At 41.3% G+C, this 288358-nt stretch overlaps 1 protein-coding gene and 1 long non-coding RNA gene across 2 annotated transcripts; one reads left to right on the top strand and one right to left on the bottom strand.

Annotated features, from left to right (window-relative positions):
• The first annotated feature begins 91873 nt into the window (after positions 1–91873).
• LOC139477174 (uncharacterized) lies at positions 91874–224984 on the top strand. Its single transcript, XR_011654144.1, has 4 exons — positions 91874–91970; positions 157438–157495; positions 194070–194109; positions 224884–224984. It is a non-coding gene; the product is annotated as an uncharacterized lncRNA (long non-coding RNA).
• A 35046-nt stretch (positions 224985–260030) lies between these two features.
• On the bottom strand, positions 260031–262882 carry LOC139477085 (proline-rich protein 36-like). Its single transcript, XM_071259639.1, has 3 exons — positions 262843–262882; positions 260947–261496; positions 260031–260832 (listed from the first exon to the last, which is right to left on the bottom strand). Exons 1-3 carry the CDS (start codon positions 262880–262882, stop codon positions 260031–260033), a joined length of 1392 nt encoding a protein of 463 aa, XP_071115740.1.
• Between the last annotated feature and the right edge of the window lie 25476 nt (positions 262883–288358).

Here is a 288358-nt window from a genome sequence, read left to right as displayed (position 1 = left end):
CATTTGTTTCAGTAACGATAAAGAGAGGTTATGACGTGAGTGTGTTTGGGGATGGTAAATATCCTGCATTAGTAATAAACATTGTATTTAGCTAGCCTTTGCGAGCTAAATACATAATGTTTATTCCTAATACAGGATATTTACCATCCCCAAACACACAAGCGTGATAGCCTCTTTATCATTTGATGTCATTCTTTAATTCTGTGCTTGAAAATCGCTTTCCCCTTATCACAAACATTACCCAAACATTGCAAGTTTTCCTGGAATGCGCACATTAATATTTATTACATCACAGGTAAGTGATGGGTCTGGTCGGACAGTGGCCAATATAGTTCCAACTGAAATCTGAATACAGTGACGAAGCAACATATACGCAAAACAACAACTGTTTTACTTGCCTCTCGCAGCAATCCATCGGTCTGTCCGCTAGAGTAACTGCCCTTTGTCGAAAGGAAACTACTCTACCCTAGTCTATGAGACGTCACGGCCACGTTCAGACGTTGGTGACAGTCGGCCTGTCCTGTCATAACGTTACGAAGTGCAGACAGATGTACACACAGCGACAAAACGAAACAAGGTAACAATTCAAACATATTTCGGCCAAACACAACTACTTTAATTTGTGGAAAAGGTTCCAAGCCGCAGAGGTTTACAAGCACAGATATGGCTACTGATCCCGCTTGGCTAGGACTAGTGCCCTCGCAAAATTGTTTCGCAATTTGTGTCTCCAAAGTTGCCCAAACTTGTAAAATGCCTTAGCTACATAAATAAATATGCTCCTGTTCTTGCAAGTAGAGGGGATAGGGGCTGGTGCTCAGTTTTTGTTACTAAAAAAAATCTATGCAGCGAGTGTGAGGGAGTGAGTAAGTTAAAATTTTACGTCACATCAGCAATATTTCAGCCATATAGTGACGAGAACATTAATACAATTTAAACTTAGATGTATAAAAAGCTGTCAACGATGGACTGTATAATAACTAGAGTATCACAATAACGATTATAAAACTAGTTTAGAATATTTAAAAAAAATACATTATCATTCAACAATACAATTTAAAAATGGGCTATAAGATCACCAGCAACCAAAGTTAGGCCACCTTACTAGGGACCTTGGGGACTTACGTTACTTCTGCTACCTGCACCTTTAGCTGCTGGTGATTATACGGATTTTAGCAATCAATTAAAATAACAAAGATTCTACGATTAAAACTGTGACATGAATAAAGGTACTTAAAAGTATGTGGTCGTACATAGCCTCTTAGGGGGACAATAATTTTACGCTACTTCAAACCCCTTTGAGGATACAGCCAATAACCATTTTAGTTACAAATTACACACTACCAATATTATAAAATATAACTATCTACACATCTCAAAATTTATCAATGAGTTCAATTTCTTTTAAGAAAGCAATAATTATATGAGAACTTATTAATTGAAAAGATCCTTAATAGATGATGATTTGAAATAAGTATCCCTTGTGATGGAAAAATCAACACAGTCAAGAAGGACATGCTTGACAATGCAGCAAGAGCGCCTGCCTAATATTATTCACCGATGGTCTGGATGTTTTACCACATCTTGGGATAGTAAAATAATGAACCTTTTGAACTAGTATAATTGTACTCACTTACTGGAAATCAGATGGGGTGTTAAACGCTGTGTTAGGTATATCAAAAACGTTTTATTTCAAGATGACACAGTTAATTGACACACCTCGCTTTGGAATGATAAGGGTAATGTGAATGGAATTAAGTTTCGTACCTCCAGAAAATATAAATGTACACCTTCTGTTGATTACTTTGTTAAATATATTTTGTATGGAGACAACAGCCGTATTTTAGCCAAGTTCAGATGTGGAATTTTACCTTTGTGTGTTGAGACAGGCAGATATTCAAAGCCACCTATTCCACTATCAGAGAGGTTATGCAAATATTGCAATTGTTATTTGGTAGAAGATGAATGTCATTTTTTACTACAAAGCAGTTTTTATAAAGATTCACTGTATGATTTATATTGTGCAGCTGAAGAAAACAACCGAAATATCAATGTGACATATGAGGAAGAGAAATTTATTTACTTAATGAATTCAAACGTTTAACAAAAACTGCTTGCCGCAACGCTTTTTAAAATGTTTAAGAGACGACAGTCGTCACCATGGTTATTGAATTACCCCTCTCTCTCTACCTATCTTTTCTTTTTCTTTCGTTGTTGAATCGAGGAGTTTGTTATTGTTTCCTATGAGGCTCCTGATTTCGTAACTAAATTTCCCACCACTCACATTAAATATATTATGTATATATTTTGTTTATATTGTATATAGTGTCTCATAAGCCAATGTCTGGCTGGACGCACTCCATTCACCTTTTATCTTATGTGCATCGATTTTATATTGTACATGTTGTGTGTGTGACACTTTAATAAACATTTTACTACTACTACCTCATTTTTATCTAATGACACCCTGTTCTGTGGATCGGCTCCGTGACTATCCATAACAATTAAGACGAACATTCAGTTCAAGTACATGAATGAGTTTGTTTTGACGCCACAGTCAATCAAAGACCAATACAATGAGGTTTCATGACATACTTCTACCAGGTCGAACATCGTGGATCTTTATTTTCTACCTAAATATAATTATAGTTCATATGCTTATCCATCTTCAAAAACCGTCCCGCTCCAGTTGACCTTACTTGTTGTTAAATCCATCATCTATTCCCCCACTCTCATGAATACTGTTAATCATGAACTTAATGAATTATTAAGTCAGCTCATTAATGCGAGTATAGAACCCTGGCCTTAAATGCGTCATAACATTTATGAGAGTAGCCTTGCAAAAATCACTGTAGATTCACAATTCAATAATGAAGTATTGGCTAATAGACGTTCAACCGAATAATATCATTTGACAACTCCAACTGTTCATCTAATTTCCATTAATATATGCTACATGGTTAATATGTTCATGGGTTTCTTCACTGAGCTTATAGTGTTGAGGACTACTTTGGTTGAGGCAAAGTAACATAAATAATGATGATATTATGATATTATTGTCAATATTATTCCCTCAGATTTTAAAAAGGAGTTATTATGTTTTCATATTAAACATAGAGAAAGAGGTATGATATTTTAGAGATTTAGCGTCGGCATTGTTAACATAATAAGATATTATGTTTTGTTTGTTGTCTAATGCTGCACTCAGTAACTTAAGGATATTACAACATACCTACATTTAGGCTCAGTTGTATTATTAAATTTGTATTATTTTGCAAATGTTACAGAGACCTGGAAAAGTGATGTAAAAATGTATGGTCGCTATTCTTAAAAGTAAGCATATGATAGATTTATCAACCACAAATTTTGCACACCAAAGGATAATCATATATCATGACACTATTCTACGTCGAAGTCAACGTGTTGTGTATGCTATTGTTACATGATTGGATATGACACGGATACGTCATGATAAAGCAATAAGAAATTGACACTTGATGATATAAGATACCCGATAAATCGCAAAGAACAAAGAAGAAGGAATTTTAACATTGTTCTATCATGACGTCACTTATGGAGATTCGAACATGCACTTGCAACTTGAGGACGTCATAAATTTGACGTTATTGTTGTGAGGGAAGTGTCTAGTGAGTTGTTCCCAATTTGATGTACCTGGGCAAGGTAGATAAATGCAATGCCCGAACAATGGCATCCGAAATTGAGAGCGATATGACAATCGGTATTGGGAGAAAAGGTACAGATAATCGACGAGAAAATTGTGCGAATATGCCGTAAAGACCAAATTCAAACCCTCATGTTCATAAAATGGATTTATCTGGCATTGCCACGGACGGATTCTCTTCACGGAGTCATCATTATTTAAGTACGGGTAAATATTTTTAAAGCTGTAGTTTTTCCTAATTTAACACCCTTAAAGAGGCTGTACGTAATGTTTATATCTCATATAAGAAATCAACGAGTCGTGGTCGTTGTTTATCGTACAATAAACAAATCCCACTCGCCGTTTGTTTCTTAATTACATGACCATATACACTGACATTATATCTCATGTTTATCAGTTAACAAAAGTGACATAAGCCTTTCCATTATCATAAGAAACCCTTGCCAAAAGTAGAGCCAACTGCACGATTCCGACAACACCAGGAGCATGTGTCATGATTCACCATAAAAAATGATGACACTGGGTGCTCGCAAAAAGGCGAGCTCATCCCGATACACTAGTGGCACCCGCCACAAACACATGAAAAGGCAAGCCAATTGTTCATCCGAGAAGGCACGGGAACACACGGAACAAGTCAAAATAGAGAATTGCTTCAGATTTCATTTTGGTCATTGATACGTCAAACCGAAAATGCCGTCTACACGTCCAACACAAAGTCCAATCCAGGACCCGAATCCTTCAAACCCGCCCAAACAAACCCCTGAGCACGATGCTTGCCTAAATCCTAAGTTATGTTAATTACATACATTTTCCCCTAACCTAAAGTAATCTATACTAGTTCTGAAGTAAATCGTAGTTACCCGTATGAATCGTCTTATGTCATTTATTGCCGATAAACAGAATATGCACACTTTCTGAAAGTAATGTGTGATAAGTCACGCACCAAACTTTACTCTCGATATACATGTTGCTCTTACTTAAATAAACCTATCGGGTTAACAAGATACGTATATTAAAGTGCCATGCTTTCCAGCTTTGCTATCATCCTAATTTGAAATAATGACATAAATAGCTACCACTCATCTTCAATATTTTTCAAGGTTGGGTTAATCACAAACACATTTGAATATATACAACAGCTATACTTACTTATCTGTATACATAAAAGCATTAGGTTTGACTGTCATACAGACCCTGAAACAAATATGTGCAATACAGCCCAAAATGAAGAACGTTTCCTTTTTATTATATTTTATAACTATTGTTTAACAAATAGTTTTTTTCTGTAAAATATGTTCATTTCAGAGATTAGATGTTATTCTAGCATCAGGTCTGCGGTACGTTCACTGCATCAGCTTGGACATTAAATTGATATTTACACATATATATATACATACAGAAGACATGTTTTGCATTTATCTTTTAAGGAAGAGTGACGGACTTGCATTATAAATATATATGTGGTCATATATGTATAGCCACTTGGATGAATATAGACATATCTCCTTATAGATGTGATCGTAGATGATTGTAGAACGTGCATGAAGAAAACAGAATAATTATGTGAGTAATCGGGTTAATACCACGTTTAGCAATATTGCGATATTGGTTTCCAACATACAAGACGGACTATGAAATTATTACTTGAATTTGGATCTGGCTTTCTGGTGTGATGTAACGCCCCATAATCTCCTATATAACAAGAGTTTAAAGCAAGAATAAAAATCACGAGATGAAATTGATGAAAACATCTGGACATATATTTGCGTTGTATTACTATGTTAATTCATCAGTATATATGTATTTTGCGCAAACGGATATTGTAGGATCGACACTGACATGCGCATACAATCTATTCACCAGTGCTGTAATATTTCATTCATTTGTCTTTTGACACATATCGACAGGATCATGGAGAGTCCGTCGGAAGATATATAGACATACATGGGAGCTTTCCATAGTTGTACTTCACGGTTAGACTAACGCTTAGTCTCTGAAAATAAATTATTTTTATTAAAACGAGAAACTATATTTAAATTTCAAAGGAGTCCCAGTGCCATGGAAATTTCAGTCTGAACCTGATGAATATCTAGGCTTGTTTCATTTGGGGCTACAGCATTTCAGTAAGGCCTGGGCGGAAGGGAAAATAATATGGTTCAGGGACTGAGAGACAAACTACTTCACGGTCTGTATCGCCGTCGTGATCTTTAGAGCTACGAAATTTGAGCCATCTGAGACAGCGACTCGACACCTGTTTGCCCCCATCAGATACCAGTCACTACAATGGGCCTTCATCAACCCAGACTCGCTAACTTGGTTGATGCATGTCATCGTATCCCAATTGCGTAGATCGGTGCTCTTGATGTCAATTACTGGATTGTCTGGCCCAGACTGGATTATTTACAAACAACAGTCATATAGCTGGTATATTGCTGAGTACGGCTTTTAACAACAAACAATCAAACAAAAACTATTATTAAAGACCTTCAAACAATGAGAAATTAAACTTTAATTTTCTATATATTTAAATTTATTTATAAAATAATTGGATTCATTATTTAATCATTGCGTTGCTTTCATGCCTGTCATTCAATGCACATGTTCAAACCCCTAAACTTTAAATATTTGATTTTTCACAAATGGTTACGTTAGTGAGTTGCTTCGATCTCTGGTTACCTACTCACACGAATAGATTAAAATAAAAAAATTGTACTATCATATTTCAGTTTATTCCAGATAGATGATAACATTGAAGTTCTCATTATCTGTGGATACTTAAAAAAGCAACATAGAAAATATATATTCTACCATGACAAAAGAATACAGAGTATTCAAAAACTCGTAATTATTCAAAAGGAGATTTCAAATCACAATAACATATCTGATATAACAGACTTGTGTGAGGTGTTAATGCTTTAATCGCTACATTGTGCCCTTGTTCGTGAGAACTTGTGCTATTCAGCAAACAGCCCAAACCCGAAACTCCACAACATATCCGATTACACTGACCCAGGCCGGCCATAGCGGGATTCTCCCAACCGTCAGTTCTCCATGAGATCCTGACGCCGCCCTTGTACGTTTCAGAGACCATAGAGAATAAATTTAAAGGGAATCCAGCTCGAGTCGAGAACGATTTGGCAAGCCAAGATTGCCTCAATTCTATCCATGAAAGTAAGCATTAATAAAACAATATCGTTCTTAGCTCCTTTAGATTATATTTTGTAGATACATATTTGTAAGTACGAAAATTGTACTGACACCAGTACTGTCCCTACTAAAGCTATCAAAAGCCCGAATAAGAATGTCGTATTGTCGTCCATTGTTCGATGTCAATACATCAATGACAAGTGAGGATATCATATAGTTATCCTTGATGCCGCGCTACACTATAATAAAAATTATAATCTACTTGACTAGTATGTTCATTACCACAGTGAACATGTACATGGTCATGCACTTCATAATATCAAATACTAATATATTATTGTGTGATGAATTTAACTGGATCAGTGGTAACATGTGATATTAAAATTCCATCAATTTCTTTCCTGGTTGAGCACAGAACAATTCTTAATTTCAGGCTAGATGCGGAAATCTAGACTGTCCGAATCATTGTAGACTTGAGTTGGTCTCATTTTATACTTTAATCTCTTGGGCCTGCGTCACAGCTCATACCACACAATAACAAGACCAGTTCCGCAAATATGTATCACATGCACTATACAGTATATCAACTGCAATATACTGCACACATTTCCTACCCCTCTCCCTTCGGCAAACACCTCACAGGGGTATAAAGAGGCCACAGGTTAGGCGTGCACAGTTGTCTTATACAGTCAAGAGTGAGATCTTCCGGACGACCTACCTGCGCTGGAGGTATGTGGATTGTTGATGAGGTATTACGTGTTTGGAACTGGGAGTTGAACACTAAGCACTGATATAGAAGAGCTCACAAAACGTTTTCAATTAAAGACGTATATGTTGAACTTCTACGACAGATATAATATGGTTACTGCTTCCAAACTGTAACATTAACTGAACTTTACACCTCTTATACACATTTGTGATGGGGCAAAAATGTGACAACGAGACATATTTTGACCTTGAAAGTGTCGCGACAACGAGACAATGACATAAATGGCCAAAATGTCACGTTGTTGACTTGTCGCGCTTCGGTTAATTTTGACAAGTTTTGCGTGTTTCTGTAAGGGCGTCAATGCGACAATACGACAACGCGACAATGTCCTTACCAAGATTCCAAAGTGATCCGTGCAAAAAAAACTGAGTTATGAAATAGATGTCTAACATGCTATTTAAAAGATAAAGTGTAAAAATGCGCTTCAAGTGCAAGACGTCAAAATGGCCGACACTATAAACGTGACGGGAGATATTTCCGAAGTTGTTATTTAACCTGTGGCTATTTCAAGCATTTCTCATCACTGATCAGTTGGCCGATCATTGAAAGGTGATTGTAAAGATGTGTCAAATAGATACTGAGGTAAATTTATAGATAGCTGTAGATTGTCACAATGATGGTTTTGATTTGGGGGGGGGGAGGGTCGTTGCTTTCTTCTCTAGGAAGGGTTGTTGCGAGGGTATCTATGAATGGGCATGCCATCAAACTCTCTCTGTGTTCAAAATAATAGAGTCTAAAGTATGAGAAACAACGCTTTTGTATGAATTCGTGCAAGGGAGTTCCCAGGGTTTCCCTAGGGAATGTGGAAGTAGTCAGTGTTTACATCATTTCAAGAAAACAGTCACGTGAGAAACGTCATGTGACTGACCTCTCGACCTTTCGAAAAGCCGTGTTTCACATTACAAAATTAGTTACTGTTATAACCAAATAAAATATAAACAATAAACTTGGTAACATCGTTTGGTTTGACTTCTTGGCACTGCACTGCGCGCGACAGATACCAGAGCAAGGCATGCCAGAAATACGAAACCTAGAGCTTCCGTGCGCCGGGGAACAGCGCCATCTGATTGGCTGTTAACAGTTGTACAAGGCGGAGCAAAAGCATCGTTTTTCCGTACACTTTACGATTGAAAAACTCCACGCTTTTAGGGACACTTTCTGGACGCTCACACATGAATCAATTTTAATGAATTTTTAGTCGTCTTTCCGTCCAATGACCATATACGGAAAAACCCCGACATTTTTGTGTTTGCAGTGAGAGATCAATCAATGGAATCGTTTAAAGCCTTAGACAGGCTTTATGTTTTTATACTAAACAGCGTGACAGACAACATACTGCCTTATGGGACATATAAATTGAAGTAAACGGCCTCTCAATCCAAAAGCATGTAAATCTTTTTAAATACCGTATTTCCACGTTGTGTCGTATGCTTTTTTCGAGATCGAAAAAGATAGACACAGCATGTTGTTTGTTTTATACAAATGATCCTAAACGAACTTTTTAGAAGGTAGATGCAAAATGCCTTTTCCTTTTTTTCTGAATCATGTTCCAAACCTTGGACATTGGTGTTTGTGAATTTGATTTTGAGACATAAGTTTGCAACGATTGGCGTTTATTTTGTTTAAACGTGCGCCTTGCTTTAGCATTTAAAATCTTTAATTTATTCAAATTACGTAGCATAGGATGGTGACAGTAATATCGTTTTGGCGTTTTCCGTGCCTTCCAAGCTTGTTTGCAGTCTTCATTAAACCACGGCTTTTGGATGAGTGAATTTGCAGAGGACTTTGGAATACATTTATCAGCAATTTTGTGAAATTCATCAGAAAAATATTGTGTAGGATCAGGAATGTCAAACAGCTCAGGTTTTAAATATTTAGAGGCAAGTATTTCAAATAAGTGCTAATTGGCCTTAGTAAAGTTCCATTCCTGTTACAGGATGTATTTTAGTGTTAGAACCATCATTGTAGATACACAAATCGTTGTTGGAAATGAACAATGACCTTACCCTTAGAGTTTGTGTGAACACTCCCCTAAAGAAGATTATGTCCATTTATATCTCTCATGATAGTACAGAGCTTCAGGAGTTGGTCATAAAGTGCCTGAAAATTCAGTTTGTTTGAGAGTCGATGATTGGGGAAGGTACAGAGAGCTCAAAGTGAAAACAACTTGCATCGTCACACGGACAGCAAACAGCTTGAAATTGGGCTTCTAGAGGAATGGGGCTGTGGATAACGCCCTGCCTCACTAAGATAAAAAAAAGTAGTGATATGTTTGTTTGTTTGTTGTTTAACGATACACTCAGCAATATATACGGTGGTCTAAATAATCGAGTCTGGACCAGACAATCCAGTGATTGACGTTGTGAGCATCGATCCACGTAATTGGGATACAATGACATGCATCAACGAAGTCAGCGAGCCTGACCACCCGATCCGATATGAATCATATTGTCTTATGTTAATCATATGTGTTTGTTTGACGTAAGTCTCCTGAATACATAATGCTGATGGTATAAAATCTTGTATAAGTAATTGTAAGTCATCAAAATTATTGCGCAGTCCTCTGCAATTCCACTGTCAGATTGAGCCGCTCATGGTGGCTCAACTGGAGATCTTGAGCGAGAGGAAGTTCCACTCCCATGGACTGGCCATGTAGAAGCGACATCCACCGCCAGAGGTTCATAAGAATTATGAACTTCTACAATGGTTGACAACTCCAAGTGTTGGAGTGCCTTAGCTCTTTTCTTCATTTCCTTTTTTAACTTTTTTGTTAGATGGGCATCGCCCTGAACTGCTGGTTTCGGTTCTAATAATTGAGTTTGTTTTGGTGTTAAAGAGGTGATCTGTGAAGTAAAGGTTGATAGAGATTTTTCAGTATGAGAAGCTTGGATGGACTCATCACTCATGTTTTTGATCATTCACCAAAGAGAGAACTGTCTGGCACTGCGTTGAGACTGAAATAACTTTAAAAACATGTCTTTGCGCAGTGACCAAATTGTTGGCATTTGTAATTGGCATAAACAATGCCACAAGTTAACGTTAACATACATATAATGTAGTCCTTTTCTATCCTTTTAAATTATGTAGAGCTAATGAACAGATTTTTTTATTTGATTTAAATCTGGCTGATGAGCCAAATATCTACGCTGTAAATGTGTGAAATCTATTCCCGAACGTAGTTCCATGACGTTTGGCAGCATTGCTGAGGGTCATTTCATAGTATTTGTCCGGTGACCCTATCCTTTTCAATGATAAAACGGGTAGATGTACACTTAAATATTAAAAAGACCAAAATCAATTATCATTTTAAAATTGGTTTATTGAATGCAAAATTCAAAGATTATTGTGTTGTAAATGTCTATTTTATATTGTATTGATCATTAAACGTCATTCATTAAAACGTTTTCTGCGAACATATATTGGAAAGTGAATTTTGGATGATGTGCAAACTATTCTATTTTTTTTCCAACACTTTAAACCCCAACAAGCATAGGAACCCATTTTTTATTTATTTTTTCGATACGAAAATCTGTGCTTAACATTTTGCCTTCAAAATTGTAAATAAATTGTTATATTTAATGGAATATATCTATATGTCGTTAATCACCTGTTTATAAAGAATGCAGTTGTCAATAAATAAGTCAATAAATACTACACTGTATAGTAAAAATTCAACTGGTAAAACCGCTCGTCCCGCACGATTTTAGATGTAAAAATTAGTGTGAAACCTTTATGGGTTTTCTACATATATAGATTGATTTAATTTTATAAAATGCGAAAATAAAGACTAAAGCATTGACACAAATGCGATCTAGAAAATATACCAGGGGAACTCTGCGCTTCATGAAAACTGTTAGATTGAACAAACTCTCACCGGGCGAATACAAACGGAAAACACTCTCAACTGGAGTATGAACTAAGATTAGCTGCCCTGAGTTATCAATAAGGTCACGGTCATTCCTATAGCCTGCCAACACCTTCCATTTTTATCCTTCCCAAATTATCGAAAGGGTACGTTGTTTTCACACTTCTTCAGCATGGACTTGGATAGAAATATATTTTAAGCTATCGACTCCATAGTAAAGTGGATCGCTTTCGCGATTAAGAACATTTCTGACGTGAAATCATTGATGCGTTCTTCGTTTTTCGAAGTGTCAATTTGAATCACACAGTTTAACAAAATGAAATGTCAATGTTTGAATGTAAAGCAGACTAAAATTATCGATGGCGAAATATGCCGCCATATTAGATGAAGATAAAATATACTTACGACAAGTATTGGGCTATCTTCGATTAATGACAAACTTAGGATATCTCAGGGCTATGATACTTTCGAAAATAGGCTACGATAGCATACGATTTCCTTACGATAACTTTACGATAATTTAAGGGCTACGATCGTTTCGAAAATCTAGGCCCAGACCAATGGGTTGCCGAGAAAGGCAAAAAATAAATTTGTTTAGGGAATTGTTTTTTCCCTATATATAGTTACGCCACTGTATAAGAAACAGGTTTCTGTTGGAACTATATTGGCTACTGTCAATGTCTGACTGACACATCACTTACCATCTGACGTATAATATATAAAAATGCGCGCATTCCAGGAACAAATGCAATGTTTAGGTAATGTTTGTGAGAGAAAGAAAGAGATTTTCGAGCACAATATTGAAGGATGACATCATATGATAACGAGGTTATCACGCTGGTGTGTTTGGGGATGCTAAAAATCCTGGTATTAGATCGCCAAGGCTCGCTTAATACAATGTGTATTCCTAATACAGGATATTTACCATCCACAAACACACTCGCATGATAACGTCTATGTATCGATAGATGAATATTTTGTTTCATAAATAAATATGCATCGAGCAAAGTCTCTCCCGGTAGATCTCTCATCTTTACAAACAAACAGACTGTATTAGTAAAACAGAGAAATGTTGTCTGTACATGCATTTTAACACATCGAAATAGAAAGAATAGATGCGTTTTTAAGTATGCTCAAAATTGCAAAACTGCAGTTGGTTTGCTCAGCAACACAGTCTTGCATCCTTTTTGTCAAAGCAGCTAAGTCGAACAATATCGAACTGTTTAAATACATGTCCAGGTGTATTTCAACAGTCTATCTGAATCAGTCACATGTTCAACAGAGCTTTTTGTAAGAGGCTACTAACGGGATCGGGTGGTCAGGCTCACTGAATTCGTTGATACATGCCATCGATCCCAATTGCGTAGATCGAGGCTCATGATGTCAATCACTGGATTGTCTGTTCCAGACTCGATTATTTTACAGACCGCCGTCATGTAGCTGGAATATTGCTGAGTGCGGCGTTAAACAACCAACAAAAAAACATTAAAATCTATTATTGCCTTTTTGTACAAAACGACTTATTACCTTAGGGTTTGTTCAGAGGGAGACTTAACTGCTCGAGATTTCTTTACAGAAACAAGAGAGCTCTTCAGCTGGCATTTTTGTGCCATGCATGGGGACCAGCAAATCATACAATAAAAGTTTTGTTGCTTAACACCGCACTCAGCAATATTCTAGCTATATGACGGCGGCCTGTAAATACTAGAGTCTGGACCAGACAATCCAGTGATTAATATCATGAGCATCGATCCCTGCAATTTGGATCGAAGACATGCATCAACCCTGAACACCCGCTCCCGTTAGTCGCCTGTTACGGCACGCATGAGTTGCTGAAGACCTATTCTACCCCAGATTTTCACGGGTCTACAATTCAGCACTCACATGGATAACACATTCGAGAAAATAACCATAATACCTGTTGTTGTGAATTAACGTCCAGTCAAAGTTGTCAAAGCCCCTGCAGCTAACGGCCCTGTCATGTCATACAATTTGCATCCAGATTGTTGACATTATATGCAAGTTGCCTAAGGAGTGTCTTTGACATACCATACCAATACTTTCATGTTCAAACTATCCATTAAAATTGAAAGTCTGGATCAGCAAACGGGCGTGGAGATCCTGGGATAGAATAGGGTTGCTGAAGACCCATTCGGGAAGTTTAATCACACGTCCTATCAGAACAATGTAATGGAGGAATGTAACTAAAAAGGAAACAAGATATTTGACACTTCTCCATGACTTTTTGACGACAATGGTGCAGCAATTATATTTTCATACAGATAAAAGCAATAACATTTACATCAATCCTTTAGTTTATCACAGACACTGGCAAAAATAATAAAGGTGACGAAAACCTTTCCACAGTCAAGTGATGTTGTGGCTTGAGGAGAGACATGGGTTGTAACTGGATACAAATTGTTGAGAATATATAAAAGCAGAAAGTACTAGTTGACAACACAATATAAAAATGTGCTAGAGATGATCAGTCACTGAAGGGTGATCACCATACTAGGGACCATGGGGACTCACAGTCCCTTTGCTTCCTGCATGGACCCCGGTAGGATTTATATCACCCTGCAGTCACTGGCTACAGTTTACCAGGTAAAGCCTTAAATGACGAAAATGCCACGTTTAAAAGTTTTGCATGCATAAAAAATACTTCGAATGATGTGGAACTTACATACCCTCTTTGGGGGGACAATAATTTTAAGCTACCCCAACCCCCTCGAGGGTACAGCCACTAACAATCTAAGTTATAAATTAGCACTACCAATTTATAAAATAAATTTTAAAAAGCATAATATTAAATGATAAAAAACGTCATTAAAAGGTCCTTGACTGCTTTAACACTGAAATATTTATCCCTTGTTATGGAAAAATCAATACAGTCAAGCAGGACATGCCTGACCTTTATTCTTGCATCACAGGGGATACAAAAAGGAGGATCCTCACCTATTAACAAATACTCATGTGTATATCTCGAATAGCCAATACCACATTGTCGCATAATGACCTCTTCAAATCTGGACTGACAACCCAAGAAGGTGCAGCCAATAGTTGGTTTAATTTCGTGTAATATACTGATACCTACGTGGGTGTCCCACTTCTTTTACATCAAATCTCGGATGTAATATCTAATTACAAGTTTGATATCGCTGTATGGGATAAAAAAGTGGTGTCACAGATTTGTTGAGTGCTGCTTTTTTCATCAGCATCAGCAATTGTGTTCCCAGTGATTCCGACATGGCTGGGTAACCTACAGAAAACGATATCGTATTGGCCAGTAGCAAGATCATTAAACAATTCAATAATTTCGATTAAAAGTGGATGTGTGGAAGACATGTTTTTAATGGCCTGAAGGCAAGAAAAAGAATCTGAAAAATTGATGAACTCTTTATGTGTATTTTGGGGGGCTGAAGGTATACTTTAATGCTGTTAAAATAGCATTTGCTTCTGCTGTGAAAATAGAACACCTATCTGGTAATTTGGTTGAGATAGTTCTGGATCCAATCACGGTGGCGCTGGCAACAGCGGTAAATATAGATTTGTAAATGTCATACGTACTTCGTAATTCATTATTTTGCTGTATATAAATTAGTTGGTTTGTGTCGGATTCATTGAGTTTTGTTAATGTTAGGTCCACTTCTGGTTCACCAACTGCCATGGTGGAGAAGTGAAAAGCCGAGTTGGGGCTATGTCTTCAAGATTGATTTGAGCAGCAGAACCATCAGGTTGTATTTTTATTCCAAGTGGTGGAATAAGAGATGTCTTTTTATTGTAGAGATTTTTGTAAAGAGGATACAGTCATATGCTGGATTGGATTTAGTAGAACGTAATTTAGTGATATACTGCAAAGATCATTTGATGATGTTGAAGGAATGGCTCATCAGCCTCCACATATAAACTGTGAATAGGTGAAGTTTGGAAGTCTCCAAGACAAAGACTAAGGCCTTGGTGATGAACGGAATATAAAACATTTAAATTGCTCCTACACGTCCCACCATATATGATGGAGCTGTAATCAAGTTAGAACGAATAAGAACTCTGTATAGTTGAAGGAGGGTTTTCTGATCACCTCCCCACTTAGAATTAGAGACAACTTTTAACAAATCTAGGGCCTTCAGACATTTATTCTTTAAGTATTTAATGTGGGGCAGAAAGGTCAAATGATGATCAAATATTATGCCTTCTAGTACAACTTTAAAAAAAAGTATTATCCAATATTAGTTCTGGGTCTTTGTGAGGTTTATACTTTCTACAAAAATGAATACAGTTTGTTTTAGATTTTGAGAACTTAAATCCATTTTCTGAAGACCATTTATGAATTTTATTTAAACAGTATTCACGCTTCACAGGAAATACTAAAATCATCCACAATCAGTGATCCATCAATCGAATCACTTAAAACCTTTGAAATACTATTTATTTTTATACTAAATAAAGTGACAGACAAAATATTGCCTTGTGGGACACCCTGATCCTGATGATAATGAGGATTAAAAATTCGGATATGAATTGAGGCAAACGGCCTCATAATCCAAAATCATGTAAATCTTTTAAAATATCATGTTTCCATGCAGTTTCATATGCTTTTTCGAGACTGAAAAAGATAGACACTGTTTGTTGTATATTTATTATTGCTTTTTTAACAAATGATTCTAAGCGAACCAAATGATCGGTGGTACTTCTGTTTTTCCTGAAACCGCATTGTATGTTAGTAATGAGATTGTTGGTGTCTAAGGAACAAACTAGTCGATTATTAATCATGCGTTCCATGGTTTTGCAAACGCAGCTTGTCAATGATATTGGTCGATAAATAAAGGGTCTGTATGATCTCGCCCTGGTTTGGGTATTGGGATAACTACAGCATCACGGCGTGAAGGAGGAAACTTCCCAGAAAGTCAAAATTTGAAAAAAAAATGGACAATGATGTTATTGAGGATGCTTCTGGTAAGTGTTTCAGGAGTTGATAATGAATGTTATCAGCTCCTGTAGCAGTATCGTGAGCTTGTTCAAGGACTGTATGGAGTTCATGAATAGAGAACAGTTCATCGTAATTTTCCCCGTTATCTGATTTAAAATTAATAGCTTTCTTTTCTTGCTGTATTTGATTTTGGGGGAACTTAGAGTTAGTTGAGGAAGAATGTTAGGCCAAAGTTTCACCAAGTTTGTTTGCAATTTCAGATTTATCAGTTTTTAGTACAAACCCATTTTGGAGATGGTTGATGCTGGATTTGGAACCCTTACCATTCATTTTTATATAGCGATCAGCTAGTCTGTCTGTCCGTCAGTCCGTCCGTCTGTCCGTCTGTAATCATTTCCTTTTCCGGGGCAGAATTCAAATACCATTCTGTGTATTTGATCGAAACTTGGCAAATCTATCAGGCACATACTGAAGTGGTGCCTTTTGACATTTTGGGATCTTTCTAATTTTATGTTTTTAAATTTTGATGGAATGAAGTTGGACATAGACTCAATTGGGGATGGGGTTCGTTTCCGGGGCAGAATTCAAAAACTATTCAGTGTATTTGATCGAAACTTGGCAAATCTATCAGGCACAGACGGAAGTGGTGCCTTTTGATATTTTGGGATTTTTCTCATTTTTATTTTTTTAAACTTTTATGGAATGAAGTTGGCCATAGACTCAATTGGGGATGGGGCTCGTTTCCGGGGCAGAATTCGATAACCACTCAGTGTATTTGATCGAAACTTCGCAAATCTATCAGACACATACTGAAGTAGTGCCTTTTGATATTTTGAGATTTTTCTAAAAAAGATTTTTTTTATTTTTTTTATGGAATGAAGATGGACGTAGACTCAATAGGGGATGGGTTTCGTTTCGGGGGAGAATTCGAAAACCATTCTGTGTATTTGATCGAAAATTGACAAAGCTATCAGGCACATACTGAAGTGGTGCCTTTTGATATTTTGGGATTTTTCTCATTTTTATTTTTTTAAATTTTTATGGAATGAAGTTGGACATAGACTCAATATGGGATGGGGTTCGTTTCCGGGGCAGAATTCGAAAACCATTCTGTGGGTAAACAATGTATGCTTCTTAAAGAACATTCAACTGTTGACTCATTACATACAGAATTGCACATTTACTAGTGGTTACTTCACAGACAGCTGCCGGGGGGATATGTCATCTTTCTGATGACTCTTGTCTTAATCATGTTCCAAACTTGAGACATGGGCGTTCGTGAATTGATTTTTGAGACATATGTTTGCCACGAATGGCGCTTATTTTGGTTAAAAGTATGTCGTGCTTTAGCATTTAACATTATAAATTTGTTCAAATTATGTACCATCAGTTGGCGACGAAAATAGTTTTCAACCTTTTTCCATGCCTTTCTTGCTTACTTGCAGTCATTGATAAACCATGTTTTACCGATTTGAGGATTTGCAGAGGACTTCGGAATACATTCATCAGCAATTTTGTGAAGTTCATCAGAGAAGATTTGGAAAGGATCAGTTGCGTTGATAAACAAATCAGAAGTTAATTTGGCGGAGGACAGTAATTCAAACAAAGGCCAGTTTGCTTTCATAAAGTTCCATCGTGATGATGGCTGAACATCAGATGGGGTAACCGTTTTCAGAATGGTTGGAAAATGGTCACCTCCACAGAGGTCATCGTGGACTGACCACTTAAATTCATCCAACAGATCAGAGTCTGTAATGGGCAAATCCAGGGAAGAGAGAGAGTATGCACCGGGATGTAAATATGTTTTGGAGGTATCATTAAAAAGGCATAAAGCATTGTTGGAAATAAAATCTACTAGACTCTTCCCCTGAGAGCTGGTATAATCACAACCCCATAGTGGATTATGTCCATTCAAATCACCCATTATCAGACATGGCTTGGAAAGCTGGTCATATTGTGCTTGTGGATCATTTTGCTGAATAGAGGAAGATGGAGGACTATAAAGAGAACACAAAGTAAAATCAATGTGTAATGTTATGCGGACAGCAACAGCTTGGAGGGGTGTAGCGAGAGGTACAGGAATGTGGATGATACCTTGCCTCACTAAAACTGAAGAACCTCCAGTGGCCTAAACCCCTGGGAGTGAAAGTAAATAATAGGAATTATACTGCCTGATGTCGAGTTGGTCGGTATTCTTCAAGTAGGTTTCTTGAAGACATAAAGCTGATGGTTTAAAATCTTGTAATAAGAGTTGGAGATCATTATAATTAGCTCTGCAATTCCATTGAATGAGTTGACTTGAGCTGCTCATGGCGGCTGCACTGGAGATCTTGAGCGGTAAAAACTTCCACTCCTATGGACTGGCTATGAGGGAGTGACGTCCATTTCCAGAAACTCAAACAGATTATTAACCTCAACAGAAGTTGTAACAGGAGAAGGTAGTTCAAGTGTTGGAGTGTTCTGGCTGTTCTCCTCGTTTGCTTCTTAGCTGATTTAGATAAATGTGCTTCGCCCTGAAATGTTTCTATTTCGTTTATAAGGCCTGGTTCTACATCTGAGTGGTGAATTTGATCGGAAGGTGGTGATTGAATGTTTTCAGTTTGGATGACAGATATTGATATCGTTGGATAGCTTTGATATGCCTCAATAGTGTCATTGATGGTAATTTGGTCATCCTTCAGCCAAGAGATAGAAGTCTGGCATTGTATGGAGACTGTAGTTACTTTGGTACATGGAACCGGAGAAGAAGAGATGGCAGCTGAATAGCTTTTAGAAGAAGGTGTTTGTGGAGGAATTGATAAATATTTAGCTTCAGTGTATGAAATGTTATTAATTTGCTTGAGCTACAATATTTTGGTTTCAAGACTAAAAGCAGGACATGCTTTTGAAGAGGACAAGTGCTCCCCGTTGCAGTTGGCACACTGGATCTCATTTTTGCAGTCTGAATTCTCATGCGTTTCACTGCAACGGAAGCAGCTTGCCTTGTTAGTGCAAGTTTTGGCACCATGACCAAATCTTTGACACTTGTAACATCGGAGTGTATTTGGAACATAGATCTCTATTCCGATGTTAAAGTAACCTGCTTTTATGTACTTCTGAAGCGTTATGAGAGCAAAAGTGAAAAGGTTAAGTTTGAACCAGCGGATTTATAGAAACGGGCCAATTCGACCACCCGTCCAGGTGAAGTAAGGGTAGAAGTGGTGTGGTGGGCAAAAGGAACACCTGTTCCTGACTCCAATGTCCTCAACCACCAGAATCCCTTCCTCCACCGATACAGGGGCGCAACCCACGGCAAACAGGTTGCCCAACTTGGTCGCCTATTACGACAAGCAATGGGGTGCTGTGGACACATAAATAAGCCTACATGAGTGATTGACAAATCAATTATGACACAATGACGTTTATTATCTGAAAGTACCAGTCTAGATTCCTTGATCAAGGTCAAGGACGTCAAGGATATTTACCGTAGCTGGGCATCGCACACAACTTACACATTCATGGCGTGGAATCCTTTCGACACATATACTGCTTCATCTAATGCTGGCCGTTGAATAGGTTTCAAAGTACAATCTATGCAGCCAACAACTTTTGGTAAACCAAAGATGTGGAAGAAATCATCCACTAGTCTAGTGTGTTGGAAACAGGATCAAGTCATACGCCTTTACAATTGCATCTGTCGTCTTTTCCAACACGCGATAAAACACTTGATTTCGCAATACCATGTATATCTCCTAATTCGCTTAGGAATAGCCCTTTTGAATAGTAGCTAAGCGTTACTAACACTTGAACATTGATAGGTAAGGCACACGAACATTCGGTCGGCCGAGAGATCTTCGAGCTGACCAGATCAACCACCTGTATAATGGGATGCCGATGAAAGCGATACCTAGCAATCAGTTCTGTGTCTGTAAAAGTATCCAACACTTGAGCCCTATCCCTGAATATTCACTCTCACCCAATGTTTCTCCTGTACAAAATTTATTTTATTCTCAATAGTGTCGCCATATCAGACGCTGACTTAGGATGTCGTAAGCTAGTTACAATTTCCCCTAACCTATCGAAGGTTAAGAGGTTGTTTACGATGGGGTGTAAAGTTAGGATGTCTTTGTGAAATGGCATAAATATTTAAGGGGTGGTTTAGGACTTTTGTGAAAGTACTCAATAACTTGTAACAGATCTGCTATTGATCAGCTCCGTCGGGACACAGTTGAGCCTAGTCTATCGTACCCAACAGCTTGACACAGATCTGCTACAGATTAACTCCGTGGGGACACAGATGAGCGTAGTCCCTCGTACCCTACAGCTTGATACAGATCTGCTACGGATTAACTCCGTGGGGACACAGATGAGCGTAGTCCCTAGTACCCTATAGCTTGATACAGATCTGCTACGGATTAACTCCATGGAGACACAGTCGATCCTAGTCCCTCGTACCCTACAGCTTGATACAGATCTGCTTGCATACCGAGTCTGTTGGGACACAGGTGACCATAGTCCCTCGTACCCTACAGCTTGATACCGATCTGCTTGCATACCGACTCTGTTGGGACATAGGTGAGCGTAGTCCCTCGTACCCTACAGCTTGATGCAGATCTGCTACGGATTAACTCCGTGGGGACACAGGTGAGCGTAGTCCATCGTACCCTACAGCTTGATACCGATCTGCTTCGGATTAATTCCGTCCAGACACAGGTGAGCGTAGTCCCTAGTACCCTACAGCTTGATACAGATCTGCTACGGATTAACTCCGTGGGGACACAGGTGAACATAGTCCCTCGTACCCTACAGCTTGATACAGATCTGCTACGGATTAACTCCGTGGGGACACAGTTGAACCTAGTCCATCATACCCTACAGCTTGATACAGATCTGCTACAGATTAACTCCGTGGGGACACAGGTGAGCGTAGTCCCTCATACCCTACAGCTTGATACAGATCTGCTACGGATTAACTACGTGGGGACACAGTTGAGCCTAGTCCATCGTACCCTACAGCTTGATACAGATCTGCTTCGGATTAACTCCGTGGGGACACAGTTGATCCTAGTCCATCGTTCCCTACAGCTTGATACAGATCTGCTTCGGATTAACTCCGTGGGGACACAGTTGAGCCTAGTCCATCGTACCCTACAGCTTGATACAGATCTGCTTCGGATTAACTCCGTTGGGACACACCACATATCCGTAGTTATATAACAGGTCCATGGTACCCAACAGCTTGATACAGATCTGCTTTAAGGTATGAGTACTATTTTGAAACTGTTGAGTGCCCAAATCGCAACAATAGCCGTTGCGGCACAAACACACCATATTCACGTCAGTTCCGCTTCAGAATCGTGCCAAGTTTGCGCCAATATCCTGTCAATTTGTTTGTGCCACAAACTCTAGATATTGCGCCGTGTATGTGTCTTTCTCCCAGTACTTTCTTTGTACCTTCATATATCGTGACACTATTTCGCGACACAATGTTGGAATGCATTCTTAAGAAAAACATTGTAGTTCCAAACCTCAAAGCTACACATCCACTAGAACTGTTGCTTCTATTGATTGGAACGTATTAGTACACCGAGGAAGAGTATGTATTGGTATTGTTGAGACTTAAATGTTCACTGACACATGTCACCATGTCTCTATTATTAATGTTTCGTTTTACATGTTCAATCTATCTCCGTAGCAGAAGTACCGTAAGTCCCAATGGTACCTAGTAAGGTGGCCTGACTTTGGTTGCTGGCAATCTTTAGCGATCTGTAGTTTTTTATAATGAATTGTTGAATGATAGGTTATTCTTTTAATTCTTCTCCACTGTGATTGTTTAGGTATCATACTGTCCGTCCAGGTTTTTATTCGTCTAAATTTGAGTATTGTTAATGTTCTCGTCACGATATGGCTGAAATATTGCCCATAAGACGTTAAATGTTAACTCAGTCACTCAATCTATCCCAGATATATCACTTTATCTCAAATGTTAATCTTTTGTCTAATTGTTTGAGGTGAAATATATTAATTATTATTCGAGGAAGCACGTCAAAAACAAGAAAGAAATTCAATTCAATATTTTCATGTTAAAAGTTTAGATAACAAACGTTGCGTGAAAATCTTATTGCTAAAGTATCGTTTATTGCCAGATTGGCTAATTAATTAGTAAGACACATATGATGGAACACCAAGTTACTCACATAATACAAATTATGCATTGTAATCGTGATCTAATTTGTTTAATAACACGGGACGAACATAAATGATATTTCACATATGAATATAATAATATAAAATGTAAGTTCATGAAGACTTTATGGCATTTATACATCGGACATCTGATATTTGAAGTGCAGAGATACGTCCCTTAGGCGTGCCAGACACCACTGACCGCCAGTTGGAATCCCCCTGAGTGTGTTTCTACCGTTTTTGAGCATCAGTCTCATGCTTGTTTGTTCAATGTCTTTATGTTCAGTTTTATGTCGGTTTTAGTGAAATCCTAGCATTGTTACGATGGCAGACTCGGGAAAACGGCTTTACACAACGTACCTTTTTGGTAATACGAAGAGTTATTATAAGAAAATACCTTCAAATATGTTTGCTAGTGCAGTTTCCGTGATATTTTGATGCAAGTAAATAATCTTAATTGTTGAAAGAAGTATGCATTTGGTGCACGAAGTAAACAACAGTCTGTTGAAAACACAACTTATCCACAGTGACAAACAAACATTCACAAGACTAAACAAGCTTGATAACTTCAGCTGCCCAACAGTACACGCTTACATTAATGCATAGGGCTCGGGTGTTTGTGTCATAGACATGGACATAGGGTCAGTGGTAACTGGTCACTGGTTAACGTATCACAACTCACTTTATAATTGCGTTTCACGTCAGGGACAAGTTTGACCGAACTTGATCCTTATGTCTGTCTGCACCACATCCGAGCTCGTGGGTTTCACTATACCCGCGGGGATCCGGGTTAGATACCCGTGGAGATCCAGGTTAGAATAGGTCCTATGTTTATCATATTATGTGCAGGGACTAACAGGATCGAGTTGTCGGGCTCGGTGCCTTGATTAATGCATCGTATCGTAAAGCAATTGCATAGATCGCTGCTTATGATGTCAATCACTTGATTGTCTGGCTAAGATTTAATTTCAGACCTCCGTCTTACGGCTGGAAGATTGCTGAGTGCGACATTAAACAACTAAACAAACACAAATGTAGGTAAAGTCTCCGACCTGCAGCATTCCTTCCACATGCATCTGACAGTTGATACACATATAATATAAATGTTGCTCCAAGCGGACGTTAACCCATTCTGCCATTTCACAGGTTCCTTGTACCGAGCGTCAGCAACGTTGCAGATGTGTGCAGTCTCGAGGTGGTGAAACAAAGTGTGTTCAGAATGGTGCGTGCTAAATATGAATTTCTGTGCACAAAACGTTCGTCTACATATGCTTCGCGTAAATGTTTTACAAAAGGTAAAACGCCAAGCCTTGTTCTGGCTGGTTATTAAATCAGACGTTATGTCACTAATTGATATGGTACAGATAAATCGATGACTTCACATATTTAGAGCGTATTAACCCTGTATTTTTCCGTATCGTAAACATAATATGCTAGGAAAAAAATGAATTATGTGATTCTTTAGCAAACATATTACATACTTGTTTATTCTAAAAGTCTTTCACCAAGACCATATGCATAGCTTTCCCTTCATGTCAATATATCAGCAGTTCAAGTTCTTTCTACCAAGATTACCGAGAGCGTCACACATCTCTTGCCTTTGCTGTTTTATTAAGGTTACAACAATCAAGGCCCCAGTAAAGTGTCCAAAAGTTTTATGGTAGAATTGGGACGACATTTCCAAATTTGACGCATCAGTGACATGAATGATGTCTGATGCAATTCCCTATTTAGACTTGTACCGTATGTTCCCGTGATTTTCAGGTGAACAACTCAAAGAGCATCATACAACTCTTACTCAATACGTTGTTTCATTGGGGTTACAACAGTAACCTAAGTCCTCAGTAAAGCTTTCAAAATGTTTTATTGTGCACATGTGGAGAACATTTTACTAGATTTTTAATGCTCATGGAATGGGGTTTGTCACTATATATTGTTATAGGAAAAAGTACTGATTTTATATTTATTTACAATTACTTCCACGTCACTTTGTCAGGATTCCGGGTTAGAATTAAATGTCAGCAGTAACCTATGAAAGTTTTGGGAGAAAACATTGCGTTTCGAGTGGTCAAACTCTATGACTTGGTTGATTGCGTGTCATCGATCCCAATTGAGTGGATCGATGTTCGTGATGTCAATTACTGGATTGTCTGGTCATGACTCGATTATTTACAGAGCGCCGTCACATAGCTTGGATATTGCTGAGTGAGGCGCTAAACAACAATCAATCAATCAATCAATCACAGTATCAATCACTGGGTTGTCTGATCCAGTCTTAATAATTCTCAGGCTGTCGTCATATATCTGGAATATGGCTCAATGCGGCGTTAAACAACAAATGTAAATGTCCCTTGCATGTAGTTTGCCTCAGATAAAAACACACTATTTAATCTGAAAGAAACGTACATGCTACCGAAACGTAATGTTACAACGATAAATATTGTTCTGTTCTTCTGTGTTTCGTTTACCAGTACTTATATTTTCTTTCCAGACCTACAAGGCAAATTACAAAGGAAAGGCAGAATGACGACACGACGACATACTCAAGTATTCAACATAACACCAGAAGGTAATTTGTTGAGCTTAAACCCTAAGAAAATCAAGTGAAAATACTGAACTATTTTATACATGTTTCGAGTTTGAATGTCACAAATGTCCGAAGATGATGAGTGGAAAGTTGGTTTGGTTGGTTGGTTTGTAGTTTTACGCCGCACTCCGCAATACTCCAGCTATTCGTCAATGAGACATTGTTTCAACTCCATTGTTAGTTTTCTCAACTGTCAGTCGAGATGGTCCCATATGTGTTCAATCGGATTCATGTCTGGGGAACGTGCAGGCCTGCAGACATGAGTGTTGACGTTATTCAGAAAGTTCTATGTAATCCTTGCAGTATGCGGCGTAGAATTAACATCCTGAAAAAAGAATACCATATGGCTGTTGATGAATAAATGGCTACACTAGTGGTTGCAGAACTTCGTCCCTATATTGCTGGGCAGTCAGGTTTCCCCGAGTAACAACCAGCCTCGTTGTCAGATCACCGCACATGCCAGCCCAGATCATAACGCTATTTTGTACAGACAAAATCTGCTTTCATCAGAAAACATCAGTCGACTCCAGTCACACACTTGCCAAACTCGAACTTGCTAGGCCCATATCAACCGGTTATGTCGATTTTGATGCTTTGGCATTGCGCAGTATGGTCGACGAGCTCGAATTCCATATTTCCTGAATCGTCGGTAAACAGTCTGTAGGCTGACTCGATGTCCAAGTGCTGTCGCTGCCATTGACATCGCTGTGGTTTCTTAAATGAGTTGCCTAGATGTGGCGGTCTTAGTCATTGTCATAGTCACGGGTGGTCGACCGCTTCGTGGCCTGTCCAATGTCCGACCAGTCTGTCGTAAACGTTGCATTAAATTGCTGCTGGTAACACGGAACAGCGGAGTCTTCTGGCAATGTCGGCGTTGGAGGCGCGTTGTTGAGACATTCAGATCGCCCTCTCTCTCTAATTTGCTTGTTTACGGGGCATTATGTTGTGTGCCTTTTGTAACTGTGTTCGTATCGAGTCGCGTTAGCCGTTTCATACAGACAGTTTCCATGTGCATTTCTTGTTACATCACCAAACCTCATTTCTGGCAAATTCACGTTTATTTCACAAATTAAGAATAAAAATCGCTTTTATCGATCGAATACGTTTGGTTTGGCAGTAGGGACATATTTAAGTAACATATCGTGAAACATTTTTATTTCATTAGAAAACATATATGTATATTCTCTATTATTTCGTCATGGTAGAATGGGTAACAGTTAGTTTGCTTTTTGAATTTCAACCAATAATCAGACCTGCAATGTGAAGATACATAGCATATGTATGTGCTTCTGAAATACTGTTTGTTACAGGAATTCAAATTATTGTTTTATTAGATACTATTGTATTTCGAGGGGGCACGGGTGGCCCAGTCGTCTAAGGCGCCGCGATTCGCCGTGCAGAGTTGCGTCCTTTGGGCACGCCAGAAACCTATGATTGTGGGTTCGAATCCCGGTTCACCCCGATTATGTTTCTAGGTTTGTCAGCACCATACCCGTGCTCGTGGGTTTCACCGAAGTGGTAAACGTCTGAGACCTGCATCACTTCGGGCTTTCCTCCCACATTAAGCTGACACGCCGTGATATGACTGTAATACTGTTAAAAGCGGCGTAAAACCTAACTCACTCACTCACTCACTATTGTATTTCGAATTTCCATTTTTATCACGGCGTGGTGCAGGTCTTAGGCGTCTACCAACGAGCACTGGTTCGGTACTGACAAAGACAGCAGACCTAGAAAACTAATCCGGGTGAATGTCACGTTCGTACCTGGCAAATCTCAGGGGTTGATACGCTGGATAGCTAATTGCAGCACCTAAGATGACGATCCCATCCCCAAACGTGATCACCGACTTCTCTACCTCTACTACTAACACCACCCACCGAGCACCCAATTTAACCTAAACCTGACTCTGATGTTACTGCATGTTCCTATAGGTTTTGACAACATAAAACATATTACATTACAGATTTGAAAGACAATTGGATGACAAACAAATTTCAACGAGGACCTAACTACGAAATAAAATCGTTGACTTGGAGCCCTTCATTTGCTAATGATTTCTACAGTCTGAGTCAAAATAGGACAAAAAGCTTCATTGAACTTTTCAGGCTGAAAGGAAATTCACTGATGAAACAGGATCAATGGGCTAACATCTTTCTTGGTAAATACAAGGTTAAATGGGTCACTATTGACACAGGAATGTGTTGGACAAATGATGCTATGTCCTGCATACATGTATTTGGAAAGCGACCGAGTTTGTCCACTTTTGAGGTATATTTGCATTCTTACCGGGAAGTCAAGATTTCACATCTTCTTGAGTTGGAAAGGAATGTGACAATAACAAAGTACGTATAACTGCATTCTTGCTTATTTTAGTTGTCGATACACAGATAGCACTACTGGAAATAGCACATCCTGACTCAAGTTTAACTCTATAATGTAATTGTTCACTAATTCTAATGTGTGCCCTTGGAGAATATGTAGCTACATGAAACTTGTTAGGGACAAATTACATTATGTCTTGTACAAAATTGCTCATCTCCCCAAGATTAAGACTTACACAATGGGCTCAAACGAATAAAATAACGTGTGAATGAGCGAATCCTTGACCCAACCAAATCCACTGTCAGTCTGAGAGAAAAAAGTCACCCTGCACAAACAGATGACGATTGCATTGAATATAAATACATATCAATAAACAATTCGAGAAAGTAGCAGCAATGACCATTACATCTGTAGGGTCCACAAATGCAGTAGACATCGCATTTAAAGTTAATGGGGAAAGTTTAAATGGACATTACAATGACATGAGTGCTTAACAAACACCTATTACCATGGCCATTACATCTAAAGTGTTTAAAGCCTTGATGTTGGCATTGGTCTACTTCAGAAACTGAAAACACAATTGAAACAAACCCATTTTGCACTAGCCAGCTGTAATCCTGGTTGCTCTAAATTAAAGTTGTGCAGTTGTTCCACAGGTAAGGCCACGAATAACACATCCATTATATGCCATAATTGTTTGATCAGAGATCTCAGAGTAGTTGACAGGTTAGGAAACAAATCCACATAAGGCCAATATGTTAACTGAAGACATTTGTCACTGAACATGGTGATCATTGATAAAGTTACACCTTTATGTTCAAATGTAGATTTACTGTACAAACAAACTTGCAACTTGTATTTGCAAGATTCGTTTGCAAAAACTAGTATGTAATATATATATATATATGTTTTTATAGGTAAATGTCCACTTGCTGTGCAGCAAGAAAGGAAAACCTATCATTTTCAAAATGTGTAAGATATTTTGTGCCTCTGAATTTCAAAAAGCAAATATTTCTTTTGCTTGATTTTGGTTCAATAATACAAAAACAACATGTTTTCGAGTTAAGGTAGAGAGTTTGCAACCTTAATTAATCCTAATATTGCTTTTGTGGACTTTTAAAAACGAAAAATGCAAATTACAAGTCACTACTTTTACTTGTTGTAAAGTAAGGAGTTTTTAAAATTGTTATTACAACTGGGCTTTTTAGTGTTAATATCATTTTCTGTGAAAAGTTGCACACAGAAAACTCAAAAGAAACAAAATTGAAGAAAATATAAAAAATATGGTAAGTTTTGGTTTATCATTTACATTTTGATAAAATTTTAAGCTATGACATAAGTCTTCTTGTACTAAAACATTGTTTGTTCTGGCAGATTTCATATAAACACATCATATAAAGTGAATAAGCTTTAATTTGAATGAAAACCACCTGTCTAACATGTTGGTTTTACGACGAAAAACATTTTCAAAACAAACGCTGTTGTAGAAAAATGGGTAACTCACAAAAAAACATAAACATTATTGACATGGGATTTTCCATCATCCCCTTCATCCAGAGCTGAACATATCTCTTGAACATCCTGCATCACGGACTGACCGGGATTCACTATTGTCATACGTGCTTCCAAACTGTCCAGGGGTAAAGATGTCTTTAACATCCTGCATCATTGATTTGTTGGGATTCACTGGTGTCATAGGTGTTTCCAAACTGTCTCTAATCACTGGTGTCATAGGTGAAAAACTGTTCAGAGATGAATATGCTTCTGGAGTGCCATCTCTTCTTTTGCCTGTGGCGCTTTTGGCGTTCACACTGCATTCATACCCATCTTTGATTCTTTGCACTGAAAAAGCCAAATATATGATTGACATCATTTCACAACCCTTGTCACTACAGTTGCAAAAACATGTGTTAACTGAATGGAGAAACTATGTTGACAATTACATCAAAGCCATCAGAGTCTTCTGAAATATTGCAAGGAAAACATAAACTATAGTCAAAGACGTCAAACGGAATAAATTGGGTTTCAAGATACATTATCACTAATCTTACAGTACTCTGTCACTATTGAAAACATAAACCTATTTGTAACCAGTTAGTCAAAACCCTTATAACCCTCTGTCACTACTGTGACAGAACCGCTTAATTCATAATATTGGAGAAAATATGTCTACCAATATTTAAGTTCAAGTCAGTTTCGTAAAATGAGATGTTTTAAACACATATTAAAAATAAGAAACACTAACATATTCTTTCAAATTGTAAAATCCCAATTCACTACTGTTACAATTAAGTGTCATCACTGTTACAACATATGCACTTCGAGTAAAACTATTGGTAATTCAATTAAATCGGTTTCAGTTTTTGTGAAACAGTTCTTAATGAGAAATGCTCTTTGAAAGTAATTCTCTTCAATTGTAAAACTTAATCTCCAAAACCATTTTCTTACAACATTAAATCAGTTGTCACTACTGTTATATTTTGTGTCCCCACTGTTACAAAGCAACTAAAACGTATGAGATTAGAACAATTATGTCAATCAGTTCAAACAAATCTGTCAAGCAATGTCAAGCTTAAATATATTTTTGTTTCAAAACGGCAATGAAAATAAGCTGACACTTTTATCAATGGACTTTCGACAAAATTTGTTACAATCGCTAAATCTCTGTCACTACTGTTACAAGTAAGTGTCCCTACTGTTACAAGTATTTAAAATACTCATTACTGTTACAATCACAGATGCAAATTTGGTAATTTTGAAAATAAATTCATGAAACTTAAATGAAACAACATATATTAGTTTCAGTGGTTATGTGAGTAAAGCAGAATCTGTATTGAGATCCATTTCAGTCACAACTGTTACCATCCTTCGTCACTACTGTTACATATACTTGCCGTATTATCTGTTTTCTGGCCATGCATGTGTGCATGATTTAGAACTTTCAAGCTAAATCGTTGTGTTCATAATGATTATTATCTGTACAAACAGCCATGAATTATTCTTGCAATTTTCCTACAGAATACTAGTTCAACTGACGATATGTCCTCACTGTAAAATGTCTGTCCCAAATGTTACATTATAACACACATGACACTGTTACAGTAGTGACCATAGCATTAGTGACAAATCACTTAACTTTCATTTCTAAAATAATGATTGGTCCCTTAGGATCAAATGGCACATGCTTCCCAAACTATACACAAAATGGAAAATCAGTACACATATGCACACAAATTATATGACATAGGTTTTCTTTCAAGCCCAGTAACAGTAGTGACATAACAAAACATGAGATATGAAAAACGACTCACCTTATGTGTTGTTTTTTGTTTTTATTTCTGCAGTCTCAAAAAAACAGGTGCAGCATTGTTGACATCCAAAAAGCAAAGCTTTGGAACAGGAAGTAGTTTAAGCAGTGAGCTAGGGAGATGCCATTTATTCGAACTATTTAATTCTGATAACAGTAGTGACATGTAACCTTGTGACAAGCATAAAAAATGAAATGAATCAAATATTTTTCATTCAAAAATGTTTAAATAAGTTGTTATACTTAATCTAAGATCATCTTTATGGATATATGCAAAAATGTCTGACAAAAACTAACATATACTCATGTATTTGGTTTAAAATTGAATATGATGAAGTTGGGCCATCAGGCTTGTGACAAGCCAAAATGGGCAAAATTTTACCCTTCAAAGTAATTTTTTGGAGCTTAACTATAATTTATAGCTATTTTGTAAATCGTAATTTGTGCAGACTATATAAGATACCAATTAAGATTGAAACACATTTTTAGAATAACATAATTAATGAGATACATATAACAAAAAATCTTACAAAGTTTGGAAATGACTAATTATATATATAAATATATTTCGTTTTTTTACAGAGATATTAGCCCGATGGTTCGATGTATTTTTGCCTGCATTGGGGACGTCGGAATGGCTATATTTGTCCGTTCTACCAGCAGTTCAGTAACAAATAAGTTCCTCATTCAAGATGTTGGAGGTAAAGTCACAATGGATAAGATGAAGGCTGTACAAGGACTGGAGAAACCCGTAAACATGAAATGGAATAGTGATCGTACTTATCTGTTTGCCATGTCTGGTAAAAAGTTGTATTTCATAAGGTATCACAATGATGAGGAACAAGTGATCACTGAAGTACGACACAAATGGTGGGGACGGTTTGCCCCGGTGTGGGCGAACACACGCATTCTGGTCTATGACAATAATTTCCTGCGTCACGCGGCGCGCACACGGTTGCTTAGATTGTAATTGATATGGTGGAATGACTGTAGCGGGCACATTTTCACGATACATATTATGATATCAACAAATTATTAAAATAACACATCAAGTGAGTGAGTATGGTTTAACGCTGCTTTCAGCAATATTCCACCAATATCACGGCGGGGGACACAAGAAATGGGCTTCACACATTGTACCCATGTCGGGAATAGAACCCTGGTCTTCGGCGTGACGAGCGAACGCTTTAACCACTAGGCTACCCGACCGCCCCAATAACACATCAAAGCAAGGGATTCAGTGTCTCGCTTATCAAATATCGTATGACCCATCAAGTGACATATTTTGCTTATAGAGACTACCACTCAGTGACGTGAACTACTGCATAATATGCTACAGCACCTTGTCATTTCTAAACTTGTGTGGGTCGTTTGTTTATTCATATACTCATGTATTACATTCACTATACAGTATATCGCGTACATGGTACATTATATCAGGTGCGTTATACAATATGTCATTTGGGGTGTGCGCCTGTCGATCTCGACGCAAGGAAGTGGCACACATGTACCACCTCTCTCTCCCCTCAGGGGGATGGTGTAAATCCTGCTGGGGAACCATGCAGGTAGCAGAAATACCGTAAGTCCCCATGGTCCCAAGTATGGTGGCCTAATTTTGGTTGCTGGAGATCTATAGTTCATTTTTATATTGAATCGTGACATTTTGTGATATCTTTTTGTGATTACATGCTACTTTTAACGATTTATCTGTGATATTCTAGTTAGTTTACTGTCCATTGATGGCAGGTTTTAATCAGTTGCTAATATATAATAACTTCTCGTCACGATATGGCTGAAATATTGCCGATGTGACGTTAAATCTTAACTCACTCACTCTCCCCTCAGGCAAACACATCATGGGTGTTACGAGGTCACATATCAAGCATATGTGACGATCATGGTTAGATTCACGGTCTTCAGCAACTCATTCTTGAGTGACTGAGTGAGTTAAGATTTAACGGCAGTATTTCAGCCATATGGTGACGAGAAGTACATTAATATTACATATGCTTAGACAAAATAAAAAGCTGTCAACGATGGACAGTACAATAACTAGAATATGACAGATGCGATTTAAAACGAGTTGATAATATGAAAAAGCAAAAAGTATTAGTTAACAACACAATATAAAATGGGCTAGAGATCGACAATCACTGAAGGGTGATCACCATACTAGGACCATGGTACCTTTGCTTCCTGCATGGACCCCGGCAGGATTGATATCACCCTGCAGTCACTGGCGATAGTTTAAGAGTTAAGCCTCTGGTTGAAATGACGAATGTACTACGTTTAAAAACCTGGCATGCATAAAAATACTTCGAATGATGTGGAACTTACATACCCAATTATTTCACGCTGCTTCACCCCACCAACATCCCTCGAGAGTACCGCCACTAACAATCTAAGTTATTAATTAGCACTGCCAATTTTTAAAACAATACAGCAAGTTCATCAAAACATAGAATTAAATGAGAATTAACTTTACTAAAAGATCCTTGACTGTTTTTACCCTGAAATATTTATCCCTTGTGATGGAAAAATCATTACAGGCAAGCAGCACATGCTTGACCATGATTCTTTCATCACAAGGGATACAAAACGGAGGATCCTCACCTTTTAACAAACACTCAAGTGGTTATCTCGAATGACCAATACGACATCGTATAGTGACCTTATGGACTGACAGCCCAAGTAGGTGGAACCGATATTTGGTTTAATTTCATGTAATTTATTGATACCTACTTGGGTGTCCCATCTCTTTTGCATAGTATCACGGATGTAAGATCTTATTACAGGTTTATATTCAGTGTATGTCCATGGGATAAGAAGTACTGTCACAGATTTGTTGAGTGCTGCTTTTGCAGCAGCATCGGCCATTGTGTTACCAATGATACCAATATGGCTTGGTAACCAACAAAAGATGATCTCATATTGGACAGTAGCAAGATCGTTATGTAATTCAATAATTTCGTGTAAAAGTAGATGTTCATATGAAATATTCTTCATGGCTTGATATATTTGAGAATTGTTAATATTGCCTGTGATTCGGCTGTAAAAATTGAACTTTCATTGGGTAATCTGGATGATATGGTTCTGGATCCAATGACTGTAGGGCAAGCAACTGCGTCACCATCCTTGGGACCATCGGTTAAGAGGGACTTGTAAGTATTGTATGATCTTCTTAATTGATTATATTCTTGCTGATACCACGACAGGAAATGTTAAAATCATCCATGAATAGAGATCAATCAATGGAATCGTTTAAAACCTTAGACAGGATATTTGTTTTTATACTAAACAGCGTGACAGACAAAATACTGCCTTGTTGGACACTCTGATCCTGAGTATAATGGTCAGACAGGGTAGATCCCACACGAACTTGAAATTGTCTGTCTGATGAAAAACGGGATACAAATTGAGGCAAACGGCCTAACAATCCGAAATCATGTAATTCTGTTTAAATACCGTATTTCCACGTTATGTTGTATACTTTTTCGAGATCCAAAAAGATAGACACATCATATTGTTTGTTAATGAAGGCATTTTTTTACAAATGATTCTAAACGAACTAGATGATCAATGGTACTCCTGTTTTCACGGAAAACACATCTCATATTTGTTATCAATTTATTTGTTTCCACGAACCATATAAATCATTATTGATCATGCGCTCCACGGATTTGCAAACGCAACTGGTCAAGGAGGTAGGTCGATAATTTGAGGGATCAGTGTGATCCCATCCAGGGTTCGGTATTGGAACAACTATGGCATCACGTCACGAAGAATTTGCCGGATGTCCTTACCTCATCACAATCAGAAGTAGGGTTTCCAAACATGGTTCTGGCAGGTGTTTCAGGAGGTGATGGTGGATGTTATCACCACCTGAAGCAGTATCATGAGCTGGCCCAAGGGCAGTTTGGAGTTCATGTATGGAAACAAATTCATTGTAATCTTTTCCATTATCTGAAAATTAAGAGTTTTCTTTTCTTGCTGTTTTTGAAATATTGGGACATAGTTCGATGAGTGAAATGTGCAGGGAGTGTTTTTCACCATGTTTATTTACAATATCTTTAGTATCTGTTAATAGTTCATCCCCATTTGTAAGATGGTGGATGTTGGATTTGGAGCATTTTCCTTTTATTTTCTGAATCATGTTCCAAACCTTGGACATTGGCGTTCGTGCATTTAATTTTGAGACATAGTTTTGCCACGATTGGCGTTTATTTTGTTTAAACGTGCGCCTTGCTTTAGCATTTAAAATCTTTAATTTATTCAAATTATGCACCATAGGATTGCGACGGATATATCGTTCTCCTTTTTTCCTTGCCTTTCTAGCTTGTTTGCAGTTATCGTTAAACTATGGCTTTTGGATGTGTGAATTTGCAGAGGTCTTTGGAATACATTCATCAGCAATTTTGTGAAGTTCATCAGAAAAAGATTGTACAGGATCAGGAATATTTTCAGACGCAAGTATTTCAAATAAGTGCCAGTTGGCCTTAGTGAAGTTCCATCTTGTGGAAGGAGGGATATCACAGGGGGTAATAGGTTTTAATGTAGTCGGAAAATGATTACTTCCACAAAGGTCATCATGGACCGACCATTCAAATTCATTAAGTACGTCTGGGTCTGTCAGTGATAGATCTAAAGAAGAGTATGTTCCTGTACCAGGATGTAGATTAGTGTTAGAACCATCATTGTAGATTCACAAATCGTTGTTGGAAATGAACTCTTCAATGATCTTACCCTTAGAGCTTGTGTGAACACTCCCCCAAAGAGGATTATTCCTCTAAATTTGACAAGGAGATATGTACACATATGTCTGTTGTGACATAATCGTAAATAATCGAGTCTGGACCAGACACTCCAGTGATTGACACCATGAGCATCGATCGACGCAATTGGCATACAATGACATGCATCAACCAAATCAGCGAGCCTGACCACCCGAACCCGTTAGTCGCCTCTTACGACAAGCATCGTCACCTCTTACGGCAAGCATGTGTTGTTGAAGACCTATTCGGTAAGTTTAATCACACATCCTATCAGAACAATGTAATGGAGAAATGTAACTACAAAGAAAACAAGATATTTGACACTTCTCTATGAATGACTTTTTGAGGACCATGGTACAGCTATAAATCATATTTTCGTACAGATTAAATCAATAACATTTTTCATCAATCCCTTAGTTGATCACAGACACTGGCAAAAATAATAAAGGCGACAAAAACCTTTCCATAGTCAAGTGATGTTGTGGCTTGAGGAGAGACATGGGTTGTAACTGGCTACAAATTGTGTACATCAGCTGAATGTGGCCACACACGCTTGCATACTTAAAATTATCCTCACCATATATTTACATCATTATTTCATTTACATAGTGTGATAACACACCAGCTAAATGTGAAAGGAGAGCTATCTCACCTGGGGGTGGTAATCACGGTTAAGCTGGGTTCCAGCCTAAGATCCTGTCACTAAAGATTCTACATAAAGGTCAGATGTGAGAGATATCATTATCTTTCTCATCTGTGTGCTGGTCATCGTGGTCCCCCACTGTACCTTATTCAACTGGACCTGGATATCTCTCATATATAGATCAGCAAGATGATGAAAAGTGTGTAGTCAAGACCCTAACCTCTTAAATGTTTGCTTGGTATTCTGAGTGTCCATATGACAACGAATAAATGACTGAATGAATTTCTTTATTTCCTCCAGAGTTGATACCAAGATTTTACCATAGCAAATACATTACTTACCATACTTTAATTAGATTACTTGACCATATACAATGAAGTCGTGTTACACAGTGCTATGAATCGTCGTCAAGCATATTTATGAGAAATGATTATGGAGAAGACCAAACACTTCTTTGTAGCTGTCATGTTAAAAAGTCATTTGCTTCCTTAAAATATGATTATAACGTTATATGTATGTTCTTAGTTTTATATTTTTACTTTTGCTTTTTGTTTGTTGTTTAACGCCGCGCTCAGCAATATTCCGCTTCTCATAAGATGTGACTAGCGGGATCGGGTGGTCAGGCTTTCTGACTTGGTCGATGCATGTCATCGATCCTCGCAACTTGGATATCAATCACTGGATTGTGTGGTCCAGACTCAATTATTTAAAGACCGCCATCATATAGCTGGAATATTGCTGAGTGCGGCGTTAAACAACAAACCAACCAGCCATGCTTCTAAGTTGTATCATAAGCGTCTCACCGTTTCCATCTATATTTTGTTGCTATATTGATTTACATACGAATGAACAAGGATGTGACTGAGTATGACTGAACAGCCGCTTTTTAGGCTGCAGACGAGCCGGAAGGGAATTTATGAATGTCAACTTCTTTTATTATGAGGAGAACAACGTTTCGTAGTACATGCTTACTCCTTCATCAGGTGAATGAATACAATGAGGCAGATAGCATATCTATGTACAACAAAGGTAATAAGGTAACAAAAGGTGGGAACGTAACAAGGGAAGCCACCACATAATTGGCGCCGATAGGTGATTGGCAATTGGAAATGGAAACCAACACTTGAGGATGTGTTCCGAAATAGCCCATTTCAGGTCTAGTTTGTTGACAGATGTTCCTCATAATAAAGAAGTTAACATCCATAAATTCTCTTCCTTATGAATGTTACAAGATCACTAAACAAAATATACAAGGTCTCTGTTAACCTAATCTTTTAAAAGCCTTATAGAATTTAAAAGCAATACACGCAACACTTGCATTTAGATAAGCACTTGTGTACGATGCTTTGTGAAGTTAACATATAGTCTATGGTAGAAAACCCTTTACGGAAATCACCTTGGCACTCAGGATACGTATTCATAAGCTCAACAAAATCATTTAACAAAGTCACAGCTGACGATATGGCTGAAATATTGATGTGACGTTGAATTTTAACACACTCACTCACTCAGATATATCTCTATATCTTAAAAGTTAGTCTTTAGTCTTAATGTTTGAGGTGCAATATATTAATTATGATTTTGAAGTATGTCAAACATGAAAGAAAAATGTCAAATCAATATTTTCATTTTTGAAGCAATACTTCTGTTTAAAGTTTAAATAACAAACATCGTGTGATTATCTTGTTGCTAAAGTATCGTTTAACGCCAGATCTTTGGCTAATTTATTGGCTAGACACATATGCTACTTTCATGACATACATTATGCACTGTAATCGTGATCTTACATGTTTGATAACACGGGACGAACATAAATGATATTTCACATATTGATATAAATTGAAGTTCCTGAGGACTTAAAGGCATTCATAATTCAGTTTTACTATCTAATGTCTTTAAATACATTCATACTACATCTGAAATAGCTAATTTATGGTTAATAGTCTGTCAAGTTTAGTTTTGCTGATGCGATTAATCATTATATTGACTATTAAGGTAAACGTTATGTGCTACAGATAGCATAAATAGAAAAAAACGGGTGCTACTTGACGTCATAGTCATACGATAGATATTAACTGATATCACTCACGATCATTATCACAGTGAGTGGAGAACGTAATCTAATCTCTTAATAGAAAACAAAACGTAGAAAACCTGGAACACAATCACTCTCAATTTAATGTTGGAATCAGTGTGAAATATTGATGCCTACTTCTCACTTAATCTCTCAATAAGCGCCAAACATCGCTGCTGCTATCAGTGGAAGAATCCATTTCCACTGAACAGGCAACTGTGGAGGAGTGTGGAGCAGTGCATATGAAGTCCACGCTATCGTGCATTCGTCAATAGCAATAATGATGATGATGTTTTAACGATAATGGTGAGTTAACTGTTAAGAGCGACACATGGACTGTAGTTGTTCACATAACTGGCCGACCTGCAAACTTGCCGCCCCTGTTATTGTAATCGGCTGCGCGGACGATAAAGAAGACAGCCCCGTGCCACGACATTGTACATGCTACAGACAGAGCAGCAGCTTGGAGAAGATTACGCAGGAAGAACTATTTACATTCCCTGCAGTGTTGGTATCAAAGATTTCAAGCTTCTTACACCTTGTTCTTCAACAATGACACCTCGAGTGTATTGGTTTTGTTTTAGCATGGCGTGGGTTTCAGTGTACATGATAGAGGAGATCAAGGACATGACTGTTTCCAGAAAATATGCCCAAGAACAGCAATGTCCTCACGACACCACTCTTGCTGAATTCGAGCCATGCGGAAGTTTGCAGTGTTTCACTAAATGCTTGCAGCTTGCTAGTTGCAGTCATGTGAGATTTAACTCCAAGGCGCTGAATTGCAGGCTCGGCAGAAAATCAAAGAATGTGCCGGATGGTAAACCAAAGGATTCACAGAGTGACGAAGACTTGATTTGTTGGAAGAAAACAAGTTCAGTAAGTACACGTATGGTATTGTAATCTGAACATAGAGAGACGTTTTCATTGATAGATATAATTGATTGGGATGATCGATGGTACCCTACTTTACCTGTGTACATTGGGCCTAGTCTAGGTGCTGATATTTGAAGTGCAGAGATGTGTCCCTTAGGCGTGCCAGACACCACTGACCGCCAGTTGGAATCCCCCTGAATGTGTTTCTACCGTTTTTGAGCATCGGTCTCATGCTTGTTTGTTCAATGTCTTTATGTTCAGTTTTATGTCGGTTTTAGTGACATGCCAGCACTGTTACGATGGCAGACTCGGGAAAACGGCTTTACACAATGTACCTATTTGGGAATACGAAGAGTTATTATATGAAAATACCTTCAAATATGTTTGCTAGTGCAGTTTCCGTGAAATTTTGATGCAAGTAAATAATCTTAATTGTTGAAAGAAGTATGCATTTGGTGCACGAAGTAAACAACAGTCTGTTGAAAACACAACTTATCCACAGTGACAAACAAACATTCACAAGACTAAACAAGCTTGATAACTTCAGCTGCCCAACAGTACACGCTTACATTAATGCATAGGGCTCGGGTGTTTGTGTCATAGACATGGACATAGGGTCAGTGGTCACTGGTCACTGGTTAACGTATCACAACTCACCTTATAATTGCGTTTCGCGTCAGGGACAAGTTTGACCGAACTTGATCCTTATGTCTTTCTGCACCACATCCGAGCTCGTGGGTTTCACTATACCCGTGGGGATCCGGGTTAGATACCCGTGGAGATCCAGGTTAGAATAGGTCCTATGTTTATCATAATATGTGCAGCGACTAACAGGATCGAGTTGTCGGGCTCGGTGCCTTGGTTAATGCATCGTATTGTAAAGCAATTGCATAGATCGATGCTCATGATGTCAATCACTGGATTGTCTGGCTAAGATTTAATTTCAGACCTCCGTCCTACGGCTGGAAGATTGCTAAGTGCGACGTTAAACAACTAAACAAACACAAATGTAGGTAAAGTCTCCGGCCTGCAGCACTTTGAGCATTCCTTCCACATGCATCTGACAGTTGATACACATATAATATAAATGTTGCTCCAAGCGGACGTTAACCCATTCTGCCATTTCACAGGTTCCCTGTACCGAGCGTCAGCAACGTTGCAGATGTGTGCAGTCTAGAGGTGGTGAAACAAAGTGTGTTCAGAATGGTGCGTGCTAAATATGAATTTCTGTGCACAAAACGTTCGTCTACATATGCTTCGCGTAAATGTTTTACAAAAGGTACAGCGTGCCAAGCCTTGATATGTTCTGGCTGGTTATTAAATCAGACGTTATGTCACTAATTGATATGGTACAGATAAATCGATGACTTCCCATATTTAGAGCGTATTAACCCTGTATTTTTCCGTATCGTAAACATAATATGCTAGGAAAAAAATGGATTATGTGATTCTTTAGCAAACATATTACATACTTGTTTATTCTAAAAGTCTTTCACCAAGATCATATGAATAGCTTTCCCTTCATGTCAATATTTCAGCAGCTCAAGTTCTTTCTACCAAGATTACCGAGAGCGTCACACATCTCTTGCCTTTGCTGTTTTATTAAGGTTACAACAATCAAGGCCCCAGTAAAGTGTCCAAAAGTTTTATGGTAGAATTGGGACGACATTTCCAAATTTGACGCATCAGTGACATGAATGATGTCTGATGCAATTCCCTATTTAGACTTGTAACCTATGTTCCCATGATTTTCAGGTGAACAACTCAAAGAGCGTCATACAACTCTTACTCAATACGTTGTTTCATTGGGGTTACAACAGTAACCTAAGTCCTCAGTAAAGCTTCCAAAATGTTTTATTGTGCACATGTGGAGAACATTTTACTAGATTTTTAATGCTCATGGAATGGGGTTTGTCACTATATATTGTTATAGGAAAAAGTACTGATTTTTTATATTTATTTACAATTACTTCCACGTCACCTTGTCAGGATTCCGGGTTAGAATTAAATGTCAGCAGTAACCTATGAAAGTTTTGGGAGAAAACATCGCGTTTCGAGTGGTCAAACTCGATGACTTGGTTGATTGCGTGTCATCGATCCCGATTGAGTGGATCGATGTTCGTGATGTCAATTACTGGATTGTCTAGTCATGACTCGATTATTTACTGAGCGCCGTCACATAGCTTGGATATTGCTGAGTGAGGCGTTAAACAACAATCAATCAATCAATCAATCACAGTATCAATCACTGGGTTGTCTGATCCAGTCTTAATAATTCTCAGGCTGTCGTCATATATCTGGAATATGGCTCAATGCGGCGTTAAACAACAAATGTAAATGTCCCTTGCATGTAGTTTGCCTCAGATAAAAACACACCATTTAATCTGAAAGAAACGTACATGCTACTGAAACGTAATGTTATAATGATAAGTATTGTTCTGTTCTTCGGTGTTTCGTTTACCAGTACTTATATTTTCTTTCCAGACCTACAAGGCAAATTACAAAGGAAAGGCAGAATGTCGACACGACGACATACTCAAGTATTCAACATAACACCAGAAGGTAATTTGTTGAGCTTAAACCCCAAGAAAATCAAGTGAAAATACTGAACTATTTTATACATATTTCGAGTTTGAGTGTCACAAATGTCTGAAGATGATGAGTGGAAATTTGGTTTGGTTGGTTGGTTTATAGTTTTACGCCGCACTCCGCAATACTCCAGCTATTCGTCAATGAGACATTGTTCCAACTCCATTGTTAGTTTTCTCAACTGTCAGTCGAGATGGTCCCATATGTGTTCAATCGGATTCACGTCTGGGGAACGTGCTGGCCTGCAGACATGAGTGTTGACGTTATTCAGAAAGTTCTATGTAATCCTTGCAGTATGCGGCGTAGAATTAACATCCTGAAAAAGAACACCATATGGCTGTTGATGAATAAATGGCTGCACTAGTGGTTGCAGAACTTCATCCCTATATTGCTGGGCAGTCAGGTTTCCCCGAGTAACAACCAGCCTCGTTGTCAGATCACCGCACATGCCAGCCCAGATCATAACGCTATTTTGTACAGACAAAATCTGCTTTCATCAGAAAGCATCAGTCGACTCCAGTCAAACACTTGCCAAACTCGAACTTGCTAGGCCCATATCAACCGGTTATGTCGATTTTGATGCGTTGGCATTGCGCAGTATGGTCGACGAGCTCGAATTCCATATTTCCTGAATCGTCCGTATACAGTCTGTAGGCTGACTCGATGTCCAAGTGCTGTCGCTGCCATTGACATCGCTGTGGTTTCGTAAATGAGTTGCCTAGATGTGGCGGTCTTAGTCATTGTCATTGTCACGGGTGGTCGACCGCTTCGTAGCCTGTCCAATGTCCGACCAGTCTGTCATAAACGTTGCATTAAATTGCTGATGGTAACACAGAACAGCGGAGTCTTCTGGCAATGTCGGCGTTGGAGGCGCGTTGTTGAGACATTCAGATCGCCCTCTCTCTCTAATTTGCTTGTTAAACGGGGCATTATGTTGTGTGCCTTTTGTAACTGTGTTCGTAATGAGTCGAGTTAGCCGTTTCATACAGACAGTTTCCATGTGCATTTCATGTTACATCACCAAACCTCATTTCTGGCAAATTCAAGTTTATTTCACAATCTAAGAATAAAAATCGCTTTTATCGATCGAATACGTTTGGTTTGGCAGTAGGGACATATTTAAGTAACATATCGTGAAACATTTTTATTTTATAAGAAAACATATATGTATATTCTCTATTATTTCGTCATGGTAGAATGGGTAACAGTTAGTTTGCTTTTTGAATTTCAACCAATAATCATAACCTGCAATGTGAAGATACATAGCATATGTATGTGCTTTTGAATACTGTTTGTTACAGGAATTCAAATTATTGTTTTATTAAATACTATTGTATTTCGAGGGGGCACGGGTGGCCCAGTCGTCTAAGGCGCCGCGATTCGCCGTGCAGAGTTGCGTCCCTTGGGCACGCCAGAAACCTATGATTGTGGTTGCGAATCCCGGTTCGCCCCGATTATGTTTCTAGGTTTGTCAGCACCATACCCGTGCTCGTGGGTTTCACCGAAGTGGTAAACGTCTGAGACTTGCATCACTTCGGGCTTTCCTCCCACATTAAGCAGACACGCCGTGATATGACTGTAATACTGTTAAAGCGGCGTAAAACCTAACTCACTCACTCACTCACTATTGTATTTCGAATTTCCATTTTTATCACGGCGTGGTGCAGGTCTTAGGCGTCTACCAACGAGCACTGGTTCGGTACTGACAAAGCCTGCAGACCTAGAAAACTAATCCGGGTGAATGTCACGTTCGTACCTGGCAAATCTCAGGGGTTGATACGCTGGATAGCTAATTGCAGCACCTAAGATGACAATCCCATCCCCAAACGTGATCACCGACTTCTCTACCTCTACTACTAACACCACCCACCGAGCACCCAATTTAACCTAAACCTGACTCTGATGTTACTGCATGTTCCTATAGGTTTTGACAACATAAAACATATTACATTACAGATTTGAAAGACAATTGGATCACAAAAAAATTTCAACGAGGACCTAACTACGAATTAAAATCGTTGACTTGGAGCCCTTCATTTGCTAATGATTTCTACAGTCTGAGTCAAAATAGGACAAAAAGCTTCATTGAACTTTTCAGGCTGAAAGGAAATTCACTGATGAAACAGGCTAAATGGGCTAACATCTTTCTTGGTAAATACAAGGTTAAATGGGTCACTATTGACACAGGAATGTGTTGGACAAATGATGCTATGTCCTGCATACATGTATTTGGAAAGCGACCGAGTTTGTCCACTTTTGAGGTATATTTGCATTCTTACCGGGAAGTCAAGATTTCACATCTTCTTGAGTTGGAAAGGAATGTGACAATAACAAAGTACGTATAACTGCATTCTTGCTTATTTTAGTTGTCGATACACAGATAGCACTACTGGAAATAGCACATCCTGACTCAAGTTTAACTCTATAATGTAATTGTTCACTAATTCTAATGTGTGCCCTTGGAGAATATGTAGCTACATGAAACTTGTTAGGGACAAATTACATTATGTCTTGTACAAAATTGCTCATCTCCCCAAGATTAAGACTTACACAATGGGCTCAAACGAATAAAATAACGTGTGAATGAGCGAATCCTTGACCCAACCAAATCCACTGTCAGTCTGAGAGAAAAAAGTCACCTTGCACAAACAGATGACGATTGCATTGAATATAAATACATATCAATAAACAATTCGAGAAAGTAGCAGCAATGACCATTACATCTGTAGGGTCCACAAATGCAGTAGACATCGCATTTAAAGTTAATGGGGAAAGTTTAAATGGACATTACAATGACATGAGTGCTTAACAAACACCTATTACCATGGCCATTACATCTAAAGTGTTTAAAGCCTTGATGTTGGCATTGGTCTACTTCAGAAACTGAAAACACAATTGAAACAAACCCATTTTGCACTAGCCAGCTGTAATCCTGGTTGCTCTAAATTAAAGTTGTGCAGTTGTTCCACAGGTAAGGCCACGAATAACACATCCATTATATGCCATAATTGTTTGATCAGAGATCTCAGAGTAGTTGACAGGTTAGGAAACAAATCCACATAAGGCCAATATGTTAACTGAAGACATTTGTCACTGAACATGGTGATCATTGATAAAGTTACACCTTTATGTTCAAATGTAGATTTACTGTACAAACAAACTTGCAACTTGTATTTGCAAGATTCGTTTGCAAAAACTAGTATGTAATATATATATATATGTTTTTATAGGTAAATGTCCACTTGCTGTGCAGCAAGAAAGGAAAACCTATCATTTTCAAAATGTGTAAGATATTTTGTGCCTCTGAATTTCAAAAAGCAAATATTTCTTTTGCTTGATTTTGGTTCAATAATACAAAAACAACATGTTTTCGAGTTAAGGTAGAGAGTTTGCAACCTTAATTAATCCTAATATTGCTTTTGTGGACTTTTAAAAACGAAAAATGCAAATTACAAGTCACTACTTTTACTTGTTGTAAAGTAAGGAGTTTTTAAAATTGTTATTACAACTGGGCTTTTTAGTGTTAATATCATTTTCTGTGAAAAGTTGCACACAGAAAACTCAAAAGAAACAAAATTAAAGAAAATATAAAAAATATGGTAAGTTTTGGTTTATCATTTACATTTTGATAAAATTTTAAGCTATGACATAAGTCTTCTTGTACTAAAACATTGTTTGTTCTGGCAGATTTCATATAAACACATCATATAAAGTGAATAAGCTTTAATTTGAATGAAAACCACCTGTCTAACATGTTGGTTTTACGACGAAAAACATTTTCAAAACAAAAGCTGTTGTAGAAAAATGGGTAACTCACAAAAAAACATAAACATTATTGACATGGGATTTTCCATCATCCCCTTCATCCAGAGCTGAACATATCTCTTGAACATCCTGCATCACGGACTGACCGGGATTCACTATTGTCATACGTGCTTCCAAACTGTCCAGGGGTAAAGATGTCTTTAACATCCTGCATCATTGATTTGTTGGGATTCACTGGTGTCATAGGTGTTTCCAAACTGTCTCTAATCACTGGTGTCATAGGTGAAAAACTGTTCAGAGATGAATATGCTTCTGGAGTGCCATCTCTTCTTTTGCCTGTGGCGCTTTTGGCGTTCACACCGCATTCATACCCATCTTTGATTCTTTGCACTGAAAAAGCCAAATATATGATTGACATCATTTCACAACCCTAGTCACTACAGTTGCAAAAACATGTGTTAACTGAATGGAGAAACTATGTTGACAATTACATCAAAGCCATCAGAGTCTTCTGAAATATTGCAAGGCAAACATAAACTATAGTCAAAGACGTCAAATTGGGTTTCAAGATACATTATCACTAATCTTACAGTACTCTGTCACTATTGAAAACATAAACCTATTTGTAACCAGTTAGTCAAAACCCTTATAACCCTCTGTCACTACTGTGACAGAACCGCTTAATTCATAATATTGGAGAAAATATGTCTACCAATATTTAAGTTCAAGTCAGTTTCGTAAAATGAGATGTTTTAAACACATATTAAAAATAAGAAACACTAACATATTCTTTCAAATTGTAAAATCCCAATTCACTACTGTTACAATTAAGTGTCATCACTGTTACAACATATGCACTTCGAGTAAAACTATTGGTAATTCAATTAAATCGGTTTCAGTTTTTGTGAAACAGTTCTTAATGAGAAATGCTCTTTGAAAGTAATTCTCTTCAATTGTAAAACTTAATCTCCAAAACCATTTTCTTACAACATTAAATCAGTTGTCACTACTGTTATATTTTGTGTCCCCACTGTTACAAAGCAACTAAAACGTATGAGATTAGAACAATTATGTCAATCAGTTCAAACAAATCTGTCAAGCAATGTCAAGCTTAAATATATTTTTGTTTCAAAACGGCAATGAAAATAAGCTGACACTTTTATCAATGGACTTTCGACAAAATTTGTTACAATCGCTAAATCTCTGTCACTACTGTTACAAGTAAGTGTCCCTACTGTTACAAGTATTTAAAATACTCATTACTGTTACAATCACAGATGCAAATTTGGTAATTTTGAAAATAAATTCATGAAACTTAAATGAAACAACATATATTAGTTTCAGTGGTTATGTGAGTAAAGCAGAATCTGTATTGAGATCCATTTCAGTCACAACTGTTACCATCCTTCGTCACTACTGTTACATATACTTGCCGTATTATCTGTTTTCTGGCCATGCATGTGTGCATGATTTAGAACTTTCAAGCTAAATCGTTGTGTTCATAATGATTATTATCTGTACAAACAGCCATGAATTATTCTTGCAATTTTCCTACAGAATACTAGTTCAACTGACGATATGTCCTCACTGTAAAATGTCTGTCCCAAATGTTACATTATAACACACATGACACTGTTACAGTAGTGACCATAGCATTAGTGACAAATCACTTAACTTTCATTTCTAAAATAATGATTGGTCCCTTAGGATCAAATGGCACATGCTTCCCAAACTATACACAAAATGGAAAATCAGTACACATATGCACACAAATTATATGACATAGGTTTTCTTTCAAGCCCAGTAACAGTAGTGACATAACAAAACATGAGATATGAAAAACGACTCACCTTATGTGTTGTTTTTTGTTTTTATTTCTGCAGTCTCAAAAAAACAGGTGCAGCATTGTTGACATCCAAAAAGCAAAGCTTTGGAACAGGAAGTAGTTTAAGCAGTGAGCTAGGGAGATGCCATTTATTCGAACTATTTAATTCTGATAACAGTAGTGACATGTAACCTTGTGACAAGCATAAAAAATGAAATGAATCAAATATTTTTCATTCAAAAATGTTTAAATAATTTGTTATACTTAATCTAAGATCATCTTTATGGATATATGCAAAAATGTCTGACAAAAACTAACATATACTCATGTATTTGGTTTAAAATTGAATATGATGAAGTTGGGCCATCAGGCTTGTGACAAGCCAAAATGGGCAAAATTTTACCCTTCAAAGTAATTTTTTGGAGCTTAACTATAATTTATAGCTATTTTGTAAATCGTAATTTGTGCAGACTATATAAGATACCAATTAAGATTGAAACACATTTTTAGAATAACATAATTAATGAGATACATATAACAAAAAATCTTACAAAGTTTGGAAATGACTAATTATATATATAAATATATTTCGTTTTTTTACAGAGATATTAGCCCGATGGCTCGATTTATTTTTGCCTGCATTGGGGACGTCGGAATGGCTATATTTGTCCGTTCTACCGGCAGTTCAGTAACAAATAAGTTCCTCATTCAAGATGTTGGAGGTAAAGTTACAATGGATAAGATGAAGGCTGTACAAGGACTGGAGAAACCCGTAACCATGAAATGGAATAGTGATCGTACAAATCTGTTTGCCATGTCTGGTAAAAAGTTGTATTTCATAAGGTATCACAATGATAAGGAACAAGTGATCACTGAAGTACGACACAAATGGTGGGGACGGTTTGCCCCGGTGTGGGCGAACACACGCATTCTGGTCTATGACAATAATTTCCTGCGTCACGCGGCGCGCACACGGTTGCTTAGATTGTAATTGATATGGTGGAATGACTGTAGCGGGCACATTTTCACGATACATATTATGATATCAACAAATTAATAAAATAACACATCAAGTGAGTGAGTATGGTTTAACGCTGCTTTCAGCAATATTCCACCAATATCACGGCGGGGGACACAAGAAATGGCCTTCACACATTGTACCCATGTCGGGAATAGAACCCTGGTCTTCGGCGTGACGAGCGAACGCTTTAACCACTAGGCTACCCGACCGCCCCAATAACACATCAAAGCAAGGGATTCAGTGTCTCGCTTATCAAATATCGTATGACCCATCAAGTGACATATTTTGCTTAGAGAGACTACCACTCAGTGACGTGAACTACTGCATAATATGCTACAGCACCTTGTCATTTCTAAACTTGTGTGGGTCGTTTGTTTATTCATATACTCATGTATTACATTCACTATACAGTATATCGCGTACATGGTACATTATATCAGGTGCGTTATACAATATGTCATTTGGGGTGTGCGCCTGTCGATCTCGACGCAAGGAAGTGGCACACATGTACCACCTCTCTCTCCCCTCAGGGGGATGGTGTAAATCCTGCTGGGGAACCATGCAGGTAGCAGAAATACCGTAAGTCCCCATGGTCCCAAGAATTGTGGCCTAATTTTGGTTGCTGGTGATCTATAGTTCATTTTTATATTGTATCGTGACATTTTGTGATATCTTTTTGTGATTACATGCTACTTTTAACGATTTATCTGTGATATTCTAGTTAGTTTACTGTCCATTGATGGCAGGTTTTAATCAGTTGCTAATATATAATAACTTCTCGTCACGATATGGCTGAAATATTGCCGATGTGACGTTAAATCTTAACTCACTCACTCTCCCCTCAGGCAAACACATCATGGGTGTTACGAGGTCACATATCAGGCATATGTGACGATCATGGTTAGATTCACGGTCTTCAGCAACTCATTCTTGAGTGACTGAGTGAGTTAAGATTTAACGGCAGCATTTCAGCCATATGGTGACGAGAAGTACATTAATATTACATATGCTTAGACAAAATAAAAAGCTGTCAACGATGGACAGTACAATAACTAGAATATGACAGATGCGATTTAAAACGAGTTGATAATATGAAAAAGCAAAAAGTATTAGTTAACAACACAATATAAAATGGGCTAGAGATCGACAATCACTGAAGGGTGAACACCATACTAGGACCATGGTACCTTTGCTTCCTGCATGGACCCCGGCAGGATTTATATCACCCTGCAGTCACTGGCGATAGTTTAAGAGTTAAGCCTCTGGTTGAAATGACGAATGTACTACGTTTAAAAACCTGGCATGCATAAAAATACTTCGAATGATATGGAACTTACATACCCTCCTAAGGGGACAATTATTTTACGCTGCTTCACCCCACCAACATCCCTCGAGAGTACCGCCACTAACAATCTAAGTTATTAATTAGCACTGCCAATTTTTAAAACAATACAGTAAGTTCATCAAAACATAGAATTAAATGAGAATTAACTTTACTAAAAGATCCTTGACTGTTTTTACCCTGAAATATTTATCCCTTGTTATGGAAAAATCATTACAGGCAAGCAGGACATGCTTGACCATGATTCTTTCATCACAAGGGATACAAAACGGAGGATCCTCACCTTTTAACAAACACTCAAGTGGTTATCTCGAATGACCAATACGACAGCGTATAGTGACCTTATGGACTGACAGCCCAAGTAGGTGGAACCGATATTTGGTTTAATTTCATGTAATTTATTGATACCTACGTGGGTGTCCCATCTCTTTTGCATAGTATCACGGATGTAAGATCTTATTACAGGTTTATATTCAGTGTATGGCCATGGGATAAGAAGTACTGTCACAGATTTGTTGAGTGCTGCTTTTGCAGCAGCATCGGCCATTGTGTTACCAATGATACCAATATGGCTTGGTAACCAACAAAAGATGATCTCATATTGGACAGTAGCAAGATCGTTATGTAATTCAATAATTTCGTGTAAAAGTAGATGTTCATATGAAATATTCTTCATGGCTTGATATATTTGAGAATTGTTAATATTGCCTGTGATTCGGCTGTAAAAATTGAACTTTCATTGGGTAATCTGGATGATATGGTTCTGGATCCAATGACTGTAGGGCAAGCAACTGCGTCACCATCCTTGGGACCATCGGTTAAGAGGGACTTGTAAGTATTGTATGATCTTCTTAATTGATTATATTCTTGCTGATACCACGACAGGAAATGTTAAAATCATCCATGAATAGAGATCAATCAATGGAATCGTTTAAAACCTTAGACAGGATATTTGTTTTTATACTAAACAGCGTGACAGACAAAATACTGCCTTGTTGGACACTCTGATCCTGAGTATAATGGTCAGACAGGGTAGATCCCACACGAACTTGAAATTGTCTGTCTGATGAAAAACGGGATACAAATTGAGACAAACGGCCTAACAATCCGAAATCATGTAATTCTGTTTAAATACCGTATTTCCACGTTATGTCGTATACTTTTTCGAGATCCAAAAAGATAGACACATCATATTGTTTGTTAATGAAGGCATTTTTTACAAATGATTCTAAACGAACTAGATGATCAATGGTACTCCTGTTTTCACGGAAAACACATCTCATATTTGTTATCAAATTATTTGTTTCCATGTACCATATAAATCATTATTGACCATGCGCTCCACGGTTTTGCAAACACAACTGGTCAATGAGGTAGGTCGATAATTTGAGGCATCAGTATGATCCCATCCAGGGTTCGGTATTGGAACAACTATGGCATCACGTCACGAAGAATTTGCCGGATGTCCTTACCTCATCACAATCAGATGTAGGGTTTCCAAACATGGTTCTGGCAGGTGTTTCAGGAGGTGATGGTGGATGTTATCACCACCTGAAGCAGTATCATGAGCTGGCCCAAGGGCAGTTTGGAGTTCAAGTATGGAAACAAATTCATTGTAATCTTCTCCATTATCTGAAAATTAAGAGTTTTCTTTTCTTGCTGTTTTTGAAATATTGGGACATAGTTCGATGAGTAAAATGTGCAGGGAGTGTTTTTTACCATGTTTATTTACAATATCTTTAGTATATGTTAATAGTTCATCCCCATTTGTAGTGAGTGAGTTGGGTTTAACACCGCTTTTAACATTATTACAGTTATATCGAGGCGTGTCAGCTTAATGTGGGAGGAAAGCCCGAAGTGATGCAGGTCTCAGACGTTTACCACTTCGGTGAAACCCACGAGCACGGGTATGGTGCTGACAAACCTAGAAACATAATCGGGGCGAACCGGGATTCGAACCCATAATCATAGGTTTCTGGCGTGCCTAAGGGACGCAACTCTGCACGGCGAATCGCGGCGCCTTAGACGACTGGGATGGTGGATGCTGGATTTGGAGTATTTTCCTTTTATTTTCTGAATCATGTTCCAAACCTTGGACATTGGAGTTCGTGCATTTAATTTTGAGACATAGTTTTGCCACGATTGGCGTTTATTTTGTTTAAACGTGCGCCCTGCTTTAGCATTTCAAATCTTTAATTTATTCAAATTATGCACAATAGGATTGCGACAGATATATCGTTCTGCTTTTTTCCTTGCCTTTCTAGCTTGTTTGCAGTTATCGTTAAACTATGGCTTTTGGATGTGTGAATTTGCAGAGGTCTTTGGAAAACATACATCAGCAATTTTGTGAAGTTCATCAGAAAAAGATTGTACAGGATCAGGATTATTTTCAGACGCAAGTATTTCAAATAAGTGCCAGTTGGCCTTAGTGAAGTTCCATCTTGTGGAAGGAGGGATATCACAGGGGGTAATAGGTTTTAATGTAGTCGGAAAATGATTACTTCCACAAAGGTCATCATGGACCGACCATTCAAATTCTTAAGTAAGTCTGGGTCTGTCAGTGATAGATTTAAAGAGGAGTATGTTCCTGTACCAGGATGTAGATTAGTGTTAGAACCATCATTGTAGATACACAAATCGTTGTTGGAAATGAACTCTTCAATGATCTTACCCTTAGAGCTTGTGTGAACACTCCCCCAAAGAGGATTATTCCTCTAAATTTGACAAGGAGATATGTACACATATGTCTGTTGTGACATAATCGTAAATAATCGAGTCTGGACCAGACACTCCAGTGATTGACACCATGAGCATCGATCGACGCAATTGGCATACAATGACATGCATCAACCAAATCAGCGAGCCTGACCACCCGATCCCGTTAGTCGCCTCTTACGACAAGCATCGTCACCTCTTACGGCAAGCATGTGTTGTTGAAGACCTATTCGGTAAGTTTAATCACACATCCTATCAGAACAATGTAATGGAGAAATGTAACTACAAAGAAAACAAGATATTTGACACTTCTCTATGAATGACTTTTTGAGGACCATGGTACAGCTATAAATCATATTTTCGTACAGATTAAATCAATAACATTTTTCATCAATCCCTTAGTTGATCACAGACACTGGCAAAAATGATAAAGGCGACAAAAACCTTTCCATAGTCAAGTGATGTTGTGGCTTGAGGAGAGACATGGGTTGTAACTGGCTACAAATTGTGTACATCAGCTGAATGTGGCCGCACACGCTTGCATATTTAAAATTATCCTCACCATATATTTACATCATTATTTCATTTACATAGTGTGATAACACACCAGCTAAATGTGAAAGGAGAGCTATCTCACCTGGGGGTGGTAATCACGGTTGAGCTGGGTTCCAGCCTAAGATGCTGTCACTAAAGATTCTACATAAAGGTCAGATGTGAGAGATATCATTATCTTTCTCATCTGTGTGCTGGTCATCGTTTTTGTTGCTATATTGATTTACATACGAATGAACAAGGATGTGACTGAGTATGACTGAACAGCTGCTTTTTAGGCTGCAGACGAGCCGGAAGGGAATTTATGAATGTCAACTTCTTTTATTATGAGGAGAACAACGTTTCGTAGTACATGCTTACTCCTTCATCAGGTGAATGAATACAATGAGGCAGATAGCATATCTATGTACAACAAAGGTAATAAGGTAACAAAAGGTGGGAACGTAACAAGGGAAGCCACCACATAATTGGCGCCGATAGGTGATTGGCAATTGGAAATGGAAACCAACACTTGAGGATGTGTTCCGAAATAGCCTATTTCAGGTCTAGTTTGTTGACAGATGTTCCTCATAATAAAGAAGTTAACATCCATAAATTCTCTTCCTTATGAATGTTACAAGATCACAAAACAAAATATACAAGGTCCCTGTTAACCTAATCTTTTAAAAGCCTTATAGAATTTAAAAGCAATACACGCAACACTTGCATTTAGATAAGCACTTGTGTACGATGCTTTGTGAAGTTAACATATAGTCTATGGTAGAATACCCTTTACGGAAATCACCTTGGCACTCAGGATACGTATTCATAAGCTCAACAAAATCATTTAACAAAGTCACAGCTGTGAATATCTTCCCACAAACATCCATTGGGCATATTCCAAGATAATTATTAACATAATGTTTTTAACCCTTTTTGTGTAATGAATGATTTATTCTTTTTGACCACTTATCTGCGAAATTAACTGACTTAAAAAATATTTTTTTGTTGACTAATACAAGTAACTAAGATGAAAGAGCATCACTGTTATAGTCGAACATTTCTTGCGGCCAACATTTCATGACCAGAACCTTTTTTTAAGTTTAAGATCACTTATAGATTTTCAATCTCTTCCATACTGAAGTGTTTACAGGCATCATCCTTATAAACATCAGAGCTGTCTGATATATCATCATGAGAACAAATATAGTCATTCAAGAAAGTAACCTAATTGTCATCAAGGACATCATCTTGAATGTTTAAAACAGAATAAAATTACCGATGACGTAAGATCAATGGAGGGCGCGGTATATATAGAGGATTCATCACGAGTGTTTTTTAATATGGGAAATATCAACCGAGTCTTAGTTAATCGGTATTTGCCGAGCCTTTGGCGAGGCAAATACCGATTAACGGGACGAGGTTGATATTTCCCATATTAAAAAACACGAGTGAAGAATTCTATTTATCATTTTCACATTTTTGCTTCCCAATTAAGGAATAATTGCATTAAACATTAACATCAGCAACTTGTCGAAATCTTACGTATAGATCGTGCGTAGTGATACATGTTTTCCATAGCCGTGTAAACCAAAATAAACAACCTCTTAACTCCTTTATGGCATATTCCTTCGCCGAGAAAAAAAGTTCCTCGGATTATTTTAAACAAAATACTTGAACAGACTTTTGCAGAATAATTGAAACTTTAATAACGGTAACAACAACGATTCTGTGTAATCTGATTATATCTCTGGTGTAACTTCACTTATAATATATAGTTTCAAATCAAACCGCTCTCTCACTTGAAGAATGTCTCGCGGCTGAGAGGTCAGAGTTAGATGCATTAGTCGGTGTCACTATCACTTTCGATGACAATCCGGCGTCTTTTGACTGGGACCGGGCTTGGAGGTTTAACGAGATTAATCGTTATGTTTCCACCAGTAATGTTGCCAGCAAACATAGTGTTGACACCACCAGAAACATGTATTATTTGAGACCGCTGACTGTGTTTTCTACTGTCGATTTGGACATTACGCGAGGGGCCGCTCTGCATGACGGGAGTTTCACCAACAAGCTGGGATGTCATAGTGTGGGATGGAGTGTTTCGTGAAATGATGTTGGATATTTGCTTGTGCTGGTCAGGATTGATATGACAGTAATTGTTCACAGAATGGATGTTTTTGTGGCCAGTTATCTGCATTATTTGATTTGGCGGAACATTATTGTCATTCAACTTTTGCACAAGGTGTTTGCGCGCAGAGTGATTTGTGAGTCGTTTCGATGTTTGGAGACTGGCGGCATCACACATGTTTTTCATGAGAGAGGAAAGTTTGTTTTTCCCAATACGATAGCGGATAAACCACTGATCGCCAGGTTTAGGCATACCTAAAGTGTGTGTGCCGATGTAAAAGGGATCGTCATCTCGACAGAAGTCGAGTGGACGCGTGGAGGCATACAACTTATACACATGCACAGGGCACCGAGAGGGATCAGCAACATTAGCCCACATTTTGGGCCTAACGTCGCGACAATCACGAGGATTCTCACCGGACCTATTCTTTTCTTGTCTCATGGACAGTTCAAGATATTCGTGATCGTCTCCATCAACATGCAATGTGATGTCCCCCCAACACATGTTGTAGTGATCACTGACACCTCTTAACCCGAAATGGATTGTGTTGTAGAGCCATAGACAGTTTATTATGCTCATTGGATTACTGATTCCAATGGATCCGGACTGCCACAGGGACTCGATCTCTTCATCACCAATCGGGTCGGCTCTCCTTGGTAAGTTGCCACGCCCTTCTTTCTTTAGTTCAATTTTTCTCCCCTTTAATACTTCCCGTGATAGTGAAAATTCTAAAGATGACGTGAGTGAATAGCCATACCCCCTTCGTTTTAGTGATCTCTCGATGCTGCTCTGAAAACCCGTGAGACTGTTTGGTTCATAATTTTCCCCATTTGTTTTTCGAACACTAATGAAAAACTTGCAGAGAAGTGTGTCTAGTTCGTTTGGGGGGATTTCGTGCATTTGGCGAAATTCATTTTGTACTTTTAGAAAGTTATCGAACAGTTTCAAGTCGTACAAAGTTTTCTTGGCTGTGTTTTTGTTTTGATTGTCTAGGATCACACCATCGATCATGCCGTCCTCAACAGCCACAAATCTTCCTTGGGCATCTTTCGGCTTTGTGTTCGTCGTCTGCTTCGCCGTGCTCGACGATGGCGTTTCGATGATGAAACTTTGGCCACAGGGAAGTTTTGATAATCTGCCTTCATCACAGTCAAATTCAAATTCAGTACCATCAACCTGTAACCTGTAATATCCATTTGTCAACACGGATATCACTGTAGCACTTCCCCTTTGATCTATTAAAACATTGTCTCCAACATCAAAGGTATCCATGTTGTTTGTAAACACCTACTCACGTGCACCGGCGAAAAAAGTCCCACTTCCGGCTATCTAATTTGCATATCTAATCTGCATACTTATGTCATTGGGGTATGGCATACATGTTTTTATGTCATAAGCTTATGTCATGGATAAATGCTTTAGTTAAATGATAAATAAAGTTATTATCAAAATGCCTTTGTATTATAACTATTACAGGGTAATAAAATATCATTCGTGATATCTTTACGATGACCACACATCCCTCTGAATTTATTTCAGAACTGATTAAACTGTCTCAAATGTCCAAAGTCACATGTGAGTCTACTAATTTATATTTGTCACTTTTCAACTTACTGCAGTCTTTATTAAACTGTGCAACATTCTTGGAGAACGTATTGTTATTTACACTCGGTATCATACCACAGCTATATACTGTCAACAAGAGTATGGGCCACAAGCTATGTACTATTTGATGAGAAGTTATCACACTCCTCCAGATCAAGCGTATTTAACTCACTTTCTAAAACCTGTTTAAATGTCTCTGCTTTTGCTTGACGTCAGTTTCCTGACAGAAAGAATGCCATAAGACTCAGACACAGTTACATCTTTCTCATAGCGTTTTAGTTGACATGCAATCGGGAAATGATTCTACCCTGGTTTCAACGCCTAAATTGAATAAAGAATTAAATAAATCAGTTGAACACACCATGTAGTCAACAAGACTAGCGCCTCTGTTTACAAAACATGTAAAATCACCATCAGAGTCACCCCGAGATCTGCCGCTTAATGCATGGATTCCGTGGAGAAATTGCCAGTTCGAGCATTAACGTTCCCACTAATAATGATATCTGCATCCCCATACTGTGATTAAAATTCGGTTCATTTTATTTTATCAAGACTTATTCCAGATTTTATCAGAAATACGTCACATCGGCAGTATTTCAGCCATATTGTGACGAGAAGTACTTTAATAATACATATATTTATACAATATAAAAAGCTGTCAACGATGGACAGTACAATAACTAGTCTATTTAAAATTAGTTGAGAATATATAATAGTCAGAAGAATTAATGAACAACACAATATTAAAATGGGCTAGAGATCGTCAGTAACTAAAGGAAGATCACCATACTGGGGACCTTTGCTTCCTGCAAGGACCCCGGCAGGATTTATATCATCCCTTCAGTTACTGACGACAGTGTACCAGTTAAGCCAAAGATTAAAATGGCGAATATTCTACGTTTAAAAGCCTGGCATGCAAAAAAATACTTCGAATGATATGGGACTTACATACCCTCTCAGGGGGACAATAATTTTACGCTACTTCAAATCCCCTCGAGGGTACAGCCACTAACAATCTAAGTTATTAATTAGCATTACCAATTTTTAAAACAATACAGTAACTACATCAACATTAATGAATATGTTTCATTTCTTTTACAAACCATAGATTTGTTGAGTGCTGCTTTTGCAGCAGCATCAGCCATTGTGTTACCAGTAATACCAAAATGGCTTGGTAACTAACAAAAGACGATGTCATATTGGCCAGTCGCAAGATCATTAAATAACTTAAGAATTTCAATTAAAAAGGGATGTTTACAAGACATATTGTTAATAGCCTGAAGGCACGAAAGTGAATCAAAAACAATAATGAACTCTTTATATTTGGATTTGTTCTTGATATATGTTAGTGCTGTTAAAATTGCGTGTGCTTCTGCTGTGAATATGGAACTATTATCGGGTAATCGTGAAGATACTGTTCTGGATCCAATGTACTACATAAAGGTAGGTGAAGGGCAACGTCGTCCTTCTTTACCATGTCGACACAAGTGGTGGTCGTCTTACCTTATCAAACTGGGCCTGAAGTTCCAGTTGTGTATCTCGCTTTGTCGTACTAGTGAGGTTTTAATAATAGACTGAGTGAGTGAGTATTTTTTGTTGAACGCCGCATCAGAAATCTTGCAGCTATTCGAGGCGAGAAAATGTCTAATCTGACCATATGGAATCAAACATGATAAAAGTGATGCTGAAAATCACTAAAACCTCAGTCAATATCACATTCAAGGGTAAAAACTGATTTTTTAGTTTAAAATCTATATTCTATCATGCAGACTGATTTCTTTTAAATATGCTAAAATCATGTGATTAGAAACTGTGTTTAAAAGTTCAGATAATGAATGAACATTATCATAAAAGTGTTGTCTGATGACTGCAAAATATACACAATCAAGCAAACTGTGCTTGATGTTAATAAAAGAAAATGCACGAATAATAGACAAAGTGATAAAGTTTACAGTTTTTAGTAGTAGTAGTAGTAGTAGTAGTAGTAGTAGTAGTAGGTACCAAACCTAAGGCACCGAGAACAATGGGGAGTCGGACAACTTGGGATGCAAGCGTGACATTTTGAAAGTGAGGTCCGCCATGTTTTTCCTCAATCTTGTCAATCACAATAGTGTCAAAAGGGACAAAATATTCAATGATAAAAATGATTTCATCGGATTTATTAAAAAGGACAAAATTAGTTTGGTTGGCCTAGATACGTCTGAGGCTGTAAATGGGCCTATTCCATGACGTCCTCTACATATTCCGGGTCGTACCATGGATGGACCTCTGTGTCAAAACTACATGCATGGCGAAGACGGTAATAAAAAGGTTGAGTTACACCATCATGTCGTTTAAGATACTGTGTTTGTGCCAAAGCGCGGCATCCACTAACAATGTGTTGGACAGTCTCAATATATTCATTACATAATCAACATTTCATATTTACATTTTGCTGCAAAATCAAACATTGACGGTTTCGAGTAAGAAGCGAGTGGTCCGGAGCAGCAAACAGAAAACCATCTGTTTCACTTTTCAGGCCAGACGACTCCATCAAAGCGAAAGACTCTGTAATATTGTTGATCTCAACACACTGCACATAAACTCGATGCAGTGGTTGTTCAGATAGCCTCTCCGTAAATACTGGCCGACTTGATATGGCACTTCACTTGGTTGACACACATTTAATAGTAGTAGTAGCAGTAGTAGTAGTAGTAGTAGTAGTAGTAGTAGTAGTATCAGCCAAAGAGTCAGGGTCCTATTTGTCACATACAGAGATCACAGATGAAATGAATATACAGGGAACGAATATACAAGCTCGTCAACTAAACAACTGTGTACCAACTATTACAAAGATGACTAAAACCACACTCTGACAAGACAATCGACAAGGCACACAGACAACCTAATTACCTAGATAAGGGGAAATGGACACTGAGGGCTTTTCCCTAAAATAAGTCTCTTGGACACTAAAGTTGGACGAATACGTCTAGTCTAGTTAGCCTTATAGACTAATGTCACTTGGACGAAACAAGGAAATACTTGACTTCCAGAATATATACAGGTACTTGACCAACACAAGTTCTTCACGTCTAACAATAAAATGGTACTTGACCTAAGCTGATAACCCAGAATAGTTTTTCACAGTTATTCGTGAAACGTGGGAAGGCGCTATGATCACTAGGCCGTGACGTGCTTGGATTTACGACCGGGTGACACGCATGCACTTAGAATTTAGTCATAATTAAGAATGACTAGGAAAGTAGTAGTGAAGTGAAGTTGTTCCAGTAAACATTTTATTTGCATATATGTCATGTTCCATGGGTTGCTCAGCTGATACGGCTTTACACATGCCATTCACAACCTGAACATACTACTATCTGACGAATATTTTACTTACAACTTCAACTTAATATCAACGTCAATGGTTTCAGCAAATGTGGGTTTTGCCCTCATTGGGTTTCCAGGTTTGTCAGCAAATGGGTTTCACGAGTCCTAAACCTAAAAAGCCTGCATCTTTTCGGGCTTTCCTTGCTCGATACGGCGTCATATGACTGAAATACTGTTCTAAGCAATGTTAAGCCCAGTTCATTCGCTGACTCTATGTCAGATGATGATAAAAACAAATTGCAAAGTGAAAGTGAGCTAATGAGCCCTTAGTGTCTGTCTTTAGGTCCGAGCTGGCGTCTGTGCATTCAACACTTGCCTGGATACTCGTGTTGGAAAGGCTGCCTGTGTCAAAGGTACTTACCGACATTTATTGTTACAGTTAAATAGAAACATGTAAAAAGTCTTAAACTGAACATTTTGTCATGTCTGCATGTTGTCCTTCACGTAGAGATAACCAAGACCAAACCAGACCCTTGACAACACCAAGCTCATTGATGCCTGCACAACTGGAGACCTGCTTCAAGTCAAGTACATTTTGTCTGTGTACAGACACTGTGGACATCAATAAAAGAGGGAAGAATGGTACACCGGCGATGATAGCTGCAGAGAAAGGACATTGGGAAATACTTGAATTACTTGTGAAGAAAGGTGCTGGTCTGTCTTTTTTGGAAGATGATGACAACAGTATCTTACATGTGGCCTGTAAAGAGGACAACGTGGAGATAGTGAAGTATATCCACTCACAGAACATCATTGACATTGAAAGTAGAGGATATTTCGAGGAAAAGCCGGTGATGTTTGCAGCAGAGTCTGGAAAGATGGAAGTCTTTTTTTTCTTATGGACGTTGGAGCTAATATATCAAAAGTGGATAAGGATGGTCTTAATATCCTTCAACTTTCCTGTCAAGGAGGAAACGTTCATATAGTGAAGTATGTCCTCAAACAAAACGTTTTGGAGATGAACAGTAAGGAGCAGGAGGGGATGACGCCAGTGTGGCTGGCAACACGTTCGGGAAACAGAGACATGATTGACTTACTAATAAAGAGAGGAGCTGATCCATCAGCAGTGGATCATAAGCAGGAAACTATCCTTCAATGGGCCTGCAGAGGAGGAAATGTAGATACAGTGAATTATGTCCTTACGCAGAACGTTGTGGACATAAACACTAAAGCGAATGATGGTAAAACACCAGTCTTGCTAGCAGCGTTGTTAGGGGACAATCTAACCACTGAGGACATCAACACTTAGTTTTGGGATCAGACCACACCATTGATGCTGGTTGCATCCTTGGGGTATAGCGAAGTTTTTAAATTACTTGTGTCTAAAGGAGCTGATATGACAAAGGTAGATGATAATAATGAAACTATCCTTCATCTTTCAAGTTCAGGAGGAAACGTGGAGATTGTAAAATATGTTCTCACACAAAACATTGTGGATGACGCCAGTGTTGAATGCAGTGGTTTGGGGCAATAGAGCAATATTTGAGTGTGTAATGGAAAAAGAAGCTGATCTATCTGTGGTAGAAAAAGCTGGTAGCAACATCCTTCATTTAGCCTTTGTGGAGGAGATATTGATATAGTGAAGTTTGTCCTTACTTGTCGACCTAAACAGTAATACACATCATGGGATGACACCAGTGTTGTTTGCAGTGAAAGGAGAATCAAGTGAAGTGTTTGACATACTGTACAGCGCATAGCTGATACATCAAGTGTAAATGATAATGGTGAGAACATCCTTCATCTTTCCTGTCAAGGATATGATGTGGAGATAGTGAAGTATGTCCTCGCACAAAACAGTGTGGACATAAACAATAATACAGATAATGGGAGGACACTTCTGTTGTTTGCAGCAGAAGTGGGATCAATAGAAGTGTTTGACCTGCTGATAGAGAAAGGAGCTAATACATCAAGTGTAAATAATAATGATGACAGCATCCTTAATTTGGTCAGTCAAGAAGTAAATAAGTAATTTGTGAAGCATGTACTTCCACAAGGCATGGTAGATATAACCACCAAGAAGGAACACTGCAACTATGATAGCTAGGAAATGTATCTGTCCATAACTACTCTCTCAATAAGTCTCTCAAGCAAAGTAATAGCGCAGAAATAAGGATCATTGATCTTCTCTGTGATATGTTAAATAATTATAGTATGATGCATTATTTTCCTGCGGCACTTAAAAACATAAAAGGTTCATTTTCATTTTATATACTATTCAGATGATGCAGGAGAAAACAGATGATGCAAAGTGGTATCGAGTTCTTGTTCCTGAGGTGCATGAAAAAGGAAGTACTATTTGTAACATGATAATATACAAAATATATCAGCGATGCATTATACGGGTCAAAACGATGAAGACAGGTGCTGGGATTTTGTCAAAAATAATTAATTGTTCCCCAAAGTTCTTGAAAACAATTATCATGCTTCCGAATGTTGAGAAATAAACGTCCAATTGGTGACACATGAGGGTATTGTCTAATATTAACGATTAGATACTGTCAAATATTTGCTTTATCCTTAAATCCTCAAAATATATACAGTGATTCCTCGATATACCGCTACGATTGTTGGCGAAGATCCCAACCCGGCGTTCTGGCAAAGAGCGTTATACAGATATTCATTGATGGTGACCAAGGCTGTGATTGGTTAATATGTGATGACGTTTCAAAGCTATGAAAAACCCGGAAACAGCGGGCTCTTTGTATGCACCTTATATACATGTACACTACGTGCATAACTACGTGGTTATACAGGCATTTTACACAAATGAAATAAACACAAATGCAGATCTGAGTGGCTGAGAGAGATATTTTGTTCTATTGCAAGTAATAATTATATACGGGCAACTATGAGGAAACAACCAACTGAATGTACATGTATGTATACACGCATTAGCCAACTTATATATTTCCTGAAAATGGTCACTGATTTTCGTCTGTTACTGATTGTCCCGTTTTTCTGCTATTAGTTGCGACTGTAAACTGCGAACTTGAATCACGTAATATCCTCGTATCTCGCACTCTGTTCTATGTGGCGCAATAGACACTCAGTCTCATTACTTGTACCCACGAACGGACGGTGCCACCAGCTGAATAGCATCATCATCACTGTTGTCGTCTTCATCATCGATGTGTTCTTCGTCGGGCACAGCTGGAGCAGCAACCAACTCATCGTCGATGATAAGCTCAGGATTGACATGTCGTCATCGTTCCAAACCATGACTGTCCCTGGGAATAGATCAATGGTGTTTTCCTTGGCATACTCATTGAACTTTCGGGCCGAATCGGTGACATGTTGTTGAGCAGTTGTTGACAGTGGCTGGTGTCACTTTCATCCAGGCTCTGTCTATGCCATCGACTTTAGAAATGCGAAGGGGTCTAGCCCTCTTTATACAAACACACTGATGAGAAATCCCCGATAATGAACCTTGTACGCCTTATTATCCCTTGGTCAAGTGATTGAAGTCCATCATCTGACTGCCAAGAGCTTGCACGGAGATCGGCGGGGCAGTTGTGCAATAGGAGGACGGCTCCTCAAAGTTTCGTGATCGGAGATGGTCGCGGACATCGGCAAAAACAATCTTCAAAAATCTTTGCTTTCATCCACGCATTTGCTGAGGCGCTGAAGTGTGCAGGCAGTGTTGCTGTGTTGACGTGATGGAATCATCTGGTATTCCGGGCGCTGGCGATCACTAAAGGATTCAACGTGTGTGTCCCTGGCTTGTTGCAGGTGAGCAAAACTGCGACTCGCTGCTTGGCGGACTTGAACCCAATCTGCTTGTCGTCTTATTGTCGATTATTGCACAGGCCAGCCTTATCACCTGAAAAGATCTGTTCTTCGTACACGTCTGATACCATTAGCTCTCTTAGGATGGCGAGAAAAGCGTCGGCAGCGTCGTCGTCAGCTGCACTCCGCTCACTGTCACGGTAAACGACTCGGTACCATGTCGTTTCTGACATCTATATAACCAGCCTGCGTCGTTCTTGAAGGTGTCGTCGGATCCATGGATATCTCGGGAAAGTTTCTGTTCTTGCATTTTCACAATCTCGCCTGATGGTGGTATGCCTTCGTCTCTGCTTTGCGGGAACCATACATAGCTGCATCCAGTGTCGAGTCAGCTACCCCGTTATTTCGTTTCTTGTGCAGTACCCCGATCTCCTGCGTCTGAAATGCAAGGTCATGAAGTTTTGTTTTTTCTTCTTTAAGCCATGTAAGGTTCCTGCAGGAATCCCAGATGATCGACTGACGCTGGCCTGCGATTCACCCTCTCTCTATGCCTCAAAACCTCCAATTTGTCTTTAGTAGTGTACGGGGCACGGGTGGCCCAGTCGTCTAAGGAGCCGCGATTCGCTATGCAGAGTTGCGTCCCTTGGGCACACCAGAAACCTATGATTGTGGGTTCGAATCCCGGTTATGTTTCTAGGTTTGTCAGCACCATACCCGTGCTCGTGGGTTTCACCGAAGTGGTAAACGTCCGAGACCTGCATCACTTCGGGCTTTCCTCCCACATTAAGCTGACACGAAGTGATGTAACTGGAATACTGTTAAAAGCGGCGTTAAACCCAACTCACTCACTCACTTTAGTAGTGTACACTTGTAGTGGACTGTAGGCAGAGCAGACGAGTCCTTCAAGCAAGGCCAGGGACTGTAGATGGCTGGGTTTGGTTCATCAAGCCAAGCTGGGTAATGCTGATGGTGAGGAGTATTTCATAAGGGTAGGGGATTGTAGACGACAAGGATTAGTTCATCAAGCAAGGTAGGAGATTGTAGACGACAAGGATTAGTTCATCAAGCAAGGAAGGGGGTTGTAGACGACAAGGATGAGTTCATCAAGCAAGGTTAGGGGATTGTAGACGACAAGGATTAGTTCATCAAGCAAGGTGGGGGATTGTAGACGACAAGGAGTAGTTCATCAAGCAAGGTAGGGGGTTGTAGACGGCAATGATTAGTTCATCAAGCAAGTAGTAGTTCATCATGCAAGGTAGGGGGTTGTAGACGGCACTGATTAGTTAATCAAGCAAGTATTAGTTAATCAAGCAAGGTAGGGTATTGTAGACGGCAAGGATTAGATCATCAAGCAAGGCAGGGGATTGTAAACGGCAAGGATTAGTTAGTCAAACAAGGTAGGGGGTTGTAGACGACAAGGATCAGTTCCTCAAGCAAGGTAGGGGGTTGTAGACGGCAAGGATTAGTTCATCAAGCAAGGTAGGGGATTGTAAACGGCAAGGATTAGTTAGTCAAACAAGGTAGGGGGTTGTAGACGACAAGGATCAGTTCCTCAAGCAAGGTAGGGGGTTGTAGACGGCAAGGATTAGTTCATCAAGCAAGGTAGGGGATTGTAAACGGCAAGGATTAGTTAGTCAAACAAGGTAGGGGGTTGTAGACGACGAGGATCAGTTCCTCAAGCAAGGTAGGGGGTTGTAGACGGCAAGGATTAGTTCATCAAGCAAGGTAGGGGGTTGTTGACGGCAAGGATTAGTTCATCAAGCAAGGTAGGGGATTGTAAATAAAAAATATGATACATGTCATTAAATTGATTTTATATCCAATGAAACATAAAGCACGGCGTAATGTCCATGTGGGGAATATAAACAATTGGATATATAAACAATAAAAATGGCTTGATCGTATTTTTCGGCGTACTGTCCATGTGGGGAACAACCCATGCTTGTCGCAAGAGGTGATTAACGGGATCGGGTGGTCAGGCTCGCTGACTTGGTTGATGCATGTCATCGATCGCAATTGCGTGGATCGATGCTCATGATATTGATCACTGGATTGTCTGGTCCAGACTCGATTATTTACCGACCGCCGTCATATAGCTGGAATATTGCTGAGAGCGTTAAACAAAAAAACAAACAAATTTTGTTTTTGAAATGTGCAAACAATGAAATTAATGGGTTAAGTCAGTGTGTGGTGTTGGCATTGGTAGAGCCCAAACACTAAAAGAAAGGAAACAGAATTCGAAAAAAGACATTCTGTCCCACCAATCTGTCATCCAGTCTAGCTGTAATACATGAAGGTATGTGATTTATGACACTGACAAAGTCTCACATTATGTTGAAAGCTCTGATTGAAAACAGGACAATCTGCGACGGTTGTACGGAAACACGATAATACTTTTCGGAGTATTTTGTTAATATCTTTGATTATATTTTTACGTTGAAGATGATTTTTTTCCGAGGATTACTGTTTTTAAAAAAACGCGTTTCCGGAGATTTCACACCTCTGTATGACAAAATATAATCATTTGGTGAACTTGGTGTAAGTAACGTAAATTAATTCCTCAAATAAGGTTAGAACGTTAACTTACAGAAACCATGCATTTGTACTTTCAACTTTTAGGTAAAGTTACATATCTATTGTCCGAGGTCAGAACTATTTGTCAAAAATGAAAACAAATGTCATCTGAAGTTTACTGAGGAATGGGGAATTTCCAAATGTGACAAAACTGATATCCAGTGCAGTTCCTTATTTCGATGGTACTACGGATAAGTGAGACAATTTTGTGTGCATTTCAGTGTTTTGTGTATGAAAATGACCGTCCGGTTCCGCAAACTGAATTCCGGATATACTGGTAAATTTATATAGTAATTATTTCGTTTTGAATGAAAATCGTCCGAGAACCGAGGTTTCCGGATATCTGAAGTCCGTATAAGCGGGGCACGACTGTATATGTTCCCGTGATTTGTCAATGTGAACAATCGACTTGCCTTGCATGTGTTTGTGACAGGTGCCAACGATTGCGTAGGATAGGCTCACACGTTTGTGAGCACCTGTGGTCCCGGGAGCAAACGCCATCCAACTGCCATTAACAATGACGAGTTGCCATCCTATCCCATGAGTTGTGATGCCACCCAATACCCTTTCCTTCCACCCAAAAACTGACGACGTTAATGCAGGTCCATCGGAGCTGTCCCGCTGAAACCTGAGACTCTTCTGAACCTCAGATGCAGAGGTAACATTACCGGCTGCTTCTGGTCCTGGTGATGATACCAGGGTGAGCATATCCTGCTCAATCGATGGCACCTGTCACAAACACATGCAAAGGCAAGTCGATTGTTCACATGGACAAAATAGAGTGTACATGCTGTAATATAGCTACAATGGATAGCATTATCATTAAACCGCCCCCATGTTATCAAACGGGATCGGGTGGTCCGACTCACTGACTGTGTTGATGCATGTCATCGTATCCCAGATGCGTATCCCAGGAGATCGATGTTCATGATGTCAATCACTGGACTGCTGGTGCATTTTTTACAATAAGAATAGGAAATCTATGTAATAAGTGTTTGGTTTTTTTCACAAATCATGGTACATAGGTATCCATGCATTGGGCAAAACATTCTACACACGATGCAACATAAAAAGTAATTTTATGAACATACATTGTTTAAATCTGAAGGATGATTCATTCAAACATACTTCGAATATTACAGCCAATATTTATTTGGATATAAAACTTCCTTATTGACTTGGACCAGTTTGAATGTCCTCTGGACAGCAACAGTTGGAAGGATGTGCTCATTGGCAGAGGCGGACATAAAATATTCTTTAAATAGTTTGGAAATGACACAACCTGTCAAACACCTTCCCACAGCTGGTGCCACCAATACTCCTTAAAACTTAAGTTACTTATGTAATTTATGTAAAAATATCCAGTGAGTGAGTGAGGGGTTTAACGCCGCTTTTAACAGTATTCCAGTTATATCGCGGGGTGTCAGCTTAATGTGGGAGGAAAGCCCCAAATGATGCAGGTCTCAGACGTTTACCACTTCGATGAAACCCACGAGCACGGGTATGGTGCTGACAAACCTAGAAACATAATCGGGGTGAACCGAGATTCGAACCCTCAATCATAGGTTTCTGGCGTGCCCAAGGGGCGCAACTCTGCACAGCGAATCGTGGCGCCTTAGACGACTGGGCCACCCGTGCCCCCCGTATTTACAACAGAACTGGGGTAAATAAAATAAAGACGGATTTGAACGTTAGGTGAATAAGCTAAAGTGAGGTAAAGTGAGGTGCGGTAAGGTGAGGTGAGGTGAGGTGAGGTGAGGTGAGGTGAGGTGCGGTAAGGTGAGGTGAGGTGAGGTGCGGTGAGGTGAGGTGAGGTGCGGTAAGGTGAGGTGAGGTCAGGTGAAATGGGATTTAACGTCGCGTCCAAGATTATTGCACTTTTAAAGCGACGTGCATTCACGTCTGGGTGTAGGTGTGTGGGTGTGAACGTTTGTGTGGGTGTGGCTGCTTGTACTAGTCAAGACTGATGCCGATTAATAGTGATAGCTCACAGAGATACCATGCCGCAGTTTAACACTAATCCCCCACTCAGACACAGTATACTGACTCCGAGCCGACCAGTCTTTGTTTTAACCCCTTAATGGCCGAGCGCCAGACAGGGTAACAACAAGTACCATCTTTTAACGTCTTTCGGTATGACGCGGCTGGTGATCGAAACCCGAACCTTCCGCTCTCCGGGCGGACGCTCTACCACTAGACCACGTAGGCGGTCAGGTGAATAAGGACTATTAAAAAAATTAATTGTAAGGTTCTGGTTCTGAATGTGTATCTTATCCACAAGTTAACTTTCCACTGAACAGAGATCAGATATTATATCTTGTTCCCTTAGCAATACATAAATCCGTGATGAAAATGTTCCAAGATTTTGGAAATCTTTAAACCCAATATCCCTATGGTTCTCTATTTTATTTCGGAAATTCCCCTCAGTTCGGATGCCATACTATTCTTATATCATACAGAAAATTGGACCCGTGAAGATCCGGGGTAGAATAGTTCTTCAGCAACCCATGCTTGCCAAAAAAGACGACAATGCTTGTCGTAAGATGCGACTGACGGGATCAGGTGGCCAGGCTCGCTGACTTGGTTGATGCATGTCATCGTGATGTCAATCACTGGATTGTCTGGTCCAGACTCAATTATTTACAGGCCACCGTCATATAGCTGGAATATTGCTGAATGCGGCGTTAAACAACAAAGAAACAAACAAAACGTTTCAAACGTCCAATGAACTAAAATTGAAGACAAGAAATAAAACTATTTTATAATGGATGGCAGGAATAGAACCTAACATATCGTGTTACGTTTTTGTAACCCACTGAGCCACCAGGGCAGGTGATGAGAGAATGTTTAAGTTTAGACGACATAACTTAGCTTTGTCAACAAAAAGAAGAATTTGTTTACCACTTCGATGAAACACACGAGCACGGGTATGGTGCTGAGAAACCTAGAAACACAATCGGGGCGAACCGAGATTCGAACCCTCAATCATAGGTTTCTGGCGTGCCCAAGGGGCGCAACTCTGCACAGCGAATCGCGGCGCCTTAGACAGCAGGGTACAAACTATCTACATATGGAATACATATTACTCTACATAGATGATACTGTATTGATAAGTCCCAATAGTTGGAGTAAAGATTTGAGGTCATATCTAGACTTTGTTTAAGTAAATGTTTTTTAATAAACATGTCAGTGATAATTTGTGAAACATATTTCGCTTTTTCAGGGCAGGGGTTCAGGACACTTGCAAGGATTTTATGATCATTTTGGCAGTTAAATAGGTGAGGTGAGGTGAAATTGGGTTTAACGTCGCGTCCAAGATTATTGCACTTACATAGCGACGCGTGCGTGCGTGCGTGCGTGCGTTGCGTGCGTGTGGCTGCTTGTACTAGTCCGGACTGATGCCGATTTATAATGCTACCACACTGAGATACCATGCCGCGGTTTAACATGAATACCCCACTCAGACACAGTATACTGACTCCGAGCCGACCAGTCCTTGTTTTAGCCCCTTAATGCCGAGCGTCAGACACGGTAACAACAAGTACCATCTTTTAACGTCTTTTGGTATGACGCGGCCGGGGATCGAACCCGGACCTTCCGTTCTCCGGGCGGACGCTCTACCACTAGACCACGGAGGCGGTCGGCAGATTAATAAATCTAGTGTTAGAAGAAGTAACTGTCATTCGTAAAGATAATTCGTACATTAACAAAGGAAGTGTTGTCATTTTTTATCTTGATTAAGTTACTTATTGTGCATATTCTCTGGTCGACAGGCGTGTTAGTGTATCGGCCTCTTCCAATCTCCAGATTATGGCAACTGAGTCTTAATTTAGTTAAAGCTAATCTATGATCTTTACATTTTTCTGAAACATATTTCTTAAGTTCAAATTTATCTTTAATAAGCCCTAGATGCCTAAGTTTGTGGGAGCTATCAGTGTTTACTTTGTCACTTTCAATGAGAAATATATTTCTAAATTTTGTTTGAAGAGCTTCATAGAATTTTAAGCAAGGGGAATTTTCACTGTTGGATTTGGGAAGTAGGTGTGCCATCATATTATTTGATAGAGGATGTCCAGGACAGTTTTGGTGAGGACAAGAGAATATCCTCCTGGTACGCATCGAATAAGAGCCTGTCACATTCCAAGCCTCTCAGGCGCTGGTAATATCTATACATGGACATATATATTTGTAAAGTAAGAGGGTACATTCCTAATTCACTGAAGTGCGGTCGGGCAGCCTAGTGGTTAAAGCGTTCGCTCGTCACGCCGAAGACCCGGGTTCGATTCCCGACATGGGTACAATGTGTGAAGCCCATTTGTGGTGTCCCCCCGCCGTGATATTGCTGGAATATTGCTAAAAGCGGCGTAAAACCATACTCACTCACTCACCTAATTCACTGGGGCATCCAATATTACTCGACTTTTTGGTACTCCTAGAACCTCCTTTGCTATTTTGATAGTCATCTCATTTCATAGTTGTTTTGACCAGTTATGATAAATTTCATTCGAGGGTCAAGACTGCAGTCTGGGTTACACACAACCAAAAGCCTAGGCAAGTCTAGATGAAACTGAACCAAGTCTAGTCTCCTCTATGAAAACAGCAGAAGAGAAAAGGAGAAAAGCAATGACTTCCATGCCCCACCCACCCAAGAACACCCCAACCCACCCACACACCCCGACCCCACCCCCTAGATTATCCCACAGGACACATTGTGTTTGTTCATTGTGATTAATACGGAAGTTAAAAACAAGCATCTCTTAAGCTGATCAGCATTTTACGTCGTTCCTCAGGACTCTTGTCCCCAATGCATAATGTACAATGTATATTTACAATTACATTTACTCCCACATGTAACCAGTTTGTACCCTGTCATATGAGGGTGTTTTGAACAAATAAATACATGATTCTTGAATATAGTAAAATTCAAAAGTCTCGATAAGAAGAAGAGCAAAAGCATGATCTAAGGGGAATAACTCTGTATAGATTTCAAGTCTCCCCTTGTGGTTAAACGCAACCAAATGTTTTCCCATAGACTTCAATAGTAACGTTATATTTTGTTTGAATAATTAAGCATTCAACAGCTATTACCTGTACGTGTGTGCACAGTTTGGCCTTAGAGCTGCAATAAAAACAGAAAAATGACTAGCTTAGCCAGCTCCTTTTCCCAATACAGGAAGCTGAACACACCACCCCCAGATCTGCACCAAATGTCACCAACTTGAAAATAGCTGTGGTCACATTTTGCTTAAGCCATCATGTTGAAAAAGACAGTACTAAATATAGAAAAACATGGTCAGTTTTAATTTCTGGATGGACGTACATTTTATGGACATAAAAATCTTCGCTCCACGGTCCTATATTGCCGATACCCAACTGCCGAGGTCTTACTTCCTCAATCATGACAGCCTCGTTGTAAGAGGTGAGGTGAAATGGGGTTTAACGTCGCGTCCAAGATTATTGCACTTATATAGCGACGTGCATGCACGTGTATGTGTGTGTGTGTGATTTGTAGTGCTAGCACACTGAGATACCATGCCGCAGTTTAACATAAATACCCCACTCAGACACAATATACTGACTCCGAGCCGACCAGTCCTTGTTTTAGCCCCTATATGCTGAGCGCCAGACACGATAACAACAAGTAGTATCTTTTTACGTCTTTTAGTATGAAGCGGCCCGGAATCGAACCCCGGACCTTCCACTCTACCACTAGACCACGGAGGCGGTCCCTAGCATTTTTTAAAAGGGAGGGTCAAAAATATCAAAATCCTCACCCTCACCCTCTACCTCGCCCTCGCCCTCGCCCTCGCCCTCGCCCTCGCCCTCGCCCTCGCACTCGCCCTCACGCTCACCCCCACCCCCACCCTCGCACTCGCCATCGCCCTCGCACACTCGCAGTCGCACTCACACTCACACTGGCCCTCGCTCTCGCTCTCACCCTCACCCTCACCCTCGCAATCGCAATCGCAATCGCACTCGTCCTCGCCCTCGCCCTCGCCCTCGCCCTCGCACTCGCCCTCGCACTCGCCCTCGCCCTCGCACTCGCACTCACCTTCGCACTCGCACTCGCACTCGCCCTCACACTCACCCCACCCCCACCCCCACCCTCGCACTCGCACACTCGCAGTCGCACTCACACTCACACTCGCACTCGCCCTAACACTCGCCCTCGCCCTCGCCCTCGCCCTCACACTCGCACTCGCACTCGCCCTCATACTCGCCCTCACCCTCGCACTCGCACTCGCACTCACACTCGCCCTCACACTCACACTCACACTCACCCTCACCCTCACACTCACCCTCGCCCTCGCACTCGCACTCGCCCTCACACTCACACTCGCCCTCACACTCACACTCACACTCACACTCGCCCTCACACTCACACTCACACTCGCCCTCACACTCACACTCACCCCCACACTCACACTCACCCTCACCCTCGCCCTCGCCCTCGCACTCGCACTCGCCCTCACACTCACACTCGCCCTCACACTCACACTCACACTCGCCCTCACACTCACACTCACACTCGCCCTCACACTCACACTCACCCTCACACTCACCCTCACCCTCGCCCTCGCACTCGCACTCGCCCTCACACTCACACTCTCTCACACACACACACACTCTCACACACACTCACACACACACACTCGCCCTCACACTCACACATACAACCACGAAATACCTTCTATGTTTTATTCCAGTACAAAGATTTCTACATGTTTGTGTTAATGTTTCATTCCGGTGTAAATATCCTGACGCCCGATGTCCTGCTTGACTGAGTTGATTTCTCCATCACAAGAGATCAATATTTCAAAGTTGCATCCATAAAGGATTTTTTAATCTAAGTTCTCATTTAATCATAAGTGTTTTAAAAGAAATAGAATTCATTGATTAATTTTGATGTACATAGTTATTTTTTACGAAATGGTAGTGTATAATTATTAACCTAGATTGTTTGTGACTGTGCCCTCGAAGGGGGTTGAAGTAGCGTAAAATTATTGCCCTCATGAGAGGGTATCATAAGACCAAATCATTCAATTTGTTATTCCTACCGTAATTTTTAATCGTACAATATTTGTAAATTTGTATTCGCGGCTAAAATTGACTACGATCGCCAGCGGCTGAAGCGATGGTGTAAATCCTGCTGGGGAACCGTGCAGGTAGCAGTCCCCGCGGTGTGGTGGCCTAACTTTGGTTGCTGGCGATCTATATCCCATTTTTATAATATATTGTTGAATCATTACGGTGGCCAATAAGGGACATGGAGTCTGATTTTCCATATTTTGATATTTCACTTACTTTTATGGTAACCTTTTGCAAATTAACACGATTTGTCTTACAAATATGTGATAAATCATGTGTAAAGAAGATATTGAATCGCTGAAAAGTGAAACGAAAATGTCAAAAACTAAAATGAAAATGTCAAAAACCAAAATGAAAATGTCAAAAACAAAAGCGAAAATGTCAAAAACTAAAATGAAAATGCAGAAAACTATTTCCACCGCGGTGGGAATATTATCACCGCGGTGGAAATAGTTTTCTGTGGTTTCATTTTAGTTTTTGACATTTTCATTTTAGTTTTTGACATTTTCACTTCACATTTCCGCGACTCAATAGCTACTTGAAAGTACATTTTTCATGTTTTCGGTTGTTTTTATACATGATTTATCACATGTTTGTATGACAAATTATGTTAATTTGCAAAAGGTTACGGTAAAAGTAAGTGAAACATCAAAATATTGAAAAACAGACTCCATGTCCCTTATGGGCCACCGTAAATTATAGGTTATTCTTTTAATTGTTCTCAACTAGGAATGTCCGAGTAACTCTCCATTCCTTAAAAATAATGGAGCAGAGGTCCCGCAGGCGAGGCCCATTATATTTAAGGAATGGAGAGTAACGAGGATATTCCACTACTTTAAAACTCATCCCTACTTTTACACTTTGACAAAATATTCTGTTGTGGAAAGTATTCGAAAAATAAACCAGAACTCTTTGTAACCTGTATTTATACTGCGTGAGTCGCCCTTGCGGTGATGCACGAGGAATACGTTCTCTGCCGCTGTTGCACGTGCGCCAAGCTCCGTGGCGAGCTGACATTTACAATGCATGGTACGTGTCTCTTCATAATTTTGTTGGGTCCTAAACTGGTATTTATAAATCGCTTGCACATTGTCAATACATATGATGATGGGAATCATAGGAAATATAGAGCCCTGATATATATATTACCTGATTTTTTTTTCTGGTCAAAGGTTTATCTTATTGCTAAAAATATAAACATTGTTGTAGGTAACCTGCTCTAACACAGAATATATATTAGCTTTTAAGCATTATGCAAAATTATGAAAATATTTTATGGTTATTTAAGACCACACCTTCATGTGCCGTCGTTGCTGAGGTTGACAATTACACGTCCTCAAATCAAACGATGCGGGTTGGAAATCCGCTGACGACACATGTTTTCGGGGGGTGGGGATGGGGGGGATAAATTATTCACTTGACAATAAATGTAAAAAATAGTTCCGTCTATTCCAAGTGGAAATAAATTCAAATGTTGATTCAAGATAATGTATAGTTGACAAACAACTCTCCATTCCTGAAAAATAATGGAGCGTTAAAATGATAGAATGACGTCCCAGGTGTGTTTTAATAGTTATTTACTGTCCGTCGATGACAGGTTTATATTCGTCTAAAGCTGAGTATTATTAATGTTCTCGTCACGATATGGCTGAAATATTGCCGATGTGACTTTAAATTTTAACTCACTCACTCACTCATTCACTCACTCGTTCACTCACTCACTCCTGACGTGCGATGTATATTCCGGGAAGCGGTTGTAAAATCCCTTGACTCCCTGCCACGGTGGCGCACAGAAGCAGTGGGGAGGTTTTTTCCGTATTCATGGATACTATCTTTGTCAAATGTGAAACGTCAACAGAATGACATCTTGCTGTCTCAAGGGAATTGGCTCTTGGGGGGAAGGGAGAACGAGCTCGGCATCGCTGTTCCGGAACATATCCCACAACATATAAACAATAAGCAAATACACAATCGGAATACCAGGCCTGTTCGACATCACGCAAACAACGCTGACATATATGAGGTGAGGTGAAATTGGGTTTAACGTCGCGTCCAAGATTTTTTCACTTATATAGCGACGTGCATGCACGTGTGTGTGTGTGTGTGTGTGTGTGTGTGTGTGTGTGTGCGTGCGGCTGCTTGTACTAGTCCGGACTGATGCCGATTTATAATGCTAGCTCACTGAGATACCATGCCGCAGTTTAACATAAATACCCCACTCAGACACAATATACTGACTCCGAGCCGACCAGTCCTTGTTTTAGCCCCTTAATGCCGAACGCCAGACAGGGTAACAACAAGTACCATCTTTTAACGTCTTTTGGTATGACGCGGCCGGGGATCGAACCCCGGACCTTCCGCTCTCCGGGCGGGCGCTCTACCACTGGACCAAGGAGGCGGACCAGACATACATGAGATGAGCGGACTTCCAGCTCAACATCCGGGTGTTTCCTTCGAGCGGAACATCCTGCTCGCGGTCATCCGTACAAGCAGACGGAATTCCTAACTATCTGTTTCTACATGAAGGTGTACATTTTATATAGTTACACAAAATTAACAAGTAGATATAAATATTACAGTTGCTCTTTTAACGAGTGCGGGCTTTGAGAACAGCGGATACGGATCATTGCCTTACAGTGAGTGAGTGAGTTTGGTTTAACGCCGCTTTTAATAGTATTCCAGTTATATCACGGCGTGTCAACGCAATGTGGGAGGAAAGCCCGAAGTGATGCAGGTCTCAGTGGTAAGGGGTCTTCATTGAGAACAGTGATATTTAGAGAGTCGCGTTTGGTTTTCATGCCACTCACTCACTCACCTATATACCACTGATCCAACAAAGGTTTAGGTGAGTGAGTGAATGAGTGAGTATGGTTTTACGCCGCTTTTAGCAATATTCCAGCAATATCACGGCGGGGAACACCAGAAATGGGCTTCACACATTGTGCACATGTCGGGGATCGAACCCGGGTCTTCGGCGTGACGAACAAAGGTTTAGGAACACCAACTGGACTAGTATGCTAATTAAGTGTAACCTCGTTAATATTCCATCTTTTTTAACTCGTTGATACATAATACTCATATATGTGGGGCGGTCGGGTAGCCTAGTGGTTAAAGCTTAGCTCGTCACGCCGAAGATCCGGGTTCAATTCCTGACATGGGTACAATGTACGATGAAGCCCATTTCTCGTGTCCCCCGCCGTGATATTGCTGGAATATTGTTAAAAGCGGCGTAAAACCTCACTCACTCACTCATATATGTGTTACAGTGCCAACCATTTCAATACTTTTCTCTGTTCATCCAAAATGCCTAATTGTTCAATATGTTTCCAAAGTGCACCGGAATTCTACCCCATTTGTTAAGAGCAAACATTTGGTGTAGCCCCTCTAATCATAAACCCCCTCCAGACGGGACGTTTAATCCCCAGCGCTATCAATAAATGAGTGAGTGAGTGAGTGAGTGAGGTTTTACGCCGCTTTTAGCAATATCCCAGCAATATCACGGCGGGGGACACCACAAATGGGCTTCACACATTGTACCCATGTCGGGAATCGAACCCGGGTCTTCGGCGTGACGAGCTAACGCTTTAACCACTAGGCTACCCGACCGCCCCTATCAATAAATGTCAAGTAGCACCACCTCACGTCGCCGGGTGTTACGTATGTACATGTACGTTGGTCAACGACCTTGCCCCACGTTATGCAATACCTCTACAGTAAAGTACGGTTATAACGAACTCAAAGGAACTACTAATTTTAGTTCGTTATAACCGAAGTTCGTTATAAGCATATATACAGCATAACTACAACAAAAAGTCAGGACCAAAAATGTAAGTTCGTTATATCCGTAAGTTCGTTATAAGCGTGTTCGTTATAACCGTAGTTTACTGTATCTACAAAAATCTGCTCAGATGGTCAGCCAGGAAGAAAGGCCCAGAGAATAGACAGAAGCGGGTCTCCGCACTCGGTCCCGGTGTGCGTTCAGTCACGATATTATCAACCTGTACCCTTTCGACTTATTCCAACCCATGCAGCAATAAACACGGCTGCTGTTGTCTTAAACTTCAGCCCTGAGTTTTGTCTTCCGTCATCACCCTGAATCACCATCCCAGGGTGACACGTATTCCCTTGGACATATGTAAGTGCCCAGACAATCGTTTTGTCCTTGTGGTCTAAAATCAGGACATTATCACGATAACATCGATTTAACGAAAACGAGCCCTTTCACTCCAGAAAGCCATGCTATGCTGGACTTTCTCTGTGAAGAATGTGGTCAGTAGATATAGGGGTGTATTTTGCTAGTCCGAATGTTCCGAGTAGTAGGGAAAGTATAACCTTCCGCATCCATGCCGATGTTTAAGAGTGTTTTGTTTGTTTGTTGTTTAACGCGGCGCTCCAGCTCTATGACGGCGGTCTCTAAATAATCGAGTCTGGACCAGACAATCCTGTGATTGATGTCATGGGCATCGATCCAGGCAGTTGGAATACGATGACAAGAATCAACCAAGTCAGCGAGCCTGACCACCCGATCCCGTTAGTCACCGCTTACGACCAGCATAGTCGCCTTTTACGGCAAGCATATGTTGCTGAAGACCTATTCTACCCCGGATCTTCACGGGTCACATGTATCAGTAGAATATACCAGCTTTAAAGTCAGTTAAAGTCAGTTAACTCTCTTGCCTCGCGAAGATGCGTCGTAACACGTCCCTAGTAGGTTCGAAGTACGGCAATTCCGTTCGTATTAATAAATGGACGGGGAAAACATTTTGAGCAGACTCAAAGTTCTAGAGCACCCTCCCTGTCAGAGCCCGTCCATGAAGTTCGTAAAAAGACTGTCAATAGTTGCTACTACGCCCACTACGTTCATACACAGTTGGAGCCCAATGGACAACATCTTCACGGACGTATTGGGAACTGGTTTGGTGTGATGGGGATATTACAGGTAGCAGTTTGTGCATCTCGAACTAGGTCAGTAGCGCTTCAAATTCAACGTATCCGCGTCTATTTCTTTATTTTCGTGCTGGAAATGTGCGTACACTGCACACACTACATAAGATACATGGCGCCTTTTTAACTTTTTCTGTCACTGTTAATTTGTTTGTTTGTTCTTTAACGCCCACTCAGCAATATTCCAGCTATATGACGGCGGTTTGTAAATAATCGAGTCTGGACCAGACAATCATGTAGCAGTATATTGACATCATGAGCATCGATCCACGCAGTTGGAATACGATGACATGCATCAACCAAGTCAATGAGCCTGACCACCCGATCCCGTTACTCGCCTCTTTCTACACACATAGTCGCCCATTACGGCAAGCATGGGTTCCTGAAGACCTATTCTACCCCGGATCTTCACGGATCATTTCTGACGCTGACAAAGCCAAATAATTCAGTTTGAGTAGTCACGCGCAGCGAGTGTAATCATGTGTTAATGTTTCCAGTATTTTGATGTGTTTGATTTAGAAGCTACATGCAGCAACTGTGTCAGAAACAATCCTACAACGGTCCATTTTTAGAGCCCCGAATTTGTTTACGTGGCAGAGCATTTATTAAAAAAAAACAATCCCCAATCTGAAAGTTTCGACATCCTTTCAAATCGTCGTATTAAAATAAAATGCATTTTTTTACAGTTATACATTTTCAACTTCGACTATAAAGTGTTGTCAATAGTTATTAAGAATCTGTCATCGCATCTCCAGCTGGTGATAGTGTAGTAAGGCGTACATGTCTTATCTAACACGGGGGCACGGGTGGCCCAGTCGTCTAAGGCGCTGCGATACGCTGTGCAGAGTTGCGTCCCTTGGGCACGCCAGAAACCTATGATTGTGGTTGCGAATCCCGGTTCGCCCCGATTATGTTTCTAGGTTTGTCAGCACCATACCCGTGCTCGTGGGTTTCACCGAAGTGGTAAACGTCTGAGACCTGCATCACTTCGAGCTTTCCTCACACATTAAGCTGACACGCCGTGATATAACTGGAATACTGTTAAAAGCGGCGTTAAACCAAACTCACTCACTCACTTTCCTGGTGTACATATGCCATATATTTCCTCGTGCATACGGGCTATATCTTTCCTGGTATACTTAGGATATACCTTTCCTGGTGTATATGGGCTATATATCTTTTCTGTTGTATATAGGATATGTCTTTCCTGGTGTATATAGGATATGTCTTTCCTGGTGTATATAGGTTATATCTTTCCTGGTGTATATATGATATACCTTTCCTGGTGTATATAGGATATATCTTTTCTGGTGTATATAGGATATGTTTTTCCTGGTGTATATAGGATATGTCTTTCTTGGTGTATATAGGATATGTCTTTCCTGGTGTATATAGGATATGTCTTTCCTGGTGTATATAGTATATGTCTTTCCTGGTGTATATAGGATATATCTTTCCTGGTGTATATAGCATATATCTTTCCTGGTGTATATAGGTTATATCTTTCCTGTATATAGGATATACCTTTCCTGGTGTATATAGGATATGTCTTTCCTGGTGTATATATATAGAACACTAAACGAGCTCCCGTGTAATACCAAGTTTATGAAACGAATGAATAGTTCTGGTATCTGACGAGCGAAAGCGAGTCAGATACCACAACTATTCACGAGTTTCATAAAATTGGTTTAACACGGGAGCGAGTTTAGTATTTTATTTATTACTGGCCATTTATAACGTTTTTAGAATTATACTGTTGAGTGTGAATAGGCTGACACCTACACGATACACGGCATAATCCAACTGAGTATAACACAGTAATACTTCAAATACGTCAAAAGTTGAAACGTATGAATTTAATACCATCCAACGGTCCACCTTTAGAATTCAGGCGTCCGTTTCACAAAATTATTGTAGCGTTTAGGTTATCGCAACTCATATACTTTAACTTAGACCAACGACTGTCGTTGCGCTACCGTACGATCACCTTGTGGAACGGGGCCTTGCACCTCAAAGTTTACAATCACGTCACAATACCCGATGACGTAATTTGTGGAATTTTGTTGCAAGATCCTTCGGCGAAACAATGCCATGTGACGTCAGCCTAGCAACAAGGTTGCTGGGGTCATCGCGTGTGCTTAAGCTCCTCTCAGTGATCTATCATCTCCACACACAACGTCGTTGAATAAGCCAAGGGAGTACATAAGCACGCGTTTTGGTATTACACAATGTGTAATACCGCTGTATGTTTATTAAACGGGTGATCTCTTCACGGGCAAGTAATGAAGGATGTGTCTTTCCTGGTGTATATAGGGTATGTCTTTCCTGGTGTATATAGGATATATCTTTCCTGGTGTATATAGGATATGTCTTTTCTGGTGTATATAGGATATGTCTTTCTTGGTGTATATAGGATATGTCATTCCTGGTGTATATAGGATATGTCTTTCCTGGTGTATATAGGATATATCTTTCCTGGTGTATATAGGATATGTCTTTCCTGGTGTATATAGGATATGTCTTTCCTGGTGTATATAGGATATATCTTTCCTGGTGTATATAGGATATGTCTTTCCTGGTGTATATAGGATATGTCTTTTCTGGTGTATATAGGATATTTTTTTTCGGGTCTCAGAGCCTATATCTTTCCTTGTGTATACTGGTTGTGTCTTTCCTGGTGTCAGAGCCTATATCTTTCCTTGTGTATACTGGTTGTGTCTTTCCTGGTATACATAGGTTATTAATGAAAATTAAACAATCTTCAAGAAACAAGTGTGTGTCATGTCGTAACCGGGTGAATGTCATGCAGCGAAAGCATCATCTACGTGCAAAAACGACAAATTGGTCACCGGCCGCGGGGGTATACTCCTGTACACGCCTGTACACAACAAACCGGAAGTTTCCTCCGAGTACAGTTCAGATTGCTTCGGGTAAGTTTTTTGTTGACCAATACAATTTAATGTACTTTACATTCAGCATTCTACATGTATTGACTAATTAAAGTGTAACAATCATGTATTCTTTCCACGTACTTCTGCTAATTGAACACTAAAATTTACAACGATTTAGTGGTAACGTTTTATCGCTTTGTTTCTGTGTGCTTAAGATATATTTTCGCATGAATCTTGTGATAACGTAAGTATATAGTTGAGAATAAGAATGTTCAATAAATCCGACCCGCATGTAGTCACCTTTAATTAAAGTCCAAATTGAATGAATTACGACATACATTAACCTGTACATGCGTGTGGTAGCTGTCGTATTTCTGTATTGAGAGTTGCAACATTGAAAGCTTTAAACTGTACTGATAGTAGGTATTTTGATTTCAGTAGTAATTTTCGCATCTTCCCGAGGCAAGTGAGTTAACTGACTATAAAAGTCCAGTTTCCAGCCTTGCCGAACTAGGCTGGTATTATGGAGTTACATTTTGGCTGGACTAACGAGTCTATGCATAGTCAAATCAAAATCGCGCACCGAAATCGAAATCCGGTTCGTAAAGTGTAATGCAGATTTCGGTCGACTGCAGGATTTGCAAAGCATGTGCACCGCAAACTCGTTGTCAACAGATATTTTCTACATCTTTTCATGTTTTTAATCAAGATGCTCACGTGATTTGGTGCACTTCGCGATGTAAGACTCGTTTTATCACAATATAGATCTTGATTATCGATCAGATCGTCTTGACTGGGCGCCACCGTTTTGTTTGAAGCAAATGCAAGTGATACGAGAGGTGGAATCTGATTGGTCAATAGGAGAGGCATAGAAAGGACATAACTCGTAATATCCACTGGTGGCGCTACGATCGAGCCCAGGAATTCCAGCCTAGTTCGGCAAGGGTGGAAACTGGACTTTTGAAGTCAGTTAACTCTCTTGCCTCGGGAAGATGTAATTTTCGATAACTAGTTTGTTTGTTGTTTGACGCCGCACTCTGCAGTATTCCAGTTATGTGGCGGCGGTCTGTCAATAATCGAGTCTGGGCCAGACAATCAAGTGATTGACATCATGAGCATCGAACTACGCAATCGGGATAGATGACATGACCAAGTCAGCGACCACCCGACGCCGTTAGTCGCCTCTTTCGGCAAGCATAGTCGCCTCTTACGGCAAACATGGGTTGCTGACGACCTTACTTCTACCCGGATCTTTAGGGGTCTCGATAACTAGTAGTTTCCTCCTAAATCGAATTAAAGTCCTGTTTTGTCATACATCAGAAGCTTGCCATGACATACTATATTATGTACTCAATGTTGTGCATTGTTATTACTGCGACAAAACAGGAGATTTTGTTGAAACTCTAAACCATACTGCAGAGAAGCACCAGTATTGATCAGGCTCTGAAAGTAAAATTTTGGGTTTAGGCCACCAAACAGGAAAATGGAAACTTCAGACGAAAAATTACCAAAAATTAGTACCACATGCGAATGGACAAAATGCATCCCAAAAAGCGACAATCTAACTGTTCATGTCATATTATCGCTAATTAAAGAATAACGGGGCGGCCGGGTAGCCTAGTGGTTAAGCGTTTGCTCGTCACGCCGAAGACCCGGGTTCGATTCCCGACATGGGTAAAATGTGTGAAGCCCATTTCTTGTGTCCCCCGCCGTGAGAATAGTGCCAAAAGCGGCGTAAAACCATACTCACTCACTTTAAATCATGAACTATTTCCAGCGACACATACTTCGACAACGGGTCCATTTCAAACATGTCAAAGAGCAATCTAAAGATGTTTCAAGCGAATCGTAAATAAATTGAATAAAGTAATAAATAAAACCAACAAACATATTTCCAAAAATGCTCAAACTTACATCTAGGTTTCTATTTTCATCTTTTCGTGCGATCGTGTAATGTAAGTCAAATGACATCTCGGCTTTCATCGCCTCGAAATATAAGCATGAAGCTCCATTCTTTTCATATAGATCGCGATTTCCTGTTTAAACGTTCAGAATAACACAATTTAACAAAAAATCTTTCATCAAAATCTGAAATTTATCATACACGATTGGATTGGCTGCCTGAGGTTACGTGCTTAAATGTGACCAATCACGAACCTGTGTCGCCTCGATGATTCGGCTCGGACACGATGTTTAATGCCAAAATATATGCATGAGAAATCTTTGTCCCAGGTCGTAACCTGGCGTGTTTTCCTGCTTAAAGAGTTCAAAATAACACGAATTATCCAAAGACGTTCGTCAGAATCTCAAATCTAAATCTAAGTACAAAACTACTCCTGGGGGTTACTGAAATAAAAAAAATAACACGAATTATACAAAGACGTTCGTCTGAATCTGAAACCTAAATCTAAATACACAACTACTCCTGGGAGTTATTGTAATATTATTGATGTTCAGAGCTTTCTAACGACACCAAACATCGAACGAATCTGCGCACGTGTTATTTATTCAAAGCTTCGAAAATTGAGGTATTTACCGGTATTTCTTCATGTCACTGAGCGGAAAGCCATTATCAAGGTGAAATATCTGTTGATAGATAGTGCGGCATTTTTCATCATTTTTTTATAACTTTAACAATAGGGTTGGGAATTGGACAAAAAAGTGTATTGCGATATATAGCAATATTTAAAAAACATACTAAACAATATTATTGCAATATACTGGGAATTAATTTCTACGAAGAGAAAAGCTTTTTTTCATATCCCTTTGACAAATATTAATATGAAAGCTGCAATGTTAACAATTTGGTCAAAATTATGAACCAATTTTAATAAATTGTACTATTATTTTTATCTACAATCAAATAAAGAGTATGAAGCATTTGTTTTGTCTTTGTTTTGATTTAATAAGGTAAGACTATACATCATGGCATATACATGTCAGTCATAGTTTGAATAATGAGGGAAAAACCGATACGCCAAAAACCTATCGCGATACGTATCGTGATGAATTTGAATTGCAATATACCGGTATACCGATAAAACCGCACATCCCTATTTAACAATGAAAATGAAAAAGAAAGTTAACGGATCTATTAGGAAATGTTAAAATTGCCGAAAATTGCCATAAATTTCGCTTCCTTGGTGCTTAATCTGGACGTTATGCATGTGTTAGCTTAAACTTTTATAAAAAAAACGAACTTAAGTCATAAATGCATTATTCAAATAATGTGACCAACATAACTGTCATATTTATAAACAGTAGGGTTTGACCTATCACACGGCGAATGACATGAAGTAGCAAAGATGCTTTACAAGCTGATAATGTCCTTGATAAACGTAGGTTTTTTTCTATTACCAAGGAGTCTCTGGGAACATGGGAACTCTGTGAAATCGGTGTGATAGCAGTAAAGGCTTCTGGGTGACAGGTTGTGTTTTGTAATTTATATTGCCAGAGTATGTCTCCTTGCTTCAGTGAGTGAGTGAGCGAGTGAGTGAGTGAGTTGCGTTAAACGCCGCTTTTAACAGTATTCCAGTTATATCGAGGCGCGTCAGCTCAATGTGGGAGGAAAGCCCGAAGTGATGCAGGTCTCAGAAGTTTACCACTTCGCTGAAACCCACGAGCACGGGTATGGTGTTGACAAAGCTAGAAACATAATCGGGGCGAACCGGGATTCGAACCCACAATCATAGGTTTCTGGCGTGCCCAAGGGACGCGACTCTGCACAGCGAATCGCGGCGCCTTAGACGACTGGGCCACCCGTGTCCCCCTCTCCCTGCTTCAGCTAAAATGTTTGGACCTACAGATTTTTCCTCTGGGCCTACTGTTTTTCCACTGGGCCTACAGGTTTTTTTTAAAATATGCTGGCCATTAAGGCTTCCAGTTTACTCTGCTGAGTTTTTTACATACAGCTAAGACACTGTATTTAGGATCATGTGGTGTTTTTACAGGACGTTTATATTAGTAATTTCGGACAACTAAATTTCTGTCAAACCATCTGTCGGTAATCTGCAAGAAATAAAGCAATGTCTGCCTGAATTTCAAAAGAACCAAAACCCAACTTGAATCTTGCCTCGCTGATGCATTTTTATCCATCATGGGAGGCAAACAGAAATCCGAAGTCATCACTGCGCAGGAGCGTGCCAGCGGTACTAAACAAACTGCCTTGTGTTAACGCCACAAAGTTTGCACATGTCACAAGGTGACGAAAATTTTAATAAACGTGGTTGCAACAGATACCCTATGCTACATTTTTGCTTGGGTCATAGAGTCTGTGAAAGGCTCCTACAAATGAAACATCTTCTAGCTCACAGAATTTTAAGAGTGACGTTGAGAATTTTCAATGAGTACTTACTAAAACAATACCTGCAGCGGCCATTGTTTTAGAAGCACCAGTTCAATAAAATCGTTTTGTCACTGTTTTTGCGTTGCGAGGTTTTTTGTCTTTGAATTTATCATGTGGGACAGCAGGATATGATTTGTTATTACATGTATACATGTACCTAATATTTTTAAAATAATATTCGCAGTATATGTGTATATGTGAATGTCGTTTCGTACACGTCAAATGCATCATTCCGTTCACCTCAATATGCAAGTCAAGTACCAGTGAGAAAAAAGGGAAATACCAACAGCAGCAATAAGGCAAAAGTTTCACTAACATTTGTCTAATTTATTTGCATCGAAACACCAAGAATGTGAAAACATACTTAATAAAAAAGTGAGTAAACTTGTCTCCTAGTCGCTCCATCTATAGTCTTGTTTATACTTGGAACCCGTAAAGATATATTTTTTTCTAATGAGGATGTTCATTTTGAATACAAAAACAAAGAGGGACTCAAGGAAAACAAACCCAAAGAGTGTCTGGTTTGTGCAAACCCTAACAGTTACATATTTTGGGGGTGACCATCGTTTTTAATGATACTGCTGTTGTTCTCTGGGTTGAAACTGGTCTTCATCAACCCATGCTTGTCGTAAGATGTGACTAACGGGATCGGGTGGTCAAGCTCGCTGACTTGGTTTGATGCATGTCATCGATCCCAATTGCGTGGATCGATTCTCATGATGTCAGTCACTAGAGTGTCTGGTCAAGATTCCATTATTTACAGACCGCCGTCATATTGCTGGAATGTTGTTGAGTGCGGCGTTAAACAACAAACCAAACCAAAACACTGAAAAAAGACATACCGTATTCGACGTAATAAGCGCCCAGGGCGCTCTCAAAATTAGAAGGGGGCTCTTAGGTGGAATATCATTTTGGTGAGAGAAAAAAACAGAGTTGAAAGATAAATTTCGTGGTTTATGCTGACAGCCTGAAATGTTTATGTACGACAGATATATGTTTTCAGAATTTAATTGCCAATAATATATAGGGTGCATATAACACACAAGTGCGTATTAAACGCGAATAGGTGAAGGAAGCGATGCGTATTATATGCGAATAGGGGTCGGAAGGGGTGCTAATGTGAGATTGTTCACTAGCCAATATATTAGCAAATCTCGGCGTGGGCGCTTATTAGAGCGGGGTGCTTATTACGTTGAATACGGTATTTGTTTTCCATGGTCTGAATAGCTGAAGAATATCTCGAAATTAAACCGCCTTCATTCAAATATTGTGCATAATCACAAATTGATAGTGGCCAGACCCGTGAAGATTCCGGGGTAGAATAGGTCTCCAGCAACCCAAACTTCCATGCTGTAAAAGGTGACTATGCTTGTCGTAAAAGGCGACTAACGGGATCGGGTGGTCAGGTTCGCTGACTTGGTTGATACATGTCATCGATCCCAAATGCGTGGATTGATGCTCAATCACTGGAATGTCTGGTCCAGACTCGATTATTAACAGACCGTCGTCATATAGCTGCAATATTGCAGAGTGCGGCGTTGAACAGCAAACCAACCAACCAACGATAGTGGCCAAGTCCTAGACCTTCATAGCCTCCAAGAGTGCACACTAACATTCTCCAGACTTTATTACTTACAGACCGCCGCCATATTGCTATAGTATTGTTGAGTGCGGCGTTAAACAACAAACCAAACCCAAACATTTCATGGCGCGTTTGCCCTTAGGTTTCACCCATTTCATGTAATTTTCAACTCGGGAAAATATCTGCTTTGTCAAGTCACTCGACACAACTAACGCAACATATTTGACAAATGTACCCAATCATGTTACAAAATTGCCAAATTCACGCACTTTGAAGCATTGTTGAGGTAATGGCGATACTATTGATGACGTAATGTTGAATGACGTAATTACATAAGATGACGTCAGAGTAAAGCATTGTTGACGTTTTATAAATATAGAATACTAAACGAGCTCCCGTGTAATACCAATTTTATGAAACGAGTGAATAGTTCTGGTATCTGACGAGCGAAAGCGAGTCAGATACCACAACTATTCACGAGTTTCATAAAATTGGTTTTACACGAGAGCGAGTTTAGTATTTTATTTATTACTTGTCATTAATAATGTTTTTAGAATTATACTGTTGAGTGTAAATAGGCTGACACCTACACGATCCATGCATGACATAATCCAATTGAGTTTAACAGAATAATACTTCAAACACGTCAAAAGTTGAAACGTATGAATTTAATATCATATAATGGTCCACCTTTAGATTTCAGGCGTTCGTCCCACAAAATTATCGTAGTGCTAAGGCTATCACAACTCACATAATTTAACTTAGACCAACGACTGTCGTTGCGCTAGAGTACGATCGCCTTGTGGAACGGGGCCTTGCAGCTCAAAGTTTACAATGACGTCACAATACCCGATGACGTAATTTCTTGAATTTTGTTGCAAGATCCATCGGCGAAACAATGCCATGTGACGTCAGCCTAGCAACAAGGTTGCTGGGGTCATCGAGTGTACATAAGCTCCTCCCAGTGATCTATCATCTCCACACACAATGTCGTTGAATACGCCAAGGGATGTTGAGAGCTTTCAATATTTGTTCGTGAAACGTGTTCCGAGAGAACATAAGCACGCATTTTGGTATTACACAATGTGTAATAAAGCTGTATGTTTATTAAACGGGTGATCTCTTCACGGGCAAGTAATAAACAATGTTAACTTCGATACACCGCAGATTGCGTGTATTGGGTATTTTTGTCTTCTTTGTTGATTAGCGCCGGCAATATCCGTCGGATGACTGTATTAAAAATAATCATTTCTAGACCAACCGACAAGCCGGTGATTGATATTATGAGCACCGTTCTCCTTCGCAGGGGTCGCTGGAGCCTGACAAGTATCCATTTATATAGGTCGCCTCGTAGGGCGAACACAAGGGTGATGGGGTCCTGTTTTAACCAGGATATTTCAATTGGAATGAGTGAGTGAGTGTGGTTTTACGCCGCTTTTAACAATATTCCTGCAATATCAGGGCGGGGGACACCAGAAATGGACTTCACACATTGTACCCATGTCGGGAATCGAACCCGGGTCTTCGGCGTGACGAGCGAACGCTTTAACCACTAGGCTACCCGACCGCCCCTCAATTGGAACGACGGCCTCAAGAACTGAAATTGATAACATTTCCAGTACTATGTGCAGATTACTTCTATGTTGTAACACTATAGTGCTGACAGCCAGAAACATCTAACTGTATATATGTGTATCGTTCTGATGTTATTCTAAAGTATGACCGCCTCCGTGGTCTAGTGGTAGTCCGGGGTTCGATCTCCGGCCGCGTCATTCCAAAAGACGTTAAAAGATGGTACTTGTTGTTACCCTGTCTGGCGCTCGGCATTAAGGGGCTAAAACAAGGACTGGTCGGCTCGGAGTCAGTATACTGTGTCTGAGTGGGGTATTCATGTTAAACTGGGGCATGGTATCTCAGTGAGCTAGCACTATAAATCGGCACCAGTCCGGACTAGTACAAGCAGCCACACACACACACACATGCCTGCACGCCGCTACATAAGTGCAATGATCTTGGGCGCGACGTTAAACCCCATTTCACCTCGCCTATTCGAAATTATGATGGTACTTGTTGTTACCCTGTCTGGCGCTCGGCATTAAGGGGCTAAAACAAGGACTGGTCGGCTCGGAGTCAGTATACTGTGTCTGAGTGGGGTATTCATGTTAAACTGGGGCATGGTATCTCAGTGAGCTAGCACTATAAATCGGCACCAGTCCGGACTAGTACAAGCAGCCACACACACACACACATGCCTGCACGCCGCTACATAAGTGCAATGATCTTGGGCGCGACGTTAAACCCCATTTCACCTCGCCTATTCGAAATTATGGAATTGTCATGTAATATTTTTTTTAACGTGTATTTTACACGATATATAGCTTTTTCATTGGACGAGAGGTCGGTCACATGACCGCGAAACTGTAATTCATAAGTGTATGAACGACACATTTTAACGTTCACACGTTTTTCATGAGACTACTTCCACATTCCTGGGGAAACCCCTGGGAATTCCCTAGGACGATTAAATACAGAAACGTTGTTTCTCATCATTTCGACCCTTTAATCTTGAACAGCGTTTGAGCATACATTGGGATAAGTCACAGAGTTTGATTGTGTGTCCGTTCAAGGATATCCCTGCTACAACCGATCCTAGAGAACAAAACGAAGAAAAGCACATCCAAACAATCGTAGTATCGCCCCGATCTGTGTCTATAGACTACAGTGACAGTCTAGGGCGGTCGGGTAGCCTAGTGGTTAAAGCGTTCACTCGTCACGCCGAAGACCCGGGTTCGATTCCCGACATGGGTACAATGTGTGAAGCCCATTTCTGGTGTCCCCCGCCGTGATATTGCTGGAATATTGCTAAAAGCGGCGTAAAACCATTCTCACTCACTCACTGACTCACAGTGACAGTCTACAGCAATCTCTGAATTTCTTAAGTATTATGTACCCGTGAATATCCGGGGTAAAATAGATCTTCAGCAACCCAAGGTTGCCATAAAAGGCGACTATGCTTGCCGTAAGAGGCGATTAACGGGATCGGGTGGTCAGGCGACTTGGTTTGATGCATGTCATCGATTCCAATTGCGTAGATCAATGCTCTTGATGTTAATCACTGGATTGTTTGGTCCAGATTCAATTATCTACAGACCGCCGTCATATAGCTGGAATATTGCTAAGTGCGGCGTTGAACAACAAACAAGCCAAACAAACTTAAGTATTGTGTGCCGTCTCTAAGATCTGTAAGTTATAGTTGAGCAGGGGTTAACTCGTGAACCTATTAAACAATCTCATCCCTTCCAAAATGCGTGCTTTGAAAATGTTATCCATTCGTTTGATGGACTTCCTTCAATGAAATTAAAACCCTTTCGGTTCATGTTAAAAGTATGTATACACACGTGTGGGGAGCCTCTAATTTGCCGAATGTAAACGATATTGCCTCGCTTAACCACTAGGGGCGGTCGGGTAGCCTAGTGGTTAAAGTGTTCGCTCGTCACGCCGAAGACCCGGGTTCGATTCCCGACATGGGTACAATGTTTGAAGCCCATTTCTGGTGTCCCCCGCCGAGATATTGCTGGAATATTGCTAAAAGCGGCGTAAAACCATACTCACTCACTCACTTAACCACCCGCACGTTTCCCTAAGTCCGTAAAACATTTGTTTACAAGTTGAACACTTTATTCTTTATATGATAGTCTTAGCTTTTTTATAGCATTCAATAAAAATAGGTTATGGTAAATTACTGCAAGTCATCTAATTCCAGCACATCGATCTACGTTATAAGATAAGATATGATAATATTTATTGCAGAAACATTCCATTACGGAACAGATGCACTTTTAAACGACAAAACAGTATGATTCATATATACATATATACAGACATACATACATTCCTGTAAACATAGCGGGCACGGGTGGCCCAGTCGTCTAATGCGCCGCAATTCGCTGTGCAGAGTTGCGTCGCTTGGGCACGCCAGAAACCTATGATTGTGGGTTCGAATCCCGGTTCGCCCCGATTATGTTTCTAGGTTTGTCAGCACCATACCCGTGCTCGTGGGTTTCACCGAAGTGGTAAACGTCTGAGACCTGCATCACTTCGGGCTTTCCTCCCACTAAGCTGACACGCCGTGATGTAACTGGAATGCTGTTAAAAGCGGCGTTAAACCCAACTCACTCACTCACTCATGTCGACACAAAAGGCAATCAATATTACATATTTGATGATATTATACATAAAATGTCATCGTTGATTAAGATCAAGGGGTATTTATTGTTTGAAATGATAGACATGGAAACAAGTGCAATTGATATTGATGACATCATTATTTGAAAGTATGTAGTGAAATAACTTGTTTTCATGACTGTGAACATTTACATTGTGTGTGCATAATTTTCCAAAAAGTATATTTCTTTCTTGAGTGTTTGGTGCCGTGAAGTAAGTAGTGTTTTTCATCATCAATGGTTGAACATGCAGAGCATAGTCTCTGGTGAAGTAGGGTAGCCTTTATTTTAGCAAAATAACTGAACAGATTCCCCTGAATTTTGTAATATTTAAAATTAATATCAGCAGCTTTCCTCCCAAGAAAGCTGAGGTTCACCGCTAAGCTCTAAGTTCGCGAGGCCCTCAAACATTTGCATATGTGTGAACCCTGACCCCCAAACCAGCGTGTACCTTGCAGTGAAACATGAATGGCTAGCCGTTAGATAAAGGCTTATCTTACGCTAGCCTGTGCTTACGGATTATTATTTACTGACGAATTTCATGCCTCGTGCAAGGATAGTACGATTCAAGTAAGTATTAAATACTATTTTGAGTGAAAAGTTCTAGATAGAACGAGTTGTAAGTCGCTTTGACCCGCGCGTGCTGAGATGGTCGCAAGCGCCACACGTAAATAAGAAACAAATATGGCGGAAACGGTTCCGCATTATTCCCCATCTTTCGTGTTTCAGACGCGGCAGGAGGTTGCTAGGGTCAGTTTTTGACTAATTCACGCCGTCACTGTCGGGGTGGATCGGTTCCCACCCGTCACACCCCGTTGTACCCTCTTGAGTGTTTACTTACATCACAACAAGGAGGTTGATGGGTCGGAAGATCTCAACCGACACTGTCAAACTAAAAAAAGATGTTCTTTTTCAACAACATCCCAATGTTTTTGTCTATTTCGCTGCTTGTAAGTTCGTCCCCGTGACGTTGCGAGCATAGGTATTAGGGCGTGGAGGACTGTCATGATGTCATCTTCACGTCTGTGTTTTAATACAGTGTAAAATCGTTGATTATGTTCTCATTTCAGGATCCATTTAAATGCAAAACATTGTATTTTATGAATGCTTCGACAACAACTGGTTGTCAATATATGACACGGTTATGCACGTGCAGGGATATTCAACAGCTGATACACGCTCTGAACGAGGCCATAGTTAACTTTTTTTTTACAGGGGGGCAAATATTTGTAAAAGTATCACTTGTCCCCAACTTGATTCAAATAACACTGTATTCTTTAAAAGAATTCTGGCTACTGCTGCCACCCTGGCTGGCTATGGCACTGCCGAATCATATTAGTTTCATCTGATTTAGAAAAACAATAATGTTTTTAATTTAATCACAGTGTCTTTTTGTTATGTTATTAATTTAATTATTCCATGTTATCATTTCAAGTTGTTTGGAATATAAAAAAATATTTACTTGAGATGAAAAAAGTATTAGGAATTCAAGAGATTCATAACAATTAAGCTACGCTTAATTTGTGTGTTTGAAAAAAAATGCAAGTACAATTATTACTACATAATAAAAAAATTGAGATATTAGAAAGTTTGTACACAAAGTTTACAGATAAAAACCGTCAAATTTTGCCTTGGTTAACTTTGAAGTAGTCAGCATCGTTACAAATTGGCACCAGTCCTGTAGTCGTTACCAAACTGCCCAATAGTTAAGGTATCATAAGGACTAGTAGAAATTTGCTTGTTTCAAGGGTTTTGCTGTATGCTGATTAATATATATCATTGTAAGGACGAGTGGACTAAAACAAGTAGTTTCTATCACCGAGTCAGCAGGCTGGATTAAACAAGACACAGTAAATTATGTTTATAACAAACACGTTTATAATGAACTGACGGATGTAACAAATATTTTTTTTGTCCCGGCAATTTGCTGTACATCATGAACTACGGTTACCATATTCGACGTAATAAGCACCCAGGGCGCTCTCAAAATTAGAATAGGGAGCTCTTATTAGAATATTATTTTGAGTTGAAAGATCGTAAATTTCATGGTTTATGCTGACAGCTTGAAATGTTTATAGACCACAGAAATATTTTTCCAGGATTTAATTGCCCATAATTAAGTGTGCATATAACATACGAGTGTGTATTATACACGAATAAATAAGTCTTGTGTACTGTTGGAAGGGGTGCTAATTGAGATTGTTCACTAGCAAATATATTAGCAAATATCGCCGTGGGCGCTTATTAGAGCAGGGCACTTATTACGTCGAATACGGTTAATAACAAACTATAATTAATGGTCCCTTTGAGTTTGTTATAACCGTAGTTTACTGTACTTGTAATTGAATGCATATCATGGCGTTGGAGGTCAGTTACAATGCGGCTTTAATACAATCCCACAATTTCTTATACAGTGTGCAGCACTGGAAGAGTTTTTATACACAGGTCAGGGAGTACATGTGTATGGAATGGCTAGAGTTGGCTAACGATATAGATCATGGAGATCGATGATCATCTAAATATCAATTAATTATCAATAAATATTGGAGATGGAACTTCAAGCAAATATGTAAGAAAGTCTCGAAAGAAATCAACAGAATTCATGCCACTGTTGACCAATGACACATTTATGCATGGATTATTTTTTGGACATTTGAGATATAACAAAAGTTTGCTATCCATCTCCGACAATTGACATTATTGATAATAACAATTCTGTTTTGGTAGATATAAACTTATTTCATGACAATGGTTTATGTAAGATATTATAATATTCCAGCAATATCTCGTCAACCTTTAACCACTAGGCTACCCGACCGCCCCTTATAATACTAACGAAGTGAGTGAGTGAGTATGGTTTTACGCCACTTTAAGCAATATTCCAGCAACATCACAGCAGGGGACACCTGAAATGGGCTTCACACATTGTACCCATGTCAAGAATCGAACCCGGGTCTTCGGCGTGACGAGCGAATGCTTTAACCACTAGGCTACCCGACCGCCCCTTATAATACTAACGGAAGCATGCATTACATTGTTAAGAACACTACAAACTTGCCTCTCAGAAAAGCAACATTTGCAGTTTGCATTATTTCCCAGAACCTTTGGCTACTTCTGTTGATCAATGATAAAGACTAAACTGGTCAGAACGATCATCTGTGACAGTTTTTCCCAATATTTTCATAAACAACCCCAAGTATTAAAGGAAAACACTGGATGCACACCATCAACACAGATTACCTGCACCCCTATGCTAATGTACACCATCAACACAGATAACCTACACCCCTCTAATAATGTACACCATCAATACAGATACCCTACACCTCTATAATCTTGTAAACCATCAACACAGATAATCTACACCCCTCTAATAATGTACACTATGAATACAGATAACCTACACCCCTATAATCATGTACACCATCAATAAAGATAACCTACACCCTATAATAATGTACACCGTCAACACAGATAACCTGCACCCCTCTTATAATGTACACCATCAATACAGATAACCTACACCCCTATAATCATGTACACCATCAATACAGATACCCTACACCTCTATAATCATGTACACCATCAATACAGATAACCTACACCTCTATAATCATGTACACCATCAATACAGATACCCTACACCCCTATAATCATGTACACCATCAATACAGATACCCTACACCCCTATAATAATGTACACCATCAATACAGATACCCTACACCCCTATAATCATGTACACCATCAATACAGATACCCTACACCCCTATAATAATGTACACCATCAATACAGATAACCTACACCTCTATAATCATGTACACCATCAATACAGATAGCCTACACCTCTATAATCATGTACACCATCAATACAGATAACCTACACCCCTATAATAATGTACACCATCAACACAGATAACCTACACCCCTATAATAATGTACACCATCGACACAGATAACCTACACCTCTATAATAACGTACACCATCAACACACATAACCTACACCCCTATAATAATGTACACCATCAATACAGATAACCTACACCCCTATGATAATGTACACCATCAATACAGATACCCTACACCCCTATAATAATGTACACCATCAATACAGATACCCTACACCCCTATAATCATGTACACCATCAATACAGATACCCTACACCCCTATAATAATGTACACCATCAATACAGATAACCTACACCTCTATAATCATGTACACCATCAATACAGATAGCCTACACCTCTATAATCATGTACACCATCAATACAGATAACCTACACCCCTATAATAATGTACACCATCAACACAGATAACCTACACCCCTATAGTAATGTACACCATCAACACAGATAACCTACACCCCTATAATAATGTACACCATCAACACACATAACCTACACCCCTCTAATAATGTACACCATCAACACAGATAACAAACACCCCTCTAATAATGTACACCATCAATACAGATAACCTACACCTCTATAATCATATACACCATCAATACAGATAACCTACACCTCTATAATCTTGTAAACCATCAATACAGATAACCTATACCTCTATAATCATGTACACCATCAATACAGATACCCTATACCTCTATAATCATATACACCATCAATACAGATAACCTAAACCTCTATAATAATGTACACCATCAATACAGATACCCTACACCCCTATACTCATATAAACCATCAATACAGATACCCTACACCTCTATAATCATATACACCATCAATACAGATAACCTACACCTCTATAATAATGTACACCATCAATACAGATAACCTACACCCCTATATTCATGTACACCATCAATACAGATAACCTACACCCCTATAATAATGTACACCATCAACACAGATAACCTACACCTCTATAATCATATACACCATCAATACAGATAACCTACACCCCTATAATCATATACACCATCAATACAGATAACCTACACCACTATAATCATGTACACCATCATTCAGATAACCTACACCCCTATAATCATGTACACCATCAATACAGATACCCTACATCCCTATAATAATGTACACCATGAATAGAGATAACCTACACGCCTATAATAATGTACACCATGAATAGAGATAACGTACATCCCTATAATAATGTACACCATCAATACAGATAACCTACACCCCTATAATCATGTACACCATCAATACAGATACCCTACACCTCTATAATAATGTACACCATGAATAGAGATAACGTACATCCCTATAATAATGTACACCATCAATACAGATAACCTACACCCCTATAATCATGTACACCATCAATACAGATAACCTACACCCTATAATAATGTACACCGTCAACACAGATAACCTACACCCCTCTAATAATGTACACCATCAATACAGATAACCTACACCCCTATAATCATGTACACCATCAATACAGATACCCTACACCTCTATAATCATGTACACCATCAATACAGATAACCTACACCTCTATAATCATGTACACCATCAATACAGATACCCTACACCCCTATAATCATGTACACCATCAATACAGATACCCTACACCCCTATAATAATGTACACCATCAATACAGATACCCTACACCCCTATAATCATGTACACCATCAATACAGATAACCTACACCTCTATAATCATGTACACCATCAATACAGATAGCCTACACCTCTATAATCATGTACACCATCAATACAGATAACCTACACCCCTATAATCATGTACACCATCAACACAGATAACCTGCACCCCTATAATAATGTACACCATCAACACACATAACCTACACCCCTCTAATAATGTACACCATCAACACAGATAACAAACACCCCTCTAATAATGTACACCATCAATACAGATAACCTACACCTCTATAATCATATACACCATCAATACAGATAACCTACACCTCTATAATCTTGTAAACCATCAATACAGATAACCTATACCTCTATAATCATGTACACCATCAATACAGATACCCTATACCTCTATAATCATATACACCATCAATACAGATAACCTAAACCTCTATAATAATGTACACCATCAATACAGATACCCTACACCCCTATACTCATATAAACCATCAATACAGATACCCTACACCTCTATAATCATATACACCATCAATACAGATAACCTAAACCTCTATAATCATATACACCATCAATACAGATAACCTACACCCCTATAATAATGTACACCATCAATACAGATAACCTAAACCTCTATAATCATGTACACCATCAATACAGATACCCTACACCTCTATAATAATGTACACCATCAATACAGATAACCTACACCCCTATGATCATGTACACCATCAATACAGATAACCTACACCTCTATAATAATGTACACCATCAATACAGATAACTACACCCCTATAATCATGTACACCATCAATACAGATAACCTACACCCCTATAATAATGTACACCATCAACACAGATAACCTACACCTCTATAATCATATACACCATCAATACAGATAACCTACACCCCTATAATCATATACACCATCAATACAGATAACCTACACCTCTACAATCATGTACACCATCATTCAGATAACCTACACCCCTATAATCATGTACACCATCAATACAGATACCCTACACCCCTATGATAATGTACACCATGAATAGAGATAACCTACACCCCTATAATAATGTACACCATGAATAGAGATAACGTACATCCCTATAATAATGTACACCATCAATACAGATAACCTACACCCCTATAATCATGTACACCATCAATACAGATACCCTACACCTCTATAATAATGTACACCATGAATAGAGATAACGTACATCCCTATAATAATGTACACCATCAATACAGATAACCTACACCTCTATAATAATGTACACCATCAACACAGATAACCTACACCCTATAATAATGTACACCATCAACACAGATAACCTACACCCCTATAATCATGTACACCATCATTACAAATAACTTACGCCTCTATAATCATGTACACCATCAATATAGATAACCTACACCTCTATAATCATATACACCATCAATACAGATAACTTACACCTTTATAATCATGTACACCATCAATATAGATAACCTACACCTCTATAATCATATACACCATCAATACAGATAACCTACAACTCTATAATAATGTACACCATCAATACAGATAACCTACACCTCTATAATAATTTACACCATCAACAGAGATAACCTACACCCCTCTAATAATGTACACCATCAACACAGATAACCTTCACCCCTATAATAATGTACACCATCAATACAGATACCCTACACCTCTATAATAATGTACACCATCAATACAGATACCCTACATCTCTATAATCATGTACACCATCAATATAGATAACCTACACCTCTATAATCATATACACCATCAATACAGATACCCTACACCTCTATAATCTTGTAAACCATCAATACAGATAACCTATACCTCTATAATCATGTACACCATCAATACAGATACCCTACACCTCTATAATCATATACACCATCAATACAGATACCCTACACCTCTATAATAATGTACACCATCAATACAGATACCCTACACCCCTATAATCATATAAACCATCAATACAGATACCTTACACCTCTATAATCATATACACCATCAATACAGATAACCTACACCTCTATAATCATGTACACCATCAATACAGATAACCTACACCCCTATAATCATATACACCATCAACACAGATAACCTACACCTCTATAATCATCTACACCATCAATACAGATACCCTACACCCCTATAATCATGTACACCATCAATACAGATACCCTACACCCCTATAATCATATACACCATCAATACAGATAACCTACACCCCTATAATCATGTACACCATCAATACAGATAACCTACACCCCTATAATAATGTACACCATCAACACAGATAACCTACACCTCTATAATCATATACACCATCAATACAGATAACCTACACCCCTATAATCATATACACCATCAATACAGATAACCTACACCTCTATAATCATGTACGCCATCATTCAGATAACCTACACCCCTATAATCATGTACACCATCAATACAGATACCCTACACCCCTATAATAGTGTACACCATGAATAGAGATAACCTACACCCTATAATAATGTACACCATCAACACAGATAACCTACACCCTATAATAATGTACACCATCAACACAGATAACCTACACCCCTATAATCATGTACACCATCAATACAGATAACTTACACCTCTATAATCATGTACACCATGAATATAGATAACCTACACCTCTATAATCATATACACCATCAATACAGATAACTTACACCTCTATAATCATGTACACCATCAATATAGATAACCTACACCTCTATAATCATATACACCATCAATACAGATAACTTACACCTTTATAATCATGTACACCATCAATACAGATAACCTACACCCCTATAATAATATACACCATCAACACAGATAACCTACACCCCTATAATAATGTACACCATCAATACAGATACCCTACACCTCTATAATAATGTACACCATCAATACAGATAACCTACACCCCTATAATAATTTACACCATCAATACAGATAACCTACACCCCTCTAATAATGTACACCATCAACACAGATAACCTTCACCCCTATAATAATGTACACCATCAACACAGATACCCTACACCTCTATAATAATGTACACCATCAATACAGATACCCTACACCTCTATAATCATATACACCATCAATACAGATAACTTACAACTCTATAATAATGTACACCATCAATACAGATACCCTACACCCCTATAATCATGTACACCATCAATACAGATACCCTACACCCCTATAATCATATACACCATCAATACAGATAACCTACACCCCTATAATCATGTACACCATCAATACAGATAACCTACACCCCTATAATAATGTACACCATCAACACAGATAACCTACACCTCTATAATCATATACACCATCAATACAGATAACCTACACCCCTATAATCATATACACCATCAATACAGATAACCTACACCTCTATAATCATGTACGCCATCATTCAGATAACCTACACCCCTATAATCATGTACACCATCAATACAGATACCCTACACCCCTATAATAGTGTACACCATGAATAGAGATAACCTACACCCTATAATAATGTACACCATCAACACAGATAACCTACACCCTATAATAATGTACACCATCTACACAGATAACCTACACCCCTATAATCATGTACACCATCAATACAGATAACTTACACCTCTATAATCATGTACACCATGAATATAGATAACCTACACCTCTATAATCATATACACCATCAATACAGATAACTTACACCTCTATAATCATGTACACCATCAATATAGATAACCTACACCTCTATAATCATATACACCATCAATACAGATAACTTACACCTTTATAATCATGTACACCATCAATACAGATAACCTACACCCCTATAATAATATACACCATCAACACAGATAACCTACACCCCTATAATAATGTACACCATCAATACAGATACCCTACACCTCTATAATAATGTACACCATCAATACAGATAACCTACACCCCTATAATAATTTACACCATCAATACAGATAACCTACACCCCTCTAATAATGTACACCATCAACACAGATAACCTTCACCCCTATAATAATGTACACCATCAACACAGATACCCTACACCTCTATAATAATGTACACCATCAATACAGATACCCTACACCTCTATAATCATATACACCATCAATACAGATAACTTACAACTCTATAATAATGTACACCATCAATACAGATAACCTATACCCCTATAATAATGTACACCATCAACACAGATAACCTACACCCTATAATAATGTACACCATCAATACAGATAACCTACACTCCCATAATAATGTACACCATCAATACAGATACCCTACACCTCTATAATAATGTACACCATCAATACAGATAACCTACACCCCTATAATAATGTACACCATCAATACAGATACCCTACACCTCTATAATAATGTACACCATCAATACAGATAACCTACACCCCTATAATAATGTACACCATCAATACAGATACCCTACACCTCTATAATAATGTACACCATCAATACAGATAACCTACACCCCTATAATAATGTACACCATCAATACAGATAACCTACACCCCTATAATAATGTACACCATCAACACAGATAACCTACACCCCTATAATAATGTACACCATCAACACAGATAACCTACACCCCTCTAATAATGTACACCATCAATACAGATACCCTACACCTCTATGATCATGTACACCATCAACACAGATAACCTACACCTCTATAATAATGTACACCATCAACACAGATAACCTACACCCCTATAATCATGTACACCATCAACACAGATAACCTTCACCCCTATAATAATGTACACCATCAATACAGATAACCTACACTCCCATAATAATGTACACCATCAATACAGATACCCTACACCTCTATAATCATATACACCATCAATACAGATAACCTACACCCCTATAATCATGTACACCATCAACACAGATAACCTACACCCCTATAATCATGTACACCATCAACACAGATAACCTACACCCCTATAATAATGTACACCATCAACACAGATACCCTACACCTCTATAATAATGTACACCATCAATACAGATACCCTACACCTCTATAATCATATACACCATCAATACAGATAACTTACAACTCTATAATAATGTACACCATCAATACAGATAACCTACACCCCTATAATAATTTACACCATCAACACAGATAACCTACACCCCTCTAATAATGTACACCATCAACAGAGATAACCTACACCCCTATAATAATGTACACCATCAACACAGATAACCTTCACCCCTATAATAATGTACACCATCAATACAGATAACCTACACCCCAAAAATAATGTACACCATCAACACAGATAACCTACACCCCTCTAATAATGTACACCATCAACACAGATAACCTGCACCTCTATAATAATGTACTCCATCAACAGAGATAACTTACACATCTATACTCACACGCAAAAGAAACGCAAGTTATTTTTAAGCAAATAGGTAACAAACACGGAACCATTAATTGATATGAGTTTTAGCATGTAGTGAAGCCTGATGGTGTTATCAATATTTTTGGTTGCATTTTAGAAGCCCAGAGTAAAAACGCGACATAAAAAATGAATCGCTAAAACACACCATTTCAATAAATATGTGGGTATCATGCACCCATTTCTCGCGAAATCGAAAATGCATGAATTGTCACGAACTGTAGTGGGTATAAAACGGTGGCCGATTCTTGAACCTACCACTCCTTGGTCAACAATGCCACGCCTAACTCAAATTCAGAGAAACCAGGCAATCGGACGATAGGAAGCTGGAGAGTCTGTCCAAGATGTTGCCCGTCATTTCAACGTTAACAAAACCATACCGTCTCCTGCATCTATACAATGCTACACAGACCACAGATGACATTCCTCGGATTGGTCGTCCTAGGGTCACCACACCTCAAAAAGTTCGGCAGATTACCCGTCAACACCAGCGACATCCTTTCCTAACTGCAAGTTAAAGTGCTAAACAGACCATAGGAACACATAATCGACATATTAGCTGGGACACTGTGATCCGACGTCTCTGTTCTCCAACCACGGCATCGACAAGCACGGCTTCAGTGGGCACAGGGTCATCACAATTGGCGTCATCGTGAGTGGAGGCGTGTCATCTTCTCTGATGAAAGTCACTTTTGTGTCTCCCATGCAGTCGGAAGAGTCAGAATTTGGCGGCGTCGAGGTGATCTTTTTGCTGACAGAAACGTTGTGGAAAGGGATCCATGGGGTGCACCTAGCGTCATGATATGGGCAGGGATTGGACTTAATGCAAGACTTGGACCCATGTGCTTTCTGAATGTTGGTCAAGGTCGGGGACACGGCGTCATTGCTCAGCAGTATATCGACCTAGTGATCAGACCCCACGTTGTTCCATTTTTTGCAAAACATCAACAACACATTTTCCAGCAGGACAACGCTCGTCCCCATGTTGCCAGAGCTACCATGGCCTTTCTGCAACAACACAACATCCGTGTTCTATCGTGGCCAGTTCTCAGCCCTGATCTGAACCCCATCGAACACTTGTGGGATGATGTTCAAAGGTACGGACAGCTGCTCTGGATGTGTGCAGGAGGATCCCAAGGGCCTTCACAAATTGTCTGACCCACTCAATGTACAGGAGATGTGTGGCAGTGATCAATGCTAATGGTGGTCACACCAGGTATTGACTGACATTTTGGGTATTGACCCGAAACTGTGTAAGCCCTTAACATTTGAAAAAAACAATTATGTCATCTGCCTTTTAAACTATTAAACTGTTGTCAGTCAAATTTTTGTCAATCTTGCCCCATTAGTATTTCTTGTCTTTACTGTTAAAAAAAAATTAACATGTGTACTGCATACTCGACTTGCGTTTCTTTTGCAAGTGAGTATATAAAAATGTACACCATCAATACAGATAACCTACATCCCTATAATAATGTACACCATCAACACAGATAACCTACACCTCTATAATCAAGTACAACATCAACACAGATAACCTACACCCTATAATAATGTACACCATCAACACAGATAACGTACATCCCTATAATAATGTACACCATCAATAAAGATAACCTACATCCCTATAATAATGTACACCATCAACACAGATAACGTACATCCTTATAATAATGTACACCATCAATAAAGATAACCTACACCCCTATAATAATGTACACCATCAACACAGATAACCAAAACCCTATAGATGTGATTATTGATTCACTATTTGGCAAATAAAGAGGAAAGATTTATTCTGATGGAATTTACTGATTAATTACACACGCACGCACATGCACGCACACGCACACACACACACACACACACACACACACACACACACACACACACACACACACACACACACACACACACACACACACACACACACACACTGGGTTTGATGAAGCTTTTTCCGACCCATGAAGATCCAGGGTAGAATAGGCTATGCTTGTAGTAAGAGGCAACTAACAGAGTCGGGTGGTCAGACTCGCTGACTTGGTTGATGCATGTCATCGTATCCCACTTGTGTGGACCCGTGAAGATCCGGGGTAAAATAGGTCTTCAGCAGTCCATGCTTGCCGTAAAAGGTGACTAACAGAATCGGGTGGTCAGACTTGCTGACTTGGTTGATGCATGCCATTGTATCCCAATTGTGTGGATTGATGCTCATGATATCATTCACTGGATTATCTGGTCCAGATGCCATTATTTATGTGCCTTAATATATCTGGAATGTTGCTGGAGTATGGCATAAAACAACACACAAAGAAAGAAACAAACTATACCAACAATGAGGCTTTTAATTTAATACAAGACATCATATTCATTTATATGTCATAGCGACTGATTTACAACACCCATTGTCTGAAGAACATTTAAATGCAAAGGCTCATTACCCTGGAGCCATGACATCTATATGCCTTGAAACACTTAATTGCTGTCATTTATAAGATGCTAATCCTATTTGTTAATCCCCATCTTTGTGTACATCGACTGTCTGCCATCCTGCTGATGAGTTACTGTTTATATTTATTACTTACTAAATGTCAGGTGACATTGACCATATAAGCCTTGGTCCAGAGAGATTGAGAGAGGAGAGTAGGGAAAAAAGAAAGGTCTTACCCTTAGCCTAGCTAGGGTTAGACTGGGTGCTCCGGGGCACCAAGACAACAACCCTAGCTAGGCTTTTTTTCTCCTCCTCTCCTTTTCTTTCCCTCTCTGGACCAAGGCTTATATATGTAAATCAGTCGCTATGACATATGCCTGTATTTTGTATAATGATATCTCATATGTGTTTCTTCGTTGAGGGGGTGGTGGGGTAGCCTAGTGGTTAAAGAAGGCCTGGGTTTGATTCCCCATGTGGGTACATTGTGTTGAAAACATCATTTCTGGTGTCCCCCATTATGATATTGGTGGAATTTTATCTAGAAGTGCACAATAAGACTTTTCCAGTCCAAAACATTTATTTCCCATATCGACCCTTTTTTCTACATTTTGGATAAGAGTTATGAGGAATATAGCTTAGTGGTATAGCAAAAATAAATCACTTAAGTTTCAGACCTTATATTGATTGAACTAAATGGGTGAGGCCACTTTCTAGTGTCCCCATCCCAGTTGCGTGGATCGATGCTCATGATGTCAGTCACTGGATTGTCTGGTCCAGACTTGATTATTTTACAGACCGTCATCCTATAGCTGGAATATTGCTGGGTGCGGCGTTAAACAACAAACAAACAAACAAATTCTAGTGTCCCCTCTGTGATATGGATCGAATATTGATAAAACGGCTCAAAACAATAATCAGCCATGTAAACCCAATACCCTTCAGGACATTTTTTTATTTGAGTGTTAGAAATAACCGAGTTCATAAAAATCGTATGTGTACTTGTGGAAATATCACTTCTTGCATTGTTTCTGTCAGCCCTGCAGACTGCATTGTTTCTGTCAGCCCTGCAGACTGCATTGTTTCTGTCAGCCCTGCAGACTGCATTGTTTCTGTCAGCCCTGCAGACTGCATTGTTGATGTCATTTGAATCTTATTGTGATGTAAAGTTGGAATGAGGTCACACAAGAAATGAAGTCACAGCTGAAGGTTGTTTAGTGTTTTGCCAAATTGTGGTTTTCCTGGACAGTGATGGGGAGCTTAAAGGGTTAAAGGATCCACGGGTGGCCCAGTCATCTAAGGCGCCGCGATTCGCTGTGCAGAGTTGCGTCCCTTAGGCACGCCAGAAACCTATGATTGTGGGTTCGAATCCCGGTTCGCCCTGATTATGTTTCTAGGTTTGTCAGCACCATACCCGTGCTCGTGGGTTTCACCAAAGTGGTAAACGTCTGAGACCTGCATCACTTCGGGCTTTCCTCCCACATTAAGCTGACACGCCGCGATATAACTGGAATACTGTATAAAAGCGGCGTTAAACCCTGCTTTATGTATTTCATGCCCAGTCGTCTAAGGTAGTGAGGTAGCCCAGTGGTTAAAGCGTTCACTTTTCAAGCTGAAGACCTGGGTTTGATTCCCCACATGGATACAATGTGTGATGGCCTGATTTCTGGTGTCCCCTGCCGTGATGTCACTGGAATATTGCTGAAAGCGTTTGTAAAACCATACTCACTCCAACAAACTCTTTCATCAGCATGGATGAACATGGGGCTTCCTGTCGTGTTGTTTACATGTTGCGCAGTGATGGCTTTAATCGTTTGTACTCCAACGCACCAGGCTTTATGAAGGATGAACTGAATACCTACGAACCTCGGCTTCAGTGCTAATTTAATGAGCGTGGGGGAACATTATCGACTTCACAGAGGGCTGTGCCTGGTTATGTCATAAAGAAAATTGGTGGGAGATTTTTTTTTATGAATTTTAGCGTTTTGCTGACATTAGTCAGAAGGTCTTGACATCACGGCGCCGTGGACTGGAGGAGAAACAGGCAGTAGTTGCATAGCGCAGGTGGACATAGGGTGACTCCAGGCCTCACGTTGTCCTATTAAACACATGCAGGGATACACATAGACTAACATTTAGTCTCTGAAATCTTATATTACACAATATCCTTCTTGACTCTAAAAATAAAAAAATTCCCTATGCTGATTTCAGAGACTGTGGAATAGAGCTAGCTTGAGCTGGCTATTCTTGCTTTTGTATGCATTTCTAGATTATTATTTTTTCATAAAATAAATATATTCCACGGTCATGGAGCAGAACTAGGATACACAATATGCCACAGGACATCACTGAGATGTCTAATTTTGTCTTTGGGAATATAAGTGTGCCAATGAGAAGCAATCCCTTGTTTTTTGTTTGTTTGTTTGTTCTCTAAGTCTGTCAACTTATTTTAGATGAAATGAAAAATCATGCTTAAAAGGTCAGTATAGAAAAGGACGTAACATGTGGATTTGTACTGGGTTACTGGGTTGTGCTATCAAGTACTGGGTTACTAGGGTGTGATAGCAAGTACTGGGTTACTGGGGTGTGATATCAAGTACTGGGTTACTGGGGTGTGATAGCAAGTACTGGGTTACTGGGGTGTGATAGCAAGTACTTGGTTACTGGAGTATGATAGCAAGTACTGGGTTACTGGAGTATGATAGCAAGTACTGGGTTACTGGAGTATGATAGCAAGTACTGGGTTACTGGGGTATGATAGCAAGTACTTGGTTACTGGGGTGTGATAGCAAGTACTTGGTTACTGGAGTATGATAGCAAGTACTGGGTTACTGGGGTGTGATAGCAAGTACTGGGTTACTGGGGTGTAAATAGCAAGTACTGGGTTACTGGGGTATGATAGCAAGTACTGGGTTACTGGGGTGTGATAGCAAGTACTGGGTTACTGGGGTATGATAGCAAGTACTGGGTTACTGGAGTATGATAGCAAGTACTGGGTTACTGGAGTATGATAGCAAGTACTGGGTTACTGGGATGTGATAGCAAGTACTGGGTTACTGGGGTGTGATAGCAAGTACTTGGTTACTGGAGTATGATAGCAAGTACTGGGTTACTGGAGTATGATAGCAAGTACTGGGTTACTGGGTTGTGATATCAAGTACTGGGTTACTGGGGTATGATAGCAAGTACTGGGTTACTGGAGTGTGATAGCAAGTACTGGGTTGCGGGAGTGTGATAGCAAATACTGGGTTACTGGGGTGTAATAGCAAGTACTGGGTTACTGGGGTGTGATAGCAAGTACTGGGTTACTGGGTTGTGATAGCAAGTACTGGGTTACTGGGGTGTGATAGCAAGTACTGGGTTACTGGGGTGTGATATCAAGTACTGGGTTACTGGGATGTGATAGGAAGTACTGGGTTACTGGGGTGTGATAGCAAGTACTGGGTTACTGGAGTTTGATAGCAAGTACTGGGTTACTGGGGTGTGATAGCAAGTACTGGGTTACTGGAGTATGATAGCGAGTACTGGGTTACTGGGGTGTGATAGCAAGTACTGGGTTACTGGGGTGTGATAGCAAGTACTGGGTTACTGGAGTATGATAGCAAGTACTGGGTTACTGGAGTTTGATAGCAAGTACTGGGTTACTGGGGTGTGATAGCAAGTACTGGGTTACTGGAGTATGATAGCGAGTACTGGGTTACTGGGGTGTGATAGCAAGTACTGGGTTACTGGGGTGTGATAGCAAGTACTTGGTAACTGGAGTCTGATAGCAAGTACTGGGTTACTGGAGTATGATAGCAAGTACTGGGTTACTGGAGTATGATAGCAAGTACTTGGTTACTGGGGTGTGATAGCAAGTACTGGGTTAGTGGGGTGTGATAGCAAGTACTGGGTTACTGGGTTGTGATAGCAAGTACTGGGTTACTGGGGTGTGATAGCAAGTACTGGGTTACTGGAGTATGATAGCAAGTACTGGGTTACTGGAGTATGATAGCAAGTACTGGGCTACTCGACACCAACCCACACCAACCCACACCATGATACCCCAGCAACATAACCAAACACTGCACATGACATGCTTTGTCTTGAGGGGAGCCACTCACTCCAACCCACCCCAACCCACACCAACCCACACCATGATACCCCAGCAACATGACCACACACTCCACATGACATGCTTTGTCTTGAGGGGAGCCACTTCACTCCAATCCACACCAACCAACACCAACCCACACCAACCCACACCAACCAACACCATGTTAGCCCAGCAACATAACCAAACACTCCACATGACATGCTTTGTCTTGAGGGGAGCCACTTCACTCCAACCCACACCAACCAACACCATGATACCCCAGCAACATTACCAAACACTGCACATGACATGCTTTGTCTTGAGGGGAGCCACTTCACTCCAACCCACACCAACCCACACCATGATACCCCAGCAACATGACCAAACACAGTTCACATGACATGCTTTGTCTTGAGGGGAGCCACTCCACACCAACCCACACCAACCCACACCACTCCACACCATGATACCCCAGCAACATAGCCAAACACTGCACATGACATGCTTTGTCTTGAGGGGGGCCACTTCACACCACTCCACACCAACCAACACCATCATACCCCAGCAACACAACCACACAGTTCACATGACATGCTTTGTCTTGAGGGAGCCACTCCACACCAACCCAACAGATCATGTTTGTTTACAAGCCGGCTGACTTGGGTGGGGAATTAACTCAAGGATACCTGAACCCCGAAAAGAAAAAAAAGCAAGCTTGATATGTCTTTCCCCCACCCCCAGTACGGGGAGAAGGCATTCGTATAAAGCTAGGTAGCCGATGGCTTTAGCATCTGTTGGATGCACAGACCACGTGAATGAGAAGCACAGTCAACCATTGTTGGGCCCTATCTCCCATCTCTCTCCCCTCCTCCAGCTACAGAGGCTGTGGAAACCCAGGAGAGCTAGCTGTCAAGGGGAAATACTCTAGCTAGGTTTATTTTCAGCGGATGGTACCAGCCCGGCTATAAATACCCCCGATTGGTTGTCTGTGCTTGTGTAGAAGGCATCATAGGTTAGTGTAATGTCTTCTCAAATATTTTTGGTTAGGGCAAAGGTGGGGCGAGTACTATCCGATTTCATTTCAGGTTTTGATGAGGTGGAATTTCAAATTTGAAGTGCAAGACATAAAAGAGGGGTTCTTATGTTTGAGTGGCAGGTTTGATACAGGTGCTTGTCTGACAAATTTTCTGACATGTTTCACAAGAAATTCATGCTTGCCATTTTTGGTATTTGTTGAACATGTTTTGACCAATATTTAAAAATGAGACATGAAAGGAAAAGTCAGAATTTCAGATTAATTAGCAAAGACGATAATATTCAATATTTGCAAATTCAAAACCTCAAAGAAATCAGTGTATTGGGTTGTAATTGGTTGAAGCTGATGAACGACAGCTTTACTGTTGCAGAATCAGGCTTTTTGGGTAAAATTCAAAAATATGTACTGGCTGTGTATTTTGTAATAGTTTTTTTTGTTTCCTTTTGGATCGGTGTTTGTTTTGATGGTTTTGTGAGGTTTTGTATCGTCAACCTGAGACACATTCAACATGACTTGGACCAGTCACCTAATGCCAGACTGCTCCCTCACTTTGATTGGGTACACGGGTGGCCCAGGCGTCTAAGGTGCCACGATTCGCTGCATCACGTCAGGACACTGACACTCATGATATAAGTGCAATAGTGTTCAGATAGGTGTTAAACTCACTCACTCACTCACTCACTCACTCACTCACTGTCACTCACTCACTCACTCACTCACTGAGGGCATGGGTGGCCCAGTCGTCTAAGGCGCCGCGATTTGCTGTGCAGAGCTACGTCCCTTGGGCACGCCAGAAACCTATTATAGTGGGTTCGAATCCCGGTTCGCCCCGATTATGTTTCTAGGTTTGTCAGCACCATTCCCGTGCTCATGGGTTTCAACCGAAGTGGTAAACATCCGAGACTTGCATCACTTCGGGCTTTCCTCCCACATTAAGCTGACACGCCGTGATATAACTGGAATACTGTTAAGAACGGCGTTAAACCCAACTCACTCACTCACTCACTCACTCACTCACTCACTCACTCACTCACTCACTCACTCACTCACTCACTCGCTCACTCGCTCACTCGCTCACTCACTCAGCATATCTCAACAACCAACCTATATTCCAAATTTTGGATGGAAACTATTCTTCATTTTCATGGTGCATGGTTATAAAAATTCATTTAAATCCATCACTTATGTTACAAGTCGATTTGCAAATTGAAACAATATGTTAACCCGAAAATCTATGCGTAAAAGAAGTAAGTGTGAAACAACCAAACAACCAAACAACCAAAAATGGTGTACAATCAACAATTGTATTACAAAATTAACTAGGTTTGCAAATCAATACAAATTACTGCACAGCACTTACAATGGCAGTACACAATAGAGTGGTAGTACAAACATCAATGGCAGTATAAAATGTGAGAGCAGGGGAAATGACAATTACTATGATAATAATCACCTTGCCTCAATAGTGGTCAAGCTTCGAGAGAGGCCCAGGCTGAACACCAGGGTGAAAAGTGATCCTGACACAAAAACTGGTCTTGATGTAATGTCAGATGAAATGTGAGAGGAGACATGACCGCCCCACAATTGTTGCTGTGGAAGCTGACTGAAAGAATTAGTGGGTGACTTACACGTGTAAATGTCAGGAAATATTTCCAGATTATCAGGCGTGCATTGATTAACATTTGGTTCTATGGAAAGTCGAGGGTTCAGGTGGTCAGGCTCGCTGACTTGGTTGATGCATGTCATCGTGTCCAAATTCTGTGGATCGATGCTCATGATGTCAGTTACTGTATTGTCTGGTCCAGACTTGAATATTTACAGACCGCCATCATATAGCTGGAATATTGCTGAGTCCCTTGTTAAATAACAGAACAAACAAACAAACAAACAAACAAACAACCTAAAGTTACATTTAAAAAAGAAGATACCATTGACCCCCACGGGGCGGTCGGGTAGCCTAGTGGTTAAAGCGTTCGCTCGTCACGCCGAAGACCCGGGTTCGATTCCCAACATGGATACAATGTGTGAAGCCCATTTCTGGTGTCCCCCGCCGTGATATTGCTGGAATATTGCTAAAAGCGACGTAAAACCATATTCACTCACTCACCCCATTGACCCTCACCACTCTACACCATCATACTCCTCGTAAATTATGACCATGTTTGTTTTTTCTGTTTAGCCCCAAACAGCAATATTCCCATTGAATAAAGGTGGCCTGTCGATGATCAAGTTTGGATCCAGTGATTGATATGATGTAGATAATGATATTATTTTTATATCGCTGGAAAATATCACTGTGGAAGATGACTTCGTCATAATAACATGTTTGTCAGTATCGACAACCAAATAAAAACAAAAACAGTTGCAAAAAGTTCAGAGAGCTAAATGTCATATCAGGTTTTTTAAGATATAATCCTCTACATCCTCATCAGCAATACGTTTCCAATGTCTATTTAAATTTTGTTTGCTTGTTTGATTTCTTTCCAACAGAAACTTTCTCCCTCATGTCTTTTGATATTGAATAATAATTATGACCTAATATCTAAAAGGGTGGGGTTATATAAGGAAGAGAATATATCATATTCGACGTAATAAGCGCCCCACTCTAATAAGCGCCCACAGCGATATTTGTTAATATATTGGCTAGTGGACAATCCCAATTAGCAATCCTTCCGATTGAGCAATGTACACAAGACTTATCTATTCGTGTATAATACGCACTCGTGTGTTATATGCACCCTCAATTATGGGTAATTAAATTCTGGAAAAATATATCTGTCATATAAAAACATTTCAGGCTGTCAACATAAACCACAAAATTTATCTTTCAACTCTGTTTTTTTTCCACCAAAATACCATTCTAATAAGAGCCCCCTATTTCTTATTTTGAGAGCGCCCTGGGCGTTTATTACGTCGAATACCGTAGGCAAATCAAAATTGTTCTTTAGCTGATATTGGAGTTGAGGTTGGGGTTGTTGGGGAGCGCTGCTTACTTTTTGTCATGTTCGAATTGTTATAGAATTTCATTCAATACTTAAAACCTTTTTCTCTTTTATAGTCCTGATAAATAAAAATCATTTTGCAAAAACGAAAAAACAATCAATTTTTTGACAGCCAAGTACTTTATAACAGTGCTTAAAAATAGAAAATATATCTGTGACGGAATCAGTTCTAGAGTGGACAGGACAAACAAGAAACTATGTTAATCCATGCAAGGATGTTCCCAGTGGTCTGGTTGCCCATGGCAACGTCATTTCTGGTGGTACATGCAATACATTTTAGCTATAGTGAGGAATCTGAAGCTTTAGAGAAATGAGACAGCGCTCAACCCTATTCACACTTCAACATTCCTGCTCTGTAGCTAACACACGACTTTTTACCCTGAAAGCTCTTCTGAAATCATATTTCCTCATGAACTGCATTTTACACAATGTCAAAATAAACTTGGATGCCCAAAACTTTACACAATGAAACTCTAGAGGTTGGAGAAGCGCCAGTGCGCCTTGGCGATTTGAAATATTTTATACATATGTTGCAAGGAATCTCTCGGCTTACCAGACCAACCTGCAATAGCCAGTTTGGGGATTTCTGAGGATTCCGTGTCATCGGGAGCGATTCCGCTAAGTGTCATGTTTGGACCCAGCTGCAGAAGTTTATTTTACACTCTTCCTATTCGTATGTTGGGAGGAAGTTATTACATGGAGTGTCTGAGAGCTGTGTATGTATACATGTATATAGGTCAATGGGTCGCGGGGTCCAGAAGTGGCACCGAGGTTTACCGTATTTCCTCTATTAGACTCTGGGCCTCTAATAGAAGCCGGGTCAATTGTTCAGTGCAAAAAATAGAAGCCGGGCCTCTTATAGAAGCCGGGTCAATTGTTCAGTGCAAAAAATAGAAGCCAGCCTCTAATAGATGCCGGGTCGATCAATTGATACAACTAATGATTCCTTTTTGGGACCTAAATTACATAATGAGGACACAAAATATTTCCATTTCGTGAGGGCAGTCAGGTAACCTAGTGTGTAAAGCGTTCGCTTGTCACGCCGAAGACCCGGGTTCGATTCCCGACATGGGTACAATGTGTGAAGCCCATTTTTGGTGTCCCCCGCCCTGATATTGCTGGAATATTGCTAAAAGTGGCATAAAACCATACTCACTCACTCACTCCATTTCGTGATGATTCGGGACATTCGTGGTCATGGTGAAATGGGGTATTAATAGAAGCCTGGCCTCTAATTGACGCCGGGTCAAAGGCTTGTCCAAAATAAATAGAAGCCCGGGCGTCTAATAGAGGAAATATGGTAGCTGGAAACTGTGTCCTGGACCAGGGCTCTGGGTAATTGTTGGAGTTGCCGAGTATTTACTCACATGTTATCCTTCATTTGGGGTATTCATAGTTTTCTTTGAGCATTTAATGTATATTTATACTCCTGTTTTACCGTCTTTTGTGTTTTGTAAACCAATTTGTAGAAACATTCTACTTCTGGGTAGTGCAGGTATCTTCTAATTAGCATATAGTCACGTGCTGCCTCCAGTGTCATGTGTCATCTGTCTTGTTGGGTTTTAAAATTAAATTTTAAACAAGACAGTTGGGAAGATGACCCATAAGTGTTGGCTGCCAATCTTCAGAGTTACCAGCCCGCATTCAGACATGAATATCATAGGTGGGGAGGTGGCAGGCGGGCGGGCAGGCAGGTGGTCAGTCGGGCAGGCGGGCAGGCAGGTGGTCAGTCGGGCAGGCGGGCAGGCAGGTGGGCGGGCGGGCAGGCAGGTGGTCAGTCGGGCAGGCGGGCAGGCAGGTGGTCAGTCGGGCAGGCGGGCAGGCAGGTGGGCGGGCGGGCAGGCGGGCAGGCAGGTAGTCAGGCAGGCAGGCGGGCGGGCAGGTGGGCAGGCGGGCAGGCGGTGGGCAGGCGGTCAGGCAGGCAGGTAGTCAGGCAGGCAGGTGGGCAGGCAGGTGGGCAGGCGGGCAGGCAGGTGGGGCGGGCGGGCGGGCGGGCAGGCAGGCAGGCAGGCAGGCAGGCGGGCGGGCAGGCGGGCAGGCAGGTGGGCAGGCGGGCAGGCAGGTGGGCGGGCGGGCAGGCAGGTGGGCGGGCGGGCAGGCAGGTAGTCAGGCAGGCAGGTGGGCAGGCAGGTGGGCAGGCGGGCAGGCAGGTGGGCGGGCGGGCAGGCAGGTGGGCGGGCGGGCGGGCAGGCAGGTGGGCAGGCTGGCAGGCAGGAGGTCAGTCGGGCAGGCGGGCAGGCAGGTGGGCGGGCGGGCAGGCGGGCAGGCAGGTAGTCAGGCAGGCAGGCGGGCGGGCAGGTGGGCAGGCAGGCGGGCAGGCGGGCAGGCGGGCAGGCAGGTGGGCAGGCGGGCAGGCAGGTGGGCAGTTGGTCAGGCAGGTGGTCAGGAGGTTAGGCAGGTGGGCAGGCGGGCAGGCGGGCAGGCGGATGGGCAGGCAGGCAGGTAGGTGGTCAGGTCGGCAGGCGGGCGGGCTGGCGGGCTGGCGGGCTGGCGGGCTGGGGGGCAGGCCGTTGGTCAGGCGGTTGGTCAGGCGGGCAGGCGGGCAGGCGGGCGGGCATGTAGACAGGCAGGCAGGTAGCTGGGGACCTTTAGGGACCTAAATTACATAATGAGGACACAAAATGTTTCCATTTCGTGAGGGCAGTCGGGTAGCCTAGTGGGTAAAGCGTTTTCTTGTCACGACGAAGACCCGGGTTCGATTCCCGACATGGGTACAATGTGTGAAGCCCATTTCTGGTGTCCCCCGCCCTGATATTGCTGGAATATTGCTAAAAGTGGCATAAAACCATACTCGCTCACTCACTCCATTTCGTGATGATTCGGGACATTCGTGGTCATGGTGAAATGGGGTATTAATAGAAGCCTGGCCTCTAATTGACGCCGGGTCAAAGGCTTGTCCAAAATAAATAGAAGCCCGGGCGTCTAATAGAGGAAATATGGTAGCTGGAAACTGTGTCCTGGACCAGGGCTCTGGGTAATTGTTGGAGTTGCCGAGTATTTACTCACATGTTATCCTTCATTTGGGGTATTCATAGTTTTCTTTGAGCATTTAATGTATATTTATACTCCTGTTTTACCGTCTTTTGTGTTTTGTAAACTGATTTGTAGAAACATTCTACTTCTGGGTAGTGCAGGTATCTTCTAATTAGCATATAGTCGCGTGCTGCCTCCAGTGTCATGTGTCATCTGTCTTGTTGGGTTTTAAAATTAAATTTTAAACAAGACAGTTGGGAAGATGACCCATAAGTGTTGGCTGCCAATCTTCAGAGTTACCAGCCCTCATTCAGACATGAATATCAAACAATCACAAAAAATAAGAGACAAATCACATCTTGATTCGGTTGAAATAATGCGAACAATTGCTTGAAAATTTACGAGAAGTTATGATAAAACTAAACACACAAGTAGTCTTAAATCTATCTGCCAGGCAGTTGGGCAGGCGGGCAGACAGGTGGGCAGGCAGGTGGGCAGGCGGGCAGACAAATGGGCAGGTAGGTGGGCAGGCGGTCAGACAGGTGGGCAGGCAGGTGGGCAGGCAGGTGGGCAGGAGGTCAGACAGGTGGGCAGACAGGTGGGCAGGCGGACAGACAGGTGGGCAGGCGGTCAGACAGGTGGGCAGGCAGTCAGACAGGTGGGCAGGCAGGCAGGCGGGCAGGCGGGCAGGCGGTCAGGCAGGGGGGCAGGCGCTCAGACGGGGGCAGGCGGTGAGACAGGTGGGCAGGCGGTCAGACAGGTGGGCAGGCGGGCAGGCGGTCAGACAGGTGGTCAGACAGGTGGTCAGACAGTAGGGCAGGTGGGTGGGCAGGCGGTCAGACAGGTGGGCAGGCGGTCAGACAGGTGGGCAGGCGGTCAGACAGGTGGGCAGGCAGGTGGGTGGGCAGGCAGGTGGGCAGGCGGTCAGACAGGTGGGCAGGCGGTCAGACAGGTGGGCAGGCGGTCAGACAGGTGGGCAGGCAGGTGGGTGGGCAGGCGGTCAGACAGGTGGGCAGGCAGGCAGTCAGACAGGTGGGTGGGCAGGCGGTCAGAGAGGTGGACAGGTGGTCAGACAGGTGGGTGGGCAGGCGGTCAGACAGGTGGGCAGGCGGTCAGACAGGTGGACAGGTGGTCAGACAGGTGGGTGGGCAGGCGGTCAGACAGGTGGGCAGGCGGTCAGACAGGTGGGCAGGCGGTCAGACAGGTGGGCAGGCAGGCAGGTGGGCAGGCGGTCAGGCGGTCAGGCAGGCAGGTAGCTATTCCGGACACTCTATGTCACCTAAACTCTTCACAGGGGTACATGTCAGTAAGCGAGTCTCAACATTAGTTGGATTATAGTGATTTAGTTTGTGTATTTTAGTAGGGCTGGCTATAACGATCGATAATGAAAGTTATCGTTGATGTGAAGAAATATCGATCACCGATATGAAAATTATGTCATCGATAATGTCTGACTTAAACCGTTGTGATGAAATAAAGTTTGACCCGTGAAGATCCAGGGTAGAATAGGTCTTCAGCAACCCATGCTTGCGACTTAATGCTTGACATAAGAGGCGACTAACGGGACCGGGTGGTCAGACTCGCAGACTTGCTCCACACGTCATTGTATCCTAATTGTGTGGATTGATGCTCATGATGTCAATCACTGGATTGTCTGGTCCAGACTCTATTATTTACGGACTACTGTCATATAGCTGGAATACTGCTGAGTGCGGCGTTAAAAAACAAACAAACAAACAAAATATTAACTGGGTGAAGGCTTGTTTGTTTGTTGTCAGGCAGGAGGATGTCTAGACACATAGTGTGATGTACAGATTTGTTTGTGGAGTTAAAAAGTCAACAGTTTAATTATTTGTGAAACATTTTGAGAATTTTCTTTTCAGAAACTATAAAGTATAGGCATGTAGGAAGCTCTGAGATTATGACGCATAACAAGGAAACTCAGATTTGTTAGTGCTGGTAAAATGAAAACTTTACTCTCTTTTTTGAGAATGGTAACATTTTAAACTTTGAAAATCTTAAATATCTTATATGAAGCTACTGAAACCAAAAGACTTGAAACCTTTTGAAGATGTGTAGGACTATAATTTGATTAGGTTAGATTTGTTCATAGCCTTGGTAATAAAAAAAGCCCTTTTGTTTTGTTAATTTGTTGAAAAACGTTTTAGGATACGCAGGTCAAGAAAAACGCCTGCATCAAATATCGAGATAAATCCTGCCTCGAATATCAACCTCTAAGCAAGTCTAGATAATTTCCTACACCGAATATTGGCCTCTAAGCACATCAAAATAAATCCCTGCACCGATCTAGTCTAGATGAAATATTGACCTCTACGCAGGTGTAGATCAATCCTGCACAGAATATTGGCCTCTAAGCAAGTCTAGATATATCCCTACAGAGAATATTGGCCTCTAAGCAAGTCTAGATATATCCCTACAGAGAATATTGGCCTCTAAGCAAGTCTAGATATATCCCTACAGAGATTATTGGCCTCTAAATGTCCGAATATCATGCACTGAATATCGACATCTAATCAAGTCTAGATAAATCCCTACACTGAATATCAACTTCTAAGCAAGTCAAGATAAAACCATGCACCGAATATCGACTTTTCGTGTTCTAAGCAAGTCTAGATAAATCTCTACACTGAATATTGAACTCTAAGCAAGTCCAGATAAATTCCTGCACTGAATATGGGCCTGTAAGCAAGTCTAGATAAATCTCTGCTTTAGCCATTTTCTACACAGTTCATGACATATGAGGGCCGGTCGGATAGCCAAGTGGTTAAAGCGTTCGCTCGTCACGCCGAAGACCAGGGTTCGATTCCCGACATGGGTACAATGTGTGAAGGCCATTTCTGGTGTCCCCCGCCGTGATATTGCTGTAATATTGCTCAAAGCGGCGTAAAACCAAACTCACTCACTCACTCACGACATATGAAAACAAACATGTGGCATGACTCCATCACAACTGGTATGCTGACAGGTAACCACAATGTATAAAAGTCTGTCGGCTGGAGGGACCATTACATCTTCTCATATTTTTCACACTTTCCTTCTAAGAATCTTTAGAGAGGAACAGGTTAAAGATCTCTGCAAGCACAGCCAACAATGACAGGGGTTGTGGCGTGACCATTATGTTGTCCTTGATTGACTCGGAGGTTGTCATTGAAAACTGAATCAATCGCCAATCTTCACCCCCTTGTCAATATAACCCCAGATCATCAACGTACTTTTTGACACCTTCCTTAAGAATACGAGCAATAAGTCCTTTCATTGCCGCGGCGGTGGCGCATTATTCTATAGCACGCTTCCATATCATATGAGGGACGGTCATGATTTTGTCCACGTTAGTCCCCCATATATTTCCCCAGGTCAGTCCTCGACTGAAGAAGTGTCTGCTTATGAGAACAGCCGATTTTGTTTGACAAAGCTCAGTGGCTGGTTTCTCATTTCATTGGGGTATTCATCGAGCTCCCTGCACTGGTCTGAAGTGTGGAGCTCAAGGGAGAGAAGAGATTTGGGGTTTTGTTTGAAATGTTTGCGGAGTAAATTCATCACGTTGTCGAGACATCATTGAAATGAGTATAAGTAACGCTTCTCCCACATGGGCAGAGACGACTTAGATCACCATGTTGTTGCGAGGCCCTGTTAGGGTGGGGGAGTTGCGCTACTCTACACACTTGGGTGGCTGTGACAGTGTTAGACATCACGCCCTGGTGCTGTTGAGAGGAAGACCTCACAGTACATGAACGTCTTCCCACTGGGTGTGTGTGTGTGTGCTGGGGTGTTTCTGATGCTGCTGTTACTACAGCTGTTTCTGATGCTACTGTCACTACAACTGTTTCTGATGCTACTGTTACTACAGCTGTTTCTGATGCTACTGTCACTACAGCTGTTTCTGATGCTACTGTCACTACAGCTGTTTCTGATGCTACTGTCACTACAGCTGTTTCTGATGCTACTGTCACTACAGCTGTTTCTGATGCTACTGTCACTACAACTGTTTCTGATGCTACTGTTACTACAGCTGTTTCTGATGCTACTGTCACTACAGCTGTTTCTGATGCTACTGTCACTACAACTGTTTCTGATGCTACTGTCACTACAGCTGTTTCTGATGCTACTGTCACTACAACTGTTTCTGATGCTACTGTTACTACAGCTGTTTCTGATGCTACTGTCACTACAACTGTTTCTGATGCTACTGTCACTACAACTGTTTCTGATGCTACGGCAGTACTATTACAGTTTTTGCAACCAGACTATTTTTACTATTATGGCTTTTAGTACATTTATTTAAGACTAGACTACTACACTATTTAGTTATTATTTTTATTTATTTTTTCCCCCTTATTTATTCATCTCAGCAGGTACAGCATATATATACATGTCATGTCCATAGATTGTGGTACATGGTATTCAAGAAGTGTACATCTTTTCATGCATATAAATTCTTGCCTATCAAGTCAACATACTGTATCAGTGTGTATTACAGATTGTTTTTTAAAGCTCTCAACGCTACTGTCGAACCAGTTCGACAGAGTGTGTCACTAGCCTTGTCGCTACTGTCAAACCAGTTCGACAGAATGTATCACTAGCCGTGTTGCTACTGTCGAACCAGTTCGACGGAATGTGTCACTAGCCTTGTTGCTACTGTCAAACCAGTTCGACAGAATGTATCACTAGCCGTGTTGCTACTGTCGAACCAGTTCGACAGAATGTGTCACTAGCCGTGTTACTCTTGTCGAACGAGTTCGACAGGCGAATAGCATAAGGACACCCACAAACAAAACTCGCCATATCTATTTACCAAAAAGGCTTTGCCTTTCATTTAAATTATGTATGACCGGCATAAATGCTCAGCTTGCTCAATATCAAAACTTTCAGTAGTGTATTTACCTAAAAAAGAAAATATCACGAGTTTAAAAAGTTTCGGCCAAACTTCTCGGCACACAACTACCAGAAACGGCCATTGTTGACTTTTGGCACTTCACGTTGAGCGGCATGCACTCCAATATTTTCTTTATGATGTTATGATTTTTCTCATTCATAATTTTTTGTTTGCTGACTAAAGGAAAATACTCAATTTCCTTAATTTCTAAAAAATTAGCAAATTTCAATGCAATCAATTATGAACAAAAACAATCTGAATCGTAACATCATCGATTGGATGGAACTTGTACGATCATGGCAACGGCGGTAAACAAACAACTCCACATGCATAGTGATCCACAAAGACTATTACAATAATTTTGTTACATCTAACTTAATTTTCTAGAATTATTGACATGCTTGTATGAATATGTGTAAAAAAAATGTCATTTTTATAGAGTTTGCAAATGATTTCGCTTGATAAACTTTTCTACACATTGACTAGCCAACAAACGTCAGTGATACGTTTGGGCGTGGCCTAACTCGCGATTTGTTGAGTTGAACAAAGTCAACAAACACTGCAAATAATGACAAATATTGGATGATAAGCAAAATCTGAACTGATATACATTCTAGGTAAACCATTCAATAGCAAAATAATGCAGTTTACGAAAAATAATGAAATACTTGCAATTTTAGCTATCATTTCGGAAACAGGTAGCACGTACCACATGACACATGGAGGCAAAATATGCAAAAGTTGGTAAGCTATCATCCCAAAAATTTCGAAATAGATTCAAATTCAAAAGAAGATACATAGTTTACTCTTTTTTCGACAACTGTTTACTATTTATTGATCTGGATAGCAGTCTTCACTCCTGTTTGTTTCATGTTTATTTGTGATTGCCGCTGGTGCGTAACATCAAATTTGTAAGTCTAAATCCGAAACCGTAAAGGATTCCACGCTCGATGATTTGAAAATTATTTTCTGAAAACGACGGCATCGGAGAGCGATACAACATATTGATATGCCATAATATTAACAACAGAATATTGTTATTGGTCTGTCATTGCCAGAAGGACAATTTAGAATATTAAGGATCGTTTTTAAAACGTTTACTCCCCCTCCCCGATCTTCAGAACGGATGGAAGTAGGTACACACGTCGACTGGATGAATGTAGGGCCTATGTGATTTTGTACCTAAAAACATAATTGTACCAAAAGTACTTGGTGATTTTGTACCCAAGAAAACTAAAATAAATCTGTATGATCATATTTATTTTTCCATGTTTATTGCTAAACAATGAGCTGAACATTATGTTAAAACATTTCATCAAGTTCATAATATGACTGGGGCGGTCAGGTAGCCTGGTGGTTAAAGCGTTCGCTCGTCACTCCGAAGATCCGGGTTCGATTCCCGACATGGGTACAATGTGTGAAGCCCATTTCTGGTGTCCCCCGCCGTGATATTGCTGGAATATTGCTAAAAGCGGCGTGAAACCATACTCACTCACTCACTCACTCATAATATGACTAACCTAAATGTACGTGGTCCTTGAGTGAAGTCAGTCCACATTGGCACAACTCAAATTGACTGATTGTGATAGGAAAGTAATAAATTCTTGTCACTGGAGAGCAGGTCAGTAAATTGGTAAACCGTAAGTTAATTGTAGATCTAGTGTTTGGACAGAAAAGTGATAATAAATTAACTTTATCATACAAAAAGCAATGTGTACGTTTGACTGTAATACAAAAAAAATCTTCTGGGCACAAAAGCACATACCTGTTTGGGTACAAACTCTCAAGACAATTTATAAAGCACATTTCAAATGGATTTTGTAGAACAATGGGATAAAGAACAATTCTAATCAGTGGAATTCCATTTCACATTTTGAAACAAGTATACTATTTATTGATCTGGATAGCAGTCTTCACTCCTGTTTGTTTTATATTTATTCGTGATTGCCGCTGGTGCGTAACATCAAATTTGTAAATCTAAATCCGAAACCGTAAAGGATTCCACGCTTGATGATTTGAAAATTATTTTCTGAAAACGACAGCATCGGAGAGCGATACAACATATTGATATGCCATAATATTAACAACAGAATATTGTTATTGGTCTGTCATTGCCAGAAGGACAATTTAGAATATTAAGGATCGTTTTTAAAACGTTTACTCCCCCTCCCCGATCTTCAGAACGGATGGAAGTAGGTACACACGTCGACTGGATGAATGTAGGGCCTATGTGATTTTGTACCTAAAAACATAATTGTACCAAAAGTACTTGGTGATTTTGTACCCAAGAAAACTAAACTAAATCTGTATGATCATATTTATTTTTCCATGTTTATTGCTAAACAATGAGCTGAACATTATGTTCAAACATTTCATCAAGTTCATAATATGACTGGGGCGGTCGGGTAGCCTGGTGGTTAAAGTGTTCGCTTGTCACGCCGAAGATCCGGGTTCGATTCCCGACATGGGTACAATGTGTGAAGCCCATTTCTGGTGTCCTCCGCCGTGATATTGCTGGAATATTGCTAAAAGCGGCGTAAAACCATACTTACTCACTCACTCACTCACTCACTCACTTATAATATGACTAACCTAAATGTACCTGGTCCTTGAGTGAAGTCCACATTGGCACAACTCAAATTGACTGATTGTGATACAGAGCTCCAGATAAGCTGCGTATCTGCGTGAAATACGCATCAGAAATGCAGAAATACGCAGTAAAATATAATCCAAGCGTATCAAATACGCAATGAACAACACAGATACGCTACAAAAATAAAACTTGTGCGTATCATCAACATATTGTGAAGTAACCCTGCGTATTCGATTTAGCAAATCAGCAACTTATTTTGAAATTATAAACGGGCATTCCGTCAACCTTGCCAAACTACGCAATGACAGTCACATCATGATCATTTGCCATCACACTTTCTTGTGGAAGTATCCTGGTATTTTTGAGTCCTATAAAGCTCTCGAACCCACACGACACCAGTTTTCAGGGACTAGATGCATAGTGTTTTCTTTAATATTTAACTTAAATACCCACATGTGTAAAAACTAGTGGGTAACAGAAATTTGAATACGCAGATAGAATTACTGATACCCAATGATTTTAAAATGCATGGGTAAAATACCCACAACACCAAAAGCTTATCTGGAGCCCTGGTGATAGGAAAGTAATAAATTCTTGTCACTGGAGAGAAGGCCAGAAAATTGGTAAACCGTTAGTTAATTGTAGATCTAGTGTTTGGACAGAAAAGTGATAATAAATTAACTTTAAAAAAAAGCAGTGTGTAAGTTTGACTGTAATACAAAAATATTCTGGGCACAAAAGCACATACCTGTTTGGGTACAAACTCTCAAGACATTTTAAAAAGCACATTTCAAATGGATTTCGTAGAACAATGGGATAAAGAACAATTCATTTCACATTTTAAAACAAGTATTTGTTTCTGTTACCAAGCTCAGGTAGAAGGCTCATGTTTTGTCCTAAAAGTAGAAAAACAAATCTGAAAAATATAGACACCTCAGAAATGAGGTTTTTTAAAGTTATAATTCTATCTGACTTGTCAGATGGTTTGGCGTTTGTCCATCAAAGAAAAATCCTTATGAAATTTAAAAAATAATAATTTATGACACGGAAAATTTCAAGCACTAAATCTAACATTTTTCAAGGAAGGACAAATGTGTTTTGTTTTTTTATTGCAAATACTTTTGTTTTTGTCATTTCTTGTTTCATGATGGCAAGGGCGTTTTTATACACACCAACTGAGGAACTTGTGACACACCAGCTGATGAAGTTTGATACTGTGATTGCATACAAGGGAAAGACAGCAATACATGTATGTGAAAATTAACCACATAAGGTGACATAAAGTCAGGGGGTGTGGCTGACAGGACAAAATACATCTGACAAAGGTAATCATGTATACAGAGACATTTCTTTTCATTCCACCCAGAAGGCTGAGACACAAAGAACATAAGGACCTATACTGACTGTATATTCAGAAACCCACAAAATGATCAAAGGTTTCAGATCCTAAGCTGGTGGTGATCTGCATTTATTTTGAATTTTTACCATTGCGCTGTTATTTACCATAAAAAACATCGAATTTATACCCAGTTAAAATTAAAATATCGGAGGTCTGATTATTGAAATCAACTTGCACAAATTTAACGATTTAAAAAGGTTCCTAACATGAAGCGTAAACCACCTTCAATAACCCTGTATAATGATGCACTGACTGTTTGAAATCACCCACCCTCTTTACAGCGCCATATGCTAAAATTAATCCAGCAGGCAGGGCTTAGAAGTGTGAAAACAATTTCAGCAGGCTAAAGGTTAAACAAAGTGTGGAAGGAAGACTAAAAAAGTGGGTTGTTATGTTTGCCTTGAAATCCAAACAAAACATTTTCTCTGTTCAAATCAGGGGACACGGGTGGCCCAGTCGTCTAAGGCGCACGATTCGCTGTGCAGGGTTGCGTCCTTTGGGCACGCCAGAAACCTATGGTTGTGGGTTCGAATCCCAGTTCACCCCGATTATGTTTCTAGGTTTGTCAGCACCATACCCATGCTCGTGGCTTTCACAGAAGTGGTAAACGTCTGAGACCTGCATCACTTTGGGCTTTCCTCCCACATTAAGCCGACACGTCGCGATATAACTGGAATACTGTTAAAAGCGGCGTTAAACCCAATTCACTCACTCACTCACTCTGTTCAAATCAATGGTTCCTTCCATAACAGATCTTATCCAAATGTACAATTTCTCCCAAATATTTCTTATGTTCACAATCATACAACATATGGATTATAGTTTCAGGGTGATTTGTACAGAAAGTACACAAAGGAGAGTCAACATGTCCAATTTGATATAAATATTTGTTAGTTGTAAGAATGTAGCGAATAATCGTAAACTGAAAAAAATCTAATATCTTCACTTTGAGTGCACCTTTTTGCCATCAATAAATGTTCTTGCCAATTTGTTCCTCAAAATGTCTTATTTAGTATACTTTCCCATTGTTCAATGCCATGGAATTTAACAAACTCCTGTGCTGATAAAGTCTTGTAAAATTCTTTACTACCCATATTTTGTTTAGAAGATGTGATATATTGAGTGGCATGGTTGGTCGAGGAGATATAGAATTGAAAACATTGTAATCCTTTACGTTACAAAATTGTTTGACTGCAACTCCATAATATTCTATATAATCTGTTTCGATTCCATACATATGCACAAAAGCATCAAATGCATAAAATTAACCTTTTTCATCCACTAAATCCCCAATGAAATGTAACACCTCTGCTTGACCAATGTTTAGAAAAGGTTGGGCTATTTCCTATTTGTATTCTACTATCAAACCATATAGATTGTCTCATAATATCTTTTTGGACAGGTATGGCTACTAAACTATTACTGTTATGGCGACTATGCTACTATTACTGTTATAGCTACTAGACAATTGCTGTCATGGCTACTAGACAATTGCTGTCATGGCTACTAGACTATTGCTGTTATGGCTACTATGCTACTATTACTGTTATGGCTACTATTACTGTTATGGCTACTATGCTACTATTACTGTTATTGCTACTAGGCAATCACTGCCATGGCTACTAGACTACTGCTGTGGCTACCATGCTACTATTACTGTTATGGCTACTAGACTTACTGTTATAGCTACTAGACTATTACTGTTATGGCTTCTACACAACTACGATGTCTACTACTGCCACTGGTTTTACAACTACTACTACTACTACTACTACTATTTGTAGTATTGCTGCTATAGCTACAGCTACCACCACCACCACTACCCCTGCTACTACTACTTACCACCACCACCACTACTACTACTTGTGCTGCTACATACATACAGTCCCCTCCCTATGCAGGAGCACATGCCGTGGGTGTACCAGTACTTGCAAGTCACAGGATACATTCCAGGGGTGCCCTCGTTATGATCCCTGATCTATCAGCAGTGTGCCGGTGTCTTGGATTTCACGGAAGTGGTAGAAGGCCACGGCCTACATCACACTAAACTGATACCCGGTGATGGGACTGAAACACTGTCACCACGGCATCAAGCATATCATCTTGTTCACCAATGTATGTACAACTCGGGGGGGGGGGGGGAACCGGTCAAACTTTCACGATTGACCCATGGTTGAAACAAGTTTTGTTTGGTTTGTTGTTTAATGCCGCACTTAGCAATATTCAAGCTATATGACGGCGGTCTGTTATTAATCGAGTCTGGACCAGACAATCCAGTGATTGACATCATGAGCATCGATCCGCGCAATATGCAGTAAAATCCAAGCGTATCAAATAGGCAACGGACATTACAGATACGCTACAAAAATAATATATTGTGAAGTAACCCTGCGTATTTGATCAGCAAATCAGCAACTTATTTTGAAATTATAAAGGGGCATTCCGTCAACCTTGTCAAACTCCACGAAGACAGTTACATCACGATCATTTGCCATCACACTTTCTTGTGGAAGTATCGTGGTATTTTTGAGTCCTATAAAGCTCTCGAACCCACATGGACTAGATGAACTGGGACTAGATGAATGGTGTTTTTAAATATTTAACTTAAATACCCACATGTGTAAAAACTAGTGGGTAACAGATGGGTAACAGTGGGTAACAGTGGGTAATTTGAATACCCAGTTAGAATTACTGATACCCAATGATTTTAAAATGCATGGGTAAAATACCCACAACACCAAAAGCTTATCTGGAGCTCTGGAAACCAACCGGTCGTGAATGAAAGCACCAGTGTATACTACAAAAATCTAACTTTGCGTGAGTGAAGGTTATTTATCCTGTAGTCTGTACTATGATATCCCAGCTGTGTCCTTCGAGGCATGGACCAAGCAAACCAGTGTTTGACAGCATGAGCATCGATCCACACCACTCAGGGTATGACATCTTCCCGAGGCAAGAGAGTTAACTGACTTCAAAAGTCCAGTTTCCACCCTTGCCGAACTACGCTGGAATTCCTGGGCTCGATCGTAGCGCCACCAGTGGCTATTACGAGTTATGTCCTTTCTATGCCTCTCCTATTGACCAATCAGATTCAACCTCTCATATCCCTTGCATTTGCTTCAAACAAAACGGTGGCACCCAGTCAAGACGATCTGATCGATAATCAAGATCTATGTTGTGATAAAACGAGTCTTATATTGCAAAGTGCATCAAATCACGTGAGCACCTTGATTAAAAACAGGAAAAGATTTAGAAAATCTCTGTTGACAACGAGTTAGCGGTGCACATGCTTTGCAAATCCTGCAGTCGACCGAAATCTGCATGACAGTGATTTCGATTTCGGTGCGCGATTTTGATTTGACTATGCATAGACTCGTTAGTCCAGCCAAACCGTAACTCCATAATACCAGCCTAGTTCGGCAAGGGTGGAAACTGGACTTTTATAGTCAGTTAACTCCCTTGCCTCAGGAAGATGAGGGTATGATGACATTGTACTTTGTTTGTTTGTTTGTTTGCTGTTTAATACTGCACTCAAAAGTATTCATGCTATATGATGGCAGTCTGTAAAAAATCGAATCCGAACCAGACAATTCAGTGATTGACATCACTAGCATTGATCTACGCAATTGGGATCGATGACATGAAGGATGTTGGCACAAGCTTGTACAGGTGATTCGGGGATATAGATCCAGCAAGCCTGACCACCAATACACTTTAGTCACTTGTTTTGGCAAGCTTCGGATGCTGAACACCTAATCTGACCCGGATCTTCAAGGGTTGAACATTATGCTACAAACATGAGGTACAAGAGACCACAAAGTCAATGTTGTTTGAGGCTTGGTTGGTCCATAGAGAATTTTGAAATCAAATATATTATATGAGTCAATAACTGTTTTTTCTCTGAGGCTTCAAGATGTCAATAGACATAAGTGTAAGATTCTTCTCATCAAATATCATTTTTCCAACATTTTCAGTCTGTAAACAGTAATAACCTGTGTCTTGTGTGAAACAAGCATAGCTAACCAGCTTCAGTTGCGGAGAGAATAGTGATATTGCTGATTGTGGCGTTAAACAACAAACAAACAAAACACAAACAATAAATTGACCTTCAATCCTTGAAGACCGCCTCTGTGGTCTAGTGGTAGAGCGTCCGCCCGGAGAGTGGAAGGTCCAGGGTTCGACCCCTGGCCGCGTCATACCAAAAGACGTTAAAAGATGGTACTTGTTACCATGTCTGGCATTAAGGGGCTAAAACAAGGACTGGTCGGCTCGGAGTCAGTATACTGTGTCTGAGTGGGGTATTCATGTTAAACTGCGGCATGGTATCTCAGTGGGCTAGCACTATAAATCGGCATCAGTCCGGACTGGTACAAGCAGCCACACAAACACCGTGCATGCACATCGCTATATAATCTTGGAGGCGACGTTAAACCCAATTTCACCTCACCTTCAATCCTTGACTTATAGTTTGAAATCTCTCAACCTCTACTGGACCCTGGCAATGCCCAAGTACTGAGCATGTCCTGTTATTCTAGTATTAGCAAGTACTGGTGCAGTACCGACATCGCAAGGCCCCAGCTTAAATAACCCCAACACTGCTTCTCAATACAAGGACAAACTTGCCATCCATTGTCGCATGTAATAGACTTCTCTTGCCCACCTCCGCCAAGGTCAGAGGTCGCCCCACATACAAATTACAGCAGTGTGAAGAATAGTGCCAGGCGGATTAACAAGGTAGTGAAGAGGCTCAGTTGTGCACCTGTTCACCAGGGCTCCGGAATTCATGGGTATCACTTTCCAGTGTTTTATCAGAACTAACATGATCAATTTCAGGTTACATTCTGGCATTAAGTTTCTTTAGCTGATGTGCCATATATGCTTGTCATCCCGGGATGGAGATATCTTGGTTCACTTGATGACTTTGTTTAGGACTGTGTAATAGTTTATGGTCAGATGTTTTGCTCCATAGTTGTGGTATTGTGTTGTTTACAGATATGCAGGAGTCAAGGTCAACACTAAACATTCTCGATTTCAAACCTATACTGTTGAGAAAAAGGTCTGTGTTAGAACTAAGAGCCTGAAATTTTTTTTTACCAAAAAAAAATCTTGAAACAATGTATTTTTGCTGGCTGACATTTTAGTGTTGAGAAGAAGGCCAGTGTAGAAATTGTCCTTTGTCCAAGAGTCCTTGCGGCCGCCTCAGTGGTCTAGTGGCAGAGCGTCCGCCGGAGAGCGGAAGGTTCGGGGTTCGATCTCCGGCCGCTTCATACCTAAAGACGTTAAAAGATGGTACTTGTTGTTACCCTGTCTGGTGCTCGGCATTAAGGGTCTAAAACGAGGACTGGTCAGTTTGGAGTCAGTATACTTTGTCTGAGTGGGGTGTTCATGTTAAACTGTGGCATGGTATCTCAGTCAGCTAGGATTATATTTTGGCACCAGTCCTGACCAGCGCACACACACAACACACACATGCACCACATGCACACACACACACACCACTCACACACCACTCACACACCACACCACACACACACACATCAAACACACTCACACACCACACCACATTCACACACCACACCACACATACACACACACACACCACAAACACACGACACCACACACATACATACCACACTCACACACCACACACAACACACACACACACACCACACACATGCACCACACCACCCACCAAACACCACACCACACCACCCACCAAACACACACCACACACACACCATACACACACATGCACCACTCAACACACACCACACCACACCACACCACACCACACCACACCACACCACACCACACCACACCACACCACACCACACACACTACACACACACACACACACACACACACACACACATCAAACACACACCACACACACACACACACACCACACAGACAGAACACACACACATACACACACACCACTCATCACACACTCACAACACACATAACACACCACACACACACACCACTTGACACACACAACACACCACACATACACACCACACACATACACACCACACACACACACCACACACATACACACCACACACACCACATTCACACAACACACACACACCATGCACCACACACACACACACCCACACCACACCACACACACACCACAATCACACACCACACCACATACACACACACACATACACACCACACACACACACCACTTGACACACACACCACACCACACACACATACACCACACACACATAACACACACCATGCACCATACCACAGCACACACACTCACACACACCACACACACACACACACACACACCAAACACACACTCACACCACACACACACACAAACCACACAGATAACACACAACACACACTACACCACAGACATACACACCACACATACAGACCACAATCACACTCACACCACACATTCACACCACACACACTCACACGCACCCCCCACACCTCCCCCCCCCCCCCCCCCCCCCCCCCCCCCGACACCCACTCCACACACACACCCCACACCCACCGCACACACACCACACACACACTCACCACACATACTCACCACACACACTCACACCACACCACAAACACACCAAACACACACACCAAACACACACACCAAACACACACACACACACACACACACACACACACACACACACACACACACACACACACACCACACATACATACACACAGAGCTGTTAATTTCGATTTCTGGACAGATTTTGAGAATATTACCGTTTAGTATCACCAGTTTAACTTCTACTTCTATCTACTGCGATAATGTAAAACTAAGTATAAAAACCTCTACCTATTAGTCCTGTTTTCAGGAAATACAAGCAGCAGAGCCGTAACATAAGCTACAAAACCACCAAAATGGGAAGATTTGCTATCATTTGTTGCAGAGTTTGGTTGGAATATCAGTCTTTGAGCAAGTCTTGATACAATCCTGTTCTGATACATTCTAACCTAAGTGACATAGGATGTGCATTCTGATAATTTAGAACTGATTCATCAAGGTTGTGTATATATTTTGGACTCAATGCTAAAGGTTCAAACTTTAAGATATATACTGCAGAATGGCATGACAGAGTATCTCTACCATGTCTACTGTATGGTAGTATGAAAGAATTGGTTGGTCCTGAACCTTTTTTGGTAACGTAGTTTGTTTACACATGTGAGCCTGTCCCACCAAAAACTGATGACACTGCTAATTTTATGACCTGCCATTGACCTTTTCAAAATGGACTTTTGACAGTGTACAGTGTTGCCTATTATGAGGATAGAATTACAAAAACACCCATCATTCAGTCCAGCCTTGGACCTGTGAAGATTCCGGGGTAGAACAGGTCTTCAGCAACCCATGCTTGCCATGAAAGGCGACTATGCTTGTCGTAAAAGGCGACTAACAGGATCGGGTGATCAGGCTCGCTGACTTGGTTGATGCATGTCATCGATCCCAATTGCGTGGATCGATGGTCATGATATCAATCACTGGATTGTCTGGTCCAGACTGGATTATTTACAGACCGCCGCCATATAGCTGGAATATTGCTGAGTGCGGCGTTAAACAACAAAACAAAGAACCAACCAACCAACCAATTGCGTGGATCGATGCTCATGATATCAATCACTGGATTGTCTGGTCCAGACTGGATTATTTACAGACCGCCGTCATATAGCATGGATATTGCTGAGTGCGGCGTTAAACAACAAAACCAAACAACTAACCAGTACAGCCTTGGAGCAAAGCTAGCCTCCCTCATCCCTGGATGCATCCCAAGGAGGAATGTAGTTGTCAGGTAAACACTATCGTGGAGGTCACATGAATCTGACCAGAGCAGGCCAGCTGTAACCTAATACTTGACCAGCCCATAAGGTGAGAGGTCATGACCTTCTGACCCAAAGAGGATCTCTTCCAGCTAGGAATAAAGAGATAAACATGGGTATAGGGCATTACCACTGTAGCCTAGGGATGCTTTGCCACTGTGAGGGCGAATGTTTAGAGTGGGTCAGTGTTATGCACTGATAATTTGGGTTTTATTGTCTATTTGTTGCCAGCATCTTTAAGTGGATGTGATTCTTGGGATGAAGCTGTTACAATCATTTGTGGATAACACTAAGATTGCCGACCCTTGAAGATCTCGGGTAGAATAGGTCTTCAGCAACCCACATGGTCAGGCTCACTGACTTGGTTGGTGCCTGTCATCGTATCCCAATTGCGTGAATCGATGTTCATGAGGGAAAAATATTATCATGGGTCCCAAGGACAGTGTCCGAAATAACTGCTTGCCCGCCTGCTCGTGACTAGAAACTTTTCTGTCGGAGTGTCTGAAATTTTCCTCCACCTGCCCGACTTTCTGGCTGATAGTCCTTTGACTTCCTACATGTTCTGTTTTACTTTCCATTGATATCAAGTGAGTGAGTGAGTATGGTTTTACGCCGCTTTTAGCAATATTCCAGCAATATCACGGCGGGGGACACCAGAAATGGGCTTCACACATTGTGCCCATGTCTGGAATCGAACCCGGGTCTTCGGCGTGACGAGCTATCGCTTTCACCACTAGGCTACCCGACCGCCCCTGATATCAAGTAATTGTTTGCATTATTTCAACGGAATCAAGCCGTGATTTGTCTCTTAGTTTTCGCAAATTTTCAATATTTCTTATGTCTGACTTAGAAGATGGGCATGCAACATTTCTGGGTCACCGGCGCAACTGTCTTGTTTATGAGTCACAGGACTGCCTGACTGGTTTTATAATTATTCCAAACACTGCCCCTTAGTGGTGTAACGATACATCGAACTATCGATTGATTGCGATTTCTTGTCTCACGATAGTACACTATCGATTGCAACTTGAAACAATCGATACTATTGGCGATAGTTTGTCTAACTATCGATAGTTTCGATTGTTAATTTGTTTGGTACATTTACTTTCTTAAAAAACAATTAAAGAGTTTGACAGTTCGTATTGTCAAATACTAGTCATTCAATCACATTCATTCACATGGGTGCTAAAACACTGCAGTTACCTAAGACTTTACCAGTTACATGAACTGAAATTTTGTATTAACATGTTTTTGAAAGGTCAATTTGAACTTGTTTTCTTTTCATTTCTTGTTTTCTTTACAAATAGTATCAGAAAGTTATAATTATTTTGATGGTGTCAGTCAAAATGCTGAAATATATGCTGCTAAAGCCTGCTATGATTGCAAGTGAAAACTATCGCAATAGTATCGCAATAGTAGGGCCACTATTGCAATAGTTGTTTTAACTATCGCAATAGTATCGCAATAGCCAAAAATGCCTCAATAGTCACCCCTACTGCCCCTGGCTCTCCAAGCCAAGCCAAGTCAAGGTAAAACCATGATGTTATAGTTCAAGTAGTAATTAAGAGGGTGCTAAAGTACTCACGGAAATGAAAAAAACCTGTTTTTCTCAATTTCAAAATCGACTACAAAGTGTTACGTAGCTGTAAATACGAAATAACAAAACAACTCGAAAAGTACTAGTCTAGATTTGCTAGTTTGATCTCAGTGAACAATACAAAATGTACTTTACAGGAGGTAATTTGTTGGCACTTGCAACATTCAAAAATAAAACTAAGTCCAAATTGACATAGCAGAAACAGACTATAGGCATTATGCACCTGTTCTCACCTGTTGTCAAGGTGTCATAGGTCACCTTGATCTACTTACACCTGGTTATGCCCTGTTTCACAATAGTCTGTTTTATTCACATCTTTACACACTTTTACTTGTAAAAAGGCATAAAAACCTTTGATACGCTGTCTTTGTGCCACAGCCCAATTAGTACTAATTTAGTTGTTTGAATATTTACATATTTTGTATATTAACTGCATTTATTTAAGATCTGAGGTCGAAAAAACATTTTTTTTTCATTTCCGTGAGTACTATAGGACCATAGCCTTTATGGATATGATAGACCTCTACCAAATTACTAATCCTTTATAGCATTTCAAGAGCGTCTCTTGTTTGAAATTATGACCATTCTAGAGAAGTTCCTACACTGCACCATTAAGTGTATTATTTTCATTATGATTGTTATGGTATGGGCACTGGTGGCCCAATCGTCTAAGTCGATTCAATTCGCTGTGTAGAGTTGTGTCCCTTAAGGATGCCAGTAACGTGTGATCGTGGGTTTGAATCCTGGTTCGCGCTGATTGTTTCTAGGTTTGTCAGCACCATACCCGTGCTCGTGGGTTTCACAAAGTGGTAAACGTCTGAGACCTGCATCACTTCAGGCTTTCCTCCCACATTAAGCTGACACCCAATGATATAACTGGAATACTGTTAAAAGTGGCGTTAGACCCAACTCACTCACTCTGGATTATAGTATATAATGTCATGTCTTGTTTTTTATACAGTAAAACTCTTTTCTTCTTGTGACCGCCTCCGTGGTGTAGTGGTAGAGCGTCCGCCCGGAGAGCAGAAGGCCCGGGGTTTGATCCCCGGCCGCGTCATACTAAAAGACGTTAAAAGATGGCACTTGTTGTTACCCTGTCCAGCGCTCGGCATTAAGGGGCTAAATATCATGCTGTAGCATTAAACTGATGAATAGAATCGTCCCCAGCATTGTTGAGTGTGTTTGGTCATGTTTTAACAAGATTAGCAAGTTTCATACAGATTTGGGTAAGAGCTTACTTTGTAGCTAAAAAGTAACCAACTTGCTAGGTATGCAGATCCCTGGAAGCAGTAGCCAATCTATATAGATGTTGACTGGAAGAAATTAGGTAAATATTGAAGGAACAAGTGAGGTAGATATTGAATAAACAAGCGGGTAGATATTTAATGAACGATCCAGGTAGATATTGGATAAATAAACATTGTAGCTGTCTGAGAAACAACTGCGATAGATAAAGCAGCTTGTTATTTTGTTGATCCTGGACTGTAATCACTGTATTGCCGACTTCCACTGGAGGAATTTCAAACAAGAATCCGTTAAAATCATGTACAAAAGCCATGCATATTCCCCTATCTGGTAGAAGTCTGCTATCGATGTCGGGAGAAGGATGCTAATCTGTTTTGTGGAGAGACTTCGGGACAGAGGCAGCAGCAAGCCTCTACTTACCATGCGTATATATCACATGTTGCCGCTTGTGGCGCGGAGACCAGTGTTTGCACTACAGCCCTGCTAACAAGTTGGAAGTCTTTGAAACAACGGCACATCTCTTCATCATGGCCCAAGCGTTAACCTTCCCAGATGTTTTGCATTAAACACCCTGAGTGTTTTTGTCTTAGATTGTCCAGACTTTCCAGTCAGAGGAGTGGGAAGGGCTGCTACCTATCCCTCCCTTTCCTAACGCGGGTTTCAGGCTGATTTCGGGACCAGCCTCATTTTTATGTGTGTTCCGTCTTTGACCCTGTGACCCCAAGGTCAGAGATCTTGACCTTGAGATAATAAGACCGGGCTGTAAAGTTACGGCAGCATCCGATCACTCTAACCAAACATACGAGACCTGTCAGAGAGTTCTTATCCGATCTGGTGTGAATTAGAAAATATCCACCGTAACTATGGTAACCAGATATAAACGTTTAGTGGTTAGATCAGCGTTGGGGGAAAGATTGAGAAATTACCACGATGGTTGATTAGCAGGGGGTGTTCTTGTAATTTGTGGCTGAGAAGGTGATAGGTGATGCTGAGTTACCTCCCTTGGGTGTGATAGGATTGTTTTAGAGCCTGGGCTTGTGCTGGGAAAAAGCCGCGGAGGCACGAGGAGAAAGGATTTGCTTCTTTCGGAAGGGCGCTATCACGTCCTCTGCCCCCAACTTGGCTTCAATTACATTATTATAACAATTTCACACCGGGGCAACCCAGAGAGGGCGGTAATTACTTGGCAATATTTCAGTTGTGACAGGCATAAGCTCATTTGTTCTGCCTAGACTTGGTAACTGTTTTGTTGAAAATGAAGTTTGACACTTCAAAAACAAGAACCACTATATTTAGCTGGAACAGTTATTGGCACAAGAAGGCACCAAGTCCTATCAGTAGAAGTAGATGGGGCAGCATAGGTGGGACTGACTGCTGATATTGCACTATATAACAATGGAGGGTGATATTGCACTATATAACAATGGCTGGTGATATTGCATTTTATAACAATGGCAGGTGATATTGCATTATAAAACAATGGCTGGTGATATTGCACTATATAACAATGGCTGGTGATATTGCACTATATAACAATGGCTGTGATATTGCACTATGTAACAATGGCTGGTGATATTGCACTATGTAACAATGGCTGTGATATTGCACCATATAACAATGGCTGATGATATTGCACTATGTAACAATGGCTGGTGAATTTGCAGTATATAACAATGGCTGGTGATATTGCACTATGTAACAATGGCTGTGATATTGCTCTATGTAACAATGGCTGGTGATATTGCACTATATAACAATGGCTGGTGATATTGCACTATGTAACAATGGCTGGTGATATTGTACTATGTAACAATGGCTGGTGATATTGCACTATGTAACAATGGCTGTGATATTGCACTATGTAACAATGGCTGTGATATTGCACTATATAACAATGGCTGGTGATATTGCACTATATAACAATGGCTGTGATATTGCATTTTATAACAATGGCTGGTGATATTGCATTTTATAACAATGGCTGGTGATATTGCACTATATAACAATAGCTGGTGATATTGCACTATGTAACAACGGCTGGTGATATTGCACTATATAACAATGGCTGGTGATATTGCACTATGTAACAATGGCTGTGATATTGCACCATATAACAATGGCTGGTGATATTGCACTATATAACAATGGCTGGTGATATTGCACTATGTAACAATGGCTGTGATATTGCACCATATAACAATGGCTGGTGATATTGCACTATGTAACAATGGCTGGTGATATTGCACTATTTAACAATGGCTGTGATATTGCACTATATAACAATGGCTGGTGATATTGCACCATGTAACAATGGCTGGTGATATTGCACCATATAACAATGGCTGTGATATTGCACGATGTAACAATGGCTAGTGATATTGCACTATATAACAATGGCTGTGATATTGCACTATGTAACAATGGCTGTGATATTGCACTATATAACAATGGCTGTGATATTGCACTATGTAACAATGGCTGGTGATATTGCACTATATAACAATGGCTGTGATATTGCATTTTATAACAATGGCTGGTGATATTGCATTTTATAACAATGGCTGGTGATATTGCACTATATAACAATAGCTGGTGATATTGCACTATGTAACAACGGCTGGTGATATTGCACTATATAACAATGGCTGGTGATATTGCACTATGTAACAATGGCTGGTGATATTGCACTATATAGCAATGGCTGTTGATATTGCACTATATAACAATGGCTGTGATGTTGCACTATATAACAATGGCTGTGATATTGCACTATGTAACAATGGCTGTGATATTGCACTATATAACAATGGCTGTGATATTGCACTATGTAACAATGGCTGGTGATATTGCACTATATAACAATGGCTGTGATATTGCACTATGTAACAATGGCTGGTGATATTGCACTATGTAACAATGGCTGGTGATATTGTACTATGTAACAATGGCTGATGATATTGCACTATGTAACAATGGCTGTGATATTGTACTATATAACAATGGCTGGTGATATTGCACTATATAACAATGGCTGGTGATATTGCACTATATAACAATGGCTGTGATATTGCACTATATAACAATGGCTGTGATATTGCACTATGTAACAATGGCTGTGATGTTGCACTATATAACAATGGCTGTGATATTGCACTATATAACAATGGCTGTGATATTGCACTATGTATTAATGGCTGGTGATGTTGCACTATGTAACAACGGCTGTGATATTGCACTATGTATTAATGGCTGTGATATTGCACTATGTAACAATGGCTGATATTGCTTTATGTAACAACGGCTGATCAGGCTGATAGGTATCATGTTACCATGACAACGCTGAAACAACTATCAAATTCCTATGGGCAACTTGTCAGCAACAGCAGTCAACAAGTTGTTTGTATGAACTAACTTCGGAATTATTACCTGGTTAGAATTTATTGATACACCAACGAAGAGTTCTTGTCATGATATACGTTATATTCCTTTGGTGGAAATACAAATAAATTCAAAATTAACTGTGGTGCCACAGATAGTTTTTGTAGTGATTACCATATTCGACGTAATAAGCGCCCCGCTCTAATAAGTGCCCACGGCGATATTTGCTAATATATATTGCCAGTGAACAATCCCAATCAGCACCCCTTCCGATTGATAAATGTACACAAGACTTATTTATTCGTGTAAAATACGCACTCGTGTGTTATATCACCCTTAATTATGGGCAATTAAATTTTTGAAAAGTATATTTGTCGTATGGAAACATTTCAGACTGTTAGAATATGGCCACGAACCACGAAATTTACGACCTTTCAACTCAAAATAATATTCTAATAAGCGCCCCCTATCTCTAATTTTGAGAGCACCCTGGGCGCTTATTTCGTTGAATACGGTATTCATAATTGCCCAATGAGCAAATATTTACAATGAATAACATGAACAAATTCACAATGAAATCAAATTTTAGATTCAATAGTATAGACCTTTTTTTTTGTATATAAATAGCCTTTATCCAAGTTATTAAACTTTAAAAAATTCCTTGTTTTAATGAGTAACTTGCAAAAACAAATATGTAAAAAATGTATAAGCCTTTATATATAGGTGCCATAGTATCTGAACGTCTTCAAAGCTTAAAGAGCATACCATGATAAACACTTTAATCCCTGTTTCATAGTCTTGTTCAGTTTTGCATATGACACAAGTTCGTATTCAACAACTTGGCCGCAATACCAACGTTGACAGTCGCTTACTACTGACTGTTCAAAAATTGTTTTCATTGGTCAATCCATGTATGGTATGCAGTATTGTATATAAAATATAACGTTACTATAGAAGTCTATGGGAAAACATTTGGTTGTGTTTAACCACAAGGGGAGACATGAAATCTATACAGAGTTATTCCCCTTAGATCATCTTTTTGCTCTGCTTCTTATCGAGACTTTAGAATTTTGCTATATTCAAGAATCATGTATTTATCTGTTCAAAACACCCTCATATGACAGGGTACAAACTGGTTACATGTGGGAGTAAATGTAATTGTAGATATGAAAGGTAAAATACATACATTGTACATTATGCATTGGGGACAGGTGTCCTGCGGAACGACGTAAAATGCTGATAAGCTTAAGAGATGCTTGTTTTATAGTGAACATTAACTTCTGTATTAATCACAATGAACAAACACAATGTGTCCAGTGGGATAATCTAGGGGGTGGGGTTGGGGTGTGTGGGGGGGTGTTCTTGGGGTAGGGGGCTTGGAAGTTATTGTTTTTCTCCTTTTCTCTTCTGTTTTCATAAAGGAGACAGACTTTGTTCAGTTTCATCTAGACTTGCCTAGGCCTTTAGTAAGAAACCTGTGTCTCTCTCTCTATATATATCAGGGGGCATGGTGGCCCAGTCGTCTAAGGCGCTGCGATTCACTGTGCAGAGTTGCATCCCTTGGGCACGCCAGAAACCTATGATTGTGGGTTCGAATCCCGGTTCGCCCCGATTATGTTTCTAGGTTTGTCAGCATACCCGTGCTCGTGGGTTTCACCGAAGTGATAAACGTCTTAGACCTGCATCACTTTGGGCTTTCCTCCCACATTAAGCTGACATGTTGTGATATAACTGGAATACTTTTAAAAGCAGCGTTAAACCAAACTCACTCACTGATGCAACTGACTTGAGACACGGAACAGGTGACCATCCCTATGAAACAACGCATTATACTTATACAATGTTTCACTAAACATCACTGGCTACATCATACAGTCTTGTATGTTTAGTAAAGGGGATCTAATACTGAATACACGTATTATATCATATACCCTGTTTCAAAATAATCCCCAAAACGCCATGCAATATTACAGTACCGTATCTCGTACAATACACCTGATCTATGCCATAGGACATACTATTTTGTCCATACATGTTCACTGCAACCCTGACACCGTATTCCAAATAATATACATTGTGTCCATACAATATACACTGTGTCCCATACAATATACACTATATATATCAATTCCACAGTCATGGCACCTGCTATGTTGTTACGTGACTCTTCAAGTAGCCTCAGCAATAGATCCACTGTTCTCTGTCATCTCATCAAAACTGGAAAGAAACAAGAAGTGTTGAGTGATGTAGAAAAGTTACGTGATTACCATTTATTCATTTGGGAGGGGGTTGAGATTGGTCTTGGGAACTGTTTTATATTTTGCTCACCCCCTTATTTATGTAACATTTTTTCTTGACTCAACCCCCCACCTCTCCCTTTCCCCTTTCCCGTAGATAATGGCCAGTCCCTAAACAATGTTTGGGGGGCACGGGTGGCCTAGTCGTCTGAGGCGCAGCGATTCACTTTGCAGGGTTGCGTTTCCTCGGAAACCTATGGTCGGGGTTCGAATCCTGGTTCGACCTGATTATGTTTTTAGGTTTGTCAGCACCATACCCGTGCTTGTGGGTTTCACCGAAGTGATAAACGTCTGAGACCTGCATCACTTTGGGCTTTCCTCCCACATTAAGTTAACACGCCGTGATATAACTGGAATAATGTTAAAAACTATGTTAAACCAAATTCACTCACTCACGAAATAATGATAACCTCCTTGAAAAAGAAGTATAAATCAAGAGTTATTGCCCTTTGACCACTCATCTACTTCTCATGCGATACTCTCTCAGGGCCTTCATTGTAACCGATAGCAATATAAAATATATGTCCAGGCAGTGAAACCTGTCTTATCAGGATTGTAAGAGACCATTAACATTCCAGTGAGATTCCCTACATTGTAGACCGCCTCCATGGTCTAGTGATAGAGTGTCTGCCCGGAGAGCAGAAGGTTTTGTGTCATACCAAAAGACGTTAAAAGATGGTACTTGTTGTTACCCTGTCTGGCGCTCAGCATTAAAGGCCTAAAACAAGAAATGTTAGACTCGAAGTCAGTATACCCATTTATACTCTATCACTGGATTGTCTGGTCCAGACTCGATTATTTACAGACCGCCGTCATACAGCTGGAATATTGCTGAGTGCGGTGTTAAACAACAAACCAACCAACCAAATCCAAATGGTCAAGAGAACACTATCCCAAAGTTGGTTGGTTGGTTGTTTAATGCTGCACTCAGCAATAAACCAGCTACAGACTCAATGTATGGATAACAACTTCTTTAATTCTGTAAAGGCCACGTTTCGTTATAGATCCTTATACTGTTGTCCAGCAAGACTGGAGTATCCTAGAAGAAAAATAACAAAACCTACCCAAGGCCTAGCACTTAGTGTGGCCCTCAGCTCTCAAAGTGTATGTAAGTATAGGGTGGAAGGGTTGCATAAATGAATAATTGAAATTTGGGATAGATGCGAAGCGTTTGTTCAGGGTACGTTGGTTTAATTGCAACAACAAGGGGAGTTCTCATCTGATCTCACCCGACAGGAGGACAAAAGCTTTTGTGGGGAAAACATTTGAACGCCGACAGAAACAAATGTGGCGTGAATATGACTCAATTTATGATCTCATTTAAAGTTGATGTGTGATACCTTGTGACACGTGAAGTCATCCATTGATGGTATGATTGGCTGGTCGGGTTTGTAATGATGCGACGTTGCAAATGCCTGCACAGGAAGCATCTCGCCTGTCTGATTTCTGTGCTGTCTGCCCTCTGAAAACAAAGCAGGAAATATGGGCTAATGGTCTGTGTATTGCATGGACAGGTAAATATTGTTTGCATCTGGAGACTACAGATGGAAGGAGTGTCTGTCTTTCATGCTTGTTTCTGATTAGTTAAAAAGAGATGTCCTTTTCCAGACTGATACTTCTTTATAATTAAATCTTTACACTCAACAACCGTGAGTATGAATACATCGATAGCCTATACATAGATCAATACAAAATGGCTGCCGATCACCGATCTTTTGATATCAGTATGCTTATTGATGTCTTTGGCGACATCCTCCCCCGAGATCCTGTTAGATAAGCGAAGGCATGAACAATGTTGGCACAAGCTTGTACAGGTGATATGGGGAAATAGATCCCATTAGATAAGGGAAGGCATGAAGGATGTTGGCACAAGCTTGCACAGGTGATACGGGGAAATAGATTCAGTTAGATAAGCGAAGGCATGAACAATGTTGGCACAAGCTTGTACAGGTGATACGGGGAAATAGATCCCATTAGATAAGGGAAGGCATGAAGAATGTTGGCACAAGCTTGCACAGGTGATATGGGGAAATAGACCCAGTTAGATAAGGGAAGACATGAAGGATGTTGGCACAAGCTTGTACAGGTGATACAGGGAAATAGATGCTGTTAGATAAGGGAAGGCATGAAGGATGTTGGCACAAGCTTGTACAGGTGATACAGGGAAATAGACCCAGTTAGATAAGGGAAGGCATGAAAGATGTTAGCACAATCTTGTACAGGTGATACAGGGAAATAGACCCAGTTAGATAAGGGAAGGCATGAAGGATGTTGGCACAAGCTTGTACAGGTGATACGGGGAAATAGATCCAGTTAGATAAGGGAAGACATGAAGTATGTTGGCACAAGCTTGTACAGGTGATACGGGGAAATAGATCCCGTTAGATAAGGGAAGGCATGAAGGATGTTGGCACAAGCTTGTATAGGTGATACAGGGAAATAGACCCAGTTAGATAAGGGAAGGCATGAAGGATGTTGGCACAAGCTTGTATAGGTGATACAGGGAAATAGATCCAGTTAGATAAGGAAGGCATGAAGGATGTTAGCACAAGCTTGTACAGGTGATACAGGGAAATAGATCCAGTTAGATAAGGGAAGGCATGAAGGATGTTGTCAAAACCTTGTACAGGTGATACGGGGAAATAGATCCTGTTAAATAAGGGAAGGCATGAAGGATGTTGGCACAAGCTTGTACAGGTGATACAGGGAAATAGATCCAGTTAGATAAGGGAAGGCATGAAGGATGTTGGCACAAGCTTGTATAGGTGATACAGGGAAATAGATCCAGTTAGATAAGGAAGGCATGAAGGATGTTGGCACAAGCTTGTACAGGTGATACAGGGAAATAGATCCCGTTAGATAAGGGAAGGCATGAAGGATGTTGGCACAAGCTTGTATAGGTGATACGGGGGAAATAGATCCAGTTAGATAAGGGAGGGCATGAAGTATGTTGGCACAAGCTTGTACAGGTGATACGGGGAAATAGATCCCGTTAGATAAGGGAAGGCATGAAGGATGTTGGCACAAGCTTGTATAGGTGATACAGGGAAATAGATCCAGTTAGATAAGGGAAGGCATGAAGGATGTTGGCACAAGCTTGTACAGGTGATACAGGGAAATAGATCCCGTTAGATAAGGGAAGGCATGAAGGATGTTGGCACAAGCTTGTATAGGTGATACAGGGAAATAGACCCAGTTAGATAAGAGAAGGCATGAAGGATTTTGGCACAAGCTTGTATAGGTGATACAGGGAAATAGATGCTGTTAGATAAGGGAGGGCATGAATTATGTTGGCACAAGCTTGTATAGGTGATACAGGGAAATAGATCCAGTTAGATAAGGGAAGGCATGAAGGATGTTGGCAGAAGCATGAACAGGTGATACGGGGAAATAGACCCAGTTAGATGAGGGAAGGCATGAAGGATGTTGGCACAAGCTTGTATAGGTGATACAGGGAAATAGATGCTGTTAGATATGGGAGGGCATGAAGGATGTTGGCACAAGCTTGTATAGGTGATACAGGGAAATAGATCCAGTTAGATAAGGGAAGGCATGAAGGATGTTGGCACAAGCTTGTATAGGTGATACAGGGAAATAGATCCAGTTAGATAAGGAAGGCATGAAGGATGTTAGCACAAGCTTGTACAGGTGATACAGGGAAATAGATCCAGTTAGATAAGGGAAGGCATGAAGGATGTTGTCAAAACCTTGTACAGGTGATACGGGGAAATAGATCCTGTTAAATAAGGGAAGGCATGAAGGATGTTGGCACAAGCTTGTACAGGTGATACAGGGAAATAGATCCCGTTAGATAAGGGAAGGCATGAAGGATGTTGGCACAAGCTTGTACAGGTTATACTGGGAAATAGACCAGCTTGGACGAGGAGTGTAGGAAGGATGTTGGCACAAGTTTGTACAGTGGTACAGGTAAATAGACCAGCTTGGACGAGGAGTGTAGGAAGTATGTTGGCACAAGTTTGTACTGGTGATACGGGGGAAATAGACCAGCTTGGACGAGGAGTGTAGGAAGGATGTTGGCACAAGTTTGTACTGGTGATACGGGGGAAATAGACCAGCTTGGACGAGGAGTGTAGGAAGGATGTTGGCACAAGTTTGTACTGGTGATACGGGGGAAATAGACCAGCTTGGACGAGGAGTGTAGGAAGGATGTTGGCACAAGTTTGTACTGGTGATACGGGGGAAATAGACCAGCTTGGACGAGGAGTGTAGGAAGTATGTTGGCACAAGTTTGTACTGGTGATACGGGGGAAATAGACCAGCTTGGACGAGGAGTGTAGGAAGGATGTTGGCACAAGTTTGTACAGTGGTACAGGGAAATAGACCAGCTTGGACGAGGAGTGTAGGAAGTATGTTGGCACAAGTTTGTACTGGTGATACGGGGGAAATAGACCAGCTTGGACGAGGAGTGTAGGAAGGATGTTGGCACAAGTTTGTACAGTGGTACAGGGAAATAGACCAGCTTGGACGAGGAGTGTAGGAAGTATGTTGGCACAAGTTTGTACTGGTGATACGGGGGAAATAGACCAGCTTGGACGAGGAGTGTAGGAAGGATGTTGGCACAAGTTTGTACTGGTGATACGGGGGAAATAGACCAGCTTGGACGAGGAGTGTAGGAAGTATGTTGGCACAAGTTTGTACTGGTGATACGGGGGAAATAGACCAGCTTGGACGAGGAGTGTAGGAAGGATGTTGGCACAAGTTTGTACTGGTGATACAGTGAAATGGATCCAGCCCAGGAATACTGTGAGTGACAGAAACAGGTCGGGAGATCAGTAAGGGATTAAGGAGGGAATACACCCCTCCAGGGAGGGAAAGAAGAATGCCACTGCAGTATTATGTACATTTCCTCATGATTCCTGTTTTTTACAGCACCCAATTTCTGTGAAGCACTTTATTCATTTTTAATTTTATGTATATTGTCCAAATTTAAAAAAACAATCGATTTTGCACCTGTTGTTTTTTGTTGTTGTTGACTCTCTTTTATATTTTTGTGTTTGTTGTCATGGAGACACTTGTTATCAATTGTGTCTTGTACATATGCAGATGGCCTTATGTTTATGGAAGCTCTTTTGAAAGTTTGTTTTTGTCTTGTGAGGGAAAGCAGTGGAGCCCTCTCTGCTGTACAAAGGGTGTGTTATTGGTTATTGTTCGGATGGTGGTTTGTGTCCAAGATACCCTCTTCATTATTCCAGGCGTTGGGGTAGCCTCGTGGTTAAAGCATTCACTCATCACGCTGAAAGTCTGGCTCTAATTCCAATGGGTATAAGGAAGCCAATTGTTGTTCCCTGATGTGATATTCCTGGAGTAATGTTAAAAGCGGCATAAAAAAAAGTCATGTACTTGCCCACCCATGGGCCTGACCTCCCACCCACCATCCTACCATCCCACTATCCCACCTATCCTCATACCCACCCACTCTCTCACCCACCCACCCACTCACCCACTCACCCACCCACCCACTCACCCACTCACCCACCCACTCTCTCACCCACCCACCAACCCACTCACCCACTCTCTCAACCACCCACCCACCTACTCGCTCACTCACTCACTCACCCACCCACCCACTCACCCACCCACTCACTCACTCACTCACTCACTCACTCACTCACTCACTCACTCACTCACCCATCCCCTCACTCTCACTCACCCATCCCCTCACTCACTCACTCACTCACCCACTCACTCACCCACTCACTCACTCACTCACTCACCAACTCACTCACTCACTCACTCACTCACTCACTCACTCACTCACTCACTCACTCACCCATCCCCTCACTCACTCACTCACTCACCCACCCACCCCCTTTCAATCACTCACTCACTCACTCACCCACCCCCTCTCACTCACTCACCAACTCACCCACTCACTCACTCACTCACTCACTCACCCATCCCCTCTCACTCACTCACCAACTCACTCACCCACTCACTCACTCACTCACTCACTCACCCATCCCCTCTCACTCACTCACTCACTCACTCACCCATCCCCTCACTCACTCACTCACTCACTCACTCATCCCATTAGTCACTCACTCACTCACTCACCCACTCACCAACTCACTCACCCACCCAATCACTCACCCACCCATTCTCTCTCTCACTCACTCCCACCCAATCACTCACCCACTCACCCTCTCACCCTGTCACCCACTCACTCACCCCACCCTCTCGCTCACTCTCTCACCTACCCACCCACTCTCTCACTTACCCATCCAGGAAGAACTGAGAACATTTGTGACTTGTAGTTTAAACATACACATTCACTAACAACAGGTCTGGGTAGTCCTGTGGGTACCCGGGTCCTACTCAGCACCCACCTGACCCGAGATACCTGTCCCAGCCCTATTCCCTTGGTATCCAAATTGGGACAAAATGGTGATACTGTTTAAAATTTGATTATTTTGGAGTTCTTATTTTCAAAAATTCTGAAGAATAGTGAAATTTTTAATTCAAGTTTTTTACTATCATTTGCTGGAGATTTTGGGCCGAATATCGGCCTCTGATCAGGTCTGGATAAATCCCTGTGTGGTTCAAGTGTTGGCTGTGTGCAGGACCAGAGTTTGATTCACCACATTGGCACCTCACTGATCTTCATGCCAAGAAATCAGGATTATGAAGAAGATTATCGATACTACCCAAATTTGAGAAAGAAAATTTGAACATGTGTGCATTTTTTATCTCCCTGTAATTTGGGTTGGTTGCATGGAAAGTGGGATGGCTCCATGGAAAGTGGGATGGCTCCTTGGAAAGTGGGTTGGATCCATTGAAACTGCGATTGCTCCATGGAAACTGATTGGCTCCATGGAAAATGGGTTGGCTCCATGGAATTTGGGATGGGTCCATGGAAATTGGTTGGCTCCATGAAAAATGGGTTGGATCCATTGAATTTGGGATGGGTCCATGGAAATTGATTGGCTCCATGAAAAATGGGTTGGATCCATTGAATTTGGGATGGGTCCATGGAAATTGGTTGGCTCCATGAAAAATGGGTTGGATCCATTGAAATTGGGATGGCTCCATGAAGATTGGGTTGGCTCCATTGAGGACATGTTATAACTTACTTGAATCGGAAGTTGAGAGTCAACTTTGAACTTTGTTTGGGCCACAGTATTGTTTGCCTTGTGAAGTAGGGATTTTTTAATTTCTCAGATTTTAGGGTAGAAAGAATTCATCATGTACTCTTAATGCAAGGCTGACTGAATTGCCCATCTCCCATGCATTCAACCACCTGTCTACAAATTACAGACTACCCCGGTATATCTATTACACTACGGGGCGGTCGGGTAGCCTAGTGGTTAAAGCGTTCGCTCATCACGCCGAAGACCCGGGTTCGATTCCCGACGTGGGTACAATGTGTGAAGCCCATTTCTGGTGTCCCCCGCCGTGATATTGCTGGAATATTGCTAAAAGCGGCGTAAAACCATACTCACTCACTCACTCACTATTACACTACCAAACAAGGGGCACAACATTCACTTTGTCAGACAGATTGGGAACGCCAGGGGAAACAACTCTATCCCACTGACATCCTCCTTAAGGCTGAGAAACACATTAGTGCGTCAGGAATATGGTTGCTGGAGCCATGTTTTTACTTGATCCTGTTTGTAAACAATATTATTGCCATACTTTACATTGAGGAGGGATGAATACTGTACTAACTCAACCAAATACCAGTCAGATATTATTAGCCTTGTGGTATATTCAATAGGAAATCTTTATCCAAACACTGGATCAAACAGTAAAAGTTTTTAACTGTGAGAAGGGTGAAAATATTGTATACAGTTTTAACGATTTGGTTTAAATCTTTTACATAAACTGAAAAGAACAGATTTCAACATGTTAGCCTTTGGTTTCAAGTTGTGGTTGTCATGCCAGATGAAATCTATATATGTGTGATGAACACGAAACATCATGTTTTTTCACAGGTAGGTGAATTTAAGTCCTTTGATAGACTCAGACCTTTTTTGTTTTTGAGTATTGTAATGCAATATTTTATAATCTGTTTGCTAATCTGGATAGAGAAATGAGATATTTAGAATAAGTGCAAACCGTTTCAAGTGATTTTTGTTTATATTGCAAAATGAAATTTAATTCAATACATTTCTACAGGTAGAATTACTTAAGGACTGGATCTCGAAAACCTGGCATTTTAACAAACAATAAAGGGATAAAAAACACATTTCTCAGTTATGTTGATCTAAGAATGAATCATTGCCGTAGGCTGGTTGCAGAAAGGATTAAATTTGAATACAGTATATTAGGCAAAAACGTGGATTTCCTGTCCTTTTGTACTGGGTGACTGGGAATATTTGCCTTTGATGTGTCTATCCATCAGCAGAATGTCCTCGTCCAGATAGTCAGATACAGCCATGCCCTACAGCAGTAGAAGGAAACTATTATTTGAACAAATGATTTTCAAAACAGGATTTCTGATATTTTGCCGAAAGTTGTGAAAAGGTCCCTTTTGTTTGTCAGTGACTCTATGAAATGTTTGTTTGAATTTCTAAATTCTAATCAATTTGTATTTTTTTCCTCATGATAAGAAAGAAAAAATAAGAGCCAAATTTCAGTATCTAAGTAATGTCTATGATACTTTTAAATGCATTTCCAATTTTCATAACTGCAGCAATAGATAATGGATTCTGCAATGAATATTGTCTTATCTTTCAATGTCTTATCTATCTTATCTTACCGCTTCCTACAGAGCTCCAGATAAGCTGCGTATCAGCGTAAAATACGCATCAGAAATGCAGAAATACGCAGTAAAATAAAATCCCAGCATATCAAATACGCCACGAACGACACCCTACAAAAATAAAACTTGTGCGTATCATCAAAATATTGTGAAGTAACCCTGCGTATTCGATTAACGAATCAGCAACTTATTTTGAAATTACAAACGGGCACCCCGTCAACCTTGCCAAACTCCACGATGACAGTTACATCATGATCATTTGCCATCACACTTTCTTGTGGAAGTATCGTGGTATTTTTGAGTCCTATAAAGCTCTCGAACCCACATGACACCAGTTTGCAAGGACTAGATGAATAGAGTTGTTAAATATTTAACTTAAATACCCACATGTGTAAAAACTAGTGGGTAACAGAAATTTGAATACCCATATAGAATTACTGATACCCAATGATTTTAAAATGCATGGGTAAAATACCCACAACATCAAAAACTTATCTGGAGCTCTGTTCATATCTTTGGTGTGATAAGTTTTGTTGTTATTTCCCTTGTAATTATTTTTTATCTTACAATACCCATGTTGGTTTTTAAATTTTAATTTTTTTTAGATCAGTCGATCAGTATTTATTAATGTATTGTATTTCTGTCTCTAATATTATGAAATTGGTAATATCAGGGTGCCGACTTGATTTCTTTTCAAGTAGCCAAGTGGTGACCACTGGAGCCAAGTGGAGTCTGAAGTTGAATTGTGTTTTGTAGATATGTCGGATATATCTAACATGCATGCAATGGAGATATTGTGCTGGTTCAAACTTCCATATTCAGTGCATTCCTTTTAGCCAAATCCATATTATTTGCATTGTCTCAGTTTGTGTGAGTCTGGGATGCAATAATATCAATTTGTGCGACACTCACTCACTCACTCACTCACTCACTCACTCACTCACACACACACACACACACACACACACACACACACTCACTCACTCACTCACTCACTCACCCAGCCACCCACCCAGCCACCCACCCACCCACCCACTCACTCACTCACTCACTCACTCACTCACACTCACTCACTCACTCACTCACTCACTCACTCACTCACGTCGCCTCATAAGTGCCCTAATCTTGAACAAGAATGTTCATTTCACCTCCACCTCCGATCATCCTAATCAGTATCCCAGATGCGTGGATCGATGCTCATGATGTCAATCACTGGATTGTCTGGTCCTGACTCGATTATTTACAGACCGTGGTCATGTAACTGGAATATTGCTGAGTGGGGTGTTGAACAACAAACCAACAAACAAAAACTAAAAGGGTGGTCAGACTTATGTGTCAGTTGATTGCATCCTACCCAGTTGGTGTGGATCATTGCTTACAATATTGCTTACAATATCGATCAGACTTGAATATTGACAGGACTCATTTATCTGGAATATTGCTGAGTACTGCGTCAAACAACGAACGCCAGCACAGAAGTTGAGATTTTGTGACCATGTGAACGTAAAGAAGTAATTACTCCTATAGTGTGTGAGTTGGGTTTAACGCCGCTTTTAACAGTATTCCAGTTATTTCACGGCCTGTCAGTTTAATGTGGGAGGAAAACCCAAAGTGATGTAGGTCTCAAACATTTACCACTTCGGTGAAACCCATGAGCACGGGTATGGTGCTGACAAACCTAGAAACATAATCGGGGCGAACCGGGATTCGAACCCACAATCATAGATTTCTGGCGTGCCTAAGGGTTGCAACTCTGCACAGCGAATCGCGGCGCCTTAGACGACTGGGCTACCCGTGCCCCCTACTCCTATAGAGAAATGTTTAAACTTTTGGAAAGGTAAAATTTGAAAAGTTAATTCTGAGCCCTGATTTATTGAAGTGGCAGCTGAGCTTTTCATACCTCTGGTATCGCTGTACTTTGATCTACCCAGAAAAATCTTCTTCCCTGCAGAAGGAAGCACTATGGCTTGTACGGGAGTGACATTTCAGTCATTTTACAAAAAACACTTTGAATTTAGAAAATATATATCTCCGGCCTTATGTCAGAAGGTAGACAGATGAAGATCTGGAAATAAATTTATTGTGCTCAAAAATAGAATTTTGAGTTAAAATATAGCATTGGTGAGAATATGGGTTTCATGAAGTGCTATACATCTATTTGCAAGATTTTAAAGAAAAATATATAAAATGTTTTTTTAAAGCATGGTTTCGGTTCAAGAATCTGTTCTGCGGATGGTGTGTGTCTAGTTCCCTGAAACCTGACAAGACTCAGTCGGTCGAAATTCCAGGTATACCTCATAAATCCGGCCAAAAACTCCCCTGTTTATTCTGCATATTATTCTGTTTAGTTTAGCATCTATAAGCATGTCAATCAGCTCGCCTCCTCTAGGAGGGTTTAATCATGGCCCCGCCAGGGTGTACATTTACACCCAGTGGATCCTCGCTTGTAGACTTGTAGACCACGCTGGTGTGATGTTTCACAGATTCAGATTGGGCCACTTGTTATGTGGGGAGTACATGCCGTATTTGCCACAATGTGTGCACCTTCTCGAAATGTCTCTTGGAGTTCACAGGCTATTACAGTTCTGATATGACTCTTCTTACGATGTGAAAGATTTTTGCAACTCACAATCAGTGAAAAGATTAATGATATCCCTACAATCAGTGGATACAATTACTGAAGTCCCACCAATCAGTGGAGAGGGTAACTGAACTCCCACCAATCAGTGGAGAGGATTACTGAAGCCCCAGTCTCACCAATCAATGGAGAGAATTACTGAAGTCCCACCAATCAGTGGGGAGGATTACTGAAGTCCCACCAATCAGTGGACAGGATTACTGAAGTCCCGACAATCAGTGGATACAATTACTGAAGTCCCACCAATCAGTGGAGAGGATTACTGAAGTCCCACCAATCAATGGAGACAATTACTGAAGTCCCAGTCTCACCAATCAGTGGAGAGGATTACTGAAGTCCCACCAATCAATGGAGAGAATTACTGAAGTCCCACCAATCAATGGAGACAATTACTGAAGTCCCAGTCTCACCAATCAGTGGAGAGGATTACTGAAGTCCCACTAATCAGTGGAGAGGATTACTGAAGTCCCACCAATCAGTGGAGAGGATTACTGAAGTCCCACCAATCAGTGGAGAGGATTACTGAAGTCCCACCAATCAATGGAGACAATTACTGAAGTCCCAGTCTCACCAATCAGTGGAGAGGATTACTGAAGTCCCACCAATCAATGGAGAGAATTACTGAAGTCCCACCAATCAATGGAGACAATTACTGAAGTCCCAGTCTCACCAATCAGTGGAGAGGATTACTGAAGTCCCACTAATCAGTGGAGAGGATTACTGAAGTCCCACCAATCAGTGGAGAGGATTACTGAAGTCCCACCAATCAGTGGAGAGGATTACTGAAGTCCCACCAATCAGTGGAGAGGATTACTGAAGTCCCACCAATCAGTGGAGAGGATTACTGAAGTCCCACCAATCAATGGAGACGATTACTGAAGTCCCACCAATCAGTGGAGAGGATTACTGAAGTCCCACCAATCAATGGAGACGATTACTGAAGTCCCACAAACAGTGGAGACGATTACTGAAGTCCCACCGATCAGTGGAGACGATTACTGAAGTCCCACCAATCAGTGGAGAGGATTACTGAAGTCCCACCAATCAGTGGAGAGGATTACTGAAGTCCCACCAATCAGTGGAGAGGATTACTGAAGTCCCACCAATCAGTGGAGAGGATTACTGAAGTCCCACCAATCAGTGGAGAGGATTACTGAAGTCCCACTAATCAGTGGAGAGGATTACTGAAGTCCCACCAATCAGTGGAGAGGATTACTGAAGTCCCACCAATCAGTGGGGACGATTACTGAAGTCCCACCAATCAGTGGAGAGGATTACTGAAGTCCCACCAATCAGTGGAGACAATTACTGAAGTCCCACCAATCAGTGGAGAGGATTACTGAAGTCCCACCAATCAGTGGAGACGATTACTGAAGTCCCACCAATCAGTGGAGAGGATTACTGAAGTCCCACCAATCAGTGGAGAGGATTACTGAAGTCCCGACAATCAGTGGATACAATTACTGAAGTCCCACCAATCAGTGGAGAGGATTACTGAAGTCCCACCAATCAATGGAGACAATTACTGAAGTCCCAGTCTCACCAATCAGTGGAGAGGATTACTGAAGTCCCACCAATCAGTGGAGAGGATTACTGAAGTCCCAGTCTCACCAATCAGTGGAGACAATTACTGAAGTCCCACCAATCAGTGGAGAGGATTACTGAAGTCCCACCTATCAGTGGAGACAATTACTGAAGTCCCAGTCTCACCAATCAGTGAAGACGATTACTGATATTGCTACAATCAGTGGAGACGATTACTGACTACTGTTGCCATTTCAGCTGTTGCATTAATACCCAGTAAAGATGAAAGAAACGAAGATAAATTTGGTTAATTCTTTGAATAGTAAAAAATTGTTAATAAAGTAACATTTTGAAAACAAAACATGATTGGGTTTGCCACCATAAGCTCAAACTGTTAATGCCTGTGTGAAAACACTGCTAATGAAGGGAAGTAACTCTTCTTGTCTTATTGGTTCACCAACCACTAATCACTGCTGAATCTGTCATTAAGCCTTAGTCATATGTTTTGAGTGATCGAGTGAATGGGGATAACAGGTGTTATATATCACCATACAAGAGGGATAACACATATATATCTATCCCAACACATTATATCTGAAAATACCTGTTCTTCCCTGACTCTGTAGGCTGGTTACATGACGTGTAAATAAAAACAGTGTCTGAAAATAGTTTATGTTCCAATGTCAGTATGGAAGTAGGTTTGCAAACATTTTGTTTACTTAGAATTTTAAAATTGAAGTCTCAGATATGAAAGAAATGTTGGTATGCGATAATGTACACTCAGCCATGCTATTGGATATAGAGAGTGAGTGTGGTTTTACGCCGCTTTTAGCAATATTCCAGCAGTATCACGGTGGGGGAAACCAGAAATGGGCTTCACACATTGTACCCATGTCGGGATTCGAACCCGGGTCTTTGGCGTGATGAGCTAACGCTTTAACCGCTAGGCTACCCGACCGCCCCTTATTGGATATAAAGTAAATAAAAACAATATAACACTTTCCATTTTGATAAGAAATCTTGGCAAAAGATTCTATTGTGTGATCTCGACTATATCATGAGCATGTCTTTATGAATCGCTATAAAATAATGACGATACCAGGTGTCCGCGAGAAAGTGAGTGTATCCTGCCCTCCGGTGGGTGTCATTTTGGAGACATTAATGAGAAGTTTCATTAATGCGAACAAAGACCACTCGCATTTTTTGCATAATTTATCATTCACTGTTTGTTTGTTTGTTTGTTTGTTTGTTTGTTTGTTTGTTTTGTGTACATGGGTTCATAGAAACTTCTTGGTATTCTCATGAATAGTTCATAGAAACTTCTTGGTATTCTCATGAATAGCAACAAAATAATTTTGACAATCTGAGGAATGCATATTGCTGTGTTAGAACTCAAAAATGACAATCCACTTGCAAAATGAGATTGTTCGTTATAACTGTGTAACTAACGTTTATATCTCGGAAAGGGCTGCTCATGTTACCACGATTGTGATGCCATGACATTAGACAAAATGCCCCAACCTTCCAATCATGCTGTTGTCCTTCTCTTCCAAAACAGCGGTGTTCTCATTAGACTGCTGTGGCAGATAACATCGAGTCTGTAGTAAACGTAGATATCCGAAGGTCAGGGTCGAGGTCAAGCCGGCAAAGTGTATTGACCTGTTTGTCACTAATGTCAGTTTTTTTCTGTCAAATACATTAATGTACAGGGGTTCCAAAAAAACACTTGGAAATTGCATGATTTTAGCTGTTGCTGTATTGTTTAATAATCAGGTGATACGGTGTTATAATACCCTGATAACTGTGAAGATTTGGGTAAGAAAAGGTCGAAAGAGGCGACTAACGGGATCGGCTGGTCAGGCTTGCTGCCGTGGTTGATGCATGTCATTGTATCCCAAATGCGTGGATTGATGCTCATGATGTCAATCACTGGATTATCTGGTCATGGTTTGATTATTTACAAACTGCCGTCATACAGGGTTAGAAACTAACAGTTTTCGTCCACTAGTCCTTATAATGATAACATATAGCAAATGCCCTTACCATTGGGCAGTTTGGCAAGGACTACAGGACTAGTGCCAATTTCTAACGCTGTCATATTGCTGTGTGCTGCATTAAACAACAAACAAATAAAGTAACCAGAGCCTATGGCATATATTACATGATAAATATTCTCATACCATGAGTGTTATTTTATTCAATTTCTAATTTCAGTTGATTCAATTTTAACCAAATCCTATGATTACTATAGAAATGATATGTCTAAACCTGTTGTCAAGATCCTAAGGATCAATGTGATGGGTGCACATATGGAACAAGTGTATAGTTGCTTCCCTTAGTCTGCCAGGATCTGCTTGTTTGATTTCTCTGATTATGATCCATGGTATCCATGCGTATGGGTTTCACCCAAATTGTTAGTCTCTATGACTGTACTCCTTCATGCCTTCCCAAAAAGACCGCCTACGTGGTCTAGTGGTAGAACATCCGCCCGGAGAGCGGAAGGTCAGGGGTTCGATCCCCTGCCGCGTCACTACCAAAAGACGTTAAAAGATGGTACTTGTTGTTACCCTGTCTTGCGCTCGGCATTAAGGGGCTAAAACAAGGACTGGTCGGCTCGGAGTCAGTATACTGTGTCTGAGTGGGATATTCATGTTAAACTGCAGCATGGTATCTCAGTGAGCTAGCACTATAAATCGGCATCAGTCCGGACTAGTACAAGCAGCCACACAAACACACACACGTACATGCACGTCGCTATATAAGTGCAATAATCTTGTACGCGACGTTAAACCCCATTTCACCTCACCTCACCTCACCTTCCCCAAACAGGCTGAAACTGTGATCTCATGGAAAAACAGCTTTAAGCCCAGCTCACTCCCTCAGTGTTCAGCAACCCATGCTTTTTGTAAAAGGCGACTGTGCTTTTTGTAAAAGGCGACTGTGCTTTTTTGTAAAAGGCGACTGTGCTTTTTGTAAAAGGCGACTGTGCTTTTTGTAAAAGGCGACTGTGCTTTTTGTAAAAGGCGACTAACGGGATCAGGTGGTCAGGCTTGCTGACTTGGTTCATGCATGTCATCGATCCCAATTGTGTGGATCGATGCTTATAAAATCAATCATTGGATTGTCTGGTCCAGACTCGATTATTTACAGACTGCCGTCATGTAGCTGGAATATTGCTGAGTGTGGTGTTAAACAACAAACCAACAAACCAACACTCACTCTAGATGATGGAAACATTGTTTACTTTTCCAGGTAACACTGAGGAACATGGACTAAATGTCGAAGACAATTTCTCACTCTGCAGATAAAGGTAAGATGAGATTAAAGTTCACCAGGCAGATTTAGTTAGGAATTGACTTCAATATTTTGAAGTCAGCTCTTATGAAAAAAGAAATCATCAATGATATTCTGGCTGCTCCATTTATGCACCTCGCATTTATGTCTCCAAAATGACTATCAACAATAAGACGGCCTCACTGCACACTTTGGATAGCGGAAATACCAACTTGAATATAAACACAAACACGGTTTATTGAGCAGCAGTTGTAACAAGTATATAACAATGTCATTCAAAGAATAGGAATTACACGATTGACATGTCAATCCGGTGAGTTATCACTGCTGGGGTCAAGAGTTCTACCCACTTGTGTCAAACTAGGCATCATTGACCACTCCAATCAGTGAACTGTTGTTGGTTCTATTAATTTATTGCCTTTAAACTTCCTTGATGCCAGTCAACAGAATAAATTTATAAGCTGTGTGTTGTTTTTAGGAAAACACTGTTTATTGATTTTACGGAAGTGCTTTACTCAGTGCTATAGAGCTGTGATAGTTGCTGTTTGATTGGATTAAGGTAAGGATATGTATCGTTCCACTGGGGATGAGGTGGGGGGGGGGGGGAGTTGCATTAATTTTGAGTCACATTTTTGGCTAGGGGTCAGCAGTCGTATTAATTTGGAGACGCATTAATTTCAAGATTTACTGTATGAGCTGATTGGTCAGTGACAAGAAAACAGCAGACCATCAATTTAACTTGCATAAAAAGAAACAGATATCACTTGCTTGTGTTTTATATAGGGGTGTCAAGATAAATTGAAATATCGATATATTGCTATTGGTTAGCACTTTAAGTCAATAAATCGATTGTTAAATCAGTTTCCGATCAATGGTATTGATTTCAGTTAGGAGTATCGATAGTTTCGATTGTATTTACCATATCAATAAAACAGATGCAATGCTGTTCAAATTTGCTTTTTCTTTTGATCATGAGTGGAAGTAATTTACACATGGTAATGTTGAAGTTTCTTTATCTTTAATTATTAGGTTATAAAAAAAAGAAATCGGTCATATCTCAAACTTTACTATTTATTTGTTGTTATGGTTATCACATTCAAAGGAAACTTCAGTTCCAAGGTTTAATTCAACTCTAAAATCCATCTAAAATGATACACTGAAAACTATCAATATCTATCGCAATAGTTGCTTGCAATATCAATAGTTATCGCAATAGTTTCTTTCAATATCAATAGTTATCGCAATAGTGATTTCCAGATCAATAGTCACACCTAGTGTTATATCCTCTTGAGGTACGGAATGGTCGAGATTGACAGAGTTGCTCCCCTTGTCTCAGACATGGCTCCACCAGTGGATGGGAACGCTGGAGTTTTGTATTTGTGAAAAGAGAATGAGAGAGTGTATCAGTAGAATGAAGGTGATGGTAAGAGTGAGAGAGAGTGAGAGAGGAATTTGAATTTGGCATTTGATAGATGTCCAGGCTTGGAAAGCCTTTGAATGAATGAATGAATGAATGAATGAATGAATGAATGAATGAATGAATGAATGAATGAATGAATGAATGTTGTTTTACGCCACATCAGCAATTTTCCAGCTATTCACGGCGAGGGAAAGCCTTTGAAAGGCCTTAAGATTCAATTCAATGATTCCAAAAGTTTGGCAACAAGTGTTAATGGGTAACACTTCTCCAACTTTGAAAGTATTGAAATATGGACAACCCCTTTCTTTGTGGATTCAAAATTTGCCTATCATGGACTATAATCTTGAATGGTTTGACTTGTGTTCAGTGCTAATTGGCATCTGGTGATTACACGGACTAATTACAATTGTGTTTTTCTTTAATACTGCCTAAAGGCGAGGTGAAATGGGGTTTAACGTCGTGTCCAATTTTATTGCACTTATATGGCGATATGTATGTTCGTGTGCACGTGTGCCTTGTCCAGACTCATGCTGATTCTAGCCCACTGAGATACCATGCCGCAGTTTAACATGACTGCCCCACTAACACTCCCAGCCAACCAGTCCTTGTTTTAGCCCCTTAATGCCGAGCACCAGGCAGGGTAACAAGAAGTATCATCTTTTAATGTCTTTTGGTATGACATGGTCGGGGATCGAACCGTGGACCGTCCACTGTTTGGGGAGACGCTCTACCACAAGACCACGGAGGCCGTCTTAATAATTACTATAGCAATTATGATGACTTACATGGGGAACGAGTGGTAAGATTCTGCAACTAAAGCGATTGAATGTCTCCGTACTCCAGCAGCTCGTTGAACAGACCAACTTCTTGCCAAGACTCAGGCTGCCATAGCATACTGTATTCGACGTAATAAGCGCCCAGGGCGCCCTCAAAATTAGAAATAGGGGGCTCTTATTAGAATATTATTTTTGTGAAAAAAACAGAGTTGAAAGATAAATTTCGTGATTTATGCTGACAGCCTGAAATATTTAAGTACGACAGATATATTTTTCCTGAATTTAATTGCCAATAATAAAGGGTGCATATTTCACACGAGTGCGTATTATACGCAAATAGGGGAAGGAAGCGTTGTGTATGTGAATGGGGTGGGAAGGGGTGCTAATTGGGATTGTTCACTAGCCAATATATTAGCAAATCTCGACGTTGGCGCTTATTAGAGGAGGGCGCTTATTGCGTTGAATATAGTAGCTAGAATAGAGCTGACTGCTGTATAAGTGTGTGAGTATGGTTTTACTCCGTTTTAGCACACTCTAGCAATTTCATGGCGGACACCAGAAATGGGATTCACATATTCTAGCCCACTGAGATACCATGCCGCAGTTTAACATGACTACCCCACTAACACTCCCAGCCAACCAGTCCTTGTTTTAGCCCCTTAATGCCGAGCACCAGGCAGGGTAACAAGAAGTATCATCTTTTAATGTCTTTTGGTATGACATGGTCGGGGATCGAACCGTGGACCGTCCACTCTTCGGGGAGACGCTCTACCACAAGACCACGGAGGCCGTCTTAATAATTACTATAGCAATTATGATGACTTACATGGGGAACGAGTGGTAAGATTCTGCAACTAAAGCGATTGAGTGTCTCCATACTCCGGCAGCTTGTTGAACAGACCAACTTCTTGCCAAGACTCAGGCTGCCATAGCATACCGTATTCGACGTAATAAGCGCCCAGGGCGCTCTCAAAATTAGAAATAGGGGGCTCTTATTAGAATAATATTTTGTTGAAAAAAACAGAGTTGAAAGATAAATTTCTTGATTTATGCTGACAGCCTGAAATATTTATGTACGACAGATATATTTTTCCTGAATTTAATTGCCAATAATAAAGGGTGCATATTTCACACGAGTGCGTATTTCACGCAAATAGGGGAAGGAAGCGGTGTGTATTATATGTGAATAGGGGTCGGAAGGGGTGCTAATTGGGATTGTTCACTAGCCAATATATTAGCAAATCTCGACGTAGGCGCTTATTAGAGGAGGGCGCTTATTGCGTTGAATATAGTAGCTAGAATAGAGCTGACTGCAGTATAAGTGAGTGAGTATGGTTTCACTCCGTTTTAGCACACTCTAGCAATTTCATGGCGGACACCAGAAATGGGATTCACATATTATAACCGTGTGGGGAATTGAACCTGGGTCTTAAGTCTTTTGTCAACCTTTAATTCTAGGTTTCGTAGGTTATGTTATATGACCAATGATCTTTTTGATGAGAAAATGTTGATTTTGCTTAGTCAATCTTTTATTTAAACATCCGTTCATTATTTCATGATCAACTTTACACAGATATCTGTTATGCCTTAAACTGGTGCCTTTTGCCATTCAGGAATTTTGAAGATTTATCTTCCAGTTTTCATGAAAACAAGTTGGACTTTGGTTCAAATGATTATTTAAAGACTGTTCAGTATTGCAATAATTGAACCATTGATAAGCCATTTGTATTTCATCACTATTTAATCAAGTGCTCAATTGCTTCCCATATTTTGGGCACTTTTTTACCAAAATACACAGCTGGGTAGAAGTGGGTTTGCATTATACACGCCATAATGAATTTTGATGTTTTTTTTCCCCCAACGCAAAGACATTACCATGAGCATGTAACACTGGAAATACCCGTCAACAAATCCATACTGAAGTACGCAAATTAATCATGTAATTACACTGTCTGGCTATAAAAAGTGCTCATTGTATATCTTGACTTATATATTAACTTATTCCTTTAATTTTATTCAAAATTCCTTATAATACTGTTTTAATTAATTTCGGCCGCCAAATAATGAGTGAAGTGACACTTATGTTATGGAATTTGTATCTTTTATGTTTTTTTCTAATTCAATTGAAATAAGAAAAACAATTAGCATCCAGTGATAACGACTGCTGCCAATGATCTTCTCATAGCAGCGCCATGCTACTGAGAGAGACCTGCATCACTTGGGTTGAACTGCTGCCAGTGATCTTCTCATAGCAGCGCCATGCTACTGAGAGAGACCCGCATCACTTGGGTTGAACTGCTGCCAGTGATCTTCTCACAGCAGCACCATGCATGCTACTGATAGAGACCTGCATCACTTGGGTTGAACTGCTGCCAGTGATCTTCTCATAGCAGCACCTTGCTACTGAGAGAGACCTGCATCACTTGGGTTGAACTGCTGCCAGTGATCTTCTCCTAGCAGCACCATGCTACTGAGAGAGACCCGCATCACTTGGGTTGAACTGCTGCCAGTGATCTTCTCACAGCAGCACCATGCTACTGAGAGAGACCTGCATCACTTGGGTTGAACTGCTGCCAGTGATCTTCTCCTAGCAGCACCATGCTACTGAGAGAGACCCGCATCACTTGGGTTGAACTGCTGCCAGTGATCTTCTCACAGCAGCACCATGCTACTGAGAGAGACCTGCATCACTTGGGTTGAACTGCTGCCAGTGATCTTCTCACAGAAGCACTATGCTACAGAGAGAGACCTGCATCACTTGGGTTGAACTGCTGCCAGTGATCTTCTCATAGCAGCACGATGCTACTGAGAGAGACCCGCATCACTTGGGTTGAACTGCTGCCAGTGATCTTCTCATAGCAGCACTATGCTACTGAGAGAGACCTGCATCACTTGGGTTGAACTGCTGCCAGTGATCTTCTCATAGCAGCACCATGCATGCTACAGAGAGAGACCTGCATCCCTTGGGTTGAACTGCTGCCAGTGATCTTCTCACAGAAGCACCATGCTACTGAGAGAGACCTGCGTCACTTGGGTTGAACTGCTGCCAGTGATCTTCTCATAGCAGCACCATGCATGCTACAGAGAGAGACCTGCATCACTTGGGTTGAACTGCTGCCAGTGATCTTCTCATAGCAGCGCCATGCATGCTACTGAGAGAGACCTGCATCACTTGGGTTGAACTGCTGCCAGTGATCTTCTCCTAGCAGCGCCATGCTACTGAGAGAGACCTGCATCACTTGGTTTGAACTGCTGCCAGTGATCTTCTCATAGCAGCACCATGCATGCTACTGAGAGAGACCTGCATCACTTGGGTTGAACTGCTGCCAGTGATCTTCTCCTAGCAGCACCATGCTACTGAGAGAGACCCGCATCACTTGGGTTGAACTGCTGCCAGTGATCTTCTCACAGCAGCACCATGCTACTGAGAGAGACCTGCATCACTTGGGTTGAACTGCTGCCAGTGATCTTCTCACAGAAGCACTATGCTACAGAGAGAGACCTGCATCACTTGGGTTGAACTGCTGCCAGTGATCTTCTCATAGCAGCACGATGCTACTGAGAGAGACCCGCATCACTTGGGTTGAACTGCTGCCAGTGATCTTCTCATAGCAGCACTATGCTACTGAGAGAGACCTGCATCACTTGGGTTGAACTGCTGCCAGTGATCTTCTCATAGCAGCACCATGCATGCTACAGAGAGAGACCTGCATCCCTTGGGTTGAACTGCTGCCAGTGATCTTCTCACAGAAGCACCATGCTACTGAGAGAGACCTGCGTCACTTGGGTTGAACTGCTGCCAGTGATCTTCTCATAGCAGCACCATGCATGCTACAGAGAGAGACCTGCATCACTTGGGTTGAACTGCTGCCAGTGATCTTCTCATAGCAGCGCCATGCATGCTACTGAGAGAGACCTGCATCACTTGGGTTGAACTGCTGCCAGTGATCTTCTCCTAGCAGCGCCATGCTACTGAGAGAGACCTGCATCACTTGGTTTGAACTGCTGCCAGTGATCTTCTCATAGCAGCACCATGCATGCTACTGAGAGAGACCTGCATCACTTGGGTTGAACTGCTGCCAGTGATCTTCTCCTAGCAGCACCATGCTACTGAGAGAGACCTGCATCACTTGGGTTGAACTGCTGTCAGTGATCTTCTCACAGCAGCACCATGCATGCTACTGATAGAGACCTGCATCACTTGGGTTGAACTGCTGCCAGTGATCTTCTCCTAGCAGCACCATGCTACTGAGAGAGACCTGCATCACTTGGGTTGAACTGCTGCCTTTTGCTATCTGGAAATTGTTCACCATTTTATTTTTTATGTTTCCATAGAAACAATTTCAACTTTCCCTCAAACGAGGGTAGGGTTAGTACCTTGGCCAAAACTTAAAAACCTTTCAATATTTTCAATGAAACTTGGACTATGCATTTCTCATCAGCGTAACTGGTGCTTTCAGATTTGTTGTGTTTCCATGGAAACAATTTGGACTAAGTCTCATACAAGTAGCTCTTTGTTCCAGCCAAAACTCTATAGCTAATGAATATTTCTGTATTCTTTCTAGACTGTAATTTGCCATTATTTTTTTTTGGACTTGCAGATACATTAAGTGTAACAACTTGAACTAATGAATCCAAAAAAAGGAAAGGGAGATATATGTATTTGAGTAAGAATACATTCTAGTTTCCTTGTAAGGGACTGTAGTGGACAGACAATCTACAGTGCATTAGGGGACACGGGAGGTCCAGTCGTTTAAGGCGCTGCGATTTGCTTTGCAGAGTTGCGTCCTTTGGGCACGCCAGAAACCTATGATTGTGGGTTCGAATCCCAGTTCTACCCAATTATGTTTCTAGGTTTGTCAGCACCATGCCCATGCTCGTGGGTTTCACCGAAGTGGTAAACATCTGAGACCTGCATCACTTCGGGCTTTCCTCCCACATTAAGCTGACACCCCCTCATATAACTGGAATACTGTTAAAAGCGGCGTTAAACCCAACTCACTCACTCACTCACTCACTCACTCACTCACTCATTCACTCACTCACAGTGCATTAAGTTCTGTTATTTACTTAACCCATAGAAATGAAATTTAACAAATGTTATTTGGAAGGAGGGAATGTTTTTCCTGTAATTTAAAATTAAAAACTAATTTTTCACTAAAGTACTGTTTTAAAAAAAATATAGTTAGTAACCTTTTGTCTGGAAAAAACAGTTGAATTTTGCATATTATTAATGACAGGATCTGTCAAAACCATTGAAATGATACAATATGTTTTATGTGTCGCAGAACCAATTCATTTCCCACGTAAGGCAAATTAAATTAGAAGGATATTGGCGAGCTTCTTCAAGTGATGTGATTCTTCATTTGTGACTGCAATGATTAAATATGTTTTATTTGTCGCAGAACCAATTCTTTTCCCATGTAAGACAAAGTTAATTAGAAGGATATTGGCGAGCTTCTTCAAGTGATGTGATTCTTCATTTGTGACTGCAATGATTAAATATGTTTTGTGTGTCGCAGAACCAATTCTTTTCCCACGTAAGACAACGTAAATTAGAAAGATAATCAAGAGCTTCTTCAAGTGATGTGATTCTTCATTTGTGATTGCAATGATTAAATATGTTTTGTGTTTCGCAGAACCAATTCCTTTCCCACGTAAGACAAAGTAAATTAAAAGGATATTGGCGAGCTTCTTCAAGTGATGTGATTCTTCATTTGTGACGATATACCCAAACTTGCCTTGTACGTTTTGTCACCTTATACTAAAAAGTAAGAGTTTCAAAACTTGAGATTCGACTACGGAATGTGTGGTTCAAGTTTTGCTTTTCACATTTGCTTGGAAAAATTTGGATTGATGTTTTTAATTTATTTTGAAATAACAAGAAAGCATTACATCAGAAAAATTCTCCCGTTGAACTAAAACTTTGAAGGGTGGAAATGAAGCAGTGTTTTCGTGTTAGGATCAGGTGTGTAGGGGATCAGGAGTGTTGTTTCACAGATTGTGGCACGGTGGAATTTATTGGATCAGTGTGTTACAAGAAAACTGACAAAGTAACGTTTCTGCCCTGTGTGTTTTTAATGTCAACAGGTTATGTCATCAAATGTGTTCCAAACACACAAAATGTGCGATCGGTTAATTCCTGATTTATTTTGGCAGATAATAAGCCGCAATCCATCAAGTCGTTGTTTAAACGAACCCTGCACTTCCGTTTTTCCACATATTTTTGCAATACATACACAACAAAAGGCACCAGCGTAGGTTCGTCCCCACAGACCCTGACTTTTAACAAAATACACTTTGCAACATTTTATCATAGGTTTTCCTCAAAAGTTCATGTTTTTGGTTGCACCCAGCCGAAAGTGCGTAAATATATGTTTTTTTGGAAAATGCATTAATCAAACATTAGCATTGCTTTGTTATTGGAGTCCTGGCGGACATCTTGACAAAATTTACAGGTCAGTCGAGGACGTTCAGCCTTCCTTGTTCATTAGGCGAAATGTTACACAAATGTTGATACAGAACTGCAAGCCCCACCTGCCCTGGCAAATTGCAACACAATAGTCTTCTTGTGTTCTGGATGTGCTGGTTTCTGTGAAAAACTTGACATTTAGCATTCTTGTATGATTTGCAATCCTGGTTCAATGTCTGAAGCTGGATACTCTGTTCCAAGGAGGGGTGGAGGATGGGGGTAGGGGATGGCTTGTTCCAGGGAGGGGTGGAGGATGTGGGTAGGGGATGGCTTGTTCCTGGGAGGGGTGGAGGATGGGGGTAGGGGATGGCTTGTTCCAGGGAGGGGTGGAGGATGGGGGTAGGGGATGGCTTGTTCCAGGGAGGGGTGGAGGATGGGGGTAGGGGATGGCTTGTTCCAGGGAGGGGTGGAGGATGGGGGTAGGGGACGGCTTGTTCCAGGGAGGGGTGGAGGATGGGGGTAGGGGATGGCTTGTTCCAGGGAGGGGTGGAGGATGGGGGTAGGGGATGGCTTGTTCCAGGGAGGGGTGGAGGATGGGGGTAGGGGATGGCTTGTTCCAGGGAGGGGTGGAGGATGGGGGTAGGGGATGGCTTGTTCCAGGGAGGGGTGGAGGATGGGGGTAGGGGATGGCTTGTTCCAGGGAGGGGTGGAGGATGGGGGTAGGGGACGGCTTGTTCCAGGGAGGGGTGGAGGATGGGGGTAGGGGATGGCTTGTTCCAGGGAGGGGTGGAGGATGGGGGTAGGTGATGGCTTGTTCAGGGTAGGGATGGCTTGTTCAGGGTAGGGGACGGCTTGTTCAGGGTAGGGGACGGCTTGTTTAGGGTAGGGGATGGCTTGTTTAGAGTAGGGGATGGCTTGTTCAGGGTAGGGATGTTGGTGGTGTAGGTGGCCATGTTTGCTGTTGTCATTATCTTCATCATTGTCGTTTGAAAACTTTATCATTGTCCATGTTAACTTTATCATTGTCGGCGTAGTAGTGGATGTAGTTGAAGTAGTAGCAGAACAAGTTGCCATCATTGAATTCCTTCTGTACAGCATCAAGTTTTGCCATCATTGAATTCCTTCTGTACAGCATCAAGTTTTGCCATCATTGAATTCCTTCTGTACAGCATCAAGTTTTGCCATCATTGAATTCCTTCTGTACAGCATCAAGTTTCGCCATCATTGAATTCATTCTGTACAGCATCAAGTTTCTCCATCATTGAATTCCTTCTGTACAGCATCAAGTTTTGCCATCATTGAATTCCTTCTGTACAGCATCAAGTTTCGCCACCATTGAATTCCCGCTGTCAAGCATCTAGTTTCGCCGATATCCTTCCTCATCAGTCTTGGCATATTAATTAATACTAAATTAATGATATCACTTTCAGAGTACACTTTTCCCCTGATAAACATATGGTGAGCCAGTTGTTTATTCTGTAATAAAACATTAAGGAAATGTTTAACATTCCATATCAAAGCTATCAACATTCAGTTCTGGAATTAATATGGTTAAGTGGCATTTTACGAGGAACAAGTTTCACACTGACGAAACATTAACTGGTATCAGAACAGTTCAGCATGGTTCAAATGCATAAAGTATCTACCCAAAATTAATTTCTTATTAATGGGAGATTTATTCATTTGTTTATCTGAAGAGGAAATGTTATGGCATATGATTGTAAGTACTTGGTGCGTCGAGGATGAAATGACCTAATCTCAGTGGTAACCTTAATCTCCATCAAAGTCTTTCAGCCATGCATTCCGTCCAATTTAGGATTTGGGAGTATATTGTAAGTAAAAATGAAAGGTTTTAGCTTTGGTTAATTGGATGGGATCTTTTTTGTGTTAGTCTGTGAAAATTTGGAATTATCTGTTGACATGGCATGGAGGAGGAAGGTGTTACTGAATGCAGGGAACAAAACATGGAACAAAACATGGAACAAGACGTGGACTTGACACTGATGGAACAAAACGTGGACTTGACACTGATGGAACAAAACATGGAACAAAACTTGGACTTGACACTGATGGAACAAAACGTGGACTTGACACTGATGGAACAAAACGTGGACTTGACACTGATGGAACAAAACATGGAATAAAACGTGGACTTGACACTGATGGAACAAAACGTGGACTTGACACTGATGGAGCAAAACATGGACTTGACACTGATGGAACAAAACATGGACTTGACACTGATAGAACAAAACATGGACTTGACACTGATGGAACAAAACGTGGACTTGACACTGACATGAAACAAGCATTTCATACTGACACTTATAGTTCCTTGAAAACGTTTCTTTTACAATGCATTTTTGACATTAAATTGTTTTCTGTTTGGGGGATATTTACATAAATATGATTGAAATCTCAAGTCGCCTGATATAATGCTTACAGCCAGTGCAGTTCCCTCAATATATGTATCTACACTTTTAAATTGGATTTTGTGGCAATTTGAATCTGTTATGGGAGAAATTATTCTACCCTAAACATATGGCGCTTGTAACCATGGCAACAAAGTTTGAAAATGATCCAACTTCCTGCCTGTGATGGAAACAGGATTAGTGAAGTCATTGGGTTCTTCTAATCAGGCTAATTACAGGGAGGAGGACTGATCCGAAACTTATGCACTTGTAGAAATTATTTCGCGCTGATATGATAGTTTACACCTGGAAGCCATAAGATCCTGGTTGTGTTATGAAGTTCATGGCCATTGGCATAAGTTCTTAATACCGCTGGTGAAATCGGAAACATTTGCTTGAATAATTAGTGGAAAGTATTAAAGCTAATTATTCAAACTTAAAATTTAGAATTGCCTGTTTGACCTGTACCTTACATGATCAATGCACACAAAATGCAAGTATTTATCAAGGCAGTAATTCTAAGAAGCTGATATTCGGCGCCAAGTCGGCAGCAAGTATTGGCAAAATTCCTAAAATGGAGAAAAATGCATCCCAATCAAGTTGAAATGAATTGAGACTAAATAATGTTTTTGTGTAATATATGTGTGTCTTAGTTTAGCATTGGGGGGCACGGGTGGCCCAGTCGTCTAAGGCGCCGCGACTCGCTGTGCAGGGTTGCGACCCTTGGGCACGCCAGAAACCTATGATTGTGGGTTCGAATCCGATTGTGTTTCTAGGTTTGTCAGCACCATACCCGTGCTCGTGGGTTTCACCGAAGTGGTAAACTTCTGAGACCTGCATCACTTTGGGCTTTCCTCCCACATTAAGCTGACATGCCGTGATATAACTGGAATACTGTTAAAAGCGGCGTTAAACCAAACTCACTCACTCACTAGTTTAGCATTGCTTTGAAAGCTACGGTAGAGGAATGTAAGAATATAAGAACCTTACAATTACCAATTGTTTTCCCAATCAGCCCACCAGGGGCTGAAAACCTTTGATAATCCATGGACTGAAAATATAAGAGTTTTCTCCACATTTGGTAGAGTTAATTTACAGAAGGTAGATTTTGATTTACAGAATGTAGATTTTGGTTAGTGTTTGGTAGAGTTAATTTACAGAAGGTAGATTTTCAGAATGTGGATTTTGATTTACAAAAAGTAGATTTTGATTTTCAGAATGTGGATTTTGATTTTCAGAATCTCGATTTTGATTTACAAAAAGTAGATTTTGATTTACAGAATGTAGATTTTGATTTACAGAATTTGGTTTTTATTTACAGAATGTGGATTTTGATTTACAGAATGTTGATTTTGATTTACAGAATGTAGATTTTGATTTACAATATGTAGATTTTGATTTTCAAAATGAAGCTTTTATTTTATGATTTGGATTTATGAAAGTTGATTTTAATTGATAGTTTTATTCATATGAACGTTTGTATGATAGTTTGATGACTTGTTTTGTGAAATCTTTCGAGTTTTGTTTTAGACAGTTTTGAGTTTCGTATTTTAGACATGGAAAACTTGATATAAGAGATTTTAAAGTTTTATCCAGTTACTGAACAAATCACATGACCATGTTTACAATGTGTTCAAACCTTTTTTCAAGTTACATATTAAAATATGGACAACCGTAAGTTATTTTAATTTAAAAAGTGTCCCCATGGATTTCAATTTACATCGTACAAGTTTTCACCTAGAATCTTTTTTGATACACCCATTTCTAATGCACAATAATGGAATCAGTAAAACGTTTCCAAGAAATCCGAAAAACAAAATTCCTGCAGTAAGCGCCTATCCCCCTATGCTGAGACCTCAGTTCTGAGGTGTTGTAGCCTGTTCATTAAAACCATGAAATAGTAGCAGTTTGGAATAGTTGCCAGTATTGTCTGTGCAAGAGGTATGTTCCCGAGATTTGCTTTTGGAATACCTTGAGTGCTTGACCATTGTTTTTTAACCTGATTGGCTGGATGGAACCACAAACGGCATGCATTGTGTGGAGCACGTTTCCTTTGGCTATGCGGGGAAGTGGAGATAGAGGCTCAAGTCTGTGCACCACATGGGCGGTTGATTGTACCCCGCTTGCTGCTAGTGTTTTAAATCGAAATAAACAAGCAGTGTATTTCTGTCATTACCGTTGTAAAAGGAAATAGATGAATTTGATGCATAAAGGTTTTTGTGGGAAAAAATGCCAGATTGTTTTTGAACAAGATATTAACGACTTGCTGTGTGTTGCAGTTTCAGATGATGGGATGCAGGTTTAGGATGAAGGAATGGTTGAGATAGAGGAACGGTTGGTTGTTTGGTGGAAGGTTTGGCATAGAGGGTTGGTTGGTTGGTGGAATGGTTGGGATAGAGGGAGGGTTGGTTGGTTGGTGGAATGTTTAGCATAGAGGGTTGGTTGGTTGGTGGAAGTTTTGGGATAGAGGGAAGGTTGGTTGATTGGTGGAAGGTTTGGAATAGAGGGAGGGTTGGTTGGTTTGTCGAGGTTTTTGGATAGAGGGAAGGTTGGTTGGTGGAAGGTTTGGCATAGAGGGAGGGTTGGTTGGTGGAATGTTTGAGATAGAGGGATGGTTGGTTGGTTGAATGTTTGGGATAGAGGGTTGGTTGGTTGGTGGAATGTTTGAGATAGAGGGATGGTTGGTTGGTGGAAGGTTTGGGATAGAGGGAGGGTTGGTTGGTGGAAGGTTTGAGATAGAGGGAGGGTTGGTTGGTGTAATGTTTGGGATAGAGGAGGGTTGGTTGGTGGAATGTTTGGGATAGAGGGATGGTTGGTTGGTGGAATGTTTGGGATAGAGGGATGGTTGGTTGGTTGAATGTTTGGGATAGAGGGAGGGTTAGTTGGTGGAATGTTTGGGATAGAGGGAGGGTTGGTTGGTGGAAGGTTTGAGATAGAGGGAGGGTTGGTTGGTGGAAGGTTTGGGATAGAGGGAGGGTTGGTTGGTGGAATGTTTGAGATAGAGGGATGGTTGGTTGGTGGAAAGTTTGGGATAGAGGGAGAGTTGGTTGGTGGAAGGTTTGGGATAGAGGGAGGGTTGGTTGGTGGAATGTTTGGGATAGAGGGAGGGTTGGTTGTTGGGATAGAGGGAGGGTTGGTTGTTGGGATAGAGGGATGGTTGTTTGGTGGGATGTTTGGGATAGAGGGAGGGTTGGTTGGTGGAAGGTTTGGGATAGAGGGAGGGTTGGTTGTTGGAATGTTTGGGATAGAAGGAGGGTTGGTTGGTGGAATGTTTGGGATAGAGGGTTGGTTGGTTGGTGGAAGTTTTTGGATAGAGGGAGGGTTGGTTGGTGGAAGGTTTGGGATAGAGGGAGGGTTGGTTGGTGGAATGTTTGGGATAGAGGGAGGGTTGGTTGGTGGAATGTTTGGGATAGAGGGAGGGTTGGTTGGTGGAATGTTTGGGATAGAGGGAGGGTTGGTTGGTGGAAGGTTTGGGTTAGAGGGAGGGTTGGTTGGTGGAATGTTTGGGATAGAGGGAGGGTTGGTTGGTGGAATGTTTGGGATAGAGGGAGGGTTGGTTGGTGGAAGGTTTGGGATAGAGGGAGGGTTGGTTGGTGGAAGGTTTGGGATAGAGGGAGGGTTGGTTGGTGGAAGGTTTGGGATAGAGGGAGGGTTGGTTGGTGGAATGTTTGGGATAGAGGGAGGGTTGGTTGGTGGAATGTTTGGGAAGGAAGTGGGGGTGGTTGTAGTGATTTTCTAGAGTTCTATTCCTTACTCTGATTCAAAACACAATTATTTTTAACCAAACAATACTTTTTTTCAGAACACTATTTCTTTGGATAATTTCTAGCGTGCCCAGTACTATTGTCTAGAGCAAGCTATTAATGAACAAACACTCCTGGTGTGACCCTAATTTTATCATATATCAGTCCCTTAGGGAGTTTCAGAGTAACAAAAATGTTCATTCTATAAGTTTTGATGGTTAACAGGTCTGCAAGTTTTCTCTGTGACTAAAATCCACTTAAATTACAAATATTCCCAACAAATTCAGGTGAGCTACAGATCATTGTGGTTTTATTTTGTATGACCGGAGCTCTTGAGCCTGTGTGAACCCCAGGACCAGGAGGTGTGTGTGTTGTGTGAGAGTTGGACAGTTTAATGGCTGTTGAGGTGTTCTTAGCCCCTGGCAAGTAGGTGACACAGGGAGAAGTACACACTCCACTGACAGTTACTGCCTGCTCATGCCTGCTACAACAGCCAGGCTGTGGACATCCAAGTCTCCATAGTCCGCTCCAGGGAAAGGGTCATTCATTCATTCATTCATTCATTCGTTCATTCATTCATTCATTCATTCATTAGAGAGTAGAGAGAAGGACAGGTTGGTAGATACAGGTAGACTGGTAGATGAAGACGGGTGGATGGGTAGATGAGGACAGGTGGATGAGGACGGGTGGATGGGTAGATGAGGACAGGTGGATGAGGCTGGGTGGATGAGGCCGGGTGGATGAGGATGGGGTCATGTGGATGGGGATGGGTGGATGAGGGTGGGTGGATGAGGCCGGGTGGATGAGGCTGGGTGGATGAGGATGGGGTCATGTGGATGGGGATGGGTGGATGGGGATGAGTGGATGAGGATGTGTAGATGGGATCAGGTGGATGGGGACGGGTGGATGGGGACAGGTGGATGAGGATGGGTGGATGAGGACAAGTGGATGGGGAGAAGTGGGTGAGGACGGGTGGATGGGGACGAGTAGATGAGGATGGGTGGATGGGGACAAGTGGATGAGGACGGGTGGATGGGGTCATGTGGATGAGGACGGGTGGATGGGGTCAGGTGGATGGGGACGGGTGGATGGGGTCAGGTGGATGGGGATGGGTGGATGGGGTCAGGTGGATGGGGATGGGTGGATGGGGTCAGGTGGATGGGGAAAGGTGGATGGGGTAGGGTGGATGGGGTCAGTTGGATGGGGACGGATGGATGGGGTCAGGTGGGTGAGGATGGTAGGATGGGGTCAGAAGGATGGGGACGGGTGGATGGGGTCAGGTGGATGGGGACGGGTGGATGGGGTCAGGTGGATGAGGACGGCTGGATGGGGATGGGTGGATGAGGACGGGTGGATGAGGATGGGTGGATGAGGACGGGTGGATGAGGATGGGTGGATGGGGACGAGTGGATGAGGATGGTTGGATGGGGACGGTTAGATGAGAACGGGTGGATGAGGATGGGTGGATGAGGACGGCTGGATGGGGACGAGTGGATGAGGATGGGTGGATGAGGATGGGTAGATGAGGATGGGTGGATGAGGATGGGTGGATGAGGATGGGTAGATGAGGATGGGTGGATGGGGATGGGTAGATGAGGATGGGTAGATGGGGACGAGTGGATGAGGATGGGTAGATGGGTCAGGTGGATGGGGTCAGGTGGATGGGGACGAGTGGATGAGGATGGGTGGATGAGGATGGGTAGATGAGGATGGGTGGATGAGGATGGGTAGATGAGGATGGGTGGATGAGGACGGCTGGATGGGGATGGGTAGATGAGGATGGGTGGATGGGGACGAGTGTTTGAGGATGGGTAGATGGGGTCAGGTGGATGGGGACGGGTGGATGAGGATGGGTGGATGAGGATGGGTGGATGAGGACGGCTGGATGGGGATGGGTGGATGGGGTCAGGTGGATGGGGACGAGTGGATGAGGATGGGTGGATGAGGATGGGTGGATGAGGAAGGGTGGATGAGGATGGAGGGATGGGGACGAGTGGATGAGGATGGGTGGATGGGGATGGGTAGATGAGGATGGGTGGATGGGGTCAGGTGGATGGGGATGGGTGGATGAGGATGGGTAGATGAGGATGGGTAGATGAGGATGGGTGGATGGGGATGGGTAGATGATGATGGGTAGATGGGGTCAGGTGGATGGGGACGAGTGGATGAGGATGGGTAGATGGGGTCAGGTGGATGGGGACGGGTGGGTGAGGACGGGTGGATGAGGATGGGTAGATGAGGATGGGTGGATGGGGTCAGGTGGATGGGGACGGGTGGATGAGGACGGGTGGATGGGGACGAGTGGATGAGGACGGATAGATGGGGACGAGTGGATGGGGACGGGTGGATGAGAATGTGTGGATAGGGTCAGGTGGATGGGGACGGGCGGATGAGAATGGGTAGATGAGGATGGGAAGATGAGGACGAGTGGATGAGGACGGGTGGATTGGGATGGGTTGATCGGAATGGGTGGATGGGAATGGGTAGATGAGGACAGGTGGATGGGAGCGGGAAGATGAGTTTAGGTAGATGAAGACGGGATGAGTGGACATATAGATGAAGACAGGCTTCCTGTAGAGCCTCAGTTCTGACATTTGTAAAGGCATAAAGAGCAGTGGATGATATTCATCTAGAATGGTCGGAGAACATATTTTAAACATGAGTTAGGGTCATTAAAAACAGATTAGTGATTGATAGCAGAGATATGGATTGAGTGTTGTATCTTTCAATCGTGTCCCCTCTGAGTTAAAAGAAGCTTTAGGGGTCACTGTGCAGGTGCTCAGCAGTACATGAAAATATTCGCTAATGAGATATGGCTTACTCTTGGTACTTAGTGTGACATACTCTACCTCACTCCAGGGTCTGGGGCGGTCGGGTAGCCTAGTGGTTAAAGCGTTCGCTCGTCACGCCGAAGACCTGGGTTCGATTCCCGACATGGGTACAATGTGTGAAGCCCATTTCTGGTGTCCCCCGCCGTGATATTGCTGGAATATTGCTGGAATATTGCTAAAAGCGGCGTAAAACCATACTCACTCACTCACTCACTCACTCACTCACTCACTCACTCACTCACTCACTCACTCACTCACTCACTCACTCACTGTATGTTTCCTGTGACTCCCCTTATTTAAGATCCGGGGTAGAATAGGTCTTCAACAACCCATGCCTGCCGTAAAAGGAGACTATGCTTTTCGTATGACGTGACTACGGGGATCGGGTGGTCAGGCTCGCTGACCTGGTTGATACATGTCATTGTATTCCAATTGCGTGAATCAAAGCTCATGATGTCAATCATTGCAGTGTAAAAAACCCGCTGTCATGTAGCTGGAAAACAACAAAGAAACAAAACATAACTGGGTGCTTCGTTCCAGGCTGAGGCCGCTGGCCCATTTGTCCAAGACTTCAAACATTTGGTGACCGCCTCCGTGGTCTAGTACGGAGAGCGGAAGGTCTGGGGTTCGATCCCCGGCCGCGACACACCAAAAGACGTTAATAGATGGTACTTGTTGTTACCCTGTCTGGCGCTCGGCATTAAAGGGCTAAAACAAGGACTGGTCGGCTCGGAGTCAGTATACTGTGTCTGAGTGGGGTATTCATGTTAAACTGCGGCTTGGTATCTCAGTGAGCTAGTATTATAAATCGGCATCAGTCCGGACTAGTACAAACAGCCACACAAACACACACACGTGCATGCACGTCGCTATATAAGTGCAATAATCTTGGACGCGACGTTAAACCCCATTTCACTTCACCTCAACATTTAGTGTAACGAGTTGCTCAGTTATACATGTACGGCTGACTGGACTTTCCCTGGCCAAGTCAGAATGGGGAGAAGGGACCTTTCAATACTGCTAGCAGCATGGTAGAAAAGTGCCCATCATTTACACAGGTCACCAGGGTCCTTGTCTCAACTGAAGGTGTCTTCCCTTGGTGCTATCCATGTTTTATTTGTTTTGAGTCATGTACCAAGATCAGTAGTGCTGCACCATGACCGTGGAATATATTTATTTTATGAAAAAATAATAATCTAGGAATGCATACAAAAGCAACTCTAGCTAGCTCAAGGTAGCTCTGTTCCACATCAGTATAGGGATTTTTTTATATTTTTAGTTTCAAGAAGGATATTGTGTAACATAAGATTTCAGAGACTAAAATTAATGTTAGTCTACAAGATCAGCTGTTCCTTCAGTTGAGATATCTAACATCATAGGATTGAATCCCGGTTGCGTCCCTTGGGCACACCAGAAACCTATGATTGTGGGTTCAAATCCCGCTTCGCCGCGATTATGTTTCTAGGTTTGTCAGCACCATACCCGTGCTCGTGGGTTTCACCGAAGTGGTAAACACCTTAGGCCTGCAGTACTTCGGGCTTTCCTCCCACATTAAGCTGACACTCCGCGATATAACTGGAAGATTGTTAAAAGTGGTGTTAAACCAAACTCACTCACTCACTCTTCAGTTTAGACAGATCTGTACTTCTGTAACCCTTGGTTTGTGAGACATTTAAGTGAAATGTTTTTTGTAGTTATCTCCCCTTGATTAACTGTAAATTTGAATGAAACTCTTGACCTTATATTCTTTGACTTTTTGGGGGGTTTATCGAAATTCAAAATATTTCCAGCCTTCACCACTGTAGGGTTTCCGACCACATTCAACCAGTGTTCCAAAATCTTCATAACTTGCTGCTAAGTCTCATTCAACCCGTGAAGATTCCGGGGTAGAATAGGTCTTCAGCAACGCATGCTTGTCGTAAAAGGCAACTAACGGGATCGGGGGGGTCAGGCTTGCTGACTTGGTTGATGCATGTCATCGTATCCCAATTGCGTGGAATGATGCTCATGATGTCAATCACTGGATTGTCTGGTCCAGCCTCGATTATTTACAGACCGCCGTCATATAGTTGGAATATTGCTGAGTGCGGCGTTAAACAACAAACCAAAAAAAGCTAAGTCTCATTCACTTGGATGTGTTTATCTGATTTGTACGGAAGCCTTTTAGGGCCATTTGTTTTTTTCATTTCAAGATGCTAAGTTGAAATTTCAAGATAATGATCTTGAAGTTTGACCATATTAAGTTGAAATTTCAAGTAAGTATCTTGAAATTTCAACTTTGCATCTTAAAATTTCAACTTTGCATCTTAAAATTTCAACTTTATACCTTGAAATTTCAAGATAACAAGTTAAAATTTCAAGATACTAAGCTGAAATTTCAAGTTTCATCTTAAACTTTCAACACATCTTGAAATTAAAATCAAGATCATTATCTTGAAATTTCAACTTGGTAAGAACCTTAAAATCTCAATAAAAAACAAAAAAACAACTGGCCCTAAAGGTTTCTGTAGATTTAAGACTCAAAGCATGTAAAAGTAACGTGCCGTGATATAACTGAAATACTGTTCAAAACTGTTGTACCCAAAACACTCTGAAAACTACAAAAGAAGTTATATGATTGTGGAATAGATTTTCTTTCACAACTAGCAGTTTGTAACATCAAATGTTTAAAGTACAATGTGGCTGTTTTTGTGTCACAAAGGGGAGACTGTAATTTTCTGTGTGAATTATAACAGTACTGGGCAAGCTATTGAACAAAAAACATCAGAGGGCCGAAGCGATGGATCAGTTTGTGTTTTGCTAGCATGGCGATTGTACAGGGATAGCTAGAGGCTGACCTAAATGCCTAATGGCTCGTGGTATGGAAGCCCTCTATAATAGGTGACTCCGCTGGAGCTCACTGGGAGCACTGACTTAGATGCTTGCCATTAATCACCGAAGACTTGGGGGAAACTTTCGGTTGAGCTCTCCCCCTTTTCATCTTTTGTGAGAAGATTTCACATCCCTTGTCGCTTCAGGACTGAGTAGCACCGGACCACTAAGACTAGCAGTTAGGTAGACAGTATCCGAATGCGAGGCTGACATTAGTGGCTAGGGAAATACTAGCAGAGGATTGTTGCCCACAAAGACAGGGTTTATTCAGCTTTAGACAGTTTAATATGTAGGTTTTGAAATTAAGGAAGTTTACTGCAAATGAGGAAGGAAAATAGATGTGTTTGGACTTAAAGGGACAAATACAGGTTGAAAAATGGCTGCTTCTTCTCGGATAAAGTTACCATTAAAGAGATCCTCACAGTGTTTCTCTAAACAGGTCTCTTCAGGGTTTTCAATAGGGCTCATAAATGCCTTTTGACTTTTTGTGAAGAAAAAAGAAAATATTCCTCCTCGGATGGGAGGTTTCGTACAATGCCACTGTTTTCGTTGTAAAGTAGGCGTTCCTGGTTTTGTGAAGGGAGCTTTTCTGTCAGGAGAAATATGGATTGAAAAGATACCCAAAATCTTCATTTAGAGGAAGTTAATAATCCAGTTCTGAATTGCTTGAATTCCTTCTGTATTAATCGCCTTATTGCATGCACGATGATGAAAAGTTTACGAGCGATTTGAAAATATGATTGAAAACAGTATCTATAAGAAGCCAGTGAGCTGAAAATATTTAACAGCACTAACAGGTGTGCACTCAGACTGACTGCTTATCATATTTTTCCGAGCCTTCGATAACTTCTTTTAAGGCGTTGGGAAAACAGCATGCAACGCGAGACATTAATATCTTTCATGGCTTAGTATTTTGACAGGGGATAATGATTTTCACCTTTCTCAGTGTATAACTGGTTAAAAGTTTGATAATATTTCATATTTGATATGTTTGAAGTCTAAGTATGTGTTCTTCAACAGCTGTTTGTGATGAAAACTGCATTTGATTGCCTAACTCGTTGCGTATATTGCGCATTAATTAATTGCCCCTTGCTTCCCGGATATTAAACCTGAATATGAGAAATGAGAAATTATCAGATATTCTGATGTAAAGGGTGTTTTCATGCCATAACGAGTTATCCATACGCTCACATACCGTGAGGCCGGCCGTTGGTTCAACTCTTTTCAAAACACATCTAAGTACTATTAACAGTGTAAACGATATGTTGTAGGAGGTCTGTGATGGTCGCAGATTATTTGGAACATCTCATCACTGCTTGGAGCTGTTGATTTAAAAAAAAGGAAGACCTAAAACTTGGAAAACATTCTTCATCGTGCATAAGTGAGGTTTTATTTTCGAACACTTTGAACAGTATTCCAGTCAGCATGTCAGCTTGATCGGGGGAGGAAACACACGGTGATGTAGGTCTTAGACGTTTACCGCTTTGGCAAAACCTATCAAATAATTTGGTGAAGCGCATGAGCATGGGTATGGTGCTAAGAAACCAAAACATGTAATCAGGACGAACTGGGATTCAGCCAAATCTACGATCATTGGTTTCTGGTGTTGCCAAGGGATGCAACTCTGCACAGGCATTTGTAGCGCCTCAGATAACTGGGGCCCCCCCAAAAAAACACACACACTAGTGAACAGATTTTAGTAAGGTTTAGATAAAGAAAAATATTTTGTAGGCATTGTGTGTTGAATGGTCTACTGATAGCAACCAGTGTTTATCATTAGCGTAATGTTAAAACTGGAGGTGCAGGAAGGTGCAGGACAATGGAACCCCTTTTAATTTCTCACACTGCCTCGTATTGTTGTTTCAAAGGGTGGATATGGGTGGCTTGTTCTTGTTGTTTCCAGCTTGAGTAGAGCAGGTAGTGGTTAAAACAGTGTGAAACCTCACTCACTCACTCACTTACACCCACCTACCCCCTTCCTCCCTCCCTCCCACTCACTCACTCACTCACTCACTTACACCCAACCCCTCCCTCCCACTCACTCACTCACTCACTCACTTACACCCAACCCCTCCCTCCCTTCCTCCCACTCACTCACTCACTTACACCCAACCCCTCCCTCCCTTCCTCCCACTCACTCACTCACTTACACCCAACCCCTCCCTCCCTTCCTCCCACTCACTCACTCACTTACACCCAACCCCTCCCTCCCTCCCTCCCTCCCACTCACTCACTCACTTACACCCAACCCCTCCCTCCCTTCCTCCCACTCACTCACTCACTTACACCCAACCCCTCCCTCCCTCCCTCCCTCCCACTCACTCACTCACTTACACCCAACCCCTCCCTCCCTCCCTCCCTCCCACTCACTCACTCACTTACACCCAACCCCTCCCTCCCTTCCTCCCACTCACTCACTCACTTACACCCAACCCCTCCCTCCCTTCCTCCCACTCACTCACTCACTTACACCCAACCCCTCCCTCCCTCCCTCCCTCCCACTCACTCACTCACTTACACCCAACCCCTCCCTCCCTCCGTCCGTCCCTCCCTCCCACTCTCTCATTCACTCACTTACACCCAACCCCTCCCTCCCTCCCTCCGTCCCTTCCTCCCACTCACTCACTCACTTACACCCAACCCCTCCCTCCCTCCCTCCCTCTCACCCACTCACTCACTCACTTACACCCACTCACTCACTCACTCACTTACACCCAACCCCTCTCTCCCTCCCTTCCTCCCACTCACTCACTCACTTACACCCAACCCCTCTCTCCCTCCCTTCCTCCCACTAACTCACTTACACCCACCTACCCCCTCCCTCCCTCCCACTCACTCACTCACTTACACCCACCTACCCCCTCCCTCCCTCCCTCCCACTCACTCACTCACTCACTTACACCCAACCCATCCCTCCCTCCCTCCCACTCACTCACTCACTTACACCCAACCCCTCCCTCCCTCCCTTCCTCCCACTCACTCACTCACTCACTTACACCCAACCCCTCCCTCCCTCCCTCCCTCCCTCCCTCCCTCCCTCCCTCTCACTCACTCACTCACTCACTTACACCCAACCCCTCCCTCCCTCTCTCCCTCCCTCCCACTCACTCACTCACTTACTTAAACCCATCCCCTCACTCCCTCCCTCCCTCTCACTCACTCACTCACTCACTCACTCAAGGAGTTGACCTGTAAAGGCTCGGGGACATTACAGTCAAAGAGAGGGACCTCAGATCAAACACATTTAGCCACAATTGGTCTTGCAGTTTATCAACTCCATTGAGCTGTCAATGTTTCATGGTCGTGAGGCGGTGTGGATGTTTACTCTGCCTTGTAAGCGAGTGTTAGTTAAAGCCTATACCAAGTACCTCTTTGTGGGGAATTGCTGGGGAACTGCCACAGAGATATGCTGGCCTCTTTATGGCGTTGTGTTATTGCCGTTGATGGCAGGATTTGACAGCAAGGAGAACACAACCAGATTCATGAATACATGATCTAGGGTAATAAACACCCGGTCCATGATTTCGGGACTTAGATGTAGGCAGGTGCTTGGTGTCAGGACATGTGTGCTTTGTGTCAGGACATGTATGCTTGGTGACAGGACATGTATGCTTGGTGTCAGGACATGTATGCCTGGTGTCAGGACGTGTGCTTGGTGTCAGGACATGTATGCTTGGTGTCAGGACATGTATGTTTGGTGTCAGGACATGTATGCTTGATGACAGGAAATGTATGCCTGGTGTCAGGACATGTATGCTTGGTGTCAGGACGTGTGCTTGGTGTCAGGACATGTATGCTTGGTGACAGGACATGTATGCTTGGTGTCAGGACAAGTATGCTTGGTGTCAGGACATGTATGCTTTGTGTCAGGACATGTCTTCCTGGTGTCAGGACATGTACGCTTGGTGACAGGACATGTATGCTTGGTGTCAGGACATGTATGCTTGGTGACAGGACATGTATGCTTGGTGTCAGGACATGTATGCTTGGTGACAGGACATGTATGCTTGGTGTCAGGACATGTATGCTTGGCTGTCAATGCAGACACACTGGGACTGCTTCCAAGGTTGAATAAAGAGAGGAATGTTTTATTCTTCAGTTCTGAAATGATTACTAAGATACAGTGTTAATATACAGCTATATGTAGTCTCCCTGTTACTAAGATATTGATAAACAGTGTTGATATACAGCTGTATAAAGTCTCTCTGTTAATAAGGTATTGATAAACAGTGTTTATATATAGCTATATGGACTCTCTGTTAACAGCTGTATAAAGTCTCCTTGGTTTCACATTACAATCCCTATATCCCAGGAATATGAAGGTATGTAGGGATTGTATTGTAAAACCATGGCAATTTATTCAGAATACAAAGTGTTATATCGAAAGAAATAAAATAGAAAGTGTTACATCGGAAAAAAATAATAAAAAGTGTTATATTGAACAAAATAAAATAAAAAGTGTTATATCGAAAAAAATTAAATAAAAAGTGTTATACCGAAATGAATAAACTAAAAAGTTTTATATTGAATAAACTAAACTAAAAGGTGTTATATTGAATAAGATAAAATGTGTTACATTGAATAAAATAAAATAAAAAGTGTTAAATCAGAAAGAATACAATAAAAAGTGTTATATGGAAAAAAATTAAATGTGTTATATCGAAAAAAAATGAAAAAAAGTGTTATATTGAATAAAATAAAATAAAAACTGTTAAATCGAAATTTGAAAAAAAACATCTGTGGTCTAACAATTGAAATATAAAATATAAAAGTTTTCTTTTTGAATTAAGTGCTCTTCACCTGTCTTCTGAGTCCAGTGGAGGGTATTATGCAGGCTGATCTGTAACTGACAGTGATAAGAGACTACCTCAGCTTAATGGATGGTCCTAGCTTTGTCCCTGGCTCCCATTAAGATTTACGAGGGACCCAGTCGCTCATGTAGACATGATGGGTGTTTTGTCATGGTAAGGTAACATGTCCGCCACCACGGCCATAATGCTCGTTCTGTTAATGTCCACCATTTTGTTATTATGCAGTGCCTGCTGATCCAGCAATAATAGTGGCTATGGCTCCAGGAATTGGAATATGTTATACCGGATTCCCGATGGTAGGAAGGACACATTTACAAAAGAATGTTGATGTGGTGTGTAGTAAGTTCAGTGGTATTGTGTTGGGGAGCTTGTCAGTGACGTTGAGAGCTTTTCTATGATATTGGAATTAAAGTTCAGTGATATTGTGCCGGAGAGATTGTAACAGTGACAGTGTTTCCTTGATGTTCAGGAATTTGTCAGGGATTTTGTCTGGGATTCCATATGTGGCTTCAGTGGTATAGTTATTTGGCTTCAGTGGTATAGTTATGTGGCTTCAGTGGTATAGTTATGTGGCTTCAATTGTATAGTTATGTGGCTTCAGTGATATAGTTATGTGGCTTCAATGGTATAGTTATGTGGCTTCAGTGGTACAGTTATGTGGCTTCAGTGGTATAGTTATGTGGCTTCAGTGGTATAATTATATAACTTCAGTGGTATAGTTATGTGGCTTCAGTGGTATAGTTATGTGGCTTCAATGGTATAGTTATGTGGCTTCAGTGGTACAGTTATGTGGCTTCAATGATATAGTTATGTGGCTTCAGTGCAGTTTCTTTGCAAGGCATTAAAGCAGTGGTTGTGGGGAAATGCTCGTGTTGTTTGTTACATATAGAACTTGCCTCTGTTGAGCTCACACAGGACTCAGGGAGGGGTACGTAGGCTGAGGGTTGCTCGGTACAAGGAACATCCAAGGAATTAATCACAGAGTGGGAGTGGGATGACTCTGGACACTTTAGGGTCAGCAGGTCCATAGTGGATGAAAGTAATCAGGGATCGTAGTAATCAGTGATCACAGCCAAATGAACATTAACTTATATTCGGCAAACTCCGCAAACCCAGGCTAGATAAGAGCTGTGTGTTCCTGACTGAGGTGATCAAGTTTGTATGTTCTTCCCTTCATCGTGTTCTTTCAGAGTGAAGCGAGTTGAAGCTGTGGATCAGTCCCCCATCCCTACCCCCCCCTACCCCCGACCCCGACCCCAGTCTCCCACCCCCACCCCCACCCTCACACCTTCACCCAACCCTCTTCTCTGCAGGGCTCTCTCAAAATGATTAATATGTTTCCTCTCAAAAATGAGAGAGGTTAAATCTCTATAATTTTGAAAAATGGCCACACTGTGCCGACAAAAGCGGGATAAGGGATCCTGGCGTTACCATTTTTCAAAGACTTGTGGCATCAAAGAGCCAATGGGTTTCCATATGCTTGGACTGCTGGGCTCCATCGTCCAGTCGTCCCACTCCCCATGCTACCTGCCATCAGTCGGCTCCACCCGAGTCAAAGGTAATCGGATTAAACATAAACTGCTTTGTTGAACGGAAATGGCATTCTTAGCGTTACGATGGAAGAAGGGAGACATTTGCGGCCTATGTTTATGAATTTCCCAACGATGCCAATCAGCGGAGGAGATATGATTAAACATCTCACAGGAGCCCTAATGACTTGGTGACTCGCCTTCATTGATAATCGACACGTCTTTGACTGATATGGAGGTTAAATCTATTTTTGATATAGTTCAGCCAGGGAACTCGTCTCTACCCCGCTGATGCGCAAGGTCTGAGTAGATAGTCTAAGCGCCGTGCTATTACCACAAACAGTAAATGTCTGTCTTTAATGTGAAATAGATTCGATGGCTTACGACCAGGTTGCTAATGATGATGGCATGATGGTTTGATAGGACTCAAGATTCTAAAGAGGTGTTTGAAACCTCTTAAACTAACAGGAATTGTATATATATCCTCCACTTAAACAACCTGAAAACGCATGAAACCCCACGAGGTAATTTTATAAAATGGGGAGCGCGGTTAAAAAGCCCGACTGTGAAGATTGGCTTATTTTCTTGATTGCTGGGCCTTTTTGAATGTTGAAGTCTGTTCGTTTACCGTTGACCTTAAATAGGAATTGGATTACCCTGGTTGATGAAATGAGAATCTAATTGTTATGAAGTTGTATGAGCTGCAGATTACATGCATTTAGAAAAATGACTGCACCATTTTATCATAACACAAAATTATAATAAGCGGGAAACTATCTACAAATTACATCAAACTGTTTAAAAGTGATGTAGACACGGTGATGAGGTTGCACATGACTTTTAAACAGTTTGATGGAATTTCTAGCAAATTATTATGAAGCCAATTATATTTTTGTGTCATGATAAAAAGTTGAAGTAATTTTTATGAAGTGAAAGTTTGTTAAAACAGCGGGAGGGAAATTAAACCCAGCATTATCTGATTAAGTTTGTTCCAGAAGTAGTCCGCGTTTAAACAATTAACATGAAGGGAAGTGGCGACTTCAAATGCAGAAGGACCGCCTCCGTGGTCTAGTGGTAGAGCGTCTGCCCGGAGAGCGGAAGGTCCACGGTTTCGATCCCCAGCCGCGTCATACCAAAAGACGTTAAAAGATGGTACTTGTTGTTACCCTGTGTGGCGCTCCCATCAACGTTGACGTTGAATATCAAAAGACACGAGTGTGAGATTCTAATTACCATCCAACACCATTCTTCCAACTTCTTCAGTTTGTAAACAGTAATATCCAGCACTTGAGTGTACAAAGAAAAGCTAACCAGCCTCAGTGGCAGAGAGATTAGTGACATCATTTGATTGTGATGTCACAATGGTCTGCAAGCAGTGTGATGCAATTTATCCTTGGAGAGATTGCTTGTTCTCTGTCCTGATATTTCCTGTGGAGGCCAGTTTTAGATGATACAGGGATAATTATTGAACAAGTGTTTAATAGTCAGTGATACGTTTTAGCAGATTTATTGGCTAAATATTTATATACCATATTCAAGGCATCCGTCTCCATGGCCACACGTTTTGAGAATGTAAGAAGGTCTGCCTTATCAGATGACGGGTAGAGATCCTATTATTGTTGTTTTTTATCCCCCGCCCAACAAAGTTGGGACATAGAAACAGGCTCTGTCCGTCCGTCTGTCCGTCACGTTTCGTTTCCGGAGCATAACTCATAAACCGTTCAATATTTTTTCATCAAACTTTGCAGGTCTGTCAGGTACATACTGAACTGGTGCCTTTTGCTATGTAGAAATTTTAGAAATTTTTATTTTTTATGTTTCCATGGCAACAAGATGGACTTAGGTTCCAAACTCATCTTTTTTTACAATTTCCATGACAAGTTCCACCTCGGTTAAAAAAGGTTAGGGTTTGTTTAGATTTAATTATGTCATAAATTCTACAACAGGGGCGGGGGATATAGCCACGTTAGTGGCAAACTCTTGTTGGTTTTGTCTTTTTATACATAGTTATGAAGTATTCAGAAGCTTGATGTATTAAGATCTGGGTTAGAATTGGTCTTCGGCAACCGATGCTTGTGGTAAGAGGCGACTACCGAGATCAGGTTGTCATGCTTAGTGACTTGTTTGATGCATGTCATCATATTCTGATTGCGTAGATCAGTGCTCATGAAGTCAATCACTGGACTGCCTGGTCTAGACTTGATTATTTACAGACTGCTGACTAAAACCCTGAATATTGCTGAGTGTGACATTGAACAACAAACAAACATTCTGGAATCAATCATTAAATTACAGACTGTCATTAACACCCAAATACCAACTCTAATCCAGAGTGCTGTTCTACAAAGCCATCTTAGCACTAAGAGGATCGTAACTCCCATACTTACTCAGACTTACGACAGTCGTAGCGCTAGGATCACTTTGTCGAGCGGGGCCAATGAGACTGATGATTTGAACAGTGGTGTCTGGGTAATTGTTTCCGATGTTCAAGTTCCTACTGTCTGAAGACTTGACTATGAGTTGAATGTGCATGGGTGTCTTTGAGTAGCTTTTGATGACTATGATTCGAAACGAGTCCTCAATGCTTAAGCTACCCGTGAAGATTCCTGGGTAGAATAAGTCTTCAGCAACCCATGCTTGCCGTTTAAAGGCGACTAACGGGATCGGGTGGTCAGGCTCGCTGACTTGGTTGATACATGTCATCGATCCCAATTGCATGGATCGATGCTCATGATATTAATCACTGGATTGTCTGGTCCAGACTCGATTATTTACAGACCGCCGTCATATAGCTGGAATATCTATGCATCAGGAATATTGATGGGATGGATTATTACTCATGCTTTCAGTCACTGGTTTATCTGGTCCAGACTAGATCCTTTGCAGGCCGCAGTCCTACATCAGGAATATTGATGGGTTGTATCGTTACTCATGCTTTCAATCACTAGTTTATCTGGTCCAGACTAGATCCTTTACAGGCTGCAGTCCAACAAAGCTGTATTCTACTTAAGCAGTACATCTGGAGTATGCTTGCCATAAAAGGCGACCATGCTTGTCGTAAAAGGTGACCATGCTTGCCGTAAAAGGAAACCAACCATGCTTGTCGTAAGAGGCGATTAATGGGATCAGATGGTCAGGCTTGCTGACTTGGTTGATGCATGTCATCGATCCCAATTGCGTGTATCGATGTTCATGATGTAAAACACTGGATTGTCTGGTCCAGACTCGATTATTTACAGACCGCCGTCATATAGCTGGAATATTGCTGAGTGCGGCATAAAACAACAAACCAAATCAAAACATCTGGAGTGTTTCATCAGCATCATGTCTTGTCTGGACATGGAATCTGGAGAGGTTATCGCACGGTGCCATCATATCTACGACTTCACATACGTGGTGATACCGTGACCTCCGATATCTCCACTCGTCTGATGGCTCGACGATCTTCAGTTCCGCCACGTAAACGGAAGTAATGAAAACAGAGAAAACTTATGTAAGAGTCTGTATTAAAAACCGGTCCGTACAAGCAACTGCCGGCAAGCTGCGGGAATCCGTTGCACAGGAGTGTGCATGATAGCACTAATGATTGTCGCAGGGACTACATCTGTGATATTCATACGCCAGGTGGTGAGAAGGCGGAACAACATTTTACGCTGATGATGATTAAAAAACATGGACAAAACTAAATCCGAGTATGGCCTCTTTGTATTTTCAATGGTTTACAGTTTTAAGCTGTAGAAAAGCATAAGATACGCTTTTCAAAGGAGCATGTGTTTGGAGGCGGCCATGTTGAATGAAGCCATATGGGAACAGATGTGAAAGTCATTGCAACACAAGGAAAATATTTGAATATTTGAAAAAATAAATGGAAAAAATCAAAGATGTGTAATCTCCCTTGAATTGACTTAGCGTTGTGGTTTGGTTGTAACGTACAGTGGGAAGTGGAACTTGGCGAAGCGACAGGATTACACCGTAGTACATTAGCACATTGAAACTTGTGGATTGGGTTACGATAACGCGGGATTGATGCGGGTCCCATAGGGGAGCTATGGGGTGGATAAATATTTTGAAAATAATTCCGATGACGATTTTGTGAGTGGGAGTGGAAAATGACAGGAAATTGCTCTTGGAGGGAAGGGGGGATGGAGGGGAGGTAGAGCCAGGGAGGGGGGATGAATGACAACTGATATGTTTTCATTGAAACATGGAATTTAGGCTGAATATGGTGAAAGGGTGAAAGGGTGAAAGCCATTTTGAGGAAGTGGTGAAAGAAGGAAGATGTAGACATGTTTAAGGTCATTTCAGGTTTTCAAATTTAGGATGCAAGGAGAAGAGGTTTAAGGAAAGACTTCGGATCGTGTTAAAAATGATAAAAAATGATAAAAATGGCTTGTTTCTAATTTGGAGGGAATGATGGGAGTGTGGAGTGTGATATGGTTGATCTGTCCACGGGGAAATGGGGGAATAATAGACAGGATGGAATAAGTTGTGAGGATACTAGTATTTGTATGATTTATGATTTGAGAAATGGACAGGAATAGGAAACGGGAAAATGAATAACGTCTAAAAGTATCAGGGGCACAGGGAGCCCAGTCGTCTAAGGGCCCCGATTCGCTGTGCAGATTTGCATCCATTGGGCATGCCAGAAACATATGACTGTTGGTTCGAATCCCGGTTCACTCTGATTATGTTTCTAGGTTTGTCAGCACCATGCCCTTGCTCGTGGGTTTCACCGAAGTGGTAAACGTCCCATACCTGCATCATTTTGGGCTTTCCTCCCACATTAAGCTGACAACTGTGATATAACTGGAAAACTGTTAAAAAGCGGCGTTAAACCCAACTCACTCACTCACTCACTCACTCACTCACTCACTCACTCACTCACTCTTTTCCCCCCAGATTAATACATAATTAGTTCTTTTCTGTCGACCACAAGTCTATCTGGTCCAAACTTACAGGAAGCTCCACTATATTACTCAAAACAAGGTATCACGATATGGCTGAAATACTGATGGTGTGACATTAAATATTAACTCACTCACTCACTCAAAACAAGGTAAAGAACATCCACATTTGGAAGCCTGATGCAATACCACCAGCCATGACAGATAAACTTCATGTAAAGTCCTGTAAAAAAATGTGGTGAAAACAAAAACTAACCCGACTTCAAACAAGTTGCCAATAAATTATAAAGCTCATACAAATTAAAAAGCAACCACCAACTTCGTACTGTAAGTTGCTGATGTGACCCGTGAAGATCCGGGGTAGAATAGGTCTTCAGCAACCCATGCTTGCCGTAAAAGGCGACTATGCTTGCCGTAAGAGGCGACTAACGGGATCGGGTTGTCAGGCTCACTGAGTTGGTTGATGCATGTCATCGTAACCCAATTGGGTAGATCGATGCTCATGATGTCAATCACTGGATTGTCTGGTCCAGACTTGATTATTCACAGACCGCCATCATGTAGCTGGAGTATTGCTGAGTGCGGCGTTAAACGACAAACAAATAAACAAATATTAAGCTGGTGTAAAATTTCACTCAATGATCTCACAATTTTATTAGTTATGAAATGAGTGGCTAGATAAACAAGGATAACAGAACAAATATATAAAGTCAAATATGAAAGAAGTGGATGAAGATGTTATCGAGATTAATGGCACACTGTATGACAAGTGCATATCGTGAGTGTTGCCATGCTTGAGCGAGTCGAATACCCATCGCCTGCGGAGACATTTTATTATCATTTTAAACCCGATCTTTGACTTTATTGCTGGCTAATGTGTTTTTTATTCTGAAGCAAGTATTTGACTAAATAGTTTGTGAAAAAGCGTAGTGGCGGTGGTGTGTGTAGGTTTGTTAGCCTGAAAGAGAAACGGAAGGTATTGCTGTAACATATATGTCACTGACTGAACGAAAACAAACGATGCTTCAACAGAGCTGTTTTGTTTTTTGTCGACAAAACTTGAGAAAAAACAGTAAATTATTTTATAGGAATGAGTTTGGCGTGTTCAGATTGATGTGGGTGTTATTTGCATGTGATATTGTTTATCACTTGTTGGAGCATGGGGTAGAGGTTTGAGGTTAAACTTCCTGTTGTGTTTACATTAAGAGTTATGAAGTCCCAGTACTTGTTGTTCCTTGTGAACTGGAGTCTTCAACATTAAGTACGGAAGCCTTAGAGCTCTCTTTTCATCTTATTGCAGAGCCGGAATGTAAAAAAGAATTTTATTGCAATTTGTTTTAAAACGGCTTAAGTAATGATTATTTTTATGCATGTTTACGAGAGATTTATTTGAATTTGGCCTCAATGGTGTCTCACGTTTCTTACTTCTCAATTTTTATGTAAGGAAGTTGGCTAAATTATTTTATGAACTGAGTCTTGCAAATGTTGTCATAAAAAAATTGATGTGGAAGTTTTTCAGATTTTGTAAGGAGCTGTGATAAGTTGATTTGCTCATATGCTTACAATATGTAATTTTAAAAGATTTAGTTTTTGCATGCTATATATTATATTAGCACAACTGTAGAAGCAAGTTGTCAAGATTTGGATATATAATCATTGAAAGTAATTTCTGTTGCCATTTGCCAGCAACCAAGAGAGAGAAGGAGGGAGAAATCATTATTTAGTCATCCCTGTTGTAAATATTACAACAAAATAAGAACCATTAACCAAAAAAGATAAACTAGGATAAATTGAAATGAAATATGTATTTCAGATATTGTGAAATGTGATAGATTTAATAAATGAATGATATGACTGGTAGGTTCCTAAAAACATATATTATTTTGATGTGGCTACAAACCATTAACCATGATTGTTGAAGGAGGGAGAAATCATTATTTAGTCAAACCTTAAACAGTTGTGAATACAATAGCAACTTAAGACCCATTAACCATGATTGTTGATGGTCGCCAGTGGTCTCTAGCCAGGTTTTACTTTCTTATAACTCATATACTGAAAACGTCTTTGTTTTACTATTGCCCAGGTAAGTTTTATGTCTACACTGTGATAATTACCTACTGTTTTACTGTCCTTTGACGACAGAAATTTTATTATAATCAATTTGTTCTCATCGCGATATGGCGGCAATATTGCCGATGCGATGTAAAATTATAACTCACTCACTCACTCATGATTGTTGAAGGGGGGAGAAATCATTATTTGGTCAACCCTGTTGTGAATACAACAGCAACCTGAGACCTATTAACCTTGATTGTTAAAGGAGGGAGAAATCATTATTTGATCAACCCTGTTGTGAATACAACAGCAACCTGAGACCCATTAACCGTGATTGTTAAAGGAGGGAGAAATCATTATTTGGTCAACCCTGTTGTGAATACAACAGCAACCTGAGACCTATTAACCATGATTGTTAAAGGAGGGAGAAATCATTATTTAGTCAACCCTGTTGTGAATACAACATTAACCTGAGACTCATTAACCGTGATTGTTAAAGGAGGGAGAAATCATTATTTAGTCAACCCTGTTGTGAATACAACAGCAACCTGAGACCCATTAACCGTGATTGTTAAAGGAGGGAGAAATCATTATTTGGTCAACCCTGTTGTGAATACAACAGCAACCTGAGACCTATTAACCGTGATTGTTAAAGGAGGGAGAAACGTTGGTCAACCCTGTTGTGATTACAACAGCACCCTGAGACTCATTAACCGTGATTGTTAAAGGAGGGAGAAATCATTATTTGGTCAACCCTGTTGTGAATACAACAGCAACCTGAGACCTATTAACCGTGATTATTGAATGAGGGAGAAATCATTATTTGGTCAACCCTGTTGTGAATACAACAGCAACCTGAGACCCATTAACCATGATTGTTAAAGGAGGGAGAAATCATTATTTAGTCAACCCTGTTGTGAATACAACAGCAACCTGAGACCCATTAACCGTGATTGTTAAAGGAGGGAGAAATCATTATTTGATCAACCCTGTTGTGAATACAACAGCAACCTGAGACCTATTAACCATGATTGTTAAAGGAGGGAGAAATCATTATTTGATCAACCCTGTTGTGAATACAACAGCAACCTGAGACCCATTAACCATGATTGTTAAAGGAGGGAGAAATCATTATTTAGTCAACCCTGTTGTGAATACAACAGCAACCTGAGACCCATTAACCGTGATTGTTAAAGGAGGGAGAAATCATTATTTGATCAACCCTGTTGTGAATACAACAGCAACCTGAGACCTATTAACTGTGATTGTTAAAGGAGGGAGAAATCATTATTTGATCAACCCTGTTGTGAATACAACAGCAACCTGAGACCTATTAACCGTGATTGTTAAAGGAGGGAGAAATCACTATTTGATCAACCCTGTTGTGAATACAACAGCAACCTGAGACCTATTAACCGTGATTGTTAAAGGAGGGAGAAATCATTATTTGGTCAACCCTGTTGTGAATACAACAGCAACCTGAGACCTATTAACCTTGATTGTTAAAGGATGGAGAAATGATTATTTGGTCAACCCTGTTGTGAATACAACAGCAACCTGAGACCCATTAACCATGATTGTTAAAGGAGGGAGAAATCATTATTTGGTCAACCCTGTTGTGAATACAACAGCAACCTGAGACCTATTAGCCGTGATTGTTAAAGGAGGGAGAAATTATTATTTAGTCAACCCTGTTGTGAATACAACAGCAACCTTAGACCTATTAACCGTGATTGTTAAAGGAGGGAGAAATCATTATTTGGTCAACCCTGTTGTGAATACAACAGCAACCTTAGACCTATTAACCGTGATTGTTAAAGGAGGGAGAAATCATTATTCAGTCAACCCTGTTGTGAATACAACAGCAACCTGAGACCTATTAACCATGATTGTTGAAGGAGGGAGAAATGATTATTTGGTCAACCCTGTTGTGAATACAACAGCAACCTGAGACCTATTAACCATGATAGTTAAAGGAGGGAGAAATCATTATTTGGTCAACCCTGTTGTGAATACAACAGCAGCCTGAGACCAATTAACCGTGATTGTTAAAGGAGGGAGAAATCATTATTTGGTCAACCCTATTGTGAATACAACAGTAACTTGTGACCTATGTAGAAGGAGGGAGAAATTTGAATACAACATGCTCGATGTTTGAGTCAACAAAATTAGGGATCAGATAATCACAATGGCTGCTGAATGTGGGCAGGACTTGACGACTCCAGGAGACTAACTTTGTTATATTCCAAGGATCAAGCTCCCTGATATGATTGGAATCAGATTGAAGTCTTGTCTTGTTATTGAGTGATGGTTTTTTTCCTGTCTGAAGATAATGTGTGTTTAGGTATTGCAGTGAAGTTACTAGAAGCATAATTTAATTATAATGAAGTATTCTATATGTAATTAGGAGTGAGCGATGCTCTTGGAAACCTTCAGCGTGCCTTGGCACTTTTTGGTGCAACGATTGGTCAGTCCTATTCAATCTCCAAGTAGTCTTGTGCAATTGTCCAGTTGTCTTGTGCAATCCCCCAGGCCCGTCTTGTGCAACCATTTGTCAGTCCTATTCAATCTCCAAGTAGTCTTGTGCAATTGTCCACTTGTCTTGTGCAATCTCCCAGGCCCGTCTTGTGCAACCATTTGTCAGTCTTATTCAATCTCCCAGTAGTCTTGTCCAATCTCCCAGTAGTCTTGTGCAATCTCCCACTAGTGTTGTGCAATCTCTGGCCAGTCTTGTGCAATCTTCATGTATGACTAGTACCATTTTCAGAATTTAAGATATTTTTGCATATGATTGTACAAGACATATATCAACTTTTGTTGTTTGCAGATGACATTTGGTTGAATTTCACATGGGATGAAAAGCTAAGGTAAGGCAATTTATACCATTATAATATCAACATTGACATTGCTTCCTGCTTGGTCTCCAGTACTTCATGCTTGTCATGAGATGACACCCCAGGAAGACCTGGGGAAGATTGGTCTTCAGCAACCCATGCTTGCCATAAGAGGCGACCAACGGGATAGGGTGGTCATGCTCGCTGACTTGGTTGATGCATGTTATCTTATCCCCATGCTCATGATGTCAATCACTGGATTTTCTGGTCTAGACATGATTATTTACAGACTGTTGTCATACAGGTGGAATATTGCTGAGTGCAGAGTTAAACAACAAACCAACCAACAAACAAACAAACAAACCTGAGATGACTATATAGGTTTGGGTCGTCGTGGATTGTGAGTTTGCTGATTGGCCGTCATCTAACCCCAACAGGGAGGGCTGTTTGAAGCTTTCGTATAATTACAGATTATTGTTGACTTGCTTAAAACATTATTCACATAACTGTTTTCTCTTGTGATGTTTGTTGAAATGCATCACCAGAGCTCCAGATAAGCTGCATATCTTCGTAAAATATGCATCAGAAATGCAGAAATACACAGTAAAATAAAATACAAGCGTATCAAAAACGAAACGAACATTACAGATACGCTTAAAAAATAAAGTTGTGCGTATCATCAAAATATTGTGAAGTAACCCTGCATATTCGATTAGCAAATGAGCAACTTATTTTGAAATTACAAACGGGCACTCCGTCAACCTTGCCAAACTCCATGATGACAGTTACATCATGATCATTTGCCATCACACTTTCTTGTGGAAGTATCGTGGTATTTGTGAGTCCTATAAAGCTCTCTAACCCACACGACACCAGTTTGCAGGGACTAGATGAATAGAGTTGTTAAATATTTAACTTAAATACCCACATGTGTAAAAACTAGTGGGTAACAGAAATTTGAATACCAAGATAGAATTACTGATGCCCAATGATTTTAAAATGCATGGGTAAAATACCCACAACACCAAAAGCTTATCTGGAGCTCTGTATCACTTGGGTTTTACTAGTCACTGGACCACAAGCATGAAAGTCCTGATCACTGCTCACTTATCTGTGGACCAGTACGTTCATGTGCTTGGTGACAGCCTCAGTGGTCTAGTGGTTGAGAAATACACCAGTGTAGCCTAGATATCCTTGAAATACACCAATGCAGCTTTGAAATACACCAGTGTAGCCTAGATGTCCTAGAAATACACTATTGCAGCTTTGAAATACACCAGTGTAGCCTAGATGTCCTTGAAATACACCAATGTAGCTTTGTAATACACCAGTGTAGCCTAGATGTCCTAGAAATACACTATTGCAGCTTTGAAATACACCAGTGTAGCCTAGATGTCCTAGAAATACACCAATGCAGCTTTGAAATACACCAGTGTAGCCTAGATATCCTTGAAATACACCAATGCAGCTTTGAAATACCCCAGTGTAGCCTAGATGTCCTAGAAATACACCAATGCAGCTTTGAAATACACCAGTGTAGCCTAGATGTCCTTGAAATACACCAATGCAGCTTTGAAATACCCCAGTGTAGCCTAGATGTCCTAGAAATACACCAATGCGGCTTTGAAATACACCAGTGTAGCCTAGATGTCCTAGAAATACACCAATGCAGCTTTGAAATACACCAGTGTAGCCTAGATGTCCTAGAAATACACCAATGCAGCTTTGAAATACACCAGTGTAGCCTAGATGTCCTAGAAATACACCAATGCAGCTTTGAAATACACCAGTGTAGCCTAGATGTCCTAGAAATACACCAATGCAGCTTTGAAATACACCAGTGTAGCCTAGATGTCCTAGAAATACACCAATGCAGCTTTGAAATACACCAGTGTAGCCTAGATGTCCTAGAAATACACCAATGCAGCTTTGAAATACACCAGTGTAGCCTAGATGTCCTAGAAATACACCAATGCAGCTTTGAAATACACCAGTGTAGCCTAGATGTCCTAGAAATACACCAATGCAGCTTTGAAATACACCAGTGTAGCCTAGATGTCCTAGAAATACACCAATGCAGCTTTGAAATACACCAGTGTAGCCTAGATGTCCTAGAAATACACCAATGCAGCTTTGAAATACACCAGTGTAGCCTAGATGTCCTAGAAAAACACCAATGCAGCTTTGAAATACCCCAGTGTAGCCTAGATGTCATAGAAATACACCATTGCAGCTTTGAAATACACCAGTGTAGCCTAGATGTCCTAGAAATACACCAATGCAGCTTTGAAATACCCCAGTGTAGCCTAGATGTCCTAGAAATACACCAATGCGGCTTTGAAATACACCAGTGTAGCCTAGATGTCCTAGAAATACACCAATGCTGCTTTGAAATACACCAGTGTAGCCTAGATGTCCTAGAAATACACCAATGCAGCTTTGAAATACACCAGTGTAGCCAAGATGTCCTAGAAATACACCAATGCAGCTTTGAAATACACCAGTGTAGCCTAGATGTCCTAGAAATACACCAATGCAGCTTTGAAATACACCAGTGTAGCCTAGATGTCCTAGAAATACACCAATGCGGCTTTGAAATACACCAGTGTAGCCTAGATGTCCTAGAAATACACCAATGCGGCTTTGAAATACACCAGTGTAGCCTAGATGTCCTAGAAATACACCAATGCGGCTTTGAAATACACCAGTGTAGCCTAGATGTCCTAGAAATACACCAATGCAGCTTTGAAATACACCAGTGTAGCCTAGATGTCCTAGAAATACACCATTGCAGCTTTGAAATACACCAGTGTAGCCTAGATGTCCTAGAAATACACCAATGCAGCTTTGAAATACACCAGTGTAGCCTAGATGTCCTAGAAATACACCAATGCAGCTTTGAAATACACCAGTGTAGCCTTGATATCTTTGAAATACTCTAAGGTAGCCTAGATGTCCTAGAAATACACCATTGCAGCTTTGAAATACACCAGTGTAGCCTTGATATCTTTGAAATACCCCAGTGTAGCCTAGACGTCCTAGAAATACTCCAAGGTAGCTTTGAAATATACCAATGTAGCCTTGATATCTTTGAAATACTCCAAGGTAGCCTCGATGTGAAATCCTTGAAGTCCTTGTTTAAGTAGTAAGTACAGGAACAAAGTCAGTCATCAGACTAGGCAACAAGCTCAGTTATGAAGTGGGGTCACGGGTGGCCCAGTCGTCTAAGGCGCCGCAATTCGCTGTGCAGAGTTGCGTCCCTTGGGCACGCCAGAAATCTATGATTGTGGGTTCGAATCCCGGTTCGCCCCGATTATGCTTCTAGGTTTGTCAGCACCATACCCGTGCTCGTGGGTTTCACCGAAGCGGTAAACGTCTGAGACCTGCATCACTTTGGGCTTTCCTCCTACATTAAGCTGACACGCCGTGATATGACTGGAATACTGTTAAAAGCGGCGTTAAACCAAACTCACTCACTCAGTTATGAAGTATGGCGTTTCTTCCGCGTGTGTTTGTTGCTGACTGGAGGCAGGTTACACCTGATAATGCAGTAACGTCCTATCACAGGTCTCTTCCTGTCTCCCAAACCAACCGTACATTACACCAGGGTGTCAGAGCCTTGCGATGTTGTGTTAGCGAATAAACACATCAGGTCTCTGTAACACCTCTGTAAGCATCAAAGCTAGTTGTGCACCAGTAGTAGATGTAGCCAGACATTGACATTTGTGAGGGAAATAGTATCGGAGTGAATTTCAGGCCTGTTCTTTTGGGTTCACTACAGAAAGAGAGGGGTCATGTGTTTGGGTCTATTGGCTTGATTAGAGGGAGCTACACTGAAAACAAATCTTGGTAGTTATTGGGAAATAATGTTTGTGGCGTTGCCCTGGTGTTTGAATGTTTTTCTTGGTTGGTTATAAATCTAGAATTTTGAGTATGGTGTCAGAAATTTGAGACCTTTGAAAAATGAATACTGTAAACAGCTTTATTTCTGTGCTGTTAAAATACTGCGAATACCACACCAAAGACAATACTGCGACAAGATATTTTTGTGAGTTGCCGTGTTGAGATGACCCCTAGATTACCAAACAAAAGACAGATTCTCTCCAAACCGGAAGGGATTGCGACCAATTATCAAATACGATAATTGACTCAACTCAGTGTCATGACTGAGTTTGAATGCAAACTATATAAGAAGACACTAATTGGTCTGTTTACACTGTCATTTGTGATGTAATGTGTGACCGTTCTGCATTCATTTGTGTTTTTAACTTAGTGAGTAACTTGTGGTTCTGGTTGATGATTTCAACATTTGATGACGTGTTGCAATGAATAAAGTATGTATGTATTATTTATACTTAATTTTGCGTGTTTAATTTTTGCGATTGAGTCTCGTTCGCAAAACTCGCAATAATAAAAAGGTCGCCAAAAAAATCCTGTTTACAGTATGTTTTAAAGGTTGAGATTTTGATTATTGTAGCAGGGCGTGGTGTATTCCCCGCATGATGATGGGGTTTGCCTCGATGGTCATATGCAGTGTCCGATATACCGTATTTTCTTGAGTATAGTGCACACTTTTTTCTCCAAAAACACAACTGTGTAGGAGGGGGTGCATATTATACACGCCATAATGAGTTTTGATGTTTTTTCCCCAAACAAAAAGAGCATGTAACACCGGAAATACCATGTCAACAAATCCATACTGACGTACACAAATTAATCATGTAATTACACTATCTGGCTATAAAAAGTGTTCTTTGTATATCTGGACTTAGGTGCCTCACCCTGGCAGGTGTGGGTTCGAATCCCGCACGGGACTCAACCCAAAAAAGTACTAGAATGTGTACTTTACTAATAAAGTGTTATCCCAAATATAACATTAGTTACATTTGACCACTTTCTAAATGGCATTGTGTATTCATCTAGACTTATGTTTGTAACTTATTTCATAAATCTTATTAAAAATTCCTAATAATGTTTTAATTAATTTCGGCAAAATTGTGTGTGAAGCGATCGGAAGATCGCACCACTCACCGTTATTAACAGCAACCTCGTTCAGATTACCACTATTGACGCCTTGAAACAAACTTAAGTTGACAGAGAATGGATTCATATATATCATAAATGCCATACTTTGACTCGTTAAAAGTCATATTTGTTTTAGTTTGACGATTCTATGTCAACACAGGCGGTCGGGTAGCCTAGTGGTTAAAGCGTTAGCTCGTCACGCCGAAGACCCTGGTTTAGATTCCCGACATGGGTACAATGTGTGAAGCCCATTTCTGGTGTCCCCCGCCGTGATATTGTGGGAATATTGCTAAAAGCGGCGTAAAACCATACTCACTCACTATGTCAACACATGGTTCTCGCGATCATGTATGCCGGAGCCTCGAAGGTGACTGGTCAAACTGGTGCTTTTTGATTGTTTGGGATTTTTTAGGCCAATATATTTCAAGTTTCCATGGCAACAAGTTTTATGTATTTATTCACAAGTGTTCACCTTATTGATGACTTTGTGTTCTTGTTTAGGTGAGGTGAGGTGAAATTGGGTTTAACGTCGCATACAAGATTATTGCACTTATATAGCGACATGCATGTACGTGTGTGTGTTTGTGTGGCTGCTTGTACTAGTCCGGACTGATGCCGATTTATAGTGCTAGCTCACTGAGATACCATGCCGCAGTTTAACATGAATACCCCACTCAGACACAGTATACTGACTCCGAGCTGACCAGTCCCTTAATGCCGAGCGCCAGACATGTTCTTGTTTAGGTTAGTACGGGCACTAACATAATGGTTAGTCACAGACTGGTGTAGAAGTTGTCAGGCAGGGCTGCTTCGTGGGAGCAGTGCTTAATACGGTTTATATTCGATAAGGGGCGGTCGGGTAGCCTGGTGGTTAAAGCGTCCGCTCATCATGCCGAAAACCGAGGTTCGATTCCCGACAAGGGTACAATGTGTGAAGCCCTTTTGTGGTGTCCCCTGCCGTGATGTTGCTGGAATATTGCTAAAAGCGGCGTAAAACCAAACTCACTCACTCATTATATTCGATAAGCAGCGAATAATTTGAAATATTACATGATGAGATATTTCGTTATAAACCAAAGTTTGAATGTATTTGATTTTTGATTCAAATATGAAATAGTATAATCCAGATGATATATGTTTAAGAAAACATGTTAAAATATATATATTATATTATTTGTTGATAGGAGTTTTAACATTCAAACGAATCATGGAATTTTGAACATGGTCACTTGTTTTACTTACTGTAAACACTGATGGTTAAGCTCAGCTGAGAAGTATGACACATTTATTGGGCATTTCTGTAACGGAAATCAAATGGGCTTCCAAAACACTTTTTGTGAAGAAATTAAAGGTGAAACATATATTGTATGAAAAACAACTATCCAAATATTTTTGATATATGCAAGGTATTTTGTCATTGTTTACAAGGGAAAACCCAAAAGTGTTGTAAGAATTCCTGTTTATTCCCCTTTGTGGAACTCTTTGGTCTCTGGTGGAAAGAGGATACAAAAAGCTTGCTGCTGCTGTTTTGACTTTTGAAAGATTGTAGACAACCTGGCTTATCTCCCCTTGTGTAAATCACACGCTATTTCAACTGGTGAGGTGAGGTGAAATGGGGTTTAACATCACGGTAAATATTATTGCACTTATATAGCGGTTTGTACCGGCCTGGACTTATTGGTTTTTTTGTGTGACGTCACGTGCCCGATTCAGTTCTCAAACCAAAAGAATAGAGCTCCGCACAGTGAAGCCGACAACACAAGTAATGTGCAGTCTGTTTTTGTTCTTCTTTTTTTCGGCTGAGTTACAAAATACTAATTGCCCGCTTGATTTGATAAGAAGCCAGTTTTTCGCACATCCGAGATTGCAATATTAATATGCATCGGTCATATATGAAGCCAATCTTCCGTAGTGTTCCTTGCGGCCAGTCGAGTACCTCTGTCACATCGCCACATCTTACACAGTCCATTCGTGTGTTTTTCATCTGTTTCATTTTGGATGTGTCTACACATTTAGATAAACATACGTCACGAAATGTTTAACTTTCATTGCGAAAATATCCTAAGACATGAAAAATTATCTCCATTAGCGTCTGGGCGGTCGGGTAGCCTAGTGGTTAAAGCGTTCGCTCGTCACGCCGAAGACCCGGGTTCGATTCGCGAAATGGGTACAATGTGTACTGATTATTTGGCAAATACCTTCAGCAGGAATCTTGCCTTCATCACTGTATGGGGGTGGTGGGGTAGCCTAGTGGTTAAAGCGTTCGCTCGTCACGCCGAAGACCCAGGTTCGATTCCCGACATGGGTACAATGTGTGAAGCCCATTTCTGGTGTCCCCCGCCTTGATATTGCTGGAATATTGCTAAAAGTGGCGTAAAACCATACTCACTCACTCCATTAGCGTCTTCATCCTCCACGTCCTGTCATCGGAGAGGTGGCGATGTGGTCACCTTGTGTAAAGCTATATTGTCATGCACATTACTGTCGCAGTTGTCGTAATTTGTCTATATAATTATGCAAAGCAAGATCTATGGTGCACCAAAAGGCTTGCATTAGGCCTGCCTGTTTTTATTCCAGAATAAGTGTGTTTGTTTATAAACAAAAGAAAAGTCTGGTCACATGATAGACCCTGTCTGCTGTTATTCAGGCTCCACCAGTATCAGACCCTGACTGCTGTGTTATTCAGGCTCCACCAGTATCAGACCCTGTCTGCTGTGTTATTCATACTCCACCAGTATCAGACCCTGTCTGCTGTGTTATTCAGACTCCACCAGTGTCAGACCCTGTCTGCTGTGTTATTCAGGCTCCACCAGTATCAGACCCTGTCTGCTGTGTTATTCAGACTCCACCAGTATCAGACCCTGTCTGCTGTGTTATTCAGGCTCCACCAGTATCAGACCCTGACTGCTGTGTTATTCAGACTCCACCAGTATCAGACCCTGTCTGCTGTGTTATTCAGACTCCACCAGTATCACACCCTGTCTGCTGTGTTATTCAGACTCCACCAGTATCAGACCCTGTCTGCTGTGTTATTCAGGCTCCACCAGTGTCAGACCCTGTCTGCTGTGTTATTCAGACTCCACCAGTGTCAGACCCTGTCTGCTGTGTTATTCAGACTCCACCAGTATCAGACCCTGTCTGCTGTGTTATTTAGGCTCCACCAGTATCAGACCCTGTCTGCTGTGTTATTCAGACTCCACCAGTATCAGACCCTGTCTGCTGTGTTATTCAGGCTCCACCAGTATCAGACCCTGACTGCTGTGTTATTCAGACTCCACCAGTATCAGACCCTGTCTGCTGTGTTATTCAGACTCCACCAGTATCACACCCTGTCTGCTGTGTTATTCAGACTCCACCAGTATCAGACCCTGTCTGCTGTGTTATTCAGGCTCCACCAGTGTCAGACCCTGTCTGCTGTGTTATTCAGACTCCACCAGTGTCAGACCCTGTCTGCTGTGTTATTCAGACTCCACCAGTATCAGACCCTGTCTGCTGTGTTATTTAGGCTCCACCAGTATCAGACCCTGTCTGCTGTGTTATTCAGACTCCACCAGTATCAGACCCTGTCTGCTGTGTTATTCAGGCTCCACCAGTATCAGACCCTGTCTGCTGTGTTATTCAGACTCCACCAGTATCATACCCTGTCTGCTGTGTTATTCAGACTCCACCAGTATCAGACCCAGTCTGCTGTGTTATTTAGGCTCCACCAGTATCAGACCCTGTCTGCTGTGTTATTCAGGCTCCACAGAGTATCAGACCCTGTCTGCTGTGTTATTTAGGCTCCACCAGTATCAGACCCTGACTGTTGTGTTATTCATGCTCCACCAGTATCAGACCCTGTCTGCTGTGTTATTTAGGCTCCACCAGTATCAGACCCTGACTGTTGTGTTATTCATGCTCCACCAGTATCAGACCCTGTCTGCTGTGTTATTCAGACTCCACCAGTATCGGACCCTGTCTGCTGTTTTATTTAGGCTCCACCAGTGTCAGACACTGTCTGCTGTGTTATTCAGACTCCACAGAGTATCAGACCCTGTCTGCTGTGTTATTTAGGCTCCACCAGTATCAGACCCTGACTGTTGTGTTATTTAGGCTCCACCAGTGTCAGACACTGTCTGCTGTGTTATTCAGACTCCACAGAGTATCAGACCCTGTCTGCTGTGTTATTTAGGCTCCACCAGTGTCAGACACTGTCTGCTGTGTTATTCAGGCTCCACGGAGTATCAGACCCTGTCTGCTGTGTTATTTAGGCTCCACCAGTATCAGACCCTGACTGTTGTGTTATTCATGCTCCACCAGTATCAGACCCTGTCTGCTGTGTTATTCAGACTCCACCAGTATCGGACCCTGTCTGCTGTTTTATTTAGGCTCCACCAGTGTCAGACACTGTCTGCTGTGTTATTCAGACTCCACCAGTATCGGACCCTGTCTGCTGTTTTATTTAGGCTCCACCAGTGTCAGACACTGTCTGCTGTGTTATTCAGACTCCACCAGTATCGGACCCTGTCTGCTGTTTTATTTAGGCTCCACAAGTGTCAGACCCTGTCTGCTGTGTTATTCAGGCTCCACCAGTATCGGACGCTGTCTGCTGTGTTATTCAGGCTCTGTCAGGATAAGACCCTGTCTGCTGTGTTATTCAGACTCCACCAGTATCGGACGCTGTCTGCTGTGTTATTCAGGCTCTGTCAGGATAAGACCCTGTCTGCTGTGTTATTCAGACTCCACCAGTATCAGACCCTGTCTGCTGTGTTATTCAGGCTCCACCAGTATCAGACCCTGTCTGCTGTGTTATTCAGACTCCACCAGTATCAGACCCTGTCTGCTGTGTTATTTAGGCTCCACCAGTATCAGACCCTGTCTGCTGTGTTATTCAGACTCCACCAGTATCAGACCCTGTCTGCTGTGTTATTTAGGCTCTACCAGTGTCAGACCCTGTCTGCTGTGTTATTCAGACTCCACCAGTATTAGACCCTGTCTGCTGTGTTATTCAGACTCCACCAGTATCAGACCCTGTCTGCTGTGTTATTCAGGCTCCACCAGTATCAGACCCTGTCTGCTGTGTTATTCAAGCTCCAACAGTATCAGACCCTGTCTGCTGTTATTCAGACTCTACCAGTATCAGACCCTGTCTGCTGTGTTATTCAGACTCCACCAGCATCAGACCCTGTCTGCTGTGTTATTCAGACTCCACCAGTATCAGACCCTGTCTGCTGTGTTATTCAGGCTCCACCAGTATCAGACTCTGTCTGCTGTGTTATTCAGACTCCACCAGTATCAGACCCTGTCTGCTGTGTTATTCAGACTCCACCAGTATCAGACCCTGTCTGCTGTGTTATTCAGGCTCCACCAGTATCAGACCCTGTCTGCTGTGTTATTCAGGCTCCACCAGTATAAGACCCTGTCTGCTGTGTTATTTAGGCTCCACCAGTGTCAGACCCTGTCTGCTGTGTTATTCAGGCTCCACCAGTATCAGACCCTGTCTGCTGTTATTCAGGCTCCGCCAGTATCAGACCCTGTCTGTTGTGTTATTCAGGCTCCACCAGTATCAGACCCTGTCTGCTGTGTTATTCAGGCTCCACCAGTATCAGACCCTGTCTGCTGTGTTATTCAAGCTCCAACAGTATCAGACCCTGTCTGCTGTTATTCAGACTCTACCAGTATCAGACCCTGTCTGCTGTGTTATTCAGACTCCACCAGTATCAGACCCTGTCTGCTGTTATTCAGACTCCACCAGTGTCAGACCCTGTCTGCTGTGTTATTCAGGCTCCACCAGTATCAGACCTTATCTGCTGTGTTATTCAGACTCCACCAGTATCAGACCCTGTCTGCTGTGTTATTCAGGCTCCACCAGTATCAGACCCTGTCTGCTGTGTTATTCAGACTCCACCAGTATCAGACCCTGTCTGCTGTGTTATTCAGGCCCCACCAGTATCAGACCCTGTCTGCTGTGTTATTTAGGCTCCACCAGTATCAGACCCTGTCTGCCGTGTTATTCAGACTCCACCAGTATCAGACCCTGACTGTTGTGTTATTCAGACTCCACCAATATCAGACCCTGTCTGCTGTGTTATTCAGACTCCACAGAGTATCAGACCCTGTCTGCTGTGTTATTTTGGCTCCACCAGTATCAGACCCTGTCTTCTGTGTTATTCAGACTCCACCAGTATAAGACCCTGTCTGCTGTGTTATTCAGGCTCTACCAGGATCAGACCCTTTCTATTGTGTTATTCAGGCCCCTGCTGTCTGCTGTGTTATGAAATGTAGCCAGTTTTATCCAGGCTGATGTTTGCCTGCCCATCTGGTTCCAATAGAGCTGGCATGTTGGAATCTCCAGTGGACATTCCCCTGCTAATAACACTGGTCTTCAGCATTCAATATCTTCAGTATGCCTGCCAGGGTGGGAAGGGCAACTTGCTGCTGACAGCGGAGTGGTGGGGATCTCAGTGATGATGGTGTTCAGGATGCTGGATGGGATTATGTTGGATGAGGATTTGGATGATTTCTTTTTCATCAATGAGGAAGCAAAATAAGACAAAGAAGTCACCATTTTCTGATTTTGTAGTTTGAATATGTCAAATCTGAAAATAAACTCACTCGATCATCCCACTCGCTCATCCCTAAGCCTACCCACCCACTCACCCACCCGCTGATCCACACCCTCATCCACCAGCTCACCCAAACATTAACACACCCGCATATCCACCTGCTCTCCCAAACATTAATGCACCCGCTCAGCCACCCGCTCTCCCAAACATTAATGCACCCGCTCAGCCACCCGCTCACCCAAACATTACTGCACCCGCTCATCCACCTGCTCATCCAAACATTACTGCACCCGCTCAGCCACCCGCTCACCCAAACATTACTGCACCCGCTCAGCCACCCGCTCACCCAAACATTACTGCACCCGCTCAGCCACCCGCACATCCACCCGCACATCCACCTGCTCACCCAAACATTAACACACCTGCTCAGCCACCCGCTCACCCAAACATTAACGCACCCACTCATCCACCCGCTCACCCAAACATTTAAGCACCCGCTCAGCCACCTGCTCACCCAAACATTAAAGCAACCGCTCATCCACCCGCTCACCCAAACATTAATGCACCCGCTCATCCACCCGCTCACCCAAACATTAATGCACCCGCTCAGCCACCCGCTCACCCAAACATTAACGCACACGCTGATCCAACCGCTTATCCACCCGCTCACCCAAACGCCAATCCAACCGCTCTCACAAAAGCCCATATACCCGCTCATGCTTCTGCTCACCCAAATACCAATCCACTGGCTCACCCAAACGCCCATCCACCCGCTTACCCAAATGTCCATCCCACCTGAGCCATCCATCTGCTCTCCCCCAAACGCTGATCCAACCACCCACCCAAACGCCCATCCACCTGCTCACCCAAACACTGATCCAACCACCCACCCAAATGCCCATCCACCCACTCATGCATCCGCCCATCCACCCGCTCACCCAAACGTCCATCCGCTCGCTCACCCACCACCCATCTGCTTTCTCTGTTGAGAGTTCAACAGAGGCAGAGGACCAACCGTTTTCATATTGTTTGTGGGGCTGGGATTATTTTGAAAAAAAATTGCTGGAAAATGTGTCGTCTCCCCCTTTAAGATAAAGAAATTGTTATCTTAAAGCAGTTGTTGAAAATGTCCTCTAACAAAAGTTCATCTCTTTCACCGAATATTAAATCTCCCTTCCGAAGTACAGAAAACGGGTGACTGAGCGGACTGGCTGTCATGCATATATACGTAAGTAGAGCCCTAGGGAGCTGCCAGTCTGCACCAGCTCCACGCCCCGGCCCCCTCGGGGCCCCCTCGGGGGGAGACTTTGTTACTCCCACAATGCCTATTCTCAACAACATTTATCAGTTTGACTTGTGTTGTTGTTAACTGTTTGTCACAAACACAGTAAGGCCAAGCCTACCACGTGCAGGTAACCCACGGGGTATTGTACACGCAGGATTTGCTCTGGTGGATCGTGGAAAGCCTCCTTTCTACCCGTGGAACAGGCAGTCTGTGTGTTGAAATATGTACCAGTTTTGTGTCAGAATTTGACACTCGGTGAATAATTTGCCGATTTTCCTGCACACACGATTAAGTGAATATAATTGTCAGTATCTGGTTGATCGATGACTGTGAGTTTGTAGGTTAATTCAAGTCAGAAAAACTTGATCAGTGGTTATGAAATTAACGCTTGAATATTTCCTCATGTAATTGACATGTTTTGGTCCCTTGAGTGTATGCTGCCACACACATGAGTCATTTAATTGTGCGTTTTGAGTTGACAATGATTAACTTTATACAATGTGAAACTGTATGGGGACGAACGTCAGGAAGGCGTGTCAGATTAACATGATAATGGGTGTATCAGATTACAAGTCAGGGCATAGTGCAGTACATTAATAAGTCCTTGAAGTATTGCGTCGAATGTACCTGTACACCTGGGGGTGAGAAGGACGTCCTCTATTAACAGGTGTGTGGATACACAAGGTCTCAATATTGTAACTGTCTTGCAAGAAATGTAGGTTTCATTTTGATTGGGTGAATATATTGATCAGGGCCACATGATCAGCCATGATTGGTTAACATCCAGTTGAGATGAAGTGTCCAGTAGAAAGAGGTGAATGTATTCACCAGGGTCACAAAATCAGCTGTCATTCTCAGGATTCTGGCAAGGATGTAGTGTCCAGTATAAAGAGGTGAATGTATTCACCAGGGTCACAATATTAGCTATCATTCTCAGGATTCTGGCAAGGATGTAGTGTCCAGTATAAAGAGTTAAATGTATTCACCAGGGTCACTATGTCAGTTATCATTCTCAGGATTCTGGCAAGGATGTAGTGTCCAGTATAAGGAGGTGAATGTATTCACCAGGGTCACAATATCAGCTATCATTCTCAGGATTCTGGCAAGGATGTAGTGTCCAGTATAAAGAGGTGAATGTATTCACCAGGGTCACAATATCAGCTGTTATTCTCAGGATTCTGGCAAGGATGTAGTGTCCAGTATAAAGAGTTAAATGTATTCACCAGGGTCACTATGTCAGCTATCATTCTCAGGATTCTGGCAAGGATGTAGTGTCCAGTATAAAGAGATGAATGTATTCACCAGGGACACAATATCAGCTGTCATTCTCAGGATTCTGGCAAGGATGTAGTGTCCAGTATAAGGAGGTGAATGTATTCACCAGGGTCACAATATCAGCTATCATTCTCAGGATTCTGGCAAGGATGTAGTGTCCAGTATAAAGAGGCAAATGTATTCACCAGGGTCACAATATCAGCTGTTATTCTCAGGATTCTGGCAAGGATGTAGTGTCCACAATAAAGAGGCAAATGTATTCACCAGGGTCACTGTGTCAGCTATCCTCTGTCAGCTGCCTGGCAAGGTGCCCCTACACCTGTTGTGAAACGACTGGGGCGTGACCAGAATACTTTTCGCCACCAGAGGGAGCTTATTATGAATCTGAGCATGAGAAAGGAGCTTTAAGGGAGGTGTCCCCGGCATCATTAATCACCCCCGTCTCCCCCTAATGGGGGTACAAGGCGCCACTACCCTCCCCACTTCCCTTCATCAGCTAGACACTTATCTCCTCTTGCTGTTCACCAATCTTCGACTGGCTTTGTCTTTTTTCAAGTTACACACGTACAGTTATCATTGTCAGAGTAAAAAACGACATCCTGGCCACAGGGCAATGCCATTAGCATAGATGTGAATGTCCCTTGATGAGGGCTCATAGCTGACGAGGACCACGACATCGTGGGGTTACACTCGTTACCTTGGAGGTGATGGAGGAGATCTACCGGCCTCACTGTAATAAGTGCACACCAGCTCAAGACCTCCTTTTGGGGGTGAGCGGTTTACAGGGGATTGCTCTGTGTCAACACTTGGATCAGCAGGTCATTTATCTATACAAAACAATACAAGTATTTGTCATATTCTACTCAAAACAAGTTAAAACAACACCTGTTTCTTTCATATTACAGTAAACTATGTTTATAACGAACAAGCTTATAATGAAGTGACCGATATAACGAACTTATTTTTTAGTCCCAGCCATTTGTTGTATATATGCTTATAACGAACTACAGTTATTGCGAACTAAACTTACTGGTCCCGTTGATTTCTTTATAACCGTAGTTTTCGGTACTATAGATAATCTGGCATGACATATTAACTATAGTGATACGATAGAATCACGTTTTAACTTATGAGGATCCGGGGTAGAATATGTCTTCAGCAACCCATGCTTGCCTTAAAAAGCGACTCTGCTTGTCGTAAGAGGCGACTAACGGGGTCGGGTGGTCAGGCTTGCTGACTTAACTGATACATGTCATCGATCCCAATTGCGTGGATCGATGTTCATGATGTCAATCATTGGATTGTCTGGTCCAGACTCAATTATTTTACAGACCGTCGTCGTATAGTTGGAATATTGCTGAGTACGGCATTATACAACAAACACACAAACAAACTTTAACTTGATAGGACAAGAGTATTATGGCCAACATTATGAATGTAGTAAACCGATCAATGAACTTGGTAACTGGCGCAATTTGACAAATGGTGCCTTCACTCAAACATAGTATACCTATGCAGTTTCAAAAGCTGTTACTTTGAGTGAAAATATTATAATGATTGTAAGAAGGACTTGATATGATAGAGATTATTATCCTCACTTGTTTCTGTGTCTTAAATGGCGTCTTTTAGGAATGCCAAACATTTGTTCTTGCCAAAGACTCACGTGATACAATTTATGTTGCGAACCGAGTGACTTTTGATATCAAATAATCAACATAACATGATAAAAGTTTAAAACTCCAGGATATTCCGAAATAAATCATTGTATTGTTCTAAGTTAGCAGACCAACTGATCTAGACTTGCTGCTATAAATCATTGTAATGTTATACCAGAAGACCAACTGATGTAGACTTGCCGATATAGATCATAGTGATATAAGTTAGCAGACCAACTGATCTAGACTTGCTGCTATAAATCATTGTAATGTTATACCAGAAGACCAACTGATCTAGACTTGCTGATATAAATCATTGTAATGTTATACCAGAAGACCAACTGATCTAGACTTGCCGATATAGATCATAGTGATATAAGTTAGAAGACCAACTGATCTAGACTTGCCGACATAAATCATTGTGTTATAAGTTAGGAGACCAACTGATCTAGACTTGCCGATATAGATCATTGTGTTAGAAGTTAGGAAACCAACTGATCTAGACTTGCCGATATAGATCATTGTGATGTTATACCAGCTGATCAACTGATCTAGACTTGCTGATATAATTCATTGTGTTATAAGTTAGGAGACCAAAGGTGTAGACTTGTCGATATAGATCATTGTGTTATAAGTTAGGAGACCAACTGATCTAGACTTGCTGATATAAATCATTGTGATTTTATACCAGCTGATCAACTGATGTAGACTTGCTGATATAAATCATTGTGTTATAAGTTAGGAGAACAACTGATGTAGACTTGCCAATATAAATCATTGTGATATAAGTTAGGAGACCAACTGATCTAGACATGCCGATATAGATCATTGTGTTTTAAGTTAGGAGACCAACTGATGTAGACTTGCCGATATAGATCATTGTGTTATAAGTTAGGAGACCAACTGATCTAGACTTGCCGATATAAATCATTGTGTTATAAGTCAGGAGACCAACTGATCTAGACTTGCCGATATAGATCATTGTGATGTTATACCAGCTGATCAACTGATCTAGACTTGCCGATATAGATCATTATGATGTTATACCAGCAGATCAACTGATCAAGACTTGCCGATATAAATCATTATGATGTTATACCAGCAGATCAACTGATCTAGACTTGCCGATATCAGTCATTGTGATGGTTCACCAGGAGATCAACTGTTATACCAGCGCAATAAGACAAATGGTGCCTTCACTCAAACATAGTATACCTATGCAGTTTCAAAAGCTGTTACTTTGAGTGAAAATATTATAATGATTGTAAGAAGGACTTGATATGATAGAGAGATTATTATCCTCACTTGTTTCTGTGTCTTAAATGGCGTCTTTTAGGAATGCCAAACATTTGTTCTTGCCAAAGACTCACATGATACAATTTATGTTGCGAACTGAGTGACTTTTGATATCAAATAATCAACATAGCATGATAAAAGTTTAAAACTCCAGGATATTCCGAAATAAATCATTGTATTGTTCTAAGTTAGCAGACCAACTGATCTAGACTTGCTGCTATAAATCATTGTAATGTTATACCAGAAGACCAACTGATCTAGACTTGCTGATATAAATCATTGTAATGTTATACCAGAAGACCAACTGATCTAGACTTGCTGATATAGATCATTGTAATGTTATACCAGAAGACCAACTGATCTAGACTTGCCGATATAGATCATAGTGATATAAGTAAGGAGACCAACTGATCTAGACTTGCCGACATAAATCATTGTGTTATAAGTTAGGAGACCAACTGATCTAGACTTGCCGATATAGATCATTGTGTTATAAGTTAGGAGACCAACTGATCTAGACTTACCGATATAAATCATTGTGTTATAAGTTAGGAGACCAACTGATCTAGACTTGCCGATATAGATCATTGTGTTATAAGTTAATAGACCAACTGATGTAGACTTGCCGATATAGAACATTGTGTTATAAGTTAGGAGACCAACTGATCTAGACTTGCTGATATAGATCATTGTGATGTTATTCCAGCTGATCAACTGATCTAGACTTGCTAATATAAATCATTGTGTTATAAGTTAATAGACCAACTGATGTAGAGTTGCCGATATAGATCATTGTGTTATAAGTTCGGAGAACAACTGATGTAGACTTGCCGATATAGATCATTGTGTTATAAGTTAGGAGACCAACTGATGTAGACTTGCCGATATAGATCATTGTGTTATAAGTTAGGAAACCAACTGATGTAGACTTGCCGATATAGACCTTTGTGTTATAGGTTAGGAGACCAACTGATCTAGACTTGCCAATACAGATCATTGTGATGTTATACCAGCAGATCAACTGATCTAGACTTGCTGATATAAATCATTATGATGTTATACCAGCAGACCAACTGATCTAGACTTGCCGATATAAATCATTATGATGTTATACCAGCAGATCAACTGATCTAGACTTGCCGATAGAAATCATTGTGATGTTATACCAGAAGATCAACATATCTAGACTTGCCGATATAAATCATTATGATGTTATACCAGCAGACCAACTGATCTAGACTTGCCGATATAAATCATTATGATGTTATACCAGCAGATCAACTGACCTAGACTTGCCGATATAAATCATTGTGATGTTATACCAGCAGATCAATTGATCTTGGGCTTGAATCCCTATTTGAGAAATAGATGAATAGTTTAAATTGAAAATATAGGACCTTGATTACATGTGTAGATGACATCATTTCTCCTCATTTGCTGTTTTAAATTATTATATTTATGATATTTATTGAAATAAGTTGTTACAGTTTAAAAATTCCAACTTGAAGGATGAACGCTGAAGAATAGAACCGAAATATTTGTGTCAATTTAGATCTGAATAGAAATGTCACTTGAATTGTTAAAGAAAAGTCAATTATTTTTCTTGAATGCAATAAACGACACAGCTAATGTCAGATTTCTGTAATGTTCTATTAACTCACAACTAATTATGTATTTCACAGCATGATCAAACCTTGACATGCCAAAAGAAAATTGTAATCTACAAATTTCAAAAGCGCAACCTAAGCCCATATTGAGTGCCAGGCTGTCAAGGTTTGGGCTTTATGAAACACAATTTACGGAAATTGACTCGATGTTTTCAGAATGCCACACAACTGTTCTTCTTTCATATTTGATAATTAATACCACGTTCTGTCATTGTAGCTCTATAGGAACACCTTGTTCACGACTGAAAGCTAAATATGTGAGCCCCCATTCGTGTCAAGTAATCTACGGTTTGACAATAGGAACGAGGCTCGGCTCTAGGTTGACTTTTGGTTGGTCGTTATGGCAGTTGTTATTCGGGATTGTTGTCCGGGATTGTCGTGGTTGTCGCCTTGCTGTGTCACAAGATCACATTGTTCTGTTTAACAAGTGTCAAACCTTGGTGACAAGCAGACACGCTTTGCCGATTTCAAATAGATACGCTGAGTCCTTTCATTGTCTCGTTTCAATGGAGGGAAGTTCTTGTGAAGACAAATTAAAGATTGTGTAAGTGTGTAGTTAGTGAGTGATGATGATGATGATGATGATGAAGAAGAAGATGAAGGAGAAGAAGAAGATGATGATGATGATGATGATGATGATGATGATGATGAAGATGAAGAAGATGATGATGATGATGATGTTGATGATGATCATGATCATGATGATGAAGAAGATGATGATGATGATGATGATGATGATGATGATGATGATGATCTTCATCTTCTGTTGACTCTTGATTTGTACCTTGTCAACTGTTTCGAAGTCATATCAGTGTCTGTCGCAACATAATTTTTTAGTTGATTTTAAGTTGTGTCAGTATAACTTCTCAGTGTCTGTCAATCCCAGGGTTCCCACTGGCCTATGCAAACTCATTGTTCTGAATATAGCATCAGGTCAAGAGGTCCTTGTCATAGCAAGATCTTGCTGAATATGTGAAGCATTGACGTGGGTGACACGAGAATCATGATCTTGCTGAATATGTGAAGCATTGACATGAGTGACACGAGAATCAAGATCTTGCTGAATATGTGAAGCATTGACTTTGGTGACACGAGAATCAAGATCTTGCTGAATATGTGAAGCATTAACATGGGTGACACAAGAATCAAGATCTTCCTGAATATGTGAAGCATTGATATGCGAGACACGAGAATCAAGATCTTGCTGAATACGTGAAGCATTGACAAGGGTGACACGAGAATCAAGATCTTGCTGAATATGTGAAGCATTGACTTTGGTGACACGAGAATCAAGATCTTCCTGAATATGTGAAGCATTGATATGGGTGACACGAGAATCAAGATCTTCCTGAATATGTGAAGCATTAACATGAGTGACACGAGAATCAGGATCTTGCTGAATATGTGAAGCATTGATATGGGTGACACGAGAATCAAGATCTTCCTGAATATGAGAAGCATTGATATGCGAGACACGAGAATCAAGATCTTGCTGAATACGTGAAGCATTGACGTGCGTGACACGAGAATCAAGATCTTCCTGAATATGTGAAGCATTGACATGGGTGACACGAGAATCAAGATGTTGCTGAATATGTGAAGCATTGATATGGGTGACACGAGAATCAAGATCTTCCTGAATATGAGAAGCATTGATATGCGAGACACGAGAATCAAGATCTTGCTGAATACGTGAAGCATTGACGTGCGTGACACGAGAATCAAGATCTTCCTGAATATGTGAAGCATTGACATGGGTGACACGAGAATCAAGATGTTGCTGAATATGTGAAGCATTGATATGGGTGACACGAGAATCAAGATCTTCCTGAATATGAGAAGCATTGATATGCGAGACACGAGAATCAAGATCTTGCTGAATACGTGAAGCATTGACGTGCGTGACACGAGAATCAAGATCTAGATGGAAGCAGGAAATAAGTCAACACCATGTCCATGTTACAGACACACAACCAATAATTTGTTTTTCAGTTAAAGATATTTGGCTTTGTTATCAGCGTTCCGCCCTTGTAATGAAACAGGCCCCTCCCTTACATCGTGGCACAGCTGATGATGATGGTGGCTATGTACGGACCGGGACAAGGTTTGCTGATGAAACTGTATGTTTGTAGCAAGATCCGGCTTATCTACTTGTGGGCACAGCTCCCTAAGCATTGCCAGCACATAGTGGATGCATCAATCATTGTCTGAGGCACATATCCACTTACATAAATTCAAAACTTATTTTTGTAGTTTTTAAGCGGAGAGTGTTATGAATCACTTGGGATGTCAGAATCTGACTTGGGAGCTTAGAGCTGTGTTCAGATTAGGATTCAGTACTGCCTGGCAGCTGATGTGACCTGAAGGGTAGGGGTATGGGGAGGGTGCAACTGTTGGGGGTGAGATGGAAGGGTGGGGGTGAGATGTAAGGGTGGGGGTGAGATGTAAGGGTGGGGGTGAGATGGAATGGTGGGGGTGAGATGGAAGGGTGGGGTGAGATGGAAGGGTGGGGGTGAGATGTAAGGGTGGGGTGAGATGGAATGGTGGGGGTGAGATGGAAGGGTGGGGTGAGATGGAATGGTGGGGGTGAGATGGAAGGGTGGGGTGAGATGGAAGGGTGGGGTGAGATGGAAGGGTGGGGTGAGATGGAATGGTGGGGGTGAGATGGAAGGGTGGGGTGAGATGGAATGGTGGGGGTGAGATGGAAGGGTGGGGTGAGATGGAAGGGTGGGGTGAGATGGAAGGGTGGGGTGAGATGGAAGGATAGGGTGAGATGGACGGGTGGGGTGAGATGGAAGGGTGGGGGTGAGATGGAAGGGTGGGGTGAGATGGACGGGTGGGGTGAGATGGAAGGATAGGGTGAGATGGAAGGATAGGGTGAGATGGACGGGTGGGGTGAGATGGAAGGATAGGGTGAGATGGACGGGTGGGGTGAGATGGAAGGATAGGGTGAGATGGAAGGATAGGGTGAGATGGACGGGTGGGGTGAGATGGAAGGGTGGGGTGAGATGGAAGGGTGGGGGTGAGATGGAAGGGTGGGGTGAGATGGAAGGGTGGGGTGAGATGGAAGGGTGGGGGTGAGATGTAAGGGTGGGGTGAGATGGAATGGTGGGGGTGAGATGGAAGGGTGGGGTGAGATGGAATGGTGGGGGTGAGATGGAAGGGTGGGGTGAGATGGAAGGGTGGGGTGAGATGGAATGGTGGGGGTGAGATGGAAGGGTGGGGTGAGATGGAATGGTGGGGGTGAGATGGAAGGGTGGGGTGAGATGGAAGGGTGGGGTGAGATGGAAGGGTGGGGTGAGATGGACGGGTAGGGTGAGATGGACGGGTGGGGTGAGATGGAAGGGTGGGGGTGAGATGGAAGGGTGGGGTGAGATGGACGGGTGGGGTGAGATGGAAGGATAGGGTGAGATGGAAGGATAGGGTGAGATGGACGGGTGGGGTGAGATGGAAGGATAGGGTGAGATGGAAGGATAGGGTGAGATGGACGGGTGGGGTGAGATGGAAGGGTGGGGTGAGATGGAAGGATAGGGTGAGATGGACGGGTGGGGTGAGATGGAAGGGTGGGGGTGAGATGGTGATATGGAAGGATGGGTAGAGATTGAAGCTTGGAGTGAGATGGAAGGGTGGGGTGAGATGGACGGGTGGGACTGAGATGGATGGATGGGGTGAGATGAAAGGATGGGGTGAGATGGAAGGGTGGGGTGAGATGGAAGGGTGAGATGGAAGGGTCGGTAGAGATGGAAGGGTGGGGTGAGATGGAATGGTGGGGGTGAGATGGAAGGGTGGGGTGAGATGGAAGGGTGGGATGAGATGGTGAGATGGAAGGATGGGGTGAGATGGAAGGGTGGGGGTGAGATGGAAGCGTGGGGTGAGATGGAAGGGTGGGGTGAGATGGTGAGATGGAAGGATGGGGTGAGATGGAAGGGTGGGGGTGAGATGGAAGGGTGGGGTGAGATGGAAGGGTGGGGTGGGATGGAAGGGTGGGGGTGAGATGGAAGGATGGGGTGAGATGGAAGGGTGGCAGTGAGATGGAAGGGTGGGGTGAGATGGACGGGTTTGGGGTGAGATGGAAGGGTCGGTAGAGATGGAAGGGTGGGTTGAGATGGAAGGGTGGGTTGAGATGGAAGGGTGGGGGTGAGATGGAAGGGTGGCGGTGAGATGGAATGGTGGGGGTGAGATGGAAGGGTGGGGTGAGATGGAAGGGTGGGGTGAGATGGAAGGGTGGGGTGAGATGGAAGGATAGGGTGAGATGGACGGGTGGGGTGAGATGGAAGGGTGGGGGTGAGATGGAAGGGTGGGGTGAGATGGACGGGTGGGGTGAGATGGAAGGATAGGGTGAGATGGAAGGATAGGGTGAGATGGACGGGTGGGGTGAGATGGAAGGATAGGGTGAGATGGACGGGTGGGGTGAGATGGAAGGATAGGGTGAGATGGAAGGATAGGGTGAGATGGACGGGTGGGGTGAGATGGAAGGGTGGGGTGAGATGGAAGGGTGGGGGTGAGATGGAAGGGTGGGGTGAGATGGAAGGGTGGGGTGAGATGGAAGGGTGGGGGTGAGATGTAAGGGTGGGGTGAGATGGAATGGTGGGGGTGAGATGGAAGGGTGGGGTGAGATGGAATGGTGGGGGTGAGATGGAAGGGTGGGGTGAGATGGAAGGGTGGGGTGAGATGGAAGGGTGGGGTGAGATGGAATGGTGGGGGTGAGATGGAAGGGTGGGGTGAGATGGAATGGTGGGGGTGAGATGGAAGGGTGGGGTGAGATGGAAGGGTGGGGTGAGATGGAAGGGTGGGGTGAGATGGACGGGTAGGGTGAGATGGACGGGTGGGGTGAGATGGAAGGGTGGGGGTGAGATGGAAGGGTGGGGTGAGATGGACGGGTGGGGTGAGATGGAAGGATAGGGTGAGATGGAAGGATAGGGTGAGATGGACGGGTGGGGTGAGATGGAAGGATAGGGTGAGATGGAAGGATAGGGTGAGATGGACGGGTGGGGTGAGATGGAAGGGTGGGGTGAGATGGAAGGGTGGGGTGAGATGGAAGGGTGGGGGTGAGATGGAAGGGTGGGGTGAGATGGAAGGGTGGGGTGAGATGGAAGGGTGGGGGTGAGATGTAAGGGTGGGGTGAGATGGAATGGTGGGGGTGAGATGGAAGGGTGGGGTGAGATGGAATGGTGGGGGTGAGATGGAAGGGTGGGGTGAGATGGAAGGGTGGGGTGAGATGGAAGGATAGGGTGAGATGGACGGGTGGGGTGAGATGGAAGGGTGGGGGTGAGATGGAAGGGTGGGGTGAGATGGACGGGTGGGGTGAGATGGAAGGATAGGGTGAGATGGAAGGATAGGGTGAGATGGACGGGTGGGGTGAGATGGAAGGGTGGGGTGAGATGGAAGGATAGGGTGAGATGGACGGGTGGGGTGAGATGGAAGGGTGGGGGTGAGATGGTGATATGGAAGGATGGGTAGAGATTGAAGCTTGGAGTGAGATGGAAGGGTGGGGTGAGATGGACGGGTGGGACTGAGATGGATGGATTGGGTGAGATGAAAGGATGGGGTGAGATGGAAGGGTGGGGTGAGATGGAAGGGTGAGATGGAAGGGTCGGTAGAGATGGAAGGATGGGGTGAGATGGAAGGGTGGGGGTGAGATGGAAGGGTGGGGTGAGATGGAAGGGTGGGATGAGATGGTGAGATGGAAGGATGGGGTGAGATGGAAGGGTGGGGGTGAGATGGAAGCGTGGGGTGAGATGGAAGGGTGGGGTGAGATGGTGAGATGGAAGGATGGGGTGAGATGGAAGGGTGGGGGTGAGATGGAAGGGTGGGGTGAGATGGAAGGGTGGGGTGGGATGGAAGGGTGGGGGTGAGATGGAAGGATGGGGTGAGATGGAAGGGTGGCAGTGAGATGGAAGGGTGGGGTGAGATGGACGGGTTTGGGGTGAGATGGAAGGGTCGGTAGAGATGGAAGGGTGGGTTGAGATGGAAGGGTGGGTTGAGATGGAAGGGTGGGGGTGAGATGGAAGGGTGGCGGTGAGATGGAAGGGTGGGGTGAGATGGAAGGGTGGGGTGGGAACCATTTGGCGTGAGATGGAAGGGGTGGGGGTTAGATGGAATGGGTGGGGTGGGAACCGTTTGGCGTGAGATGGAAGGGGTGGGGGTTAGATGGAAGGGGTGGGTTGGGAACCGTTTGGCGTGAGATGGAAGGGTGGGGGTTAGATGGAATGGGTGAAGGGTGAGATTGTTGATGAGGAATGATCATACAACATTATTTGAGCTTCTCAACAACATGTTCTTCCAAATTGTAATTGCTTTATTCATTTATCATCTGGATTAGAATTCTACACACAGTTCCAGCAGAGCACCTGCCCTTCAGTTCACCTAGGGGCGTGGGGTTAAGGGTTAATGTGTGGAGGAAGGGTATTGATGCCACCCCAATGACAGGGATTAGGGTTAATGCAAGGGACATGGTAGGGATATCATCAGGAACCCATCTGCTGGGGGAGCGGTGGGACGGGTTGGGGGAGGAGTTGGAGTATACAAAAAATAATTATCGGCAATAATAAATAGGTTGTTTCCTGTCTTAATGGATAACTATTTTTGTCCCAGTGGAATATTATGATAAACTTGTCCAGAGTGTCAGAGAAATAGTCTTTATAAGATTTTGATTTAGTGTTGAGATCAGTGGTCTCACACAAGGATTGGGAGAGCTTTTATCAGGGGGTTTTAAAGCTGAAAATGTCTTGAAATATTAATGTTATTTTCTTGAAGCTGAAACTATTTCATTCTGACTGTAATGCCAGGGTTTGTGTCCGGCTATGAAAGAGGAAATGTATAGGTCAGCGGTACATGAGTGATGGCATCTGTCAGCCAGTGCGGACATATAGACTTTTGTAATTGTCGAAGGGCAGGGGGACCTATTTCGTTTCCACAGCCCAGGGCCAGTTTCCACAAAGCGTTGTCAACACTGACTGTTGGGCGGTCGGCTAGCCTAGTGTTTAAAGCGTTCGCTCGTCACGCTGAAAACCCGGGTTCGATTCCCAACATGGGTACAATGTGTGAAGCCCATTTCTGGAGTCCCCCAATGGATATTACTGGAATACTGGTAAAAGCGGTGTAAAACCATACACACTCACTGGAGTGCCTCCACGATATGGCTGAAATATTGCCCATGTGACGTTAAATAATAACTCACTCACTCACTCCATGGTCTAGTGGTAGAGTGTCTGTCTGGAAGGCCAATGGGGTTGGATCCCCAGCCCCATCATGCCAAAGGACGTTATAAGATGTCTTTTGTTACCCTGTCTGGTGCGCTATATTACAATAGTACAATAGTATTGTGTCATGGACTGTAGATTAGAGACAGTGAATCCTACTCAAAGTGCTAAAGAAATGCATGTGAATATTTTCTCATGCACACTTTAAAAATATTTAAAAATAAACGACCTTGTGTGGCATTGGATACAAGTTGGGACCTTGATATGACAGTTTAAAAGCCAGCCCAAAAAATCATTTTATCTTTTGAGGTATAATGTATTGCTACCACACTTGGTTAATTTTCCTATTTTTCTGCGATGGCCTTTAGGAATTAGCTCAAATTATACCTATGCTGCTTGTGCGTCACACAGGGTCTGTGGTGTCCTTTATGCCAATAAATCTAACAATTCTTCCTCGTGCCATTAAACCTTAAAAGCTATTTCTTGTGTAATAGATGGAGCATTTCTAAAGGTCTTTTCATGTTGTTAATTCTTGACAGGAGTTTGAAATGCGTGTCAGTCATTGCGAGGGGAAAATGTCATTTGGAGTCATAATTATGCCCGTTTATTACCTGGATGATCACTGTACGTCTTATTATTCGTATCTTATGGCGAGTTTATCTACTTAGGAACTCTGCTATTAATTTTGTTCAAAATAACATGTGATAATTACGTGGATTTGTAGGACCAGGTTTAACAAAGACATGATTGTGGCTGACAAGCTTCTTTGTGTCCGTGAAAGATTATTTCATAGTTTTGAAAGAGAGAAATGTTTTGGATTTCTAAAATCTTTAGAAATTGGTTGGAATTTCCACAGAACTGGTTCCTGTGTGCACAGGGCCATTGCTCCTAAACAAACATGATAGTGTCCCTTTATAGCAGCTCCTTCTGGACTTTGACATTCTTGGAATATTTAAATCTTGACATTTAGAACTTGAATAAGTATTTTATTTGGAGGTAAAGAGCATTAAATCTAACTGAGATGTGTGTCACTTTGTTGTTAGAAACGTGGTATCATCTTGCAATGTCCCTGTAGGATTCTAATACATGCAGAGACTTTGTGGACACGATAGCATCTGTCCCGTGAAGATCGGGGATAGAATAGGTCTTCAGCAACCCATGCTTGCTGTGATAGGCGACTATGCTTGTCTTCCTGTGAAGATCCGGGGTAGAATAGGTCTTCAGAAACCCATGCTTGCTGTGATAGGCGACTATGCTTGTCGTAAGAGGCGACTAACAGGATCAGGTGGTCAGGCTCGCTGACTTGGTTGATCCATGTCATCGCATCCCTGTTTGGTAGATCGCACCTCATGACATCAATCACTGGATTGTCTGCTCTAGATTCAATTATTTATAGACCACCGTTATATAGCTGGAATATTGCTGAGTGCGGCATAAAACAACAAACCAACCAACCAACCTGTTTTGGGTAGGAAGGACCACAATAGCCTGTACTTATTTAAAAAAAATTAAAAAAATTAAATGAATTTGTTTATTGAGGTATTTTGCCCCAATTTGACACAGTTGTCCTAACATGCTTACATAGCTGGACATACCAGAGCAGGTTTCTATTGCAGTGTTAGTGTGAAAGTGCAAACATTTAACATTACATATTGTCAAAGAATGTTCTAAGATTCTGTAACAAGAGATTATGATAATTGTGTTACTTCTTTCTGATATGTTAAACTATTCTGACAATTCGTTGGTAAAGACTTGTAACACGTTATTGGGCTGATTCTGGGGCAAGACCAAATGTTGTTGGATAGGATGCTGAAAGTGCTGTTTAGGTTGTGCAACCGAGCTGATGGTGTGTTACGTACCAGACAGGGTGGTTTCTTGCTCCTGTAGAGCTCCTCGTTATCACTTGTTATCCCCCGACACGAAATGGAAGGGGGATATAGGAATAGGTGGTGTCCGTCCGTCTGTCCGTCCATCCGTCCGTCACTGAAACTGAGAATGGCGGTAGTGCTTCTTTCCGGAACAGGTCTTGGAAACCGTACAATATTTCTTCACCAAACTTGGCACATACATAGGTCTTGTGGTAAACTGATGCCTTTTGATAGTTTGGGAGTTTTTACAGTTTCCTTTGCAGCGACTTTGACATAGACTGAAAGTGGCGGTAAATGCTCGTTTTGGGAGGGCTAATGCCTCGCACACAACCAGACATGTCATATTGGCAGGGGATATGAGTATTCGGGTTGGATTCCCGACATGGGTACAATGTGTGAAGCCCATTTCTGGTGTACCCCGCCATGATATTGCTGGAATATTTCTAAAAGCGGCGTAAAATCATACTCACTCACTCATTTTCTCTTTTGAAATGTCAATGAGTTATATATCGAATAAACTGACTGGACTCTCTGAATTACGGATTATCTGTCGTGAATGAATGCTGCACGTCCCACCCCAAAGGCTTGGGAATAACAAAATTTATTCCCTTGTGACAGATAATCCATCATTCTTCATAGCCCGTTGGTTTTTCTCTAAATATGCTATATCAAAGTATTGAAATTGCAGAGGATATTTTGAAAGAAAACTGAAATTTAACATTTTTGAAAAAAGTCGAGCTAAGGAGATACCAATAAAATAATTCCCAAATTACCATAGGAGTATAATCTGTGTTTCATTTGATTTGCAGGTGACATCTTTGACGATGTCAGCTTGTCAGATTACATTCGATAGTGCAAATCGTGGGGGTGGAAAATCAAGCCTTTGCCTCATGAAACTATTTCAAAATGAGGCAATGGTACAGTTCGCTGCCGTATCTTACACAATTAGGGTATAATTTGTACATGAACTGTAATTTGCCTGCTTAGAAAACTGTAAAATGTTTCACATTATTATAGGCTGGGCTATCATGTCGCCTTATTTCTGTAGCAGCCATTATGGCCATTACGGGTAAAATTAGGGGTCGGTGAATTATCTCTGCGCTCGATTGGCAGCTCACAGTAACACTTCAACAAAGGAACAGGGAAAAGTTATCTCCCCTTATGTTGTATTTTTGTTGGTGGCAATTTGGACGGCCATTTCATTGTTGCCTACTCGTTTGATGTTTTGTCCGTGAATATGTCACGGAACATTGACCACAATTGTCAATCATGGTGGACCCCTGTCATTATGGATAATTAAGTGATTGAGGGTGAGACTATGCTGCTGTAATCTAGGTTTATGTAATCTGGGCGGAAAGAATCCTGTGGTTATATACTGCTCAAAAGAAGTTAAAGAACACCTGATTCTTTCCTATTACTGGAGTTAATCTGTCTTGCCATGACAGAAACACATGCAAGTCTGTAGACAAACAGTGTCGAGCCAGGACAGATGCTACAGTTCGCTGTTCAGTGATTGCATTCCTTGGGCACGCCAGAAACCTATGGTCTTTGGTTCGAATCTAGGTTCGCCCCGATTATGTTTCTAGGTTTGTCAGCGCCATACCCATGCTTGTGGGTTTCAGCGAAGTTTTGTCAAGTATAAGGCTCAAAGTGTTGACACGAATACATCTTCTAGCCTTGCAGGGGGCACGGGTGGCCCAGTCGTCTGAGGCGCCACGATTTGCTGTGCAGAACTGTGTCCCTTGGGCATGCCAGAAACCGATGATTGTGGGTTCGAATCCCATTTCACCCCGATTATGTTTCTAGGTTTGTCAGCGCCATACCCGTGCTTGTGGGTTTCACCGAAGTGGTAAACGTCTGAGACCTGCAACACTTTGGGCTTTCCTCCCACATTAAACAGACATGCAGCAGTGTGACTGGAATATTGTTAAAAGCGGCGTTAAAGACCACTTCTTCCTCAGTGCCAGCACCCCACATGGCTGCTTGTTGTAACAGGTTGACTGACTGACTTAGACTAACAGCTAGTCTCTGAAATGAACATATCGTACAGAAAAAAAACATTGTTAAATTGTCTTAATAAAAATTTAATAAAAAGGACCCTAGAGACTCTCTTCATTTTCAGATACTGCAGTAATCTAGACTTGCCAAACATATAGACTTGCATGGGCTGTATTTGATATATTTGTATCAGGGTCTGTAAGACAGACTGTGACTGACTGTGTGCCTGTTTCAGATGAAGCAGCATCTGTAGAATTATTTTAATAAAAATTTAATAAAAAGGATCCCATAGACTCTCTTCATTTTCAGATACTTCAGTAATCTAGACTTGCCAAACATAATAGGCTTGCCAAACATTAAAGACTTGAATGGGCTGTATTTGATATATTTGTATCAGGGTCTGTAAGACAGACTGACTGACTGTGTACTTGTTTCTGATGAAGTGGCATCTGTAGAATTATTTTAATAAAAATTTAATAAAAAGGAGCCCATAGACTCTCTTCATTGTCAGATACTGCAGTAATCTCGACTTGCCAAACATTATAGACCGGTATGGGCTGTATTTGATATATTTGTATCAGGGTCTGTAAGACAGACTGACTGACTGTGTACTTGTTTCTGATGAAGTGGCATCTGTAGAATTATTTTAATAAAAATTTAATAAAAAGTGAGCCCATTGACTCTCTTCATTTTCAGATACTGCAGTAATCTCGACTTGCCAAACATCATAGACCTGTATGGGCTGTATTTGATATATTTGTATCAGGGTCTGTAAGACAGACTGACTGACTGTGTGCCTGTTTCAGATGAAGCGGCATCTGTAGAATTATTTTAATAAAAATTTAATAAAAAGTGAGCCCATTGACTCTCTTCATTTTCAGATACTGCAGTAATCTCGACTTGCCAAACATTATAGACCTGTATGGGCTGTATTTGATATATTTGTATCAGGGTCTGTAAGACAGACTGACTGACTGTGTGCCTGTTTCAGATGAAGCGGCATCTGTAGAATCTACAGTGCTCAAGTACATCATCCCATTGACCCTGCCGATATCACCACCATCAGAAACAGGTTCCAAAATGCCAGCACCAAATTCCATATATGGATAATTGGTAAGTAGGTCTTCTTAGCAATAAAAAGACAACTGGTCCTTGCATGATGGAGTGGTGTGATGTTTGTTTTTTATTTCAGTTTTGTGACACTGAGGAGGCAAGGTCCGCTTGTCCTGATACAGATGTGTTTAATAGTTTTACAGGCTTTAATCATTTTACAGCTATTAATATTTTAACAGATTGAACTAGTTTTGCAGATATTGATAGTTTGACAGAATTCACTATGTTTGCAGATATTAATAGGTTTGCAGATATTAATAGGTTTACAGATTTAATAGGTTTACAGATTGTAATAGTTTTGCAGATTGTGATAGTTTTACTAATTTTTTTTAATAGTTTTACTGATTTTAATAGTTTTACAGATTTTATAGTTTTACAGATTGTAGTAGTTATACGGATTTTAATAGTTTTACAGATTTTATAGTTTTACAGATTGTAATAGTTTTACAGATTTTAATAGTTTTACAGATTTTATAGTTTTACAGATTTTAATAGTTTTACAGATTTTATAGTTTTACAGATTGTAATAGTTTTACAGATTTTAATAGTTTTACAGATTTTATAGTTTTACAGATTGTAATAGTTTTACAGATTTTAACAGTTTTACAGATTTTATAGTTTTACAGATTGTAATAGTTTTACAGATTTTAATAGTTTTACTATTTTTTTAAAATAATTTTGCAGATTTTAATAGTTTTACAGATTTAATAGTTTTACAGATTTAATAGTTTCACAGATTTGTTATAAGTCTTGCAGATTTTAATACTTTTACAGATTTTAATAGGTTTACAAATTTTAATAGTTTTCCAGATCTACTTGGTCCATATACCAAAAGGCAGGAGCATTTTTTTTAATGTCAGCGATGCAATGATACAAACAAACATGTATAAAACACATGTTCAGGGGCCCCATTTACCTGTTTTTACTTTGGCAAAGTTAAGCATGGGCTCATCTGTGAACCAATGAGATGAGTTAGTCTGGGTTTGGTATCCTGGTCCGTCTCCCCGACCCTGCAGAATATAAAAGAAGTCCAACTCAAGTCTAGGATGAGTGGGCAAGTCTAGATTGCCTCAGCTCTACATGGCAATTAAGGACTGTTCTTGGCTCCCTTTTGATTTTTTATGTATCATATGTTTTTTAATATGATTACCGTATTCGACATTATAAGCGCCCAGGGCGCTCTCAAAATTAGAAATAGGGAGCTCTTATTAGGATATTATTTTGGTGAAAAAAACAGAGTTGAAAGATAAATTTCGTGGTTTTTACAGACTGAAACTAGCCCATAATTAATGGTGCATATAACACACGAGTGCGTATTATAAGCGAATGAATAAGTCTTTGTACATTGATCAATCGGAAGGGATGCTAATTGAGATTGTTCACCAGCCAAAATATTAGCAAATGTCGCCGTGGGCGCTTATTAGAGCGGGGTGCTTATTACGTCAAATACGGTACTTTATTTCAGGAAGTAAATGTCAGTCTGTTGGTATCCCCTTCTGGCTCTTTGCCAAATAAAGTGATACCGTTGTCAAGATCCTTGATTGCTTGATTGATATTTACATAAGCATGTGGCTTAAATGATCAAATGTACCCAACACATTGTGTTTTTAAGTACATTTTTATTTCAAAACACATTTTCTCAATTTATTGTGGGGTAGCCTAATGGTTAAAGCATGGGTACAATGGAAGGGGGATATTGGAATGGGTGGTGTCCGTCTGTCCGTCCATCCGTCACTCCGTCCACCCGTCCGTCCGTCACTGAAACTGAGAATGGCTGTAGTGCTTCTTTCCGGAACAGGTCTTGGAAACCGTACAATATTTCTTCACCAAACTTGGCACATACATAGGTCTAGTGGTAAACTGGTGCCTTTTGATAGTTTTGGAGCTTTTAGAGTTTCCTTTGCAGCGACTTTGACATAGACTGAAAGTGGCGGTAATGCTCGTTTCGGGAGGGCTAATGCATTGTACACAACCAGACATGTCATATCGGCAGGGGATATGAGTATTTGGGTTGGATTCCCGACATGGGTACAATATGTGAAGCCCATTTCTGGTGTCCTCAGCCATGATATTGCTGGAAAATTGCTAAAAGCGGCACAGAACCTCACTCACTCACTCACTCACTCACTCACTCACTCACTCACTCACTCACTGTATTGTAACCTTTTGACAAAATTTCTTCCAAAATGTTAAATTCTGTGGAAGTGGGAAGTTTGAGTGTGAGGTCAACATGTTTCTTATCAGCATTACAAACTTGCCTGACATCACTTTCAATTGAGACATCCCTGTGGAACATCTCAGCATCTACAAACTAGAGGTAATTGTGAACAGATGAAACTCTAGATCAGTTTACATTCTTCACAAGAGAAAGACACTGTGTCAGCCTTGCTTTGAAATTATTACCACAAGCAGACATTTTAAAGTTCTTGGATTTCACATGCATGCGTGTGTGGGTGAGTGCGTGCGTGCGTGCGTGCGTGCGTGCTCGGTGCGTGCGTGCGTGCGTGGGTGCGTGCATGGGTGCGTGCGTGGGTGCGTGCGTGGGTGCGTGCGTGCGTGGGTGCGTGCGTGGGTGAGTGCGTGGGTGGGTGCGTGCGTGGGTGAGAGCGTGCGTGTGTGCGTGCGTGCATAGTTGTTGTTCACATATATCATCTGTGTTTCATAGGGTTTTTCTCCGACACTAAGATAACATGATGATATAACTAAAATAGTGTTTGTTTAAACTCACGCACTCTCTCCTACAATCCCTACAAGAAAGGAACAGGGCGGTAGGATAGCCACGTGGTTAAAGCATTCACTCGTCACGCCGAAGGCCCTGGTTCGATTCCCGACAAGGGTACAATGTGTGAAGCCCATTGCTGGTGTCCCCTGTCGTGGTATTGCTGGAATATTGCTAAAACTGGTGTAAAACCAAACTCACTCACTCACTCCCAACAAAGGAACATGTGCTCTACTCTGTTGAACTGTACACAATTATGCTACTTTTTTGCATTCTCTTTCCTTTTTTTCAGTGTTAATTGGCATAATAATTCTGTGTTGGTAAGCCGTATTGCATCAACTCTGTGGAACTCTGGGAATTGTATCCATGTTGTCACAACAGCGTAAGATATGTTACTGACAACTTGTACGTCCAAGTCGGCCTGTTTGATGTACAATTTCTCTTGAAGCTTTTTGTTTGTATACTCAAATATTTCATAAATGATTATGTCAGATGGTCTTTTCAATCACATGTTTATTTCATATTTATCTCCTATGAATGTCAAGGGATTAGGTATGAGCTTTTATTGGTATATATCCTCCAGCTTTGTCAAGAATATCTTTTAGTTATGTCAAATATATCTTCTAGTTTTGTCAAGAAAATCTAATTTTGTCCAACACATCGTCTAGTTTTGTCAAGTATAAGGCTCAAAGAGTTGACACGAATACATCTTCTAGCCTTGCAGGGGGCACGGGTGGCCCAGTCGTCTGAGGCGCCACGATTCGCTGTGCAGAACTGTGTCCCTTGGGCACGCCAGAAACCTATGATTGTGGGTTCGAATCCCGTTTCACCCAGATTATGTTTCTAGGTCTGTCAGTACCATACCCGTGCTCGTGGGTTTCACCGAAGTGGTAATCGTCTGAGACCTGCATCACTTCGGGCTTTCCTCCCACATTAAGCTGACACGCCGTGATATAACTGGAATACTGTTAAAAGCGACGTTAAACCCAATTCACTCCCTCACTAACTCTAGTCACAGTCACCTTTTAAAATACATAAATATCTTTTTCAAGGATATATAATTTATTCTTCCTGAATGTTTTTTCATTTCTTCCTTGACTTCATTGAGAAATAATTAAAGACATGATTATTCAAGACATTTATGTGTGAATTCCTCATTTAAATAACTGTTTTAAAGTACCGTATTCGACGTAATAAGCGCCCCGCTCTAATAAGCGCCCACGGCGATATTCGTTAATAAATTGGCCAGTGAACAATCTTAATTAGCACCCCTTCCAATTGATCAATGTACACAAGACTTATATATTCGCTTAAAATACACACTCATCTGTTATATGCATTCTTAATTATGGGCAATTAAATGCTGGGAAAATATAACTGTCGTACATAAACATTTCAGGCTGTCAGCATTAACCACGAAATTTACCTTTTAACTTTGTTTTTTTCCACTGAAATAATATTCTAATAAGAGCCTCCTATTTCTAATTTTGAGAGCGCCCTGGGCGCTTATTACGTCGAATACGGTAATGGCTAAATAGGCTGTATTCTGGACACCCTCACATGGCCATTAGGATGGCTATCCATGCTCTTACAGAATATGGGCACTTCATGGAAACTGAAAACCAGCAAACGCCCCGAAACTGTGAATTAGCCCACCACCAATTTTAAATAAAGTTACCATAAATGTTCCCATACAGATCATTCAGCCTCCAAAATTAGTAAGTGCTTACATGTCTAAAGGAATTAACACTGACAAGCTACAGTACCCTGCTTGGGGAGATGGACTGGTTTTACTGCCATGTTTTATGATTCTTTTTATGTTTTTCTCACCTTTCTGTCAGTATAGCTATCAGATGGAATCACGTATTGCGTGAAGAAATGATGGATTGCCGATTCCTTCATGATACCAAACACTTGAGACAAAAACGAATCAGGACTTCATGTGTCAGATTTGTGTCAGTCCTTACAAGGGTGGTAGTAAAATGCAAATATCCATTTGGTAGAACTCTCTGTCAGTTTTAAAGCAAAATATACGACTCTAAAGGAGTTAAAGACCACTGGATTCTTTCACATTTCTGTAGTTAGTCTGACATGCCATGACATGCCATTTTCTCACGGGTTCATAATTCTATATACACCGATTCACAAAATGGCGCTTCGTTGTTGATGGCAACATCATTATGAGATTAAAAAAAGACAAGAGAAACAGCTTCCCACATTGTGAGAGTGGATGACTGGTTTGTTAAATCTTTATTAGAAATAATAATGACTTTTTAATATAATTACGTTTTTCATCTTATATTATTGAATATCTGCGAGTACCGGCACATGTCTTGCAGTCCGACTTCGCAGTGTTTTTTTTCTCTACCTGGTTCGGCTTATCTGCGGGTCATATCATTTTCTTTCGTATTTCAATGGTCAAGTTAACACCTCGGCTTATCTACGGGGTCGGCTTATCCGCGGTCATATACGGTATAGTAATATGAAAGAATGGGTGGTGCAGAACTTCTTTTGAGTAGTATATGTGTTGATTCAGCAACAGGTCAGACTTACCGGTTAATAGAAAGTAGAGCTGTTGGTTTTTGTTTGGTTTGAAAATGAAATTTATGCAGTGAAAGACTTTAATTACGCTTTAGTTTTGAAGCAGCGCTTTGGTTCAGTGCAAGGGTGATGTTTATGTAATTTTCCGTGGGTTATAGTTTAATGCAAAAAGAAGTTAAAGAACATCCAAATGTTTCATGTGACTGTAGTTAGTCTGTCATGGGTGCTTGGTATTGCAACACACAGCCTTCATGGAGACCGCCTCCGTGGTCTAGTGGTAGAGCGTCCGCCCGGAGAGCGAAAGATCCAGGGTTCGATTCCCCGACCGCGTCATACCAAAAGACGTTAAGAAGATGGTACTTGTTGTTAACCTGTCTGGTGCTCGGCATTAAGGGGCTAAAACAAGGACTGGTCGGCTCGGAGTCAGTATACTGTGTCTGAGTGGGGTATTCATGTTAAACTGCGGCATGGTATCTCAGTGAGCTAGCACTATAAATTGGCATCAGTCCGGACTAGTACAAACAGCCACACAAACACACACAGCCTCTAATCATGGGGGTTCCTGAACTTGTTTAGAGTAGTATACTAGGAATTATCACTTGCTCTTGTCATCTTGTCAGAATGGTGTTTTATAGTGAGACAGACATAGCTCACTGCCAATTTGGCACCTGATGTGTGTCGCTTATCTTAATGCAACATTTCCCGTGCCAAAGATGACATGGTAACAGTGCTCATTCATTTCAGATCATTATCATTTCACAATGATGAAGAGGAAATAATTACTTTTAAATTCTTGGGATGGTCTGAGTCATCTTGCACCATAGTCACACCCAATGTCAGAGTCATCTTGCATCATGGCTTTATCCAATGTAGAGTCATCTTATACTATGGGGGCAGTCAGGTAGCCTAGTGGTTAAAGCGTTCGCTCGTCACCCCGAAGACCCGGGTTCGATTCCTGACATGTATACAATGTGTGAAGCCCATTTCTGGTGTCCCACGCCGTGATATTGCTGGAATATTGCTAAAATCGGTTTAAAACCAAACTCACTCACTCACTCACTCTTGTACCATGGTTACACCCAATGTCAGAGTCATCTTGTACCATGGTTACACCCAATGTCAGAGTCATCTTGTACCATGGTTACACTCAATGTCAGAGTCATCTTGCACCATGGTTACACCCAATGTCAGAGTCATCTTGCACCATGGTTACACCTAATGTCAGAGTCATCTTGTACCAAGGTTACACTCATTGGCAGAGTCATCTTGCACCATGGTTACACTCAATGTCAGAGTCATCTTGCACCATGGTTACACTCAATGTCAGAGTCATCTTGTACCATGGTTACACCCAATGTCAGAGTCATCTTGCACCATGGTTACACTCAATGTCAGAGTCATCTTGTACCATGGTTACACCCAATGTCAGAGTCATCTTGTACCATGGTTACACTCAATGACAGAGTTGTCTTGTACCATGGTTACACTCAATGTCAGAGTCATCTTGTACCATGGTTACACTCAATGTCAGAGTCATCTTGTACCATGGTTACACCCAATGTCAGAGTCATCTTGTACCATGGTTACACTCAATGTCAGAGGCATCTTGCACCATGGTTACACTCAATGTGAGAGTCATCTTGTACCATGGTTACACTCAATATCAGAGTCATCTTGTACCATGGTTACACCCAATATCAGAGTCATCTTGTACCATGGTTACACTCATTGGCAGAGTCATCTTGTACCATGGTTACACCCAATATCAGAGTCATCTTGTACCAAGGTTACACCCAATGTCAGAGTCATCTTGTACCATGGTTACACTCAATGTCAGAGTCATCTTGTACCATGGTTACACTTAATGTCAGAGTCATCTTGCATCATGGCTAAACCAAATGTCAGAGTCAGCATGGTTATACCCAATGATCTCACGCTGTGACAGCATGCAATTGTAACCCCAGTACCTTGGATCACTGGATTGTTTGGTCCAGAATGGGTACATTCAGCTGTCGGGTGACCTCAATATTGCTCAGTGCGACATTGAATAACAAAAAGTCTTCATTCTGAGTTTTAGCAGAAGGCTGCAAACTTTGAATTCATCAGTATGTAAGGTGTAGGTATTTCTTCGGAACAAGCTTGTTTCCCTGCCTTTCTTCCTGTGAGAACGCCTCCGTGGTCTAATGGTAGAGAGTCCGCCCAGAGAGCGAAAGGTCCGGGATTCGATCCTCGACCACGTCATAACAAAAGACGTTAAAAAATGGTACTTGTTGTTACCCTGTCTGTCTCAGCATTAAGGGGCTAAAACAAGGACTGGTCGGCTCAGAGTCAGTATATTGTGTCTGAGTAGGGTATTCATGTTAAACTGCGGTAGTGTGCTGGCACTATAAATCGGCATCAGTCCGAGCAGTCACACACACACACATACATGTACATGCACGTCGCTATATAAGTGCAATAATCTTGGATGCGACGTTAAACCCCATTTCACCTCACCTCACCTTTCTTCCTGTGCATCAATCAGATAACTGATTACAGGTGAAGGAGGATTGAGTTTCATAATGAATGCATTTACTGTGGCACATTATTTGGATTATGATCGTCAGATAGATTATGCATCTTTAAAATGATAACAGGTTGAATTGAATTCCACAAATGATGGTAATAAGATGAATACTTTTGTCCAACACGCACGAAATATTCAAGGAATGTTACATTTTGCCAAAAAAGTCAAAGGATTAAATGATTGGTTGCTTATTTTTAGATATCATTATCGGCCATTCAAAGAATGACTTTATCCCCCTCCTCTATGAACACTTGTACACAAACGAAAACTGCTTAATGGCAGATGAAATGTTTTGAAAATGTGCGAAAGTTTATATATTGAGAGTGAACTCTCCTGCATGTGAAGACTAGAATGTTGTTTTGATGAGTACTAAGTTGAAGATTGCTGCTGCACAGATGTGAAATATTATGATAGGGTTTCAAGGGGCCGCTGCTTTAGAATATTGGCAAGCTTTGGCAATACAAGCAGATCGGGTTACAGATGAAGGGGGAAAACAGCTCTTGCAGAGGTGAACGGGGATTTTAGCTGTTTTGGTTGATTAACAGTCAAGTGTTGTAGCTTGCATGTACTGCCGCAGTGTGTACCCACAAATCACTGATCTCACTGCAGGCTTCTCAAAGTGCCATTATAGACAGACCAGTCTTGTCTGTGACACTTGTGTACCCACAAATCACTGATCTCACTGCAGGCTTCTCAAGGTGCCATTATAGACAGACCAGTCTTGTCTGTGACACTTGTGTACCCACAAATCACTGATCTCACTGCAGGCTTCTCAAGGTGCCATTATAGACAGACCAGTCTTGTCTGTGACACTTGTGTTCCCACAAATCACTGATCTCACTGCAGGCTTCTCAAGGCGCTATTATAGATGGACCAGTCTTGTCTGTGACACTTGTGTACCCACAAATCACTGATCTCACTGCAGGCTTCTCAAGGCGACATTATAGATGGACCAGTCTTGTCTGTGACACTTGTGTACCCACAAATCACTGATCTCACTGCAGGCTTCTCAAGGTGCCATTATAGATGGACCAGTCTTGTCTGTGACACTTGTGTACCCACAAATCACTGATCTCACTGCAGGCTTCTCAAGGCAGCATTATAGACAGACCAGTCTTGTCTGTGACACTTGTGTACCCACAAATCACCGATCTCACTGCAGGCTTCTCAAGGCGCCATTACAGACAGACCAGTCTTGTCTGTGACACTTGTGTACCCACAAATCACTGATCTCACTGCAGGCTTCTCAAGGTGCCATTATAGACAGACCAGTCTTGTCTGTGACACTTGTGTATCCACAAATCACTGATCTCACTGCAGGCTCCTCAAGGCGCCATTATAGACAGACCAGTCTTGTCTGTGACACTTGTGTACCCACAAATCACTAATCTCACTGCAGGCTTCTCAAGGTGCCATTATAGACAGACCAGTCTTGTCTGTGACACTTGTGTACCCACAAATCACTGATCCCACTGCAGGCTTCTCAAGGCACCATTATAGATGGACCAGTCTTGTCTGTGACACTTGTGTACCCACAAATCACTGATCTCACTGCAGGGTTCTCAAGGTGCCATTATAGATGGACCAGTCTTGTCTGTGACACTTGTGGACCCACAAATCACTGATCTCATTGCAGGCTTCTCAAGGTGCCTTTATAGACAGACCAATATCTTCTGTGACACTTGTGTACCCACAAATCACTGATCTCACCGCAGGCTTCTCAAGGCGCCATTATAGACAGACCAGTCTTGTCTGTGACACTTGTGTTCCCACAAATCACCAATCTCACTGCAGCTACAAGTTATCCCCTCAAAGAGGAGCTCATCTTGTTAAAGCACTACACAAAAACACAATACTTCAGTTGTATAAGATTCAGCAATGTTTAAACTACAAAGAATTTCAACACCTTACAAGTGTCGCAGCCTCAAAGACCTCAGCTATCACTTCTGATTTTGCTTCATGGGTAAAGCAAATAGTTTCACCCCATTAGAAAAGTTTGGCCAGGCTCTTTATCATGGATTTCCGTCTTTCCCTCTCCTGCCTGCCGCTTATCTACAAGCAGGCTTCGGAAATGACTGATGGCTTTCTTCGTTTCAACACTGATCGCTGAAGATAAAATAGCAGATGCAAAATTATGACTGGTTACTCGTCACTGCCGATAAGGTTCAATTTGGGACAGGATATGCTGCCTCCAGACACATGTTCAACACAGGATCGAGTTTCTCACCTCACTTGCTCCGGGCAAACTTGATATATATAGGGTTTGTTTCCATGGAATTCATACACTCATTTTTATGAGAAAGAGGAAGTTCACTTTTTCAAAGAATTCCAATGTAATCATTTTCGGTGTATTTATTTTCTCTGTCATTCAGCCATATCCATTTTCAATATTATTGATGTCTTTTCAAGCGATTTTGTTCAATATTAAGTCCATGTTGATGTATTGCTATGGTTTTGGAAGATAAGATATATTTTTTACAAGAAACATTCCCTTACGGAACAGAGGCAGTTTCGGAGATATACACACATTGACATAAAAAATGCATGTGACATATAGAGAATATTTACAGAAGAAATACCATGTAGATCTTCTACAAAGCGACCCCTCTAAAAGGTAAACCCCCCCCCCCCCCCCCTACACACACACACACTGTACAAGCCTCCAAAATCGATACTGACTCGTGAAGATCCGGGGTAGAATAGGTCTTCAGCAACCCATGCTTGTCATAAGAGGTGACTAACGGGATTGGGTGGTCAGGCTAGCTGACTTGGTTGATGCATGTCATCGATCACAATTGTGTGGATCGATGCTCATGATATCAATCACTGGATTGTCTGGTCCAGACTCGATTATTTACAGACCGTCTTCATATAGCTGGAATATTGCTGAGTGCGGTGTTAAACAAACAAACAAACAAACCAAAATTGATGCTATTTTATATACCCCGTCTATAAAGTGAATCGGAATGAAGCACGTCACCAGTGCATACACAATCCCTACATTTGCAATAAAAACGTGTTGTCTTCCGCAGAAAATTAATACATTGTATTCCTTCAGCAAATTCTGGTAACTGAACAGGTGATAAGTAACCTTGGTCAATACAAATTAAAGATTTGAGATATAACATCACAAGACATGATGATTTACCGTTTAAATTGTATTTCCTGTTCTGCTAGGCATTGTTTTATATGAAGAGATTAAGATTACCATGTGTATTGTCTTGTAAACTAAGCCAAAAGCAGCAATCAGCTGGACACACCGGCGATTAAGTTAAAAAGTACACAATAATATAACTTTAAAGAATTTTGATACTATGATTGGAAGAATTGTATCGGAAACTTCATTTTATAAGGAATAATATATCCAATATCATGTTATTTTAGTAGCAGCATTCCACTTTGGTACAGCTTATTGCAATTGCTGGATAGTTTTTTCCGATTGTATTATTTATGGTGTTGACGTCATTATTTGCTCAAAAGTATATGAATAAACCGTTTTGGTCAATTTGCCTAAAAATTTAATTGTATGGCACTTTATATAGAAGAAATCTTTGATGATTTAATATGTTTGGTTGTGTGTAATATATAGTGTTTTCATTTTCAATAATGGCACAATTGGAGTGAGTGAGTTGTGTTTAACGCCGCTTTTAACAGTATTCCAGTCATATCACGGCGTGTCAGCTTAATGTGGGAGGAAAGCCCGAGGTGATGCAGGTCTCAGACGTTTACCACTTCGGTGAAACCAACAAGCACAGGTATGGTGCTGACAAACCTAGAAACATAATTGGGGCGAACCGGGATTCGAACCCACAATCATAGGTTTCTGGCGTGCCCAAGGGACGCAACTCTGCACAGCGAATTGCGGCGCCTTAGACCACTGGGCCACCCGTTCCCCCGGCACAATTGGAACAACGTCTTTGATTTACAGGTACTGTAGGTCTGGGGCGTCTGCCTTATTTTTATTCTATGTTTAGTTTGTGATCACTCAGATGTTGTTCGGCAAAATGAACACGATATTTTCTGAGTTGACAGTGGCTGAGATACGGTTCTTGTATATTTCATATTTTACTAATCTGTTTGTCCTAAGTTTATTTCCCGTACCTTTAGAGGTTGATCTATCTTAAAGTGAGTTAAGGAACAGGGTTGTGAATTTAGACTGAATTCTATTGAATAGTGATTTTGAATTCAATATAATCATATGCAACCGATCATGTGGGATTAACAGGACTTGACTGTGAAGCGAGTTACATAATATAGACAAGCCTTCCAATGATTCACACACAATTTTATTTCATTCACTCACTCACATGGTCCAAATGTGTGAAGCCCATTTCTGGTGTTCACAGTCGTAGTATTGTTGGTGTACTGTTAAAAGTGGTGTTAAACCTGCTCAATCACTCACTCACTCACTCACTCACTCATATGAATGAGAACTAACTTAGTTCATTTTAGAAATTCGTGAGTGAGTGAGTGAGTATGTTTTTTGCCGCTTTTAGCAATATTCCAGGTGGGTGACATCACAAATGTCATTCATATGATCATGTTGACAAAGAAGCTCCTTTATGTAACATTCTGGCCTCAGACAGTTTTGCAGTTTACTGTTTAATGTTGTTGTTGTAGGACGTTACTCTGTTATCCAGGCATTTTGGACACATTCATGCACCATTCGTGGAAAATGTTTTTTAGGAGACCAAAAAGTTGTCAATATAAATTTCTTAGATGCATTATTTAACATTTAATTGCCTGAGAGATTCTGCTATTTGAAACGTAATGAACTACGACAATCATTCCATGAATCTTTGAAAACAATTTTGAGGTTGCCAAAAAACAAGTGCCTCCAATTACAATGAAATGAAATATTAAATCTCTTGTTGCTTTGGGAATCAACTCTCCTTATTTTCAAGAGATATTCCACCGTTTGAATAGTTTGGAACCCAAGCAGACATTTCTATCAAGATACACATTCATTTATCGGCTCTACAGCCCGAGTGTGAAAAAAAAATCCAAACATTGAACTTTTTCCGACAACAACAAAGCCAAATATGTTTATTTTCTTAAATCTTATCTATTTATTTACAACATCCCGGCTTTTAAACAGGTGAACGCTATTACGAGAGATACTTTGTCCAAGACTGCCACTCACTCTAGCAGCAGTGAGATTACAATCGGGGAAGTAAATCCAACGCAAAGATAAATAAATTTCTTCAGCAGGGCTCCAACCGTGCGGCCAAAACAACCAATCAAAATGCAGTTTGCTCCGAGGAACTTGTAAATTCTCATAAAGCCCTAAAAATGATTTTTACGTGAGTCTTTATAACTGGTGATGGCAAATTAATCAACTATGAGCGGGATCACATTTCAGCAGTTGTTGTTATCTTGGAGTGGCAGCCATTTTGTTTGCAAGGTTTCATGGGATATGTTCAGACTGCTTTGATAAGCATCCAATCAGTGTAGGAGCAGGGCCGTTGTACGTATGTCTGTACTGATAGACAGTTTGTTGTTTGATGACCATGAGAGGGACTGTCCAACAGATTCTCATTCTCCTGATTCTCTGTCTTAATTCTCTCTCTTTATTCTCTCTTAATTCTCATTCTTAATTCTCTTGTTTGATTCTCTCTCTTTATTTTCTCTTAATTCTCTTTTGATTCTCTCTCTTAATTTTCACTCTTTATTCTCTCTTAATTCTCACTCTTAATTCTCACTCTTCTCTCTTAATTCTCACTCTTCTCTCTTAATTCTCACTCTTGATTCTCTCTCTTGATTCTCTCTTAATTCTCACTCCTGATTCTTTCTCTTAATTCTCACTCTTGATTCTGACTTGATTCTGACTTGATTCTCACTCTTGATTCTGACTCTTGATTCTTGACTCTTGATTCTGATTCTTGATCAATGTCATCAATTGTTTAAAGTGTTTGTTGTTTTTATTCTCTCTTAAACACCTGTGTCTGTCTTTCTGTCTTTCTCTCAAAGTCAATCAAACCCAAACCTTGAGACACTTAAGCGTCAGCAGTGTGTTTAAAAAAGAAGCTGTTTTATAGATATTTATGTCTAGATTACTAGATTTATGCTCAAGCAAATTTCTCAGTTAACGCATGTAAAAGTTTCATTTATTGCGTTTACCTAATATGCATATGTCAATACCATAGTTTACAGTGCTGTCAAAATCAGACAAGCAGTCTCTGCCCATGGATAGATATAATATACACCCACCACCGGTTTTTTAGATTTACCTCAACTTCATAATCACGTCCAGAAGACTGGGGAAAAAACGGGCATTCATCTGCACAAATTTCAAACCTTTTGATTGACAAGTATAGTCTAGAGGCTGTGTGACAGACAACATTATTCAGTTTGTTTGTTTTGACTGTTACCCAATCAAAAAAGAGATCAACCGGTGACCTCTGACCCAACTGTGACAGGCCAAAGATGTTTTTAATTTCCAATCTCCCAGCCAAAGCAGGATCTTTGAGGAAACGCCAAGAAAATTTGTTTTCATTTCGTCTGCCTCATGTTTCTTCTGTTTTCCAAGGTTCTGCATCTGTAACGTTTTCCTGACACCTCATATTCACTTGAGCTCGGCATCTGTAAATTATCCATGCTACTCGCCTAAAAACTGGTTTTGAATGCTTTTTGCAACCATTTTCGGTTCACTATATTCCCATTCTGTAACCAGCCAGTGTCAACGTTTGCCTTGCTTTTGTTGAAAATTTGTTAAAAAGGTTTTGACGGGTTTGCTCTGAAAATACTTATTTTGAACCTGTGGTTTGGCTTGGGAGTCACCCCTATTTCTGAGTAAGGAACAAAATGGAGTTATTGGAAAGTAAAATGAAAAAATAAATTTTGATCAATTTAGTATCTAAGTTTGCTTTTGTCAGGAAAAAAAAGAAGTAAGTTTCCTATCCTAGTCCCTGTCTCTTTCCGGTCTCTCTGGTCAGCTTTTTGTTTTGTTTTTCTTCTTCCTGTTTTTTAACTCTTTGTCATGTTCTCTTTCTTTCACTCCTGGGGTGGTGGGGTAGCCTAGTGGTTAAAGTGTTTGCTTGTCAAGCCGAAAATCTAGGTTCGATTTCCGACATGGGTATGATGTGTGAAGCCCATTTTTTGTGTACCTGGCCTTGATATTGCTGGAATATTGCAAAAAGCAGCGTAAAACCATACTCACTCACTCACTCCCAACAAAGGAACATGTGCTCTACTCTGTTGAACTGTACACAATTATGCTACTTTTTTTCATTCTCTTTCTCTTTCTTTGACTCACACACTCATTCGGGGGCACGGGTGGCCGAGTCGTCTAAGGCGCCGCGATTTGCTGTGCAGAGTTGCGTCCCTTGGACATGCCAGAAACCTATGATGGTGGGTTCGAATCCCGGTTCGCCCCGATTATGTTTCTAGGTTTGTCAGCACCATACCCGTGCTCGTTGGTTTCACCGAACTAGTAAACGTCAGAGACCTGCATCACTTCGGGCTTTCCTCCCACATTAAGCTGACACGCCGCGATATAACTGGAATACTGTTAAAAGCGGCGTAAAACCCAACTCACTCATTCACTGACTCACACACTCACTCACTCCTCCCTGAATGGATTTCAATTTAGAATAGTTCCCCCGGAAACCTAGACTGGTTGTAAGAGGTGACCTAATGGATTAGGTGGTCACGTTGGATGAGTTGGTTAATAGTGTTTAGCCAAACTCAATGGTGATGGAAGGATCTGGTTGTGAGATATTGGAAGAATCTGATAGTGAGATATTATGAGATATTGGAAAGATCAGTTTTTCCAAAAATAACAGGCAATGCTGTGAAATATATTCCAGGATATCTCAAAATGATTCACATGCTACAATTCTTCCTTTCATGTTTTACATTACGCAATGTGAAGTGCACTCCAAGATGGTTGGTTGCTTGGTTGGTTTATTGTTTTACGCCGCACTCAGCAATATACCAGCTATATTACGGCTGTTAGTAAATAATCAAGTCTGGACCAGACAATTCAGTGATTGACAACATGGGAATCGATCTATGCAATTTGGATCGATATGACACACATCAACCAAGTCAGTGAGCCTGACCACCCGATCCCGTTAGTAGCCTTTTACGACAAGCATAGTCGCCTTTCACAGCAAACATGGGTTACTGAAGACCTATTCTACGCTGGATCTTCGCGGGTCACTCCAAGAAGTGAGATGTGCCCTAATTCACACTTCTTCCCATTAAACAAGACAATTTACTTCACATAAAATAAGACACATTGTGAAACACTATTTTACGCACCTTGCGTCCCATTTCCCAAGACAGTGAAACACATTTGGACACAGACATCAGCGGCAGATGTTGTGCAACATATGTAAAGACTTTGTGGGAAACAAGGCACGACATATTAAGAGACACATTATGGGAAGCAAATTTGCAAATTGTCTCTACATCTTCCCGTTTCTCGACATAAAACCAACATTTATGTCCATAAACACATCACAGGAACAAAGGAGTATTAAAAGATACTTGTTGACTTGTAAGATGGTGTTGGGGAAATAGTACCCCTCTTAAAACTCTGGCAAGCGGTTGTGAGGAAAACCATATTGCCAAGCGAAGTACCTCACATATTTCATCCAGGGTCTGTTTTCTGTCCTTGTCTTTCCAAGCTTCTGCCAGCTTGATGATGAAATTTATTCACTTAAAAATCATTGAATTATGGGTTTTCAATGACCGTCAGGAAACAGGATATTCAAAAACACATGTGTAGTGTGAAATATTATCATAGAGGCCACTTCAAAATTATTTTGTGTTCATCCAGTTTTGTTCCTCTGGTTTAAAATTGTTGTGGGTCGTTGTCTGACGCTGGTGGTATGCCTGCATTTATTAGATTGTCTGATTCCTGAAGATCGGGGTTAGGATAGGTTTTCGCAACCCATCTTTTCGTAACAGGTAACTAACAGGATCAGTTAGTCAGGCTCGCTGACTTGGATGTTGCATGTCATCATATTCCAACTGTGTAGATCGATGCTCATAATGTCAATCACTGGATTGTCTGGTCCAGACTCGATCATTGACAGACCACTGTCATATAGCTTGCATATTGAGGCGTGCGGCGTTAAACAACAAACAAAAATTGTTCCTGAAAATAGCTGATATTAGCATGCAAATTTCAAAAGATGAAACTTATCCCTATGGGGTGGTCGGGTAGCCTAGTGGTTAAAGCATTCAGTTGTCACGTCGAAGACCCGGGTTCGATTCCCGACATGGGTACAATGTGTGAAGCCCATTTCTGGTGTCCCCCGCCGTGATATTGCTGGAATATTGCTAAAAGCGGCGTAAAACCGCACTCACTCACTCACTCACTCATCCCTATGCTTGCGTCTGATTTATGATGAATTCTAACAGTGTGACTCATTGATGAAAGTATGCGTATAAACAGTGTGAAAACTGGTCCTTATGCCGCCTTCTTCACGACTTGTAAACCAAAACACAGACGGGCACATGCTCGACATGAAAGAGTCGGTTATTTTCTATTAAAACTTGAGGTAGGGTTACCCAAGTTATGTTTAATACCAACACAATTAGGATTAATAGCCCTGGTATCTGCGACAGACATGCTGCGGGGAGTTGTCTAATCAGTGTACCGAGGGGGGTAGTCATTAAACATGATGGGATTGTAACTCAAATAGCAAACCAAATTTCCCTGAAGGGCGGATTTAGATCTTGCCCAAGGATATGTGGCCAAATAGTTCCTCGGCTGAACTGTGGAGTGATATCCTGCAGTCTTGAGTAACACGCCCTGCACCCTGTGCGCGATGATATCCTCGTCTTGGCCACACTAATCACCTTGTCTGATGAATTTAAAACATGTTTCCTGATTCTGGGAAATTTTATATGCTTGAAGATTAAATTTTATAAAATTTTCATCAGATTTTGTTTGAAATTGGTTCAGTGAAAATGGTAGAAGCAGACGGATTAAGGCCGTGCTTGCTTATGTAAGATCTGATGTGTTTTGCAGTTTTTCCGTGTGAAACATGTTTTGATAATAAACTAAAAAGGGTGTTTTGGCAGATGTACGTGCAGTGCAACAGTTTGTAATGACAGATGGAACCAATGACTATATTACAGTTTTTTCTCCTACTTATCCCTGTTTTTTACAAAGAGCTCATGTTTGGTGTGTGTCGCACTGAATCTTGACACACAATGAAGGTCAACGAAGATCTTACTGTGGTTGTGAGTCATACCCTGTGGGATCCCAGATCAGGAGGACCCTTGTGGGGAAGGGTCCATACTTAGAAGGGTCCATACTTAGAAGGTCCATGTGGGGAAAGGTCCATACAGAGAATGGTCCATGTGGAGAAGGGTAACGGGTGAGAAGTGTCCATGTGGAGAAAGGTCCATACAGAGAATGGTCCATGTGGAGAAGGGTAACGTGTGAGAAGGGTCCGTGTGGAGAAGGGTAACGGGTGAGAAGGGTCCGTGTGGAGAAGGGTAACGTGTGAGAAGAGTCCGTGTGGAGAAGGGTAACGGGTGAGAATGGTCCGTGTGGAGAAGGGTAACGTGTGAGAAGAGTCCGTGTGGAGAAGGGTAACGTGTGAGAAGAGTCCGTGTGGAGAAGGGTAACGGGTGAGAAGGGTCCGTGTGGAGAAGGGCAACGTGTGAGAAGAGTCCGTGTGGAGAAGGGTAACGTGTGAGAAGAGTCCGTGTGGAGAAGGGTAACGGGTGAGAAGGGTCCGTGTGGAGAAGGGCAACGTGTGAGAAGGGTCCGTGTGGAGAAGGGTAACGTGTGAGAAGTGTCCGTGTGGAGAAGGGTAACGTGTGAGAAGAGTCCGTGTGGAGAAGGGTAACGGGTGAGAAGGGTCCGTGTGGAGAAGGGCAACGTGTGAGAAGGGTCCGTGTGGAGAAGGGTAACGTGTGAGAAGTGTCCGTGTGGAGAAGGGTAACGTGTGAGAAGGGTCCGTGTGGAGAAGGGTAATGGGGCAAGAGGGTCCATATTGAAAGGGCCCATGTTAAGAAAGATTTGTGTGGAGAGAGGTAACGGGTGAGAATGGTATAGCTGTTAAAAGGGCCTCAACTGAGACAGAATCATGTTTAGAAGGTATATCCTATCAACAATTGGCTTATGAAGTCCAGGGTTGTAACCTGCCAGTATATTGCTGTGGTGTGTACATTCATTCGATCACTCACACTGTTTTCACCAGGCGGGAGATCCACGTTAGAATAGGTCCCCAGCAGCCTATGCTGGTTGTATGAGATGACTGAATGTATCACGTGTCATCAAAACCTGATGGTGTGGTTCGGTGCTCACAATATCGACCACTGGATTGTCCAAACTATTTATATTGATAGGTCACCGTTATAAAGCTGGACAATTGCTGAATGCGATATTATACAAAACGCTACTCAGTTTTTCACAACTGTCTGTAATTCTGATGTAATGACTTATTGGTGGGTATGAAACAAGCCCTTCCCAGAGTCAAACCAGGCCTTGAGTGGCCCTAGCAAACACACTAGCCATTGGGCTACATGACTGATAGGTGGGTGGGAGCACCTGGAGCAATCTGTCTTCCATTGAGACGGAAGGAGACTGTGGTTGGAGCCACGTGTCAACAGAATGGAACAAACAAATGCTGAAACATCTGTCCGACAGTGGAAAAACGGGCTGTGACGAATGAGCAAAAACTCCGTGAAATTAATGAATACAGAGCCTGTTTGTCAAGTGTTTGGATATTTTCATTTCTCTCTGACACGGGGAGGAAAAAAAATAATGAAACAATTTTTTTATACATTTTTTTTGTTCATGGAAGTATGGGCCCTACTATACTGGGCAATATTTTGCATATTTGTGGAGTGTCATTTAGAATATTGTTCTTTCATCCATGGTATTGTTGAGATGTTGTTTAGTCATGGTATTGTCTGTCAAGATGATGATGATGTGGATGATGATGTTGATGATGATGATGATGAGTGGATGAGTATGGTTTTATGCCTTTTTTAGCAATATTCCAGCAATATCACAGCGGGGGGACACCAGAAAAGGGGCTTCATACATTGTAACCATGTCGGGAATCGAACCCGGGTCTTCGGCATGATGAGCAAACGCTTTAACCACTAGGCTACCCTACCGCCCCCATAATGATGATGATGATGATGATGATGATGATAGGACGATGAATATAGGACTGTAATGAGGATGCTGATTATGATAACATTTTCATAGAATCTATAGTTCTCACGTTGATATATCCCACTCATGCCGTGACAGATTAACTATAGTCATATGAAAGAATCAGGTGTTCTTTACTTCTATTGAGTAGTCCATGTATATATGATGTAGTAAGCACCTGAAGTACTGAAGTACTGAAGTGACATTTTGCATATGTCATTAAGAGATATACCGTATTTGACGTAATAAGCCAAGGACGCTCTCAAAATTAAAAATAGGGCGCTCTTATTAGAATGTTATTTTGGTGAAAAAAACAGAGGTAAAAGATAAATTTTCGTGGTTTATGCTGACAGCCTGAAATGTTTATGTACGACAGATATATTTTTCCAGAATTAAATGCCCATAATTAAGGGTGCATATAACACATGAGTGCGTATTATACACGAATAAATAAGTCTTGTGTACATTGATCAATCCGAAGGGGTGCTAATTGGGATTGTTCACTAGCCAATATATTAGCAAATATCGCCGTGGGCTTAGAACGGCGTGCTTATTACGCTGAATACGGTATATATGTAGATCTAGTTCTAAAACCAGTTTGATCTTTGAACTTGGTGCACAGTAAGACCATTAGGGAGAAGTTTTCCTGGAAACCGCTATAGGTGACATTATGAATACATATCGGATCAATATGTTGTCAATTTTGAAACAGGCATTCGAAAATTAATATTTTACAGAATTAATATTTTACAGAATTAATATTTTACAGAATTAATATTTTACAGGGGTATGGCCCTTGTTTCCTTTTCTTTTGTATTTGCTCAAAGCACATAACTCAGAAACCGTTTACTGCATCCTCATGAAACTCTGCAAACACTTCAGGCAGGTACTGCCTTTCGATGCTCTCAACTTTTTTGACATTTTGTGTCTTTTTCCAAGTTCAGTGGAGCGTAGGGTTTGTTTTTGGTGCCAAACCTTTCATTTTTTTCACGGAGCCCTGCAAATGTATTGGGCTGGTACGGACTGATTCTTATGGTTTTCACAGAAATCTAAGATTATTTATATACAAGGGTGCAAGGATGGAGGAGTACGTGGGTAACTCTGTCTTGTGATGCTGCTGCTGCTGCTGCTGCTGCTGCTGCTGATGATGATGATGATGGCAGAGTATATGGTAGTCCTGCACCATGACCGTGGAATAAATTTATTTTATGAAAAAATAATAATCTAGAAATCCATACTAAAGCAAGTCTAGCCAGCTCAAGCTAGCTCTAGAAATCAGCATAGGGAAGTTTTTTTTTATTTTTAGAGTCAAGAAGGATATTGTGTAATATAAGATTTCAGAGACTAAATGCTAGTCTAAGTATATGGATAACTCTCATGATGATGATGATGATGATGGCAGAGTATATGGACAACTCTGATGATGATGATGATGATGATGATGATGGCAGAGTATATGGATAACTCTGATGATGATGATGATGATGATGATGATGATGATGATGGGAGGGTATATGGATAACTCTGATGATGATGATGATGATGATGATGATGATGATGATGATGGCAGAGTATATGGATATCTCTGATGATGATGATGATGATGATGATGATGGCAGAGTATATGGATAACTCTGATGATGATGATGATGATGATGATGATGATGGCAGAGTATATGGATAACTCTGATGATGATGATGATGATGATGATGTTGCTGCCGCTGATGATGTTGCTCATTTTGGTCAACATCACTGGGATGAACATGTAACGATGTCAGCAGTAACGTCAACAGCTCAAAGGTTAAGATGTACATCTGCTTCAGAAAAAATATACTTGTAGTTGTATCACTAACAGTATAGTTTTCCGAGCTGTCTCTCAAGTTGCTCCTACACTTGGATAACTACCCAGCCGAGCCCTGCAGTCAGTCGCTAATTACCACAGCTACACACACCTCCGCCGTACCTGTGTGTCAAATCCCCCTCGCTTATTTCACCCCCAGTTTCTGATTGGCTCTCAACTTTGACAGGCGGTTTCCAGATGTAACTGACATCGGTGAAAGCGACGACTGACAACTGCCTGTCAAATCTATCAAACAATCAGCTTTTCTTTTTTGCCTCTTTTCTTCTGGGTATTACAAGGGAGATGACCCCTTCTAGCTGCGATGTGTTCAGGCACATATACTGCCTCCGCTGATTGTTTTGTCAGTACGTCGTCGTCTCCATGTGCCAAACACAAGCCGACTTTAGGATCCCATAGCCTGGCATTGTTATTTTATGTTGATAACATTATATTCATCAGGTCCATTTTGATTTTTGTAAAGAATAAATTCAGCATAAATCAGTCTTGAGTATATTGGCACATATTGCTTAAATAAAATTTAGAAATTTAATTTTTAAAAATGGTGAAATTTATTGTATTCATTGTTCAGTAATATTCGGTTATTAATTATACATTCGTGATGTTGCATGCCTTAACTTGGGTGGAATAGGATAAAGAGATGCATTAAACTAGACATAGACTATTCATTGGAAGCCAGGTTCAACAGGGTCTGTCCTTGTCAGGCTCTACAGCATAGAGTGAAAGGAAACAAGTAGGGAATTAGTGTCATGACTCATGGCAATATAGGAAACATGTTCTGTAGGAATCACCTTGAATTTGCATGTGGTCGTGATTTCAAGTAGTCAAAATAGAGGAGAAAAATTGTGTGTGGAACTTGTGTGTGGAAACTTGTGTGTGGAAACTTGTGCTCAAATTGTTAGTATTTTGATGAACTTCGATTATGTTATATTATATACCTATACTATTACAACTTCTTTGCCATAGGAAAAAACTGGATACATGTCACATCTGCAAATCAAGATATTGTATTACCATATTCGATGTAATATGCGCCCCGCTCTAATAAGCGCCCTCCGCGATATTTGCTAAATTTATTGGCTAGTGAACAATCCAAATCAGCACCCCTTCCGATTGATCGATGTACACAAGACATTTATTCGTGAATAATACGCGTTCATGTGTTATATCACCCTTAATTATGGTCAGTTAAATTCCTGAAAAATATATCTGTTGTATGTAAACATTTCAAGCTGTTAGCATAAGCCGTGAAATTTACAATCTTTCAACTCAAAATAATATTCTAATAAGCGCCCCCTATTTCTTATTTTGAGAGCGCCCTGGGCGGTTATTATGTTGAATACAGTAATAGTAACTTTGTGCCTAAATAAAGAGAAGCGTCTTGCAACAATGTATTTTTGCCCTCAATCTGAAGTTTAACATATATTTTTCAAGCATTTTTGGGGACAATTTATATTTTTCGATAAGATCCCAGCTTCTCCCCCCCCCCCCCCCCCCCCACACACACACACAGATTTCCAAACGGTTGGTTCCTTAATAAAGAGATAATATATATTTCATTTGCCTCACTACTAATAATTCATGCAATAACAGTCTATGCAATTGTACCTTTTTTAAGATGTGTTGATGTTAATGTAACAGACATAAATTCTGTCAAGTAAACACATAATACACCTGAAATAAAACATGAAGAAAAAACACATCGCAGGCACTTGATAATAACATTCTAATCAAGTAATCTTATCAGCGGTATCGGCTGGAGCATCTAGGAGCGTACATGTCAACTATTTTGTACACGCTGTTCTGTGTATCATGAAACAAACAACAGGTCTTAATGTTAAGTGCAACCTTCCACTGAAAGAGACTTCTGTGACTGGGAGACGACTGTTAATTGTCAGTTTCAAAGACACAAGTGCATGACATATGTTAGGCTGGACCTCTCCGCGATGTCGATTGCCGACAGAGCCACTCTTCGCTCCCAATGTATTCTGTTTTGCACGAATTTGAAGTTGTAATTATTTTTGTCAACACTGTGAAAAGCCAAGGCGAAGTACGAGGGGCCTTTCGGGTGCTATAAGTTTGACCCTTGTCGCTGCACAAACATGGCGAGGATGTCGCTTTGTGTTGACAGGCAATGTACGAACGGAAAATGATGGATTTTGCACATTTGATGTTCTCTATGGGTACAAGTTTCACTTTTATCTTGTCATGAGTAAATAGCTGTGTGATCTGTAATTGATGCGTTAATGTTCTAGATATTGCTTCTCCCTGTTCAATGGCGGTCCAGGTACATTCCCTGAAGTAATGGTGGATAATACCTCATAAACAGGTCTCTCTTTTTTTGATGATTTATTTGAATTAGTGTGATAAAAGTTTGTTAAATGCTAAGAAACTTTATGAAATATGATAACACAAGCAGGAAATCTGTTTTCATATGAACTTATCGCTAGCAGACACTGACAGTTGTGTGGGTGAATGGGCTGTTTGCCTGAAGACCGGCCACCTATGTACATAAACCATCTCCCAACATTTGGTGTCTGAAAATGTGTTTCTTCATAATGGGATGAAAAAGAATCTTAAATTTTCTTTCCTCTTTTAAGTTTCTGTCCTTAGCTAGTAGTAATAAAAATAACCAGAAATTTTGTCATTTGGTGTACAGATAACTAATATTGCTTGGCAACATGTGAATTTGAGAGTTGAATAGGGATCGAAATTAACCAAAACATCCACTAGCCCAAATAGTGATAATTTATAGCAATACCCCCAGCCCTACCCCACCTCGAACCCCAACCCCTGACCCCACCCCACCCCTTACCCCACCCCACCCCACCCCAACCTACCCCCACCCCCACCCACCCCAACCCCCACACCCCACCCCAACCTACCCCCCAAAAATGTTTAAAATTCTAATAGCCCTTTAGGGGGCTGTCGGGTAGCCTAGTGGTTAAAGCGTTGGCTTGTCACGCCGAAGACCCGGGTTCGATTCCCGACATGGGTACAATGTGTGAAGCCCATTTCTGGTGTCCCCCGCCATGATATTGCTGGAATATTGCTAAAAGCGGCGTAAAACCATACTCACTCACTCACTAATACCCCTTTAGCTACCTTGTCATTAACAAAACTGGTATTGGCGAGCTCGCTAGTGCTAATTTCCATCCCTGTTTTAATTTATTAAAATTATCAAAGTCTATAAGCTTATTCTGTCCATCATTAGGACAACTTTGCTAGGTACATATTTAAATCTTTGATAAAGATTTGACCGAAACATCACAATATGCTGAATAGGTGTCCATAAGTATTTTATACCCCCTGCGATAAATGTGAGAATTATTAAATTCATATATTTAAACTTTAATCAATCTTATGATTATTATGGTGTTATAGTTATTATGCTGTTTTAAAAAAAGGTGGACAGAGAGTTAGTGTAATAAATGTACTCACTTGTCTTTAATGAGATTAATATACGTTGAACAAGTAATGATAGGGATCATGAGTATTTTTAGGCATATTCTTTTTCTATTGAAGACAGCATGTAATTTCATAAAAATATTCCCAAAAGTATTCATGATACCTCCATGTTTTTGTTCAATATGGTTTTTATATGGAGTATTTCTACTGGTCCTATGATATTTTATCATAAAGAATTTTGCTTGCTATCAAAATGTAAAATATTTTTCCATAGTTTTTGAAGTTGTTATTTAACAAATATTCTAAACTGATAGTCTGCTGTTGAAATATAAGTAAAAAATACTTCCTGTTCATTACCTTTTTAACATTGTCAGGGTAATAAATCAAAATAAATTACTTCGTTATCTTGGTAGGTATTCCCAATGAATTTTCCAATTAGATTAGATTCGACTGTAATCTTTTATAATAACGGTTTGGCTTTCACTCTGCGGCTAATCTTGTTTGGGACCGGAAGGAGAGGCCTTCCAATTATTTGTGTGGTTTATCAAGTGGAGACAATTGAAACAAACCCCTGGCGTGGTATAAATTACACTACATTTCCCAGGATATTTTAATATCATAAACTACAGTTTGGTCCAACTTGATGACAGGGATGAAGCTCGTTAGTGTGGTGGATGGGAAGCCTCATCCTCATCCTTGTTACCTCGGATGCTACAAGACAGGTTTTAGTTCTAATTGCCTCATAATTTTGTTTCATGATTAAAATAAAGTATTTACTTGTTTAAATGAGTTTCAAAATTTCACCTCAAAAAAGAAGATTATATTTTATGTATTTTAGTCAGGCTATGGTTTAGGTATACATATTTACACATTTTATGGAAGAATTATAATGTTTAATTTTTAGATCACCTGTCTAAAAGAATTTATTTAAAAAATATTTAAATAGCCATGCTACTGACCCTTCCTTGACAATTTATTACTCACTCACTCACTCACTCACTCACTCACTCACTCACTCACTCACTCACTCACTCGATGTTCCAGGCACTTCCCCAGTTCTTCAGCTGCTCAGGGATATTCAGAGTATCATTGTTCCTTTGTGTATGTTTGAATATTTAAAATTAACCCTGCAGTAAAAATGCCACTTTCCTCAACAGTTTAGTCCTGCTCCATGACTGTGGAATATATGTACTTTATAAAAACAAAACCAATGTAGATATATATAAAAAACAAGTCTAGCCAACTCTGAAAAATTATTTCAGAAAAAAAACTCGTTCACTCACTCACTCACTCACTCACTCACTCACTCACTCACTCACTCACTCACTCAGCAATATTCCAGCAACATCACGACGGGGGACACCAGAAATGGGCTACACACATTGTACCCACGTGGGCAATCAAACCTGGGCCTTCGGTGTGACAAGTGAACTCTTTAACCACTAGGCTACCCCACTGCCTCTGTTGATCATGATACATCATGGTACAAGTAATGTCAGATACTAATCAGCAGAGACCCTACTGAAGCAGGCACAGAATTCATTGGAGACTGAACAGAATAGGCACAGGGAATATTGTGTGATTCAGTGGACACTGAACAGAATAGGCACAGGGACTGTTGTGTGATTCAGCAAAGACTGAACAGAATAGGCACAGGGACTATTGTGTGATTGAGTGGAGACTGAACAGAATAGGCACAGGGACTATTGTGTGATTGAGTGGAGACTGAACAGAATAGGCACAGGGACTATTGTGTGATTCAGCAAAGACTGAACAGAATAGGCACAGGGACTATTGTGTGATTGAGTGGAGACTGAACAGAATAGGCACAGGGACTATTGTGTGATTGAGTGGAGACTGAACAGAATAGGCACAGGGACTATTGTGTGATTGAGTGGAGACTGAACAGAATAGGCACATGGACTATTGTGTGATTGAGTGGAGACTGAACAGAATAGGCACAGGGACTATTGTGTGATTCATTGGAGACTGAACAGAATAGGCACAGGGACTATTGTGTGATTCAGCAGAGACTGAACGGAATAGGCACAGGGACTATTGTGTGATTCAGCAGAGACTGAACAGAATAGGCACAGGGACTGTTGTGTGATTCAGTGGTGACTGAACAGAATAGGCACAGGGACTATTGTGTGATTCAGCAGAGACTGAACAGAATAGGCACAGGGACTATTGTGTGATCAGCAGAGACTGAACAGAATAGGCACAGGGACTATTGTGTGATTCAGTGGACACTGAACAGAATAGGCACATGGACTATTGTGTGATCAGCAGAGACTGAACAGAATAGGCACATGGACTATTGTGTGATCAGCAGAGACTGAACAGAATAGGCACAGGGATTATTGTGTGATTCAGTGGACACTGAACAGAATAGGCACAGGGACTATTGTGTGATTCAGTGGACACTGAACAGAATAGGCACAGGGGTTATTGTGTGATTCAGTGGACACTGAACAGAATAGGCACAGGGACTATTGTGTGATTCAATGGCCACTGAACAGAATAGGCACAGGGACTGTTGCATGTTTTTCGCGAGTGAAAGTCAAAGTTGACCTACATATGTCTTACTTTCAATATTTATTCCCAAATTAGAGGAAACTGATCCAGGCAGCAAATGCTCAATAGTGATTTCATGTGGGGCTCTCCTGCTGCTGGGAGCTGAGTGAATGTATCAGTGTAGTGTAAAACCAGTTCACAGCCGTCAATTGCCCATGAAATTGAACAGCAAATAATTTGGTTAAGATTTCAGGAATAAATAGCAATTTGTTACCCTGCCAAAATTAATTAGTATTGAGGTGATAAAACTGATATATTTGTGAGAAACATGTTGAAAAGATAATGACAGTGATTAACACAAGTTCCTTGGAAAACAGAAACGCTGAAAAAACACACAACTGTCTACGTTGAACCATACTGTGTTTAAAGAACTGAGGGATTTATTAGGGTTATTCCAAGTCTAGATTGTTTGTTTGTTTGTTTGTTTGTTCGTTTTATCAACAGCTTCTACCTGGTGATCTGTAAATAATCAAAGTCAGGGTGTGATGTCATGCACCGAGTCTGACCACCCGAGACCCGTGAAGATTAGAATAGGTAGAATAGGTCTTCAGCAACCCATACTTGCCGTAAAAGGCGACTATGCTTGTCGTAAAAGGCGACTATGCTTGTCGTAAAAGGCGACTAACGGGATCGGGTGGTCAGGCTTGCTGACTTGGATGATACATGTCATTGATCCCAATTGCGTGGATGGATTATTGCTGAGTGCGGCGTTAAACAACAAACAATCAAACAAACTGACCACCCGATCCAATAAGTCGTGTCTTAGAAGCATATATGTTAACGGGGTCCTATTCTAACCTGGAACCTAAAGGTGAGACCGTCTATGAGAAGGTCTGGAACTGTCACAATAATTTGAAGGGAGGGGGCATAGTCTTGTGGGTGAGGTGTTTGCCAGTCATGCAGTAGGTCTTGGGTCACCTCTCAACACCTTGGTCAGTTTCAAAGACCTGTTTGGTGTACTGTGTGTTCTTTGAACCTGATTTGAGCTCCCCACCTTGTCTCTCTTACAGTGTGAGTGAGTGAGTTGGGTTTAACGCTGCTTTTAACAGTATTCCAGTTATATCGCGGCGTGTCGGCTTAATGTAGGAGGAAAGCCCGAAGTGATGCAGGTCTCAGATGTTTACCACTTCGCTGAAACCCACGAGCACGGGTATGGTGCTGACAAACCTAGAAACATAATCGGGGTGAACCGGGATTCGAACCCACAATCATAGGTTTCAAGGGACGCAACTCTGCACAGCGAATCGCGGCTCCTTAGACGACTGGGCCACCCGTGACCCCTCTCTTACAGAGCAGTTATTCAATAAAACTTTCAACACTACTCAATCTCTCGTCTCTTTTCTATTGTACTCATCCAGTGTTCCAAATAAGTGCTTGCCTGTAGGCCCGTGGCAGGTAGATCGTGTGTCGGGGCAGTAGTTTCAATTTTGTATGGGGCCTTATGGCTACAGTAAATGTACATGTTGATCTATTTGTCACAAGAAGCAGCAGGTTTTTAAATGAGGTCCTGAAGAGTTTAGTCAGGTCCTGCAGCTGCAAAAGTCTGTGGGTACTGATGGCCGCCTGGTATTTGTTTTATTTCAGACCCGTGAAGATCCGGGGTAGAATAGGTCTTCAGCAACCCATGCTCGCCGTAACAGGCGACTTTGCTTGTCGTGAGAGTCAGCTAACAGGATCGGTTGGTCAGGCTCGCTGACTTGGTTGATGCATGTCATCGTATCCCAAATGCGTGGATCGATGCTCATGATATCAATCACTGGATTGTCTGGTCCAGACTCGATTATTTACAGACCGCCATCATATAGCTGGAATATTGCTGAGTGCGGCGTTAAACAACAAACAAACCAACCAACCAACTTGTTGGTCATGATGTCAATCACTGGATTGTCTGGTCCAGACTTGATTATTTACAGACCGCCATCATATAGCTGGAATATTGCTGAGTGCGGCGTTAAACAACAAACCAACTGTGAGTCATTCATTGGCATTCAGTTTCCATTTATTTCTTGGGTGCATATTCCCTGTGTTAGGTAGGGCATATTGAAGATTTATTTATGGTTACCATAGTAACATAACACTTTTGCTCATCCCCGCATATGATTGAAAATAGTTTCTTGTTGGTGATAATTAGAAAGGTTGAGGTCTGGTTTTGAGAATCTGTAAATGTTTATTGAATGGAAGCTAGTATAACACCATTATGTTAGATTCATATATTAGCGAAAACGCCAAGCTGATAACACTTGACTGATGAGGTATAGCTTAGAGTTAATGAAAATGGTCTGAAAGCACTAGCAGCAACTGAAAAGCATATTTTTGCGCAAAGCAGAAGAAAATTAAACATGTCCGCCAGAAGATCTTCAAAGTTGGCTTTTTGTCATGCTGAGAAATTAGCAGAAGTTTGCAAGCAAGCAAGAGATGCTATTAATATTCCGCCCAAAGAGAGTACCGTATTCGACGTAATAAGCGCCCAGGGCGCTCTCAAAATTAGAAATAGGGGGCTCTTATTAGAATGTTATATTGGTGAAAAAAACAGAGTTGAAAGATAAATTTCGTGGTTTATGCTGACAGCCTGAAATGTTTATGTACGACAGATATATTTTTCCAGAATTAAATGCCCATAATTAAGGGTACATATAATACATATTATACACGAATAAATAAGTCTTGTGTACATTGATCAATCGGGAGGGGTGCTAATTGGGATTGTTCACTAGCCAATATCTTAGCAAAAGTTGCCATGGGCGCTTATTAGACCAGGGTGCTTATTACGTCGAATATGGTATCTGAGGTTGCGGATGTCATATAGGTGGTGAATGAAATATATGTAAAACAGCTGAACCAATGCATTATGGGAAAGCAAAGCTGAGATATCCAGGCCAGCATCCCTGCGCTGGTTATGAATTCCTGGACGTTTACTGGTGTATTTAACGATTGGTTTTATGGCGATAGAATTTGTTCGTTTTTGGAGTTGAAATTTGCTCTTGATAATTTCGGATGATATACGCGGGGGAACAACTGTTGACTGCTAGCACAGCTGAAGTTTTGTTACAGGGTCTGTGGCGAACTTGTTGGTAGATTAAATACATTCTTGAGATGCATTAAGAAGCATTACCCTCTGCTATTAAGAAGTGGGGCCTAAACTGTCAATTGCCAACAAGTCAGATAAGCATTGGATGTGCAGGTGACTTTATTACTTCACCAGAATAGTTTCACTTCTTTAAGACTCTCGGACTTTCTTCCATTTATTTTTGTGTGCATTTAGTTGTAGGGGACAGTTGGGATGGGTGATTTTAGACAGTTGGGATGGATAATTTTAGACAAACTGATTCCATCCTGGTCATCTAGCCTGAAGGGGTGGGGTAGCCAAGTGGTTCAAGCATCAGTTCACCAGGCCACAAGTCTGGGTTTGATTCTCCACACTGGGCCATGGTGTAAACTGGGGTGGGGTAGCCAAGTGGTTCAAGCATCGGTTCACCAGGCCACAAGTCTGGGTTTGATTCTCCACACTGGACCATGGTGTAAACTGGGTTGGGATAGCCAAGTGGTTCAAGCATCGGTTCACCTCGCCACAAGTCTGGGTTTGATTCTCCACACTGGACCATGGTGAACTGGGGTGGGGTAGCCAAGAGGTTCAAGCATCAGTTCACCACGCCATAAATCTGGGTTTGATTCTCCACACTGGACCATGGTGTAAACTGGGATGGGGTAGCCAAGTGGTTCAAGCATCAGTTCACCAGACCACAAGTCTGGGTTTGATTCTCCACACTGGACCATGATGTAAACTGGATGTTCTCCTATCATTGGTTTATCTCATCCAGTCTCTTTTATGTCCACGCTGTCGTCATATAGCTGGAATATGGCACAAAAGCCGATCAAATGTATTTTTCCATGCAGAGATATTACTGGAATGTTTCTGAAAGCAGCATAGAACTATATTTTCTCACACACTTCAAATGATTTAAATGCCTAGCAAATGACCCATCCCCCCTTCCCCACCCCCCAAGACTGATGTGCCCCCTGAGCCTGGTGTGCCCTAGTGATTGGTGTTTTCCTAAGAATGATGTGCCCCCTCAGCCTGGAGTGCCCTAGTGATTGGTGTTTTCCTGAAAATGATGTGCCCCCTGAGCCTGGTGTGCCCTAGTGATTGGTGTTTTCCTGAGAATAATGTGCCCCCAAGACTGATGTGCCCCCTGAGCCTGGTGTGCCCTAGTGATTGGTGTTTTCCTAAGAATGATGTGCCCCCAAGACTGATGTGCCCCCTGAGCCTTGTGTGCCCTAGTGATTGGTGTTTTCCTGAGAATGATGTGCCCCAAAGACTGATGTGCCCCCTGAGCCTTGTGTGCCCTAGTGATTGGTGTTTTCCTGAGAATGATGTGCCCCCAAGACTGATGTGCCCCCTGAGCCTGGTGTGCCATAGTGATTGGTGTTTTCCTGAGAATGATGTGCCCCCAAGACTGATGTGCCCCCTGAGCCTGGTGTGCCCTAGTGATTGGTATTTTCCGAGAATGATGTGCCCCAAGACTGATGTGCCCCCTGAGCCATGTGTGCCGTAGTGATTGGTGTTTTCCTGAGAATGATGTGCCCCCAAGACTGATGTGCCCCCTGAGCCTGGTGTGCCCTAGTGATTGGTGTTTTCCTGAGAATGATGTGCCCCCTGAGCCTGGTGTGCCCTAGTGATTGTTGTTTTCCTGAGAATGATGTGCCCCCAAGACTGATGTGCCCCCTGAGCCATGTGTGCCCTAGTGATTGGTGTTTTCCCCGAGAATGATGTGCCCCCAAGACTGATGTGCCCCTTGAGCCTGGTGTGCCCTAGTGATTGGTGTTTTCCCGAGAATGATGTGCCCCCTGAGCCTTGTGTGCCCTAGTGATTGGTGTTTTCCTGAGAATGATGTGCCCCCAAGACTGATGCCCCCCCTGAGCCTGGTGTGCCCTAGTGATTGGTGTTTTCCTGAAAATGATGTGCCCCCAAGACTGATGTGCCCCTGAGCCTGGTGTGCCCTAGTGATTGGTGTTTTCCTGAAAATGATGTGCCCCCAAGACTGATGTGCCCCCTGAGCCTGGTGTTCCCTAGTGATTGGTATTTTCCGAGAATGATGTGCCCCCTGAGCCTGGTGTGCCCTAGTAATTGGTGTTTTCCTAAGAATGATGTGCCCCCAAGACTGATGTGCCCCCTGAGCCTGGTGTGCCCTAGTGATTGGTGTTTTCCTGAGAATGATGTGCCCCCTGAGCCTGGTGTGCCCTAGTGATTGTTGTTTTCCTGAGAATGATGTGCCCCCTGAGCCTGGTGTGCCCTAGTGATTGGTATTTTCCGAGAATGATGTGCCCCCTGAGCCTGGTGTGCCCTAGTGATTGGTGTTTTCCTGAGAATGATGTGCCCCCAAGACTGATGCCCCCCCTGAGCCTGGTGTGCCCTAGTGATTGGTGTTTTCCTGAAAATGATGTGCCCCCAAGACTGATGTGCCCCTGAGCCTGGTGTGCCCTAGTGATTGGTGTTTTCCTGAAAATGATGTGCCCCCAAGACTGATGTGCCCCCTGAGCCTGGTGTGCCCTAGTGATTGTTGTTTTCCTGAGAATGATGTGCCCCCAAGACTGATGTGCCCCCTGAGCCATGTGTGCCCTAGTGATTTGTGTTTTCCCCGAGAATGATGTGCCCCCAAGACTGATGTGCCCCCTGAGCCTGGTGTGCCCTAGTGATTGGTGTTTTCCTGAGAATGATGTGCCCCCTGAGCCTGGTGTGCCCTAGTGATTGGTGTTTTCCTGAGAATGATGTGCCCCCAAGACTGATGCCCCCCCTGAGCCTGGTGTGCCCTAGTGATTTGTGTTTTCCTGAAAATGATGTGCCCCCAAGACTGATGTGCCCCTGAGCCTGATGTGCCCCTGAGCCTGGTGTGCCCTAGTGATTGGTGTTTTCCCGAGAATGATGTGCCCCCAAGACTGATGTGCCCCTGAGCCTGGTGTGCCCTAGTGATTGGTGTTTTCCTAAGAATGATGTGCCCCCAAGACTGATGTGCTATTGAACTAACAGGAGTAACTACACATCATTCTCTGAGTAGAATGGGTGCAAAAATATTTGATCTTTTCTACCAAGATGACGCATCTGCCCCATATATATATATATCCATGTCTCAGGCAGATCTGATGAAGTTCCTATCACATATGCTGATGTTTCTAATGGTGTCCATGTAAGAATGAGCTGTTGAATGAGCTGCCGAATGAGCTTCTGAAAGAGATGGGGCGGTCGGGTAGCCTAGTGGTTAAAGCGTTCGCTCGTCACGCCGAAGACCCGGGTTCGATTCCCGACATGGGTACAATGTGTGAAGCCCATTTCTGGTGACGCCCGCCCTGATATTGCTGGAATATTGCTTAAAAACGGCGTAAAACCATACTCACTCACTCACTCTGAAAGAGCTGCTGAATGAGCTGCTGAATGAGCTGCTGAAAGAGCTGCTGAATGAGCTGCCGTGTGGACTGAGAGTGAGGGGAAGCTTCATATGCAAGGGATGTTTGGCTATCTCGCAAATAAGTTGTCTGCTGTGTTTAGTCATGAGATAAGATAAGTTTAGAGAAATATTAACTACTGGAGATCAGAAGAGTTTATAAACATTTAAAAAAAATTCATTTGGATAAGACCACCAGAAATAATTAGACCCCATGACATAGGCATAAGTACTAAAATAATGTTCATTGGTTCACTCACACACACCTATTCTCATCCATCTTTTCACCAGCAGCCCGCTCTCATCCCATTTTCAGGTCCTGAACTTAAGAGACTTGATGATTCCTTTGTACAGTTATCTCTTACCAACCATGTACATAACTTAATTTAGGGGACTGTGTGCTAGTCTAGGGGCACACATTGCCCCTCCCTTTTATTTCAGGGAAACTTGATTCCTTGAGAGGTGACAAAAATGTCTGACACAAATTCTTGTACTGCTTTCCTTGTCACTATCAATTACTCTAGTTAGGCAAATGGCACAAGCAACGCCAGTTTTTAGGGAAGTAGTTTTTGTGGGGGATCATGTTCGTAAATAGAGAAAGTGATGCCGTGATGAGATGGGAAAAACAATGAAAAAATCACCTTCTTTATTTCCCATCATGCTGTCTGGCACTTAGAGTCTTGTCTTGAGTTAGAAGGCAGTTTGTTGATTTGTTTTGTGATTGATACACGGAGAGACAGTAGCCCAGTGGTGACAGTGGTTGTCGGTGGAATCCAAGGATGGGTTCACGTCCCATCTTGGTGCCTGTGAGGGGGTGTTTCTGCAGGGATGCTGCATAGAATGTCACCAGTCAGTTGGAGGAATGAGGAGACTGTGTAGGCTGATGGAGGAGACTGTGTAGGCTGATGGAGGAGACTGTAGGCTGATGGAGGAGACTGTGGGCAGATGGAGGAGACTTTGTAGGCTGATGGAAGAGACTGTGGGCTGATGGAGGAGACTGTAGGCTGATGGAGGAGACTGTGTAGGCTGATGGAGACTGTGTAGGCTGATGGAAGAGACTGTAGGCTGATGGAGGAGACTGTAGGCTGATGGAGGAGACTGTGTAGGCTGATGGAGGAGACTGTGTAGGATGATTGAGGAGACTGTGTAGGCTCATGGAGGAGACTTTGTAGGCTGATGGAGGAGACTGTAGGCTGATGGAGGAGACTGTGTAGGCTGATGGAGGAGACTAGGCTGATGGAGGAGACTGTGTGGGCTGATGGAGGAGACTGTAGGCTGATGGAGGACACTGTAGGCTGATGGAGGAGACTGTGTAGGCTTATGGAGGAGACTGTGTAGGCTGATGGAGGAGACTGTATAGGCTGATGGAGGAGACTGTAGGCTGATGGACTAGACTGTAGACTGATGGAGAAGACTGTAGGCTGATGGAGGAGACTGTAGGCTAATGAAGGAGACTGTAGGCTGCTGGAGGAGACTGTATAGGCTGATGGAGGAGATTGTGTAGGCTGATGGAAGAGACTGTGTAGGCTGATGGAGGAGACTGTAGGCTGATGGAGGAGACTGTAGGCTGATGGAGGAGACTGTAGGCTGATGGAGAAGAATGTAGGCTGATGGAGGAGACTAGGCTGATGGAGGAGACTGTGTAGGCTGATGGAGGAGACTGTAGTTTATTGGAGGAGACTGTGGGCTTTTGGAGGAGACTGTAGGCTGATGGAGGAGACTGTGTAGGCTGATGGAGGAGACTGTAGGCTGATGGAGGAGACTGTGTAGGCTGATGGAGGAGACTGTGTAGGCTGATGGAGGAAACTGTAGGCTGATGGAGGAGACTGTAGGCTGATGGAGGAGACTGTAGGCTGATGGAGGAAACTGTAGGCTGATGGAGGAGACTGTAGGCAGATGGAGGAAACTGTAGGCTGATGGAGGAGACTGTAGGCTGATGGAGATAGACTGTGAAGGCTGATGGAGATAGACTGTGAAGGCTGATGGAGGAGACTGTAGGCTGATGGAGGAGACTGTGTAGGCTGATGGAAGAGACTGTAGACTGCTGGAGGAGACTGTAGGCTGCTGGAGGAGACTGTAGGCTGATGGAGATAGACTGTGAAGGCTGATGGAGATAGACTGTGAAGGCTGATGGAGGAGACTGTAGGCTGATGGAGGAGACTGTGTAGGCTGATGGAAGAGACTGTAGGCTGCTGGAGGAGATTGTAGGCTGCTGGAGGAGACTGTGTATATTTCTTCCGTAACGTCTTTCCTGAAGTTTCACAGTTCAGAGCATAGAACCTAAATTGTTGCTTTTATCAAATTCTAAAAATATGTTTTTGCTGATAACTATGTTTTGATTAATATTTTGTGTCACAGCTGAAGTGAAAGTTATGTGCATGTACCAAAGAATGTGTGGCCTAATCTGAAGCACCAACTATTTATTTAATCCAGATAAAATATCTGAATTTATCTCTTTTAGAGGGTAGTCAGTCAAAGGGAAGATGTTTCAGCCATTTCCCGACTCTGACAGAAAACCCATCAGGTTTGAATTTATGTAACCTTTTACAGGAACTATGCACACTTGCACTGTACAATTTAACAAAATTCAAAACTTTCTTCCTGTTTTTTTCGTACATATCTTTTGTTTTCTCTTCATCCTTCCTGTCGGCTTTTTCTCAAACGTTTCCCTAACAACTAACCTTTGATGATAGAAAGGATAGCCTTCTGATCTGGTTTATCAGCACATGCATATGTTTCTGTGTCTGTGCATATGGTATATGTAGAAACAAGGCCCATATGACAATACTGGAAGATGTACGCTTTACTAAAGCAAGCTGAAGGCTTTGGCCTATCAAGGGTCTAGGCTATCCTTCAAGTACTCCTCAGGCAAATAGTATTTGACATGCAGCTGTTTGGAATCCTGGGAGATATGTTACACTTCCCTGTTGGAAGATGGAAGAATCACCTGTTGGAGATGGCGTCATAAAAATGGCTGAAATGTGAAAAATGACTTTTGTTGTCTGATTTTTGATAATATTTTGTTTCATGGTTGTGTGCTTTGCTAAGGTTTTGATTTTCTGGCGGAGATGGTCCATGCAAGTAACCGGGTTTCAACCAGATGACTTAATGTCAATAAATATAGGCCACAAAATCCATTTCATTTTCAAAAGAAATCTCAGCTATAAGCACTTTATTGTACAGTATGGACTGTGTCATTAGCATGTGTTTATGAATCACTATCAAATGTATGATACCAGGTGTTTTGAAAAAAAGGTGAGTGTATCCTGCCCACGAGTGGCACCTGTCACAAACACATGCAAATACTAGTCAATTGTTCACCTGAAAAATGTTTTTAGACAATTGTCACTAAGGCACTTAATTACTTACTCAAGATATTAAGATTTTGTATGCAGAGATGTGATTGCAACGTGTGAGTTTTAGGAACTTCTAAATGCCTTACAAAAATCACAGCATCTGATGAGTTTCAGGGTACAATGTGTCAGGTCCATTCTTTGTGCTCCACACCAAGACCCGATAGTGGCTGAAAGAGTGGACTAAGTAAACCTCTAATTTACTCACGTCTATACTACTCAAAAGAAGTTAAGGACCACTCACCGGGTTCTTTCATATGACTGTAGTTATTCTGTGATGCCATGACAGATTTATTACAGTAATGTGAAAGAATCGGGTGGTCCTTAACTTCTTTTGAGTAGTATATATTGGAGGAAGAAGTTATTTAAGTTTGTAAAAGCTAATCCTCCTTATAATAGCAAGCACTATGTAGGGTGGTGGGGTATCCTTGTGATTAATGCAATCACTTCTCAGGCTGAAGGCCTGGGTTTGACTCTACACACGGGTACAATGTGTGAAGAAAATATCTGGGGTCCCGTGCACACACACACACACACACACACACACACACACACACACACACACACACACACACACACACACACACACACACACACACACACACACACACACACACACACACACACACACACACGCGCGCGCACGCGTACACACACACACACACACACACACACACACACACACACACACACACACACACACACACAAACACTCTCTCAAGAAGGCAGCCAAGGCTAGATATTGGGAGGGGTCATTTTATGTTGAGAGGTGAAATGAAAATTGGAAGCTCTGGAAACCTGAAACAAATATACCCAAAATAGCCCATGCAAGTCTATAATTGCGGCAAGTCTAGATTACTGCAGGTCTGAAATTGAAGAGAGTCTCTGGCTCCTTTATTAATTTTTAGCATGATGATTTCACAATATTTTTTTTCTGTAAGACGTGTTCATTTCAAAGACTAGATGTTAGTCTATGAATGATTCTAACACATTTAAGAATTGTCTCTAAGTTCCGATGTAGTAGGGGCGGTCGGGTAGCTTAGTGGTAAAGCGTTCGCTCGTCACGCCAAAGACCCGGGTTCTATTCCCCACATGGGTACAATGTGTGAAGCCCATTTCTGGTGTCCCCCGCCGTGATATTGCTGGAATATTGCTAAAAGCGGCGTAAAACCATACTCACTCACTCACTCACTCCGATGTAGTAATGATGATATTGCAGTTGAAACTGGTAGATATACTGAAATGGAATATGATGGAAGATTAAGGCCATATTGCACATCAAGGGGCCATTCCTATATTGAAGATGAATTCCATGTGTTATTTGCTTGCAGTATTTATGAAGAAATTAGAAAAGACGATATTGGTAAACTAATTCATGAACCTTATACGGGGCACGGGTGGCCCAGTCGTCTAAGGCGCCGCGATTCGCTGTGCAGAGTTGCGTCCCTTGGGCACGCCAGAAACCTATGATTGTGTGTTTCTAGGTTTGTCAGCACCATACCCGTGCTCGTGGGTTTCACCGAAGTGGCAAACGTCTGAGACCTGCATCAATTCGGGCTTTCCTCCCACATTAAGCTGACACGCCGTGATATAACTGGAATACTGTTAAAAGCAGCGTTAAACCCAACTCACTCACTCACTCATGAACCTTATACCATGCATGCTATGGTGAGTCTTTTTTTCAAAATTAAAACCATGAACCCATCTGTAACATTGGTTTACTCTTGTATTAGAAGAAGAGAAGAATATTTATTGTACAAAACACCCACAGGGGGCAGGGTACAAAACATGAACATGACTAATTAAAACATTGACATACAAAACAATACAAATATTGCTATGATTATATTACTAGAGAGGAAATGCAGATTTTCTTTGCCTGAACATTTTGTGAATGAAATTAGACATAATTTTTGCAAAGGTCCCTGGTGGATTTAATAGTAGTTTTAGCGATAGTAGGTGCATAGCAAAGCCGGGTGATGAATTTAGTTCCCCTCTCAGATCTTTGTAGAGAGGGCATCGCAACAGGAAGTGTTATTTTGTCTATGAAATACAAAAAATGAAAAAGAAAGTATCTGAAAATAGTATACATGTTTGTACCCGGTACCTGCCTAGGCATAAATATTAAATCTGTCTGTATTTTGGTCTGTTAATTTGTTGGAGGTGTCAGCCTCTCCCTAAGCCATCTCTGGCTATTGTTACATCAGATTCAGTAAGTCAACATATTGGCAAAGAAATATGACTGTGTATATTTCTTCCGTAACGTCTTTCCTGAAGTTTCACAGTTCAGAGCATAGAACCTAAATTGTTGCTTTTATCAAATTCTAAAAATATGTTTTTGCTGATAACTATGTTTTGATTAATATTTTGTGTCACAGCTGAAGTGAAAGTTATGTGCATGTACCAAAGAATGTGTGGCCTAATCTGAAGCACCAACTATTTATTTAATCCAGATAAAATATCTGAATTTATCTCTTTTAGAGGGTAGTCAGTCAAAGGGAAGATGTTTCAGCCATTTCCCGACTCTGACAGAAAACCCATCAGGTTTGAATTTATGTAACCTTTTACAGGAACTATGCACACTTGCACTGTACAATTTAACAAAATTCAAAACTTTCTTCCTGTTTTTTTCGTACATATCTTTTGTTTTCTCTTCATCCTTCCTGTCGGCTTTTTCTCAAACGTTTCCCTAACAACTAACCTTTGATGATAGAAAGGATAGCCTTCTGATCTGGTTTATCAGCACATGCATATGTTTCTGTGTCTGTGCATATGGTATATGTAGAAACAAGGCCCATATGACAATACTGGAAGATGTACGCTTTACTAAAGCAAGCTGAAGGCTTTGGCCTATCAAGGGTCTAGGCTATCCTTCAAGTACTCCTCAGGCAAATAGTATTTGACATGCAGCTGTTTGGAATCCTGGGAGATATGTTACACTTCCCTGTTGGAAGATGGAAGAATCACCTGTTGGAGATGGCGTCATAAAAATGGCTGAAATGTGAAAAATGACTTTTGTTGTCTGATTTTTGATAATATTTTGTTTCATGGTTGTGTGCTTTGCTAAGGTTTTGATTTTCTGGCGGAGATGGTCCATGCAAGTAACCGGGTTTCAACCAGATGACTTAATGTCAATAAATATAGGCCACAAAATCCATTTCATTTTCAAAAGAAATCTCAGCTATAAGCACTTTATTGTACAGTATGGACTGTGTCATTAGCATGTGTTTATGAATCACTATCAAATGTATGATACCAGGTGTTTTGAAAAAAAGGTGAGTGTATCCTGCCCACGAGTGGCACCTGTCACAAACACATGCAAATACTAGTCAATTGTTCACCTGAAAAATGTTTTTAGACAATTGTCACTAAGGCACTTAATTACTTACTCAAGATATTAAGATTTTGTATGCAGAGATGTGATTGCAACGTGTGAGTTTTAGGAACTTCTAAATGCCTTACAAAAATCACAGCATCTGATGAGTTTCAGGGTACAATGTGTCAGGTCCATTCTTTGTGCTCCACACCAAGACCCGATAGTGGCTGAAAGAGTGGACTAAGTAAACCTCTAATTTACTCACGTCTATACTACTCAAAAGAAGTTAAGGACCACTCACCGGGTTCTTTCATATGACTGTAGTTATTCTGTGATGCCATGACAGATTTATTACAGTAATGTGAAAGAATCGGGTGGTCCTTAACTTCTTTTGAGTAGTATATATTGGAGGAAGAAGTTATTTAAGTTTGTAAAAGCTAATCCTCCTTATAATAGCAAGCACTATGTAGGGTGGTGGGGTATCCTTGTGATTAATGCAATCACTTCTCAGGCTGAAGGCCTGGGTTTGACTCTACACACGGGTACAATGTGTGAAGAAAATATCTGGGGTCCCGTGCACACACACACACACACACACACACACACACACACACACACACACACACACACACACACACACACACACACACACACACACACACACACACACACACACACACACACACACGCGCGCACGCGTACACACACACACACACACACACACACACATACACACACACACACACACACACACACACACACACACACACACACACACACACACACACAAACACTCTCTCAAGAAGGCAGCCAAGGCTAGATATTGGGAGGGGTCATTTTATGTTGAGAGGTGAAATGAAAATTGGAAGCTCTGGAAACCTGAAACAAATATACCCAAAATAGCCCATGCAAGTCTATAATTGCGGCAAGTCTAGATTACTGCAGGTCTGAAATTGAAGAGAGTCTCTGGCTCCTTTATTAATTTTTAGCATGATGATTTCACAATATTTTTTTTCTGTAAGACGTGTTCATTTCAAAGACTAGATGTTAGTCTATGAATGATTCTAACACATTTAAGAATTGTCTCTAAGTTCCGATGTAGTAGGGGCGGTCGGGTAGCTTAGTGGTAAAGCGTTCGCTCGTCACGCCAAAGACCCGGGTTCTATTCCCCACATGGGTACAATGTGTGAAGCCCATTTCTGGTGTCCCCCGCCGTGATATTGCTGGAATATTGCTAAAAGCGGCGTAAAACCATACTCACTCACTCACTCACTCCGATGTAGTAATGATGATATTGCAGTTGAAACTGGTAGATATACTGAAATGGAATATGATGGAAGATTAAGGCCATATTGCACATCAAGGGGCCATTCCTATATTGAAGATGAATTCCATGTGTTATTTGCTTGCAGTATTTATGAAGAAATTAGAAAAGACGATATTGGTAAATTAATTCATGAACCTTATACGGGGCACGGGTGGCCCAGTCGTCTAAGGCGCCGCGATTCGCTGTGCAGAGTTGCGTCCCTTGGGCACGCCAGAAACCTATGATTGTGTGTTTCTAGGTTTGTCAGCACCATACCCGTGCTCGTGGGTTTCACCGAAGTGGCAAATGTCTGAGACCTGCATCAATTCGGGCTTTCCTCCCACATTAAGCTGACACGCCGTGATATAACTGGAATACTGTTAAAAGCAGCGTTAAACCCAACTCACTCACTCACTCATGAACCTTATACCATGCATGCTATGGTGAGTCTTTTTTTCAAAATTAAAACCATGAACCCATCTGTAACATTGGTTTACTCTTGTATTAGAAGAAGAGAAGAATATTTATTGTACAAAACACCCACAGGGGGCAGGGTACAAAACATGAACATGACTAATTAAAACATTGACATACAAAACAATACAAATATTGCTATGATTATATTGCTAGAGAGGAAATGCAGATTTTCTTTGCCTGAACATTTTGTGAATGAAATTAGACATAATTTTTGCAAAGGTCCCTGGTGGATTTAATAGTAGTTTTAGCGATAGTAGGTGCATAGCAAAGCCGGGTGATGAATTTAGTTCCCCTCTCAGATCTTTGTAGAGAGGGCATCGCAACAGGAAGTGTTATTTTGTCTATAAAATACAAAAAATGAAAAAGAAAGAATCTGAAAATAGCATACATGTTTGTACCCGGTACCTGCATAGGCATAAATATTAAATCTGTCTGTATTTTTGGTCTGTTATTTTGTTGGAGGTGTCAGCCTCTCCCTAAGCCATCTCTGGCTATTGTTACATCAGATTCAGTAAGTCAACTTATTGGCAAAGAAATATGGCATCTCACACAATCCACATAGTTTTGTTCTCAACATAAGGATTGTTGACAGGCAGGAAATCTTATCTCCATATCCGCACCCCTTCCCAGCCCCGCTAACGTTCTGGGCTGTGTTTCCCTCTGGACTAAATACTGGCAGTTTATGTAGACGGAGGTGAAGTTACACCTTTAAGCATCTAATTAGTTTGTGAATTCGCTCGTCTCTCTGCCAGGATAACAAGATGGTAGAAGCTAACGAGACCACGATTCGTTAATTAAAGACACTTGCATATCTCATAAAATCCCGATTTAATGAGGAAATTTGATTATTAATGGAGGCGGGGTCAAACAAGCCAGACAGGACATGAGAGAAACATAAAGGAAGTGCTTCGTTAGCCAATGACATCATCGGTTACATGAACCCTTAACGGGACGTCCCTATGAAGGTGGGACATCGTGCCTGGAACAGGTTAGCTGAGGAGATTGGGTCGGTCGATTGGACCTTCAGCCAGATCGGTACGTGATTTTGCACATGTGATGCATGTTTAAGAAATGGCTTCAAGTGATTTCAATTAACTTTGCTGTCGTTTAAACTTATTTGGATAGATAGGGGATATTTATGGAAATGCTGTTATGTTTATGGTTATTTGTCCTCCCTGATTCTGAGAACAAAGTGTCAGGGCATTTGGTCTTGTATTTAGGAATGTGATGTTTGGTTTTTGCTTGGTAATTTTGACCACATGTATCATACTTTTGACCTCGATAGACCCAGGTAGAATAGGTCTTCAAAAACCAATGCTTGTCATAAGAGGCGTCTCTGCTTGTCGTAAGAGGCGACTCTGCTTGTCGTAAGAGGCGACTCTGCTTGTCGTAAGAGGCGACTATGCTTGTCTTAAGAGGTGACAAACGGGATCGGGTGGTCAGGCTCGCTGACATTCGATGTGTATCATTGGGAGGTACAGACATAAGATGTGTATCAATGGAGACGCCATAAAGTAGCCTAGCAGATAAAGTTCTTGCTTGTCCCACTTTCCATTTGGTTTGATTCCCAGCATTGCTGTGTGAAGGCCTGTCCTGGTGTTCCCTATGTGCTACCATCATGTCACTGGAATATTGGTGACAAAAATGCATACTCACTCACTCAAGAATCAATTTTGTCATTGACAAAAAAGCAATTGTCCATTTCCTCACTTGGGAAGAAATGGACTCAAAGAATAATGATCTCATTATCCTAGGGAGCAGTCTGGTAGCCTAGTGGTTAAAGCGTTCGCTCGTCACGCCAAAGACCTGGGCTCGATTCCCGACATGGAGCCCATTTCTTGTGTCCCCCACCGTGATATTGCTGGAATATTGCTAAAAGTGGCGTAAAATCTCACTCACTCACTCACTCACTCACTCACTCACTCACTCACTCACTCACTCACTCACTCACTCACTCACTCACTCACACACTCACTCGTTCCTAGACAGTCTGATGACAACAACCATGCATGAGTTTTGTTACTCTTCCAGACACAAGTGTGTATAGTTAATAAAACAATTGCCCCAATTCCATTCTCAGCACCAGCAGCCTATTCTCATCCACTTGCCACCCCCAGCAGCCGGTACTCATCCCCTTTTCAGCGCCTGAAATTAGGAGACATCAGAGTTCCTGATACTTGACGGGTCATTTTTTATTCTGGTTTAACCTCATACATGTAACTTTATTTCGGAGACTGTTTGTTTGTCAAGGAGCCTTGCTGTACAAGGCTTGACCTGGTGTGGACATGACGTCTGGGCTTTGTTAGGCTGATAGCCATGAAGATCACACTGACTGCTTGGACAATAGGGAGCAGGCTTAGTGGCTGTAGTCAAGGTCAACGCTGTGACCTTTCCTAGATACTGCCAAGGTCTGGACGCTGTTGACCAGTTCCACCCAGGGTTTATCATTGTACACTGGTGGAGGAAACACTAGCCTGGTTACAGCTCCACCCAGGGTTTATCATTGTACACTGGTGGAAGAAACACTACCCTGGTTACAGATCCACCCAGGGTTTATCATTGTACACTGGTGGAAGAAACACTAGCCTGGTTACAGCTCCACCCAGGGTTTATCATTGTACACTGGTGGAGGAAACACTAGCCTGGTTACAGATCCACCCAGGGTTTATCATTGTACACTGGTGGAAGAAACACTACCCTGGTTACAGATCCACCCAGGGTTTATCATTGTACACTGGTGGAAGAAACACTAGCCTGGTTACAGTTCCACCCAGGGTTTATCATTGTACACTGGTGGAAGAAACACTACCCTGGTTACAGATCCACCCAGGGTTTATCATTGTACACTGGTGGAAGAAACACTACCCTGGTTACAGCTCCACCCAGGGTTTATCATTGTACACTGGTGGAAGAAACACTAGCCTGGTTACAGTTCCACCCAGGGTTTATCATTGTACACTGGTGGAAGAAACACTAGCCTGGTTACAGCTCCACCCAGGGTTTATCATTGTACACTGGTGGAAGAAACACTACCCTGGTTACAGCTCCACCCAGGGTTTATCATTGTACACTGGTGGAAGAAACACTACCCTGGTTACAGATCCACCCAGGGTTTATCATTGTACACTGGTGGAAGAAACACTGGCCTGTTACAGCACACGCAGATACATTTCATAATTGATGAAACACCACCTCTCCCAAGACAGGAAATTTCTGCCACCCAGCTGACCTTATTTATGGCTTGGCGTCTAACTTTATAGAGTCAGATTCTGAATGGAACGACTTGAAGCATGAGTGAGTGAGTCAGTGGGTAAGTGGATGGGTTTGTGAGTGAGTGAGTGGGTTGGTGGGTGGGTGGGTTTGTGAGTGAGAGAGTGTGTTTGTGTTTGTGAGTGAGTGGGTTTGTGAGTGAGTGAGTGGGTAGGTGGGTGGGTTTGTGAGTGAGTGAGTGGGTAGGTGGGTGGATAGGTTTGTGAGTGAGTGGGTAGTTGGTTGGGTTTGTGAGTGAGTGAGTGGGTTTGTGTTTGTGAGTTAGTGGGTAGGTAGGTGGGTGGGTTTGTGAGTGAGTGAGTGGGTAGTTGGTTGGGTTTGTGAGTGAGTGAGTGGGTTTGTGTTTGTGAGTGAGTGAGTGGGTAGGTGGGTGGGTGGGTTTGTGAGTGAGCGAGTGGGTTTGTGTTTGTGAGTTAGTGGGTAGGTAGGTGGGTGGGTTTGTGAGTGAGTGGGTAGGTAGGTGGGTGGGTTTGTGAGTGAGTGAGTGTGTTTGTGTTTGTGAGTGAGTGGGAAGGTAGGTGGGTGGGTTTGTGAGTGAGCAAGTGGGTTTGTGTTTGTGAGTGAGTGGGTAGGTGGGTGGGTGGGTTTGTGAGTGAGTGAGTGGGTAGGTGGGTGGGTTTGTGAGTGAGCGAGTGGGTTTGTGAGTGAGTGAGTGAGTGAGTGGTTAGGTGGGTGGGTGGATAGGTTTGTGAGTGAGTGAGTGGGTAGGTGGGTGGGTTTGTGAGTGAGAGAGTGGATTTGTGTGAGTGAGTGAGTGGGTAGGTGGGTGGGTTTGTGAGTGAGCAAGTGGGTTTGTGTTTGTGAGTGAGTGGGTAGGTGGGTGGGTGGGTTTGTGAGTGAGTGAGTGGGTAGTTGGTTGGGTTTGTGAGTGAGCGAGGAGGTTTGTGTTTCTGAGTGAGTGAGTGGATAGGTGGGTGGTTTGTGAGTGAGCGAGGGGTGAATTTTCAGGGGTCAGTTTTCTACGGGTAGGTGTTTTTCAAGTTGACAGATGCCCTGTAATCTTCTGCAAGTAATCGTGTCTTGAGTTTTAATGTTGGCTTCATCTATATTCATCTATATATCCCAGGTTTGTCGGCACCATATCAATATCTGTTGTAACATATTTGACCTGCACCCTTTCAGACTTTCCCCCGACATCAACCTGACACACCGTGATATAACAGAAACATGGTTTAAAGTGGCGTTTAACCAAACTCACGCAGTATCAAAGAGTGTAAGAATAAAGGGCTGAAGATGAAGTTTGTCACCTGTTGGCTGGCTTTACCATCCTCAAGTATTTCAAGATTAACGTTATTATATGAACAGAAGCATCTTTAGTTTTTGGGATTAACGAGAACTATCTCAAGGCGTCAGTTTGGTACAAACTTAGTGTAAATTTTACCTGAAAAAACACTTTCTACTCAAACATATCAAAAGAGTCCTACACCAATTGTATCTTCACCTGTGTTTGTGAGGTGTGAGAAGTGATAATTTCTTTTAATGGAAAGTGACAACTTTTATGATTAAATCAATTTGCCTCTCAAGGACCCACTTCACAGCACAAATAAATCCTTTCTTATAATTTTCCAATTTTATAGAAGCATTATACATAAATGCATATTTTTTAAAACTGTGAAATAAATTCAAATGAGGATTGAGCTGTACAAAATCCAATTCAAAGGTTGAACATTGTGGATAGTTGCTAATAGGTTCTAAAGCACAATCATGTCGGATAGCTGTAAAACATCTTTTAAAATGTAATCTTCGTCTAGTGACCCATTGAGATGACATAGGAAGGTGCTCCTCCTTCTCTTTCCCGGCTTTTGGATACAATGAAGGCAAAATGAAATTCAATTTGTGTCATTCAACGTGTGATGAAAGTTTGCAGTAGTTGCTGGGCAAATATGATGCAGTCTTTGTGTTGTGTACCTACAAGACTGCTGACAGCACGATGCAATACAAAGGTAATTTTTCTAGCAGTTGAAATCTTGTACAAACAGCATTCAGACAGAGATATTCAGATTGGAATAAGATTTTGACAGAATGTGAATAATCGGGACATGGTCTCCGCCCCTTACTCATGCAGCTGGGATGGTGTGGCCCGTCGTAGTCAACCTAATAAGTGGCCCTCGGCTTGGACTAATGTGGGATCTTGAGCATGGATTTGTTGGGTTAATGCAATACGAAACACAGATAATTAACCATTTCTTTCTTTGTTGTTTGACGCAGCAGTATTCCAACTACATAAAGGGGCGGTCGGGTAGCCTAGTGGTTAAAGCGTTCGCTCGTCACGCCGAAGACCCGGGTTCGATTCCCGACATGGGTACATTGTGTGAAGCCCATTTCTGGTGTCCCCGCCGTGATATTGCTGGAATATTGCTAAAAGCGGCGTAAAACAATACTCACTCCAACTACATAATCCATGCCTGTAAGTAATTGAGTCTGGTCTAAACAAACCAGTGATTGATATTATGAGCAACAGTCTCTGGTTGTCGGGTGAACCTATTCCCTGGGCTAAAGTGGGAGTCTGGAGCTCAGAGATTGTCAGAAATATGGAGAATCTCACGCAAATGTCTTTTGAAATCAAATTTAAATAAAATAATAAAAGTTTCAAACTCCCAGGTTTGTCGAGGAGTTAAAATCTGTTAAAGGCGACAGTCAATCATTTGATTGAGACAACAAGGTGACCGATGACATCACATTGGTCTGCAAAGATTTGTGATGCATTTTCTTACCTAAGCAATGTTTCCTGAAGAGTTTTGGATTATCAATCAAATTTTGGATGTTGGAAGTTCTGCCCCCTAGAATCGTGTATTTCATCTGTCTGGCTGCATCTGACTTGAAGAATGATTCTCTGGTGTCAGTTCAGTCAAATTGTTGGTTATTATTTCAACACACTCCGGCCAGTGACTTGAGTCTACACGAGGACTTATTATCCTTGTTGAATGGATGTTGTTGAAAAACCTGGGATCAGTCAATTACCCAGGAGGGGCGCGGGGGTAGTAGCATCGTAGTTGAAACGATGGCTCGGCACACAGAAAACCCGGGACCTGATATTTATCTACTCATTGACTCCATGTCTACTGGGTATTTATCTACTCATTGACTCCACATCTACCAGGTATTTATCTACTCATTGACTCCATATCTACCAGGTATTTATCTACTCATTGATTCCACATCTACTGGGTATTTATCTACTCATTGACTCCATATCTACCAGGTATTTATCTACTCATTGACTCCATATCTACCAGGTATTTATCTACTCATTGATTCCACATCTACTGGGTATTTATCTACTCATTGACTCCACATCTACCAGGTATTTATCTACTCATTGACTCCATGTCTACCAGGTATTTATCTACTCATTGATTCCACATCTAGTGGGTATTTATCTACTCATTGATTCCACATCTACTGGGTATTCATCTACTCATTGACTCCATGTATACTGGGTATTTATCTACTCATTGATTCCACATCTACCAGGTATTTATCTACTCATTGACTCCATGTCTACCAGGTATTTATCTACTCATTGACTCCATCTACGGAGTATATATCTACTCATTGATTCCACATCTACAGGGTATTTATCTACTCATTGACTCCATGTCTACCAGGTATTTATCTACTCATTGACTCCACGTCTACTGGGTATTTATCTACTCATTGACTCCATGTATACTGGGTATTTATCTACTCATTGACTCCATGTATACTGGGTATTTATCTACTCATTGACTCCATGTCTACCAGGTATTTATCTACTCATTGACTCCACATCTACTGGGTATTTATCTACTCATTGACTCCATCTAAGGAGTATATATCTACTTTGCAAGTTGCCATGATTTAACCAAGATATTGGTGGCCAGGGAATTTCCTTCATGATGTCACAAATATTTCCATCCCGCTTCCCACAAAGACTGGCAAGAGACAACTATTCTAATAGTGAGACATGGTCCTATCAAAGCACCAAATCAAACTGGGTATGTGACTTGGCTGCCCCTCGTCCATCATCAGCCGACAGATGTATATCTACATGAATGTCGCCAGCTCACCTTGCAGGGAGAACTATGTTAAATTACTTCACCAGTTCCCTTTATGGCTTTTGTGGGCGATTTGGTTAACTAATGTTGTAAAGCTGCACACAGGTAGGTTGGGGAGGGGGGGTCACAGACTCTCACCAGGTCACAACAGGTCTTCCCAACAGGTCTTCCCAACAGGTCTTCCCAACAGGTATTCCCTCAGGACCTGAGGGCCTCCAAGAGAACATTTCCCATCCCATCAGGGCGTCCCATCTTGGTTTATTATGAAACAATTTCAATTTTCTGATTGTCAAGTGTTAATGCAGGTGGGTGGTGTTTGGGGTTCGACTTGGTACTGGTGAAATTTGAAATTATTATCGAGGGCACGGTTGGCCCAGTCGTCTAAGGCGCCGCAATTCGCTGTGCAGAGTTGCGTCCTTTGGGCACGCCAGAAACCTATGATTGTGGGTTCGAATACCTGTTCGCCCCGATTATGTTTCTAGGTTTGTCAGCACCATACACGTGGGTTTCACTGAAGTGGTAAACGTCTGAGACCTGCATCACTTGGGGCTTTCCTCCCACATTAAGCTGGCATGCCGTGATATAACTGGAATACTGTTAAAAGCGTCATTAAACCCAACTCACTCACTCACTCACTGAAATTATTATCAACATGGTAAATGTTCGTGAGTATCCCGGGTTTTTCAACAACGTCCATTCAACAAGGTTAAAATTGGTCTTCAGCAACCCATGTTGTCTCCCGGTGAAGACCTGGGTTAGAATTGGTCTAAGAGGCGACTAAGAGTATCCAGTGGTCAGGCACGCTGCCATGGTTGAGGCAAATTGCGTAGAAAGTGGCTCAGGATGTCAATCACTGGATTTTCAGGACCGGACTCAAATATTTACAAACTGCTGTCGAAAAGCTGGAATATTGGTGCGTTAAACAACAAAGAAAGGAAAGGTTAGCTATGCATCATGTGTTGCAATATGTTATGAGACAAATCCTATGTCTGATGAGATTAATAAGTATGTATGTATTACATCTGTTTTCGTTTCGTTTAATCACTGCCCCGACGCTGACCTGCTGAATCTGTATTGGCAACTTTAACTTTATGAAAAAGATTAATAGCAATCCCTTTTTGAAATCCCCATGAATACATGTCTGTGCGATAAGAGATTTGATAAAGGTAAAGCCGGAGACTGATTGTGAATGCTGTAAGTACAATGAAAGTGATGATATAGGCATGGTTATGTACAGACATTCACAGTGGTGCTTTGTCCATTCTGGTGTGCACACATGAACTGTTATTGCACCATTTGTCATCATTTTATAGTGGACTGCTTTGATCTTGGCAGACATTAACGCTAACGCCAACAGTTTATTCCAGGGCATGTTCATGTGTTCAGGTGCAGTGACTCAAACCTTTGCTTCACGGAATCATGTTCTTTCAATTCAAGACATACAGATTTAAATGTAGAATAAGTTGTAAGACAGGCGGTTTGTGTGATGGATAACTTTGCACTCAGTTGTTGGCAAGTTCCTTCTCGCATTGAATTTTATATTTTTTTATCCTGCTGTGTTGAATAACACAAAAGATGACCTGCGTCCACTTGCAAAAAGCGATCTTAGTGCTAAGACTATTGTAAGCCTATGTTAAAGTATGGGAGTTAAGGTCATCTTAGCGCTAAGATCGCTTTGTGCAAGTGGGTGCTGGTCTTGATGAACAGTAAGTGGTAAACGTCTTAATCCTGCATCACTTCGGGCTTTCCTCCCACATTAACCTGACACGCCGCGATATAACTGGAATTCTGTTAAAAGCGGTGTGAAATCCGACTCACTCACTCACTAGTGACGCTTGTTGGTATATGTTCATGTTTGACACCCCACATGCACAGACCTAGTGATGCTTGTTGGCATGTGTTCATGTTTGACACCCCATATACACAGACCCAGTGATGCTTGTTGGTATATGTTCATGTTTGACACCCCATATACACAGACCTAGTGATGCTTGTTGGCAAATGTTCATGTTTGACACCCTACATACACAGACCTAGTGATGCTTGTTGGTATATGTTCATGTTTGACACCCTACATACACAGACCTAGTGACGCTTGTTGGCATATGTTCATGTTTGACACCCTACATACACAGACCTAGTGATGCTTGTTGGTATATGTTCATGTTTGACACCCTACATACACAGACCTAGTGACGCTTGTTGGCATATGTTCATGTTTGACACCCTACATACACAGACCTAGTGATGCTTGTTGGTATATGTTCATGTTTGACACCCTACATACACAGACCTAGTGATGCTTGTTGGCATATGTTCATGTTTGACACCCCACATACACAGACCTCGTGGAGCTTGTTGGCAAATGTTCATGTTTGACACCCTACATACACAGACCTAGTGATGCTTGTTGGTATATGTTCATGTTTGACACCCCACATACACAGACCTAGTGATGCTTGTTGGTATATGTTCATGTTTGACACCCCACATACACAGACCTAGTGATGCTTGTTGGTATATGTTCATGTTTGACACTCCACATACACAGACCTAGTGATGCTTGTTGGTATATGTTCATGTTTGACACCCCACATACACAGACCTAGTGATGCTTGTTGACATATGTTCATGTTTGACACCCCACATACATACACAGACCTAGTGATGCTTGTTGGTATATGTTCATGTTTGACACCCCACATACACAGACCTAGTGATGCTTGTTGGTATATGTTCATGTTTGACACCCCACATACACAGACCTAGTGATGCTTGTTGGTATATGTTCATGTTTGACACTCCACATACACAGACCTAGTGATGCTTGTTGACATATGTTCATGTTTGACACCCCACATACACAGACCTAGTGATGCTTGTTGGTATATGTTCATGTTTGACACTCCACATACACAGACCTAGTGATGCTTGTTGGTATATGTTCATGTTTGACACCCCACATACACAGACCTAGTGATGCTTGTTGACATATGTTCATGTTTGACACCCCACATACACAGACCTAGTGACTCTTGTTGGCATATGTTCATGTTTGATACCCCACATACACAGACCTAGTGACTCTTGTTGACATATGTTCATGTTTGACACCCCACATACACAGACCTAGTGATGCTTGTTGGTATATGTTCATGTTCGATACCCCACATACACAGACCTAGTGATGCTTGTTGGCAAATGTTCATGTTTGACACCCTATATACACAGACCTAGTGATGCTTGTTGGCATGTGTTCATGTTTGACACCCTACATACACAGACCTAGTGATGCTTGTTGGTATATGTTCATGTTCGATACCCCACATACACAGACCTAGTGATGCTTGTTGGCATATGATCATGTTTGACACCCCACATACACAGACCTAGTGACTCTTGTTGGTATATGTTCATGTTTGACACCCTACATACACAGACCTAGTGACTCTTGTTGGTATACGTTCATGTTTGACACCCCACATACACAGAGATGGAGACACTTGTTGCCATTTGTTCATTTTTGACACCCTACTTGCAAACAATTCATACCTGGTGACCCTTCAATCATGAATATATTTAAGATCTGTACATTCAAGAAGTTTCTTTGCCAAATTTCTTTTTTCTGATCTGAAGCTTTTGTTTATGTGTATTTTTATGAAGTAAGTTTATGAAGTAAGTTTATGAAGTAAGTTTATGGGGTAAGTTTTGAACCGTGAGATGACTGAGAGATATAGTGAGTGAGTGAGTATGGTTTTACGCCGCTTTTAGCAATATTCCAGCAATATCACGGCGGGGGACACCACAAATGGGCTTCACACATTGTACCCATGTCGGGAATCGAACCCGGGTCTTCGGCGTGACGAGCGAACACTTTAACCACTAGGCTACCCGACCGCCCCCTGAGAGATATATCATTGTCGAACAGAACTCTAACATCGAGAAAGAAGATAAATTCCAAATTTCAAAATTCTGGATGTGCAAGTGCCTGTTCGAAGCACTAGACTCAAGTATTCAAATGGCCCAATGATATCTTCAAATAAAAATTGATATGAAACCCGATTTCTTTGAATTTCAATGGGATATGCAACATATCTTTCCCATTTGAATCAAATTACCTTTCTGTCAGTTTTTAAATAATGTACTCTCCCAGAAAAAGAATTTTGTCTTGAGTCATAAATTTTGTATTGACTGAAAATCAAGGGAATCTTTTGCCTATAAAGAGACAAGAGAAGGACAACATTAAGATCGTGGGGAGAAACATGATATTTGGTTTACTGATTTGCAGAAATCTTCCGCCAGTGTGAGAGCTGGTGTGGCCTTTATTGATAAGTCAAGCAGAGAACATTAGGTGGCGAGGTACAGGGCTTCGGATAGATTAATAGGGGAAGCCGAGACCTGGTTTGAATACATTATCAACTTTAATAAGAATGGCTTGCAATCCCAGGTACATATTACGGCATTGCTATTGAGGCTTGGCATCTTCTGTAAAGGGAGAGTTTTTAATGGCAGATTTCAAAGAATGTTTTGAACCTAAGTTATCGTTTGGCTGTGGTATTGCCGAAAGTAAGATTGAAAGGGAGACCTGTATTCAAGCATTAAACTTCTGGATCACCTCATCACCTGCACCTGATCTCGGAATAGTGGTACTTGTCTACCTGCTATAAGTGCTTACCTGCTTATCAGTGCTTACCTGCTTATACTTGTCTACCTGCTTATAAGTGCTTACCTGCTTATACTTGTCTACCTGCTTATACTTGTCTACCTGCTATAAGGGCTTACCTGCTTATACTTGTCTACCTGCTATAAGGGCTTACCTGCTTATACTTGTCTACCTGCTATAAGGGCTTACCTGCTTATACTTGTCTACCTGCTATAAGTGCTTACCTGCTTATACTTGTCTACCTGCTATAAGTGCTTACCTGCTTATACTTGTCTACCTGCTATAAGTGCTTACCTGCTTATACTTGTCTACCTGCTTATACTTGTCTACCTGCTTATACTTGTCTACCTGCTATAAGTGCTTACCTGCTTATACTTGTCTACCTGCTATAAGGGCTTACCTGCTTATACTTGTCTACCTGCTATAAGGGCTTACCTGCTTATACTTGTCTACCTGCTATAAGTGCTTACCTGCTTATACTTGTCTACCTGCTATAAGTGCTTACCTGCTTATACTTGTCTACCTGCTATAAGTGCTTACCTGCTTATACTTGTCTACCTGCTTATACTTGTCTACCTGCTTATACTTGTCTACCTGCTATAAGTGCTTACTTGTCTACCTGCTATAAGGGCTTACCTGCTTATACTTGTCTACCTGCTATAAGTGCTTACTTGTCTACCTGCTATAAGGGCTTACCTGCTTATACTTGCTTACCTGCTTATCAGTGCTTACCTGCTTATCAGTGCTTTCTTGCTTACCTGCTTAGAAGTGCTTACCTGCTTAGAAGTGCTTACCTGCTATAAGTGCTTACCTGCTTATAAGTGCTTACCTGCTTATAAGTGCTTACCTGCTTATAAGTGATTACCTGCTTATAAGTGCTTACCTGCTTATAAGTGCTTTCCTGCTTATAAGTGCTTACCTGCTTATAAGTGCTTTCTTGTTTACCTGCTTATAAGTGTTTACCTGCTTATAAGTGCTTACCTGCTTATAAGTGCTTACCTGCTTATAAGTGCTCTCTTAGTAACCTGCTTATAAGTGCTTTCTTGCTTACCTGCTGATGAGTGCTTTCTTGCTTATCTGTTTATAAGTGCTTACCTGCTTATGAGTGCTTTCTTGCTGATGAGTGCTTTCTTGCTTACCTGCTTATAAGTGCTTTCTTGCTTACCTGCTGATGAGTGCTTTCTTGCTTATCTGTTTATAAGTGCTTACCTGCTGATGAGTGCTTTCTTGCATACCTGCTTATAAGTGCTTTCTTGGTAACCTGCTTATGAGTGCTTTCTTGTTTACCTGCTTATAAGTGCTTACCTGTTTATGAGTGCTTTCTGCTTACCTGCTGGTGAGTGCTTTCTTGCTTACCTGCTTATGAGTGCTTTCTTGCTTACCTGCTTATGAGTGCTTTCTTGCTTACCTGCTTATGAGTGCTTTCTTGGTAACCTGCTTATGAGTGCTTTCTTTCTTACCTGCTTATAAGTGCTTTCTTGCTTAACTGCTGATGAGCGCTTTCTTGCTTACCTGCTTATAAGTGCTTTCTTGCTTACCTGCTGATGAGTGCTTTCTTGCTTATCTGTTTATAAGTGCTTACATGCTCATGAGTGCTTTCTTGCTTTTCTGCTTATCAGTGTTTTCTTGCTTTTCTGTTTGTAAGTGCTTACATGCTTATTAGTTTTTTCTTGGTAACCTGCTCATAAGTGCTTTCTTGCTTACCTGCTGATGAGTGCTTTCTTGCTTACCTGCTATAACTGTTTCTTGCTTACCTGTTTATAAATGTTTCTTGCTTACGTGCTTATGAGTGTTTTCTTGCTTACCTGTTCATGAGTGCTCTCTTGCTTACCTGCTGATGAGTGCTTTCTTGCTTACCTGCTATAACTGTTTCTTGCTTACCTGTTTATAAATGTTTCTTGCTTACGTGCTTATGAGTGTTTTCTTGCTTACCTGTTCATGAGTGCATTCTTGCTTACCTGCTATAACTGTTTCTTGCTTACCTGTTTATGAGTGCTTTCTTGCTTACTTGCTTACAAGTGCTTTCTTGCTTACCTACTTAGAAGTGCTTGCTTATATTTTTAGAAGGGATTGCTGGCTTACTTGCTTATAAGTTCTTCATACAAGATTAATGTCCTGACTGTGTGGTTTAGTGGTTAGAGCATCTGCCCGGAGAGCAGGAGGACTGTGGTTCCATCCCATGGCCGAGTCATACCAAAAGATTTGAAAAAGATGGTGCTTGTTGTTACCCTGCCTGTAGCTCGGCATTAAGGGGCTAAAACAAGGAGTCAGTTTACCGTGTCTGGGTGGGGCATTCATGTCAAACTGCGACATGGTATCTCAGTGGGCTAGCACTATAAAACCGGCATTAGTCCGAACTAGTGCAAGCAGCCAAACAGACATGCATGCATTTTGCTAAATGAGTGCAATAATCTTCATTAACCTCACCTCACTCTCAGACAAAATTTTATCTTAATGGTTGTGTGGATCCTGGGTCTGAATAAAGTGTCATTGGGTGGTCTGGCAACATGACCTGGCTGATTGCATTGATCCAGTTAGGTCATTGTTTGTGTTTTCAATCACTGGTCCACCTGGCGTAGATTTGATCATTCCCAGACTGCCGTGCTCTAACTGGTAGACTGCTGACTGGCATAAAACAACATACTTTCACTCATTAAGTAGTTTCAAAATTAAAAAGAGCACCTCTTTTGGGTGTTTCTTTTAGAATGGATGATGCAACTTATGAATGGTTGTTATTGAATTGGGGATGATTGGGCAGCTTAGTGGTTGAAGCATTCGCTCATCTCGCCGAAAGGTCCGGGTTCGATACCCCACAGGGGTACAATATGTGAAGCCTATTTCTGGTGTCCCCTGCCGTGGAATATTGCTGGAATATTGCTGGAATATTGCTGGCATGTTGCTGGAATATTGCTAGAATATTGCTGGCATGTTGCTAGAATTTTGCTAGAATATTGCTGGAATATTGCTAGAATATTGCTGGCATGTTGCTGGAATATTGCTGGCATGTTGCTGGAATATTGGTGGAATATTGCTTACCCCGTCCTAAAACCATACTCACTATACTAATTTTTGAATGTACATACCTCAATAAGTCATTTTCAATTAATTCGTCATGACAACACTTTGTAAACGTTTCAGCTGGCATTACCAACTAAAGGCAATAATCACTATTCTGCATCACTGTTTATCTTTAATAACTGACTCCAAATATCAACCAATTCCAGTAACAAATTCCAGGTCAATTTTCATCTTTTGAGGGCAAAGAAGAAAAGGATTAAATGTGGACTAAGTGCTTGGTGATGGGTACAGCCGGGCTGTATGCTAGGCCATTTGTTATCTCTTACAGGGACTTGCGTGAAGAGAGTTGCTGTGTAATAAGTGTTATGGAACAGATAAGTTAATCCCCGGAGACTGTCGGACATGACAGAGTTAAGGCACTGATGCCTCGGGCCATGGTGAAGGGATCAGCTTGTCACAAACAGAGTTGTCTCCCCTTGTTTCCGAGCAGGATAATGGAGTGAGTGACTAAAAGGGTTATCCTGCCGGTGAGTTGAACATGACAAGGCTAAGGTGGTTTGCTGCGGGCTATGATGGAGACAGCTCAGAGGTCAAATGCTGAATTATCTCCCTTTGGATTCTGTTCGTCAGTGACATATGCGGGGGAGAAGTGTCCATATGTATGTGTTGTGGTATTTTTCATGATTCATGATGAACTTAATCGTGATATGAAGTTATGTGTCGCAGCGTTAAATAAAACGAAGAAATATTCTCAGCAATTTCAACCTTCACTTTGACCACTCATTTTGACACATTTTTCACCAAAACTGTGTGGCTTGTGGTCAAAATATACATGATAAAATACACATATTGGTTTTTTTTAAATTTATGTCTTTTATGTATTTTTGATTGGGGGAAACAAAGAAAAGTTTGAATGAGAGAAAATGTTTCCAAAATAAGAACACAAATCTTTGTGTTACTGCTACCACAAAGACCGGCCATATTTTCGAAACATAATTCTCCAAACTTTTAAGCTTCGTTTTCGTGAATTTCCCTTTTTACATGTTCAGAACCAGCTTTGGACTTATAATTCTGCAGGGGGCATGGGTGGCCCAGTCGTCTAAGGCGCTGCAGTTCTCTGTGCAGAGTTGCGTCCCCTGGGTACGCCTGAAACCTATGATTGTGGGTTCGCCCCGATTATGTTTCTAGGTTTGTCAGCACCATACCCGTGCTCGTGGGTTTCACCGAAGTGGTAAACGTCTGAGACCTGCATCACTTGGGGCTTTCATCCCACATTAAGCTGACACACCGTGATATAACTGGAATATTGTTAAAAGCGGCGTTAAACCAAACTCACTCACCCACTCACTTATAATTCTGCAGTGTATTTGTCGAAATTCTGCACCAGAGAAATACAAAATTCTGTAAGAGTTCTGCGCAAAAAGATTTTGTGCAAGTTATGTTCTCCCTGCACCGAGTTGTCATTTCTGCAGAATCTCGGAAAACAGCAGGGGCTGATGGGACAGTGTATCTGTGTTACAGGTTGTTACACATAGGGTCCTGTTCAAATCATTACTGTCAGTTTCAACCAGGGCACTCAATATTGGAGTCCTGGATGTGACAGACACAGGATGTTGCGTTACACACACGTGGGGTCCTTACCATTCCTTCTTCTTCTATGTTGGACAGGACCGCCTCCGTGGTCTAGTAGTAGAGCGTCCGCCCAGAGAGCGGAAGGTCCATCCGGGGTTCGATCCCCTGCCGCATCATACCAAAAGACGTAAAAAAGATGGTACTTGTTGTTACCCTGTCTGGCGCTCGGCATTTAGGGGCTAAAACAAGGACTGGTCGGCTTGGAGTCGGTATACTTTGTCTGAGTGGGGTATTAATGTTAAACTGCGGCATGGTATCTCAGTAAGCTAGCACTATAAATCTGCATCAGTCCGAACTAGTACAAGCAGCCACACAAACACACACGTACATGCACGTCGCTATATAAGTGCAATTATCTTGGACGCAACGTTAAACCCAATTTCACCTCACCTTCATTAATGTTTTTGTACCAAATTTCCCTTAAGCAAGTCAGCTATAGCATCATATGTAGAGCAGACAGTGCTGTCTAGTCCACGCCTAATTAACTGCCCTTAAATAATTGAGATTGTCCTACCTGGTAGATATCATTCCGTATCACACAGTTCATGTCTGTGCTTGTATGGTTCACATTACACGGCCGTTGTTTACGCTGCTATATATCTACTGTTACCATTGGATGGGGGAGTCCTTCAACTTACATATAACCTCACCTACACTTCTCTACACTTCACCATTTAATAATCAGGGAGTGGGGGTGGAATTTGGATTGATTTTATAATAAGAACATATTTTAATTTAGCGCTCCATGACAATTTTTTTAAGAAAGCAGGAGCAGGGTTTTTTTACCCACAGTGCATCATTTTCTGGAAGTATTGTTTTTTTGTTAAACCTGAGGATAAAATATTAAATTATATTTTTCATCTTTTAGAACTGGCAAGTTTTTTTTAAAGATAAGGTCCCCTTAAGGCCCATTGGATATGCTTAATTTAATAAATGAGGTGCTTTTAGCAATATTCCAGCAATATCACGGCGGGGGACACCAGAACTGGGCTTCACACATTGCACCCATGTCGGGAATCGAACCCAGGTCTTCGGCATGACGAGCGAACGCTTTAACCACTAGGCTAACCGACCACCCATTAAGAAATGAGGAAAAGTCTAAACCATTATGGAAGTTATCAGATATGTTCGTGGTAGTGAGAAATAGACTTTTGTCATTTCTATAGTTGTATGTTTGGGTTGTGCAATAACAATAATTGCAAGGTAAGCTGAAAAGTGTCAAAAGCGTTGATTTCAGAGGTTTTGCTAATATTTGAACGTGAACAAGTCTTAGACTTGTAAATAAAAACAGTACAAACATATGATCAACTTGCTCATACTTGTCTTGAAGTTAGGAAACAGCCTCATCACTCATTCCAGCCATACTCATGTCAGACGTCTGATATACTTGCCAGTGTAAGAAACTCCTTGTCCAGGGATAGTTGGCAGCTGATAATTTTTGTATGTTCGTAATGTTCCATCACTTGATGATTTGACATTTCCAGTGTGTCAAACAGGGTGCTTTACTTGAGTGACTGAGTGAGGAAGTTTGGTTTTACACCACTTTTAGCAATATCACGTCGGGGGGACACAAGAAATGAGTAAGCGAGTGAGTTGGGTTTAACGCTGCTTTTAACAGTATTCCAGTTATATCGCGGCGTGTCAGCTTAATGTGGGAGGAAAGCCCGAAGTGATGCCGGTCTCAGACGTTTACCACTTCGGTGAAACCCACGAGTACAGGTATGGTGCTGACAAACCTAGAAACATAATCGGGGCGAACCAGGATTCAAACCCACAATCATAGGTTTCTGGCCTGGAGGATAAACAGTAGAGGCTTAACAGTAACAGCAACTGCATATATGAGTGGGATAACATTGGTAGGTGTTGACAACAAGGAGGGGGATAATAATGTCACAACATGATGGACAGAGAACACAGAGGTGGAAGCCAATGGGTCATGATGCCAATTAAACAAGATAAGTGATTATTGCTTGATGAGTTCATAGTAGGCAGGTGGGATGAAATAGCCTTGATCTCTGTTGATTGATGGCTTGTGGCAGCGAATGTGGATTGCTTCTGTTAGTTTTCTTTTAGTGACATTACGGAGGTTGTTGGAGAGGATTTGGACGCTGTCCCAGTTGATGTTCAGGACAGTTGTTGATATGGTCTGAGATGGCTGATTTACTGTCGGATATTCAGTCTTGCTTGACAACAGTATAAGGATCTATACCGAAACGTCACTTTTTACAGTATTAAAGAAGTTGTTATCCATGAAATTGTGTCTACCTTGTCATCCATCAACTTCTAAGTAATGCAATTTTTCTTTGCACATATTGAGTGTGAGGTAATCACCCCCAAATCGCAAATAAACATTATTTATTCAGGGAGTGAGTGAGTTGGGTTTAACGCCGCTTTTAACAGTATTCCAGTCATATCACGGCGTGTCAGCTTAATGTGGGAGGAAAGCCCGAAGTGATGCAGGTCTCAGACGTTTACCACTTCGGTGAAACCCACGAGCACGGGCATGGTGCTAACAAACCTAGAAACATAATCGGGGCGAACCGGGATTCGAACCCACAATCATAGGTTTCTGGCGTGCCCAAGGAACGCAACTCTGCACAGCGAATCGCGGCGCCTTAGACGACTGGGCCACCCGTGCCCCCATTTATTCAGGGAAATTGTGGGACAAGTGCCATTTTCTTTTGGGACAAAGATCTGGGATGGGAGAAATAATATCATTTTTATGTTTATTATTTTTAACTCACCTTGCTCAAGAGGTTAAAATCCAGTTTTCGATATGATCGGCTTTTTTGTGATAAAGTCTGTGAAGAACGTGTTCTTTTTTATATATTTCAATTTGACCTTTATGTGACCTTCCTCTTTAATCATGCTCCTAAATTCTCTCAAAGTGGATGTCATCTCCTCTCAGTGAGTGAGTGAGTGAGTATAGTTTTACGCCGCTTTTAGCAATATTCCAGCAATATCACGGCGGGGGACACCAGAAATGGGCTTCACATGTTGTACCCATGTCGGGAATCGAACCCAGGTCTTCGGCGTGACGAGCGAACGCTTTAACCACTAGGCTACCCGACCGCCCCTCTCTTCTCTCAGAATCCAGTGATTGATATTACGAGCAACAATCCATGCAACAAACCAACCAAGTCAGCCAGTCTAACAACCACCTCATCCATTGGGTAGCATCTTATGACAAACATTAGGTTACTGGTGAACAATTCAAACTTGGAATCACGATAACTCTTATAGTGACTTTTTTGAGAGAACTATATCATTGTCTTGAGATAAGTACACGACTGTCTTGAGACAACTACATGACTGTCTTGAGACAACTGTATGACTGTCTTGAGACAACTACACGACTGTCTTGAGACAACTACATGACTGTCTTGAGACAACTGTATGACTGTCTTGAGAAAACAACATGACTGTCTTGAGATAACAACATGACTGTCTTGAGACAACTACATGACTGTCTTGAGACAACTACATGACTGTCTTGAGACAACTACGTGACTGTCTTGAGACAACTACATGACTGTCTTGAGACAACTGTATGACTGTCTTGAGACAACTACACGACTGTCTTGAGACAACTACATGACTGTCTTGAGACAACTGTATGACTGTCTTGAGACAACTACACGACTGTCTTGAGACAACTACATGACTGTCTTGAGACAACTGTATGACTGTCTGAGACAACTACACGACTGTCTTGAGACAACTATATCACTGTCTTGACACAACTACACGACTGTCTTGAGACAACTACATGACTGTCTTGAGACAACTACACGACTGTCTTGTTATTATCACCTAATCATCGACCCACAAGAAGAATCTTTTCAGAATGTCAGAGAATTAATACCTTCTCTTTAGATTGAAAATGGCTGCTCCTGCAGAAAGAGCTGTGGAAGACGTGGATGTGATTAGTGGCGGAAGGTGGTGTGAATTAATCCTGTTATACTCCGGTGGAGATACAAGGGGTTAGAGGCTATTTTGAGGGAATAAACAAACTACATCACAGCTGCGTTCATGCAACAC

This window comes from Haliotis cracherodii, unplaced genomic scaffold (assembly GCF_022045235.1).
Source record: "Haliotis cracherodii isolate W230 unplaced genomic scaffold, xgHalCrac1.p SCAF_31, whole genome shotgun sequence".
NCBI lineage: Eukaryota > Metazoa > Mollusca > Gastropoda > Lepetellida > Haliotidae > Haliotis > Haliotis cracherodii.
The sequence above is the reverse complement of the archived record's forward strand: the minus strand, read 5'-3'. Positions and strand labels throughout refer to the sequence as shown.

Coding starts and splice junctions, on each gene's coding strand:
- LOC139477085 (XM_071259639.1), bottom strand. CDS start 262,882: ATGGCATCACAGAATAACTACAGTCATATGAAAGAACCCG. Junction 261,497..262,842: donor CAGTCATATGAAAGAACCCG/GTGAGTGGTCCT, acceptor GTGAAACTTCAG/GAAAGACGTTACGGAAGAAA. Junction 260,833..260,946: donor GTCTCCTCCATCAGCCTACA/GTCTCCTCCAAA, acceptor CTTCTCCATCAG/CCTACAGTCTCCTCCATCAG.